This window comes from Moschus berezovskii, chromosome 26, assembly GCF_049115385.1.
Source record: "Moschus berezovskii isolate FMDL1 chromosome 26, NW_MosBer_1.0, whole genome shotgun sequence".
NCBI classification, from domain to species: Eukaryota; Metazoa; Chordata; class Mammalia; order Artiodactyla; family Moschidae; genus Moschus; species Moschus berezovskii.
Genome location: NC_142485.1, coordinates 8,384,109 through 8,672,466, shown reverse-complemented (window position 1 = coordinate 8,672,466; position 288,358 = coordinate 8,384,109). Strand labels below are relative to the sequence as shown.

General features: G+C 46.3%; 3 protein-coding genes, 2 long non-coding RNA genes and 2 other non-coding genes across 11 annotated transcripts; 3 read left to right on the top strand and 4 right to left on the bottom strand.

Moving 5' to 3' along the window:
• Positions 1–63,241: 63,241 nt before the first annotated feature.
• KAT6A (lysine acetyltransferase 6A) lies at positions 63,242–164,827 on the bottom strand. 2 transcript variants are annotated; one of them, XM_055416651.2, is made up of 17 exons: positions 164,674–164,827; positions 161,284–162,199; positions 112,301–112,409; positions 109,325–109,440; positions 108,474–108,555; positions 106,448–106,583; positions 104,804–105,120; positions 102,345–102,463; positions 88,545–88,660; positions 80,980–81,121; positions 79,218–79,379; positions 78,087–78,180; positions 75,803–76,034; positions 74,870–75,104; positions 72,817–73,452; positions 69,875–70,187; positions 63,242–67,867 (listed from the first exon to the last, which is right to left on the bottom strand). In XM_055416651.2, exons 2-17 carry the CDS (start codon positions 161,881–161,883, stop codon positions 65,223–65,225), a joined length of 6,054 nt encoding a protein of 2,017 aa, XP_055272626.2. In that variant the 5' UTR covers positions 161,884–162,199; positions 164,674–164,827; the 3' UTR covers positions 63,242–65,222. The 2 variants fall into 2 exon arrangements, with proteins under 2 accessions (XP_055272626.2, XP_055272627.2); XM_055416652.2 differs by having other exon boundaries at positions 106,469–106,583.
• On the top strand, positions 148,597–148,703 carry LOC129549485 (U6 spliceosomal RNA). The gene has a single exon (XR_008684581.1). It is a non-coding gene; the product is annotated as a U6 spliceosomal RNA (small nuclear RNA).
• A 201-nt stretch (positions 164,828–165,028) lies between the features above and the next one.
• On the top strand, positions 165,029–202,510 carry LOC148773732 (uncharacterized). The gene is made up of 3 exons (XR_016036473.1): positions 165,029–165,217; positions 197,686–197,897; positions 198,491–202,510. It is a non-coding gene; the product is annotated as an uncharacterized LOC148773732 (long non-coding RNA).
• A 3,343-nt stretch (positions 202,511–205,853) lies between these two features.
• LOC148773731 (uncharacterized) lies at positions 205,854–229,368 on the bottom strand. Its single transcript, XR_016036513.1, has 2 exons — positions 228,832–229,368; positions 205,854–206,379 (listed from the first exon to the last, which is right to left on the bottom strand). It is a non-coding gene; the product is annotated as an uncharacterized LOC148773731 (long non-coding RNA).
• Positions 229,369–240,140: 10,772 nt separating this feature from the next.
• Positions 240,141–260,003, top strand: AP3M2 (adaptor related protein complex 3 subunit mu 2). 2 transcript variants are annotated; one of them, XM_055416656.2, is made up of 9 exons: positions 240,141–240,279; positions 242,003–242,338; positions 246,802–246,973; positions 247,987–248,124; positions 253,740–253,825; positions 254,074–254,207; positions 256,078–256,285; positions 256,529–256,673; positions 257,882–260,003. In XM_055416656.2, exons 2-9 carry the CDS (start codon positions 242,066–242,068, stop codon positions 257,980–257,982), a joined length of 1,257 nt encoding a protein of 418 aa, XP_055272631.1. In that variant the 5' UTR covers positions 240,141–240,279; positions 242,003–242,065; the 3' UTR covers positions 257,983–260,003. The 2 variants fall into 2 exon arrangements, with proteins under 2 accessions (XP_055272631.1, XP_055272630.1); XM_055416655.2 differs by having other exon boundaries at positions 240,142–240,254.
• A 2,694-nt stretch (positions 260,004–262,697) lies between these two features.
• TRNAG-CCC (transfer RNA glycine (anticodon CCC)) lies at positions 262,698–262,771 on the bottom strand. The gene has a single exon. It is a non-coding gene; the product is annotated as a tRNA-Gly (tRNA).
• Positions 262,772–263,270: 499 nt separating this feature from the next.
• PLAT (plasminogen activator, tissue type) lies at positions 263,271–288,146 on the bottom strand. Of its 3 annotated transcripts, none has more exons than XM_055416653.2 (14): positions 288,010–288,146; positions 275,094–275,190; positions 273,932–273,974; positions 272,260–272,397; positions 271,799–271,909; positions 271,308–271,482; positions 270,362–270,453; positions 268,821–269,001; positions 268,039–268,124; positions 267,395–267,590; positions 267,165–267,304; positions 266,893–267,033; positions 265,649–265,815; positions 263,271–264,121 (listed from the first exon to the last, which is right to left on the bottom strand). In XM_055416653.2, exons 2-14 carry the CDS (start codon positions 275,163–275,165, stop codon positions 263,963–263,965), a joined length of 1,701 nt encoding a protein of 566 aa, XP_055272628.2. In that variant the 5' UTR covers positions 275,166–275,190; positions 288,010–288,146; the 3' UTR covers positions 263,271–263,962. The 3 variants fall into 3 exon arrangements, with proteins under 3 accessions (XP_055272628.2, XP_055272629.2, XP_088688758.1); XM_055416654.2 differs by having other exon boundaries at positions 267,165–267,301; XM_088832632.1 differs by lacking the exon at positions 288,010–288,146 and adding an exon at positions 276,933–276,952.
• Between the last annotated feature and the right edge of the window lie 212 nt (positions 288,147–288,358).

Below are 288,358 nucleotides of genomic sequence, written 5' to 3'. Positions count from 1 at the left end.
GCCTCCCCCGCTTCCCTCGGCTCCGTCAGCTCCCAGCTGAACCCTGTATCGCTTCCCAAAGCCCTTGGGTGCCTCCCCAGCACCATCGCTCCCCTATCTCTGCAGCATCCCTCAGAGCTGTGGACACAGCGATCCTGGAAAGTCTCCCTAAATTGTGAGTGTGACCCGGCCACTCCATGGCCTCCAGCACCCAGGGGTACAAGTCACTGCACACCCGGCCACCACCAGCCCCTCTGCCCACGCTCCCCTCGCCCCACGCCGGCTTCCTCTGAACTTGGAGGGACTCTGCGGACACCCCTTCTGTGGAGAAGCTGCCCACCCGCCCCCTTGTCTTCATTCCCTCATCTGTATGCTCTTCTGTTCTACGCCTTCAACCTTTCTCCAGATTGACTTTTTCTTTTTTTAATGGGGTAATGGTTTTTCCCGTGGTCATATATGGATGTGAGAGTTGGACTGTGAAGAAGGCTGATCGCCGAAGAATCGATGCTTTTGAACTGTGGTGTTGGAGAAGACTCTTGAGAGTCCCTTATACTGCAAGGAGATCCAACCAGTCCATTCTAAAGGAGATCAATCCTGGATGTTCATTGGAGGGACTGATGCTGAAGCTGAAACTGCAATACTTTGGCCACCTCATGCGATGGGTTGACTCACTGGAAAAGACTCTGATGCTGGGAAAGGTTGGGGGCGGGAGGAGAAGGGGATGACAGAGAACGAGATGGCTGGATGGCATCACCGACTCGATGGACATGAGTTTGAGTGAACTCCGGGAGTTGGTGATGGACAGGGAGGCCTGGCGTGCTGTGATTCATGGGGTCGCGGAGAGTTGGACACGACTGAGCGACTGAACTGAACTGAACTGAAAATAGACATAACATAAAATCTACCATTTGAAGCATTTCTAAGGGTACAGCTCAGTGGCATTAAGGACATTTACAATTGCTGCACGCCCTTCACCCCCACGGTCCCCAGAACTCATCCCGCAGCACTGAAATTCCGTGTCCATGAGACACCGGCTCCCCACCCCCAGCCCCTGGTGACTGCCTCCTACTTTCTGTCTGAGTGAATTTGACTCCTCCAGGGACTTCATCTGAATGGGAGCAGTGTTTGTCCCTTTGTGACTGGCTATTTTCACTCGGCATACTATCTTCAAGGTTCGTCCATGCTGCGGCGTGTGTCAGAATCTCCTTCCTTTGTAAGGCTAAAAATAATTTTTCATTGTATGTATGAACTACATTCTGCTTCCCCTTTCATCCATCAGTGGACACTTGAGTTGCTTCCATGTTTTTGACTGTTGCGAATAGTCTGCTGTGAATGTGAGCGGACACATACCTATTTGAGTCTCTGCTCTCACTTTTCCTGGGGTTCTGGCTCAACTGGTAAAGAATCCGCCTGCAATAAGGGAGACTTGGGTTCAGTCCTTGGGTGGGAAGATCCCAGGAGGAGGGAAAGACTACCCATCGCAGTATTCTGGCCTAGAGAATTCCATGGACTGTACAGTCCATGAGGTCACAAAGAGTCGGACACGACTAAGCCACTTTCACAGATACCTTGGAGAAGGAAATGCCAGCCCACTCCAGTATTCTTGCCTGGAGAATTCTATGGACAGAGGAGCCTGGAGGGCTACAGACCATGGAGTTGCAGAGTCAGACATGACTTAGTGACTGACAAACACAGATAGCTAGGTGCATCCTGAGCGACTAGGTGTAGGTCCTGGGTCGCTGGACCACAGAGTCATTCTGTTTAACTTTTTGAGGAAGCACCAGACTGTCTTCCATCCAAATGTCATTTTATTTTCCATCTTTCTCATTCATCAACTCTGAACATGGAGAGGACAGACCCAGACACCTGGAGAAGCAGTCAAGCTGCAAGTGTTGCAGAGAAGAAGCCGAATCTGACTCCATACTGGAATTGTTTCTTTGACTTGCTTTTCATTGCTTCTGTTATTATAATCAGGCAGAAGGGCCTGCCTCAGAGAATCCTGTCCCTCTGCCTGACTGTTTAACTAAAGTCCCTTTGTTCAGAACCCCGTCCACGTGCAGATGGCAGGAAGGAAGAAATCAACACGTACCTCTGCCTGAAGCCTGCCATTCTCGGAGAGGTTTGCAAGATTCATGGCCGTGTTACTTTGCTCCCTCACCTCCCCGCATCTCTGATCCATACAAGAGCCTGGCACCCAGATCCCGGTAAGTCAGTTACTTGCAGGTACTAGCTGCCATCTTCTGGGTCAGCCGGCTCCCTGATTCAAGTCTCTCCCTTGCCTCAGCCCCTCTTCTCTCGGATTCATCGGCCCACTGTGTGGCGAGCAGGGTGAGCTTGGACTCAGTAACACAAGTTGCTAGGAGTTCCTTAAGAGGCCTCAGAAGGAGACTTCTCTGCACAAGAGTCTCAGAGAGAAGGATGGGGGCCGGGCGAGGCCCACAGCTCTGAGGATGGACTCGTTCCAGGGCGGAAGGGGCGGCCAAAAGGAGGAAGTGTGAAGGTCTGTAGAGGGAGGAGCTGTCTTCTTGGAAATAAGCCACCTGAGAGCCACGTGGAGATGCTTGTGCCCTGGTGCCTGTGGTGTCCAGCTGATAGCACAGGCCGGAGAAAACTCCCCGTAAGGCAGGCCTAAGGAGCAGCACCTCTGAAAGCGGGGGTCTGGACCGGGCACACGCCCCTCTTCCCCAGGTGCTCTGCAGGCCGGCCGCAGCCAGTGGCAGCCCCTCCGTGTCTCCACCTGGAGCAGCTTCCCACCAGCTCTTACTGATGCCCCTGCATTCATTCAAGCCCCAACCTTCCCAGGAGAGCCTTCCTGGCCGCCCGCCCCCGCCCCCCAGGCTGGTCATGCCCACTTGCTCAGCGCATCTCCACCTCCAGGCTGCTGGCTTTCCATTCATCACCCCATGAAGTTGTGTTCCTCGAAATGACATCTCTGCCTCCCCCAAGCCTAGCGTGGTTGAAGCTCTTCACGTATTTTTGGAGGGGTGAAGGATATTTTCCAGGTAAGTTTCTGCGGCCAAGGGCATTGGTATGTACTGAGATAGGGCCTCTCTGGACCTCGAAACTCCTGACTTGGGGGCTGGAGAATTCTTTGCTGGTGGGGGTCGGGCAGTCCCTGTGCATTGTGGGATATTCAGCACTCACTGGATGCCAGCACCCTTCTGCCCACCCCCAACAACCGAAATGCTTCTAGGCTTTGCCAAATTTCCCCTGGGGATTGGGGTGGTGGTAGGGGGTGTTGTAGACCACGTTCAGTGAGAACCACTGCACCAAGATCCAGGCAGGGCCCCTCGGGGACATTCTAAAAGTGCACAGCCTGGATGTGGACTCCAGACAATGTATGAAATCTCATCAGAAATACCACATTTATTATCATCTCCTGAATGATTTATAACTTTATATATCTTGTGAATAATTAAGAAATAGGCAGGGGAATCTCTTCCAACAGATTGTCTGATAGGAATCTTAAATCATTTGCTATAAGACATTGACCCTGGTCTGATTCATTATTTACAAACCTCACTAAAGCCTGGGCTGTGGAAATGCTGCGTCAAAGCGGTTCCCATCCAGATCTTACTTAAAAAGAGCTTAGAAAATTTGGAGGGAGGGGGAGGGGAGCAAAGTCCCTGGGATAAAAATTTATAAAGGCCCAAACTTTCTGATGGAAGAAATTTCACCCAAAGCTTGTTTAACAGAAGAGGGTGAGGTTCCGGGAGGAGGAATGCTCAGAATTATAGCTGCAGATGAAGTGTATCCTAATTAGAAAGGGGTGGATGAAACATTTGCTAAACCATTTCATATTCTTGCGCTCCATATATATTGGCTTCCTTTGGGGGACCTTCCTTCCTGTGCCCAGAGGGGAAAAGTCACAGCCATTGAGCAGGGAGAGATGAGAAAATGAGGCCCTCCTCATCTCAAAGTCCGTGTGGCTGGACAAGGTTGGTCCCCAGTGGCTCCCATTTCCCAGGACTAGCAGTTTCCCCAACTTGCCCCATGCCATTGTGAAGGTCCCAGGTGGGGAGGTGAAGCCTGTGATTCTGGAATGTTCGCGAGCAAAAGAACATCCCACATTGGGATCTGGCTGGAAATGCTGATTCGGGGACCACATCCATGGAGATCTTCCTTCTGAGGCAGGACGCAGATGGTATTTTATATATATATACAGTTTTTATGACAGGCTCTGTGCCCCGACACAAGTAAGGCAAGGACCTCACTGAGAAATGCCACCCTAAAGAGGAAAAGGGCCCAAGGACTTGCAGAGGCTGCCCCCACACAGGGGCCTGGAGATGCATTCCAACACCTGGATGCTCTGTAGCTCCGGTCAGCTGACACAAGATTTTGACTGGGTGACACCATACACAGTAAAAAGGGCTTCCCAGGTGGCTCAATGGTCAAGAATCCACCTGACAATGCAGGAGACTTGGGTTCAATCCCTAGGCCTCGGGAAGATTTCCTGGAGGAGGAAATGGCAACACACTCTAGTATTCTTGCCTGGAGAAACCCATGGACAGAGGGCTCTGGAGGGCTATGGTCCAAGGTTTGCAAAGAGTTGGACATGACTTAGAGGCTAAAACAACATAGTAAAACTGGATGTTAGTCAAAGGGAATTAGGAATTTGTGTATTTTCAGTTTTGTCACAAATCCAAACGTCCAGTCATTTAGCAATAACATTGGCCTTTCAAATTTTAGCATCTAGAGACTTAAGAAGAAAGGATCCAACATACAGATTCTTAAGATCTACCCCTAGAAAATCCAGTTGGGTAGATTGAGGAGGGCAGGACTCTGGGATTTTAACAAGCACTGGGATTGTTAAATCCCAGTGGACAACTGGGACTCACGCAGTGGCAAGCACACCACTGCCAGAGGTCTCTTGTGAACCCCTAGCTCCACGGGCCACGGAACAGCAAGGCTACCAGAGACCCATGAAACATGCAGCCGTGGGCAAGAGCGTTCCTAAGAGGCCCAATCCTTGGGACGACGAGCAGACACCAGTTCTAGAGAGAGGCAGTTCAATCAGCTCTGAGCTGAGCAGAGTCGAGCTGGGGGAGGCGGGGGAAGGGGCCGGCCTGGCGCCCACCAGCAGCAGCCCACGCTCACAGCCACAGAGCGCCTGGTCCCGCTGGAGATGCTCTGGGGCGCCTGGTTCTGCACGCCAGGAGCACAGCTGGGGAGAGGGGGTCGCAGCCCCCACTTGACAAAAGCTCCATCCAGAGTCAAGACAAGCTGCACCCCCTCCCTTTTCACTCACTGTCCTCCAGACTCACGGCCAGCAGTCACCATTCTCAAGAAGGGTCCTCTCTGCAGCCTCCATGTCCAGAGCAAGCCTCCCATCTCCTCCTGGACCACACACTTGCCCAGGCCAGCCCCTCCCTCCAGGGAGGCCCATTCCCCATCCCCGGGGTTCCAATGCAGACTATGCCTTGTCTACTCAGGCTGATGTTGACTGTAACACAGCTCTTGGATTAGTCTCCAATTTCTTTTTTTTTTTTTTAATGTTGATTGGAATACAGTTGATCTACAATGTTATGTTACTTTCTTTTGTACAGCCGAGTGAATCAGTTACACACATACATAAATCCACTCTTTTTTAGATTCTTTTCCCATATAAGGCCATCACAGAGTATTGAGTAGAGTCCCCTGTGCTTTGTAGCAGGTCCTTATTAGTCATCTATTATTTTAAACAAGAAGAATTTTTAAAAATGTATTTGGTACACCAGATCTTGGTTGAGAAATGCCAGATCTTCGATCTTGGTTGGGGCATGCAGGATCTAATGACCTGACCAGGGATCAAACCCAGGCCCCCTGTATTGGACGTGAGAAGTCTTAGCCAATGGCCTGCCAGGGAAGTCCCTAGTTATCTAGTTTATATACAGTCGTGTGTATGTGTCAGTCCCAATTCTGATTCATTTCTGAGTCCGAATCCTCTCCCCAATGGGACTGGAAGCCACTGGAAAATAGGGCTCTGGATATGCCGACCTAACTTCCCACAACTGTAGGCAGGGGCTGAATCCAGAGTGGGGGCTTCAACAAATCTGTATTGATTAGACTCTCCCCCTCCCCCCTTTCCCACTGACCATTAGATTCAGGCGTCACTCTTAAGGCAGAACTCAGTGGAGACAGAAAGGGGGAGATTTGCTGTGGACCAATGGGGTCCTAATTCCAGGCCCACCTCTACCCAAGCAATGCAATCTCCAGCCAGTTCCCTAACTTCTCTGAGCCTGGAGTCTCTCATCTTAAAAATGTAGGTGGAAACTCAACAACAACAACAAAACAAACCACCTGATTAAAAAATGGACAAAGGACTTGTGTAGACATTTCTCCAGAGAAGATGCACAAATATGGCCAATGAGTACGTGGAAAGATGCTCAGCATCACTAATCACGAGAGAAATGCCAATCAAAACTACTGCAAGGCACCATCTCACACCTATTGGGGGGCTACTATCCAAGACGCAGAGGGCAAGTACTTAGGAGGCGGTGAAGAAACTGGAACTCCCGAATGGATGTTTGTAGACTATGTTCATGGAGGCATTACTCACAACAGCCAAAACATGGAAGCAACCCAAATGTCCATGAGCAGACGGCCGTGTGTGTGGTGTGTGTGTGTAATGCAGTGCTATTCAGCCTTAAACAGGAGGGGAAATCCTTTAGTATGTTACATACATACATACTTTACATACCTAGTTGACATACATACATACTTTAGAATGTTAACATATATTAACCTTGGGGACTCGATGCTAAATGAAATAACCCAGCCACAGAAGACAGACACTGTACAAGTTCACCTACGCAAGGTCTTTAGAGGAGTCAATTCATAGAGACAGTGAGTAGGGTGGTGGTTGCAAGGGCTGCAGGGAGAGGGAAGGGGGCGTTACTGTTTCGTGGGTACAGAAGGTCAGATCTGTGGGATGAAAAGGGCTTGTGGATGGGTGGTGGTGGTGGTGGTCATGGCTGCACAAGTATGAAGGTACTTAAAGCCACTGAACTTTAAAATGGTTAAGATTGTAAATTTCATGTTTTATGTATTTTACAAATAAAAGGAAAAATGGGGATGGTCATAACCAGCATAGACGTTCTCTTAAAAATCAAGTGAGAAGCGAAAGTACCTGGCACACCCTAAACGTTTCCTTCCTTCCCTCCCCTTCCTGGTCACGGGAATGCAAGCACTTGACCCAACAACAGGAGCACAGAATATGTAACGGCAAGTGGGGTCCAGGCAGCCGACACTCTGCCTCGGGGGCTCCCCTCATGGAGCTTATACCTCATCAGTAAATGAGGGGGGATCTCACCAGCTCCAAAAGCCCAGAGCCCCTCTCCAATGACAGTCAAGGGGTTCTGGTGTCCACAACTTGTGACCCCAGGCACACAAGTTCAGCATATGCCCACCTGAGTGTTATGGGCTGAATTATGTCATCCCCTAATCTCTCCCCCGCAAGAATTGACATGTTGAGGTCCTAACCCCCAGGATCTCAGAATGTGACCTTACTTGGAAGTAGGCTCTTTACATAGGTAATTGAGTTACCATGAGGTCAGTGTGACTGGTAGCCTATAAAAAGGGAAAGTGTGGACACAGAGAGATGCACACAGGGAAAATGCCGCATGACACGAAGGCAGAGATGGGGTGACATGTCTACAAGCCCAGGAACACAAAAGACTTGGGGCAAACCACCCACAGCCAAGAAGAGCGGGCTGGCACCTTTCCCCATCACAGCTTCAGAAGGAACCGGCCCTGCTGACACCTTGATTGTGGCCTTCCAGCCTCCAGAAATGCTAGCGAGTAAATCTCTGTGGTTCAAGCCGCCCAGTTTGTAGTCCAATGTTACAGCCGCTGACCTAGCAATCAAATACACCAAGTCCTGATAGACAGTGTGGATTTGGAGGCTGGGAAGTTGCACAGAGCCCTGGAAGCTGCCTGGGAACAGAGGGCAGGGGCTGTGCTTCCCAGGGCTGCATGCATCTTGCAAAGCCTCTCCCAAGGACCCTGGCTGGGGGGAGGGCGGCCGGGGGCAGGGCCCCCTGGGGCAGGGAGGGGCAGCCCAGGAGAGGCACCTACAGTCCCGAGGACAGGGCCTCAGCAGCGCCCGGTGGTTTATTATTTATAAGGCTCTGTCATCATTCTGCTCTAACTCACTTCAGAGAGTTTTTAATATTTCAGAAACAGATGAGCCTCGCATCGCCCAAGCTGATTCGTGCTCTTAGTCATACAAATCACTTCCTCCCAAGGAATGCAGCAAGATGACTTCAAGTTAAACATCTCAGAGGTTGTGCAGAGGGAAGGAGCTGGTCTCCCGGAGGCTCCGGCACCCCCAAATGGAGCTGGGACATGGCCACCAGGAGCACCTGGCCACTCCAAGCCCAGGTTGCCTCTGTCCATCCTCCACTGCCCTGCTTGGCACCATCAGTTGCCATCTGCCAAGCACTGGGCCAGGCCCTCTGTGCCCGCTACCCCACAGACCCCTCCAACACTGCGACTCCCCCATCTCAGAGAAAAAGAAACTCGGGTCCAAAGAAGTTCAATTAACATGCCAGAAGCTCCCCGAATGGTGATCTGAAGCCAGGATTCTAGTCCAGCTCTAAAGCCCAAACACCCAGCTCCTCCTCCCAACTCAGCCATCCTACTAAAGGTCATCCTGGGCGAAGGTGACAGTGATGGCAGAGATCTGGGGTCAGACCCCGAGAGCCGTGGGGACACAGCCAGCCGTGGGTGTCTGATTAGCACAGCTGGGGCGCTTGCCAAGCGGGCGCGGGCCCTCGCTTCATAATCCTCAATCTAGACTATAAAAGGAATTTAAGATTTTTTTTTTTTAAAGGTGACGCCTGCAGCAAGGCTTCATGAAGCCCTGGAAAGAAGGGAGTTTTGCACAGGTCTTTCCCTGGCATGATCTTTAAGAGATCTGGAGTCCCCCTCCCCCACTGCCCTGGCCCCTAATCTCAGAGCCTGTCCTATCCACTGTCCGAGGGCCCACGTCCCTGGGGACAGAGGCAGAGGTCTGACACAGAACCACCAGCAACGTGGACACAAAACAGGGAGGGGCGGGGCCCAGATTTTTGGACATCCTGTGGTGGGGGGAGGGCAGCTGCTCCCTGGGGTGGGCAAGGCGGGGGACGTGTACCCGGGGCCTCTGAGGGCCCGCCCTGGGCTGAAGCTTCTGCTGTCACTGAACGGCCCACTGCCACTTACCAAGGTCCCGCAGAAACCTGGAAATGCCTCTGTTTCAGATCGTCCTTTGTCTCACATCCATCACAATTCGTTTCGACTAAATTAAATTTAATTTCAAAGGCTGCCCTGGGCCTAGGAGAAGGACAGGGAGTTGGGGTAAGAACTGTGTCGCCAACGAGCAGTTTCCTGAGGTCAACCTGCTCATCTTCATGCCTGCCCCCGACCCCAGTCACGTGCCCTTGGGCCCTTGGATGGCCAGCGGTGCTGGACGAACACCTGGCTCTCGGAGTGCCCTGGAGAGAGCGGGCACCCAAGGGACCATGAGTCCCCTCTGCCCCTCTCTTCATGTCTGGGTACAGTGTCCTAATGAGGAGGCGATGACGACCGCCCGCGTCACCCCCGACGATAACCAAGGAGACCCCGGCGGGCCTCCCCGAGGGCGGCCCCACTCTCCGGGTCTGCGAGGACGAAGTTCAGCGCTGAGGGCTTGGCTTCTGCTCCAGCCTCACCTCCCTCTGTGTTCCCTTCAGTATCGTGACTTACTACGTTTCTCCGGGATGACGGGCCCTCCAGGGGCCATCCCTCCAGGCCCTTTCACCATGGATGTCCAACTCTGAGATGAAAGAGCATTGTCCCAGCTGCGGGACTCTCAGGACGGGCAGGTGGGAGACTGCGGTGGTCCAGGGGGAGGCATTGTGCTGGCCCCAGGCAGGCCCTCGGGACAATCTCCTCCAGGGCATTTATGGAGCCCGGGGTGGCAGCTGGGACAGCAGGGAACCAGGCTAGAAGGCACCAGAAGGACCAGGTCCCCATCCTCCCGCCCGCTTCCACCCCTTTCTTCAATCCCCAGGCCCTCCCGCCTTCCTCCAGGCCCTGGGGTCCGGAAGCTGGGATGCAGCCCCCTTGGCACACGGTGTCCGCCGCACCAGGCTCCCTGCCCACAGGGACTGGCAGTACCAGCGGGGGCACAGGGATTGGGTGAGGAGGAGAGAGGGTGATGCGCAGACGTGCCCGCGTGGGGAGAGGAAAGCCTCAGCCTCGGCGTCCAGAAGTCCTCAGGAGCGTGGTTACCAGTTTCCCCACCCCACGCATCAGCGGCAGGGCCTCTGTGTTGACACTGGGCAGCTACCAAGGTGCGAAGGGAAAAGCTCCCAGTGCCCCGGTCGAGTGGAGCCTAGACGCGACCCCCAGGCCCCCCAGCCCCCAGTTCCCGGCTCTTTCTAACAGGCCGCCCAGCGTCAGGGCCAGCTCAGCGCCCCAGTCAGACACGTGCATACACAGGAGGTGGGCACTTGCGACGTCCGGCTCGCCATGCCCGCCGTACCAGGTAACGGCGGCCCGAAGCGCGTGGGGCACTTGGCCACAGGCAGCAAAGCGCAGGCTGTCCCTGGTGTGATGGGGTCACGCAAGTCACCGGGTCCCCAGGGCGCCCTCTCTTCCACAGGGACCACAGCTTCCGTGTGTTCTCTTTGTTGTGTTTTCAGATGATCTGCGACGAGTTGACTCACTGGAAAAGACTCTGATGCTGGGAAAGGTTGGGGGCAGGAGGAGAAGGGGACGACCAAGAATGAGATGGCTGGATGGCATCACCGACTCTGTGGACATGAGTTTAAGTGAACTCCGGGAGTTGGTGATGGACAGGGAGGCCTGGCGTGCTGTGATTCACGGGGTCGCAGAGAGTCAGACACGACTGAGCGACTGAACTGAACTGAACTGAACAGCCAAGGGCTGGGCAGGGGTCAGACAGGCAGGAGAAGTAAGAACCAAGGACACCTCCTTCCTCCGCCTTCATCCCTGGGTTACCTCCAAGGCTCCCCCTCCAGCCCAGAGCACGCCTGGTGGGGCCTGGGATGGCACCCTCCCACCAGGACAGAAGCCTTCGCATCCCATCGACTTCCTCTCGCCTTGCTGCCCCAACACAGAGGCCAGTCTCCTTTTCTGCAGGCTGTGAGCAGCCCTCCCCCACTGGCTGTCCTGTCCTGAGTCCGTGTCCCTTCCCTACCCATCTCCCAGCCCTACCCGGGAATGGGGCTGACCTTGGGCATACACCTGAATGAGGGGGGATGCATTTAACCTTTAAGCCACACAGAGATGTTAAGGAGGAACTGCAGGCCTATTTTACAGGGAAGAAAACTGAGGCTCATACAGAAGCACATGGTGTGGCTTAGACTGAGCGGAAGTCTGTACAGCCCCAGAAGCCAGGCACTTTCCTTTATGTTAACCACCGAAAGGTCTGACTTCCAACCTGAATGCCGAAGAACTCAGAAAGAAACCTCCCAAACCCCTTCACCTGATCCTCACTGGACTGATTGATTTTATTAAGAAACCAAGAGTTGCTGGGTATCCTTCCCATTTCTGTACCATGTCTAGCTTTTCTGAGCAGTTCTATGTACATTATCACATGTTGATGGGATGACCCATCAGGGGCTTCCCTGGTGGCTCAGTTGTTAAAAATCCGCCTGCAGTGCAGGAGACCCCAGTTTGATTCCTGGGTCGGGAAGATCCGCTGGAGAAGGGATAGGCTACCCACTCCAGTATTCTGGCCTGGAGAATTCCATGGACTGTATAGTCCAAGAGGTCACAAAGAGTCAGACACGACTGAGTGATTTTCACTTCAATTTACTTCATTAGCGTTCAGGCAAGTGTTGTGGAACTTTTTCTTGTCAATAAAGGCCACTTGATCAATATAAAACTAACGTAAAATATAAAACTGAATGTGATTTAGTGGAAAAACTCATTTTAAAATTTGTAAATTTAAGCAATTTCGGCATCCAGTATTTTAGAAAAACAATGATATTGTATGGAGCTTCCACACTGACATAGAAGGACCCCAGGAAAAGGATCATCAGGCACAGCACAGGGTGAAAAGTGAGAGCCCAGCGGCACAAGTGCACACACGCTCCTGACATGAACCCCAGTCTGGGGCAGGGGGCAGGGTCCTTGGGGAGGTGAGAGACCTTGGTCCTGGCGGCACACCTGAGCCCCTGGCGGCACACCCAGACGGTGGAGCCCGCAGAGTCCTTCCTCTCCAAGCAGTGGGATTTTGAGCAGGTTTCTGAATTGCTCTCGGGTTCAGTCTCCCCATCTGTGAGACTAATGGTGCCTAATTTACAGGAGGGTAGATTCATCATTTCACTCAGCAAATACTTATTAAGTACCTACTACTTCTAGACTCTTTCTAGACTCTGGAAGTAGAGTAGTGAATGAGCCAGACAAGAATGTTTTTTTTTTTTTAATTTTTTATTTCATAGTCGGGCTTCCTGGTAGCTCAGTTGGTAAAGAATCTGCTTGCAGTGCAGGAGACCTGGGCTTGATCCCTGGATCAGGAAGATGCCCTGGAGAAGGAAATGGCAACCCCCTCTAGTATTCTTGCCTGGAGAATCCCATGGACAGAGGAGCCTGGTGGGCTACACCCCATGGGGTCACAAAGAGTCGGACATGACTGGGTGACTAAACCACCACCACAATCTATTAACAATGTTGTGATAGTTTCAGGTGGACAGCGAAGGGACTCAGCCATACATGGACATGACAGAGAATGTATTATTTTAACACATGTAGAGGGAGACAGATAAAGCACCAGAGATAGGATGATTCCAGATAACGAAGAAAATTAAACAGAATGACGTGCTGGTGGGCGGATGGACGGCTGGTGGGGAGCTGAGTGGGGACTTCAGAGCAGTCTTTTCTGGGGAGGTGACATTTGTGCTGAGACAGGCACGGAGGACCCACGGAGCTCCAGGGGACAGTGACACGGACACGTGCCAAGGCCCTGAGTGGGGCGGGGTGGGGGGTTCTGGGGAACGGATCATAGAGCAGCATGTTGCAGGGGTGCTCAGGCTTGGCGGTCACGCCTGGCACCCAGCTGGGGGTCAGTGACCCAGGCCATTATCACTCCTGGAAGAACACAGTCCACTAGAAGTCCAGACACCAACATTCTGGTAGGGAGTGGGTCCAACAGCAGGGGCTTCACCCACTGTGAGACCTGTGACGTCATCCCAAATGCCATTTGCAGCAGCAATGAGAACTAAGAGAGAGCTTCATCTAAACCAGACCGGGAGAGCCAGGGCGGCTCCCAGTACTCAACCCACTGGGGAGGCAGCGCCCAAAGACTGACCGTGCACCCAGCCTGGGGCCGAACCCCCAGGCAGCGCTCGGAGGGCACATCTTTGCATCTTCAACCTCGTCTCAGATGGGAGAGTTGTCCCCTGCATGCACGCGGACACACACCTGCCCCGTGGTCCAGGGCGAAGGCGGAAGGGGGAGGAGCCAGGGGATGACCCACCGGCCTTCTTGCCAGACATCATCCAGGAACCTCACCTCGAGCCAGGGTCGGGGGACTTGTTTATGAAAAGATGCTCTTCTGGACATCCCAGCTGCCGTGGCCAAGATCAGATCACATCCCATGGTTAACAGGGTAGAAATACACAAGTGCTGGGCTGTGATCTCATGGCCAGAGCTGGTTGCATGCTTTGCATGGCCCTGTGCAAAATGAAAATGCAATGCTAAAAAATGAGGAATCTTTAAAAAAAAAAAAACAACTCCCAATTGAGAACCTGATGTATAGCACAGGGAGCTCAGCTAGGTGCTCTGTGATGACCGAGGTGAACAGGATGGTGGGGGTCTGGGTGGGAAGGGGGTCCAAGAGGGAGGGGATATATGAGCACACACAGCTGATTCACGTTGCTGTACAGCAGAAACTAACAGAGTGTTGTAAAGCAATTATATCCAATAAAAGAAAAAAACAAGGAATAATTCAAAAGGACCACAACAGCATGAAGGCAAGCACAGGAGCCTTGCAAGAGCAGGGTCCCCAGCAACTTCAGGGGTTTCCAGCCTCACCCACAACTCAAAAAAAGGCACAAAGTTTTCAAACTCCAGCACCAGTGAGACTGAGGCCAGCTAGAGCTCAGACCCCTGTGACGCCCCACATGCCCGATGGCATTCTCTGGGGCACTGGCCTCCGAGCTTGTTGTGAGCGATCAGATCAGATAATGAAGGTGGAAGGGCCAGGGTGGCAGGCGCTACCCAAACAGGACGGATTACTATTATCCAGCCAGACCGGCGAGCGCCTGGATTTCTGAAGAACATTGACATCCCCCAGCAATTAAGTCAAATTAACATAATTCCAACAAAACATCTAATTTTAGCGATGTGTAACAATCCCCCCTCAGCAGCACAGACACTGTGCCTCACATCCGAGCAGCACGGTGCCAGAGACGCAGGAAGGAAACCAAGGCGTGCTGACAGGCCTCCCCCCACCAGGCAGGCACCAGATTGCTTCTATTTTCACAACCGAAAGACGCGCTCCTGGACGGCTGATCTCACCCTCGTGGCCCAGCTGTCTTGCTGGCCTGACTCCTCCAAGCTACCCCAGTGACTGCAGGGGCCTCAACACCCAGAGCAGCCCCCCTGGCAAAAAGACATAGCAGCGCCCCTGCCGGAGGTGAGATCCCGAGACTCTCCCATGGACCAGTCCTCCGGCCTCAGTTTTCCTGTCTGTGAAATGGGAGCAATAATGCTCATCACGTCTCCACGTGTCAAAAAGATCCTTTAAAAAGTCAACCATTGAGACTTCCCTGGTGGGTCCAGTGGTTAGGAATCTGCCTTGCAGCGCAAGGGACCTGGGTTCGATCCCTGGTCAGGGAACTAAGATCCCACCTGCCGTGGAGCAACTAAGCCTGCATACCACAAGTACTGAAGCCACAGCTCTCTGGAGCCCTCATGCCACAACTAAAGTCTCCGTGAGCCACAGCAAAAGACCCTACATGATGCAGCGAATATCCCGAGTGTGTGACTAACACCCAATGCAGCCAAAAAAATTAAATACTTCTTTTAAAAAAGAAGTCAGTGATTATTCGCTCTTTCTGCGTACATGCTGAATATAAATCATCAGATTCATTCGTTCAACCAGCAGGTTCTAGGGACACAGAAATGACCACGGCACAGCCTCTCTGCAAGGTCTAACAAGGAAGCAGCAGTCAAGCCAAGGCGTGGCCAGCTGCACCCAAGGACCAGATCCAGCCTGCTGGCAGTTCTCATACCGTCCACAAGCGGAGAATGGCTTTCACATTTTTAAATAGTAGGGGGGGAAATAAAAGAATAACATTTGGTAACATGTGAAAAGGAGCTGAAATCTCAACTTCAGTGTCCATAAATAAAGTTTTATTGGAACCCAGCCGTGCTCATTCATTTGTATACTGTCTATGGCTGCTTCCTTGCCAGGTTGGCAGAGTTGAATGCTTCCAACCGAGACTGAAAAATATTTACTATCTGGCCTTTTAAAAGTTCACCCAACTCTGGACTTGCTTCTAGTAGGGTGACCTATTAGAAACTGTCCTGGTTTGTCTGGGACACAGGGCTTCCAATCCTAAAATTGGTTCAGTCCCAGGCAGACTGGGACAGCTGGTAATTTCTGGCATTTCAATCATCTATTCTGCCCCCTTTCCCTTAGTCAAATGTGAGCCCCTAAAGAGCAGAAGCACATTTGCTCTGTGTAGGCCCCCACCCTAGGCAGGAGAACTGAATAAAGAAAATAAAGAAAACAAACTATAAAATTCTAAGTATGCGATGTCCACAAAAACAGGAAACAGAGCAACAGTCTAAAATAAACATACGCTAACAAACATTGGAAGGACTGATGCTGAGGCTGAAACTACAATCCTTTGGCCACCTCATGCGAAGAGTGGACTCACTGGAAAAGACTCTGATGCTGGGAGGGATTGGGGACAGGAGAAGGGGACGGCAGAGAATGAGATGGCTGGATGGCGTCACCGACTCGATGGACATGAGTTTGAGTGAACTCCAGGCGTTGGTGATGGACAGGGAGGCCTGGCGTGCTGTGATTCATGGGGCTGCAAAGAGTCGGACACGACTGAGTTACTGAACTGAACAGAACTGAACATACAGAAACAGTGTATTAGGGAACAGAACTACAGATGGTTTAAAAAAATGTTTCTCTGTTTAGTGAAATTCTTGTTATTAAATCACTTTATTAAAAAAATTAAAAATAAAAGTGCGCCCACCTCTGGTTAAAACGAAACAATGGTTACTGAGATGGTGAGACTAGTAGGCGGAGGAACACAAAAGAGGGGCAATTATTTCTGCTTGGTAGTCAGGGACGTCTTCTCGGAAGAGGCGACAGTTTTTCTGGACTTTAAGGATGAATAGGAGTTTGTTGGGTAGCTAAGGGGAGAGGGGTTCCAAACTTTGAGTGCAGCATGGGGCACGGCAGCATGTAGGCAATGACCCTGCATAAACTTAGAGATGAAGGAGGGAAGGAAGAAGATAAGTGGGAAACATGAGCTTAGGCCAAGGATGGAGAACACAGTGCACCTGCAAGAAGCTTGTCTTATCCCTGTTTCCCCAAGAAAGAGCACAATGAAATAGAAGGTAACCAAGATAGATAGGGCTTCCCAGGTAGCTCAACGGTAAGGAAACTGCCTGCAATGTAGGAGACGCGGGTTCGATCCCTAAGTTGGGAAGATCCCCTGGAAAAGTAAATGGTAACTCGCCCCAGTATTCTTGCCTGGAAAATTCCATGGACAGAGGAGCCTGGCGGGCTACAGTCCACGGGGTGGCAAAGAGTCGAACACGACTTAGTGACTGAACACAGCACAGCACAGGATAGATAATAGACAGACAGACGCACTTGGTAACTCAAGGGACAACCAGGCCTTGCCTCCCAATAGCACCCAGAAGGCCCAGGTTCAGAGCTTGCTCACGCGTGTGCCTGGGAGAAGTGGCCCCCCACCCCTGCCCTGGCCTCACTTTCTGTGTGTAGAATGAGGAGGTTGTCCTTCACAAACGTGCCCCTGAGGCCGCGGATGCATGGAACAAACCCAGTGTCCACAGCAGGCCATGGCTGGCCTTGCACGGGTCCCGAGCAGGGCCCGAGCTGCACGTGGGACTGGAGAGCACTGGTTAGGACAGTGGCTGAGGGCTCGTGCGAACAATCCATCCAGAGCACCTTTCCGTCCACCCAGCCCAGGGAGGGTTCAGGCTTCTCCACCCAAACTCAGCCCCCTGGCAGCCGCCTCTGTGCCAGGGGTGCCCGGCAGGTCCCAGCAATGGAGCTCCTCCGCCCACAGCGCAGGGGAAATACCCCATCTCTGCAGGCTCTCCGACTTGCTGCCTGGATGTGGCAGGGCCCTTTCTACTCAGCCCTTCTCTGAGTTCCTCCTACCAGGTCATGCTCAACGCATCACAGCTCGTAAGGGCAGGAATTTCTCGCCACTTTTACACACGAGAGCCGAGCCTGGGGGTCTGGTTCTAGCATGAGCTGGGCCACTAGGGATGGTTGTATGGTCTCATGAGCCACTTCCTGTCTGTGGACCACAGTCTCCCCACGAAGGGGCAGGGCTGTGAGATCCCCAAGGTCCCTTCCAAGATGTTGTGTTAGCTGGCCTACTCCAGGTCCTCTGTGCTATGGGTGAGAGGCTCAGAGAGGTGAAGCGACGTTCCCAAGGTCGCCCAGCCACTTGGCAGCATCCTCAGTGCCACACGCTCTCACGACCAGGCGCTGGTCAGGCACTGCCTTGGACGTCGGTCTGTGCCCATCTCCAGGTCTCTGTGTGTCCTGGGGCTTCACGAGGGAGGGCTCATGCCTTCTCTGCCACGCGGTTTGGAGGCCCGCATAGAACGGGATGCATTTCATCTTGCAGAGTCATGGAACTGACCTGTGGCGTTCTCGTCCACCTCCAAGCTCGGTGCTAAGGGCTTTTAAAATGTCTTCCATTTCCGGCCCCTCACAGTTACGCCCTGAGGAAGGTACTCCATTCTGTCTGAGCCTCATCACAGCCCTAGAGGCGGTAAGGTGCAGGCTTTCCCATCAGCAGCTGGTGTGAACCCCAGCCTTGGCTCTGATCAGCGGTGTGACCTGGGGCGGTTACTTAACCTTCCTGAGCCCTCCAAGGTCCTGTATAATGGCCCATTCAGCCAGCCTCCCGGGTGGAGTGGGCTCAGGTGAGTCACATCCCTTGCTGTCCCTTCTGTTCCTCAGCGGGCCACTGATGGCCGGGCCTCACTGCGTCCCTCGCTGCGTCCCTACCTCCCAGATGATGCAAGCACTGGAGAAGGTTCTAGTCCAACAACAGCCCAGCCCTGGCCATGCCCCTGCTGGAACGTTGCTCCTTCCTCTCCCAGCCCCTGGAGAAAAGGGGAAGGGTTTGCAGGGCCTGGGACATTGCATTCCCCAGAGAAGGCAAGGACCATGGGGGACAGAGGCAGAAAAAAATAAAAGAGCTTCAACTGGGGCTGAACTGGGAGGACCAACGTCTCTCTCATAGCCCAGTCAGTAAAGAATCCGCCTGCAATGCAGGAGGCCCAGGATCGATCCCTGGGTTGGAAAGATCCCCTGGAGAAGGGAATGACAGTATTCTTGCCTGGGAAATCCCATGGAGAGTGGAGCCTGGAGGGCTACAGTCCATGGTCTTGCAAGAGTGGGACACAACTTAGCAACTAATACTTAAATAACTAAAATGTGTCTCCTCTGAATTTAGATGTGCTGAGTATAAAATACACACTGAATTTTGAATTTATTTGAATTTTTGCATTTATTATACTAATAAAACAACACTTCCCCCGTGGCTCAGCCTTAAGAATTCACCTACCAATGCAGGAGACATGGGTTTGAACCCTGGGTTGGGAAGATCCCCTGGAGAAGGAAATGACAACCCACTCCAGTATTCTTGCCTGGAGAATCCCATGGACAAAGGAGCCTGAAGGGCTACAGTCCTTGAGGCCACAAAAGTGGGATACAACTTAGCGACTAAACCATCACCATCACCATCAACTTCTCCTGAAAATCTTGGCTCCTTGGGAACTCAGTAAGTGACAAACCAGGGATTTTCCAAAATTATGTAATTCGGCTCTAAAAGCCGAGTCTCTGAAGAGCCAGGATGGGCTGACAAACCGCAGGACGTTATCTATCCCGTGGCGCATCCCCTGTTCTCTGGGCCGGGGATCTGTCGCATCTGCTTTCCAGGAAACGGCAGGCGGTGGGGACCCCTGGAGCCCCTTTCCCCCATCAGAGTCAGGGCCTCCTGGGCTCCTTCGAGCTCAGGGAGGAGGCTGGCTTTGCTCATGACCTTGAAAGCAGGTGACAGACTCCCTCGCCGAGCACTGAAAACAGAAGGTGTCTGCTCTCTCATTCTCTATTCACCTGGCAGGTGCCCTCCGCCCTCCCAGTGGCTGCACTCGTGACAAAGTAGGAAGCAGCACCAAACTGGCCACAGCAGGGAGTCTGAGGAGTCACGGGGGCTGCCTGACGAGCCCTGCGCCCAGGGGACCAGACTGCTGACCTTGAGCATGGCCGCCTTCCGGCAGCCCGCGTGACCCCAGCCCTCGCCAGCATGCCCTCCTTTCCCTGGCCTGCCCACAACAGCGCCAGCCTCAAGGGGATGACCCATCAGAGGGGATGAGTGTCCACAGGCTGAGCCAGCACCTCGAGCTACGCCGTCTTCCACACTGTTGCCAACATCCCCGTGCCCGACGGTCTGGGGTCCATCAGAGCTGGACCTCGACACCCTAGGGCCTGCTGCATCCAAATGTCTGCCCGGCACACCTTCGGCCACGGCAGGCCAGCTGCCCTGAGGCCTTGGAAATTCACATGTTCATAGAACTACCCTTACTCCCCCAGAAGAGTCTGAATTGAGTGCGTGCACGCTCAGTCATGGCCAATTCTTTGTGATCCCAAGGACTGTAGCCCACCAGGCACCTCTGTCTATGGAATTCTCCAGGCAAGAATACTGGAGTGGGGTTGCCATGTCCTTCTCCAGAGGATCTTTCTGACCCAGGGATCAAACCTGGGTCTCCTGCATTGTAGGCAGATTCTTTACCATCTAAGCCACCAGGGAAGCCTAGAAGAGTCTCAGAAGCCCTCTAAACCAGTTCCCTTGCTTAAGAGGTGGAGAGAAGAGAAGCAAAAGGCAAAGGAGGAAAGGAAAGATATAAGCATCTGAATGCAGAGTTCCAAAGAACAGCAAGGAGAGGTAAGAAAGCCTTTCTCAGTGATCAGTGCAAAGAAATAGAGGAAAACAACAGACTGGGAAAGACTAGAGATCTCTTCAAGAAAATTAGAGATACCAAGGGAACATTTCATGCAAAGATGGGCACAATAGAGGACAGAAATGGTATGGATCTAACAGAAGCAGAAGAGATTAAGAAGAGGTGGCAAGAATACACAGAAGAACTGTACAAAAAAGATCTTCACGACCCAGATAACCACGATGGTGTGATCACTCACATAGAACCAGACATCCTGGAATGCAAAGTCAAGCGGCCCTTAGGAAGCATCACTACAAACAAAGCTAGTGGAGGTGATGGAATGCCAGTTGAGCTATTTCAAATCCTGAAAGACGATGTGAAAGTGCTGCACTCAATATGCCAGCAAATTTGGAAAACTCAGCAGTGGGCACAGGACTGGAAAAGGTCAGTTTTCATTCCAATCCCAAAGAAAGGCAATGCCAAAGAATGCTCAAACTACCATACAATTGCACTCATCTCACAAGCTAGTAAAGTAATACTCAAAATTCTCCAAGCCAAACTTCAACAGTATGTGAACCGTGAAAATTCCAGATGTTCAAGATGGATTTAGAAAAGACAGAGGAACCAGAGATCAAATTGCCAACATCCACTGGATCACTGAAAAAGCAAGAGGCTTCCAGGAAAACATCTACTTCTGCTTTATTGACTACGCCAAAGCCTTTGACTGTGTAGATCACAACAAACTGTGGAAAATTCTTCAAGAGATGGGAATACCAGACCACCTGATTTGGCTCCTGAGAAATCTGTATGCAGGTCAAGAAGCAACAGTTAGAACTGGACAGGGAACAACAGAATGGTTCCAAATAGGAAAAGGAGTACGTCAAGGCTGTATATTGTCACCCTGCTTATTTATTTTATATGCAGAGTACATCATGCGAAACACTGGGCTGGATGAAGCACAAGCTGGAATTAAGATTGCCGGGAGAAATATCAATAACCTCAGATATGCAGATGACACCACCCTTATGGCAGAAAGTGAGGAAGAACTAAAGAGCCTCTTAATGAAAATGAAAGAGGAGAGTGAAAAAGTTCGCTTAAAACTCAACATTCAGAAAACGAAGATCATGGCATCTGGTTCCATCACTTCATGGCAAATAGATGGGAAACAATGGAAACAGTGATAGACTCTGGGCTCCAAAATCACTGTAGATGGTGACTGCCACCATGAAATTAAAAGACGTTTGCTCCTTGGAAGAAAAGTTATGACCAACCTAGACAGCATATTAAAAAGCAGAGACATTACTTTGCCAACAAAGGTCCATCTAGTCAAAGCTATGGTTTTTCCAGTAGTCAGGTATGGATGTGAGAGTCGGACTATAAAGAAAGTTGAGCACCAAAGAACTGATGCTTTTGAACTGTGTCTTGAGAGTCCCTTGGATAGCAAGGAGATCCAACCAGTCCATCCTAAAGGAAATCAGTTCTGAATAGTCATTGGAAGGACTGATGCTGAAGCTGAAACTCTAATCCTTTGTCCACCTGATGTGAAGAACTGACTCATTGGAAAAGACCCTGATGCTGGAAAAGATTGAAGGTGGGAGGAAAGGGAACGACAGAGGATGAGATGGTTGGATGGCATCACTCAAGGGACGTGAGTTTGAGTAAACTCTGGGAGTTGGTGAAGGGCATGGAGGCCTGGTGTGCTGCAGTCCATGGGGTCACAAAGAGTCAGACATGACTGAGTGACTGAACTGAACTGAACTGAACTGAGAGGTGGAGAACCGAGGCTGGAGCAGAGTCCAGAGCTGCTCCAGAGGAAACAGAACTTGAACACACACTCAGCTCTCCTGATCCCACAGTCTGCTCTTTTCGTCCACAACCACACATAGCTAATGCTCGCACATCATCCGGGGGTGATTAGTCCGGAGGGGAGGCCCCGACTATCCAGATCGCACAGGCATCACCCGCTGAGAAAAGCAAGGAAACGGGTCCACACCCTACGTGCTCCTAGGACTTGGCGGCAAGTGCCATTCACTGTGACAGACAGCAGAGTGAAAGGGTGTCTGGACACCCGTCTCCCTCACCTCCCTTCAGGCCAGGCACCTCTTCTCTGGGTCTCTGGCCCACACTTGGGAGAGCTTCTTGGAGGGGGTGAAGGTGGGTACGGAAGGTGCAGGGGGCAGAGTGGCACCATAAACCCAGGTGGCACCGTTGGGGGGAATGGGGTAAGACTCCCAGGGGTAGGCAGGGTGTCAACAGCCTCGGCTGTCGTAAGGAAAAGCCTGACTTTAGCCTAAAGGCAACAGGAGGGAATCGGAAGGGCTCATGATGAGAAAGGATGTAGGCTGGACTGGAAGGGCAACCTCGGAGGTTCCGGAAGGCTCAGCAGAGGCAGAAACTGAGTGGAGGAAGCTGAGTTCCTGCGAGAGGCCCTCACGCGCTCTTCCGGAAGAATCTAATGATGTTACTGCGTTCACCTTGGTACAGAGTCATTTCATCGTGGCTCAGTCACGAAGGGCGCTCTTTCCATCCGCCTCCTCCAAGTCCTGTTGGGTGTGCGACAACATCGACTAGTGGGTTAAAGTGCAAAGACTCAACCCTGCAACTTGTAGCCCAGATGTCCTTCAAAGGCAGATATGCTCCAGAATCAGGTCCTCAGGCCACGACACACACGCACGAGCCAGAAGATAACGTGAAAAGAAAGGCCAGCCATTGGACTGTAGTCCGCTCCACCGACGGCAGGGCGTGAGGTCCAGCTGCAGCATCGTGGTTCCCAGGGCACAGCTCCACATCCACAGGGGCACTGGGTCCCGGGTGTCCTGCACACCGCATGAGCTGGGATCGGCACATCGGTCTTCTCGTTTCCCGGGGGACAGAAATCAAACCACCTCTTTCCAAGGGCAGTGAATGGATCTGCCAAACCTCCACGCCACAGGAGAAAGTAACATCTCCAGATTCAACGCAACTCTACCGACATTTCAGACTTGGACATTCTTCTGACTTGGGCTGTTTCCGATTCTTCGCTTTCACTGGCATTTGAGATCAGGCTCACATTTCTTCATTTTTCCTAATTCATTTAAGAAATTGGCAGCGATGCTGGATGAGCATACCAACCTTGGGAGGAATCCTTGATGGCCATCTCTGGAAAGGAACCCAGAGCCTATTAAGGGCCACGCCTTGGATCTCATTGGTTGCTCCCCATGGGGGGTGGGGGGATGGGTGCAAGCAGGAACTAAGGCATCGGACTGGCATGTATTGAGTGCTTACTGTATGTCAGGTGCTTGGGGGTTTCCCTAGTGGCTCAGACGGTAAAGAATTTGCCTGCAATGTGGGAGACCTGGGTATGATCCCTGGGTCAAGAAGATCCCCTGCAGAAGTGGAATGACAACCCACTCTGGTATTCTTGCCTAAAGAATTCCACAGACAGAGGAGCCTGGCGGGTTACAGTCCATAGGGTCGCAAAGAGTCAGACATGATTGATCAACTAACACTTTCACATACATTAACTCATTCAATCTTTCCAATAACCCTGCATGGTTGTCCAGTAGATATTTCCTCTGCCCTACAAATGACAAAACCGAGACTCAGAGGAAAACTGAGAACCTTGCCCAGAGTCGCCCAGTTAGCAAACATCCAGGACACAGTCCCTGGGCCACCTGACTCCATCCAAGGCCACCGCTTGCGTCTCTCCTCTGCAGCTCGGACATCTTGACCCAAGACGCCCTCCTGGCATACACAGTGGTCCAAACAATCTCCTGGCCTCCTTACTGGGCAGCATGGCCTAACTTCATCTAGTACCTGCAAGGCGATGCTGAAACTGAATTCTGACAGTGGAGCCAGTGTCCATGTTTGAGGCCAAAAACTCAGCCAACGGGAGAGCCAAAGGCAGAGAACACACACATATCCTAAGTCCTAGAAGAAGGTCGGAGGACAGCTGAGTGCAGCTTGCAGCAGAGATGAGACGGGAGAGGCAGCTTTGGGCTAGACTGGGGACCTTGGACGCTGGAGTAAACTTCTAGGACTTTATTTTAGGGCAATTAGGAAGCCAGTGAAGGATTTAAAGGCAGGAGTGTCGGAATCTGATTTGCATTTTTGGAAGATCACTCTGGCTGTGGAATTGAGCATTCCACCCAACAGACACACACACACACACACATACATTTTCAGGCTGGTTTACAATGGACAGTTCCCCATGCCAAGACCCAGCTGCCTGGACTCTCAGGACCACACTCCAGCTCCACTTGGCACTAGAACAACCTACTGGGCTCCAGTCCACATCACCTTGGAATTCTTTACTGGCATGTGAGGTCATCCATCCATGCCAGCTTCCATCTCCAGGAGACACACAAGCAGAGGAGGCCTGGGACCCTCCTTGACAAGCAAGGCATTCTCTGTCTTTTAATTACATTTTTAAATGCTATCACAGCTGAAGCCTATTCCTACATTTTTATTAGAAGCATATTCTTAAAAACCTGTTCTCTTAAGCATCACTTTGAATGAATGCATAGCATTTCATAACTTGGGTGATGGCACCAAGGTAACATCTTTAAGAGTGGCAGTGATTTTCCTGGTGGTCCAGTGGTTAAGCATCCGCCTGCCAATGCGAGAGACACAGGCTCCATCTCTGGTCCGGAAAAATCCCACATGCCTCAGGGCAACTAAGCCCACAATTACTGAGCCTGTACTCTAAAGCCTGGGAATGAAACTACTGAGTCCACACACCCTAGAGCCCACGATCCACAACAAAAGCCCCTGCAGTGAGAAGCCCGCACAGCACATCCAGCAAAAAAGCCCACCATGTAGCAACAAAGATCTGGTGCAGCCAAAAATAAATTTAAAAAAAAAAAAAAAAAAGAGTGGCAAGGGAATTCCCTGGTGGTCCAGGCGTTAGGATTCCACACTCTCATTGCCGAAGGCCTGGATTCAAAGCCTGGCCGGGGAACTGAGATGGTAAGTCCTGTCCCCAGTGCAGTCCACCTCTGCCCTGCACGTCCCCTGCAGGCATGAGAATCCACCAGTCAGATGCCTGAGCCTAGCCTTGCAGGCTTGTCAGGTACGGGCCTTAATTAAGGCAATCTCTCAGACGCTCTGCACACCAGGGCTTTGCGGGAGAGCTCAGACTTGAACTGAGGGCCTTTCCTCTCCTTCCCACGGAGTCTGACAGCTTCCCCCTACATTAAGGAACACTTCCTATTAGCTCCCCCTCCATCACGTGAGCCCCAGGAAGCTACCGAACAGTTCAGTTCAGTTCAGTCACACAGTCGTGTCCGACTCCTTGTGACCCCATGGACTGCAGCACGTCAGGCCTCCCTGTTCATCACCACCTCCCAGAGTTTACTCAAACTCATGTCCATTGAGTTGGTGATACCATCCAACCATCTCATCTTCTGTTGTCCCCTTCTCCTCCCGCCTTCAATCTTTCCCTGCATCAGGATCTTTTCCAATGAGGCAGTTCTTCGCATCAGGTGGCCAAAGGATTAGAGTTTCAGCTTCATCATCAGTCCTTCCAATGAATATTCAGGACAGATTTGCTTTAGGATGGACTGGTTGGATCTCCTTGCAGTCCAAGGGACTCTCAAGAGTCTTCTCCAACACCACAGTTCAAAGGCATCAATTCTTCAGCGCTTAGCTTTCTTTATAGTCCAACTCTCATATCTATATATGACTACTGGAAAAACCATAGCCTTGACTAGACGGACCATAGATCCCGTAAAAAGGACTCATCATTTTCCTCCTCACCCACTCCCAGCTCCATGAAGGGCATCACCAACTAACCACCACAGCGCCGAGTCAGATACGAGGCCTCGCTGCCATTTCATGTCACACACACGTGGATGTGTTAACATATGTCCAGAAGAAACCCACTGCATCACCCCCAATTCCTTGCTCACACCTACTTTATTATTCACAAAGACCGACTTCCTCCACCGCCCAGACGTCTCCAGTCTGTCACACGCTCCATCCCCACTGGCCGCCTAGCACGACCACCTTACCCTCCTCTGGACCACTGCTCAGCGTTCTCAATGCCCTGCTCACGGTGAGGCCGCCCTTTCCCGACCCCCTTCTGCCCTGGAGGCGCAGCAGCTTTGCGCACTTGCCTCTGGAGTTCCTCAGGCTTCCTCTGGGCTTTGACCCCAGCTCAGCTTCCTCTCCAGCTCCCTCTGTCCTCCCGACTGCACTCTTTCAGCTCCTGCTACTGGCTCACAGGTCCTGGGCCACCTCTGTCTCCAGACCCCACTGGCTCACCCTCCGCCCTTGCTGTGGCCTCAGCTGAATATCCTGGCCTTCATCACCTGGCTGACCCTTAACAGTCCATGAGGACCCAGACTCTCCCCCAGAGAGCCTCCCCAGACCCTACTCCCTGACAGGCTTACTCCTCCCACAAGACTGGCCACAGTGCTCAAGCCAACCTTTCCTTCTCCACTTTCTTTGGGAAAGTGGACATAGAACAAACAAGAAGTCCAGACAAACCTCCAACCCTCTCCTCTCTTCCCTTCACCTGCTGGTTCGATTCTCCCTTGGTCTTGCCATGCCCACCAGCTGCTTCCTGTCTGTCTGCTAGAACAGAGCCTCCACGCTGCTCTATGGAAGCATCATTGCCCAGGGGGACCTTACTGGACAGGCGGGATCCTGGCCCCACCGCCCTGCAGTGGCCGATTCTGCAGGGAGGCAGTGGAGCAGGTCTGCCCGTGACAAACCCTCTCCCCAGGGTGTCTCTGAGACTGGCAATGTAGGGGAGCCACTGGGACCGTTTCTTTCTCTCCTCCCTCTTTCCCTGTGGGTCTCACCATGAGCATCTGGGGCTATCCCTTCCATCTCAGAACTGGGTTAGGCGTCACGGCTCCAGTCAGTCCATAATTAAGTGCCTCCTTTCCTTCCCTCTCCTGGGATGCTTCCTCTGACTCCAACCTGACTTCTCCCAACTCGGCTTTAAGGCTAGTCTGTGCCTTTTCATCTCTCGAGCCTATTTTCTCTCTGACTGCACTGCTCTTCGTGGGCATCTCTTAGCCCACTGGACTTCTTAGAAACAGGAAATGAAACCACAGAGATTCAAGGGAGGGACTCAGGGCAAGAGTCTGGCCCTGCTATTTCTGTTCCCGCACATCCAAGTTGAGGTCTTGGCAAGCATTACACATAGAGGCCCAGGACCTCACAGGCAACCAGAAGAAAGCAAAAGTCCCAGAGAGTTAGGGAGAATGGATGAAAACAGAGACACGTCTTCACTATAACTCCATGTAGAAGCACGTTATTAAATGATTATACAGAGAAGATGCCAGCTCTGTGGCAGGAAGTGTGGCAGGAGCATGCTCAGTTGTGACCAACTCTATGCAACCCCATGGACTGTAGCCCACCAGCCTCCTCCATCCATGGAATTTTCCGAGCAAGAGTACTGGAGTGGGTTGCCATTTCCTTCTCCAGGGGATCTTCCCGATGCAGGGATCAAACCCGTATCTCTTGCATCTCCTACACTAGCAGGCAGACTCTTTACCACTTGTACCACCGGTAGGAAGAGAAACCTCTAAAACAGGCAGTAAAGGGAGAAAGGACTGTTCTGTGAGGCAGGGGAGACGGAAACAGAGCAGGCCACCCCCGGAAGTCACTCATCATCCGGCCACTTGTCTTAACCCAAGCCCTCAGTGGGGTCTTCACCATCCCACGGGCTGCTCCAGAGACGTTCAGAGGAGCCTGTGGACCCCACCACCCACATGGCAACCAGACGCCAGCGCTTCCGTCCTGAGCCCAGATCACTGGCCCCTATTCTCAGCCTCCTCGGGTTACTTCCCACACCGGCAGCTTTCCCTCTAATGTGCGAGTCCTTCCCGCGTAGGCAGGAAAAGTACCGGCATTCTGACTCCCCTCCCAGCACCTGGTAGCCTCGAACACACCGAGGATGCCACAAACGTGTAATAAGGCAGCCTAGCACAGAGGCCTGTGAATGAGTTTTGGAGCCAGGCCCCGGCTCTGAGGTCACCAGCTGCCGGAGGATCCAGCGAGACGATGCCCGTAGGACCCACAGCCTCTCAGTACATACAGGCCCTCCTCGGATAAGCAAAGAAGGGTGTTCGCAGCTGTCATGGTCAAGGATGCCCTGAAATGGATAAAAAGGCATTAACTGACACTGAAAAAGTATTAACACCTTAGCAAAAACACAGGAAGATTTTCTTCTTGGGAAAGCATCCAGTCACATGGGCAGCAAAGGAGAAACAAGGCTTTTTGGTTTCAAACTGGCTGGCCACTCAGTCTTTGCTTTATCCCTGAGGGCTCCTCACGCAAGTCCTTCTTCCCTGGAGGATGTGCTGGGCTTACGCTCTTGAGATGCACAGGGTCTCCCCTGGAGGAGTCTAGTCTGCCCATAACAACACATGTCTCATTGTCTGTAATATTCCACACCCCAGATTTACCAGCCAGGGCTCTAACAGGGATGGTATTCTCAGAAAGTTCAGGAACCACGTTTATGTTCCTCTCTTGGCAAGCAGCTGTAATTGTCACCCAGGGCTTTAATAAAACCCATCTCCAAGTTGTAGACTGCACCCGTGGAGATAACTAAGCCCGCGATAATAAATCTTGTCAAAATAGGAAATTCATTTCTTTCTTGAAAATGAAATGGAGAAAATGATTTAAAGTGTCCTTTTTCTCATTTACCAGCACTGAAATAATAATGGGCTGGCCTTGCCAAGCCAATGTCAAGATTTCATGCCACCACTGGAAGTCTGGGCCAGAGTTTTGGCTTTGGATTTATTAGAAAGAATAATTTAATTAACAAACATTATTATGTTACTAACTGTAACCTCTTAAACAGACAGGAGTTTTAAAGTTTACAAAGTACACCTCCTTTATTCCCATTTCAATTTCACAGATGAGAAAACTGAGGCTCAAAGAAATTTGGTGGCCAATAAGTACGAGAACTGAAACCAGAATCCAGGTGCCTGACTCCCAGCCCAGTGCTCTGTACGAGGTAGATGTTTGAGCTGCTTTTCAAGAACCAGGAATGGCAAGATGGAGCCAAGCAAAGCATATATTGCCTTTTCCAAAAACCAAAACACTGATGACAGCAGACTTTGCTTTAGTCAGAATAATTCAGGGAGGGAAAAAAAACAACAACAACCCAGATTTACTTGGTTCCACTTCTATAGGGCCAACTCTTCAAACATCAAATAGAAAGACCCAAGGGAAACACTTCTGAACCAGTTAAATGTAGCTCCTGAATCATTTCAAGCCATAAATATTTGTTGAGTGGTTATGTGCAAAGACTCTGGCGTTGGCTTCAAGGAGCATATCTAGTAGAAGGGACAAAATAAGAACTCATGTCTCATGCACACAGACCAGAGCAAAGGCTGGGGCAACCCAGAATATAGAGAAAGAGTGATGGAGGATTCGGGAAAGCTCTCTTGAAGAGTGATGGGCTTTGGTGGTGAAGGAGGAAGAAACGGCTGATGGGTTCACGCTATGGGGACAAAGCCCAGGAGTGGACCAACATACGTGAAAGCTGCCTGGCACGTGGAACCCACCACTAAAGCTTGTCTGTTTTTATGGAAAGACGGGAGGAAGAGTCCTTCAGTTCGGTTGTGCATTCGCTCAGTCATGTCTGACTCGACTGAACTGAGCTGAAGCACTCTTCCCCCCTTCTTTCCATAAAAACAAGCAAGTCCTTAGACTGAGGTGAAAATAAAAACTGTGTCATATTGGCAGGAGATAAGCAGAACTAGCGAGCAAGAGAAGGGTGCCAGGGTTGGCTCCTGGTCCCCTTGGTAGGGAGGTCCCTTGCTCCAGGTTCTGAATTTCAGCTGCCACTCCACCTACTCTGAGCAGCGGCTGTGATGTGCCAACCACACGCTGCCGGATACAACTAAGGGTCTAACACTTTCTTTGCCCATAAGACCCTGCTCTCTGGGTCTAGCAGATGGTTAAGAGTGACGGTAGCCTCCAGGGAACGGCCCCACCAAAACTGCCCCTGCAGCAGGGAGGGAGGCCTGGATTGGGAGATGGCCAGAGAGCGAGTTGGGAAAGTTCTCGCATCTTCAGCCAGCACCAGTGCCTCCCAGCGCTCGGGGTGGGGGGGCAAGGCCACGTCCCTGTGTTGAGGCTCCCCGGGTACTAAAGTAAGAGACACCAAGGCGGCAGTTACCCAAGTCATGGTACATTTTAAAGGCTCAAAACGAAATAAATGAGTGCATTTAATAGCTAGCATACAATCATGATGCTTTCCAAAAGCCAAATGGAGATTTCATATACAAATATCAAGGCATACTGCGACATACACTATGCGGTGATTTCATGGCAGGACCTTGGTTTAAGGTTGCATGAGGAACATGCCTCTTTCCAATCCTGTGCATTCTTCTTGGGTTGAATGTATAGACTCATTTGGAGGTACCAGCAGAAGTTTACATTTGGGACCCTTTACTAACGGGAAACGTGGGTTCACAGGACCCTCCTGCCTAATTTCCTGCCCTTCATTCCATTCTTACTCACCCACGCCTCCCCGCCCAGCCCACCCTCTTCCTGGGAACAAGCCCTGGCCACGCTGCTGGGCCAACAGTCTCCCGCAGGCCCCCCTAAATCTCCCTGTGATTCCATCACTGGATCAATGGAAGACATCTCCGCAGTCCAGGAGCAAGGCCTCGTCCGCTGCGTGAGGAGGGCCCAGGGCCCCGGAGAATGCTGCGGAGGCTGGCAGGGCCAACAACACTGTCTGCACGGCTAAGTGGAGATGGCCACTTTCTGCTCCCGGGCTTCCGTGTTTTCCTTTCTGTACCCTCCTCACCTGGGCTCCTCGGGGCCCTGTGCAAACACTGCTGTTCCAAATGGCTAAACTCACTTGACATTTAGTGCTGCAGGGACCCTGTGAGGAGCTAACTGCAGGCTCGGTGGTAGAAGTCACTGCACCAGAAATTATATGGTCCCACTGCCGGCCTACAGGCTCCGGTGGTTTGCAAAATGATCAGGAATGAAAGAAAAGTCGGGCTTTCTTCAAGCGACCCCCAAAAAATAGTCAAGAGTGCATTGCTCACCTAACACAAGTGATGACCAAGAACCACCTAGGCGAACAGGCACAGACATAAGACCCCACCCATCCACCCACCCATCCCCAACCCCACATTCATGGCATGCCTGCTGGGCATCAGACAGACAGCTGTGAACAGGGCCTGGTCCCCTCCTTCACCAACATCAGAGGATGAAGAAGATGGACAGAATAAGAGACGAGGAGAGAGCTCAGTAAATGCCACCCCGGGGCACTTACAGGTGCTGCAAGCTGAGGGTCACCCCTTAAAGTAGGGCTGAGATTCCAGCCCCTTCTCTGTCTACTTCCCTCCCCCTTCCCACTTCCCCCTCCCCCTTTCATGAATTCTTCCTTTGTCTCCAAACTCCTCATCCTCATCTCCCAACCTCAAGCTCCAAGAAGGCAGAAAAAGCACACATATCCTTATGCCCAAGGCTTCTTCAGCCCTAGAAAGCTGCCGTTCTTAATGCAAACACCTGCTTAACACATGCCCTGCAATTTATTTACTTCCATCCCCATCTTCAGACGCAGGGGACTTATCAAGTCAGCACCATAAATACTGGATCTTATTTTTTTTTTCCCAAAAAAACTGCAGCTCCAACAGCAGGCATCTGATGAGGACGTACGCTGCACAAGCAGAAAACTGAATGAAGCCCCAGAAGAATGCAGGCCTTTTTCCAGCTACAGAGTCTGAGCTCAATTCCCTGCGTCGAGGTGGTTTCTATCTGTGTCAGTCAGCACATCACAACAGTAGCCTCCAGGGCCGCTGCACAGCACCCCTCAGCCAGCGCCTTCCCACACAATACCAGCAACTGTAAAAGCTGCAACCACCACTGAAGTTACACCCGTGAAGCTTTCTACAAACGGGGAGCGCTGCGGTTCTGCTCCGTCAGGCCCCAATAAGTAGGTTACCCGTGGGACAAACGCCTTCCCTTTCCGTAAATCCAGAATGCCCTTGCTGAGCTCCGCGCTCCCCTGAATTACCAGTTCACTGGCATCAAACAACCATCTGCATGTGTGAATTCTTTCTTCATGCTGAGATGAGGGTGGTTCCACAGCATCCCAGAATCTGGGGTGACCAGGGTAGAGTCCTCAGCTGCTCGGTCTTAACATGCTTCACCTCAAACCATGACTTTGTTGGTGAAAAATGAGTCTAACGAAAGACCTCACCTTACGTGAACCCTCCCTTGGGCCCCCACCCCCACCTCGGCCATCTGCTCAACCAGCTCCTGCACACGCGTCCTCCGCCCTCTCCAACCAGCCTTTCTGCAGTGCTGTGCCTCCCTCACCTTTCCCCAAGGGCCTGCCACCTTCTTGCGACGTTGCCTTTTGCTATAAATTTTAACTCGGTTCTCTGAAATGGCTCGCAAGACCAGGCCGATGGCAAAAAGAACTCACTAGCGTTCCGACACACAAATGCAGCACCCCTACACTTCACCTCGTACCTTAGTGCCCCTCTACCCCAAAAAATCCCTTGAAGAGTTTACAACATCGCTATCACTTTGAATTCAGATTTCTTTATTATTGCTGTATCCCTCCGAGCACCCAGGATACCGCGTAAAATAATGAAAATCTGTGTGGAAGATTTTCAAATGCTTACTGACGCAGTACGCTGTGACCAGCTAGTAAAACAAAATAACCCAACTGGTTGGTGGCAGTGGCGGGGTGGGGGGAGTGCAGAGTATGTTATCATCTAGACTTGACATGGAGATTAAGTTGACCAAGAATGTCCAGACTAAGAAACAAAAAGAATTTTGGACTTGCTACTTTTCTATGTGTGTCTTGCAGGCAGCTGGGATTCAGAGTTATACTGAAGGGAGTTACAGAGAATGGAAAGGATTCTCAGAAGAGAGGAAAGGGAGAGTTTTGTTTTGACTCTGGCTCAAAATACATATATATATATTTACGGTCTCAGGAGCATCAGGGAAGAGGCTGGGGAGCAAAAAGTGGGATAAAAACATTGAGTGAGCAGTTTGGGAGAGGATGGGCTTGGCTCCTACAGAAAGAGGCCGGGATGGAAATAGAGAACATGCCTTCCTAAGGAGAAGTTTACATTCATGCCAAGAAAGTGGGTGAGCTTTGTCAGCTATAACCAGACTTCCCCCCGGCCTGACTCACAAGATGGGCTTCAGTATTTCAGACCCAGCAGAAGGACCTGATGGAGCGTTCTCTCTAAGTGGCACCAGCCCAAACTCCCGCTCCCTGTCAGTTTGGGGAAGGCTTCTTTTTAGGTCCTGCTAAAGTGGTGGTGCCTCGGTGCAACTACTATTTACACATGAGACGGCAATCCCTGGGGGGGAGGAGGGCCGCCTTTGGAAGGGGTACAGGAAAGCCTAGCGCACCGGCCACTTGGGGTGCAGTCAGAGAATGTCTCTGCTCCTGGATTTCATCTCGAGGAACTGGCTGGATGTGGGTCTTGCCGACTGGCTGGTACAAGGAGGAGTAGGACCCACAGGCAGCCTGTCCCCACGCTGCTCTCAACCACAGGCTTCAAACTTCTTTCTCAGAGGGAGCCAATTTCAAGAAAAAAGAAAAAAAAAGTGTTTTCTTCTCAACCATGACCAGTGTCTCAGTCCTGGAACCCCAAGGGCCACATTCCCAGGCAATGGGCTTGCAGGCCATGCCCCACCTCGCGGTCCGCAGGTTAAAATGGCTCTGCTGGAGCCGAAGTTCGGCCTGTCTCCAACCCAAAGAACCGCATCCATAAGCGCCTGGCCTCCTCCGTGGGGGGCTCCACAATACCCCGACTGGAGCCCTCACCCAGTCAACTGACTCCCTCCCTTCACAAGTGAAGGTGTTTCTCACCAAAGGTGTTTTTATTAAAAGGTGGTTTGAGTTGGGCGTAGGAAGGCCCCAGACCCAGAGCTCCAAACAGACAGCAATTGCTCTAAGGGGTCTGGGTCTTTGTGGGGACTGTCTTGTCATTACCAGCCCCCGCCCCCACCACCAACCGACTCCTACACAGAAAGGAGACCTGTTCTCTGACCAGGCCCCTGGGCCAGGCTGGACAGCACCGGCGGCCGGTTTCCAAAGGGAAGTTCCTTTGGTCATCCGCTGCTCATCTTGAGTGACCCGAACTGGAGACGGTGCCAAATGCCCACCTGTCTCCCCCGATCAGGCTAAGCTGTTCTGCCCCGGGGTCCCACAGGGTCAGTCAAGGTGCTTCCCGGGGTTCAAGGAGGGTGGGGAAAGGGCAGAGGCCCCACCATTCAGAGACCTGGGAAGGAGGCTCTCCGCGCCTCCGAGAGTGGGTCACCGGGGAGGCGGCGGGCAGAGCGGTCTCCGGAGCCCGGGGACGCATTTTCCAAAGCGGCTTCCTTGGAAAGCCCCGGAGAGACGGCGAGCAGCACCCCCACCCCGCGCCGACCACGGGGAACGGGGGGGGGGCGGGGGGCGGAAAAGTTCCTCCTGGCGGCGCCGGGCCCGCGGCGTCTGTCCAAGGTGCTGAAAGGTCTCCTCGGGCGGGAGGGCTCCTGCGCGCCCTCAGCCTCCGGGCCGCCCGCTCTGCCCTTCCAGCCCCTTGCCCGGCCCTCCTCCGGCCTCTCCGAAGCCCCATCCCTCCACCGCTCCTGCCCCGCGCGCCCTGCGCTCGGCAACATCGCCTCGACCGGCCGCGGGGCCCCGCGCCCCCCTGTCTCCCCGGGCTCCGCCGCGCCCCTTCCCCCAGCGGCCACCTCCGGGGGCCTCCGCCTCCTGGCTTGTCGCACCCCCTCGCCCCGCCACCCCTTACCTTCTTCTTTCGGTCACGGGAGCGGTTCCTCCGCTTCCTGTTGGATTCCTCCTTCTCCTTCTGCTCCTGGAGGGCCTGCGCCTCGATGTCTTTGATTTTCTTCAGCTGTTTGGCCGCTTGAGCCATGGCGGGTCACCGTGCTCCGGTGGGTCCCCGCCTCCCGGGCCCTTCGCACTTGGCGATCCAGGTGGCGGCACCCTCCCGGGGAGGAAAAAAGGAGTCTGCCCTCCGCGGAGTCGGGGTGGGTCCGGGGCGGCGGGGGGAGCTGCCCTCCCCGCGGCGGGAGGCTGCGGCCGGGTCGGCGGGGACGCGGCCGCGAGAGGCGCTGAGGGCGAGGCGCGCGGCGGCTGCCCGGCGGCCCCCGGATGGCGCCTCCCGCCGCGGCCGGAGCTCCTGGCGGGCGCCCGGGACGGGCTCTGGGCTCTGCCCCACCGCCTCCCTCCTTCCCTCCCTCCGGCCCCCTCCCTCTCCTGCGGCGGCGGCGGCGGCGGCGCGGGGGGCGGGGGCGGGGAGGCGGCTCGTACTGCGGCGAGCGGCGGGCGGCGGGCGGCGGGGAGGGGGCGGACCCCGGCAGTTAGCGCAGGAGGGCGCGGGGGCAGCTGGCGGCCGGGCTGCCCCGCCGGCCCGACGAGGCTCGGCGCGCGCGGCGCCCGCGCTGGCGCATTGCGAGCGCCCGGCTGCAGGCGCGCGGGCCGGCCGGGCTCCGCCACTGCAGTGCCGCCGCCGCCGCCGCCGCCAGACGCACGGGCCCCCGCGCCGTCGGGTCGCGGGAACAAAGCCGCCGCGCCGCCCGGAGCTGCCGGAGGGCCCCGAAGCAACGAGCCGGGGGACGCGGGGGAGGCTGCGGCCGGCCACGGGCCGCGCGCCCAAGCTGCCCCGCCGACAGGCGCGCCTGGAAGCGGCGGCGGAAGCGACCGCATCGCGGGGCGCGGAGGCCAGGCCCGCGTGGCCCGGGCGGGGGTGGGGGGCGCGGCGGGTCCGGGCCTGGAGCGCCCCCGGGCGGCGGCCGAGGGGCAGGGACGTACGCCCCGAGCCCGCCCGGCCTTCCGCCCCGGGCGCCCGCGGAGGGGCACGGTGCCCAGGCTCCCCGGAAGCGCCACTTCCCCCAGCCGCTCGCCGAGAGCTTGATTTGCCCGGCCAGACCATGTGGGCCTTTCATTTGCATATTTGCCAATTACAGATAGGAAACGCGTCCGAGATGAAGTTTGCCTTTAGCTGTCTTTTGAGAGGAGTGGATCTAGGTGTCGGCCCCGGGGTCCCCCCCACCCCCATTCCGGGCATCTCACACCCTGTGCTGCACGTGTGTGTGCGGCTGTACGAGCCACTCCCCGGTCGTGTGGGTCACCGGCCACAGACCCATGCTGCAGAGGGGAAGGGGCCTTCGGCTCATTCCCCAGCTCCCTGAGTGACCCAGTGCCAGCCACAGTCCCTCATTCTGGGGCCTTTCCCAGGCCCCTTCTAGCCCGGCCAATGGGAGGGAGCTCTTGGTCCACTCAGAGCTAAAGAGGAATTGGTGGAGGACGGTATTTCAGAATTAGTGAAAAGTTCTGATCAAACAGTCTGCTTCTTTCCGCCCTCCGAAACTGAGGGCTTGAGGCAGGCAAAACAGCCGGACTAGAGCCTGGAAGTGAGCATCCGCTCTCCATGTCCCTGGCAACCGTCTCCACCCAGCTGCCTCCGGGTAGCTTAGGTGGTGTCTGAAATCTTGCTTTGAACATCCTTCTTTCCCAGGGCTGGGTCCTAGACCCTCTCCCTTTCTCGCCCTGGATCAGTGTTGTTCATGCCAGGTAATCCTAGGCCCACATGTAATTTATTTTTTCAAGTATCCCATTTTTTTAAAGTTCAAAGAAATTGGTGCAATTCATTTTAATAATATGTTTTATTCAATTCACTATAGTGAAATATTATCATTTCAACATGCAACCATATAAAAGTATCAGTGAGATAGTTCACATTGTTTTATACTGTTCTGGTTGTTGTTTAGCCGCTAAGTCGTGTCCGACTCTTGCAACCCCATTGACTGTAGCCCACCAGGCTTCTCTGTCCATGGGATTCTCCAGGCAAGAACACTGGAGTGGGTTGCCATTTCCTTCTCCAGAGGATCTTCCTGACCCAGGGTTCAAACCCCGGTCTCCTGCATTTGCAGGTGGATTTTTTACGGCTGAGCCTTGAGGGAAGTGCTGTTTTTATTCGTATAGTAAATGCAAAAATTCAAATAAATTCAAAATTCAGTGTGTATTTTATACTCAGCACATCTAAATTCAGAGGAGGCAGGTTTTAGTCATGTAAGAGCTGCAGGTGACTCGTGGTTACTGGGACAAGGTGACTCTAGGCTGTCTTCCCAGAGCAGCGCCCCTATGCCCCTGGCTGTAATTACCCTGCCAACAAGCACGTATTTTATCCCCAGCCCAGACCTCTCCTCCAAATGCCAGGCCCACGCACCGGTGCCCCACCCCTGTCCTCCTTTCATCATCCCTACATCCCCTCAGTCACCCACAGCCCATCCCAAACACTGCAGTCACACTGCATCTTCCGAAAACACCGATCTGATGGTTGTCACGGCTTAGCTCAGCATCCTTTTGCTCTGGGGAATGAAGAAAATATTTGGTGAGGCTCTGAAGGATCAGACGCTTCCTCCTGGTCTTTCCTCAGACTGGCCCTAGTACCCTGGGTTCCAGCCTCCTCAGCCTTTGAAGGGGTCAGTGCTGTCCCTCCTCAGGGACTTGGACCTCACTGCCCTCTGCTCGGACTGCTCTGCCTGACCACCCACCCCACCCCACCATCCCCAGGCTGCCTAAGTCCAGCTCTCATCAGACATCAAGATGGTCTTCATTTCTCCAAGGAAGCTCTTCTGGAGGCCCCGCCGACTCTTACCTTCCCCACTGTGCCTCCTGCATAGGAACTGCTGCGGTACAACTGCACACGTGTGTGACTGTTTCCACTGGTGCCCATTTTCCCATTAGACGTCAAGGTCCATGAGGGAAGGAATGCTGGTTTTTCCCACCCTTGTATTGTCAGCACCTTGCAGGCCAGGCACACTGTAGCAACTCAATAAACGTGTATTGAAGAAATCAGCAAGTCTACTCTGTGCTAGCTCAAGGAAGACAGGCTATCACGTTTTATTGCATTTCACTTTCCTGCACTTCCCAGATACGACATTTTTTGCAAAATGAAATGCCACGCTCCGTGTGCAGGTTGGAAAAGAATTTCCAGACATGAGGCAGAATGAAAAGAAGAATAAAGTTTATTAGAGTGGGGAGGGGAGAGTGGCTGCCAGCACAGCAGGCTGGCTTCCTGATGGTCAGGGAGAGCGGACGCTGAACAGGGGTCCTTGATTCATTTTTTTATACCCTGGGTGTAAAGAGTGGGATAGGTGTCTTGCAGGTCATTTGCTGATTGGATGAGGCAGGTATATTGGGTTGTGGAGAAGAGTAAGGCAAATACCTTGTTCCTATATGGAGAAGGAGGGGAGACAGGTTATACTGGTCGGGAGGACCTGAAATCATTAATAGTTCCAACATTGGGGATGGGAGGGAAGGTGGATAAGGGTCTGGTTTTTCCATTCCTGCATTCCAAGACCCTCCTTGGTTTCATCTGCTCTTTCATCCTTGGGTCACAGCTTGAAAGTTTGTGGCCACCCTGCATTATCAGATGCTGGTTAGCACTTTGTAGCCATAAAGTGTTTTTTAATTAAGGTAGGCACGGTTTTAAAGATGCCATGCTTTTGCACACTGAACAGACCACAGTGGCGTGCACACATCATTTTATTTGCACTGGGAAACCAAACAATTCGGATGACTCACTTTTTGCCATACTCGCTTTACCGTGGTGGTCTGGAACAGAACCCACAGGATCTCTGCAATGATAAAACGAGCTGACCCTCACTCAGCCCTCCGTGGCACTGGATGTTAGCGTCATTTTTCCGATGGGGGCACTGGACACAGAGGGGCATACTAATTCACTCCAGATCACACAGCTAGTCAACAACGGAGCCTCAATTTGAACCCGAGCAGTCTGGTTCCAGAGTACATATTCTTAACCATGACGTTGCACTAAATCACTCAATTTGCTTATCTATAGACAGAGATACTGATAATACCTCTCTTAAAGGCTGGTCAGGAGGGCCAGGGAGAAACAATTCAGTAAACAGAAAGTGCTGCGGTGAGCTTGGTTTCTTAAGGCAGTGAGTTGGACAAATTGGTGTCTAAGGTCATTTTTAGCTCTGGAATCCTGATTTCTCTATATCTGGATCCCTACAGGAGCCTTTCAAAGACCAAAAACAAAACAAACAAAAACCCCCGAGGCGCAAACGGGAAACACTGATCAACAGTGGAAGGTGGGTACAAAAGTCCTGCCTTGGTTCCCCAAATACCCTCTGGATGGCCCTAGATTTCCAAAACCTCAGTGAGGGCAAGACGGAAATCTGGTCCACAGCTGGGGGCCACTTATAAGGTTGCTCCCTTGGCTCTTAGGTACTGAGAAGGCAGCAAACTGAGAAGAAGAGGCGATTGAGCTGTCCGAAGGCATTTACTCCGACAGGGTGACCTGGACGTGGGCACTCTAGCTGAGTCCCGTCAGCAGATGAAGAGATGGGAGAAAAAGGCAATGTCAGCTATCTTGGCCACTGGAGGGGTTCCTCCGTCCTGGTCAGAGGACAGACAGTGCTGGTCATCTGTGTACCACCTTTGTGGCTCCAGGGATTGGTTTTGTGGAAGACAACTTTTCCATGGGCCAGGTATGGTGGGGGGAGTGCGGGGCTGTTTTGGGATGATTCAAGTGTATCACATTTATTGTGTTCTTTATTTCTATTATGGCTCCATCAGCTCCAGCTCAGATCATCAGGCATTAGATCCCAGAGGTTGGGGACCCCTGGTCTATGGGGCTCAGAGGATAGCCCTTCTAGACACTCCGCATGTCAGTAGATGATAGTAAAAGGAATCACATTTATTAATTGTGCCCAAAGCACTGATACGCATTGTGCACCATTTATTTCTTAGGACAAGAGCCTTCTTATCCCTATTTCTCATGTGAGGAAACTGAGGCCAGGTGGTGGTGGCAGTTTAGTGGCTCAGTCATGTCTGACTCTTTGGTGACTCCAAGGCCTCCAGGCTCCTCTGTCCATGGGATTCTTCAGGCAACAATACTGCAGTGGGTTGCCATTTCCTTCTCCAGGGGATCTTCCCGATCCGGGGATCGAATTTGGATCTCCTGCATTGCAGGCGGATTCTTTACCAAGTGTGTTGACCTAAATTCCCTGAGGTCATAAATGTAATACTCAGAGTCAGAATTCAGATCCAAGCTCCCTAACTCCCAGGCTGATCGAAAGGGAACCAGCAGATGACTGGTTGGGCAGGTGACTCAGCAGGCCCTGAGAAGAAACAACAATGACCTGAGTTCTGCCCACGCGGTACTGTCCAAAGGCAGGCAACCCAAGGACCAGCCTATCCCCCTGAAACTGTAGAAGCAGAACCCACAGGGCTCTGCACAGCATCGCTGGGGACATCTCCCACCTCTCTTGACCAGCTGGCGGGATAGGACTGTCGCCCTCCTTATGCTCTTTTTGCCTTTTCTTCTTGCACCCCGGGGTCCTGTGTGCACCCACGGTCAGCGCAGGCTGTCCACTCTGATGTCCGGGAAAGTAGCCGTGGGATGTGAGTTGAAACCCCAGCGTAGGAGATAGTCCCTGAAAGCCCCTGTTTTTCTCTCCCCAGAGACAATTACTGCTCAAGTAAACTCTAGATTTCAGTGGAGTCTTTTAATTTTGCTGTTAAGGGAAAAGCAGGGCATCCACTTTTATATTTTTGCTTTCTTCCCTAGAATTTCCAATTCCCAACCTCATTCTGTTATTATGAGTTTATGCAACTAGACCGATTTGTGTTCTTAAAAGAAACATTATTAATAATTAATAAGGCTTCCCAAGATAAGAGCTGCCTCCTGTGCTAAATAATATAAATAGCTAAAATACCCTGAGTGCGCCAGGCCTTCTTCTGAGCATATTTGACCCCAAGAACAGCTCCACGTGGGAGCTGCCATCGTCACCATTGCCATTTTACAGGTGAGGAAACTGAGGCACAGCGTGAATAAATTATCCCAGGTCTCTGGCTGGTAAGCCAAGGGATCTAGTGCTTGTGTGCACACTAAGTCACTTCAGTCGTGTCCGACTCTTTGCGACCCTGTGGACGGTAGCCCACCAGGCTCCTCTGTCCATGGGACTCTCCAGGCAAGAATACTGGAGTGGGTTGCCATGCCCTCCTCCAGGGGATCTTCCCAACGCAGGGATCAAACCTGTATCTCTCATGTCTCTTACATTGGCAGGTGGGTTCTTTACCCCTAGCGCCACCTAGGAAACCTAAGGTTGGAACAAAAAGTCAGTCTGTAGAGTCTATGCTTTTGCTGATTCTGGGGCTGACATCCTAGAAGGAGGAGGGGTAGGAAGGCCTATCCAACTCTGTCCGTGAGCTCTTAACACCTTTTTAGCAAAGAAGGAATCGGGAAGTCTCTAGCAGCTCTGAGCCCTCTGAGAACAGAGGCTGTCCTGCCCCACTGTGGGTCCCAACCCCCAGCCTGTGCCACCCCTGCAGGTGTGTAAGTCCAATGTGAGCCAGAAAAAGCTCCAAATCAGACTCTTAGAATCCAAAGGAACTGCTTTCCATTTCCCAACCAGTGTGAGCGCTGGATCCCTCTGTTCGGTGCCATGTTTCCAACCCAGGTCACTCCCCAGACGGCCTGCAGGGTCCAATCTTTGCTCCATCTGCCCCCACAGCCTCTCCCTGAGCACGTTTATCGGCCCCTGCACTGCCGACACGGAGACTCATCAGACTTTTCTTCTGCGTGATGTCCCTTCGGATATTTGAGGAAGGCTTTCCCTTGTCTCCCATCCTTGTCCCAAATACCGTCAGGAGCTCATCGCAAAGGTGATCACTGAGCCCCCGGATTCCTCGTTTCCTGCCCAAGGTTTACTTATGATGGTACTTATCATTTTAATCACTGCCTTTTCCAGAGTGGGATTTGAAGAGATAAAGGAGCCCTAAAGCTGAGATACTCGGAGGAAACAGAAAAACAGAAGGAGGTATTACATTTGCATTCTTGGAAAATGCTGGAATCACACTCGTGTGTTCACTCACCTTGCCCTGGGCCCCAGAGCCCGAGGAGACCCCGTCAGCTCCCCTCCTGCCCGCGCCCTGCACCTTGTGCTGCTCCCCCGTCCCCTGTCGCTCTCCACGTCACAGAAGAGGCCACCAGGCTGACCGTCCTCACCTCTCAGCATGTGGACCTGTCCACACCCACTCCTGGTCCACGCTCCTCCTTTGATTTGTCCTCCGGACCTCGTCCCCTCCCACCTCCTGAAACAATGAGGCCTCAGCCGGTCCTGCATCCGTGGACATCTGCGGAACGCTTCTCCACCAGCCATGATGCCCGCAGGCCCGCCAGCTCTCCCTTCCACTGCCAAGCTGCCTGAAAGCTGCAGTCGCCACCTCCCACCGCTCACTCCTCACCCCGAACACGCTGTCCTCACATCACAGAACCTACAGCCACATCTCCATCCTGAAGGTAGCTCCCAGGGACATCTGGCTCCGTTGTGTCTCCCTGAGTTCCCGGGTCTTGCCCCCCTCTTGCCTGCTTCCCCTCCTGTCTCCTGAACTCAGCTCTTCTCAGGACTCATGAGTAAGAACTCCGCCCAGGCCCCTCTCAGTTAGCTCTCCTCCTGCCATGGTTCCCAGGCTTCCCTGAGAGCTCAGCTGGTAAAGAATCTGCCTGCAATGCAGGAGACCTGGGTTCAATCCCTGGGTGGGGAAGATCCCCTGGAGAAGGGAAAGGCTCCCCACTCCAGCATTCTGGCCTGGAGAATTCTATGGGCTGTATGGTCCATGGGGTCTCAAAGAGTCGGACATGACTTAAAGACTTACACTTTCACTTTCCTGCCATGATTCCCAGCTTGGCAGTGACCTGCACCCACTTTCCAATGACACTGGGTCTCTAACTAGAGCTTGCATCTCTCTCCTGAGAGTCAAGCAGCGGACCAAGCCTTGGAGGCAGCATCGTCAGAGGGCACACCCAGCCCCACCCCTCCCGGCATCTCTGTTCCCAGATAACACCACCACCATTCACTTGTTCACTCAAGTCAGGAACCTGGGGTCCCACGGAGCTCCCCTTTCCTCTCCTTTCTACCCCCAGTTCCACTGCCCACTGGACATCAGAGTCTTTCTTCAAAACCTGTTCTCAAATTTGGACTCCCATTCAAATCACCTAGGGATCTGTTCAAGTTCGAACTCGGAGTCAGCAGGGAGGGGCGGCTTGCAACCAAGGCCCCTAGTCTCTGCCCCTCCCTTGCACAGCAATTCAACGCGTCCAGCCTGTGTACTGACACCCAGAAGGCGGGGAACGATTCCAGCACAGCAGCGGGCTACGTCCGACCTCCTCCCTAATGGTGCCTGCCCCTAAGGTCAACATTCTTCTGACCTCCATCCCCTTCGATAACTTAACCTGGGTGTAAACTTCATCTCGGTGGTTACACAACATAGACCCTTTTGTACAGAGTTTCCTTCACCCAGCATCGCATCTGAGATCCATCCTCACGGCTGCATCTCTCAGGAGTCGGTTCCTTGCCTTTACTATGTGGTATATTCCACGGTGTGAATGTTCAACAATTTACCCATCCTCATACAGATGTGTGCTCACAGTCGTTCAACTGTGTCTGACTCTTTTCGACCTCACGGAGTGTAGCCCACCAGGCTCCTCTGTCCATGGGATTTTCCAGGCAAGAATATTGGAGTGGGTTGCCATGCCCTCCTCCAGGGGATCTTCTCGCCCCAGGGATCGAACCCACGTCTCCTGCGTTGCAGACAGATCCTTTGCCGCTGAGCCATCTGAGAGGCCCCCTCATGCTGATGGACGCGAGCTATTTCTGCCTGGAGGCTGCTGTAAATAAAGCTGCGATGGACACAGCAATCACATATGTCCTCTCCATGGACAGAAGCTCTGACACGCAACTGTGCTGGGTGAGAACCCAGGAGTGACATGGCTTGACCATCAGGCATGTGTGCATTCTGTTTGGCACAAGCACTTTTCCGAAAGTGATTCCATCGAGTTGTGTTCCCCCCAGTGACGTTCCCGCCAGTGGCTCCACACCCTGGCCCGCACTTGGCATCACTGATGGGTCCGCCTTTCCGGTGAGCGAGAAGCGCTTGCCTGCTGTGGTTTCAATTTGCATTTCTGATGGCGAGAGAGAAGCTGTGCACCCCGCTAAGTGCTCATCAGCCTTTGGAACCTTCCTCTGACCTGCAGTGTCTGCTCGGGTCTCCTGCTCGTGCTTCTTCGGGTCGTGGCATTTTCCTCTCTGCGGCTGAGGGCTCTTCCTCACTCCTGCCCTGCTCCAGTTCCCTTGTAGGAGCTCCTTGCCCGGCTGTGACCCCCTGGCTGGTCCAGCCTCCAGCCTGAACATCCTCATCTGATTACTCACCGTGATGTCTCTGAGGGCTGCAGATGGGGCAGCTTAAACCACAGAAATTGCTCGTCTAACAGATCTGGGGGCCGGGTGTCCAAATTTCTCCTCTTTATAAAAACAGTCATATTGGATTGGAACCCACCCTAACGACCTCACATTAACTTGATCATCAGCAAAGACCATTTTTCTGTGTGGGATGGTCCTATGTCACACACAGGGCTGAGTGACACTCCCAGGGTCGGTCCCATCCACAGATGCTGAGGTCAGGACTGCAACACTTTCTGGGGACACAGTTCAACTCCCAACACTCACTTTCCTCTGTTACTGAGAAACTCAGCAGCTGCCTTCCTGTTTGCCGCCCAGGGAAGTAAAGGGCCCCTCAGGGTGATGACGGTCGAGGCTGCCTCCCTGGCTCCCAGTCCCTTTGCCAAGCTCCCTCACTATAGCCCCTCAGAGGACAGTGTCTGCACACCTCCCAACCCCCTGGTCACACTCATTCATGCCCCCTTGCCCTTCTCTTCCCTCCCATTGTCCCGTCCCCCCGGCTGGGCACCAAGCAAACTTCCCGAACTCCTGAGGTGTCGGCGTCAATCAGTCTCACTCACACAGGGGTCAGGACCACTGCCATAAAAGCCAGCCCTGCACCTGCTCGGGGCCACCCTTGCTCTCGCCTCACCACCCTCACCCGGGCACCGCGGTGGGCACCGCGTCTGTTGTCTCGTGTCATCCTTAGAACCCCCTGAGCTCCAGGTTATGGGAAACATGGTTCAGAGCACAGGTAGGTGAGCAGCCCTAGCGCCACCTGGAGAGAAAGGCATCACCAGGAGCAGAGCTGGAGGCTTGCCTGTGTCGCCACACCTCCTGGGCATCTGCTAGTGCGGGACACAGAGACCCCCTGAGGTTCTGAGCGACCCAGGTGAGTAAAGGGGGAGCCCTGGGGACCCAGCAGTCTGGGGAGTGAGGGAGATGAGTCAGTGGAAGAACCACGGAAGGACGGCGCTGAGGATTTGGGGGTGCAGTTACCAGGGCTGGACCAGAGGTCCCCATCGCCCCATCCCAGAGCCCGCACCTCTGCTGAGTGGCCGGTGCTGAGGGAGGGAAGACGCCCACGGCCAGTGATGGCCCTGTCAAATCTCCAGATTGCAAAACGGGGCCCCTACCTAATTTAGGGCTTCCCTGGTGGCTCAGGCAGTAAAGAATCTGCCTGCAATGCAGGAGACGTGGGTTCGAGCCCTGTGTCGGGAAGATCCCTTAGAGGAGAGAATGGCAACCCACTCCAGTGTTCTTGCCTGGAGAATTCCACAGAGAGAGGGGCCTGGTGGGCTGCAGTCCATGGGGTCGCAAAGAGTCGGACACGACTGAGTGACTAACACACACAACACCCAATTTAAAAGTCTTTGCAGCTTTTCCGTGTCCTTTTCCCCAATTCTTGGCCTTGGCCACCACCTGGCTCCTCTCCTGACCTCAACCTCCACCCCAGAGCCAGCTCTGGTCCACATGCCAATCCTCCAACCTCTGCCAGCAGAGACCCCTCTGCCCCTGGACCTACACTCTCAGCTGAGACCCTCTGTCTGGCAACTAGGCCCGTGTCACTCTTCAGGCCACACTTACCCCCGGATGGCCAGCGGTCTTTGTCTGGATTTCCGGCAGCCGATCTCAGATCAGAGGCTCCAACACGCCCAGCACGGAGTCCCTGCTGCTCCCCTGCTCACTGCCATCCCAGGCGCTGACGGCTGCCTCCCTCCAGTGGATCGGTTGATGCAGCCTCTCGACCCTTCTCTTTCCATCGCTATGTTCGCAAGATTTGTCAGCCGAGCCTAGCAACTCCACCTTCAAAACACAACCAGAATCCAGCCATGCTTTATCACGCCACCCCAGCCCACCCTCGTGGAGGTGACATCATTTCTCATCAGAGGCCCTGACCAGCCTCCTAACTGGTCCCCCTGGGTACTCGCTGGTCTAACCGACGTATGCTCGCAAGTCATATGGCAAGCGGCCGGGATGCTGCTGGTAAAATGTAGGTCAGACCATGTCTCACATCTCTGCTCAAAAGCCTTCAGCGGTTTCCCGGCTCAGAAGAAAAGCCAGAGCCTCCCCTGCCTCACCTCCCAGAGCCCCTGCTACCCCTGCGGCCTCTCCTGCTATGCTGTTCCGGGCCCATGGGCTGCACCGCTGCCTCAGGGCCCTTGCACCTACTTGGCCACCACACGCTTCACAGCCCCTGCTGGCCCAGCCCTCGCTTTCTTCTGACCACTGCTCAAAAGTTCCCTTCTTGGTGAGGACTTTGTGTGGGTTTGCCAAGGCTCCCGTAACAAAGTCCCACATGCTGAGTGGCTTGGGGGACAGAAATGGACTGTCTTGTGGATCTGGAGGCTACAAGTCCCAGACCAAGGTGTTGGCTGGGCGGGTTTCCTCCGAGGCTTCCCTCCTGGGCTTGGAGATGGTCGTCTTCTCCCCGTGTCCCCCCGTGAAGTTCCTCACGTGCATCTTCCTACAAGGACACCAGCCTTCTTGGATCAGGGCCCACCCTCGCGATCTCATTTTGACTTAACCAACTCTTGAAAGGCCTGGTGTCCAAACACAGTCACACTCAGAAGTGCTGGCAAGTTAGGACTTCAGTATGGATTCGGGGCAGGGGGTCACACCTCAAGCCCGTAAAACTTCCTGATCCTGTTCCCTGAAGCCTCAGCCACTCGGCCCTGTTCCCTTCCTTCCTCCCTTTCCTGTGTGCGTTTCGCTCTTCCCCTCTCCGTGCTATCTGTCACACTGTGAGTTTCAGTTTGTTTCTCCTGTGTCTTCCCACTTGAATGTCAGCCCTGTGAGGGCAGGGCTGGGTCTGTGGCGGTCAGTGCGTTATTCCCAGGGCCTCTGACTGAGCCCAGGACCCAGCAGGCACTCCGCTAATACGGCACCACTGACATATATAATTCATATGTGTTTAATGAATTGATGAAAGCCACAACTATTTTTAAAAGGCCTCCAGAACACCCTGGTGCTCCTATTTCTTTCACTGAATACTTTTATTAAAGATCGCGTAACGAGCTTGGAAAATGGACTTGCCATCTCGAGCACGTGCTCCCGTGGTGAGCGCCGGGCTCTGCTCAGCTGTTACTGGACTGTTTCTCCTCCAGTCCCTTCTTCACAATCCAACTGCAAAAGGCCTTTTCGTTTCTTAATCTCCTTTTGGCGCCAGAAGGCGTGTAATTTTTTTCCCTCCTGCCCTTCTGTTTGGTATTTTAAAACACACCCTGAGAAGCATAAATGTAGCCTTTTTTTTCCCCCTCCAGTGAAATTTTCTGTAATTGTGGGCCTGGCTTTAAGAAGATTCAATACATAAAAATTTGAAAATGCCAAAAATATCAAATGAAGGAAGGGGGCAAAAGGAAAGGGTGATTGCTTCGTAACGGATCTTTAAAAAAAAAAAATCTCATTTTCTTTTAAAGGATTCAGTGTGCATTTCCTTAATAGTGGTTTTACTTGGGTGCTTTTAGAATGTGGGTTGATGTCCACATCTGCCTTCATCTAATACCACCCAGGGCCCTCATCCTGTGCTGAGTTAGGCCCAGCCCTCCTGGCATATCTTTGGACCTTTTTGTCTTTTCCCCCTAGAATTTCTACATGGCTGCTCTGGGCTCCCAACTTTGGACTTGCAGCTTCCTTCTAGTCCCCCTGTGACCCAGGGACAAGGTGTGTCTCAGCATCAGGCTCAGAAGATCTCACAGGCATCCCCCACCCTCCTCAGGATGTCAAGGTCACCAATGAGGTCCAAGGCCCAAGACCCAGGCTGCTGGGGGAATCCCCATCGGAGACAAGGGCAGGTCAAGGTTCTCTGACCCTCCTGCAGAGAGGAAATTGAGTAAGGTCCGGGGAGGGGGTGTGACTTGGAGGGGCCAGGAGAGCAGGCCAGGGAGCCTGAGACGTGCGGGGCCCAGGCTCGGGGACCATGGCACTTCCAGAGGGCTTTGTGGCCCAAGGTGAGAAAGCGCAGTCAACCCACTGGGAGCGTGGGGTCAAGAGATCCATCCCGAGGTTGTGCCAGGAGCCAGCAACCGAGAGTCTCCCCGATTCCCACGGGGCCCTGAGGGCAGGGAGGACTCGAGATGGCCTTGGCAGGGGTGGCAGCAGAGGGGGAAGGGGCTGGGAGGAGGGTGCAGACTTCGGGGCCACACCACGCCGGCCCGAGCAGAGTCCACAGAGGGACAGGCCGTGTGGCCTTTAGCAGTGGCCCCTGGGGTGTGCACTGAGACTTAAATAAATGACTCACTGAGCCTCAGCAGGCAGTCTCTCTGTCCGCCCCCCATGGTGGTGGCCTCTGCCAGTGAATGTCTATTGAGTGAATGAGCGAGACCCCTTTCCACACCGCCATCACACACAGCCTCAACATGACCATCTATTCGTGTGACCACAGGGAGGCCACCTGAGCCTCACTGCCCAGGACCCCGTCCCCCGCCTCTACAAGGGGCTGCTCTGCAAGGACCCTGAGCCCAGATACGGCCACAGCCAGTGAAGTCCAAGCTACTGAGTCACCTACGAAGAAGACCAAACACACTTTAAATGTAGACCTCTCCATAGATACACTGACACGTTGGAGATCTGAATGTGGGTTGGGCTTTGGAGAAGGGAATGGCAAACCACTTCAGTATTCTTGCCTTGAGAACCCCATGAACAGTATGAAAAAGCAAAAAGATATGACACCGAAAGATGAACTCCCCAGGTTGGTAGGTGCCCAATATGCTACTGGAGATCAGTGGAGAAATAAATCCAGAAAGAATGAAGAGATGGAGCCAAAGCAAAAACAACGCCCAGTTGTGGATGTGACTGGTGATGGAGGTAAATTCTGACGCTGTAAAGAAAAATATTGCATAGGAACCTGGAATGTTAGGTCCATGAATCAAGGTAAATTGGAAGTGGTTAAACAGGAGATGGTAAGAGTGAAAATCGACATTTTAGGAATCAGTGAACTAAAACGGACAGGAATGGGTGAATTTAACTCAGATGACCATTTTATACACTACTGTGGACAAGAATCCCTTAGAAGAAAAGGAGTAGCCATCAAAGTCAACAAAAGAGTCTGAAATGCAGTACTTGGATGCAATCTCAAAAACGACAGAATGATCTCTGTCATTTCCAAGGCAAACCATTCAATATCACAGTAATCTAAGTCTATGCCCCAACCACTAATGCTGAAGAAGCTGAAGTTGAATGGTTCTATAAAGACCTACAAGACCTTCTAGAACTAACACCAGAAAAAGATATCCTTTTCATCATAGGGGACTGGAATGCAAAAGTAGGAAGTCAAGAAATACCTGGAGTAACAGGCAAGTTTGGCCTTGAAGTATAGAATGAAGCAGGGCAAAGGCTAAGAGAGTTTTGTCAAGAGAACGCACTGGTCATAGCTAACACCCTCTTCCAACAACACAAAAGAAGACTCTACACATGGACATCACCAGATGGTCAATATTGAAATCAGATTGATTATATTCTTTGCAGCCAACGATGGAGAAGCTCTATTCAGTCAGCAAAAACAAGACCAGGAGCTGACTGTGGCTCAGATCATGAACTCCTTATTGCCAAATTCAGACTTAGATTGAAGAAAGTAGGGAAAACCACTAGACCATTTAGGCATGACCTAAATCAAATCCCTTACAATTATACAGTAGAAGTGACAAATAGATGCAAGGGATTGGATCTGATAGAGTGCCTGAAGAACTAGGGACGAGGTTTGTGACACTGTACAGGAGGCAGTGATCAAGACCATCCCCAAGAAAAAGAAATGCAAAAAAGCAAAATGGCTGTCTGAGGAGGCCTTACAAATAGCTGAGAAAAGAAGAGAAGCGAAAGGCAAAGGAGAAAAGGAAAGATATAAGCATCTGAATGCAGAGTTCCAAAGAATAGCAAGGAGAGATAGGAAGAACTTCCTCAGTGATCAGTGCAAAGAAATAGAGGAAAACAATAGAATGGGAAAGACTAGAGATCTCTTCAAGAAAATTAGAGATACCAAGGGAACATTTCATGCAAAGATGGGACAGGCAACAAAGGACAGAAATGGTATGAACCTAACAGAAGCAGAAGATATTAAGAAAAGGTAACAAGAATACACAGAAGAACTGTACAAAAAAGATCTTCATGATCCAGATAATCATGACGGTGTGATCACTCACCTAGAGTCAGACATCCTGGAATGTGAAGTCAAGTGGGCCCTAGGAAGCATCACTACGAACAAAGCTAGTGGAGGTAATGGAACTCCAGCCAAGCTATTTCAAATCCTAAAAGATGATGCTGTGAAAGATGATGCTATGATACGCCAGCAAATTTGGAAAACTCAGCAGTGGCCACAGGACATTTTTCAGTTTTCATTCCAATCCCAAAGAAAGACAACACCAAAGAATGTTCAAACTACTGCACAATTGCACACATCTCACATGCTAGCAAAGTAATGCTCAAAATTCTTCAAGCCAGGCTTCAAAAGTATGTGAACCGTGAAACTTCCAGATGTTCAAGCTGGATTTAGAAAAGGCAGAGGAACCAGAGATCAAATTGCCAACATCCGATGGATCATCGAAAAAGCAAGAGAGTTTCAGAAAAACAACTACTTCTGCTTTATTGACTATGCCAAAGCCTTTGACTGTGTGGATCACAACACCCAGTGGAAAATTCTTCATGAGATAGGAAAATCAGACCACCTTACCTGCCTCCCGAGAAATCTGTATGCAGGTCAAGAAGCAACAGTTAGAACAGGACATGGAACAATGGACTGGTTCCAAACTTGGAAAGGAGTATGTCAAGGCTGTATATTGTCACCCTGCTTATTTAACTGACATGCAGAGTATATCATGAGAAATGCCGAGCTGGATGAAGCACAAGCTAGAATCAAGATTGCCGGGAGAAATATCAATAACCTCAGATACACAGATGACAGAACCCTTACGGCAGACAGTGAAGAGGAACTGAAAGAGGAGAATGAAAAACTTGGCTTAAAACTCAACATTCAGAAAATGAAGATCATGGCATCTGGTCCCATCACTTCATGGCAAATAGATGGGGAAACAATGGAAACCGTGACAGACTTTATTTTCTTGGGTTCCAAAAATCACTGCAGATGGTGACTGCAGCCATGAAATTAAAAGACACTTGCTCCTTGGAAGAAAAGCTATGACCAATCTATGACAGCATATTAAAAAGCAGAGACATTACTTTGCCAACTAAGGTCCATCTAGTCAAAGCTATGGTTTTTCCAGGAGTCATGTATGGATGTGAGAGTTGGATTGTGAAGAAAGCTGAGCATTGAAGAATTGATGCTTTTGAACTGTGGTGTTGGAGAAGACTCTGGAGAGTCCCTTGGACTGCAAGGAGATCCAACCAGTCCATTCTAAAGGAGATCAGTCCTGGGTGTTCATTGGAAGGACTGATGCTGAAGCTGAAACTCCAATCCTTTGGCCACCTGATGGGAAGAACTGACTCACTGGAAAAGAGCCTGATGCTGGGAATGATTGAAGGCGGGAGGAGAAGGGGATGACAGAGGATGAGATGGTTGGATGGCATCAGCGACTCAATGGACATGACTTTGAACAGTCTCCGGGGGTTGGTGATGGACAAGGAGGCCTGGGGTGCTGCAGTCCATGGGGTTACAAAGAGTCGGACACGACTGAGTGACTGAACTGAACTTACTGGGCTTGTCCTCATCACACAGAAGGAGAAGGCTCTGGGGGCCCGGGCACCCAGGCGACAGCAGAGGCTGAGGCCGTGAAGGTGGAGATCAGTGGAGCCATACCCGCCACAAAGCCAGCTCAGGAGGAAGGGAGCCAGGCAGGAGGGAGGAGAGAAAATGAACAAGGAGGAGCCGGCACCTGACGCGGAGGGGATCCAGGAAGGCTGTGCGGGCAGGGCAGTGTCTAGGCGGCCCGGAGGATAGAGCCTCCATGTGGCTCACTGCAGGGCTGACCGAACTGGGCCTGTGCAGAGGAGATACCACGTGGCCAAGGCACCAAGCGCCAGCCCAGGCCACAGGAGAGGCCACGCGGCCCCAGCGAGAAGTGGAAAGGGGTCTGCATTTGCCTGTGATGAACATTTCCCTCAAAGGAGAACCATGCGGCATTCACCAAGAACGAGGCAATGCCCGGTGAGGTGGTTGGAGCCCCGAGCCCCTGCACAAGGGAGTGAGGAATTCAGAGAAAAGGAACAAGAGTGTTGATGGTGGACCTGAGTCTGGGTAGTGAAACTGGCGAGTTTCACTCTGAAGGTTGTCTGGAAAGACCCAGGGAAATCCTTCACGAGGCTGCTCTTGGGGCAGGGCACGGAGGAGGTGGGACAGGAGAGGAAGGAGCTGCTCGTTGCAAACATACCTTTTTTTTTTTAACTAATTTTTATTGCAGTTGCTTTAGAATGTTAATTTCTGCCTTACAGCAAAGTGAATCAGACAAACCTGCAAACGGACCCTCCCATGAGCTTTTCATTGTCTAACGCATGTATGTCTTACCTTGTGTGTGCACGCATGTGTGCTCAGTTGCTAAGTCGTGTCCGACACTTTGTGACCCTATGGACTATAGCCTGCCAGTTTCCTCTGTCCACGGGATTATCCCAGGAAAGAATACTGGAGTGGGTTGCCACTTCCTTCTCCAGGAGATCTTCCCAACCCAGGGATCAAACCCACATCTCCTGAGCTGGCAGGTGGGTTCCTCACCACTCAGCCACCAGGGAAGCCCACGTCTTACTTTCCTTACTGCTAATTACTAGTTAATTGCACCCAGAAACATCACTTGCCAGGTCTTCTCTGGGGGCTGTCTCCGGGAGGGTTTCTGTGACCTCTTTGCAGCACTCGTAAAGGTCTCATGTCTGAGCTGGTTACAGAAGCCTCGCTCAGACAGCTCCCATTCTCCTGTGTGTGTTCCCGTCTCGTGAGCACCGTCAGCAACTTTCCAGCCCTTCTCTCAGTAGCTGTGTGACCCGGCCATGCCCAGTGGCAGACCTCCCCACCCCACCCCAAACCTCATCTTGCTGGGAAATGGGCCCCTGAGACACCCTTTGACCTGCATTCTCAGAAGACTCAGGGAGAAAAATCTGATCTCCAGTGCCCCCTGTTTGGGCTTTCCCTTCTCTTATTTTAAAAATTGTCGTAACATATATATAACCTAAATTTCAGCATTTTAAGCATTTTTAAGTACACCGTGGCATTAAGCATAGCCACATTGCTGTGAAACCACCACCAACATTCACCTCCAAAACTTTTTCATTTTCCCAACTGAAAGTCTGAACCTGTCAAACACTCCGCAGCACTTCCTCCTCCCAAGGTTCTAGTAATGACCCTCTGCTTTCTCTCTGTGATCCTGACTCCTCCAGGTACATCCCCTAAGTGGTACTGCATAGCTTTTGTCCTTTAGTGTCCGGAGTATTTCACTGAGCGTAATGTCTTCAAGGGCTTCCCGGGTGACGCTAGTGGTAACAAACCCACCTGCCAATGCAGGAGGTGCCAGAGACATGGGTCTGATCCCTGAGTCGGGAAGATCCCCTGGAGGAGGGCATGGCAACATACTCCAGTATTCTTGCCTGGAGAATCCTATGGACAGAGGAGCCTGGTGGGCTACAGTCCATGGGATGGCAAAGAGTCAGACACGACTGAGCGACTGAACTGAACTGAATGGACTGTTATCCAAAATATACAAAGAACTCTTAAAACTCAACAATAAGAAAAATAACAGCATGATTAAATAATGAGCAAAAGATCTGAACAGATACCTCACCAAAGACGACCACGGATTGCACGCAAGCAAATGGAAAGATATGAAAGTGCCATTATGCTGTGTGCTGTGCTAAGTCGCTTCAGTCGTGTTTGGCTATTTGTGACCCTATGGACTGTAGCATGTCAGGCTCCTCTGTCCAAGGGATTCTGCAGGTAAGAATACTGGAGTGGGTTGTCACACTCTCCGTCAGAGGATCCTCCCGACCCAGGGATCGAACCACATCTCTTTGTCTCTTGCATTGTCAGGCAAGTTCTTTACCACTAGCACCACCTGGGAAGCCCTCAAAGTGTCATTCAGTTCAGTTAAGTTCAGTTCAGTCGCTCAGTCGTGTCCGACTCTCCGCGACCCCATGAATCACAGCACGCCAGGCCTCCCTGTCCATCACCAACTCCCGGAGTTCACTCAAACTCATGTCCTCAGGGTCGGTGATGCCATCCAGCCATCTCATTCTCTGTCGTCCCCTTCTCCTCCCACCCCCAACCTTTCCCAGCATCAGAGTCTTTTCCAGTGAGTCAACTCGTTGCATGAGGTGGCCAAAGTATTGCAGTTTCAGCTTTAGCATCAGTCCCTCCAATGAACATCCAGGATTGATCTCCTCTAGAATGGACTGGTTGGATCTCCTTGCAGTATAAGGGACTCTCAAGAGTCTTCTCCAACATCACATTTCAAAAGCATCAATTCTTCGGCAATCAGCAGGGGACTGTGAATTAATATGACAGTGAGATACTATCAGAATGGCCAAAATCTAAAACAGTGATAGCAGCAAATGCTGGTGAGGATGTCAAGCAACAGAAACTCTTATTCATCGCCAGTGGGAATGCAAAATGGTACAGCCCCACTTAGGAAGACAGTTTGGCAGCTTCTCAAAAACTAAACACTCTCCTACTACACGATCCTTGGGATTTACCCAAATGAGTTTAAAACTTATGTCCACACAAAAACTTGCACATGGGTGTTTATAGAAGCCTTGTTCATAATTGCCAAAACTTGGAAGCAAATATAAACTGTGGGATGTCTAGGCAATAGGATATTATTCAATGATAAAAAAAAAAAGCATTTTCAAGACATGAAAAGACATTGAAGAACCTTGGATGGACATACCTAGGGGAAAGGACTCCATAGGTATGCTTCCAACTGCATGACATTTTGGAAAAGGCAAAACTAGGGAGACAGTAAAAACAAAAAAAACAGTGATTGGCAGGGTTTAGGGTAAAGGAAAAGATGAACAGGTGGAACCCAGAGGGTTTTCAAGACAGTCAAAACTGTTCTGCATGATACCACGCTGGTGGAAACATAACCCATATTTGTCAAAATCCATGGAAGCTGTGCCACCAGGACAGAAGCCTGATGGAAATGATGAAGTGAGGTGACGATGATGTGAAGGAGCAGGTTCATCGCCTGTAACAAACGCCCCATTGTGGGAGAGGGTTCCTCAGTGGGGAAGGTGGGCACGCACGTGAGCACAGGCACAGGGTTTTTATAGGAACTTTCTGTGTACTGGATTTAATTGACTGTGCACCTAAAACTGCTATAATAAAGCTTATTAATCTAGAAAGAAATCTCTATGACTGTAGAATTTTTAAAATCTCTTTTCATAGTTTTGCCATTTTTGCTTTGCAGTCATGACAATAAGTGTATCTGTATATGTAGAATTTTTGTAAATTAGTAGTGAATTAAAACTTCATCATTATTAAGTAGTCCTCTTTTAGTAATCCATTTTGCTTTAAATTCTATTTTATCTCATGTTAATAAAGCTACAGTAGCTTTCCTACTACTATAGTAATTTCCTGACATACCTATTTTTTTATTTAAAATTTTGGATCATCCTTATATTTTTGCTGTTTCTCTTATAAACAGCACATAATAGAATTTTAAGGAGATTTTTAGGGTTTTTTTTCCAAAAAATGTTTAAGAAATATTTTTTTAATCCTCTAACTTATGTGAAATTGTCATTTTTCATTTTAATGATATGTGTATATAATCATTTAGATTTACTCACATACTGGTTAGTTTGTTTTTCTAAATACTGGTTTAACATTAGAAAAGCATCAATATTTTGGCCATATTGACAGATTATAGGAGAAAAAATATCCTATCAATTCGCAATAGATGCAGAAAAAGCATTTGATAATATTTAATGTCTAGTCAAGGCTATGGTTTTTCCCATGGTCATGTATGGATATGAGAGTTGGACTGTGAAGAAAGCTGATCGCCGAAGAATTGATACTTTTGAACTGTGGTGTTGGAGAAGACTCTTGAGAGTCCCTTGGACTGCAAGGAGATCCAACCAGTCCATTCTAAAGGAGATCAATCCTGGGTGTTCATTGGAGGGACTGATGCTAAAGCTGAAACTGCAATACTTTGGCCAACTCATGCGACGAGTTGACTCACTGGAAAAGATTCTGATGCTGGGAAAGGTTGGGGGCGGGAGGAGAAGGGGACGACAGAGAATGAGATGGCTGGATGGCATCACTGACTTTGTGGACATGAGTTTGAGTGAATTCCGGGAGTTGGTGATGGATAGGGAGGCGATGGCATCACTGACTTTGTGGACATGAGTTTGAGTGAACTCCAGGAGTTGGTGATGGATAGGGAGGCGATGGCATCACTGACTTTGTGGACATGAGTTTGAGTGAACTCCGGGAGTTGGTGATGGACAGGGAGGCCTGGTGTGCTGTGATTCATGGGGTCGCGGAGAGTCAGACACGACTGAGCGACTGAACTGAACTGAACTGAACATACATTTTTGATAAAAATTCTTTTCAAAAAACTAGGAACTAAATGAATCTTCTTTCATCTGATGAAGGATATGCTTACTTTTAACATTGCACTGAAGGTCAAAAACAGCACTGTGAGTCCTGAAAAAGGAAAATGTCATAAAAATTGGAAATAAGAAATAAAACTCTCATTTTAGAAGTTAATATTTCAAAATATTAAATATACAAGAATAAAATAACAAAGTATAGAACATCTATGCAAAAAATCAATTAAAGCTTTTTATGTAAATTACAGAAATCAAACAAATGCATTATGTTAAATGAATGCAACAGTCGGTGCTGTTAAGATGTCAACTTTTGTCAAACTGACTTTAAGGGTCAATCCAATCATAATAAAATGTCATTAGGACTTTTTCAGGAATCCAATAAGCTAATTCTAAAAATATATGGGCAGACAAAAGACCTAGAAGGGTTGGTCATTCCTGAAGAAAAAAAACAAGTTAAGAGGACTTGCTTTACTTAATAACAAGGCTTATCTTAAGGCTAAAATGATTGAGACAGGATGGATACAGCAGATCAGTGAAACAGGATAAATAGTCCAGACATAGATCTACACACTGATATATTTTGAACTGTGGTGCTTTCGAATTCATGTTTTTGAACTGTGGTATTGGAGAAGACTCTTGAAAGTCCCTTGGACTGCAAGGAGATCCAACCAGTCCATCCTAAAGGAAATCAGTCCTGAATGTTCATTGGAAGGACTGATGCTGAAGCTGAAGCTCCAATCCTTTGGCCACCTGATGCGAAGAACCGAATCCTCGGAAAAGACCCTGATGCTGGGAAAGACTGAAGGCGGGAGAAGGGGATAACAGAGGAAGAGATGGTTGGATGGCATCACCGACTCGATGGACGTGAGTCTGAGCAAGCTCCGGGAGTTGGTGATGGACAGGGAGGCCTGTGCTGCCGTCCATGGGGTCGCAGAGAGTCAGACACGACTGAGTGACTGATCTGAACTGAGTGAGATCCACACATACATGGATACTTGATTGAGAGAGGTGGCAAAAGGCAGAGTGGTGCTAAAACTGTATATCCATACGGGAAGAGAATGAAGCTGGTCCCCTACCTTGGTTTTGAACAAAAATCAACTTCAGATATTAACTATGTAGGCAAAACAAGGAGGCTATTATAAGTTACTGAGAATAATATTATAACTTCAGGGTAGGAAAAGATTTCTTAATCCAGGCAGAAAAAAAACACTATCCATAAAGGAAAAACTGTGTTCATCAAAAGATGGTTAAGAAAGTAAAAGGGCAATGAGGCTAGAAATCAACTATAAGAAAAAATTGCAAACACATTGCTACTAAAGAGTCAAACGGATCACTGAAGAAATCAAAGAGGGAATTAAAGAAAAATACCTGACAAATGAAAACAAAAACACAACAAAGTCTATGGGACACAGCAAAAGCAGTTTTAAAAGGGAAGTTTATAGCAATACGATCCTACCTCAGGAAACAAGAAAAATCTCAAATAAACAGCCTAATCCTACAACTAAAGCAACTAGAGGAAGAAGAACAAGCAGAATTCAAAGTTAGAAGAAGGAAAGAAATCATAAAGGCGAGGAAATAAATCAAAGAGAGACAGAAAATAATCAATGGAAAGAAAAGCTTGTTTTTTGAAAAGATAAACCAAATTGATAAAGCTTTAGCCAGACTTATCAAGAGAAAAAATGAGAGGATCCAAGTCAATAAAGTCAGAAATGAAAAAGAAATCACAAACACCACAGAGATACAAAGGATCATAGGAGACTCTGAGCAGGTCAGTCAGTCAGTCAATCAGTCAGTCAGTCCAGTCGCTCAGTCGTGTCCGCCTCTCCGCAACCCCATGAATCACAGCACGCCAGGCCTCCCTGTCCATCGCCAACTCCCGGAGTTCACTCAAACTCGTGTCCATCGAGTCAGTGATGCCATCCAGCCATGTCATTCTCTGTCGTCCCCATCTCCTCCCACCCCCAATCCCTCCTAGCAAAATACTAGCAAACCAAACCCACAATACATTAAAAGGCTCATACACCATGTTTCCATGTCTGCAAGTCCATCAATGTGATACACCACATAGACAAATTGAAGAATAAAAGCTATACAATCATTTCAATAATTGCAGTAAAAGCCTTTGGTAAAATTTAATATCCATTTATGATTGAAACTCTCCAGAAAGTAGGTGTAGAGGGAACACACTTCAACATAAAGGCTATATGTAACAAACCCACAGCTAACATCATTCTCAACAGCGAAAAGCTGAAAGCATTCCCTCTCAGATCAGGGACAATAAAAGGGTGCCCACTCACCACTTTTATTCAACATAGTGTTGAAAGTCCTAGCTACAGCAAGCAGACAAGAAAAAGTAATAAAAGGAATCTAAATTGGAAAAGAAGTCAAACTTTCACTGTTTGCAAATGACATGAAAACCCTAAAGACGCCACCAGAAAACTACTAATATGAGAGTTCATCAGTGAATTCAGAAAGGCTACAGGATAAAAAATATATAGAAATCTGTTCCATTTCTGTACACGAACAAGAAACTATCAGAAAGATAAACCAAGGAAACGAGCCCATTCACAATCACACCAAAAGAGAATAAAATACCTTGGAGCCCCAAAGAAATAACAAGACAGGCTGCCATCTGTTTGGCTTTGTTTTCCTTCGTGACTCTAATGGAGTTTGCTTCTCGGCCTTCCGTGGTGGCTCTTCCAATGTTTCATACTCTTCAGTTTCAGATTCAAGACTTTCCTTCCATCAAGGACAAAACAGATACGCAACAAGCAGCAAAGGTTTACTGTAGTCAGTATCTTGTAAAAAACCTCTAATGGAAAATAATTTAAAAAATAATATATGGACGTATGCATAACTGGATCATCCTGCTATGCACCTGGAACATTGTAAGGGAACTATACATCACTACATATATTAAGAAAAAAAAACTTTTGGGGATGCCAAGCTAGGGGTTCTAGTCAATTCTAGTTTGTTTTTTTTTTTCCCTTAAATCAGAGCTGGACAACCTTTTTATTTTCATTGTGTAATTATTCCATTTTTGCAAGAGGTCCTTGACTCTAGCAAAGCCTTTGTCACTGTCTCCTAGTCAACATACAACTGCTCTCCCTTTCTCTGGAAAACTATCAAAGTCAGTCCTTTTGACATAATTGACTACAGCTGCTTTTTCTACTTTCTTTTAAAAAGAAAATGAAATCACCCAATGTTATTAAACGGAACACATCAATTAAACACTTAGAGCTTGCCTGTACACGAGACAGAGCCTCGGTCCTAGCAAAGAGGTTTTGTGTACAAATGTTTTTCTTTACTTTGCTCACAAGAGACTTTGACCTTAGGATAACAGCTGAAGGGCTTTAAATGACATTTTCAAAAATAGAAGATTCTGAGGCTCAAAAATCTCTTTAAGGCCAATGTAAATAACTTGAAAGGTGATCTGAATGGCTGGTCTCGAGGCATTAACCGGATGTAAGTTTTCTGACGCATATTCATAGAAACCACAGGGAGTCCCAGCTGTAGTTCTCTGGTGTAGGCAGAGCCGATGCGTTTCTCAGTTCACCTGCTTGCCTTTGCTTGCTCTTTGTGCGTGCATAGACTAAAAATGGTTAAAAATGAACACGTCACCTAGAGAACGTTTTAACTTTTTTTATGTCGTTTAAATGAGGCTCTCAGAAATATCTGTTAGTATAGAGTTAAATGTTAGAACTTTTTTTCTTGCTAACAAGAATGTATCTCCCAGTCTCAAAAAGTTTATTATTCACAACAGCTGCAGGAGAACAATTCCCTATGTCTTTCTCCTGTTTCAAAAGAGTTCAGAAAGTCAAAGCCCACCATACTCCATGGCTTCCCTTATTTCAGGCAAAAAATTACAACTGCCACCTTTCTGAGGTTTCTGTGTAATCTGTATACCAATCTTTAGGCTCCTTATTGATGTAGCAAGGAATCACAGTTAAGCCCAATTTGTAGCTGTCACTCTGCAAAGCAAATCCATGGATCTTGGCTGAGTTAGGTAACCACACTGACTCACGTAACAAACCCAACCTGCCCCTTAACAGAAATTTATTAACAGATGAGCCGGGTTTTGTTCGGGGGATTTTTGGCTTTTAACTGGATGACCATGCTCAGTAATTACAGACATTTGACGATATAAATGTCACTCTGCTGGGTCTTGGTTTCATACACAGAATGTGTCGTTTGAATTTTTAGATGTAAGTTTCATGAAGAGTATGGCGCTCCCTCCCATCGCCACCACTTGTCTAACTCTGTTTACTCTGCCAAGCCGACGACAGGGCCAACACAACACTATGCTTTCCCATCGTCACCTTTATGAAACATCAAGAGGAAGGACAGAAAACACCGCACCCAGCACAGGGTGTCCCAGGGACATCCTAAAACAGTAATTCTCACCTGAAGGGCTGGAGCTGTCACCCCGACCCCTGACGTTCAGTGAGTACACGTGGTTGTCCCCACAGTACAGAGGGGTCAGTCCACCTGGGATGCTCAGAGAGACTCACGGGAATAGGGCTCCTGGAAACCTAGGAAGGGAAGGCGCAGCAGCAGATTCTATAGTCACAGACCAAGGCGCTCAGCCACACACAGGCATCGAGGTCCTTTCCTCCCCCACCCACCTGCTGAGAGTGAAAAGGCCAGATGGCCCTCCTCACCTGATCACTTGGGAGTTGGCTACACATGGAATTAGTCCAATTTTACACATAATACGTAGTGAGGGTTGCTCACACTTAAAATAAGCCTATTTGGTCACATTATCTTCTTGGTAGAAAAATCAGAATGGTTGCATGTTGAAGTCACTTAAAGCAGGGAGTTTGCAGTAGCAAAGGCAGTATATGTTTTTGAGACAATTCACTGCTAACTGCGTAGTGGAGTGACAACCTTGGGTCCAAGTTGTGACTACTGAAGCAAGCACATAAGGGGGGAAAAAAACACATATATTTTTCTGGAGATGACATGGCCTAAAACCCCAATGGCACAAAGTTTAGAACAAATGTCTGCTATGAACATGATTCACGTTAACTTCCTGAACTCCTAACTCAGCAGCAAAAGGCATCAGATCAAGTCAGGAGGGCATGAAAAACTGCATCTGCCGCACCTCCCTACCCCAAACAGCTGTCAGTTTCCCAAAGCCAAATCTGATTCTGGAATCTGCCTTATACCCAAAATTCTTAAGATGACAGGCGAGAACAGTGACTCAGAAAACAAAAAAAATGATTGATGTTTACAACCCGGATTTCTGGCAACCTTCCTAGATTACACAATCAGGTCACCTGAGATGAGGAAAAAAACACTGCTTTGTTCCAAGTCTGGGAGCTACTTGTTACTGCAACTGTATTTCTTTTTTTTTTTTTTTTGGTTGGATGAATTACAATCCCTTTTAAAGTTTTTCAAATGGGTCCTCCCCCCCAAAAAAAAACCCTAAAGTGAGGTTATAATACCATTTTCTCTGGAAAAGGAAAAACTATCTATATTCTTGGAAATGAAACATTATTTGAATCAAAACTAAAATTTCAAAGCAAAGGTCATACATTTATACTTGCTAGCTGAAGAGGAGTGTGAAAAGGCTAATATTCCTGAGTTTGTGTGTAGAAAAAGAATCGGAGAATTTGAAGCACTTGGGAGAAAAATTCCACTTGCAAGACAGACATCCAAAATGGCTCAACATAATTTATTTTTTTTTTTAATGTTAAAATGTACAGAGTTCTTTTGAAAGTACTTGCTAGAAAGGGGGAAAAAAAAGTGATATTACATACAGGAGGGGAAGGAGACCGGCTGGCCCAGGAGCGCGTGACATGGAGAAGTACGAAGGCATCTAGGCACCCCTTCCCCGTAGCTTACAAGTCACCATGAACAAAGTACAAAGAGGTTACAAAACAGGAAAAGCAAATATAAACAGACAGGAATAGACTTAGCTTCATTTGTACATGCGGCTTTTAGAGGCATCTGGAGCTCTATTCACACACTCTAGAGATCTCTTTAAAGAGAATTTTTATCTTTCTTAAAATAGTTTTTAATATTCTACAACAAAGATAAAAAATTTTAAAGATGGAATGAAATGAAAAAGCTCTTATTTTAAAAGGCATCAAAGTCACTAACAGTGAGTTTTTTAAATTTCTTTTTTTAGAAGATTACCCAAGTTATCTTGCTAAAAATACATTTTTTTTTTAAACAGAAGTGAAAAAATGACAGGTACCAATATTACTGTGTTGGATAATTTCTTTTATAATATAGAAAAGAACATTTTCTCTACAATAGTTCTAAAGTCACAAAAAGGCTTGTGGAAAAAGGGAGCTGCCCGATTGAAAATTGTTTTTGTTTTTTTTTTAAAAAAGAAACAAAACCAAACACAACCGCAAACCAACAGAAACTGAATTCACGGCCCTCGTTTCAACAGCTTCTCCTTCTGCCCTGACCCACCCTCCTCCCAAGACACCTCCCTCCCCACCCACCCTGTCCCCACCCCAACCAGGAAGCAATGACAGCGCTGAAGAGTCGGCAGAGGGCAGCACAGGGCACGTTCTACACACAGGACTGGGGGCTGGAACGGTATATACAGAGACTGGGTCCTACTCAGCCTTGCGCATGCTCAGAATGGTCAGACAGCGGTTAAGAGGTGGAATTCCGCCTTGTTCTACCTAACACGTTTAATTGAGAAAGTCAATTAAAGTGTATATATATATATATTAAAAAAACCCAACAAACCTGTGCATTTGAAAAAATTTAATGCCTAATTTGTTACTTCAAAAATTTATCTATATAAAATGTACAAATAAGGGAGAGAATTTAATGCTTACAGGTATTTCTTTAAGCAGTACTTCCCCCTTTTGGATATTTGACTGCACATACCAAGTGGTATAATAGTGTCCATCTTCCAATGATGGAACATATATACGTATATATATATATATATATACACACATATATATATACTTATATATATATATGTTTTTTTACTTATCCCTGGGGCAAGTGACAAGAAGAGAATGGGCAAACTGGCTGCACAAGAGAAAAGAGAATGAAGTTGGAAGGAACATAGGAGCCTGCTAAAACCCTGCTGTCGAGATCTGCCCGACTATGCTGGTGGTTGGTCGATCCCTCTTCTCCTCAGCCTCTCCCGGGGGAGGGACCGCGCATCCCGATTCACAGGGGAAGGGACTCAGGATTTCAAAAGACTAAGGAAAACTAGAGGTATGTTATCACTGAAGTAGCTATAAGACTCACGCCACAGTCTCCCTCACAACACGCTATCTGCGTCATCTCTTCCAACACGAAGTAAACAGTGTCAAAGGTTAGTAAAGTATTTCTCAAGTTACTGACCTGTAGAGTCATCCTCCAACCCTTTAGATGAGGATGTCGGAGGTTCATCGCCAAATCACCCGGGACTGCTGTTCAGTTTAATCAGTCAGGAAGGCTTGAGAATCGAGACCCTTAAAGAGTTTCAAGGTAAGTACTAAAATCAAGAGGCTGTGTGGAATTATGTGCGTATGGCTGATTTACCAGGTGGTAAAAAAAAAACAAGAGGTTACGTTCCTCTTTTGATTGTTAACTGACCATCTATTCCTCCAAGGCTGCATCAGGATTGCAAACAGCTTTCCTCTGAGATTCTGCTGTTAATTGAGACTTACAGTATTTTTGTGTCTCTGAGTGCTGAGTGGGAGTAGTTTTTAAAAAATTATATTACACTTGATCTAAGAAAAACAAACATTTCGATGAAGTCCATCTATAAAGAAACATTCTTGGGGAAAGGTTTCGAGAGGTGTGTGTGCGCGCGCGTGTGTGTATGTGTAGGGAGTGGAGGGGATTTTAGGAGGAGAAGCATTTTCCTGCCTCGCTTTATTAATAATAATAATAATAATATTAACAATAATAATCAGTTTAAGGAGCCTGGGTTGTTCTCCATGTCCCCGAAGTGCCTCCTGCTGGAATGAAGTAGGGGATGAAAGGCTGGGTGTGGAGGAAAAGGGTCTGGCTGACCCCCGAGATGCGTATGTAACATTTAAAAAGGACGACACTGGGAGCTGCAAACACTTGAGGAGAACATACATTTCAAAATAAAATAAAGACAATTCACTTTTACACAAATTCTGTCCATGTGGCGTGTAAAGAAAGTAAGGCTCTTTTTAATTATGAAAAGATTTCTGTGCATGTTTCCCCGATCCCCAAATCCGTGTTCAGATGAGTTCTGCTGTAAAATGTTCAAGATCGTGAAGAAAAACAAAACAAAGAACAAAACGAAGCCCCCAAAAAAGAGAGAAGACCAGGTTTTCCAAAAAATAAAATAAACCAAAGAAAAATGCCTCTAAATCTACAGCAATAGTTTAACTGGAAAAAAGGTCCATTTTTCTCTGGTTTGTCAGTATAAAAGGTCCCTTTATTTATATATATTTAGGTTCTGAACTGCAAGTCCACCTTGCTCATCTTCTCATGTAAGGTCCGTTGAGCGACTGCTTGGGCACGCCCGCCGCGTTCATGTAGCTGTGATGGGAAGGGCCCGTGTACATCACGTTTCCGTGCGGGCTCGGCTGCATAGGCTGCTGGGGGTAGGCCTGGCCCCCCATCACCCCCATCTGCATCTGCATAGGATACTGTGCTGTCTGGTTCATGTAGGCCGGGTTACTGTGGTAACTGCTGTTCATCATGGGCTGGGTCATTCGATAGCTGTTCATGGCGTTCAGGGTGTTCATATTCATGGAATTGACATTATAGGCAGGGGTGGGCATCAAGTTAACCCCCATGTTCATGCCACGCTGCACGGCCAAGGCACGCGGGCCGGCCTGCATGGCGACCGCGGGCGGGCTACGGCCGTACAGCTGCTGCTGGTGAGCCGCCGCGGAGGGCAGGGGCGCCGACTTGGAGCGGATGGAGATGTGCCCCTTGACCGGCATCTGCCCTTGCAGCCTCTGAGTGTGGGGAATGCCAATGTTGGTGGCAGACATGCTGCACTGCAGCAGAGGGGACGTGAGGTTCATGGTGGTGGAGGCCAAGTTCGGGGGCGGCGTCATGGTGGCTTGTGCTTGAGGGGTCCCCGCTAAGGGATGCGATGGAGCCAGCTGAGCCAGTCCCGTGTTGGACAGAGAAACACTGGTTGCATAGGAAGTCACAGCAGGAGAATGGCTATAAGGCATGGCATGGGGGTCCATAATGGTGTTGGTCAGCTGCTGCAACTTGGCCAGACTGAAGGTGGCCGACGGCTGGGAGTAGCTGCCGGCCCCGAAGTCCCCGGGGATCCGCTCGTAGATGCTGATGTTTCCCGCGCTGCCGGACTCAGGGATCTCCATGATCATGGGCGCCGGAGTGAAGCTGTTGTTCATGCTGCACTGCGACAGCGGGGGCTGCTGCTGGGGCGGGGGCGGGGGCTGCGGCTGCTGGGGAGGCGGCGGGGGTGGGGGCGGCGGCTGGGCCGGCGGCGGGGGCGGGGCTGGCGGCTGAGGCTGTGGCGGTGGAGGCTGCTGCGACGGCTGGGGCTGCGGTGGCTGCTGCGTGCTGGGAGGCCTCTCGACGGCGCAGCTCTGCGGGGACTTGATGCCGCAGTTGGCGGCAGGCGGGACGTTGCTCTGAGGCATCAGGCTGCAGCCGCCGCCCATGCCGGCCATCTGCTGGGTGACCACGCAGCTGTTCTGGGTGAGGCTGCTGGAGGACGACAGGCCGTAGGAGCAGCTGCTCTGCGAGGAGTTGTTACCACAGATGCTGCCGCCCATGGTGGAGTCGTAGCTGCTGGGGTTCTCGTAGTTCTCCGTGGTGCTCTCGATGCTGCCCAGGTCGCTGAAGCCGCTGTCCACCACCTGCTGGGAGTGGTCGGATACGGAAGGCACGTCCATCATGGGGCTGGTCTCCATGTTCTGCATAGACGGGGCGGACAGGGATCCTTGCTCCGGGCTGATCTGGGTGTAGCCCCCTTCGAGGGCGGGCACGCTGGGGCTGCTGACCGAGCGCACCGACTGGCTGGGGTGGGACTGGACGGAGGACAGCGGGCTGTTGTGCTCCGAGGCGTGGCAGTCCTCCACCAGGGCCAGCGGCGGGTCCTCGTCGGCCTGCGTGTAGCTCTGCAGCGTCTGGCAGGCGGCCAGCGTCTCCTCGCAGTCCTGGTAGGCGCCCTCGTGCTCGCCGCGCTCCTCCTGCGTCAGCGACTGCACGGCCTGCACCGTCTCCAGGTCCAGCTCGCTGTGCGGGATCTCCTCCTCCTCCTTCAGCTCCAGCAGCTCTTCCTTCGAGCGCGAGTCCTCCTCGCGGTCGTCCTCAGAGCCGGGCATGTGCTCCGACACCACAGACGCGTCGTGGGAAGTCTGCTCCTCCTCGGAATCCGGCTCCGTCTCCTCCTTGTCTTTCGGGTTCTCCCCGCCGCCCTGCACGTTAGGATCTAAAAAAGCCTCCCGGCCGCCAGGCTCCTCCTTGACGCCCTCCCGCGCCGGCGGCTCCCCCGGCTCCTCCTCCTTCTTGGCGGGCTCCAGGTGGCCGTCGTCCTCGTCGTCCGCGTCGTGGTCTTCGCTCTGGTTGGTCTCCGCGGCCGTGTCCTCCTCCTCCTCGGGCTCCCGCCTGGCCAGCTCCTGCGGCGCCTCCTCCGACGGCCGCGGCTCTGCGGGCGCGCAGGGCTTCTCCTCCTCCTCGCCGGCCTCGGGCTCCTTGGCTTCGGCCTCGGGGCTGCTGGCGTCAGCGGGAGAGGCCGCCCTGACCTCACTGCTGGTGGTGTCCTCCTCCCCTTCCTCCGCCTCCTCCGCTTCCAGGGGCAGCTCCTCCTCTTCCTTCCGTTCCTCTGTTAAAGGCAAGTCTTCTTTTGGTTCAACAGCTTCTTCGCTCTCTTCCATTTTGGATTTACGTCCCGCTTTCGGAAGGGGGATGATGGGCTCAATGACGCACTCTTGAGCAGACACTGGCACCATCTCCCGACTCAGCCTAAAGCCCGGCTTGCGACCAGGTCTCTTCTTCCAGTGGACAGGTTTGCGGCTCTTGCCCTTGGGCCATCCCTTCTTCTTCTTCGTGGGCGTGGATGTATCTGGCTCAAGTGGAGCATCCTTCACATCACATTTTCTCAAGAGAGACACTGGCTTTAGGACAGGAGTGTCTGCACAGGAAGGATAAAAATAAAATAAATTACAGGCTCTTGCATTTTCTAGTGCCTTTTTCTGAGCCCACATGTACAACAGAAATGATTTTATTATCACCCCAAACTCCTGACTATCTTCATTTTTAAGTTAAGAATCTAAAGGAGAAACCTATTTCATGATATCCTCTGAAGCCACACAGTAAACTGGCAGAGGAGGAAAAGAGTTCTGGTCCACCCACTAGGTTCAAGTGCATCATCAAAGCCAACTGCACATCTTTGGGAAGTTACCCTAAGACTCAGTATCATCATTTAAAAAATGGAGATAATATTTATAAGGACACAAATACTAGTAGTTCTCACAGCTACTTTAGACAAGCTGTCTTTACCATGTAAGTTACATATCAGCTCACTTATCCCTCCCCCACCATTTATATTATTGCTTTGGTTTTCTTAGTTTTGACAAAATCATTACTTCAGGTAATATCATGAACCAACTACTCCAGGCCATGTCTGAGCAATCCTACAGGAACACTTCCCAGCCAGTGTTGTGTTTGTGTAAAAAGAGCTGCAAGGCATGTATTCCTGGACAAATACTGACCTGAAGCAAACGGTTTACTAGAAATAAATTTGCTATTAGCATCACTTTCTCACCATCACTTTTTCTAAAAACTAAAATATCCACAGCATAAAATTTACGATTTTAACATTTTTAGGTGTACAGTTTGGTGCAACATTAAGTACATCACATTTCCCATTAATTTTTAAAAAGAAGACCAGCAAGGTAGGAATAGGAATTTTTTTAGGGGGTGGGGGGTAGAACAGGTGGGACTAAAAAGGTACAGTTACCAGTAGTAACCTGAAAATAAACAAAGGAAATGGCTACATTAGAGAAAATTCTGTTCAACAGGAACTTAGAGGATACTATTTTCATCTATGATGATATAAGACAGAATTTTACAAAAGTGCCACATTCTTTACAAAATAAATTTTTAGTTTCCTAGTTACATATCTCAAAATATAACACAATAAAATTCTGGAAAATCATGCACAATAAAGCAAAAAACTTAAGTCATCACTACATTAAAAGTATTGATTATACAAAAATACGAGACTGAAGAAAATGCAAGTTGTCTACTAGATTTGAAATTGGGTGCATTTATTTTTAAAAGCCCAACTAGTCAGTACATAAAAGCTATAGGTTTATTCACCAAACGTGGACGCGATTTCTTCAAATTCGCCCAGCAAAGCAAAGCAGCTCAGTGTGACCCCAGCAAGAAGGCCGCACAGCACAAGGCAGGAAATGTGGGCAACGATGTGAACTACGGGTTTGGGACCCAAGTCATATATGAGCCCCTTCTTTTCATCTTTAAAGAGGAAACAACCAGTCTAATCACCGGATTTTTAGCTATGCCATAAAATTTAACTTATTTTGAGGTATTGTTACACTTTCAATTAGAAATTTACTACTCATTGAATAAGACATATTACAGATATGATTCAGGAATAGATTTGAAGCAAGTCCAATTTACATGAGTCTGACCTTATTCGAGAGCCACTTCTAAGCACTTAGTCATTTAACTATATTTACTGAGTGCCTATTTTAAGCACTCAGCATACACAATTAGCAGAACAGGCCAGGTCTATAAACTGCACACTCCAGTAAAGGGTTATTAATTATCTTCTTCACACTAACTCTCATCTACCCATTAACTAAAGATACACGTAATGGCCGAGAAAGGACTAGGCAAAAAGAACAATTTCCGAACCGCAAGATTACTATCAGCAGAGGCAAAAACAGGTGCTATGGGGGAACTGGGAAAACACACTCTGACAAAAGGACAGAGAACTAAGGTGGAAGGTGAGTATGAGCACACTCCATACAGCTCTTTGGAGGCTGCAAGTCATCCTGCACTTGCTCGGCGGGTCATCTGCCCTTCACCCTCTCTGCTGGAGGTTTTGCAGCTACCACTGCTGTAGCTTTCAAAACCAGGAAACTACAACCAGCAACCGCTCCGTGAAACATACCATCAGCATCATCTGACTCTTCGTCATCGTCTTCATCTTTAGACTTCCTCTTGGAATCGGACCGACACCTGGGAATGTCCGGGGAGGCCAAGCGATGGAAGTACCCTCGAGGGAAGAGTTCGCTCTCATCCTCTTCCTCCTCCTCCTCGTCCATCTCGAACGTGGGCTCTAATCTCGGCATCGGCCTCTCGCAGTCAGAGTCCTCAAAAGGCTCGTCTAAGACCTCCGTGGTCTCGGAGATGGTCTCCGTGACCACACTGCTGTTGTGGTGTTTGCGCTTTCGGACTCTCCTTCTTCGGTGAAGAATCGGCTTCTATTTAAGAGAGAAAGAAGCATTTTATTTATGGTAATGGAGACCATCATTTCCATTAATAACATCATTAATAGTTTTTAAACCTGACAGAATTAGCACGTATCAAATGAGTATGCTATTTGCCAAAAGACATTTTGAACATTATTTCAAAATACCATAGTTAAGATACTATATATGCATAAAGTGTCATAGATACAAAAAGGATCACTGAAAACAACTTTGTAAAAGAACAGAGTAAAGAGTGGATGTTGTCATTCCCCTACTGACGGTCCGGTTACATTTAGTACCCTAGGGAGCAGCTTGTTTCAGTACTGAGATGACACAAAGGCTAGTCTCTTCTCTTTTCCTCAAAAGAGAAAAAAAGAAATAAAACACTGTACATCTCACAGCTCCACTGTGCCTGTCAGCAGAACCACCAGGAAGGCCGTATACCGTTGTCATGCGCTATCCACAGAGAGTTACTTACAGTGGAGCATGGGAATGCGGAGTCGGTATAGATCTCCTTGGTGTTAGCGAGCATTTCAGAAATAAAACAAAGCTGGTGTTGGGACATGGCACGTTAGGCATATTTCTGTACTAGGGTTGATCTAACATCTTAAATGACACAATAGATATCACAAAATGATATCATATATTACCAAAGCTGATCTAATTCAATCCCCTCATTCTACAGAGGTCAGAAAGGTTATAGGACTTGCTTTAAGGTCACATCGAGTCAGTAAAGAAATGGCTATAAAATCATTTGCGACTCCTAGTCAAGTGAATTTTTTCAAAACTTTACAAGTCCGGTACATGTACTCACTGCCTGTTATAATATTCTCTTTTTACACAGGAAAATAGCATAGTTTTATTTCGTAAAAAGGCAACATAAGCCTAGGATGGCAAAGACATATTCTTCAGTCACGTAATGAACAGCAGGTTAATCAATTTTTCTCCACTTCAAACTTACTAGTCTTTCTAGTTGAGAACACAGTTTTTCAAATGAGGTTAAACATGGCCCTGCTCTGAGGAGAAATGGTTGATCCAAGGACTGGGGCATGAAAGTAAGTATCTATGAGGCCACATGGATATGTCAAGAAACAGGAAAAAATGGGTAACTCTTCCAAACAGAATTCCAAGTAATTAACACAGATACTCTGCTCTTAGGGAGCACAGTATAACTTCCTGCATCTTAGGTATGGGCTACAGGCAGTAACTACCCTCCAAAGAGTACAGTATAGAAAGGGGTCTGAAAAAGGCAGTAACTCAAGCATGAAGAAACCGGACAAACGCGACACCTGGCAGTCAGGCGACCTGGGCTGACATCAACATCAAAAATGAGAAGCCACCCGGACAGCAAATGCCCTTGTATCCGGTCCTGGTACAGCCTGATGGCAGATACCCTTCTATGATGTGATGAGAATGGCACTTTACCTCTGGGGCCTTCACCCCATTTTAACACCATAAGGGGCATTCTACAGAATATCTAGCAAGTACTCCTCAAAATCTGACAAGGTCATCCAAGACAAGGAGTCTGAGAAACTGTCACCAACAACCAGGGAGCCTAAAAAGACATGACAACTAAACGCAGTGTATGTGGTGTGCTGGGTGGTATCCTGGGGAAACCGGGGGAAATCTGAACAAAACAGGGGCTCCAGTTAATGATGTATTTGTGCTGGTTCACTATTTGTGACCAATGTGCCGCATCACGGGAAAAGGTCAGTAATAGGGGAGACGGGGTGTGGGGACTATAGGAACTCTTCATACTTTCTTTGCAATAAATCTGTAAATCTAAAACTGCTCCTAAAATGGAAAGCTTTTTTCTTTGATAAATAGCCCTATCTTTTTTTTTTTTTCCCCAAGGCTCTGCTAAGGAGAAGAATGATTTTATTGCTCTGGGTGAAAGCTGCCACCTCTCTAGTCCAGGGTGGCTCATCTAGAGAACTGACACACTTCACCCTGGCTGGTCTGCAGCAATGTTTAAAGTTCACACCACAGTTTGGGAGATCTCTGGTATACAGTTTAACAGAATCTCTGACTACCACCTCACAGCATTCAGTAATAATCTGGATATCATTCAAACTTTGAAAGATGATGAAATAATAGTTTAGCAAATACTTTGAAAACAAAGTTCAGTGAAACCACAGAGGGTTGAAGAGGAGAGAGAGACCCAGGCAGGACACAGCGCCATGCAGGGCGAGGGGACAGGCTTCACTCTGAGTCTTGGGGCACTGGCACACCCACTCTCCATGCAACTATGGAGTGTGTGCCTCTCCTATTCTAATAGAAACATTTCTAACCCGTGCTTTCGGCCTCGTGATTGCGGAATGTCAGCTCCCCGACCAGGGTTTGAACCCACGGTGGAAACTCAATGTCCTAACCACTGAACACCAGGGAAGTCCCTGGGGGATTTTTTGAATCCCTAAGAAGTCATAATTTGAAATCAAGCCAGCAAGCTGAAAACGGCCTGTCAGCCCTTAGACAAGTGTATGACTTCCAGGTGAACACGCATGAGCCAGAGGAGCTGAGTGCACGTCACACACGCTCACTGGGAAGATCACAGGCTCGGAGACACCGGGTACGCTGCTGAAAGGCTAACACACTGTGGACTCCCGCCCGATCTCAGCGCGCCGGGGTGGGGCGGCCCCACCTTGCGCTTCAGCGCGGGCTTGGTGAGCACCGGGGGCGAGCTGGACCGGGGGCTCTCGGGCTCGCCGTCCTCCTCGCTGCTCTCGCTGCAGCCCCGCGGCGCCGGGCGGTCCCCGTCAGCGTAGCGGCCTTCGCAGAAGCGAGCCTCGCTGTAGCGACGGGGCAGCCGGTCGTGGGCATCGGGCAGCCCGCACTTCAGGGGCACTTCAGGGCTCTTCTTCGGCGGGCCTCGCCAGAGCTCGAGCCCCTCGCCGGGTCTCCTCTTGGGCCCGTCTGGCTTCCCGTCCTGGCTCGGCTGCTCCGGGGAGGCTGCTGATGGCTCCTCGCTCTCCATGTACTGCTCTTGGGCAGGTTCTGACTTTTCCTCACAGTCTCCGTACTGCTCCTGGGGGGCTGACGTCTCCTCCAAGAGCAGTTTCGAGTCCTTATCACCAAAGCATTCCTGGGCTTTTCTGTTCTTCCTTCCCCAGCGGCCTCGCCGAGACGGCTGACTATTGGCGGGAAGACTGTCACGGGGAAGGACCTGTTTGCTCAAACGAGTGGTACTGGCTGGTGTCCTAACTTCTGGTTTCTTTTCACTTTCTACGGAAGTGTAAGAATCCTGTTCTTTGTTCTCGCGAGATGCAGACTTCCCCACCTGATTTTAGAAAATAAAACCATGCTGGTTAATTTTCAGTCTTATTTGGTTACATCTCCTATTCTGGACTTTTAAATGCTGGGGTAAGAAAACAGCTTCAAAGATGACATTATTTAATACTTAACATAAATATCTCTTGTGTGACAGGCACTGTTTTAAAAGCTGTATGGGTAAAATCCACACCAATTATGTGAAATATTATTATTATATCCCCATTTTACAGGTGAGGTAACTGAGGCACAGAACATCTGTCCAGGCCATGCAATAACAAGGGAAGAAGCTGGGACGTAAACCCAGACAGTCTGATCCCAGAGCCGGGACTCTCAGCCACTATGAAAACAATAAACACAGTGACTATTATTTTCCTTATAATCTGCTGCTGCTGCTGCTAAGTCACTTCAGTTGTGTCCGACTCTGTGTGACCCCATAGACGGAAGCCCACCAGGCTCCCCCGTCCCTGGGATTCTCCAGGCAAGAACACTGGAGTGGGTTGCCATTTCCTTCTCCAATGTGTGAAAGTAGAAAGTGAAAAGTGAAAGTGAAGTCGCTCAGTCGTGTCCGACCCTTAGAGACCCCACGGACTGCAGCCTACCAGGCTCCTCCATCCATGGGATTTTCTAGGCAATAGTACTGGAGTGGCTTGCCATTGCCTTCTCCGTCCTTATATTCTAGTAAATGTTAAATGAGACAGTTCATGAAACTTATCAGAAATTTATAAACAGAGAGGAGACAAACTCTGGGGCATGGGCAAGAGAAAGAGGATGCTCAAAAAATGAAAGAAAATTTCTGGAATGATTTTGACTTATTTTATTCTGAATAGTTAATTTTACTCGGAAAATTACACTAAACAGGGGGCACTGAAACTATTTCTATCAAAAGAGAATACAGAGTTTTAAAGAATGAAAGCACTGCTTTAAAAAAAAACACCAGAGAAAAGTATGCATCACATGAAGAAAAATGTTGAAAATGATGTAGCACCTTCACTAACCCTTTAACGGCTAAAGACACTGAATTGTTTAGTGCTCTATTAGAAAATATGCACTGTTTACATTATTTCCTTAATGTTTTAAGGAAAATGAGTCTTTATTTTAAATAACGGTCAGACTTAAATTTAATTCAGATTCCTCAATTTCTATACAGCTTCAAACTTTGCTGCTTATAGGCACTCTGATAAATACTCATAACTAATACACTATAACAAATTTGAAGGTTTCCTAATGATACAAGGCTTCAAAATATACAAATAAGTAAACAAAACCCAGTCTTCATGAAATTTCCATCACTGAAATAAACTTGGAAATTCTCATGTGAGTTTATAGTACTGGTTTCAGATCCCATTATATGTACATCACAAATACGCCTGAAAACCAACACGCGCTCTTTTGTTACCAACACCAGGGACCACCCGTGCCCTTACACTTGGCTCCAATTCTGCGTCCTGGCTCTGAGGCGCTTCAGGCTCTCCCTCCTCCTCCTCCTCCTCCTCCTCCTCCTCTTCCGCCTCCTCCTCCTCCTCCTCCGAGACAACAGAATTGGAGACTATGACGGGAGTCCAGCGCAGACACTCAGGATCTACATCTACAGGCCGCAGATTCAGCTGAAGCTTCGCCATGTGATCCTGGATAAGCTTTTCCCGGCGGATAATGACAAATCTGAAACCAGAGAAAAGTTCATAGCAACCAACGACGCACCGGGAATGCCAAACAATGAATGTGGGGCTGCACTCCAAGAGCTTCACTCTCCTGGAAATGAGAACAGCTTCAAAAAAGCCTGCCTGTTAAGACACCACCGAGATGGCTCAGAAACACGAAGCTGGATGCAGACTTCACACTCAACCAGAGCGAGGGAAGCGCCTGTTTCAGTCACTTCCTATCTTACACTTCCCACCTCTGAAACTTCTGATATTCTCTTGCATTCTTTTATTCTCTATCGTTCGGGCCCAAACGCCTCCTTTCTTTGTGACCTTTTCTCCATCACACTAGACAGGTAAGCTGTCTTTCTTCTGACCTGTAGCTCATTCTGTGTCATCTGTATGGAAATTAATCAGAGGTGTATTTTAGTTGATACTATTTCTGCAGCTGTTACTTGTATTGTGAGGGTGCTCCCAATAAATAACAAATTCAGTAGCTTAGGTCCGAAAGTTAGACAGAAGACCAGAAAAAAAGTTTTTTTTTTTTTTTTTAAAAAAATGACCACTAGTATAAAATATATAAAGGAAAATGATGTCTCAGGATCACCAAGTACACCACTTACGTCAGTTCATGCACTTTAACTGATCATTTGGCTGCCCGATCCAAACACCTCTACCTAATCACCTTTCAAAGGTTATACAAAGGGATGTAATACTCACTGGTCACTCCGGAAGTCCAGCATTCGCAGGTGGTGGAGTGTGGAAGTAATGTCTTGAGGGCAGATTCCAGTCAACTTACTCAACTTCTTAATGCTGATTTGCTTGTCATTTTGGTGATAAAGGCACTCCAATATTACACTTTTCCAGTAAGCCATGTAGGAAAGGCGACCTAGATCGGATAACGGTTTCTCTGGAGACCCTGCTTGGCCTTCACGCTTTGATAACAAATAACCTAAAGAAACCCCCAAACCACAAATATGTCAGCGAGCCTAAAAGATGGCAGTTTACAAAAATAACAAGCCCTTCTTCCATAATCAATCCAAGTATTATAGGCTATAATTTCAGAGGCTAATTCCTTCAAGAACAAAATTACACAACTACTTGAAAACAAATTTGCAAGAAGATTACACAATTTACATACTCTGGACATCGAATTAGTATCACTTTGTCTATAGTTAATATAAATCACATTGTTAGAATATTCAAACTGGTGAAAATCAGGACTTCATATTAACAGGCTGCACAGATAAGAGGCAAGAAGGCTTTTTGCCTCAATGTATGATGGGGGGAACCATCCTTGCATGTTTTACTTGGGCCACTAGATGGCAACAGAACTATTTGTTTGCACAATGTAAGATTGCCTTCACTTTTCACACAATCCTATTAAGACTGTGGGCTTCCCTGGTGGCTCAGAGGTAACGCGTCTGCCTTCAATGCGGGAGACCCGGCTTCGATCCCTGGGTCGGGAAGATCCCCTGGAGAAGGAAATGGTAACCCACTCCAGTATTCTTGCCTGGAGAATTCCATGGATGGAGAAGCCTGGTAGGCTACAGTCCACGGGGTCGCAAAGAGTCAGACACGACTGAGCGACTGAACAGAACAGATTAAGACTGTGGTTCTATGAGGGACCTATATGACAATTGCTCACTTCAATCGAAACTTTCCTCACAATCACCCATCACCCTAATTCTTGATAAGCAAGAATATCAGCATGCCAGCATCACTGTGTGTGGTGCTATTACTCTGTCTTCCTGTCTAACGCATGGAACAGGAAAAGAAAGGAATAAACTCTAAGGGAAAGTATCAAAAACGGAGATGGCAGAAAAAGGTAGCATTCTGTCATCAAAGAAAATATCCATCTAAGAATGGTAAAGTGAGAAAATACATTAGGAAAAGTTTTAAAATAAAAACAAATACTATAATCATACAAACTGTTTGTAAAGCTCCAAAAATAATGACTAATAAAACATTCCTCCCAACTCTGCTACTTAATGGCATAACACATCCAATCATGAGTTCTATTTCAAAACAATATATTGATACTAAAGGAAACTGTGTGTTTTATCCTCCACTACTAGCTGAAAGAAAAAAACAGGAAAATGTAAAAATTACCACATATGGCGGTTATATTGTGTCACATATTGGCACATATTTCCAATTAAATATGGTTAGGGACACAGTCTAAGGCTAAGTAGAATAAGGTTCACTGATCCATGTGAGAGAATTAACACTAGAAATGTAATCATCTGATATTTAGAAGAATTGCCTATCAGAATCCTTTTAACTATCACTTCTGAAAGTATTCCTTTAAATATTTCTATCTTGAGCAAACATCTGAGGGAAAATATTCCCTGAAATACCACTATTTCATAATCCATAGAAGGCATGTGTGCTCAGTCGTGTCCGACTCTTTGTGACTGCATGGACTGTAGCCAGCCAGGCTCCTCTGGCCATGGAATTTTCTAGGCAATAATACTGGAGTGGGTTGCCATTTCCTTCTCCAGGAATCAACAGAAAATTTACCTCAAATACACATTTACTTTCAAAGCAGGATTATCAATGTATAAAACAAAATGCAAGTCCCACAATTACCTTTTTAGAACAATTAGCTTTCAATTTTTAACTCAAATGACATTATCTACCCTATCATTTACTTCTATCATTTTTAAAGGTGCATCACATTATTTTTAACCACTAGGTAGAGCCTGTAACTAAGCGCAAAGCACACATTTCCCAGATAACTGGGTAAGAAAACTAGGGCAGGTGCTGCACTTCTTTATTAGTGCTAATGTAAGTAGCTCTACAAAGCTTTTTAATATTGTGAGACAGAATTATTGCATAAAACTAAGTTCCACTGTAAATTAATAGCTGCAAATTAAAACTATTTGCTATAAATCACAGAGAAACTCATATCTAATATTAGCAATTTAAAAATACTTCATGTCCAACCAAAAGAAAGTCCACAAGAAGATACAATGAGCAGTTACGTTACTATAATCCTTACTGAAATCGATGAGAAACCTCCCATAGCCCTTGCGTTGGTACTGGGGAAGAATCATTATACAGGAAACGTTATATTTCTGTTGACAGTGCTTTTCCTGGTAGAGAAAACAAAAGCTTAGTTTTAAAAACAACAGGCTGGTAAGACTAAACACTAATGTTAATTTTTAAGAAACAAAGATTAAGAGTTAAAACCGCAGCCCTGGTCCTTTGGGATCAGCAATGCACATCAAGAAAAAAAATACCCCTCTGAGAAGGAGAGGACAGTGTTAAGTCCCTGGCATTCCCCACAAAGCAACCATCCCCAGGAGAAAAACATAAACTGAAGGGACGCCACCCAACACCATCTGCAACTCAAAAACAGTACGTCAACTCCTGAGATGAGCAGAGGAATCCAAGTCCTGACTCATCTGCAAAGCTACAAGCGCGGCCGTCAATGTGGCCCCTAGAAGTAGGACAGTTTGTCACTGACTTCCAAGTTCCTTTTATTGCAGCACCTGCTTTCGTGCGACATACAGTGGGTATAAATACACCTCTACAAATCAAGCAATATATTTTAAATTATACTTAACTACTGAAACAGCCTACTAACAACTAGGGCTTTTCACTTAACTATTTTTATACAGGCAGATTTTATCATGGGCTTTCTTAAATAAAACCGCATCTTTTATGTTGTCTGACAACAAAAGAAACTTTTTTTTCTCTCCAAGAGAATGGAAAATTGAAGGAGAGAAAGTATCCTTTAATAAAAAATGGCTTCTTAAAAACTCTTACTTCTGTGCCTGAAATTCAAATTGGGAAGAGAAGATTTCAGCAGAGACACAACTCAGACAGGTAGCGACTCTGTTTATTTCACGAGCCCCACCCACCATCACCATGGGAGCAGAAGCCAGGGCAAAGCTTTCCCTCTGGGGTGCGAGCAGCAGCTCCATGTTCCCAGCAGAGAACAGTCTGTTGAACGTTACTAGGCACCTGCTGGCACCTGGTAAGCGTCTCAGCGGTCCTCCTGTTTTCCTTTCTAGAAAGCTGCATGGTACCCAGAAAGGGCTGTGTCCTGTACCTTCTCCTAGTGACAACCAAAGGCTGTTTCATATTTCCATACGAATTCAAAACAAATGTCAGCTGCTATACTTACTTTAGAAAAGTAGCCAACAAGGTGGCAGCCCTTGACATCATTCTGGGTTAGAACATAAAAAAGAAATGGCTCCACGTCATAATAGAGTGTTTTGTGGTCAAGAAACAACTTTGCCAAGAGACACAGGTTCTGACAATAAATGGTACTCACATTCCCATCAACCTAGAGGAAAAAAACAGACAAAATGGTCAGCGAGGTGTCTCTTTAATTCCAGAATAAACACGTCAGCAAAGAGCGCCTGTGAGTACCCACAGTCCAGCCCAGGAGGAGCTGGCAACTCTCAGAACACAATGGATCTGGAAGCTGTCCCTTGAAATGGCAGAGTACAGTGTCTGCTACTTTAAGACAACTAAATACACAAAACACTGCCCTTCAACAAAGCACACAAAAAAAGGCTAGACAAGAAGCTGATGGCTATTTTCAAAATAGCATTTGGCTTTTATAAAAAGACTGACTACAGGAATCCTTCAGATGGCAAGCTGATCTGATGTATTTTTTAAAGTATTTAATTCAACAAAAGATCTAAATGTAACCTCTTCTAAAATACATCTGTTAAGCAAAACAAAGTAAAACAATAGTTTAACTTGTGCCAGAGCCAGAAGCAAGGTAATCAGACTGCCAAAATGAAGTTTCCCCCTAAATAAATCTCCTTGAGGGTTTATTATCTATTGTCAAAAGCAAGGAGCAGGTTCCCTTGGCGGCAGCCTGGCAAGTGAGGTATTTCGTGGGCTCTGGCTGGCCAGGATCAGGAGCACGAGGCTATATGCTCCCAACACCCTGCAGTGTGTGCTCTTTCATGAACACGCCAATGACTGCTTACATCAGACCCAAAGACACTGACATTTTAAGACTGCAACTTCTGGAAACTCTGTGGCGGTCCAGAGGTTAGGACTCTGCACTTTCACTGCTGAGGGTCTGGGGTTCAACCCAGAAGCCACACTGTGTGGCCAAAAAAAAAAAAAAAAAAAGACTGCCACTTCTTTAGCAATTTGGGCGATTTATTGTACAAAACACCTCTTCCCTCCCTGAAAGGCCAAGAGCGCCTCTATTCCTCACCTAAAAGAACAGCTCTGGGAAGATTAAGACAGTGAGAGATGGAGCAGATCCTGACAACCTGAAAGTCTATCATCATCAGAATTAACAGAACTGAGCATATGGCAAGAACTCAATTAATAGTTGGGCAATCAAACCAGAACTGAGATCAAGAAATTAAAAACCACTATCAACAACACAGAATCAAAGATGTAGCGTAAGTCAAACAATCATGATGAAGTCAGGAAATATTACTAGGATTTACTACAGCTATTACAAATATACCCCTACACAATATCCCTTTAAATAGAGCCGTAGAAATCTTTTTTAAGTGCCATGCTTCATAGAGTCTAAGACACAATCTTATCACATCTATACATAAGTAAAATCTGTTGGCATTAACAAATCAAATGGAGTCATATACATATATATATATATCATAATTTGCAGTACTTTTACCTTCTGAGTGGAACAAAAAATATGTTACAACTGATGTCTTTGACTCAATGAAATACAAAATAGTTTATTCAGAGATCAAGTTTGTGAACTGGTACCACTTAGACTGACCTAATTCTGATTGTCCCCTATAGAGCTGAACTACTGACTCCATAGCAAGTGAACAATAGTAAAACATTTCCAAAACAAATCAAGCTGTGCAATCAGATAAAGCACACGGGGCGCTGTATTTGAAACGGATAGGAATACAACTACTAAACATCTTCTACTTTACCTCAAAAACAGAAATGTTATTCTTTCTATAAATCTCATTAGCAGGAGGATGGAACCAACCACACTTCTTCATGTGCTGCTGCAGAATAGTTCTACTTTTCATATATTTTAGACAGAATTCACAGAGATATAACTTAGGCAGCCTGTAAAAAAAATAATTACACAAACAAGAGGGCTTTATATAAGACTTTAAACTTTCACTCATTCTTTCTCATTACTACCCAGGTAAAAAGGCAAAGAATGTATCATTATCCCCATTAATCAAATTTTTAAAAAAGGAAACACAAAAATCAAAGATAAAACTAATTTCCAACTAATCAATAGCGAGAGGGTGGGGGTGGGAAATCAACTCACACAATCCAGAGATCTTCCTAGTAAACTAATCTCCGTCGTCTTTTAAAGCTACCCACCAGACAGCCATGAAAATCTCACCTTCTCTCCTCCTTGATAATCTCCAATAAGTAGAAAGTAAAGTCTACCTCGGGAACACACCAATAAGTGAAGATTTTGTTAAGCTGTATGTTCTTTCTTCCTTTATTAGATCATTCCCTCATTAATTTCAGAAAATGAACATGTATTGAACACTATCAGGCCCTGTGTCAGGTATACTAGGTACAGAGGCTGAGTATGATGGACATACAGTGGGGATTGTAAAAGCAGATTTTGTACATATTTTTAAGTATAAAATTATAATATGGAAAATGTTTTTTCAAGTTAGGACATGCTATACTACCTCCTTCCTTCTGCTCCAAAATTCTGGCTTTCTCTCCAGTCAAATATGACATTAAATCCTGTACCTCAAAGGTCTATTTTCAATGACTGAATTAAAATTTCTAATTATTTCTTCATCTATTTTGTTATTTTTATATAATAATTTATATTTATTCAATACACTTGCTATTTTAGCAGTAGTTTAACAGGACTTCTCCCTTACAAAGTCTCTGTGATAAGGAGCTAGGCAATAAAGTGCCTGTGTGTGCATGTACGCTCAGTCATGTCTGACTCTTTGCGACCTCATGGCCATAGCCCACCAGGCTCCTCTGTCCATAGGGTTATCCTGGGAAGAATACTGGAGTGGGTTGCCATTTCCTCCTCCAGGTGATCTTCCCAACTCAGGGATCTAACCCGAGTCTCCTGCCTCTCCTGCAATGCAGACGGATTCTTCACCACTGAGCCACCTGGGAAGCCCTACTAAAGCGATTCGGTCAGTTCATAAAGCCACAGAAGGAACATAGCCTAAACTAAACGCCAGTGGCTCCTCTAAGTACTTTAGCCTGGACTGAGAAGACCGCGTGGCTCTGTATGATAAACACATACCCCGTGTATCCTCAGCAGAGGCTCCCCTGTATCCTGAACTGTGTCCAAAACTGGTAAGCATGCTAAGATCTGAAACTATAACAAACACTGCGTATACAAACATACTGGATGATACAATGACAAGAAATATAATCCAAATACACTATATCTTCTCTCATATAAATACATACTGAGGCTGAAGGAAATTAGGGAAAAAAACACCTCTATTTATATACTTTGGGTATTAATCCCTTATTGATCGTATCATTTGCAAGCATTTTCTCCCATTCAGTAGGCTGTCTTTTCATTTTGTCAATGGTTTCCTTTGCAGTAAAAAAGTTTTAAAGTTTAATTAGGCTTCATTTGTTTACTTTTGCTTTTGTTTCCTTTGCTTTAGGAGACAGATAAAAAAGAAAAAACACCTGCTCCAATTTATATCACAGAGTATTCCAGCTATATTTTCTTTTAGGAATGTTATGGTTTCAGGTCTTATCTTTAGGACTTTAAACCATTCTGAGTTTATTTTTGACATAAGAACAGTGTCTAGTTTCATTCTGTTACATGTAACTGTCCAATCGCCCCAATACCATTTGCTGAAGAACCTTTTTCCCACGGTACATTCTTGCTCTCTCCATCACAGACTGACCGTAAGTGGTGGGTTTATTTCTGGGCTCTCTATTCCGTTCCATTGATCTCTGTGTGTGTTTGTGCCAGGACCATACTGTTTTGATTACTGTAGCTTTGTAATATAGCCTGAAGTCAACCCTCCAGCTCTGTTTTACTTTCTCAAGACTGCTTTGGCCATTCGGGGTCTTTCGCATTTCTATACAAATTTAAAAATTTTTGTTCCAGTTCTATGAAAAATGCCCTGAGTGATTTGACAGGAATTGCACTGAATTAGTAGACTGCTTTGCATGGTACTGTTGTTTTTAACAAGTTTTCCAATCTATAAACATAATATATCTTTCCATTTGTCTATGTCACCTTCAATTTCTTTCATCAATCTCTTACAGCTTTCTGAGCACAGATCTTTCCCTTCCTTAGGCAGGTTTATTCCCAGGTATTTTATTCTTTTTGATGCAATGGTAAATGAGACTATTTCCTTACTTTCTGATAGTTCACTCTCAGTATATAGAAATGCAACAGATTTCTACATATTAATTTTGTATCCTGCCAACTTGACCAAATTCATCAGTGAGCTCCAAACGTTTTTGGTGGCTTCTTTAGGACTTTTCTATGTATAGTGTCACATTATCTGCAAACAGTGACAAATTTACTTTTTCCTTTCCAATCTGGATTCTTTATTTCTTTTCCTTGTCTGATAGAGGTAGCTAGGACCTCCAACCTACGCTGAGTTAAAGTGGTCTTGTTCCTTGTCTTGTTCCTGACCTGAGAAGAAATTCTTTCAGCTTTCCACAACTGAGTATGCAACTAGCTGTGGGCTTATCATATGTGCCTTTATTATGTGTGTTCTCTCTGTGCTCACTTCCTGGAGAGTTTTTATCATGAATGAATGCTGAATTTTGTCGAAAGCTCCTCCTGCATCTACTGAGATGCTCATACTGCTTTTAGTCTGACCTTCAATTTGTTAATTCTGCTCTTCAGTGTGTCGTATCACACTGACTGGTTTGCAGATACTGAAGATCTTTGAATCCCTGTGATAAATCTCACCTGATTATTATTTATAATCACTGCTTATGATCATTTTAATACATTGTTGCATTAGGTTTGCTAGTATTTTGTTAAGGATTTTTGTATCTATGTTCATCAGTGATACTGGCCTACAATTTTCTTTTCTTGTGGTATCTTTATCTTGTTTTGGTATCAAGGAGATGCTTGCCTCACAGAATGAGGTCATGAGAACTATTTCCTCTGCAATTTTTTGGAATAGTTTGAGAAAAGACAGGTGCTACCGCTTCACTAAATGTTTGGTAGAATTCACCTATAAAGCCATCTGGTCTTGAAGCTTTGTTTGCTGATAGCTGTTCTATTACTGATTCCATTTCATTACTGGTAATCGGTCTTTTCACACCTTCTATTTCTTCCTGCTTCAGCCTTGGAAGATCGCTCATTTCTGGGAACTTTTCCATTTCTTCTGGGTTGTCCATTTGATTGACATACAGCTATCTGTCACAGTCTCTTACGATCCTTTGTATTTTAAAAGCCTCTGACTTTATTAAAACCAAGACTACTGGGATGACACTGTTAGTCTAACGGGGATCATTCAACAAGACTCTAGAACAGATCAAATATTTCTTCCAGTAATAGTACGAATGGCTGCAGTTCTCTCATTGAAAAAATATATCAAATAGGAAAAACATCAGATCGCATGAAATGAAGTGCAGTTATTGAAATCAGGAACACTCCCCGACCTAAAGAACACTGCTGAGTACCGCTTTCTGCCATCTTCTCCTTGACAGCACCTAGGCCCAGACTGTCGAGGAGGTATATGGTCACACTGACTAGCTGCATCGTGCGGGTATAGCCCCCAAACTTGACATTTATTTTAAAGTCACCCATTACATGCATACCACAATCTCTGAAGTCAGGATTGGGCTGCAGCTGTATTGGTTCCCTTACTTCTAGGATAATGCAAATATTCTTCTTATTGTGGCTTTAGAATTGCCCGAGAGAGCAGCAGTTTGTGTGGCTTTTACAATAGGTCAATAGTAAAATTTTAATACAATAGAAATTACACCAAATACTCCTTAAGTCAAAGATTATGGAACAAGCCGTCTGAGATCAATCTAGATATCAATGCTATATGGAGTAGTCATGTACAGTGGTTAAAAGTTATAGCTATATGGTAAGAGAAAAGTGGGATTAAATCCTGGTTCTCCCACTTATAAACTGTATGGTCTTGAATATGTTTGCTGGGCCCTGGCCTGTAAAAACAAAGATACCAATATTCACCTCACAGAATTACTCCAGAGATGTTTAATCACTGAGTATAGCTCAGTGAATGGTAACTATGGCTATTATTTATGATTAACACTATGAATATTTTTATTCCTCTTTCATCCATTTTATTTCATCATTTAACGATTGATCGTTCAAAGACTTTGAGGATGCTGTTCCTTCGTAATTGGGGTTGTGTATAATCTAAGCATCAACTCAAGTCAGGAACAGGATCAAAGGTAGAACAAGGTTCCCAAACTACTCAAATATGCGAGAATCTGCCTTTTCAGGATCTTATCTTAATACGAACTTGTAGCAAAGAAGTTACTAAGAAGCTAAGGCTCTAAACAGCTCAGGAGTAGAGAATATTCCATGATCACAGTTGCTCTTGCCTTTAGCCTATTTATGTCACATCTTTAAAGGCAGAGTAGGGCCCTCTATGGACCCATCTGCCATGTGTGTGTATCACATCACCCTGCGGGGGAAACCTCAGGTTAAAACCTCTGGTTTATATTCTTCAACATCTGAGACTTAATCATACTGCTCCAAATGAAGCTGCTTCATTGCTGTTGTTTCATTTTGTTTTTCAAAAATCATGACTGCAAGACTACTTAACATATACCACACACACAAATATCTGAATATTATAGGAGATAATACATAATCCCATTTCCCAAATAATTTTTCCTCTTACGATCTTTTCTTCTTTGTTTTTGCTCCAACTGTCCTGCTTTGCATGCTTTAGGATTTGGAAAATTTTTCAAGGGTTATAGAACTTTTATTAATAAGAAAATAATTTAAAGTAATTTAGCAGAGAATAATAGTGATTAACAAAGTAAAAATATAGGTTTATTATTTAGAAAACGTGATCTCTAAACATTATAGTCAACTCAAGTTTAAAGAACTCAGAAGTGAAACAAGTCTAAACTCAATAAAACATGGTTTTTTGAAAATGTAATTAAGAAAATTATGAATATACAGGCAGAAAAAATAATAACTACTAAAAAACTTATAAATAACACAATATTATCTGCTATTTTCAGGGAACCCTTCACAATGGTGACTAATGAAAATTAGAGAAAATGTCTAAAAGTCTACTTAGATGTATGTTACAGTTCTTATCTTAGGTTATTTATTCTTCTGCTAGCAATGTTTGTTCTTTCACTGGTAACTAACTCCCTCAAACTTGATTAAGAAGTCAAATTCTAGGGACAAACTCATCAGAGCAAAACGCAACATTCTTAATCAGACTTAATATATTAAAATTGACAGCCTCATTCTCATCTTCTCTCTGTCTCCACTCCTGAATAAATGAGCTCCTCTCCTGCTGCCCTTGACAGGAAGAGAGAAGGTGCCTGGGGTTCTACTCTCTGCATGACAACCGCTAGAACGGGTGACACACACGCCGAACAAGCTTTCTGTTCTAGATGGAGCACTCTTGTGATCTGCACAGATGGTAAAGAGCTCACTTAAAAATGGTAATAATGTATTTTAAACCTAGAAAATCCCATGGACGGAGGGGCCTGGTAGGCTGCAGTCCATGGGGTCACTGAGGGTCGGACATGACTGAGCAACTTCACTTTCACTTTTCCCTTTCACACATTGGAGAGGAAATGGCAACCCACTCCAGCGTTCTTGCCTGGAGAATCCCAGGGACGGGGGAGCCTGGTGGGCTGCCGTCTATGGGGTCACACAGAGTCGGACACGACTGAAGTGACTTAGCAGCAGCAGCAGCAATGACAATTGGGGGTGGGAGGAAAAGGGGACAACAGAGAATGAGATGGCTGGATGGAATCACCGACTCTGTGGACATGAGTTTGAGTGAACTCTGGGAGTTGGTGATGGACAGGGAGGCCTGGCGTGCTGTGATTCATGGGGTCGCGGAGAGTCAGACACGACTGAGCGACTGGACTAAACTGAATGACAAAATTAATTCTTCAACTTTGCTGTTCTTGATTATACAATATCCTGGCTATCCATAACTCCTGAGGAAGACATTGCATTGAATACCTGTGTTCTGTAGGTAGCTGAGGAATTTCCTTCCCTCTTTTAACATATATACATAGTATATAATTTAATGTTTTAACAAGCTCAGATTGTTATTCTTCCGTGAAGTAAACAGAATATCGCCTTGAAGGCCTAGCACAGGATCTGGAGGTGACTGACCCTACAGTGAATGGCTCTTAGCTACTGTGTTTCATGGGGCTTCCCTGGTGGCTCAGAGGTTAAAGCGTCTGCCTGCAATGTGGGAGACCTGGGTTCGATCCCTGGGTCGGGAAGATCCCCTGGAGAAGGAAATGGCAACCCACTTCAGTATTCTTGCCTGGAGAATCCCGTGGACGGAGGAGCCTAGTGGGTCACAGTCCACAGGGTCGCAGAGAGTCGGACACGACTGAGCAACTTCACTTTGACTTTGACTTTTGACCATGTTTCATATGCTAGTTTCCTGGGGTTTTGCTTTCTCTGCCCCTCCCCCCACCCGCCGTCATGGAGGTCTGGGTCTCACTCCTGCTTTTCTAATTTGCTTACATTTGTAAGCCAGATTAAAGAATTAATGACTGCTGTACTTCAAATGCTAAGCCAGTGTTTAATTTTTTGACAGAATCTTATTTTTCAACTCTTTTAATTTCAACCTAAAAGAAAAAAATAACTGATGTTATTGAGCACTCACCATTTTTAAATGATTTACATGATTCTACTCATTTAATGTTCACAATTAACCTCCTGAGGTCAGAACTATTATTAGCCCTGTTTTACAGATGAGGAAACTGAAGTACCGAGTAGCTAGGTAGTTTCTAAGGTTACATAACTTATAAATGTCAGAGCTGAGTCAGGAAACCAATCTGGCTTCACTAAGCTACTACGTTAACCCAAAAAGCTAGTGACTGATCTGTTTTTATATCTAGAAACCCAAGCCTTTATATATAATTTTATACCATTTGGCTAATTATTCCTGGGAAAACAAATAATTTACTAAGTTTGTTAAGTTATAAAAAATTTTTTAAAAGCCTACTCAGTGAAACTTTATTTATAGTTAAATATAATCATTTCTCTTTATAAAAAGTTTTTGGTGTGAGATATGAAGGTCAATTTCTCATAAAGAAAAAATGTTCCCCTTTCATTCTGACCATGTGTCAGGTTTCTGATCTTAAGCAATAGTTTTTGGACAGGTTACAGAAAAGAAAATCCATTACAAAGCCAACTGAGACTAAGTGGCTGCCAAAGTATGCTGCTATTATGGACACTTAAAACCTATCAGTTTTCTTGAATGTAAAGAGATGAACTGGACTACAGCAATGTCTCCAAGATCACTTCGAGTCCTGGAGTTCTAGGAATCTAAGAACAAAAGGTAAATGGCCTCTCAAAACATACCTGGAGTATTCTTGAGGATACGGAGAGGAGTACCAGGTGTGGATTTCATACTTCCCAAACTCAATAACAGAGGGACAGCGGACCTGTGGATCAGGAGGACCAGTCACTCCAACTTTCTGTGCAATGAGAAAACACATTGATTACGTAAGTTAGCTACATTAAAACACTAAGTACAGTGAGAAAATACTCTGGTTATACAAGTTAGCTACACTAAAAATACGAAGATAAGTAACAAAACAAAAAAACCCGTCTGAACTGAAGTGTCCTGTCCTCAGGATTCCACAAGGAATTAGAAAAGCCAGGAACAAACTAATGAGTTTTTAAATAAACTGTCTTATTCTTTAAAAGGAGCAACCAAATGAAAACTAAATATGCTAATAAATCTCCTAGAACCAAATGCAGTTGGTAACACTGCAGTTTCCATATTTAATAATACTGTGAATACCCTCAACTAAACTCCTTCCTTAATGACTCAGTAGTTAAAGAGACACCGCCGGCACGTGGGGATTCGGAGACAGGGATGGGGAGGAGGGCCTGATGCCCACAGGCCCTGATCAGACATAGAGCACCCCAGCTGACAGCAACAGCAGCGACCTGCTCAACACGGGAGTGTGCACGGAAAGGAGTCACCCTCTAGTCTGCAAACGCGGCAATAACAACGATGTGAGAAGAATATTCCAAAACAAGAGTTTTCAGTCCGTGTCACACTTCTCCGAAAATTTCCTTCCTAGTAGCTTCTCACAGGGGAATCTGATTTGCCCTGCGCCCAATGTAACAAGATTTGTATATGCATATAAGCATACCTCAGAAATACTGTGGATTTGGCTCCAGACCACAGGAACAAAGTAAGAATCACAACAAAGCATGTCACATAATTTTTTGGTTTCCCAGTACATAGAAAAATTATGTTTACAGTCTGGTCTATTAAGTTTGTAATAGCATTATGTCTTAAAAAAAAAAACAACTGACATGCCTTAATATAAAAATATTAAAAAAAAATATTTTATCACTGAAAAAGGCCAACCATTATTTGAGCCTTCAGCAAGTCCCATAACAGATCACCAGAACAAATAAAATAATAATGAAAAAGTTTGAAATATTGCAAAAATTACCAAAATGTGATAGAGACATGAAATGAACAAATAAATGTTCTTAGAAAAATGGTGCTTGGAGCTGCCACAAATTTCAATTTGTAAAAAACATTATCACCTGTGAAGCACAATAAAGTGAAGAGCAATAAAAGAAGGTATGTCCCTGTGTGTGTTGTATATATAACATATAATACATAACCATGTAAAATTATCATGGATATTCTATAAACATGAATTAACGTTTTTAAAAGTGGAGCTAGAATTCAGCCTAATCAAACACAAGTATTAATAACTCTTAAAAGGAACAACCAAAATTATCCTTCACCATTTTATGCTTTTATTTATTTTATTTTATGCTTTACTGATATTACTAAAAGTCCCTTGCTGGAGCTCATGACCAACACATACCCCATCCCACCCCCACTTCTAAGAAATCTAAAAAGATATAATATCAAATTTATATTCTTTATATAAATTTATTTAAGGAAAAAGCCTCTTCACCATAATTCATCTGAGAACTCTCTCTCTGGTCTTTCTAACCAATCCCTTTTATAAAAGGCCAAGGGACTTGTCTCAGGTTTCATGTTGGAACATAGCCAGGTGAAACCTCACCTCTTCCTTAAGATACCTCAAAACAAAAGACAAACATCTGTTAGTTGGATAAACTGTGTTAGGACACCAAGGAGAACTGAGGCTCTTTCAAGAGCAAAAATCAAAAAGAAAAACACAAGGCGGGGTTAGAGTAAGATTTTCTTTTTTCGTTTCTCAAAAGCCAAACATAGCTCTGCAAAAGGTTTTAAACAGATTGTTCTTTAAACTACATTCCAGAATCATGTACTGTAATTCACAAAGTAGCATCTTTTAGCCTATCTTCACAGCTCCAAATAACAATAGTAATACAGAAAGTATCAAAATAACCAGTCAGGAACCAAACCTAACCTCCTGAGCCAAGGATCACTCAGGATGCACACAGGGCGAGACCACGCACCTGCGGCGACATCACCTGCTGCTGGAGAGCCTTCGCGTCCGCGGCCGGGCACTCCTCCAGGCGGATGCCTGACGTGAAGGTGGACACCCAGCTCCAGTACAACTGTTTGCACATCGCCGCCACTAAGAGGGTCTGCGGAAGGCTGGAGGCACGGCACACCTCCCTGCCTTCAGGGCCCTCGCCCTCCTGCACTAGGAAACGCGCCCGGCCACCCTGCAGCTCCCTTGTGAAAGAAGCCTCTGAGCCAGTGTGCAGCAGTAACAAAGGCTGTGCAGTCAGGAAGGAACAGGTGCATCCAACCACCCGTTAACCCAGTCCTTGCCAAAATCAAATTGCCAAGTCTGAATTACAAGGTTATCTTTGATTTCATGTTTAAATTTCAGTCAAAATGTCATTAAATATGCAACTTTCCAAAGTAGCAGGTATTTAATAAATCAAGAGCACATACTTTTTTTTTTTTAATCTTTTAACTAGGGTGCTGCCACTCTGTGCCTTCCTTCTCATTTGAGTATGCCAAAACGGTTAAAACAAAACATACAATTCTGGGCCACCGTGGACTTTCTGATCTAAGAAAACAAGGGGGCGGACACTGAATGCACTAGTAACTGGGCTAAATCAAAAGAGGTAACTGTAAACACGCCTATTCTAGATAATGAAACATCACCAGCAATTTTGGAGAAAAGACTGTTACATTCCTGCAAAACACTCCACTTCCATCCAATAGAGAGAGACCACTCTTGTATACACAGACCCCTAGTCTAGATCTGGCACAAAAGGAAAATTACAACTGAAGTTGACACAGCCCTGCCCTCTCCCCCGTCAGACGTTTCTTTTCCATTACCTGTGGGAAGGACATTTTGAGGTGGGATTGAAAGGCAGGATTCCCCTGAGTATCAGCACGAGAATGTGCAATGGTGGGAGAAGATAGGTCTTTCCGACACTGGAACGTTTCCCATGAAAACTAATAAAGAACAATCCTGTTCCTTAAGGGTTAAAAGCTACCTGACGAAAGAGACGTGCAAGAATGAGGTCACACGCTGCGAAGTGGAGAGAGCATGAACTGGGAAGAAAGAGCCTCAGCATGTGTGGGGCACCTCCTGTGCAGACCCTGCATCTCGCACTGTCATCTCCTTCATTCCACACAATCCAGTCCTCAAGGCAGGAAACACACGCCCACTTCGCAGACGGGGAGGGGCGCGGGGGTGGGAAACAAGGCTCAGAGAAGTCAAGAGGCAGAGAAGGACAGCGCAGGAGCAGCAAGAGTGAAGCACAAGCAGAAAAGAACCAACCAGGTACAAGCCGAGACAGAACGTTATGGGGATATATATACATGTGTGTGTGTGTGTATATATAGTGTCCCACATCAGTTCAGACTATGTTTTGCCAAACAATTAGGATATGATCTTACAATATAATGACTTATAATTGGTTTTCATTCTCTAAAGAAGATATATATACAGATGGGCAATATGCACAGAAAAAGATGTTCAACATCACTAGTTATCAGGGAAATGCAGTTGTAAATCACACCCATTCACACCCACTAAGACGGCTGCTGCTGCTGCTGCTGAGTCACTTCAGTCGTGTCCGACTCTGTGTGACCCCACAGACGGCAGCCCACCAGGCTCCCCCATCCCTGGGATTCTCCAGGCAAGAACACTGGAGTGGGTTGCCATTTCCTTCTCCAATGTGTGAAAGTGAAAAGTGAAAGTGAAGTCACTCGGTCATGTCTGACTCGTAGCGACCCCATGGACTGCAGCCTACCAGGCTCCTCCGTCCATGGGATTTTCTAGGCAAGAGTACTGGAGTGGCTTGCCATTGCCTTCTCCGACTAGGACGGCTACTAAATAAAAAAATAAATAAGCCCCCAGAAAATACCAAGTGTCAGCGAGCGCGTGGCCTTCATGTATCTCGTGGACTGTACCAGGCACAAGCCCCTGCCCCCAGCCTGCAATGCGATTCCAATACTCTGCTGTTCACTCCCTCACCTTGCTCAGCCTTCTGCTACCAGGTGGACAGTCCCTAACCCAGCAATTCAGAACTGCACAAATCCATCCCTCCCCTCAGAGTTCTCTGCCCCCACCCCCTGCTTTTCCCCCATAAGGTTACCACATGATACAGTCTTTACTTTAACCCATCCCTATTACTAGACTGTTAGCTCCTGAGAATAAGAATTTTTTTTTTTAAAGTCTGCTTTGGTCCCTGTTGCGTCTCCAGTGCCTAATGGTACACATGGTAACCAGTGCCCAGTAACGTTAACTGTTAAATGAACGTTATCTACGTTAACAACTTCAGCTATTACCGGTGCAGTTCCAGCTGTCACCTGTGTGCTGATACCCTGCAAACCTGCCTGGAAGCCCTCCTGATGTCCACACCCATACACATGACAGTCCAGGCTTCACACAAGCCCGCAGTCTGCGTAACCACGATCGGGAGAGACCATCCAAAAAGCTCCCCCGCCCACGTTCAGGATCATCATCTACTCAAAAAAGAACCCTGGGAACGATGTGGTTCTGTCCTTTCGTGTAACCTCAACTGAATCCAGCACTCTACCTTTCCCATCTATCCTAAATCCTTCGCACCACCTCTGCCTACTGGACCCCTCCACCTTCATCCCGGCCCTGGTCACCGCTCACTGACCACTGTGAGCACTGGACTGGAGGGCTTCTGTGACCCACTTCATACTGCATCACCAGAACTAGGCTTCCAAACGCAAACACAACCATGCCGTCCTCTTTAAATTCTTTAGGAGCTCCTCAAGAGATATTTAACTACTTTAAAGAACCACCGGAACTAGAAAACAAAGTGCAGACTGCTTAACAGGGACCACAGGACGTTCGCGACCTGGTCTTCTGGTCTGTACTCACCTTTCCAACCTCATCTCCTAACTGAACGCCGACCGAAGAAATTACACACAGCTCCACGCGCTCGGTAACCTTTCTTGCACCCGAGCTGTTCCATGAAAAAGGCCCTCCTCTCCTCATCCAGTAGCTAATTCTCAGCCACTCTTTGAACACCCTAGTCAAACAGCACCTGCTCCCTGAAGGCGACACGAACAGCCCTAGGCAGACGCCTTGCTGTCACTCTCCCGGCATCTCAAGCACATTATACCACAGACTAGCAGTCAAGGATTAAAGACTTGGAGTCACACGGCCTGGTTCAAATGCTGATTCTGATACTGAATAACTATGTACTTCCAGGTATGATAATCCTTCAAAGGCTTCAATGTCTTCATATGCTTGAAACGCAAGCAAGTAACAACAAGATTTTATTAAAAGCTGACACATAATGCTGAATGCAGTGAACCTAGAACACAATAAAAGACTTCCTATTACCAACCACAGGCTTCAGTTACTGGTTTACAAGTGTCTCGTTATCTGGAGGGCAGAGACACATTTCTATGTGTCTGTGGGTTTCTAGTACCCACCACTAAGACAGCTAGCAGAAACTGGCATTGATTTAGTGCTCACTACATGAGTGACACCAAGTGCTCTGCAAATATCAATTCTTTTAATCCTTTCAACAAACCTATTAAGTAACTTAGTTGACAAGGTCACTCAGCAGAGACAGGCAGCTTATCTCTAATACCTAGGCTCTAAACCACGATCTTAACGAATATTCAATAAAATTTTGTTAAACTGTCAAGTCCAGCAGGATGGTTCCCACAAAGAAGAGCAGCAAGAAGAAGGGCCAGTCGGCCATCAACAAGGTGGTGACTGGAGAACACACCATGGACACGCACAAGTGCAGCTGTGGAGCGGACGTCAAGAAGCATGCCCTTGGGGCGCTCACACAAACCCAGAAATCTGCCATGAAGGGGGCGGGAACTCCACATGTGCACCCTGACACCAGGCTCAACGAAGCTGCTGGGCTAGAGGACCAAGGTCTATGCACTGGTTACCTGCGTTACCTGTCCACCACTGTCAAAACATCTACAGACAGTTACCGTGGGTGAGAACTAACCGCTTAGAGTGAGAACAGCCTCCACATCTTGATTTTCCCATTGGAGTTGTAGCTAATAGGCACGTGTATCTTCAAGCAGTTTCAAATCACAAGACCACCTGACCAAACAAGATGGTGGAGGAGTATGCGGACGTGGAGAACATCTCTCGCCACGGATACATCAGGAATACACCTTCAGACACAGAAGTGCATGCAGGACACCAGCTGAGAGCGGACAGGAGCACCTGCCCAGAGGAAACTAATACAAGGAACCGCGCAAAGCCTGAGATCAAGCCCTGAGCCTTTGGAGCGGGAGCACTGATGCCAAGACCCTAGACTAGCAGAGAACTAGCCCGAGGGAGAGAATAGTGAGAACTCACACAAAGGAAACCACCTGAATACAAGACCCAGCATCACCCAACCACCAGTAGCACCCTGTGCAGGACACCTCATCTAAACAAAAAACAAAACAAAAATACAAATCCAGTCATCAGCAGACAGGATTATCACCTCACTCAGCCTTGCCCATCAGAGGAAAAACAAACAAAAACTCAGCACAAATCTCACCCTATACAAAGCTTACACAAACCACTGGACCAACCTAAGGAGGGCAGAAACCAAAAGGAAGAAAGAATTCAACCTTGAAGCCTGGGAAAAGGAGACCTCAAACAAAGTACATTAAAAAAAATAATGAAAAGGCAGAGAAATAAAACACAAATGAAGGAACAAACTAGAAACACAGAAGTCCAAAGAAATGAGGAGGAAACAGGCAAACTACCTGAGAAAAAATTCAGAATGATGACAGTAAAGATGGTCAAAAACCTGGAAAGCAAAACGGAGGAAATGCAACAATCAATTAACAAAGACCTAGAAGAATAAAAGAGTAAACATACAGAGACAAACAACACAATTACTGAAATTAAAAATACTCTAGAAGGAATCACAGCAGAATATCTGAAGCAGAAGAACGAATCAGTGAGCTGGAAGATAAAATGATGGAAATAACTTCGGAAGAGCAGAATAAAGTAAAAAGAATGAAAAGAACTGAGGACAGTCTCAGAGACCCCGGGACAATATCAAATGCAGCAACATTTGAATTTTAGGGGTCTCAGAAGAAGAAGAGAAAAAGAAAGAGTATGACAAAATTTTTGAAGAGATTATAGTTGAAAATTTTCCCAACATGGAAAAAGAAAGTCAATCATATCTAAGAGGCACAGAGTCCGATACAGGATAATCCCAAGGAGAAACATGGCAAGGACACACACTAATCAAACTAACAAAGACTAAACACAAAGAAAGAATATTAAAAGCAGGAAGGGAGAAGCAACAAGAAACATACAAGGGAAACCCCATACGCTTAACAGCTGATCTTTCAGCAGAAACTCTGCAGGCCAGAAGGGAATGGCAGGATATATTTAAAGAACGAAAGATTACTGAACCTAGCAAGTACTGAAAGTACAATCAAGATTACTGTACCTGGCAAGGATCTCATTCAGAATTGATGGAGAAATAAAAAGCTTTTCAGACAAGCAAAAGAGAATTCAGTACCACCAAACAAACCTTATGACAATATATAGTCAAAATATACGAGAAGAAAAAAGATCTACAAAATCAACCCCAAACAATTAAGAAAATGGCAATAGGAACATATATGTCAATAATTACTTTAAATGTAAACAGATTAAATGCTCCAACCAAAAGACACAGACTGACTCAATGGATACAAAAACAAGACCCATATATATGCTGTCTACAAGAAACCCACTTTAGACCTCAAGACACATACAGACTGAAAGTGAGAGGATGGAAAAATATATTCCATGCACACGGGAAGCAAAAGAAAACTGGAGTAGTAATCCTCATATCAGACAAAATAGACATTAAAATAAAGATTATAAGAGACAGGAAGGACACGACATAATGATCAAGGGATCAATCCAAGAGGAAGACAGAACAATTGTAAATATGAACTGAACTGATGCATACAACATAGGAGCATATCAATACAAAAGACAAACACGAACACATAAAAGGAGAAACTGACAGTAACACAATAATAGCAGGAGACTTTAACAGCCCACTCACACCAATGGACAGAGCATCAAAACAGAAAATTAATAAGGAAACACAAGTCTTAAATGATACATTAGATGAGATGGATCTCGTTGACATCTGCAGGGCATCCCATCCAAATGCAGAAGAAGACATCTTCTCAAGTGCACATGGAACATTCTCCAGGATAGATTACAACTTGGGTCACAAATCAAACCTCAGTAAATTTTAAGAAAATCGAATTGTATCAAGCATCTTCTCCAACCACAACACTCTGAGACTAGATATCAATTACAAGAAAAAAAAACTGTAAGAAACACAAACACATGGAGATTAAATAACACGTTCTAAATAACTAACAGGTCACTGAAGAAATCAAAAGGGAAATCAAGAATTTCTAGAAACAAGTGACAATGAAAACACAACAACTCAAAACCTATGGGATGCAGCAAAAGCAGTTCTAACAGGGAAGTTTATAGCAATACAATCCTACCTCAAGAAACAAGAAAAACATCGAACAGACAACCTAACTCTACACCTACACTGGAAATCGAACAACAACAAAAAAAACAAGATTAGTAGAAGGAAAGAAATCATAAAGATCAGAGAAGAAATAAATGGAAAAGAAATGAAAGAAACAAGAGTAAAGATTAATAAAACTAAAAGTTAGTTGTTTGAGAAGACAAACAAAACTGACAAAACTTTAGCCAGACTCATCAAGAAAAAAAGAGAGAAAAATCAAATCAACAAAATCAGAAATGAAAAAGGAGAGGTTACAACAGACAATGCAGAAATACAAAGGATTATAAGAGACTATTATGAACAACTATATGCCAATAAAATGAATAAGCTGGAAGAAATGGACAGGTTCTTAGAAAAATTCAATCTTCCAAGACTGAGCCAGGAAGAAATAGAAATTATGAACAACCCAATTACAACCACTGAAACTGAAGTTGTGATCATAAATCTCCCAAAAATCAAAAGCCCAGAACCAGATGGCTTCACAGGAGCATTCTATCAAAGATTTAGAGAAGAGCTAATGCCCATCCTTCTAAAACTCTTTCAGAAAATTGCAGAGGAAGGAGCACTTCCAAACTCACTCTATGAGGCTGCCGTCACCCTGATACCAAAACCAGACACAGACAGCACGGAAAAAGAGAACTACAGGCCAACGTCACTGATGAACACAGACGCAAAAACCCTCAACAGAATTTTAGCAAACAGAATTCAGCAACACATCAGAAAGCTCTACACCATGATAGAGTTGGGTTTATTCCAGGAATGCAAGGATTCTTCAATACACACAAATCAATCAATCTGATATACCATGTTAACAAACTGAAAGATGAAAACCATATGATAATCTCAAGAGATGCAGAAAAAGCCTTTGACAAAATTCAACACCCATTTATGATTAAAACTCTTCAAAAAATGGGCAGAGAAGGAACCTACCTCAACATAGTAAAGGCCATATATGACAAGCCTACAGCAAACATTATTCTCAATGGTGACGAATGGAACGCATCCCCCATAAGTTCAAGAACAAGACAACGGTGTCCGCTTTCACCATTATTATTCAACGTAGTTCTGGAAGTCTCAGTTACAGCAATCAGAGAAGGAAAAGAAATGAAAGGAATCCAGATCGGAAAAGAAGTAAAGCTCTCACTGTTTGCAGACGACTTGATACTGTTCATAGAAAATCCTAAAGACAGTTATCAGAAAAGTGCTAGAGCTAATCAGTGAATTTAGCAAACTTGCAGGATACAAAATCAATACACAGAAATCATTTGCATTTCGATACATTAACAATGAAAAATCAGAAAGAGAAATTAAGGAATCAATCCCATTCACCACTGCAACAAAAAGAATTAAATATCTAGGAGTAAACTCACCTCATGCAAAGAGTTGACTCATTGGAAAAGACTCTGATGCTGGGAGAGATTGGGGGCAGGAGGAGAAGGGGACGACAGAGCATGAGATGGCTGGATGGCATCACCGACTCAACGGACATGAGTTTGGGTAAACTCCGGGAGTTGGTGACGGACAGGGAGGCCTGGCGTGCTGCGGTTCATGGGGTTGCAAAGAGTCAGACACAACTGAGCGAGTGAACTGAACTGAAGTGAAACCTACCTAAGGAGACAAAAGGACTGTACAGAGAAAACTGTAAGACACTAATGAAAGAAATCAAAGACGACACAAACAGATGGAGAGATAATCCATGTTCCTGGGGAGGAAGAATCAATGTTGTGAAAATGACTATACCACCAAATGCAATCTACAGAGTCAATGCGATCCCTATCAAATTACCAATGGCATTTTTCACAGAACTAGAACAAAAAATTTCCCAATTCATATGGAAACACACAAGACCCCTAATAGCCAAAGCAGTCTTGAGAAAGAAGAATGAAACTGGAAGAATCAATCTTCCTGACTTCAGATTATACTACAAACTCACAGTCATCAAGACAGTATGATCCTGGCACAAAAACAGAAATACAGACCAATGGAACAAGACAGAAAGCCCAGAAACAAACCCATGCACCTATGGGTACCTTATTTTTGACAAAGGAGGCAGGAATATACAATGGGGCAGAGACAACCTCTTCAATAAATGGTGCTAGGAAAACTGGACAGCTCCATGTAAAAGAGTGAAATTAGAGCACTTCCCTACACCATATACAAAGATCAACTCAAAATGGATTAAAGACCTACATGTAAGACCAGAAACTATAAAACTCTTAGAGGAAAACATAGGCAGAACACTCGATGACATAAATCAAAGCAAGATCCTATATGACCCTAGAGTAATGGAAATAAAAGCAAAAGTAAACATGTGGGACCTGATTAAACTTAAAGGCTTCTGCACAGCAAAGGAAACTATAAGCAAGGTGAAAAGACAACCCTCAGAATGGGAGATAATAAAAGCAACTGGAACAACTGACAAAGGATTAGTTCCCAAAATATACAAGCAGCTCACACAACTCAATGCCAGAAAAACAAACAAAATGTGGGAAAAAGACCTGAACAGACATTTCTCCAAAGACATACAGATGGCTAAGAAACCTATGAAAAGATGCTCAACATCGCTCATTACTAGAGAAACGCAAATCAAAACCACAATGAGGTATCACCTCACACCAGTCAGAATGGCCCTCATCAAAAGGTCTACAAACAATAAATGCTGCAGAGGGTGTGGAGGAAAGGGAACGCTCTTGCACTGTTGGTGGGAATGCAAACTGATACAGCCACTATGGAAGGTGATATGCAGATTCCTTAAAAAGCAAGGAATAAAACCATCACGTGACCCAGCAATCCACTCCTAGGCATATGCCCTGAGGAAACCAAAATGGAAAAAGACACGTGTTCATTGTTCACTGACCCACTGTTTACAATAGCTAGAACATGGACGCAACCTAGAGGTCCATCGACAGATAAATGGATAAAGAAGTTGTGGTACAGGTTAACAGTGGAATATTACTCAGCCATAAAAAAGGAACACATACGAGTCACAGTTCTGATGAGGTGGATGAACCTAGAACCTATTATACAGAGTGAAGTGAGTCAGAAAAAAAAAGAGATAAATATTGTGTTCTAATGCACATCTACAGAATCTAGAATATCGGTGCTCAACAATTCATTTACAGGGCAGCAATGGAGAAACAGACGTAGAGAAAAGTCTTATGGACGTGGGGAGAGGGGAGGAGAGGGTGAGATGTACGGAGAGAGTAACAAGGAAACTGACATTACCATATGTTAAACAGACAATGGGAATTTTCTGCGTGGCTCAGGAAACTCAAACAGAGGCTCTGTATCAACCTAGAGGGACGGGACGGGGTGGGAGATGGGAGGGAGGTTCAAAAAGGAGGGGATGTATGTATACCTATGACCGATTCATGTTGAGGTCTGACAGAAAACAACAAAATTCTGTAAAGCAATTGCTGCTGCTGCTGCTAAGTCACCTCAGTCGTGTCCGACTCTGTGTGACCCCACAGACGGAAGCCCACCAGGCTCCCCCGTCCCTGGGATTCTCCACGCAAGAACACTGGAGTGGGTTGCCATTTCCTTCTCCAGTGCATGAAAGTGAAAAGTGAAGTCGCTCAGTCGTGTCCGACCCCTAGCGACCCCATTACCCTTCAATAAAAAAATAAAAAGAAAAAAAATTTTTAAAAAAGTGAAGAAAGTACTCTCTCCTTTGAATTCCCACTAAACACCCTGTAAGCTCCTACCAGAATACCTGTAATACCTTTTTTTTTTTTTTTTAACTTATTGTCAGGAAAAGAACTGCCTTTAGAGGATAAGCAAGTTGTCTGAAGTAGAAGTCAGTAAAAGACCAAGGCTTGAACCCAGATCCCCGGACTCAAAGCCAAACCTGGTTCAGTACTAAGATGGTGAAATGTTGAATAAATGTTTCCTGAATATTTATACTGTTGTTTTTATTTTTCAAAAATGCATAGGAATGGAGGCCCAGACACAGAGAACAGACTTGCGGACACGGCAGGAGAAAGAGAGGGTAGGACAAACTGATAAAGCAGCAGCGACATATACACTACCCTGTGAAAATAAACAGCTGCTGAGAAGTAGCTGTGTCACAACACAGGGAGGCCAGCTCGGGGCTCTGTGACGACCCAGAGGGGTGGGGTGGGGTGGGAGGGAGGCTCAGCAGGGAGGGGGGCTCAGCAGGGAGGGGTATATGCACACACAGGGCTGGTTCACTTTGTTGTGTGGCAGGAAGTAACGCAACGTTGTAAAGTGATTATCCTCCAATTAAAAAAAAAAAACTAAACAACCTGTTCACTTAGAGGGTCTCTGAATCCAGAGAGTTTCAGCTACACAACAGGAATCCCCAGCAGTGGCCTTATGAACTCTTAACTTCAAGATAAGAGATAGAACTCCACCTGGCTTACACAGTGAGTTGGTGGCAAAGGAGCAAGACAAAAGATGAACAAATCTAAGCGTCTTCATGGCCCACACCTGCCCTTCTCCTATCTTTTCTCCTGCTATTATCTACACCCTTGTTTTCCACATTTCAAAGAATGCTTCCAAATCTTTGCACTTCCGTTTTTTCTAATTAATGAGACCACAGTCCTTGTCATCCTGATAAACTCCTTTACATTTCTAAGACCAGCTCAAGTGGTATTTCCCCTCAATGAATCCTCTCTGACTCCCCAGAGAGAAGTACAGGCTTGCCTCCTCTGCTCCCCACATTTCACGTACTCTGTAATTAAACTTCCACATTAAGGAAATTATCTATTTACAAGTCTCTCCTGGCTGGAGAAGGAATCCTGTCATTTACTTTGGCATCTCCAGCAGCTGGCGCATAAGCAGGCTCTGTGTCTGAATGTTTATATCTTGCTATGTGTCAACAAAGGATTAAGGCACAAGCATTTAATAAACATTTACCTGAGTTAATGAATATGTGTTTCATCACCTGAGAGAGGTTTGGTTTTTGTTTGTGTGCCAGTCAAATCCTAAACTCTTCTTCATATAAGACAGAAAATAAACCAAGCTCATTTGATACTGGTAGTTAAAGCAATGTGTTTATCTGCAAAACCAAACCAATTACCATGGGTTTGGAAAGAACACCTTAACCAGCAAACAACATATATGCACAAACCACACCAGATCAGATGGATAAATAAACTAATACTGCTTTACCCACAATATAATTAATCATCTGCTTCTTACCCACGAACAAACTGATTGTCCAATGTGAATATTCAACTTTACCTGCAGTGCTTGTTCTTGGATGTCACGAAATAATTCCATATCCTTCTCAGTCATGATTTCCTGGCTCCCAAAAAGCCGGTCCTCACTTTCTTGTTTGCCATCCCAGCCATCCTGATTGTCTACACGTTAAGAAAGGGCTTACATGTTATTGATGCGATCATGACTTCAGCACACAAACTAGAACAAATTTCAAAAGTCTTAATATTATTTCTATAAAAGAGGACAACACTAAGCTGACTTCCAGAAAGATACTAGTTAATAAAGGATATGTACATATTATATCTGCCTTACAATGAAAACCCTGAATTGACTTAAAGCTTTTTAAAAATATTACATAACTAAATTTAAACTTCATTAAACAAATGTGTATTTCAGCATATACATACATACATATATATAAAAGTAGAACAGGAAAAAGGTCTAAGGAATATGCAGTCTATTTTGAAATAACAAGAATATAAAACTTTTAACACATGTCAACACGCAAATGTTGCTTTTTCATTCTTTGGTAGGTAGTATGGAAGAAATTTATGTTATAGCAAGACATAATTTTCATCACTTTAGAGCAAAACAAGAAAACTTTGCTCCTCTTAAAATTCTCAATGATTCCACAATCTTCATTCATAAGGCCAACCCATTCTTATCTCAACAAAAGAGTCAATTTCAAGTGGTTATTTTAACTGATGCCCAGTGCCAACTCCCCAACTCCCCTCCCATTCTGGGTGTCTGTTTAAAGCACAGACTCCAAAGGCTGAGGGCCACAGGCGGTAGCCCTCTGGGAAAGTACGAGAAATTAAAATAAGCGTTCACCAAATGACGCACCTTCCTCAAATGGGTAAAGAAACGAGTGAGAGGAGTACTGGGGGTCAAGCAGATCACTAGCCTTTGCGTCTGAAAATGACACCAATGTGGTCCTGCTGCTTCTCTGAATGTGCGGGCTGAAAAGACCTGTTAGTCACAGTTCTTTTAAAAAATGAGCTGTATACACAGTTGCTCATTTAGTAGAAGAAGGAACAGGACGGGCTCACGCGCGACGATATTCCTAAACTGAAAAATACACGTCTGATCTGAAGATACTCTGCGCCTTCACTGCCCCCTAGTGCATGCCACAGCCGGATGCAGGCCCAGATCAGGTACAGCATTCCCCGCGCTCTACCAGATGGTGCAGGCTGCCTCCTAAGCTACAGCTCAGAGGGAAAATGACAGAGCCCGTTAAAGCCAAAGTCACGCCTGAAACTCAGCAATCGTTCTCCACACACTCGATACATTTGCTCTGACAGAAAATTTCGAACACTTTCCAGTAGATTCTTCTAATAATCTACCTCCAGTGAAATGGTTAATTCAGAAATGCCTTTTATCACCCTCTGCTTTATGAGACTCTTTCCTAAGTCCAACCTGAACAGCCTGCAAGTTTTCTCAGATAGATGTACTCGGAGTAGGCCTTATCTTCAGTCTAAATGGCTGATAAAGACATGAAAAGTAAAAGCCTAAACTGTAATTAGTTGATTGCCACTCAGGTGAAAAGTCAATCAATACAGCATAAAAGGGGGGCGGATCTGACAAGGATGAGGATCTTTCCCCCCTGCAGTGGTCCGGTCCACCTGTTACAGAAGCAGGAATGATACGGAGTAGGGAGTACAATTCCCGGTGGGACAGTCAGGGGGAAGGACTCAGAGCTCAGACCGCCCCCTGCAGCCCACGAGGCACGACCCAGGCACACACAGCCCACGACCTGAGAGTCCACTCTCTCTTCGACTTTGCTCAGAGCCCCTTCCACTTCCTGCACATGATCGGGTGCTCTCAGCTCCACAGAGATGAGACCAGCCCATCATCACTGTCTCCTCTGACCTGAATTATCTGCGGTACTTTTAACTCTTCTTCACAGGTCTTATCTAATTTGAAAATGCAGCCTGAAACATAGGCAAATGGTCTGAAGCTGTGGCTCTCTAAGTATAATCCATGAAAAATTACAACTGTATCTGCAAGATCTGAAGTAAAAAAAAAATCAATGATCTCATCATATTTCCAAATAATTTGGTCTTTCATTTACGCTCAGATTAACAGCAGTCTGTTTACCCATACTCTTGGAAGTTTCCTTCCAGGAATAAAAACAAGCATTAAGAAATTCATCACATGATTTTGTAATTTATGGAATATAAAGTTATCCCTGAGTCAAGGTTATAACCCATATTTCTGTAGGTAGATTCTTTGTGCTTCCACCAAAAAAAGCATCTTCTTTTGTCTAAAACTACTTGTCCATTCTCCAGCTTCATCTCTAGGCTCTAAATTACTGCCATTGTTATCCTGCCTGAGTATCACCTAAATACATGACCTTGAACATATTCTCATATTCCAAGACCGATTTTTAATAAATCAAATATAAATCTACTCCAGATAAGTAGTGTTATTCCAAATAATAAGCTTTGGAATACTTTCTGTTTCCGGGGAGCACACTTTACCTGTGGGCCAATCTGAAGTGCTTGGTTTTCTGTTGCCCTTTTTCCTAACTCTATATTGCTCAGAGTAGTCTACCACTTCCCCCCGAGGCTTCCGCCCATCGGGAGAAGGGGTAAAGAATTTGGTAAGGCCATCGATGAGCCCTTTGGTTTTCTTATTGAACTTCAAGGGGACACTGCCATCTCTGCAGAAGTCCAAGCCATCTATCTGCTCTAGGTATCCTTCTTCTGAAGACGATGCTGACTGGCTGGAGAGAGTGATTTTACGTTTCCGACCCCTTCCAGGGCCTGTTCGAACTTTGCTGAAGGGACCTTTTGACCTAAGGAATCAAACAGGGAAAGAGGGAGCTATTAAAAAGAAATCTTTATAAGGTTTCTGTTTAATATATAACACATAGTAAATATCTACAACTGTATTTTTTAAATCCATATTGTTAAGAATATTCCATAAACTGAAATAAATATTATATGATTAAGAAGTAATATTATTAGAAACATCCACTTCTGGGAAGCCTATGCATTTTATAATGAAAAGAATCCTAGACCAGGAATCAGACAGCATATGTGAGTCATAACTCTGCCACTTACTAGCTGCACATCTTGGACAAATCACATTCTCTCTAAAAAACAGTGTCTTTATCTACACACTGAGAGCTGTACCACAGAAAACCTAAGACCCTTCCCGGTACAAAGGCTCTTCCGAGGATCTCTGCACCAACTCAGAGTTAGACTCTTACCTGTCAACATAAGGATGGGTTACTCTCTGCAAGCCAGGAATCAAAAGATCTTTTTACAGGAAAATTAAAGCTTGATTTAAGATTTAAAAGCATGAATTACAGTACTGGTTCTGTGTATTTCAAACTGCTAATGCCCATTCACTTCAGTTACATCACCGTCAAGACAGTCTTAAGCGCAGAAAAGGTGGGTAAACTTTAGGAGAGTTTGACAGGCTTAAAGGCAGTTTAAATATCATCAGAGGTGAGTTACTGGAGAGATACTTCAAACAAAAGACAAAATCGGCTACTGAGCCTTGCCCCACCTCCTCCAGACCTAGCCCCGTTTTCTAGTCCTCAGGAGATAATTATATTCCTGATTTCTGCTAATAGGTGAAAAATTCACATTATTTTAGTTTAGGACATAGAAATGGGGCTTAGCTATGACCAATAAGAGAAGCTATCCAGCAATTTGTACATATAACACAAACTACTGAGATAACATTAAGAGAAGAATCTTTGAAATGCTTCAATAATATAATTTTTTCTCCCTTGTTTTTCAGGTAGAAGAGAAAATTTAAGGTAATGGTTGAGGGCCAGACTTTGGTGCCAGCCTGTCGGGGTTTCAATCTCTGTTCAACAGTTGCTATAAACTAAGCCAGTCACTGCGCTATGCTATAGCTTCCTCCTTTGAAAGATGAGAGCACCGACAGTTCCCACTCCCTGGGCTGCTGGAAGAATTAAAAGATTTAATACATGTAAAGCACTTAGAACAGTGGGTGCCTTGGCCCTCTGTTAAGGGCTCAATAAGCATTAGCCATTACTATTATTACATAAAAGTCAATCTCCTTTTCCAAACGCAAACAAGTGAACCCTGCTCTACAGAGAAGGCCCTATCCTCTTCTCCCCTCACCTTGCCACAAGTACAACTTACACCGTGTTTTGTTTCTTTAACCTGTTTTTTGGACGTCCTATTGGATTAGCATAGCGCCGTTTTATCTGTGCTGCCTTCTTCTGTAGCAGTTTTCTTCCTTTTTTCCTAGGTCGACATATCTGACATATCCACATGCCTATAAAGAAAGGAAATTCCACATAAAAGCCCAATAGACATAAGTCCACTGAAGGAGTTCAGATAGTCTGAGCCAGAAACTCTTAACCGCTCTCAGGTCAAGGACTCTTATTTGAAAATCTGATAAAAGCCCCCCAGAAAAACAAACATGAAAACACCTACACAGAAAATCCTACAGACAACTGGAAAAGACTCACAGATATCCTGAAGGCCACGCATGGCTGAAGTCCACTGATGCTGACTTTATAGCCAGCACTCATATAGGGGTTTTTAATTCCTATTCTGCAAGAAAAGATGCCAGGTTTCCATAGCGAAATGGTTGAGTCCAGGACTGGAGCGGGTAAAATACAAGATAACCTAGAACAGCTTGTGGTGCCGGAAAATAAAGAAGTGCTCAACAGATAATGAAGTCGTGTCAAAATGACCCAGGAGCCAACCTGAAGGAGCTCCCAATGGCCAAATCTGGGTTAATCGAAGAAAAAAGGAATAATCACAGCAATGGACAATAATTCACAGAATACAGTAAGTATCTATGAACCATAATGATTAAAACAGTTGAATAAATACATGCAAGAAAGGGATCCCTCTTTCTTACAGCAGAATTCCAGTTAGCAAGCAAAGAAGAAATAATGGAAATTAAAAAATCACCACTGTGCCAGAAAACACCAGAGTAAAAATGAGCAACAACTGACGCTAAAGGAGTTGCAAAGCAAAAAAGCAGTAACTGTAACTGCACGGTGTCTGCCAGGTTGTCCACCATCAACAGGTGACCCAAGTTAACCCCACCAGTAACACGACACACTGTGCAATACGTCCCTGTCATGACACACCAAGAGGGAACGACATTAGGGAGAGCTGACTAAAGGGCACAATGAGAACTCTGTACTATTTTTACCATGTTTCTGTGAGTCTGAACTTATTTCAGAATAAAGTGCTTCCTGCTGTGAGCTGCCATAAAGCTTCTTTTGTAGGCACTACACACACAGGAATGAAGTCCCAAGAAAATCTCTACTATCTGGATGGATCTCAGAAGGCCTCTGCCCACATTTCACGTAAATGGAAGAGGTAGGAAGAGGGGACACTTATTCTTCCAGTACATACAAATGTGACTCTTCAAAAGGTAACCATCAATAGTGGCACAGAGGGCTCCAGTAAAATCCTGAAGTGGAATATCTTTCCATCAGCAGGAAACACTTCATCAAAGAGACATAAAGTATCTCACAAGCATTTTACTTAAAAAAAATCTATAAATAACAAAAACCAGAGTTGAAAATGGAATTTATGATAAGATAAAGCAGAGAAGACTAATGATTTTTTTGAAGAAACTATAAGCATATGATAATATGGAAGTCTAAACAACAGGCAACTATATCTCACGTAAATACCTTTCAGGGAACAAGTGTCAAAAGAATAAAATAACATTTTTAAGCTGTATTTTTCTGACTTGGGCACTTGTTTGCTTGCAAAATATTATAAAACTTTTTGAGGTTTTCGATAAACCAGAGGCTCTAACAGCTTTAAGCCTCTCAAAGGTGATGAGTTGTGACATAATCAACATGACAAATAGAATTTCACTTCTTCAAGAAATAAATATTTCAAAGGACTATACACGTCAAGTATTTTGCCTTCTAGCTATAGGGCTGGCAAAAATTGCTAAATGGACACCTTCACCCTCATAGATGCTTAAACACTGAAAACAGAGGAAACTAACACAAAACCCACATCAGGAACGTCAGGAGACTGTCCCCATCTTTAGGGAGAGAGCTCTCTCCTCAAGACAACCGAGAGGAGAAAGATGCAAGCTATTCTTTCACTTTAACAAAGCAGATTAAAAGGTGCTTTCACTAACCTGCCCCTTATCACCAGTTTGATTTCAGAAAGTATTTCTTACCTTTTGGCATCCGAGTGAGTGGTGGATCACAACATTCCATGTGAAAACCCCGGTCACAGGAATCACAAAAGAGCATGTTATCCTAAAGCAGAGAAAGAACAGCTCTGCTCAATTACATGAAACAGAAACATGTTAGGATCATGACTTCATGAAACCTAGGAGGCTCCTTTCCACAAAGGAGATGAGTTACCTAATAACAAAAGTTCCCTTATCTGCAGTAGTTGAGTAAATGCATAGCCTGAATTACCAAAAAGTTTTGCTTCATCCACCTTTAATAAGGAACTAAAGCTTCATTACTTCTAAAAAAATGTGCATCCAGTAGCTAGATACAGGATAACGTTTTTAGTCTGTTTTAATAAAAGAGAGGAAGATGACTGCAATTAATATAACTGATCATTCCTAAATGAATACCTCCATAAGACTCAAATTTCACAAGTATTTCTTTAAAGTAGCTAGTCTGTCTGCAAACATACAATTAAAGTGCTTTAATAACTACCAAGAAATCTGGGAATTTCCTGGCAGTCCAGGGGCGAGGACTCTGCGCTTCCACGGCTGGGGGACCCGGGTTCGATCCTTGTCAGGGAACTAAGATCCCATAAGCTGCACAGTTTGGCCAAAAGTCCGGGGAGTGGGGCAGAAAACTGCCTAGAAATTATTCAAGAATTGTCCAATACTCGCTCAGTCATCACTGAGCAAGTATTCTGAACTCATGACGTGAACTTTAAGGGGCTACTGTTCTAAATTCTGCTGAAGCAAGTGACTGAAAATGATCAGACACACACAGAAGAAAATGCCATTTGCACGCTCTCCTCCTAACTGAAATGGTCACAGCGGAAGGTAAAAGCACTCACTGCGTTTTTGCCTTGATCCCGACAGGAGCTGCAGGTCTTACACTCAATGCACTGCCACCGTAAGGCCTTCACTCTAAGCGTTAGCTCGGGCGAAAACTTTAAACAGGATGGGTGACCTAATAAAAGGTGAAAATTGGCAAATGAAACAATCAAGAATCATTCTGCAACTGTATGCAAGAAATGTTGTAGAAAAAAAGGCAATTATCTTAAATCAAAACATCAAGGAAAACAAGCTCCTGGAAGCTTGCCACACTCATCTTATCAGGACTTGGCACTCCAATTCAGGTTTATGCGTGCTACATACATCACCCCCCTCCCAATTTGATTATTTAAAAAACTTGAAAAATTCCAAACTTGTATAAGGCTGCATTAATTAAAGTACTGTGTGTGTACACATGGTCCTATGTACATGAATACATAATATGCCTGGGCCATTTCTGGAAGACAAACACAAAAACTGTTTACAACTGTAACATCCGAGGATACAGAGCTATAAATATTTTTCAGGAAAAGGATTTTACATTTTACTTTATACCCTTCTGTGCTCTCATTTTTTAAACAATAATGTGTTACATTTATAACTAATACATAAATTTTTTAAATCCCATCATTTAAAAGTGAGTTGCTGCTGCTGCGTCACTTCAGTTGTGTCCGACTCTGTGTGACCCCATAGACGGAAGCCCACCAGGCTCCCCCTTCCCTGGGATTCTCCAGGCAAGAACACTGGAGTGGGTTGCCATTTCCTTCTCCAATGTGTGAAAGTGAAACATGAAAGTGAAGTCGCTCAGTCATGTCTGACTTGTAACGACCCCATGGACTGCAGCCTACCAGGCTCTGCCGTCCATGGCATTTTCTAGGCAAGAGTACTGGAGTGGCTTGCCATTGCCTTCTCCGAAAAGTGAGTTACGTGCTCACAATTTAAGGCACTCAAGATAAAACTAAAACCTAAGCAATATTTCTACTGTGATCAGAATTAACAGTAACAGAAAAAAAAAAGTTTCCTCTCTCAAGAGTTACAGTTTGATTCTCAAAAACAGGATAGCCAATTGCTCGTAAAGATTTATCTGTTTCCTCTAAAAATTGGTTATTTTTACTTTTCTTCAGTGAGAGAAAGGGTTGGTTAAATTATCTTTCTCTTTTCTATCAATAAATAAATTTTCTTTTTTAAGATGATAAGAAATTTATCATCAAAACATCACTAACATCCAAGGAAAACGGTAGAAGTGTAAAAAAATCTCATCTATAATCTCATCATCCCAGAAGAGCTATTTTCATGTTCTACTTTTCCTTTCTAAACTAACTAAAGCCCTTGCATGGTTTTAATTATAGGATATGTACAGCTTTGCTCTGCTTTTCATTATTTTATTCAAGCAAACTTTATATTTACATTCCTTAAACTGATTATACTCCAGAGTTGACATACTAGAACCTACCTGATCATCTGCCGGTTGTAAATATTTACACAATTAACCCATAACAGTTATTATAACACTAAAACGAATTATTTCATGATTACAGATTCTTTCCTTCTTTTAAGTTAATTCCTTAGAATAAATTCCTAAAAGAGGAATTGGCAAGTGAAATGAAATAAACATTTCTATAGCCTGAGAGGTAGATCTGCCCTGCCAAAACATGCTCCAAGCCCTACGATGTAATATCCAGTGACATCAGCAGCATATAAACATTTTACCACAATTTTATCAGCTCCAGTTTGCGCTCTCTTATCTTTCAAGTTTTACAAAAGCTATAAAATAACACTTCACTGCTGCTTTGGTGGGCCTTCCTATTATTATTTGGGGAAAACATTTTTAACGTGCTCAACTCTTAGTTTCTCTCACACAAATGGCCTATTCATCGCCTTTGCCCCTTGGACTTTAAAAATGTAAATGCGCTCTTTGTACTTCATAGCTTTTGGCCCTTTGCCAAATGTTTCACACAATTATTTTTCTCAAACAATTCTTACTGTTGAAAATTTGGGATACTCAGCTCTCAATCTGGAAAATACCCAAATTCCATGTACTTGACCATGCCCACGCTTTCTTCCTTGTCACTGTGACAGCCTAGCAGCCCTCCTGGCAACACCACCAGCTCACGTCCTGTGCAGTCCCCTCCCGCACCAAACAGGCCACTCTGCAATGACCCATGACTGCTAAGGTACGTGTAAAAGACATTGCCATTCCACCTGGCTCTTTCTCTCCGATGGGCCACCTCAGTCATGTCCCAGGAATCAGGCCTCAAAGCCCGTCCAGAGCTTGCCTCTTCAGCCCTTCCAACAACCTCACCAAAAACTTATTCTGGTATTAAATTCCTCTCCTCTTGAAGCACACAGTGTTTTCTGCTTTCTGGACTAAATCCTGTTTGTTACTGGTATAAAACACTGAATATTAAGCCAATGATCAAAGATACTACAAAGCTTCATTAGTTCTTAAAATGTAGACAAAGAATATCTCTGAAATTAACAAATTAGGAGACTCTTTGAAAAATCTTTTTTAGAATCCCAAATTTCACACAGCTCACTAAATTGCAGTCAACACTCTGTTTCTCAATGTGACATATGTAAGTTTATGTCAAAAAAAAACAAACAAACACCAAATCTGTTATCATCCTGGTTCTATTCATGAAGGCTGAGGCATAAATCAAGGGTGAACAGTGATTATTAAAAAAACCAGCAATAACTGCCAACTGACTGCTATGATGATTTGAACAGAAGCTTGATAGTGAAATATAAAAATTAACAGGAAAAAAAAAAGAAGTCTATGGAAAACTTCCTATAAAAAACCAGCTCCTAAGACCTGATTTAACTCAATAAAACATTCCAATTATACACTTAAACTCCTCCCTCATCCAGAAGCTCATCTCAGGTACCTAAAACCAGAGTCAAGCATAAATGTTGCTCTCTTAAGGATCACGTGCACGATTACCAGTTAAACAGACTCTCGCCTGACAAAGCCTGTGAGACAGCACGCAGTCACCTACCACTGTTGCCGCAGTCCGCACAGGAGATGAGTTCCTCTGGCTTCTTTTCTCGGTTTTGCTCTTTTGTGCCAAGACAGAAACTACAGATGGGGATGGGTTCAGCAACCGGCTGCAAAGAAAAACACAATTCACTCGGTACTGGGGCTTTTCTTTAGTGTTAATATAAAGACAGCAGAAGTACAATTTAAATTCCTTTAAGAGTTGCATATAACTTTGGGACAAATGTATACCCCTCCGAAATTTCCTACTCAAAAGCAGATGGGTTTTTACCAAGCCTGCTTTGGCTACATCTTTACAAATGGTCCTGACACTGGCAACTTTGGTCCGAAAACTCATACCCCAATCAGTTGGTCACTTAGAAACTAAATGACACAATATGGGTTAAGCAAAGGAAACCGACTACCTAAGAATGAAAAATTCAACTAAATTAAGTACAAGAAATCATAGTATTAGCCTTTACAAGGCATGAGATTTAAGAGAAAAATAGTAACAATGATAATGAAAAGCAGAAGTCATTAGTGCAACGAGACAAACAGAGCCGTGTGCAAATGGGAAAAAAAAATTCCAGTGTGGTCTCGGAGTGATAGGTTGCATGAGGAAGACAACATGCGTGCCAGTGCTCAATACACGTGTGTTACGGTGATCTGAGACGCTCCTCCAAGGACAGCAGACAGCAACGGTGAAAAGCAGGGCGAACCCTAGGTCTCTAGCTCCTGCATAGCAGTGGATGGAGAGAAGGGCAACACAGGGAGCACAGACAAGGCGAACTTCGGTGCACAGTCTGCCAAGGCTAGTACTTTAAAGATACAGTTTCTGTCATAAGCGGGGGTGGGGGCATGGGGGGATGAGAGAGAGACTAGATCAGTTCTTCAAGATTGCCACTGAATGTCTTATATACAAGTTGGACTTCACCCTGCAGAAAAGAAGAACAACACGTTACTAAACCAAGAGATGATCACCTGTACTTGAGAAAAATAACCACGCAGCAATAAAAAAAGGCAGACTGGGGAAAAGGGAATGGAAATGAAAAACTAGCTACGGGCTCAGAAAGCAGCCAGCTGTGGAAGTAACAGAGAAGGAAATGAATTAAACATGACACGACTGAGCAACTGAACGACGACAACTTAACTGAAAAGCTGGTGACATCATCAACCATGAAAGTCACCCCAGAGAAGAAAGTCAGGGGGAGAGGAGAGAGCCGATGAGTCTGATGTCAGGTGTGCTTCATCGGGAGGCACTCAGCTACCTCTCAACTACGCTAAGCATGGTGCAGGACAGTGACACAGAGCCCTCCAGATGCTTTCAGTCTACTGGGGAGAACAGATAAAACGCCTCAGGTATCATGGCAGAAGGACAACGATGGGAAACACAGGACCGCGTGATCAAGCAGGCGCAAGTGGGATCAGAGAAAGGCTTCCGAGAGTTATTTGAAAGGCGCAGGCACACCTGAAGAGGATGTTAAAAGAAAACACATAATCATAAAGAATCAGATTTGGGAGGCGGGTGGTATGAGCTTAGCTTGGGTCTTAATAGAACTTAAAATAAAACATCCAAGGAGCAATGTCTATGGATCTGGAGCTCAAGAGAAAGGCTGATTTGGAAATTAAAATCTAGAAGTCACAGTCAGCCCTCCATATCCCTGGGTTCCACATCCTTGAATTCAACCAACTGTGGATCCAAATCAGTTGAATCTGGAATCCAGAACCCGCAGATACCTCGAGAGCTGACTATACATACAAAATAGCTGTAACACCATCAGTTGACGGGTTTTCCCATGGAGAACAGGTGGAAAGGAGAGCCAAGAACACCAATATGTAAGGGACTGGCAGAGGAAAAAGCCTGGAAAAGAAACAGACTAGTCAGAGAGCGCAATGGTACATCAATACAAAAACGTCCAACACAAGCAAACTAACAGTACTGCTCAGCCAAGAGATGAAATGAGAGATGAACAGCTGGAAGTTGTCCTTTAACAACTGTGGCTGTGGTAAAGACAACCACATCCTTCCTTTAAAAAGAACCAGGGAATAAACCTGGGAAAGACGTTAGACAGGAGCAGAAGCTTGAAGTAACCTCTAAAGAAGGCAGAAGTAAGGTCATGAGGTTTGACCTCTCTGCTGCAGCCTCTCAGGACCGCTAGAAGATTTTAACAGAGGAATGATATGAGCAAGATTTGAAGTTTTAAAAAGTCACGGTGTAAGTGGCTAGAAATGGACGGGAAGGAATACAATCTACGGATGACCCAGGCCATGAGTAACAAGGGCCTGTGTTAAGGCACTGACGAAAGGACCCGAGAAGAGACGTAAGAGGAACATAAAAGGCAGATCTGGCAGGAACTGACGGTAACTTATCGGGGGTAGGGAACAGAGAAGGATGGACGACCAGAAGGACACCATCAAAGAAGCGAGGAGGCAAGCCTCGGAAAGGCAGATCTTAACGCACATTTACTAACAAATGTTCATTTCCAGTACTACATAGAAAAACCCTGACGTGTCAGTCAGGAAAAGACAGACGGCTTCAACAGGTGCTTTACAGTGGAAAATACATGTAACACAGGTCAGCACAGCCATCATCTCCTTTTCGTAACCACGTTACACTGAGGGTGTTTCTTCTCTGACCTCATAAGACCAAGCATAAAAATAATAAATATTTTAGCTACAAAAAAAAAAAAAAAAACGGAACCCATAGAGAAATACTATTACCAATAGTGATCATGATATTGTAACCGGATAATCCCAGGGCTTTTCTTTTTTTTTTTAATTTTAGGGCACTCTTTAAGCATACTTTGGGCGAGAGTCACGGAGAGTCGGACACGACTGAGCAACTGAACTGAACTGAACTGAATAGTACTTTAAGAGTTAGTCATTTCGGCTGATGAACTACAAGCAAAAAAGTGGTTTAAATATATCATCTAGGTTACAACATAAATCTATGAGGTTTTCTGTGTGGATTAAAAAGAAGTGCTAATCAGCCAACAGTGTGGTGTTTTGGCACACCCCTAACCGTAAGTGACTTAGCAGCAGCAGCAGCAGTAACCATATCATGAAGTGTGAAAAAAATTACAACTCCAGATGACTCTCATTCCCGAAATATCACTGAGTATGAAGATCACTGGACAGGCCAACACGGCATTGTGTTGGTTCACTGTAAGAGCTGAGCCTGAAATGTACTGAAGCAGTGATACTCATAACATTTTCCAAGTTAAACTCTACCAGCTGACTTCAATTATCCTGTATCACAAAAGTAAAACAAGAACAATCGATAATCCAAGAGCAAATCTTTAAAAATAGGTATAGATACACAATATGCCATATAATCACTGATCCCAGAGCTGTCAAAACAGTCCTTATATCTCATTGTTCTCATATCTCTATAAAGTAAATCTATCCCTGCTGCTAATAAAACAAGAAAAAAAAAAAAAAAACTCCAGGAAATTACGCCACACAGCATTCCACAGAGAAGCCAGAGTGAGCCCATGGCTCAGCGCCCACCTCTCACCCAGCCCAGTGACACCCAGCTTCAAGCCCCTCTGTGGCCTGAACCCCCCACCCCCACAGGACCTCTGCAACCTCACCTGCTGAAGCTCTCTCACTCCTACACTCTGCTCTTCCTGCTTGTTCTTCTGTGCAAGTCAGATGTTCCAAGACTGTCGCACCTGCTTTCCTTCTGTCTGGAAAGCACTTACCTAGATCCTTCAGACCTCTACTCAAAAGTCGCCTTCACTAAGACTCTCTTTGACCACTCCATCTAACACCTCAAAACAATTTGCCAACCACAAAAAGTCATATCCCCCTTCCCTGCTTTATTTTTTCTTCTTAAACTCTTCTCACTAACTGAAATTACTGTATGTGTATCTTATCATTTTTTCCCCCAATGAAATGCAAACTACATGAAAGTTATGATTTCTGTTTGCTGAGGACTGTATTCCTAGTACTAACAACAGTGTCTAGCATATAATATGCATTTAAGAAGTGTTGTTCAGTGCATTAATTAAATTACCCTGAAAAACTGGAAACAATAAGAAAAACAGTATCTTAGAACAATGAGTTGGTTACAAGCCTGACAGAGCTATGTGCAGCTCGATAATAATCTCAATAATATAAAAACACTCTCAGTTCAGTTCAGTTCAGTTCAGTCGCTCAGTCGAAATGCTGGATTGGATGAAGCACAAGCTGGAATCAAGATTGCCAGGAGAAATATCAATAACCTCAGATAGGCAGATGACACCACCCTTATGGCAGAAAGCGAGGAAGAACTAAAGAGCCTCTCGATGAAAGTGAAAGAGTGAAAAGTTGGCTTAAAACTCAACATTCACAAAATGAAGATCATGGCATCCGATCCCATCACTTCATGGCCAATAGATGGGGAAACAATGGAAACAGTAAGAGACTTCATTTTGCTGGGCTCCAAAAATCACTGCAGATGATGACTGCAGCCATGAAATTAAAAGATGCTTGCTCCTTGGAAGAAAACTATGACCAACCTAGACAGCATACTGAAAAGCAGAGATATTACTTTGCTGACAAAGGTCCGGAAAGTCAAGGCTATTGGTTTTTCCAATAGTCATGTATCAATGTGAGAGTTGGACTATAAAGAAAGCTGAGCGCCAAAGAATTGATGCTTTTGAACTGTGGTATTGGAGAAGACTCTTGAGAGTCCCTTGGACTGCAAGGAGATCCAACCAGTCCATCCTAAAGGAAATCAGTTCTGAATGTTCATTGGAAGGACTGATGTTGAAGCTGAAACTCTAATACTATGGCCACCTGATGGGAAGAACTGACTCATTGGAAAAGACCCTGATGCTGGGAAAGAGTGAGGGCAGGAGAAGAAGGGGATGACAGAGGATGAGATGGTTGGATGGCATCACCAACTCAATGGACATGAGTTTGATCAAGCTCCCGGAGTTGGCGATGGACAGGGAGGCCTGGTGTGCTGCAGTCCATGGGGTCGCAAACAGTCGGACACGACTGAGCGACTGAACTGAACTACTGTTTCCAAGTGATGACATGGTCTCAATAACTAAATAAGATTTCTGCCAAAGCAACCCACTGCTATTCGACTTCTCAAAAGTAGAGGGAGGTGTGTAGCCGGAGGCATTTAGATTGTACTGTGTCAAGCAAGGAATGACACAGGCTGCCTTAAGCTCCATGTTGAGATACCCACAATAATCACTAGATGGCAGCATTGAGACAAACACGCAGCAGAGGTTCTGGTCAGGCCAAAGGCTGCGTAGCATTCGGACTTGGGTTTTGGGAAATAACTTTGGAAAAAAAGAACAGCAAAAATTTTGCCCAATGATCTCCATTACATGAGGTTAAAACATGAAAAAAAAAATTTTGGACACGATCATTTAGACAATCTTAAATATAACATTTCCTAGGTGCTGAAATACATCATCTGATATTCCCATCTTCACTAAAGTCCAATTTTAGTTTCTCCCACACTTGACTTTAATGTTTTAATACCACATACACTTGTCTTTGTCTCTCTGTTCTCGTATCTTCTGAGGACCTCAAATCTATCTTTACGTTGTCTCTGTTTCTAAACACTGACAGAAAGGATAAGCAAGAATCTGTTTTAATTATTTCTTTCAAAACTGAACTGAATGATAAATTCTAGAACTGTGACCACCAGAATTTTCAAGGACAAAACTGCATTTGTAAACTTAGATTTATGATTTCAGAAACCTCTAAGCGATCATGTCACAGACTCTGCGGTAATAAAGCTTTGTGACTTCTTAAAAGTTACAAATTCTCATTTTATGACCACTGGAAACAAATAAGACAAGTTAGCAGAGCCAATATTAAGAATATGAAAGAAATACATAATCCATGTAAGATTCCTTGAATTACTCAAACATGCACTGAGCAGTAATAACAGTCATATCGTTCTTCCTTAAATACAAGATATCTATAAAGCTCTATAAAGACAGATTTTAAGATGATGAAGAGTTTCTGGAAATGATAGCAGCAACAGCTTCAAAACACTGTGCATATACTCAATGCCACTGAACTGTGCACTAAAAAATGATTTAAAATTTTATGTAAATTTTACCATAATAAAAAAATGAACAAAACAATTAAGTGGTATAGATGTTTCATATTCACAAGTCAGATAATTAAAGCAGTAAGGTCAAAACTGATGAAGGCGAGAAGCAACAACTATAATCTGTCCTCATCTTGAAAACCTGTGTCTTTTAACTGTTCCTTTGAGAACAGAAATTAGACTTAAGAGATACTATTTCAACTCTCCCCAAAATGAAAATGTTTTTAATTACTAATAACAAATTATGGTAACTGAATTTAACCATGAGCCATTTTATTCTCATTGTACCTACCCTGAAGTTGGTTGCCTTTTCATCTAATTACATGAAGACAGCTCACCCTTAATGCCTTAAATTTTTTCTTGTAGAACAAGTCTAAACATTAAGATGATTGAAGCAGTAAGGTCAAAACTGATGAAGATGAGAAGAAGCTACTATAACCTGCAATCAAGCGCCGCTCAGTCTCGAGCAGAAACCTCTTTCCGACCGCGGCGTATCTGACCCAGCTGGGTTCTGAACCACCGCAAGCTCCCCTCAAACCAACCCCCAAACTTCTCTTTCCTATGTTTAACTTCTCCTCAAGCTACGGACCTCACCCACCTCTTTGAATTCTTCTAGAGGTTCAGAGCTATCCGTTAATCCTGTCTCTTTCTTCTCCTGCAATTACAATCAAGCAAAGTAAATTTAACTGCCAATTGACCTTCTGACATAGATATTTATTTCACACAACTTGAAACTTAAATAATTTTCAGCAGAGATATAATTTATTAATTGATAACATGTACTGCTAAAGTATTGTTATGTATAATAAAGCGAAAAGAATGGCCTTGCTATATGCATTAATAACAAGTACCCAAAGGATAAAGAGGAGGTGCATCTTAGCTCAGAAAAGAGAAACACTGGCCATTCTGAGGTACAGTATCGTGAAGGAGAGCAAAGCGTTGCTCAGTGACTGTCAGCACAGCGAAAACAAGTATCGCTAGGTTTTCAAAATCCTACCCAAAGAATAAAGTATCTCATAAATGCCACTGCTTGGTAAGCACTGTAACATAAAACAAAGTTTGATAAGATAGAGAATCAGGACTCATATTTTCAAAGCACTTACAAATGTCAGTAAATAGAAAACAAAACCCATACAAAATAACTAGAAACCAATTTAACTGGTTTCACTTTTCACATTAACCACTTACACACATACACACACAAAACTCTAAAGCAAGCTCTCTGAGAGAATAACTGAATGATTCGTTATTTCCAATACTAGGAGGGAAGCAAACTGGCCCGTAAGAAAGAGTTCACTTTAGGAATGGTTGGAAGGCATTCTTCTCTGTGGAGAAGGCTGGCCATTCTAACATACACCGTCCTCTTCCAGCTGGGCAAGCCCTCCTCTCAGCCTTACCCAGTTCTTCACCACCAAAGGCCTTGGGCGAACTCATGCTCCTCCCAAATCCTTTCCAACAGTTTAGATTTCAGTCTGTCTTCATCGTTTCCAGAAAGACAACCCTAGTGTCAGAAGCTCAGGCGTATCCTACTCTCTGTGACCCAGTGGACTGCAGCCTGCCAGGCTCCTCTGTCCACGGGATTCTCCAGTCAAGAGTGGGCTCCCATTCACTCCTCCAGGGAGAAAGACAACCCTAGGTAAGCAGAAATTACCCTAGAACTCTTAATTCATGTCTTAAGTGCCTTGCGCACAGTATGTACTAAATAAGCATTTATTGAAATTAAAACACAACAAAATTATGCTTAGCTCCAAACAGGTTTATCAGTTACTTACTCAAAGCGTTCCCTCCAAGAATCAATAACCTTCAGGGGAGATATACTTGGGCAGGATTTAATCCCTTCAAATTCTTCAGCACCCCGTATGCTATTAAGTACTCTATGGTTGCTTATTAAACATTTTTTCAGGACAATCTTTTCCTTAAATGTATACAGTTGTAAAAGAAACACAGTAATAAAACAACATGAATGGCCTGGAAAAGAGTCCATTCTCTACTATTTATAGTCCACAATAAGGTAACCTTGCATAATTTTAATCAGTTCCAACATAACCAATTAGCCATTACAAAGCTTTAATAGGGCTACTAAATTGAGTTCTTTTATTATGATGACTTCATTCAGTGACTTCTACAATTAGATATAATAGCAAGATCATTGGGGAAAGAAAATAAGTTAATGATATAATTAGATCAGTAATGATCAATTTCAATTTACACTTTTACTATGTATATAGATTACTGCACATTTAGATGAGAAAGCAGTCTGTCAAGATAGTATAACAACTTTCTATTTCTTAATCAGAGGGGATATCAAAAATGATAATGCGCATATTTGCTGGATTTAAATTCTACTCTAAGAAATCACAGTGAGTTCTCTTTCTTTCCCGTATTCCTGTTATTTGAAAGCTCTGCCTTCTTTTGTCAGACACATCACCGCGCATCAGTTTCCTCATTCACCCAAATCCGACACTGCCGAGTTCTGACTGCTGCCGCCCCTTCCTCTGTGGCCTTTCCTTCCTACTTCTGTTTCTTGAATACACCCAGGGCTCTCCCCTAATTCTGAGTCACATCACCAATACAAGCTTCTACACGGACCAGTCTTTCTTTGATGTGTTTTTGCACACTACTGTGTTTTTGCACAGATCGTCCAGATGGTGGGTATGTGTGAAGCTGCTCCAGTCGTGTCTGACTCTTTGCAACCCTCTGGACTGTAGCCCACCAGGCTCCTCTGTCCATGGGATTTTCCAGGCAAGAATACTGGAGTGGGCTGCCATGCCCTCCTCCAGGGGATCTTTCCCACCCAGGGATCGGCCAAGGGATCGAACCCAAGTCTCTGTTGTCTCCTGCACTGGCAGGAAGGGTATTTACCTCTACTGCCACCTGGTTTAATCCTCCTAAAACGCTACCGTCTTTCATCCACTTACTTGCCTGGCTCAAACTAACACCCCCACTGCCAGCTCCTGTCACTGGCATGCCACTCCTCCACCACACACCAAACTGCCTTTCTCGCACCATCTGCGTCTACTCCCAACTACTTGCCCGTCTCCAAATGTCATACACAATGCTCTTTCTCCAGGGGATTCTACCCTGTCCCGCCCAGCTCTCTGTGTCCCTGCCTCTAAGAATCGACTCAGTAGAGCTTGGGGACAGACTGGGCTCCTTACTTGCAGTGTCACACTGGCCATGTTACATAACTCTGGTGCAAAATGGTACAACACACCTACCTTTCAAGTTACCAAGAAGATTAAATGAGATAAAGTTATGGGAGTGTAACTCAAACACAAGCACCTAAAACAGCTGATTTCTTATACCCCTCTTCAAAGCTGTATCTATCCTTCAAAGTTTACCTTTGTTAAGTGACTATTTTTTAAGTCAGAGCAAATTTTTGTTCTGACCCCCTCAAAAGGCACAGTGATTAAAATTTTCCATGGACTAACAGACTTTCTATTGTCACCTTGCTTATTTAACTTATATGCAGAGTACATCATGAGGAACGCTGGGCTGGAAGAAGCACAAGCTGGAATCAAGATTGCTGGGAGAAATATCAATAACCTCAGATATGCAAATGACACCACCCTTATGGCAGAAAGTGAAGAGGAACTAAAAAGCCTCTTGATGAAAGTGAAAGAGGAGAGTGAAAAGGTTGGCTTGAAGCTCTACATTTCTTCAGAAAACAAAGATCATGGCATCTGGTCCCATCACTTCATGGGAAATAGGTGGAAAAACAGTGGAAACAGTGTCAGACTTTATTTTTTTGGGCTCCAAAATCACTGCAGATGCTGATTGCAGCCATGAAATTAAAAGACGCTTACTCCTTGGAAGGAAAGTTATGACCAACCTTGATAGTATATTAAAAAGCAGAGACGTTACTTTGCCAACCAAGGTCCGTCTAGTCAAGGCTATGGTTTTTCCCGTGGTCATGTATGGATGTGAGAGTTGGACTGTGAAGAAAGCTGAGCGCCGAAGAATTGATGCTTTTGAACTGTCGTGTTGGAGAAGACTCTTGAGAGTCCCATGGACTGCAAGGAGATCCAACCAGTCCATTCTAAAGGAGATCAATCCTGGGTGTTCATTGGAAGGACTGATGCTAAAGCTGAAACTCCAATACTTTGGCCACCTCATGCGACGAGTTGACTCACTAGAAAAGACTCTGATGCTGGGAAAGGTTGGGGGCAGGAGGAGAAGGGGACGACAGAGAATGAGATGGCTGGATGGCATCACCGACTCTGTGGACATGAGTTTGAGTGAACTCTGGGAGTTGGTGATGGACAGGGAGGCCTGGCGTGCTGTGATTCATGGGGTCACAAAGAGTCGGACACGACTGAGCGACTGAACTGAACAGACTTTCTATATATGGCATTTAATTGCATGACTGCATTAAGCTTTTTTTTAAGTCTTTCTGCACACACATTACCACTTTAAAAAAAAAAAAAGAACTATACAGGTACTTGAGTAGAAGAGCATTAGCAAAAGAATATTGCCTATGCTAAAAATATACAAAAGCGATGGTTTACAAGGAGAAAGATGTTCAACAAGACTTTTGTGTTCCCTTACATTTCTAAGAGACATTTATTTACCAGCATTTATTCTGACCAAACTAAAGTCTAGAACAAGTAACAAACTGGCAAAAGCATCATTTCCTCAAGTCCGACCAAAAATACTAACTGCCCCATATCTGACACAACATGTAGTGCACTGGACTGTCAGTCTGGAACTGGAAGGGGCCTTCAAAAACCATTACACATGCACTTCACCAAAGACTAAAAACACTGTCAAAGGCTATACATGACTGCTGCTGCTGCTGCTGCTGAGTCACTTCAGTCGTGTCCGACTCTGTGTGACCCCATAGACGGAAGCCCACCAGACTCCCCCGTCCCTGGGATTCTCCAGGCAAGAACACTGGAGTGGGTTGCCATTTCCTTCTCCAATGTGTGAAAGTGAAAAGTGAAGTCGCTCAGTCGTGTCCGACCCTTAGCGACCCCACGGACTGCAGCCTACCAGGCTCCTCCATCCATGGGATTTTCTAGGCAAGAGTACTGGAGTGGCTTGCCATTGCCTTCTCCGACTAGTCAAGTGATTAAAGTTAACACTCAAAAGTCAGGTATATAATCTAAATTCAATAACTAGAGTACTAACTCTAGTCAAAAGCTTCAACTCAGTGACTCAACAGAAACATAAAATAATCTTGTTAAAAAAGAAAAACCTTACAGATGGGAAAGGCTGAGCTTCCATCACTGGTGAACAGTAACATTATCACTAATAATATGATGCTGCAGAATTTAATCTTACACACTTAAAACTGAAGCCAACCAAGGGTCCTCCCCTGCCTTCTTCAACGAGGAGCGTCATCCACAGCAATGAGAAATCAATCTCTGGGAACCGCCCGGCACCCAGGGGTTAGGACACGGCACTGTCCCTGCCGTGGGCCAGGGTTCAATCCCTGGTCAGGGAACTAAGATCTCGCAAGCGGCACAACATGGCCAAAACCAAGCTTGTTCAAAAAAGAAAAGCAATCTTTTACCTCTTTTCCCCAATTCCAGAGAATGGTTAAGGAGAGTATAAGAAAAACAAAAATGCAGAAGCCAGGGCTGCTGCTGCTAAACAGCTCTTGTGTTTTAGCACAGCACCTTAGAGTCCTGGTAAACAAGGCAGGCAAACTGCCTGCCTAAGAAACCAAGAGAGAGGGTACAGACAGAGGGTTCAAGAAAGCGGGAGGAGGAGGAGTGTGGAGAAAGAGGTGGCCGGATCAATCCCAAGAAGCAGGCTGCTCAAAGGACTGTGAAGAACTGTGTCACACTCCATTCGAAGACTTTCTGTGCTACAACAGAAACCTTCAACCTTGCACTCCACAGGAAAAAGAGAAGTGAGCAGCTTTTCAGTAATGAAAAAAACAGTGAGGGAACTTCAGTTCGGTTCTTCCCGGAGCAGCGCAGAAGGCAGAGGGCCACTCAGGGAGCCGCAGCGGTACAGCCCAGAGCCCGGCCCGGGGTGTCGGGGGACCTGCACGGCGGGAGGCAGGAGCGGCTGCGGCTGCAGTGGAAAAGGCTCCCCCACCCACAGGTTCCAGGACCGCCAGAAGTAAGCGAGAACGCTTATTACAACTTTGTTGGCATCTTCATTTTTAGTTTTAATAGAAAACTTTGTCCTCATAAGTATTACATTCCTGTTTAAACAGTTAGATCAGAAAGAGAGAGAAGACAGCAAAATCCCTCCTCTTCCTCTAGGACAAAATCCCTCCTCTTCCTCTAGGACAGTAACCACCGTCCACTGAGCACCCAAAGCGCCGTCATATATACTGTACAGGCCCCAACACGTTTAGACCCAACAACCACCCTATGGGGTAGGGACACTCATCACCATTTTCCAGATGAGAAAACAGATCCCCAGAAAGATTAATGCGGCAGAGGCCAGACAGAACCTAGGCATTCCGGCTTCAGAGCCTACGTGCTTCAACCTGGAACTGTGCAGTTTCTGTTCATATACACTGTTCTCAACTTTTCCTCTGTATACAGTTTAAAACACACACATAAACAGACTCCTATGACATATGAGGTATAATCTTCTTTTTGTTACATTTCCACATCAATAAATCTAAATCAACATCATCTTTCTAATGGCTAGAAAACATTCATTACATGTTCTAAGATAACTTAACCAATCCCATATAGATGAACATTTAATGCTTCTAATGTTTTATTATGTCCAATACTATAATCAAATACCCTTGTAAATACATCTTTGCTCACTTTGGGGACTGTTTCCTCAGGACATATTCCTTGACCTGGAATTGCTGGGTCAAAGAGGTGCTCCTTTCTAAGATTTCTGACACACACTGCCGAGTGCATTTCAGCGAGGCTGGCTCCCACCGGCAGTATCTGTGCCAGCCAGAAGGCTGTCGTCTCTCAGCTCCACGCTCACCCTCAGACAGCTCTGTAACACTGGGTTCAGAGGGCCCACTTCTCTTCTCCTCACTCCGCGGCCTTCCCAAGAGGCCCCAGCAACCGGGGCGCAGGAGGGCGAGCAGACGGTGAACGGCAGAGAGTGGACGCGCCCCTCCCTGCCTATCTCCTGGGCCGGCCAGGGCTGGTGGAGCGGCACGGTTGGCTGCGGTCTTCAGCTGCTAACAGCTCTCTCACAACCACCTCCATCCTCTCGTGATTGCTGCTTCCCGACTGCATCTTGACTGATATGTCATCTCATGTCTTTTCTTAAAATTTTTACTTTGTATTGGAGCACACGTGATTGACAATGATGTGTTAGTTACAGGTGTACAACAGCGTGTGTTATCTCTGACCTTAGTAACTCAGCATGCCTATCTTCAGGTCAGTGTTCTGGATGGAACTGTATCCCTCCAGGATTCAAATGCTGAAGCTCTAACCCTCAAGAGGACTGTACCTGGAGACAGGGCTCTTAAGAAGCTAAAGTTGAGAGGGATTACAAGAGTGGATCCCCACGTCGAGAGGTCTGGGGTGCTGCAGGAGCAGGAAGAGACCCCAGAAGTGTGTGCACCCAGAGAGAAAGAAGCTGACCGTCTGAAAGAGAAGGAGAGAGGCCTCAGGAGAAACGAACCCTGCTGGAGCTCTCACCGTGGCCTTCAGCCTCCAGAAGTGGGAGGAGAGAAGGGTCTGCGCTTCGAGCCACGCAGCCTGCGGGCTCTGCAGGGGAGCCTCAGTTGCCTGAGGCAGGCACAGGCACCCACACAAGTCGCATCGCCAGTGCTACCTCTACACACTGTTGTCCACACCGCCTATCGCGTGTAAGGACACTGAATTTGATGCTGGAGAAACAAGACATGACAAAACTAGTTCCCTGCTTCTGGGTCTTAGAATCCTGTTGTAAAAACAGAACATAAACATTAAAAATACATTAGAATACAGGGTAACACAAGAGAAGGAATACAATGAAAATACTATAGTTAAAGGCACCCAAATGAACCTATTTATAATAACGCTTTCCTAAAATGAAAAAAAAAGCAGGACTTCATCTTATTTTTTAAAGGTTTATGTAAATCTTTCCTTAATAGCTAAAACCATTTTCTTTAGACATGGATTTAAACAGTCTCACCAAACTATGGAAAAGCATAAAAATCTAATTTCTCTAAAATCACTGACACATTTTACACAGTCCAGATACTCAACTTCATTAGCAGTCTTGAAAATAAGAACCGCAGACCTCCAGATTATCTTCTTTAATTCAACACAGTAAATAAACGAAATCACTTCTGTTCTAGAAAGGTCTGTCTGCAAAGATGATCTACGGTTAAAAATCAGTACTTCTCTCAGTTGTCTTCAAAGTACTTTGAGAAGACATCCCTCTTCCTGCAGATTTTTTTTTTAAGCAGTGTAATGAGCTCAGGGAGGCGCCAGGACCATACTTCTCTACACCACCCGGAGGCTGCCCAGGTACACGCGCGCTGATGCTGCGTGTTCACGCCCCAAACCGGTACTCTATCAAGCTAAACTCTCTCTTGCAGATGTCAGTGTACTTCGTCCTCAACACTACCCCCATATAAAAAAAGCCTGAAGTGTTTCACAGGCGTGAAGCCTGAGGCCAGCAGCTTTTTGGGAGAAAGGCTGGTGTCCTGAGGAGGAGAACACGGTGACGTCAGGCTCCACGCGGCGAGCCCTGAGCACGCAGACCGCACACACCAGAAGAGCCGGGGAGGCGAGCAGCAGCAGCCAGCCTGGCTCACACTGCACGTCTCTGACAGACACTCGGCTCCTGCTGCTGCTTTCCTACCCGGCACGTCCATCCACGTAATGTCACCAGGCCGAGGGAGGCGGCGAGGCCGAGAGCAGGGGGAGGAGGAGAGAAAGCTGCTTCACAGGCTGCCCGCCCCCGCACATGTGTTACTATGCAGAGCATGTCTGGAGAGCCAGTGCGCCGCCGCTGCACACGCGCCGCACACGCACACGCGCCGCACACGCACACGCGCCGCACACGCACACGCGCACTCCACCCAAAGGACAACTGCGGAAGACAGAACTGTCTTTGGAAAGAAGACAGTCTATAATTAAAGTCCTAATTCACAAGAAATGACTCCCTTCTGAAACCGCTGTCAGTTCGTAGAAAAGGGAAGGAGATGGGGAGGTAGTCTAACCCCGTGGGCAAACAACTAGCGTCCACAAAAAGAGCCTGAGCTGGTCTGGTCCATGCCCACTACAAGCATATGCCACCACAGAAATCAACCTGCAATACTTCTGAGAAGCAGAAGCATCTAGTAACAATCACCTCACACATACCCAATGCAGTCACTTGCCAATAACTGCAGAGAATGAAAATGAGCTTTGAGACACAGCTCAGACCCCCCAGAAATGTAGCACATGTAGGAGAGTGTGCTGTCCTCAGCCCTCCAGAGTGTGCGTGTGTCTGTACGTGTGTACATGGTAATATTGGAACCAAAACCGGAACTGAAATATGAAAGCACAGAGCAGAATCTGGAGCCCGTAGAAACTCAACACCTTTACTTTCAGTAAATAGACACTCCAATCCCATGACACATTACATGAGTCACTACTACCAAATGCAATACACGAAAAAAAAAAAACCTGAGTATTTATTTAACCTGAGAAACTGATCTATTTTAGTCTAAAACCAAAAATGCCTTTTCAAGATCAAAATGCTCTATCTCTGAAAATAGCATACAATCTGCCCTTAAGAATGTGTCATAAGAAACAAACAGGAAATAGCGTGTGTTGAAATCAGTAGTTATAAATAACTCTGCGCTACACTGACATAGTTTATACACAAAAATATAGTAGCTTCAACCAACAGTTGTGCTTAGGACTTCCTTCAATTTAAATTTTAAAATCAGCTAATTAAGGAGACAGCTTGACAGGAAGCTATCCAAGTTCTGTGGTCCAAGTTCTCCAAAGAGGGGCAACTTGACCTGTCATGTTCTTTATTTATAAAATGAAAATATTTGCCATGATTATCTCCAAAGTTTCTTTCAGTTCTTAATGTCTAAAAGTACAGGTATTTTAAACACAAAATAGTTCCGTAGGTTTCCTACTTTCGAGGAGCTCATAATCTAGTTAAGGGTAATTGCACTGGGCAATCATAAACAAATTAGAAAATAACGTGAGACAGAGACGGACCAAAGGAAAGACAGAACAGGTGGACTGATCAACGAGGCGCTCAGCTGAGAGTCCTGCCTTTAAGGGCATAGCGTCTGAAGCAAAGTTGAAGCTGAGATAACTTCAAAACGGAGCAAAGAGTTCTGCTGGGACCAAGAGGTTCATTAGGATTCAAAGTGTTAACTTCATAACCCCAGTCAATTAATTCAAGTTCCATGTAGTCATTATTTCATTATCTGAGCTCTACTGACAAGGAAGATGTTAAGCTTTAAGGTTTAAAAGATGTTAAACATTAACAACATAAAACACATCTGCAAATTTTGTATTACTTAGCCCCAAATACCTCAGCCTAGTCTGAGTGATTTACACAGAGTCAGAGAGACTAATAAAAGATTAGGGCAAGTGTGAGCATGACAAGCTTGATTCATAGATAGTAAATCATAAAGCCCAGCTCATTAGGATAAATAATTCAAAGCTAACATTTTTAACTCCAAAAACCCCTAAAGCTTAATAAGAAAAAACACACCCTGTCCTCCTGTGATACTTTCTTTAACACTGTTCTTAACTGAACTTTCCATGATACTTTCCGTGATGCTGAAAATGTTCTAGATCTATGCTAACCAATGGCCACACGTGGGACACTAGGTATCTGAAATGTAGCCACATTAATTTTTTTTTTAATTTTTAAATGGAATTAGCTACATGCAGTTAATGGCATCTGTATGGGTACCATTCTAGAAAATCTGTATAGAAGGAAATCCCATTTTAAAACTGATAAAGTTTTAAAGTTGATACATAAAAACAGATCACAAAAATTGAACACAACTATGTCTACAGAGCAAATTTTGACCGAAAAAAAAATTTCTGACGAGCTACCCAGCGTATGACTACATGCACTGTGCCCTGTGCAAGGCCAGCTTTTAACTCCAAGGGTCGCCCACACACCTTCCCTCCCCTTTACTGTGACGCTGAGGGTCTCGCTCAGCCAGCCGCTGGAAACACAGCCAGTCACCGCTACTCCACTCACCCTCGCCACAAAACAGAGATAGCTTGTCTGACTGGATTAAGTGAGACCAAACGGCAACCACTACTTACTCTGAACTGAAACATAGAGGCACTGTCGCTCCTTTCTGGAGGAATAATTTTAAGTACTATTTTTAATGCTGTTATCTCAAGAAATTTCACAATAACTGTGACTGTCACTGAACAACCATATATAGTTCTATTTATTCAAGGCGCATATAACAAGGAAGTTAAAAAAAAACACTAAAAGGTGTAACAAAAGTGTCTTCATTAAAAATGTTACGTATGAGGTGGCCCTAGAGGGACTGTGCAGAGAAGGCAATGGCACCCCACTCCAGTACTCTTGCCTGGAAAATCCCATGGATGGAGGAGCCTGGTGGGCTGCAGTCCATGGGGTCGCTAAGAGTCGGACACGACTGAGCGACTTCACTTTCACTTATCACTTTCATGCATTGGAGAAGGAGATGGCAACCCACTCCAGTGTTCTTGCCTGGAGAATCCCAGGGACGGGAGAGCCTGGTGGGCTGCCGTCTGTGGGGTCACACAGAGTCGGACACGACTGAAGTGACTTAGCAGCAGCAGCAAAGGGACTGTGTGTGTTTTACAATCGTCATACAACTTTTAATGTTTTTTTGTTTTCCCACAAAACATTTGTCAAAAGCGAAAATCTTTTTAAAGAAAAACCACATGTCTACCTAATTTAAAAGGTAAACCCAATTCTGGAGTGATAAGTTTATCTTTATACAATCAGTCATGCCACATACAGTCACAGCTATTCATCTCCATTACAGACTGGAATTTCAAAAGCGAAGACAAAATTCTACAGTGCGTACTTGGCTATAAAATTCTGCCCTCCCTCTAATTTAAGAGTTCCAATTTGCTTCACATAAATATGACTCAAAAACTACTCAAAGTCTATCTTTCCAACCTGCTCTCTCATGCGTACTGCAACCATCAACGGGCAAACTGGCAGGACGCTGTGAAGGGAAAACCCTACACTAGTGCAGGAGACACGCAGTAACCTACTGACAGTGGGCCAGGCGCCTGCAGACCAAACAGCCCATGCATTCTCTGAGTGAACATTACAGCAAAACACAGAACTAGCTTCCTATGGGAAAATGGTTCAGATTCTAGGATGTCGACCTTATCCGTAAGGCATCTCCTAACTGGGACAGATCTACAGACCCCTTGGCTCGCTGTGTACACTCAGTCTTCAGAAAGACTACGGGAAACCAAGAGCCCTGCCTGGCTCCCTCTTTAACACTGTTCTTAACTGAACTTTCTATGATACTTTCCGTGATGATGAAAATGTTCTCAGTTCAGTTCAGCTGCTCAGTCGTGTCCGACTCTTTGTGACCCCATGAATCGCAGCATGCCAGGCCTCCCTGTCCATCACCAACTCCCGGAATCCACCCAAACCCATGTCCATTGAGTCGGTGATGCCATTCAACCATCTCATCCTCTGTCATCCCCTTCTCCTCCTGCCTTCAGTCTTTCCCAGCATCACGTTCTTCTCAAATGAGTCATCTCTTTCGCATCAGGTGGCCAAAGTATTAAGAGTTTCAGCTTCAGCATCAGTCCTTCCAATGAACACCTAGGAATGATCTTTAGGATGGACTGGTTCTATCTCCTTGCAGTCCAAGGGACTCTCAAGAGTCTCCTCCAACACCACAGTTCAAAAGCATCAATTCTTCGGCGATCAGCTTTCTTCACAATCCAACTCTCACATCCATACATGACCACTGGAAAAACCATAGCCTTGACTAGACAACCTCTGTTGACAAAGCAATGTCTCTGCTTTTTAATATGCTGTCTAGATTGGTCATAACTTTCCTTCCAAGGAGTAAGCATCTTTTAATTTCATGTCTGCAATCAACATCTGCAGTGATTTTGGAACCCAGAAAAGTAAAGTCAGCCACTGTTTCCCCATCTATCTGCCATGCAGTGATGGGACCGGATGCCATGGTCTTAGCTGATCTATACTAACCAACGGCCACAAGTGGCCAGCCTCTTCCCCACCCAAAGCTCTCAGGCTCGGAGCACCCCAACCCACCTTGCAACAACAGACTGTCACCTCCCCATCACTGGGATCTGTAGGAAGGTCCAGGTTATAACTGTTTTCTCAGCACTCCCTTTCAGCTCAGAAACACCCTGCTTTGGACGTCAAGTTATATGATCACCTTAAACCTCACTAACTCAGGACTCGTTCCCAGCCAGGTTATAAACCTTTTGTGTTCTACTGCATCTGCAAACATTCCTGACTTCAGATTCTCTCTGTCTTGAACTGCCCAGAGCTGATTAACAGAGCAGCAAATAAACAGACCATCACGAGGAAAGTGACAGGAAGAGACGATACAAGAAGCTGAACAGAAGTTTCCCAGGGTAAGCACAACAGAGCAGCACGAAGGTGAATGTTGCTACTGATGTTTTCAAACACCTCGCTGGCCCACAGCACGGCCACACCACACTGAGTGTTAGCGGAGAGAGTGCCGTCAGACTCTTCTGGCTGTTCTTTAAATCAAGATTTTAAACTTGGTTGAGACCGATGCCTACAAACAACCCTTAGAAATTATTCATATTCAAATAAAAATAATAAAACCAATGATCGATATCAGAATTAATCATTATTACTAGAAAAACTAAAAAAAAAAAAAAAAAAACACATTAAGTGTGGCACCTTAACAGGGATTCACTTGGAGCCTATTGTGGTGCTACTGGAGTTCTGTCCATCCATCAACGCCCCACGCTGAGAGAGCACGAAACCCAAGTCAGGCCAACTGTAAAAGGCATTCTGATTCATTCATTCAAAAATGCTTACGTCCCCCATATGCCCCACACTGAACTAGAACCGGAGACACAGAGGTAATCAGGGCAATCCCCAAACTCAAACTAGGTAAAGCCTGGTGGTGAAAAGACAAAATCCAAGTGAGGAAGATGGATCAAATGACTCTCAGCTGTTACAAGGAGTACTGGGAAGCAAATAAAGAGTTTGGAAAGAGATGGGAATGAAGGAGGAGCTACATGCCTCAGAAAGAGGACCTCTCCGAGATGGTGACACTCAAGCAGAGGCCTATGGTAGAGAAGAAGCTACACCCTGGAGGGGTAAGTCACTACACACAGAAACAGACAGCAGGTGCAAAGGCCTCAAGAAGAGCTCGGCAAATTGAGAAAACTAAAAAAGAGAAGTGTGGTTACAGAGAGCAAGCAAGGGTGATGGTCTGGATATACAAGAGGGCTATGCCTGAAATCAAGGAGGACTTCTTGTTCTCTGGTTTTGATAGAGAAAGGGTGGATTTACTGATATAAAGAAAACTATGGGGAAAAACAGAAGGAAGAAATCAAGAATTTGTTTTGTTCCCATTAAACTTGAGCTAAGATGTTCAAGTAGGGTAGAGTGACTGTTTTACTGATCTGCATATGCCTTCATGCTGAAAACCCAGGGGTTTTCTGAACAAAGTCTGAAGAGAGGATCCTTTTTTTCCTTTAGGGTCACTAGAGTGGAAGGATCTGAGTTCTAAGAGACCTACAACCAGTGAGAGAAAACCTGTTTGAGACAGGAGACCACGTAACCAATTCACAGAGAGTGGCAGAGGAGAGAAGCGAGAATCCGCGGTTCTCTAGTCCTGGACCAGCTGGCCTGAGAGCCAGCTCCCTTCCTTCACGCGCATGAATAAATCACTCTTTCACAACCACAGACCCGACCAACACACCCACCACAGGCTTATTTAGATTCTACCTCTTTTACAAAGTAAATCTATCAGGAGCTAGAAAAGGACTCAAGTCTTTTCAGTTTTAGAAGCTCAAAAAGGAAAGTGTGCAGCAATGAAATCTAAGAAATACCAAGGATTACAAAAGCACCAACATCTTCCTAAGTCCCTGGGGCCCAGGATGAGCTTGGGGAGAACAAAGTTGTGAAAAAAGGAACAAACTCAACTGAGAAAATAACCTAATTTTTTAAATGGTTGAACAGACATTTCACTGAAAAAGACGTAAATAAATAAGCGCATGAAAAGATGCTCAACATGACTGATCACTAGGGAAATGCAAATTGAATCACAATAATATATCTTATTAGAACACTTTTTAAATGACAATACCAAGTGTTAGAATGCAGAGCAAATGAAACTCAAACATTGCTGGTGAAAATGTGAAACAGCACAGCCACTGTGGAAACAGCCCGGCAGTTTGTTATAAAGTTAAACATACCTTTATCATTCAACCTTGCAGTCTCCCTCCTAGGTGTTTACCCAAGTGAAATGAAAACCTACAGTAGCAGGCTGAATGACTGCTCCCAAAGATATTAGGTCTTAATCCTAGGAACGTGTAAATGTTAATTTATTTGGAAAAGGATCTTTGCAGATGTGATTAAATGAAGCACTCTGATAATGCATTTATCCTGGATTGCCATGTGAGCCATCATATCTATCCTTATAAGAGAGGACAGAGGGAGACGGGACACACACAGAGAGCAGCTGACATGAGGATGGAGGTGGAGACTGGAGTGACCCTACCACCTAAAAAATGTGTGTGGGCAGGGAAAGGGGTATGACTTTTAGGCACCAGAAATCTGTTAACTACACCACAATGAAATAAAGTAGCTATGATCTGTTGAGCACTTCTAACTGTATACTTGTACCTTATAGCATTATTTAATTATTACAGAATGCCTACAGTATCAATTTCTCAGTTTCACAGATGATAAAAATTAGGCTTAGAAGAAAATAGTCTGCCTAAGACATAACAAAAGAGGGAACACCACTCTTTACTGATATGAAAAAGGTACATAAAAAATAATGAGCTAGGGACTCGGGGTCTATACCTAGAAAGCTGTGTTACCCCAGAAAGTTAAGGGAGCTTTCCAGGTCTCAACACAACCTTTGAAACAAGCAAGACGGATTACCTGCTCCAAATCTAAAGTTCTGCTATTTATGAATACCACCAAAGAGAAGTATCTTTCCACCCTGTAAGCAACCAAGAAGGTGCCTTACCTGTAAGTCAAAGGTTAGCAAACTGTTTCTGTAGGAAGGCAGGAAGTATTAGGTTTTGTAGGCCGCGTAAAGCCTACAGCGTAGTCTTTTTTTTTTTTTTAATAACCCTTTAAAAATAAAAAACTGGCTAAAAGTCCATATAAACATAGGTCCTGGACAGGATCTGGCCCACAGGCTGGGTCTAGTTTGCTAACCCCTGTTCTAAATCACCTGTGTTAAGGCTACTTTTAATTGACAAAGAGAGGCATGCGGGACAAGGGGTGGGGCGTGCGGAATTCCTTATGGGCGTTTCTGTTGAGAAGCAGGACATCCGGGTCACTGCCTATCGAGATGTATCACTAAGCACAGCCTTGCTTTTGTCCCTTCCTTCAACCACCTTCCAACATCACTTTTTAAAGTTTTTAAAAATTTTATTTATTTTTCTTTTTTTGGCTGCACCCTGCAGCATGGAGGATCTTAGTTTCCCAACCAGAGATCAAATCCATACCCAATGCATTGGAAAGGCAGAGTCTTAAATCACTGGGACAGGAGGGAAGTCTCAACATCACTTTTTTTTAATGGTATCTTTCTAACTATACATATGTAGCCATTTGATCTAAAAAGAAACAAAATCATCTTGAAGAGTTCTTGGTGCTGCTGAATTTCCTTCCCCCATGCTTCCCTATTTATCACCCAATTTGGAGAAGGAAATGGCAACCCACTCCAGTGTTCTTGCCTGGAGAATCCCAGGGACGGGGGAGCCTGGTGGGCTGCTGTCTATGGGGTTGCACAGAGTCGGACACGACTGAAACGACTTAGCAGCAGCAGCAGCAACCTATTTCTTACCAAGAAGTGGTAAATACATGCGGTGATAAGCATGATAAAAATACTACTGGTAAAGAAAAAGTCTACGGGTTATCAATTCACCTAGACTGACTCACTGCATAAATACTTACTGAATACCCACTATGTGCCAGGCACTAAGTAAAAACCAGGAATCAAAAAGAAAGCTCTCTTGGAGCTTACGATCTGGTAGGAGGAGACGAACAAAAATAAAATACAGAGTATGTCAACTGGCAGTAAGTACTACATACAGAAACAACACAAAAATGGCACTAGGGAGTCCCTGGTGTGAGGGAGAGGCTGCAGTTTCTACAGGGCAGTCAAGGAAGAAGGGGAGGTGGCCAAACCATGCAAACACCGACTTTGGAGACCACCCCCTCCCACAGCCACTCCCAGAGATCTCTGCAGACGTCACTTTACCCACAAGGCCTCTCTCAGCACAGTCTGTTTTTCCCACTGCATGTGCCTTATGACATATGGTATCCTTTACTTTTTATATCTTATTTTTACTGTCTCCACACACACACACACTCCTTCTGCGGCAAGCTGAATAAGGTGTTAAGTTTTAGGTTTTGCTCATAGGTAAATCCCAAAAGGTTGAGGACATTTTCTGGTACACAGCAGGTACCCAACAGATACTGCCTGGGGGGTGAGGCGGGTGGTGGTGGGAATGCTCCAAGGAGAGGCACGGCATGTGCAAGCACGCTCCTGCAGGGATGCACCAGGGATAAAAGCAAAGTCCGGTGGCTGGTGGGCAGCAGGAGGAGAAGTGGAGGACATACACCAGCAAAGGTGTGTTACGTGGAAGGAAAGGGTTTGGGGCGCTTTCACACTATCTAGATAGGCCACATCAAGCTCAGCACCTGCTCCTGCAAATAAAGTTTCACTGGAACTCAGCCACGTCCATCTGTTCTCATACTGCCACGTCTGCTTTTACACTACAATCATCAACAGAAAAATTCGACACACTTTTCACACTTACTGAGCAAGACAGTAAACCACTAGATGGTTTTTAGCAAAGCAGTCACAAAATCTGATTTAAAAAAAAGTCCTCTGACTGTGTAGATACAGGCGGACAAGGACAAAAGCAAGGAGATAATCAGGAAGCAACAGCAATGGTCAAGTCACAAAGTCTGACCCAGAGAGCAGTGGGGAAGGAAGGGACAAGTGATGGATTCTGCTGTGTATTCTAAAGCACAGTCTGGCATGCTGTTTCTGGAAAGGGCCAGGTAGTGAATACTTTAGCCTCCGCAGGCCACATTAGTTGCAACCACATTAGTTGAAAACTACTCAGTCATTCAGTCATGCCCGAAACTTTGCGACTCCCTGGACTGCAGCCCACCAGGCTCCTCTGTCCATGAGATCTTCCAGGCAAGGATACTGGAGTGGGTTGCCATTTCCTTCTCCAGGTGATCTTCCCAACCCAGGGATCGAACCCGCGTCTCCTGCACTTCAGGCAGATTCTTTACCGACTGAGCTACAAGGGAAGCCTCAAAAACTACTCAATTCTTCTGTTAAGTGTAAGAGAAAAGAGAAGCCATGAACAAGTGTGGCTGTGCTTCAATAAAACGTTATAAAGACACTGGAATTGGAATTACATATAATTTTTGCCAAGTATGAAATATTATCCTTTAAATTTTTTCAACCATTTAATAATATGTGTAAAAACATTCTTCCCTGATAGGTTGTTCAAAAGGAAGTGGGGGCCAGTGTGGCTGGGGCCGTAAATCACCACACTGGTGTAAATCACCCTCTGCGCGCTGAGGGCAGAGCCAGAAGCGTTTGCCGCTGGACTGCAGGTGACACGTGAGAAAAAGCCGTCAGACGCGCTACCAGTCTCTGCTACAGTTAGCACTCCTACCGAACTGCTCCCCACACGATACAGGGCAAAAGCACTTCTGTAAGAACGCCATAACTCTTGTAATGAGCTACTGCGCCGTTCACAGTCACCGTGCCCCTGCTATAGCTATCCAAGGCCAAAAGTCACAGAAAAATCAACTCAAGGCAAATACACCAGGAAAAACAGCCACGTGTTTAGCCTGAGATTGAGGAAACTGCTCTTTCTTAAAATACATACCAAGAGAAGTCTCAAGCTACCAGGGTTTGTTGGGCTTTTTCAAAATATATAAAATTAAATCAACAAATACACCTTCAACCCACAGCATGATCAGTTTCTGCTTCTGTTTTATTTTGGGTGGGGCAGAGATCACAGCTGTAAGACAAGGACAGACAGGTCAAAAGAACAGCAAAATAAGGAAAAAAGATATATATGCAGATACACACACACACACGCAAAGAAAGCCAGAGATGTGCTACACAATGAGAACGAACAAATCCACATACACAGGAGACAGAAACTGAAGCAGAATAACATACTTTGGTACTGCAATGATTAATCCCAGCTACAAGTTCAGGATTAGGGTAGGTCAGATTACAGGTTCAAGCCTCTTTAATTAGCTGAGGAAACACTGTTGGTAATTCTTCGACTACTCCTTGTCCTTAAGCCTCAAGAGACTATTTCAAACGGCTGAACCACTGCATGAAGGGAGACGCCACAGCAACAAGAACAGAGCAGGCTGGAAAACGTCACGTCAGTCAGAGATGCTCCACCAGTGTCATCCACAAAGACACACCAAAGCCTCCTGTATACAGCACGTCAAACCCACAAATTCTCTGTCCAATGAAGTCAGGGCCACATCTGTGCCCCTTCTGTACTCAAGAGTCCTGACTCAAGCGAGCAGTCCTGTGCGACAGCAAGCAGTACTGCAATTCACAGCCGGACCCCTTCAGCCCGTGCGAGCAGGGGGTACACAGAGCTGGGAAGCGAGGAGGCCAGACGCATCAGGAGGCAACTGCATGAACAACCTTCCAGATACCGCAATCGCATTGAGCAGCGACTCCAGGTGATCAACAGTGTTGAGACACACAGGCGGCACTTGATAACCGAACACAAAGCCCTTCTTGCCATAAATGAGGACACGAATTACCGCCACACATAAAGCAAGTAATTCGCCTGTGAGCAATATAAAGATGAACACTTTCTCTTCAAGGTGCTTGCAAATGAGTACATCTAAAAAAGCCTGCAATGCCAGTTCACAACTTCCTGTAAGCTTTCTGGAGACATTTCAATTCCTAGAATACGTATTAGTCTATCTTCTGAACAGAAAAACAGGTGATTAAAAAGGCTGAGCTAAACACTTATGTTTAAGAATATTTTTCTTCATTTGAAACTTTTTCTTTAAAAAAAAAAAAGGCACTTTGATTTAATCACAATTTTGTTTTAAACATTTTTTGTCCCTTCCAATGCCATGAAAAACTGAACTGAACATCAATTTATTCCTGCTCCAATAATCCAAACAGCCAACAAGTCTGATGTTCATTTAAGAACTAAGAGGTAGCAGAGACGTCTGCCCACGGACATACACAGATGCCCTAGCCACAGGTTTTTCCTGACTGACAATGGCTGGCTCCTTTCCCCCCTTTAAATATTAAAAACTCCCACAGATATTTCACCGCAAAAGAAGGCAAGAGCAAAGACTCTACCTGCCACTAACAACCAAAAGGCAAGGATCTGAAAGCATATTAGAGCCTCAGAAAAAGTGTAATCGCTGCGGTTCCTAAACAGATCTCAAGGGCAGTAAGAGGTGGGAAGGTGTCTTCCCTTATACAAACAGGTTTATTTAAGCAGAGTGAAAACGGTGTAGGGGTGGGGATTCCACAATGCCTTTAATATGCTTATGTGACCTATGAATATGCACTGCTCCTAAATTCACTGTGACAGGGATTCCTCTGTTCTCGGAACACAAACTCAGTAACTGGTACACCAAGGAAGCAATTTAGAAAACGCAACCCTCTTCTGCTTACTGTTTTAAAATTAGTATTAAAACGGAGCAATGAAAATTAACATCAAGGCTCATCAAAGGTTAATTAAATCTTTTCCTCATAACAAATATACAAACACTTTATACTTCAACAATCCTTTCCAAAACCATAGATTTACATATGCATATCCATGACCTGAAAACACCAGCATGAGGATACAAAACACTTTTAACATCTCTATAAACATAAAACAACTTGAGAGACCAACAGTTACAAACAGAAAAGCCAAGGTGTAAAATAAGAGTCAAAGAGAACTACAATATGAAAGTGACTAGTCTATTATTTGAAAAAAAAAAAAAAGGAGGGATATTGGTGAAATTTGAGATATACAAGTAGATAGATAGCTCTACTACAAAGGTGAGAGGTAGGGGAACAGAAGAAATTTTTCTCCAAGGGTAACATTTAAAGGTCAAAATTCTGTTCTTTATCCGGGGAAGAAACCATTTAGAAGTCTTCACATTTTTAAAGATAATAAATGCAATGATTTAATGAGCTCAGTTGTTTAAAATATATTTTGTATGCTACTATTCACATAACTTTGGATCTCTGAGGGGTGCAAAAAATACTAGCGCTTTCGCACACATCTATCTGTCCAATTCCCCTGCTCCAGTTCTTTCCAAACTCTTATTACTTAAATTTTTAATGTAAACATATTGTAAGTGTTCTTATTTAGATATATTTTATCATATATTAATCTTGTGCAAACAAGAAAGAAAAACGTAATTAAAATTAAGTGTCTTGCGCCTTTTTGGAATTCAGAGTTTGCCTCCTCTGGAACACTCTCCTGTACCGAGCTGTCGGTGCTCATTTTTTGTCGGTGGTTTTGTTCGTTTACAGGATCGCTCTTTGAACCATCCAGCTGTCAGTGATGCAGCAATTCTGAAAGACTGTTTCACTGTGGTCTCCAAAATTGTCTTGCAATACCAACTTGATGGTATTTAAGAGATACCATCAACACTGGATACTTGATAGTACAGACTACTGATTCATCTGTACTATTTATGATGTCTGTGTATGTGTGTGTATGTAATGATAAAAGAAAAGATAGCTTGTTGAAAAAGTGAGGAAGTTGTTAGTCTTATCATAGACTCATCTGAGAGCAGGTCATCTACTTATCTACTGCCTGGCACCTAGTAAGCACTCCACAAATTCAAAGATTTATTGAATGAACCCCCAACACTCTCTAGACATCTTGATGGTACTGAGATAGAAGCTCGTGCATTTCATTCACCATTCAATGGATATTTCAAACTATGAGCCAGGCCCCTTGACAGACACTGAAAAATAAAGAAATAAAAAGCAATTTGCTTTTAATTCCAGTAGGAGATGCAGCTAAACAGACTATCATAATCTAGGGAGAAAAACCAGCATGCCGAACATACCATGAGAATATATTTGCTGTGGTCACACAGGAAGAAAGTCATCTCACCAAACCAGTAACGGTAGTGGGTCGGTCAAGGAGGTTTATTAGCTATTTTTGGTTTTGTCTGGAGGAATGTCTAAAAGAATGGCATTCCAAACAGAAATAAATACATATAAAAACTGAAAGGCAAGGGAACATGGTGCTTACAAGGAACTGTGATATGTTGAAAGACCATGGGTCAAGAAGAGTGTGTCAACAGATGAAGCTGTAAAAAGGCTAAGGAGCTCGAATTTTACCCACACAGTAACAGAAATCCAACAGGCTTGAAGGTTCTAAACAACGGAAGACGAGGCATTTTAGACAGAATAATCAGACAGTACAGACGTGAGTTTCAGAAGGCTAGATGGGAGTCTGCCAGGTAACACAAGCCCCATGAGGGCAGGGATTTGCACCCATTTGGTTCACTGCTCAACTCGCAGCATTTATCATGCCAGGGATCATTAACTAGTTATTGGATGAATGAAGGAAAGACAACTACAATAACCCAAGACAGAAAAGAACTGAGTTAAGCCATTAAACAGTAATTATTACATATATATATACACACACACACACACATATATATAATGTGTCATTTTTTGGCTTGCCAGTATTCCCTTCTACTGATGCAATTCAAAAAGACTAATACTACTGTAAATTTTTAGGTCTGCAAAAAAAACCAAGCTAAAAGAACTACAAATATGTCATTAAAAATGTGTTCCTAGCGGCAACATTAAATAAATCAAGATTATTTAATTTATAGTCAGGACTATAGTTACTCCTCATCTCTGCTGAAGATAAAATTATTTGAGTCAACATTTACCAAGGGTTCAAAATAAGCAAAGGAAGCTATTAAGTGTTTAAAATGAAACAAGATGAATTTAGCTTAGAGATAAAGAAATTTCTAACCAAGAGCCAGTAATATCTGGTTAATGGATGAATGTTAGTCTCCTTCTTTACCTATTTACAAAGACAACATAGAGATACTCAGGGGAAATTGTGCAATCTCTTCTCATCTGTAAAAATATGAATTTGAATAGAAAGAATTTCTAAGACTTCCGTTTCAGATTTAAATAATTCTTACCTACTTACTTCTCTATTAAGAGGCCTTACATTTGTCTGCATGTTATTTTGAGCATGCTCCTCCATCACTTTTTTTACCTCCAAGAAAATTGTAACATTCTTATGTGACAAGAGACATTTTTTCTTAATTTTTCAAGCAGATCAGAAGGGAGGGAAAGTAACATCTACTGAGGGCCTACTGTTTACCAGTGCTATCAAACAGAGTTTCTTATCATCCCCAAAACTGTGTTCAGGGTCATGATCCTACTAAGAAATTGAGGGGCAAAGAGATTATAAATTCTCTGCTTAAGATCACAACTAGTTAAGTGGCGAGACCAGAAAGCAAACTCATCACTTTAAATGATAATAACTGAGCTGAGTACCCAACAACGTCATTCTCTTTTGATCCAGAAATTACATGTTTTTCAATACTGGCCAGAAAAAGTAAATTATGGAAATGTTTCATTACATAGCTGTACTGAAACTCCCTAACCCTTCTTACCTGTCACAGCTTCTTTCCCCATATAAGAAAAGGATGAAACGGGCCTTTGAGCTGCTCTTCAATAAGAGGATTAACTATAATTCTTTACCCATCTTTTCCCGATGATACACAGGACAGATGACAATTACATGCATGATCCATTCTCAGGGGTATCACTAGGTAAATGAACAGATTCCAAGACAGTGTATTTTTTAAATAAATCATTCTAACTTTAAGTTATTTTCCACACAACTTAAAACTGAGTGTAATATACGAGGTGTAATAAACAGGGCGGGCACACTGTGGCCTTCAGACCACATCCAGCCTGCCAGCGGTTCTACAGGCAAAGTCTTACACATGTGGCTGCTTTGCTCAGAGCTGGGTAGTTGGGTCAGAGACCACAGTGGTCAGATAGACCAAAATATTTACTATCTGGCCCTTCACCAAAAAAAAGTTTGCCAACATCTGTTTTAGACTGACAATTCAATCAGTTTCACTTTACATCTATTGAGAACTTAGATGACAACATATCAGACAACCCAGTTTCAGGATCTTCACAAACCTGTTTAAAAAGTAGCTTTGCACTTAGATTTTTTCAGAGTTCCCTGGACACGTCCATCACAACTTCACTACTTGATTGTTTTTACTTCCATGGCTTTCCCTTGACTGACAGCAGTGTCTCCCTAGCATTCTCATTACAATCCCAGTCCTAGCACAGTGCCTGGGACATAGACATTCAGGGGAAATCTGCTGAGTATCTGAAATTAAGCATATGACTTAGGACAATCAGTCAAGAGTAAAGGAGAAATTCAGTCCTACAGAAACTTGCTGCTCAAAGGGTGTTCTGTGCAGCAGTGGAATTGTTGAGCTTGTTAGAAATGCAAAATCTCAGGTAAAGACCTAAAACTGCATTTTAACAAGATCTCCAGATGAAAATTTGAGAAGCAGTGCTATACAACATGGTGCTTAATTACATTAAAGCCCTTGGTTTGATTTTCAATATGGGTCATGTTGCTTTGCATGATGAAAAACAACAGCTCTAAGGCTTCATCCTTACTCTAATCTTGAACTTCAAGATACAAAATACAGATTTATTTTGACAACTTTAATAAAGGGGGTTAACTTTTCTGGGGTGGGGGTGGAGAGGGTTGTTGGTTTTTTGGTTGTTATTTTTACTAGAGAAGAGAGAAATACTGTTATTAAAAAACAAGGCCAAATTGAGGGACTGTCATATATTGTCCCTATTTCTACAAGAATATGACCAGAGAATATCCACCCTAACTTAAATGGAGTATAGATGTACGAAATATGTTTTTTAATCTATCTAGACGTCTGCTTCTATGTCCTGTTGAAAGTGAGTATGTGTTCATGAAAACTTCAGTATTTAAAATATGATGGCAGTATTTTGCGGGTTAATAAATCGATTTGTTTGGTTTTGTTCTGGTATTTTCTGGAGAAAGGAGAGGGAAATCAGCACTGTTTCCTGCTGCTTATTTTTTTTAAGTGAAGGCAAAAAAAAAAAAGAAAGGAACCACTTGAGCCATGACTTGCTCAAGCTTGAAACAATCTTTAGTAGGCAGTTGCTGGATGCATAAGGTGGTTACTTCTCTTCTACAGGAAAGGAACTAAAGCTCATAGAGGGTAAAGTAATTTAAAAATCAAACAATAATTGATGAGGTCAAAATATGTGCTCTTAAATATAGGCCCTAAGCTAATCGGAATTATTAATAATATAATAATTTAGGAAGCACTTTAAACCACTGCACCAGTTTACCAGAGTTTCGGTTCATCTCAACTCTGAATTCAGAGTGTTTTTTCTTTTGACCACTCCACTAGAGTCTACACTCTGGCACATACATACTAAAGCTATACAACCTTGGGCAAATCACTCAACCTCTATGAGCCTTTGTTTCCTCTATAAAATAGACAACCTTCCTTAAAAGGCTGGTATGACCTAAATGTATTACCTAGCATACAATATTTATTCAAAATTATGTGTTTTCAAATAAAAGCACTTAAAAAGATTGACGAACAAGGTCATACTAAATCATCTATTCCTCGCCAGAAGTAATAAAGCGACAGGCTAAGATTTTTATGGTGGGCAAAGGGGGCTCATTCTACTCGACAGAAATCTGTCCGTATAAGTCACTGCTTACAAAAGAGATTCAGCAAAAACACCTACATATTGTTTAAGGCAATAGTTAAAAAAAGATTTACAACAATCTCTAAAAACTGCATATTTTCAAGTAATCAGGCTAAAAACAGCCTAGTAGCAGAAACGTTCAGAAGTGGATCAGAGGACATCAGAGGCTGTCTCTGTCACTAGGCTAGAAGAGCAAATCCCAATGAAAGTGAAACAGAGTCAAAAACGGTAACAATTACGCATTTATCAGACCGCCAAAGATCAAAAGGTTTGAAAAACGGTTCCAAAGTGGGTAGGGAAACAAGAATTCTCATACACACAGCGGGTGCATCTCCATGGAGAGAAACTTAGAAATATCAAAACTACAAAGAAAGACACGCTCTGCACAATCTCCCTCCACTTCTAGGAATTTGTTAGTAAAACAACATACAAAGGAGGTTGTTTCATTGAGTGCTACCTACGGTCACAAAAACACTGGAAACAAGTGTCCATCCACACAGGACTAGTGATATGAATTACGGCAGACCCACACGGGAATACCACCAAACCCCATGTACTGGTATGGAATACACTTCAGCTACGCCATTAAGCGGGGAGGGAAAAAAGGAGGGTGCAGAACAGAATGTTAAGATACACTATCAAATGGTGGGGGGGGGGACAAAGGGAAAAACGCATATACAGAGTGACTGCTTACAGACACACAGATCTCTCTGGAAGGTAAAAATCAAACAAAACTTACTGACGGCTACCCGGGAAGAGAACTGGTCGGCTAGGGAACTGGAGTTAGGAGACTATGTCTCATGGAATACTCCTCTTTTGTACTTCTTAAAATTTTACATACTAGTGAATGTATCAACTGTTGGGGAAACACAGTTTCTTAAACTTTCAAAAACACTACACGGGTAACAGAACAAATATTACCCTGAAGGAAAAAGCAGAAGGCACTTTTCAGCTGAGGTGTCAAGTATTTGCAGAAAACATCAGAAACTGTCTCTCCCTTCTATCTATATATTTTAAGAAGATAAATGGTTTCAGCTTCTAAGTTCACTAGGAGACTTAATACTTAAAAAAAGAAGAAAAAAAAACCCACCATATTTCTATCATTCCCCTTTCCAGTTTAAACCTGACAATTTCCACTCAACAAGCATTTTCTGAGCATCTAACAGTGTGTTAAGACCTGGTATAAGGGTTAATAATATGTATGGCTGATAGGTGGTTTAACAGATGTATGTAACTAAAAATGCTAAAGAAGCACCCACTTTTTTTTTAACGCTATCATTTTCATGAACAAGAGGCAGCCTAATGTGGCTGAAAGAGTATTGGGCTTGAAAGAGACCTGGTTCAGGAAGAAACAGAAAATATGAACAATCACAAGCACTGAAATTGAAACCATGATTTAAAACCTCCCAACAAACAAAACTCCAGGGCCTGACAGCTGTGTTCACAGGCGAACTTTATCAAACATTTGGAGAAGAGTTAACACCTATCCTTCCTAAACTGTTACGAAAAATTGCAGAGGAAGGAAAACTTCCAAACTCATTCTATGAGGCCACAATCACCCTGATAACCCAAACCAAAGATACCATCAAAAAAAAGAGACAGAGATCTGGCTCTAGTTCTATTTATTCCCTTAACTAACCACACAATCCTGAATAAGCAAAACCTGGCCACCACAGCACCTGGACTGCTTACCTTGCTACAAATACTATGTCAAAAGAAAATATGTATGAAAGCAAACCCCGTTTCAATCTGTGGAATACTTCAGAACATGTTACTACCACCCATATGAAGTTCTGGGGGAAAAGACTTCCTCTTTTCCCTTCTTTAACTTTCTAGGCTAACGATAGAAGTTGTCTGCATTGCTCAAGTTATCAGAAACAAAACTGTGTATTTTTTTCCTTCTCCAAAATTAGTAGTTGATGGAGCCAACCTACTTGTAAAGCATTCTGAGAGTAAAAGATGAGTTTTTTACTAAAAAGCACATATATAAAGTCTCATACAGACAAAAGCAGGCATTCAACAGCTACAAAAAGGGACCTTACATAGCACATTAACCAAGGACTGATGCCCTTAAAACGGAGGGTTAATGAGAGCGACAAGCAGCCTGGGGTGGCAGCAACAGAGTAGGGCTACAGGAGTGTCCACAGCCGCGATGGCCACGCTGGCCACCTTTCAGCCTTCCTACAGACATGCTTCGTCAGTGCCCTTAATTTGAAGCTGCCTGCTTAAAATCTTGGCCTATTCTTATGCAATAAAAGGAATGTGTTTACCTCTGCTAGCACTGAGGTGTCCCTCACTCTGTAGAAGAATGCTTCAGATAAATTCTTTCTTCTACCATAAAAAAGGCAAAAAGGAAGGAAGAAAGAAAAAAGATAAATGTATTCCGCTGGCTTGGAGGTTGCCCTCTAAACATCAGCTCAAAGAAAGCATATCAAATATAAAAGCAGCTTATAAAGGGCTAACTAAAGTTTGCTGGGGAGAGCGTAGCACTTCAGAAGTTAGACATGTGACTTGCTTTTTTTAAATTCACATTCAATTAAACGTTTACTGTGGGCCCACAATGTTTTGCTTCTAGGCCTTTGTACATGCTGTTCCTTCTGCAGGAACCACTCTCTTTCCCACCCCACCCACTTGCTTCCCCGCTTTCTAACTGCTCACATGTGACTTCCTCTGAGAAGGCCTCCCTCACCTTCCCCACCCCCTCTGCCTCTCCACGGCACACTGCCTGAGTCCTGCTTCCGTCGGCCAGAGCCCAGACACTGGAGTGTTAATGTCAGGGCTGCAGCTCCCTCACTCAGGACCTGACTACTGTGCTGGCACCTGGAAGATGCTCCATAAATAGGTGCAAAGCACCAGACACGGTGCGATGGATGGGGTACAGAGATGGACAACCAGACCCTCAGGTCACTACCCACGTGATGCAAACGGGCTACGAGGAGGGGTGTTCAGTACGTGAGGGGCCTGAAGGAGGGAGTGGAGAAGGGAGAAGCCATTCCTGGATAAGTCAGCCTGGAAGCAAGACGGGTGACAGGGAACAGAGAACACGTCTAGGCTATGCCGAGGCTGTCTTCAAAGTAAGTAAGGGCTGAGCGGTGAAGAGGGGAAAAGGAATCGAGACAGGAGAGAAACAAAGGAGCAGGAGGAAACATGGTGGGCCTGAGGAACGCCAGGTTATCGGGAACGTGCAGAGATTCTCAAGCCGCACGCACGCCTCAGAATCAACTGGGGGGCTTATTAACCTACAAACTCTTGTGCCCACCCCCCGTGTCTGATTCAGTAGGCGTGAGAATGGCCCAAGAATCTGCACCGCAAACAAGTTTTCCAGGGACATCGCCGCTCCTCCTGGCCCTGGGGCCACGCTCTGAGCAGCGCCGCATGGAGGAGCACCGAGGCCACTCGAAGCAGCCGCGGGGGACGGTCTGGAGCGACACGGCAGGCAAAGAAACGGGTTCAGAGCCACACACACTCTGCACGCACGGACTCTGGCACCGAGGGTCTGAGGCACAGTTTAGAAAGAGGGCAACAGGCAACATTCGCAGAGCACGAGGCATGTGCGGCTCAGGGCTGAAGCCACTAATCACAGGGGCTATTTCAACTAAACCGCAAGCACAGCGAGTTTAAACTGCAGTTCTGCAGTCAGCCAGCCGCATCGCATAGGCTCAAGAGCCATATGGCGTATTAACTCATCCTATCCTCAGAGCTTCACTATGAGACAGGCACTGCATCATCCCCATTCCACAGAAAGAAATGTGGCAAAGAGAGATTAAGCAAATTATGCGAGGTGGTAAAGCAAGTAGTACCAACAGGACATGCAAACCCAGACTCTGGTTCCTCAGCCTCTGTTCTTGCTGTTGCTAAGTCGCTTCAGTCGTGTTCGACCCTGTGCGACCCCACGGACGGCAGCCCACCAGGCTCCTCCATCCCTGGGATTCTCCAGGCAAGAGCACTGGAGTGGGTTGCCATTTCCTTACTGCTTAATAAGATGATTCCTGTGAACTGGAAGGAAATGACACTAGGAGGAGGAAGCTGCTCAGTCAGGAGGGTAACGGTGAGGACACACCGAGAGGGGTGGCTGGAATGAACAAGAAGCTCAGTGAGAGAGACGGGAAAGAAGTAAAGCAGCAAAGCCCGGGGATGGACTAGAACTAAATCCGAAAGAGTGGCACGTGAGTGCAGAAGACGGCACCAGAGTTCCATCCTGCTAGGAATCAGAGTCAAGGGTAACGCCTCTCACAAAGCATGAGATCAAAAGAGCAAGCTGGGGAGGGTGACCAGCTTCCTCTGGGTCATCACGAATTTGAAGGGACTGAGATAAGACACTGCACAAGACAGTGATCCAGAAATCAAAGGACAAGCTTGGGTTAAGATGTGAATTTACAGAGTGGTCGCCTCAGCAGCACATACACTAAAACTAGAATGATACAGAGAAGATTAGCCAGACCCTCACTCAAGGACGACACCCAAATTCACGAAGCATTCCATACCTGGGGGCTTCCCTGGCAGCTCAGACAGTAAACAAGCTGCGTGCAAGGCAGGAGACCTGGGTTCGATCCCTGGGTCGGGAAGATCCCCTGGAGAAGGAAACGGTAACCCACTCCAGTATTCTTGCCTGGAGAATCCCATGGACAGAGGAGCCTGGTAGGCTACAGTCAATGCCAAAGAATGTTCAAACTACTGTACAACTGTGTTCATTTCACATGTAAGCAAGGTAATGCTCAAAATCCTTCAAGCTAGCCTTCAACAGAATGTGAACTGAGAACTTCCAGATATACAAGTTGGATTTAGAAAAGGCAGAGGAACCAGAGATCAAACTGCCCACATCTCTTGGATCACAGAAAAAGCAAGAGAATTCCACAAAAGTATCTACTTCTCCTTCAATGACTGTGCTAAAGCCTTCGACTGTGTGGATCACAACAAATGGTGAAAAATTCTTAGAGATGGAAATACCACACTACCTTACTTGTCTCCTGAGAAACCTGTATGCAGGTCAAGAAGCAATAGTCAGAAACAGACATGGAATGATGGACTAGTTCGAAATGGGGAAAGGAGTATGTCAAGGCTGTATATTGTCACCCTGCTTATTTAACTTGTATGCAGAGTACATCATGCACAATGCCGGGCTGGATGAAGCACAAGCTGGAATCAAGATCGCCAGGAGAAATATCAACAACCTCAGATATGCAGATGATATAACCCTAATGGCAGAAAGTGAACAGGAGCAAAAGAGCCTGTTGGTGAGGGTGGAAGGAGAGTAAACAGCCAGCTTAAAACTCACATTCACAAAACGAAGGCCAGACACCCAGCCCCCCCACCGCACAGCAAAGAGAAGGGGAGATGCCGAATCACTGGACTGAGGCACTGCCGCGCAAGCACTGCGGAGCTGGAGAAGGCGCCCGAGAGCCCTGCGGACGGCAGGGGCCAGACCAGCCGCTCCTAAAGAAAACCAACCCTGAACATGCACCGGGAGGACTAACGCTGAAGCTCCAGGACTTTGGCCACCTGACACAAAGAGCCAATTCGTTGGAAAAGACCCTGATGCTGGGAAAGACTGAGGGTAGAAGAAGGTGGCGACAGAGGATGAGGTGGTTGCACGGCATCACCAACTCAATGCACATGGGTTTGAGCAAGCTCCGGGGACACTGAGGGGCAGGGAGGCCTGCCGTGCTGCAGTCCATGGGGTTGCAAAAAGTCTGACACAACTCAGCAACTGAACAATAAATGAATTCAGAGTCATCAGTACAGAGAAGGTGTGTCTAGAGATAATTCAGGAAGGTGAAAACAATAAGGAGACAAAGAGCAAAACCTTAGGAAATTCAACATGTAAGCTAGAAAATCAATCCTGGGTGTTCATTGGAAGGACTGATGCTAAAGTTGAAACTCCAATACTCTGGCCACCTCATGTGATGAGTTGACTCACTGGAAAAGACACTGACGCTGGGGAGGATTGGGGGCGGGAGGAGAAGGGGACGACAGAGAATGAGATGGCTGGATGGCATCACCGACTCTGTGGACATGAGTTTGAGTGAACTCCGGGAGTTGGTGATGGACAGGGAGGCCTGGCGTGCTGTGATTCACGGGGTCGCAAAGAGTGGGACACGACTGAGCGACTGAACTGAACTGAACTGAAGCTAGAAGCAAAAGACAGAAAGCCAGCAAACTGCAAATGATTCACCAGAGAGATGAGCGGAGTGGGCGAAGACCCAGGAAAGAATTGTCCCAGAGGGCGAGGGGAGAGAATAATCAGCAAGGGCTGCGTGCCGCTGAGACGTCAGGAAAGATGAAGACTGAAAACTGTCCCCAAGAGCTGCTTCAAACGCTGCTGAGGGCCGAGGGCAAGGCTGCAACAGATCTGCAACAGTTCTAGACTTCTTCCCAAGACTCTCAAGATGAAGGGAAGATGGGGAGCACCTGGAGCAGTGACGCCTGCTTCTATTCTCACCTGACGGGAGAGATGTCCCCGTGCTACGTGGCAAGGAGTGGAAAGACGGAGCAAGCCTCTGGGCAGGAGAGGAGAGGACCCTGCAGGCAAAGAGACACTGCCTCTGGACGCTCCCCTCACGTCTTCTCAACGGGCAGAAGGGGGGAAAACACAAGCACCCGAGCATTCAGGGCAGGGTGGGAGGGCAAAGCTGGATGGGCTCGCACGGCTGCAGACATTCTATGCTCTCTGAAGGAATACATACATACAAGTATCTGCTGCAGACGAGGCAGAGGGCTGGAGAGGACACTGAACTCCTGCAGAGGGAAAGACTGCAGACACAGACATACAGTCCCAAGCAGACGACAGAGATGAGATTACAAACTTGTAAGTGGCACTCTTCCACTCTGTGAGTTTGCAGTTTTCCTCAAAATGACTGAGTCCATAGAAGAGCAAGGAGAGAATGGTGGTAGCGCTGGTGTAGTTTCGAAGTCGTGTCAGACTCTTTGGGACCCTGTGGACTGTAGCCCACCAGGCTCCTCTGTCCATGAGACTTCTCAGGCAAGAACACTGGAGTGGGTTGCCATTTCTCCCTTCAGGGCATCTTCCTGACCCAGGGATCGAACGCGAGTTTCCTGCTTGACAAGGCAGATTCCTTACCACTCACTAAGCCACCTGGGAAGCCCATAGGGAGAGAACAGCTGGCATAATTTCAAGGTTGGGGTTTGCCAATTAGATGCGGGAGTAAAGCAAGTAACTGCAATGATAAACCATAAAGCCAAGCAATCAGAAGGAAAGCATTCATGGGGGCATACAGCAGAATCACACAGGGAACCTTCCTTGAAGAACATACCCCGTGGGAGACCTTCATGAGATAAAAGGGCAGGTGCAGCAAGAGGGAAAAGAGAGGAAGGTGGACAAATAGGGCAGCTATGGTCAGGGACTGGAACAAAATGCAGGGGACACTGTCCTGAGTTCAGCGTACATTCAGGAGAGTTTCCCGTACTTGACTTTCAATTACAGGTAACTCCTTCTCCACCCTCCCGTCCCCCCTCAGCTCCCTCCGACAGTTCCCACCCCAGGACACGCTTGTTCTAAGCCCCGGAGCAGTGGTTCTCAACCATGGCTGCGTATCAGATGCGCAGGGAGATGTCAGCAAACAAACTGAAATCTGGGCCCTACCGATGCAGTCTAATTTAATTGGTTTGTGTGTGTATGTGTGCATGAATGTGTGTGTAAGTCACTTGGCTCGTGTCCGACTCTTTGGGAGCCCATGGACTGTAGCCCACCAGGGTCCTCTGTCCATGGGATTCTCCAGGCAAGAATACTGGAGTGGATTGCAATTTCCTTCTCCAATTTAACTGGCTTGGTGTTTCTCGGCCTCCTCAGGTAATTCTAAAGTGGATTTAGTATTAAGAACCACTGCTTTAGAAAGAACAGAACTTTAGATTTATGTTATAGTATTAAAGGAAAAGACTAGCATGGGAAGAAAAGATACAACAAAACTGGAAAATGGTGAAAGAAGATCTAAACCCTACATCATATATTTAAAGATGTCCTGAACAGAAAAGCTGGGAAACTATTAAAGCACAGTACTACACTCAACACATACACACACACAATGCAATAATGTTTTCAAGAATTCTGTTATAGGTTCTAGAAAACTCAGGAGTTAAGTGCCTCACTGCAGCCAATGAGGAAGAAAAAAGACAAACCTGTACTCTACTAAGCAGAGAGAACTGAAAACCAACACTGAACAACAGCCTTCTGGGTCAACTACAGTTCCCTACTCCCTGGAGGAAAAGGGAGCCTACAAGATGAGCATGATAATCACCTTACACACATGGACCCCTCTTCTGCACAGAAGGGAAAGGAAGCAGCTGTCTTCTTTCATACACACAACAATTTTAAGTTTTTTAAGGCTGCCTGATTGTCTTTCTACAGCAGTCATCTTCTCCTTTCAAAGTTTTCCAAGAAGCTTAAAACCACCCACTGCACAACTAAATGCTACTCTCCTCTAGTCTCTACGCTTAATTTCAACCCAAACCAAATAGTGCCATATCACTCTACCCAATTATTTTATAAGCAACTGTCCCCAGTCGTAACTTCTTTTTGCCACTCTCCAGTCCATTTGCTAAGTTTTATAACAAAGTAAAAGTAATGCAGAGATGAACTGTTGGTCATAAAAACTGAAAAAGACAAACATGACCTGTTGTCTGTTGCCTTTTCCGTAAAGTCTGTTTCCTCGTATTACAAAATCAGGGCTTCCCTGGGGGCTCAGTGGTAAAGAATCCACTTGCCAATGCAGGAGACGTAGGTTCCATCTCTGGGTTAGGAAGATGTGCTGGAGAAGGAAATGACAACCCACTCCAGTATTCATGCCTGACGAATCTCATGGACAGAGGACCATGGCGGGCTACAGTCCACAGGGGTTGCAAAAGAGTTAAGGCAGAGCAACTGAACAACATTACAAAATCCAGAACCAAAATACTATGGATACATAAGACTATACACTCCTAGGCCAACCATATTTATGGCTTTAATGAAAATTACTTCATTAATTGTTAATATTAGAAAGGCTTGTCCCTCCCTTTCTATCTCAGTCTTAAATGTTTTAAGTTCCAACCAACTACCCAAGTCACTCAATCATCATCCATGACTTTCTGAAAATCAGACTTAACTGCAAGTGAACATCTTTTTCAAAACTCAAGGAGTATTTTATCTCCCAGTTTTAGGGTAGTTTAACATGTTCTCCTCATATTTAGCTAAAACAGAAGAAAACTTTCTAATTCCTCTTCAGTCTCCCCGCCCCACCAAAAAAAAACCTGTTCAACTTTCCAGAGTCTTCAAACACCAAAACAAGCAGATTTATGTATCTGTGGTTTACAAAAAACAACAAAATTCTCTACACCAGGGTTCATCCTATGGTTTCCATCAAAGAAGAAATTTCTAACAATGTTATTTTATACTCTTTCCTCTCTTAAAACTATAAAGCAGAACTACAGCCTAATGAAAAAAGCACAGAACTGAGAAGGGCTTGATCACATCACCCAAATGTGATTAACTTGCTGTATGGCATTAAACAAAACTGGTAAACCTCTCTGGCCCTCAGCTACTCTGTTTGTGAAATAAGATGAGAATCATCCTTATCCAAGATGGCTACTGGCTGCAAGTTTTACAAAATGCAGATGACTGTATTCTTTTTCTTCCTGAGAATTTATCCATACTTTGTAAGCATTATTCAAAATAAAAATAATATACTTTAATAAAAACATATTTAATTAAAAATTAATATAAAACATACAAAATATAAATAAATATAAAATATATCACAGTTGAAAAATACAACTTACTCAACACTATATAGCCAGACTTATTTTTTCACAGCAGGTCCTTTCCTGTAATTGCTAGCAGTTAAAAACTATTTTGACCCAGAATGGCATTCTGCAAATCTAAATGCTACACTCCTGTAATCTCCACGCTTAATTTCAACCCTAAACCAAACAGTGCCATGCTATGAACTGTTTCTTCACCTGTTCCCTAATGAAGCCAAAAGTATTTCTTTGGACTTGAATCCACAGAGTTATGTACAGTGCTGATGAAAGCCATCTGTTGAGAACTTAGACATTTCTGTCAAAGGAAAAACCCAGAAGAATCAACCTAGATTTTCTTGGGAACCAGCTGCAGCTGCTGCTGTTGCTAAGTCGCTTCAGTCGTATCCGACTCTGTGCGACCCCAAAGACGACAGCCCACCAGGTTCCTCTGTCCCTGGGATTCTCCAGGCAAGAACACTCGAGTGGGTTGCCATTTTCTTCTCCACCAGCAGCTGAAGGAGTCCAAATCCTACTCCAGCTGGAGAAGCAGAAGGTGAAGTCACTGCAGGTTTAACTCACCTGCTGCAGACCCTGGGGGTGCCGACTCCACCCCTGAGAAGCCAACCTGAAAACAGCTTTACCAGAATGAGGCTCACAGCTGATTCCCATACGTAACATTCGGTTCTTTAAAAAGTTTCAAATCAGAGCATAAAAAGTATTATCATTATAAGTTTAAAAAACATTTCTCAGTTCACCAGAAAAAAAAAATTTTTAACTCTAGTTTAACCAGCAAACTTGGCACCCAGATTCAGTCCTTTCACACAGCTAAGAACCAGGTCAGCGTAATTATACTTTCACCGGTATTCTAAATATCAAGAGAAAAAAAATATCTGTGAAGGAGAGTCTTACAGCTGCAAGAGACCTGGAATGATACAATTTTTTTTCTGGATTCATTACACAGTTTCTGTTATCTATCTGCTTCATAGTATTAACAGTAAATACAACGTAAAAAAGTGCTAGCCCATGTGCCTGGATGAAGTGAATAAGAGACTGGCAGAAGAATAAGAAAAAAGATAATACATTTGGCACACATTTACCTTCCATTTGGTGTTTTATGAGATGCCATAATGAAAATTTGTATTATTAAATAGCTATTATATAAATATACTATGCCTATAAAACTTAACCATGTAAAGTTCTTCTGAGACTTCAAGAGGAAAGTACATGTTGAAGCACTCAGAACAGTGTCCAACACGTGGTTAGGTCTTAACAAATGTTACCTATTAATAGTTTCTATAAGCAACTGCCTCCAGTTCCCTGGCCTCCTGATACAGGGCAAAGAAAGAGGTTAGATCATCTAAGTCTCTTCTCCCAAAGCAATCTGCTGTACTACCTGATGTCTTCCTTAACTTCTTCCATTCATTTCATCAATTTACAAGAAGCTAGCCCAAGAAAGAGCAAAGTGCTAGCAACTGTGACTCAATGGTAAAGAATCTGCCTTTAATGCAGGAGACACAGGTTCGATCCCTGATCCAGGAATATCCCCTGGAGAAGGAAATGGCAACCCACTCCAGTATTCTTGCCTGGAAAATCCTATGGGCAGAGAGGCCTGGCAGGCTACAGTCCATGAAGTCCCAAAGAGTCTGACACGACTTAATGACTCAACAAGTGGCTGAGTATATAAGTTTTGATCAGCAATGACTAAAGCAAAGGTTGTTTTAGTGGTGCAAGTTTTCTCTCAGAGTATATCATGGACTGAAAACAACCAAAGCACACAGAGCTCACAGGCTAACTTGAAGACCAAAAAATATCTGTACAACTGACTGTATTTAAATAAATATTGCATTACAAACATACCTCTGCCTGAGTTATTTTTAATTTTTTTTTAATAAGAACAAGTCTGCTGAGACAAAGTCAATTTATATTAACCAAATTTATATTTAGGGCTTCCCTGGCGGCTCAGATGGTAAAGAATCTGCCTTCAATGCAGGAGACCCAGGTTTGATCCCTGGGTGGGGAAGATCCCCTGGAGAAAGGAATGGCAACCCACTCCAGTATTCTTGCCTGGAGAATTTCATGGAGAGAGGAGCCTGGTGGGCTATAGTCCACCAGGTCACAAAGAGTCCGACATGACTGAGCGACTAACATACACACACACACATTTATATTTAACCCACCTCAACAAATTTTTATTTCTGGCCAGCTTCTCCTCAGGACCCAGGACATTTAAGGGTCATCAAAAAATGGTATAAACAATGATGTAAGAAATGTACAATACTGTAATTACAATTAATGTAATTAACTATAATATAAGAAAATACAATTATTGAGATCAATCAGTTGCAAACTCGGTGACATTACAAAATCTACATTATTCATGTTGCTGTATCCTTGCCATTACTTAAAAAAAAAAAGTCAGCAACATATGGTTAGGATAATTTTCTCTAAAGTAATCCTTCTTCACTTAACGACTGATAGTTGTCATTCCTTCTCCCACAGAATTAGAATTAAAACTTGCACCTTAAAGAGTTTCCCAATAATTATACTATAAAATACACTTGCTTGCGTGCTCTCATAAGGATTTTAAATTGAGAACTTTTTCCACTTTTTACTACTAATTTATGTCATCTCAACTTTTCTGTAGCGTCTACGCTTTCTGGTATTTGCTATGTGTGTGCATGTTTTAAGTAGACAAACATTCTGCCAGGCAGTAAACACACCCCTGAATTTAACAGCATGGATGATTACTATAAAGTACCATAGCAACAAAATATCTGAAAACATTACCAAGCTTACATTTATAAACAATTTTATCAGACCCACTATTATAACACATAAAATGTGAAACAATTTTATGATCAAGGCCATTTCCAAATAGCTAAATCAAAACTCTCATTCTTAACTCTAACTTGAAAATACATTTCCATTCTAATCAGCATCTCTACATCAAAAATCAAAGTTCCTGTCAAAGCCTCATTTATTCTATGCACTTAAAATGCCAAGTTCCAGTTACACAGAATAGTTTGGACTCTACCAAGAGTTTACTGAATTTCAATACAACTTATCTTAGAAGGCTAGCAATTTATCATTTAATATTCTGGCTCCAAGTCACTCAGCTGGGTAATGACCTAAACAATAACGCTGGTTGACAGTATCTTCTCTTTCCTTCCCAACTGGAAAGATTCAGCAAAATATACTTCTGTTCTACAATACTTCACAGATTAACAGTTTCCTCATCTGGCTGATCACCACAGGAGCAGTTTTCTGGATTAGTAATATGGAACATAAGATAAAGATATTCAAGTACATTGTATTCTGTGTGTAAAACGAACCAAGAAATTTGAAATGAAGGTGGAAATTATTCCTGAAAGGGAAATGGATCCTTCCAAGATTCAGTGTCCAAAGTAATTCTTTTAATGGACCATTCAAATCTCAGATAATAATTAGCCTCACTCAGGAAACATCTTATTCTTTCTCAAGAGATTCACAGCACCTAATTGTTACACCAAAAAACAGTGAATGTAAAAACTAAAAGTTATATTTTGTGAAGTAAAACAACAGTGTAAAAAAAGTTATTGCCCATTTCTATGCTGTCTGCTTTAATCCCTATCAGGACTTAAATCATAAATTCATTGTTCGTGATAGGCACCTAAACACTTACTGAATAAATAAAAGTAAGTGAACAAATTTTCTTACAATAATGTCTATTTCGAAAAAAAAAAAGGAAATCTGCAAGCGGAAGTTATTTAAGCCAGTTACACACATCACCTTCACCTATAGCCCATAATTCAAGGGAAAGCAACATTCTGTCCCAAATTCAGTTCAGTTCAGTTCAGTTCAGTCGCTCAGTTGTGTCTGACTCTCTGCGACCCCAGGAATCTCAGCACGCCAGGCCTCCCTGTCCATCACCAACTCCTGGAGTTCACTCAAACTCATGTCTACAGAGTCGGTGATGCCCTCCAGCCATCTCATTCTCGGTCGTCCCCTTCTCCTCCCACTCCCAACCTTTCCCAGCATCAGAGTCTTTTCCAGTGAGTCAACTCGTCGCATGAGGTGGCCAAAGTATTGCAGTTTCAGCTTTAGCATCAGTCCCTCCAATGTCCCAAATTAAAGCACTCTATTATAGCCATGCAACCGACCCCAAACTACAAATCAGAAGACTCCAGGGCCATCTGAAAAGAAAATTAATAAACACAGAAAATAACTTTAAGGGAAAAAAAAGTCACATAGACCAAACTATTTTTTAGTTATGGACCTCAGTTTGTAATAATTTACAAAAATAAATTATTCATAATATTTTACTTCTGCTACATTCTTCCTGCTGGTTTGAAATCAAATTCAGAATCCATTCTATGACAGAGAAGAAAGGGATGCAAACAGTGAAAGGGGAGCTCGGGACACGTCCTCTTCCCTGTGCCTCGCAGTTAACCCCAACAACACTCACAGCTGTGCCCGAGAGCAGTGACGGACGCGACACCAAATGACTCTCGGGGGGCAGCAGGCATCTCTGTGACAAAAACTCTGGAGCCAGGGTGCCCAAGTCCAGAACCTCGCCCTGTCTGTCACCTAATATCTCTGAGACTTGGACAAGTTAATGAAGCTCTTATGCCTCAATTTCTTCACCTGTAAAATAACAGCACCTATCTCATTGAGCTGTATGAGGATCACATGAGTTAACTTATGTGTGGCTGTAAAGTAATGCCTGGCCACAGTATAAACAAATCATTAAGTTAAACAAACTCACCATAAACTACCACACCCTAAAGTTAGCACAGAAATTTCCCTTATAACATGGATAAAACTTCTCAATCACAGTATCTCCAGATTCCCCTGTTTATCAATGTGAAAACACACTTTAGCTCAAGTGTGCTTCACAAAAACTCTCAAAATTTTTTGCACACAGCCATCTCACTTTCAGAGCAAAGCAAAAACCACTCAGTTGCTGAAAAGTTAACATATAGCTCCTTCCAAAAGCTAACATCACAATTTAAAAAAAAATTAAAAGTTAGAGCTGATACAGAAAAATGCAAAGGGGAACTTGGTCAGGCTACTCCACAGTCCCTGCACTTGATCTCTCACCCATAGCCGAGCAGACGGGCAGGCACACTGCAGACACCAGGTAAGGCCACTGCAGCCCCAAGCAGAGAACCCGGGCCCCAGCAGGCGCTCAGTAACTATTTGCTCATTTAATAATCACTTGTACTATCAAATACAACCTGGACAATTTTTTAAAGAACATCCAGGTTCATAACAGCAAGTAATCAATTCCAAATGGGAACCGACTGGACAGTTTTTTAAAAATGAAGAAAGTAGTTAAATACAACAAAAGGAACAAACAATCTGTTCATAGGAGGAATAATTACTTGCCCTGAAGTTTATTGCATTATGATTTTCAATGTGAGCTTTTCATATCTTTGGAGAAAGTCACACAGAAAACTTAACCCCTGAAAATAAGACTCCTATTAAAAAATATATAACAGATCTCATCAACCCTAACTTTGTAGATAACTACCATAAACTGGCTTCCCAATCAGACCAGTACAAATACACAAAAATCTACTCAACAAAACTCAATCTTTCCACAGTCAGGTACTTTGGTTTACAATAGTGTATAATAAATAAGTTATGTAGCCAAAGAGATATTTCTAACCAAAGCAAACCAGCAGACCTCTACTTGATTAAATGTTTTTTTAATGCAAAGGCCTCCAGTCTAGCAGCAAAATAAGGGCTGTTGGACCAGATGGTTCTCAAAAGTACAACTTTAGGGAGACAAGACTCAGTTCCGCCCTACACTGTAATGTATCACCTACCTTTAAAACAGATACGCACACCTGATATCTGATGCGTGGCTGACATTTTTAAAAATGAAAATACCTAAGTCAAGCAAGAGAAATTAGAGCACTCAGGAGTTCTAACAAGAATTTGTAATACCCAATTCACAGATGTGACACTGATTTCATTCTAAACTATAAAGTATTTCCCATTTCCATGCAGTAAACACAGAGATCATTTGATAACAATTGTTGAAATCAATTGTTCTATTTCATTTAACTTCAGTCATGGGATCAAGAAACAATTCATACAATCCTTACAGCACTGAACTGCAGAACCAAGTATTTCAGTTCCTTGTCCACCTTGAATTTTCAGTACACCCTTAATGAACGCTCCGATGGTACAGAACCATGTTATGAATGGGACTACCTATTAATTCAAGACTCCATTAGAATCATTTTAAGGGTAATAACAGTTAAGATAATGCTTCTATTTCAAAGTCCACAGGGAAAACGGAACCCTAAAATAGATCTCTAAAACTTTCATCCAAAAAAACTGTTCATTTTCAATTGCTATTTAAACAAAAATCTACTGGCGGGTTATTAATTGCAAGAATCTAGATCAAACCTCAAATATTTTAAAATACATTTAAAATACATTCAATGTTATTAACTTTAGAATGTTAACAGGCTAGAAATAGCCTCCATGGTCTTCAGCAAAATGAAGATGATGCTACTGGCATTCACTAAGGTGTGCAACAACCTTAAAGTACAACCCCTCCCCACAGAACTACAACTCTGAGCGCCGGAAATAAATTCACAGCTCTCACACCAGGTCAATGTGAAAAGGGGCTACTAACAACTCTCCTGATCCTGAATATCTACTTAAGGGCCAAGGTTAACTGTTAAGAACATACTTTCAGCTGTACAAAGTAACGGCATGAAACACAGCACAGTAAGGTGCCTGTGTGCACCAAGGCGCCCAACTCCCCAGAACTTTAGCAACGTGGACTCCTGTATTCCCGACCCATGCAGCTACATCCGTCATAAGTAATGCTTAGGACTTCATCGCATGCAAAAAAATAACACACGACCAAAAAACTGAATACAAACAACAGAAATAAGAATTGCTAAATCTGCTTTGCCACTGCTTTGGTCAGGATAATCAGTCTCATTCCTGTCTGGTAAGAAAACGAAGAAAGGAAGAAGACAGGATCTGAAGAGTTTCCAGCATTTGGCTGCTCGGCAACTTCAGCAGGAAGGTAGTATAAAAACTTTTACAGAACCGTTTTAAAGTTGCTTGTTACTTTTTAATTCTAAGTATGTTCTTTTCGGTGGAGCAATACTCTACACTTTGAAATCTTAGGCATCAAATATGTCAAAGTATTAGAACAATCACATCTACTGAGTTCTCACACCTAGATTTCACCAATAAAAGCCAGGCAGTGCTTATCCACAAAGGGCCTGAATGCCAAATGTAACCCCCATTGAACATCCTAGAAATGTGGCTCTGTGGCATGTTGTATCCCCAGCTCTGGGAACACTGCTGCGCACGCCCTTCTTACCTTATCCTTTTCATGTGGAAGGAGTGACACTGGAGGTAAAGAAGAAAGAGACTCACAACTCTCTTTCCCATCCACATTGGTTGCTTTAGTGTTGAGCCGATAAAGAGGTCCATCTTTAAGGAGTCTGCCGTGGCCAACGGCGCGTTTAATAGCCAATCGTAACTGCTGGTGAAGGCCAGAGGCAGCACCGCCTCCAAATAATGCAGACACATCCTTCTGACCTTTCAAAAAACGTTCAATGCTTTTCAGAGTTGAGCCGCCAGACTCCGCCAAGCCCTCAACTGCCCTCTTGATCAGTTTATTCCAGTCTACATTTTGCTTATTATCCAATTTTCCATGGTTTCGAGGTTTAGGAAGTGCTATTCGCCCAGGATTATCAGGATCTTTATAGGAATTGAGTCCTTTATTTGAGACCTTCAAAATTGTTCCATCCTTGACACTCAACTCCAGTTGCTCTAAAACAGTTTTACGATCCAAGCCGTGGGATGAAGACACTGCATTGCATATCCTTTCTTCTGAAGGCCGCTGTTTTTGCTTCTTCACTTTTTTGATGGCCTCCAAAATCCACTCCGTGTACAGCGGGTTGGCGAGTTTTACCATGGTGAAGGATTCTGTATATCCATAGAGTCGCTATCCCTTATCCTGATGCTGCGTAAGTTTCACACCACGGAAAACACCATTCCCGGAGGCTGGGAACCAGTTAACCATAGCATACAAGTTTTCTGGCCTCAGTCCTTTCTCCTTTCACAAAACAGATGCCTCCCCACTTTTATTTTAGGAACCAAAACAACCTGTTATCTGAAAAGTCTTCAAACTTCCCAACAAACTTCTCAATAGCACCACATGAGGGTCTCTTCATAAAGGTATAAAAACTCAAGAACATCTCATCCCCAGCAGAAAATCGTGCATCTTATGCCTGAAAAACAATGAAAACAAAGTCAGTTTTCTATCAAGGGCCACTTTATAAATCAGTTATAACTGAAGCTTCTTAGCCTTGAAAGCACTCCAACAGCAAGTGTTCACTGAGCACCTGTAAAAGTGTGAACATGTTTCCATCACTGTTCAAAACAAGCATGTGTGCAAACCACTGGGATAACAAAGAAAAGGAAAAAAAGATGAATGGTGAGGAAACAAGATGAGATGCACTATAAATGACCCCAGGCTCCAACTAACCAGAGGCTGCTGGCTATTCTGCTCCGCACAATCTCCGCTCACCCGCCTATGAACTCAAACTCTTCCTTGACAGCTTTCCCCAACAAACTGATCAGAACTTCAACAAGTTACCTGAATTAGTAGAAAGAATCCTGCAATGAAAGTAAGAGTGAATCTTTCATCTTTCAAAATTCCAGACATTTAGACTGGATGAAAACAGTCAATAAGAAAGGCAAAAAACTACTGAGAAAATGTTTTAACTGTTTCATCTAGTAAAAGAAACAGAATTTACACACAGCACAGTTCATATTTTAAGTATGCTATTACTATATACATTCCAAAATGGAAACAAAATAACAATGAAAATAGTCAAGTGTGAAAAGTGTTTAAAGAATTTTAAAATAAGCCAATTTCATTCAGATTTTAAGACTCACATGCTGTGGTAGCTTCTCCTACTAACATTCAATATATTGGAGAGAGTCCAACAACTGTCAAAATGTTTCCAACCAATAAGAAACCAGAAACGAGAATGGCCCGGAATTTCCTAGGTTCAACGTACACTTATTTACATATCAAATGTACAGTTCAGAGGGGTGAAATATACTGCCCCTGTGTAGTCTAAAGACTAGAAGATCTCATAATGATTCAAAACTGTTGTCCTGAAGTGAACATTAATGAAAAAAAAACCAAACATTATGCATATCATATACATGACGTTGCCACTCCACGATCAAAATCACTAACACTGTCAAACAAAAGAACCCGAAAGATTTGTATCTTTTTAAAAATCACCGAAATAATGAACCCTATAACTCCTTTGCTTCCAAAAACAAACTTAACCTTACCTAAATGCTCCTGAGAACTCTTATTCTGAGGAGCCTTTACAACATAAACAATGTCATAAAGTGGCTCGCACGGCAATCCTTCCTTAAAGAGTGCCACTAAACTCAAAAGAAAAAGTTTAACAAGATGCGAGGAAACCGATAGCACTATTAACTCTGATAAGAAAGAAAAGGCTCGAGTAAACACTCAAACCTAAGGCAAGACTTCATTTTTAAATGAGCTCTGGATGAAAAGCGGGCCCCCCTCCCACCCCGGAGAGAGCTAAGCTACATTTGAGTGAGAAGCGTCTCGAGAAGACAGAAATCATAGTAGCATTAGTCGGAGAAGTTCATGATGGGGAGGGGGGGAGTCTGCGCTGAAAGAAAGGAGCGGTTCCAGCCCGAGTTTCAGCGGCGGGGCCCGTCCCGCAGGGGCTCACCTGCCCCGCAGGTAAGCAGAGAGAATGAATGACAGCCGCTGCCGGCCTCCCGGCTCCGCGCAGGGGCCCCGGGTCTGCGGCGAGCAGAGCGCCCGCAGACTTGCACTCCAACTCGGGGAAACTGCCCCCTCGCGCCCGACGGTCCTCCCGGGCCTCCTTCCCGGCCACCCCCACCCTCCTGCACCCCCCAGACACAGCTTCGCGCTCTCTTTTTTAAAAGAGCGAGAGAAACTTTACAGCAACTTGGCGTTGGCACCAGCCTGCGGCTTGCTTGCACACGCGGGGGGCGGCCCGGCGGCTCCCACCGGACGGGAACGGAACCCGGGGACGAAGTTAACAATGAAATCACGTGAAAGAGTTGCGAGCGGCGCCCGTCTGCGCTGCCGGGCGCCCCGCGGCCGGGCCGGGTCCCGGCGGGAGCGGCGCGGGGCGCGGGGCGGGGCTGGGGGCCCCGCCGGGCAGGTCGGCGCTGACAGGCGCCCGCCGGCCCCCGGCCCCGGGCTGACAGCGCGCGGACCCGCCGCCGCACGTGCGGCCTCCGCGCCCCCCGCGCCGCCGCCTGTCAGCCCGCGCCGCGCGGCTGGGCCGGGGCCGGGGCCGGGCGCGGGCGCCGGGGCCGCGGGCGCCGGACGGTGGGTGCGCCCCGAGGGAGCCCCGGCCGGCCGGCCGCCCGTGCGCCCGCCCGCCAGCCGCGGCCTGGCCGCCGCCCCCTCGCGCCTCCCGCGCGGCGCGGAGCCGGGCCCGGGCGCGGGGCGCGGGCCGCGGGCGCGGTGCCGCCGGGCGCCGGGCGGGCGCGAGGGGGCGGCCGCGGCGCCCCAGCCCGAGGCCTGGCGCAGAGCAGCGGGAGGCGGCGCAGGCCGCGGCGGGGCCTGCGGCGGCCACCCGGGCCCGCGCGGCGGCGGGGCGGGGCCCCCGGGCGGCTCGGCCTCGGGCTCGGCGGCCGGGGGCGGCCGGGGGGCGGCCCCTCGGCTACTTACCGGGGGCGGAGAGCGCCGGGCGCCCGGGGCCCCGGGCCGGACCGCGGAGATGCCCCGAACTGACACGGCCGCCATCTTGGAGACAGTGCGCTCCGGCCGGGGGGCGGGGCGGCGGGGCGGCGGAACAGCCGCGGCGGGCGGGGCGGCGGCGCGAGGGAACGGCGGCGGGGGCGGGCGCGGGAGCGACTCGGGCGGGCGGCGCGGGCGGCGCGGGCGGCGGGCGGCGCGGGCGGCGGGCGGCGGGCGGCGGCGGCGGCCGCGGGGCGGGAAGAGCTGGTCCCGGCGCCGGGGCGGCCGGAGGGCGGGGCGGGGGCAGCAGGGAAGAGCCGGCCGCGCGGGTCACGTGGGGCCGGTACAAAAGGCCAGAGTGGGAGGCGGCGCCGCGCGCCCGGAGCCCCGGCGGCCGGGGGGCGCCCGAGCGCGGGCCGGGCCGGGCGGCTCCCCACCTCGGGCCTGGAGCAGCCGCGGCGAGCCCCATGGCACCGCCGGGGGGAGCGGAGCGCCGCGCGCGGGCGGGGAGGCTTCGGGGCGGCGCGGAAATCCGGTAGGATCCGAAGTCTTGATGGCGCCCCGTGTTTACAGCCACCGAGCCCCGCTCCTCGCCGCCTCCGCGGGCGGCTCCCCGGAGCCGGAGCCGGAGCCGGAGCCGGGAGGGGGCGGAGGGCGGGGAAGCCGGCCCCCCTCATCACGTCGGTGCCCCCCACCCCATGTTCATCACTGTGGTGCCCCCCACCCCATGTTCATCACGTCGGTGCCCCCACCCCATGTTCATCACGTCGGTGTCCCCCACCCCATGTTCATCACTGTGGTGCCCCCCACCCCATGTTCATCACGTCGGTGTCCCCCACCCCATGTTCATCACGTCGGTGTCCCCCACCCCATGTTCATCACTGTGGTGCCCCCCACCCCATGTTCATCATTGTGGTGCCCCCCTCCATGTTCATCACGTCGGTGCCCCCACCCCGTGTTCATCACGTCGGTGCCCCCCACCCCGTGTTCATCACGTCGGTGCCCCCCACCCCGTGTTCATCACGTCGGTGCCCCCCACCCCGTGTTCATCACGTCGGTGCCCCCCACCCCGTGTTCATCACGTCGGTGCCCCCCACCCCGTGTTCATCACTGTGGTGCCCCCGCTCCGTGTTCATCACTGTGGTGCCCCCCCTCCGTGTTCATCACGTCGGTGCCCCCTACCCCATGTTCATCACTGTGGTGCCCCCGCTCCATGTTCATCACGTCGGTGCCCCCCACCCCGTGTTCATCACGTCGGTGCCCCCCACCCCATGTTCATCACGTCGGTGCCCCCACCCCATGTTCATCACTGTGGTGCCCCCACCCCATGTTCATCACGTCGGTGCCCCCCACCCCATGTTCATCACGTCGGTGCCCCCCACCCCATGTTCATCACGTCGGTGCCCCCCCTCCATGTTCATCACGTCGGTGCCCCCCACCCCATGTTCATCACTGTGGTGCCCCCGCTCCATGTTCATCACGTCGGTGCCCCCCACCCCGTGTTCATCACGTCGGTGCCCCCCCCTCCGTGTTCATCACGTCGGTGCCCCCCCGTCCGTGTTCATCACGTCGGTGCCCCCCACCCCGTGTTTATCACGTCGGTGCCCCCCCATGTTCATCACGTCGGTGCTCCCACCCCATGTTCATCACGTCGGTGCCCCCGCTCCATGTTCATCACGTCGGTGCCCCCCACCCCATGTTCATCACGTCGGTGCCCCCGCTCCATGTTCATCACGTCGGTGCCCCCCACCCCGTGTTCATCACGTCGGTGCCCCCCACCCCGTGTTCATCACGTCGGTGCCCCCACCCCGTGTTCATCACTGTGGTGCCCCCACCCCGTGTTCATCACGTCGGTGCCCCCCCCATGTTCATCACGTCGGTGCCCCCCACCCCATGTTCATCACGTCGGTGCCCCCCACCCCATGTTCATCACGTCGGTGCCCCCCCTCCATGTTCATCACGTCGGTGCCCCCCACCCCATGTTCATCACGTCGGTGCCCCCGCTCCATGTTCATCACGTCGGTGCCCCCCACCCCGTGTTCATCACGTCGGTGCCCCCCCCTCCGTGTTCATCACGTCGGTGCCCCCCCGTCCGTGTTCATCACGTCGGTGCCCCCCACCCCGTGTTTATCACGTCGGTGCCCCCCCATGTTCATCACGTCGGTGCTCCCACCCCATGTTCATCACTGTGGTGCCCCCCACCCCGTGTTCATCACGTCGGTGCCCTCCGCCCCGTGTTCATCACGTCGGTGCCCCCCGCCCCGTGTTCATCACGTCGGTGCCCCCTGCCCCGTGTTCATCACTGTGGTGCCCCTACCCCGTGTTCATCACGTCGGTGCCCCCCACCCCGTGTTCATCACTGTGGTGCCCCCCACCCCGTGTTCATCACTGTGGTGCCCCCCACCCCGTGTTCATCACGTCGGTGCCCCCCACCCCGTGTTCATCACGTCGGTGCCCCCACCCCGTGTTCATCACGTCGGTGCCCCCCACCCCCTGTTCATCACGTCGGTGCTCCCACCCCGTGTTCATCACGTCGGTGCCCCCCACCCCGTGTTCATCACGTCGGTGTCCCTTGGCAGGAAGAGGAGAGGGCACGAGGCGGGAGGGCCGGGGAGGAAAGTTGGACGGCCCCCGGAGCACCGCCGCCTTGACCTCACCCTCCCCGCCCCGGGGGACCTGTTGCACCGCTCAGAGCCGTCTCGCTCTGCAGGGGCTGGCGTGCGCTCGGCGGCGAGCCCCGCGCGGGTCCGCTGCGCGTCTGAGCCTAGAGCCTCCGTCGGGCTCCCGCCACGACTCCCTGGTCCGGTGCGCCTGGCCCTGCTCGGGCCCGCTCTCTGCCGGATCTACGGCCTAGCCGAGAACAGAGCCCTTTTCACTGCCAGTCTGTCCTCCTCTGGCCGCACGGATGTTTTCTTTGTCTGGTGTCCCGTCGGTGGCAGGGACTACTACTGAGTCAGACCTTTTTATTAATCTGCATTCCAGGGAAGGGCCGTGCATGACAGATGACGGAGGAAATAACTCATACTTTTGTGTGGACACGTTTTCCCGCCCCCGGACCATTTCACCGGCCAGACTGTTCTCCCCAAACATCTCCTGGATTTATCCCAGCTTTACCATTTAAAGTCCACGCTCTGGCTCACTCCCCTAACGTTTCCTTTGTGAACTTTTGCAGTTTGATCGCTTGCCCTATCCGTGTGGCACTTGTTGTATGGCCTTTTATCTACATTTTATGAGCATATTATGAGCGTATTCCCGGGTATATTCTGGAATGCCTCTTTGCATCTCCAGTGGCGTAGTATTGTACGTGCAGTTCAGAGTCCAAAAAGATGTTGCTAGTGAATGAACAGTAAGGTGGAACTGTGCTTTTGGACTGTGGTGTTGGAGAAGACTCTTGAGAGTCCCTTGGACCGCAAGGAGATCCAACCAGTCCATCCTAAAGGAGATCAGTCCTGGGTGTTCATTGGAAGGACTGATGTTGAAGCTGAAAGTGCAATACTTTGGCCACCTGATGCAAAGAGCTGACTCATTGGAAAAGACCCTAAGGCTGGGAAGGATTGAGGGCAGGAGAGGGGATGACAGAGGATGAGATGGTTGGATGGCATCACCAACTCAACGGACGTGGGTTTGGTTAGACTTCAGCAGTTGGTGATGGACAGGGAAACCTGGCATGCTGCCCGTTCATGGGGTCGCAAAGAGTCAAACAGGCCTGAACTGACTGAACTGAACTGAAGAGGTGGAATGTCCACGTTCACCCCCATCAAGCCCTCTCTTGTTTGTGTCTCAACCTATTCTTGTCTTGTAGCTTTTCTCCATTCTATTCCTTAGCTTTATTCCTCTATATATCATAGACGGTCTAGGTCGTTCAATAATAAAAACTTACATTTTCAACTCAGTATCCTACCACTGACAACTGATAACAGTAATTGTGATGTAAGATTTACAGAATCACCCTTTCTTCACCTACCACTAAGCCCCATCCGCAAATTAGGAGAGAAATGTGGGGACAGAAAATAATCTGTTAGGGTACTTTCCATTCTAGATGAGTTAGATAGATGCATTCTCAGGAAAAATGAGAGACATTTGTAATGAAAATACACCTGTGGGCAGGAAGTGGGAGAGACTCTCTTTTAGAAGACTAAAGCAATGTTCTTATTTCCCAAAGAGGACAGGTAAAGTCCTACTAATAGAAAATGAGTTCACGGGAAGTGAGTGCGTGGTTTTCAGAAGAAAATTACCAAGATGGCTTTTGTTTGCTTTTGGATAATTTGGAAGAAAACTAGCCACAGCCATTGTTGTGAAAAGACCAAACTGGAGTTTAAGCACACAGCAGCAAGAATTTAAAACAATTTGCAACAACAAAGCACAGTTTAGCTTTTCAAACAGCTTCCATAGAGAGTCTTTGCTTTACATTTGCATAACTTAATGGCACATTCAGGCAATCTTCTCAAAAGACTGATTCAGGTCTTCATCTTTTGCATGCTAAAAAGAAATCCACAGTATCCAAAGGATAGTTTCTCTTGTTTCAAGCTTACTCAGAATTCAGCCCTACTGGGCTGACGGCTCAAAGTTTGTACCCCTTCCACATTTCACTCTAGATATCCCTGCCTTTTCAGCTGTGTCTGTTAACTACAGACAGAGTTCAGCTAAGCCTCAGATTGGATGGTTGCTCTATCCTTGTTTCAACAGGAGTTTTAGTCCATTTACATTTAATATAATTACTGGGAAATGAGCACAACTGTATGATAATTTGAACATTCTTTGGCATTGCTCTTCTTTGGAATTGGAAAGAAAACTGACCTTTTCCAGTCCTGCGTCCACTGCTGCGTTCTCCAAATGTTCTATTATATTGAGTGCAGTACTTTTAACAGCATCACCTTTCAGGAGTTTAAATAGCCCAGCTGGAATTGCATCACCTCCACTAACTTTGTTCATAATCATGCTTCCTAAGGCCCACTTGACTTCACACTCCAGGATGTCTGGCTCTAGGTGAGTGATCACAATCATTGTGGTCATCTGGGTCATTAGGACCTTTTCTTGTATAGTTTTTCTGTGTAATCTTGCCACCTTTTCCTAATCTCTTCTTGCTTCTGTTAGGTCCTTGACATTTCTGTCCTTTATTGTGCCCATCTTTGCATGAAATATTCCCTTGATATCTCCAATTTTCTTGAAGAGATCACTAGTCTCTCCTATTCTATTGCTTTCCTCTATTTCTTTGCATTGTTCATTTAAGAAGGCCTCCTTATCTCTCCTTGCTCTTCTCTGGAACTCCGCACTCAGATGGGTATACCTTTCCCTTTCTCCCTTAATGGATCACAGCCTTGTGGTGGTGGAGGGGCTTGCATAACTCAATAAAGCTATGAGCCATGCCGAGCAGACCCATCCGAGATGGCCAGGTCACAGTGAAGAGTTCTGACGAAACAGTTCACTGGCGGAGGAAATGGCAACCCACTCCCATATTCTTTGAGAACCCCATGAACACTATGAAAAAGCGAAAAGATGGGCTTATTACACTATAATATAAAGGATTATTTTGCCGGTTTCGTCCAAATGCTGAAAGCGTAGAAGAATATTGTTCCTCCACTTGGTCCTTCCCCCTTTGTGTTCACTGTTATCATGGATTTTAATTGTGTGCATATTTTAAACCACAGTTGAGACTGGGTTTTGGCAAGACTTGATCTCCTTCTGTTTTGCTGCAGCTCCAACAGCACAGCCTTCCAGGTGTTCCAGCTGAGAGTCTGTGTTCCCTGGAGGTGACAGTGGTCACCGCAGACACTGAAATCTAATGCTGGTTTCCTCAAAACCCTGAGATGGCAAAAACCTCCACTCTGCTTTCCCAGGGCTTAACCAGGGTTCAGTAGGTAAAGAATCCACCTGCAATTCAGGAGACCTGGGTTCGATCCCTGGGTCCAGAAGATCCCCTGAAGAAGGAAATGACAACCCACTCCAGAATTCTCGCCTGGGAAGTGCCATGGACAGAGGAGCCTGGCAGGCTTCAGTCCTTGGGGTCACAAAGAGCTGGACACAACACACAACCTTCTGTCTTTGGCATCTTCAGAAACTTGAGGGAGGCCTTTTCTGCTGGCCCGGTGGTTAAGACTTCACACTTCTCATGTAGGGGGTCCCATGTTCGATCCCTGGTCAGGGAAGTTACACATGCCTCAAGGTACAGCCAAGAAAATAAAAATAAAGATCCAGAAACAGAGAAACTTGAGGAACCCAGCAGAGACTTAGGCTCAGTTATTCACTTGTCCCTTTTCACTGGAAATCTGGCCCCGCTGGTGATTCTGTCTCTCTGACCTTACTTAACTGCCACAGTTCCTGCTGGTCTCTTCGCCTCTCGGGGCCTCTCTTGTGGGTCTGTTCCCAAACTCGGACTCTGGCCATATGCCTCGAATTTCCCTGAGGAGCAAAATTGCTAGAGAATGTCATCCCACCTGTGTGTAGTTTCCCCTTAGTTGAGACTGGATCCTCTTAAGTCTGGTCCCTTAAGTTGCTTGCTGATGCCTTAAAGTGGGTGTTTTATCCTGTTCCTGCTCACCTCGTGGTTTTCAGCTGGATCTTTGGGCTGCTGTGAGTACCCCCACCGTATTCAGAACCAGGAAAAAGTGTTAAAAATGAAAAGGTCTGTCCTTTCTTCTCATTAGAAGAATGTCTGAACAGGGCTTTGCCTGATGTATCAAGGTAAGTTTCCAATACTTCCTGTGTATCAGAATCACCTGAGTACTTTTTAATAAGTAAAGATTCAAGGATTCCATTCCAGACTTCCTGAATCGGAGTTTCTGTGAGACGAATTTGGCTCTGTGTTTTAAAAAACTCTGCAAGTAAGAACTTCTGCTCTGACCATGATCAAGTGTTGGGGTTTATCCTCCCCCCTCAAAGAACTGCAAAGCCTGAAAGACTATTTGAAACAGTGGTTTTTAAGACATTGGACAATAGACAGGGTAGGGCAGTGGTGACTGAAATGTGAAGAAGTAGAACCAGCAAACTTCCCCAGCCTACTGCATTGAGACATGCTTAGACCTCAGCCCACAGCCCAGCAATATTATTGCTCAGTTGAGGATACAGATATCATTGCTGAGAGAGAACGAAGTATCTAGCTAAAATTTGCAGGACGGAACCAGAAAAGGGAAAGATGCAGCTATCTAGAACTCCAGGTGTCTGCAGACTGTGACTGAGTATTCATCTGTACATGATTGAGAACAAACTAACTGGGGAAAGAACCACCAAAAAAGAGCACGTGAAACTTCGCAGAGCTCTCATATGAGTGGAAATAGTGTCTGTTTCCAGAAGCCAGAATGGAAGGCCTTCAACACTGTCAGCTTTGGGTAGAGTCCACAGAAGGGTATCATCTTAGTATTGAGGCTGTACTTACCCTTTATTGGGGGTTAGGAGAGAGATTTGATGCAATAATGGCTGAAATACTCCCAAATTGAATGAAAACTATAAATCCACAAATTCAAGGAGTTTAATGAACACCAAGCGCAATAAACAAAATCATAGCCACACCAAGGCACGTTGTGCTAAAGTTACTGAAAAATCAATGGTAGAGAGAAAAATCTTAACATTTACCAGAGGAATAAAATACACATTATATATAAAGTGAAAGTCACTCAGTTGTATCCAACTCTTTGCCACCCCCATGGGCTATACAGTCTGTGGAATTCTCCAGGACGCCAAAATACTGGGGTGGGTAGCCTTTCCCTTCTTCAGGGTTCCCAACCCAGGGATTGAATCCAGGTCTCTCGCATTGCAGGTGGATTCTTTACCAGCTGAGCCACAAGGGAAGCCCACATTATATATAAAACTACACAGAATTACATTAGACTTACTACTAGAAACTATATAACCGAGAAAGAGAAAATCTTTAGAATATTGAAAGATTAAAAATTAACCTGAAATTCCTCATTCAGAAAAAAAAAAAAAGTCTTTTAGGAATGAAGGCAAAATAGCGAGTTTCTCAGACACAAAAACAAAAGGCTAAGACAGTTTATCACTACTGACCTGAACTGCCAGAAATGTGGAAAACATTTCTCCAGAAAGAAGAGGAAAGGGTATATCCTTTATTAGATGGAAATGGCGTTTTGTAGAAAGATACTAGTAGTACTAGAAATGAGAAATGTATGGATAAGAATAATTTAAAAAAAACCTTATGATTGATTTTAAGGCAAATTAAAGACAATACACTTGGAGTTTAAAATGTAAGTTGAATAAAGTAGATGATGGGGTTGTCCGGGGAGATGGAAGTAGCTGTCACAAGGTTTTACACTACACATTCAGTTCAGTTCAGTTCAGTCGCTCAATCGTGTCCAACTCTTTACGACCCCGTGAATCACAGCATGCCAGGCCGCCCTGTCCATCACCAACTCCCGGAGTTCACTCAAACTCATGTCCATCGAGTCAGTGATGCCATCCAGCCATCTCATTCTCTGTCATCCCCGTCTCCTCCCACCCCCAATCCCTCCTAGCATCAGACTCTTTAACAGTGAGTCAACTCGTCGCATGAGGTGGCCAGAGTATTGGAGTTTCAGCTTTAGCATCAGTCCTTCCAATGAACACCCAGGATTGATCTCCTCTAGAATGGACTGGTTGGATCTCCCTGCAGTCCAAGGGACTCTCAAGAGCCTTCTCCAGCACCACAGTTCAAAAGCATCAATTCTTTGACAATCAGCTTTCTTCACAGTCCAGCTTTCACATCCATACATGACCACAGGAAAAACCATAGCCTTGACTAGACGGACCTTGGTTGGCAAAGTGATGTCTCTGCTTTTTAATATACTATCAAGGTTGGTCATAACTTTCCTTCCAAGGAGTAAGCGTCTTTTAATTTCCTGGCTGCAATCAGCATCTGCAGTGATTTTGGAGCCCCATAAAATAAAGTCTGACACTGTTTCCACTGTTTCCCCTTCTATTTCCCATGAAGTAATGGGACCAGATGCCGTGATCTTCGTTTTCTGAATGTTGAGCTTCAAGCCAAACTTTTCACTCTCCTCTTTCACTTTCATCAAGAGGCTTTTGAGTTCCTCTTCACTTTCTGCCATAAGGGTGGTGTCATCAGCATATCTGAGGTTATTGATATTTCTCCCGGCAATCTTGATTCCAACTGGTGCTTCTTCCAGCCCAGCGTTCCTCATGATGTACTCTGCATAATAGTTAAATAAGCAGGGTGACAATATACAACCTTGACATACCCCTTTTCCTATTTGGAACCAGTCTGTTGTTCCATGACCAGTTCTAACTGTTGCTTCCTGACCTGCATACAGGTTTCTCAAGAGGCAGGTCAGGTGGTCTGGTATTCCCATGTCTTTCAGAATTTTCCACAGTTTATTGTGATCCACATAGTCAAAGGCTTTGGCATAGTCAATGAAGCAGAAATAGATGTTTTTCTGGAACTCTCTTGCTTTCTCCATGATCCAGCCGATGTTGGCTATTTGATCTCTGGTGCCTCTGCCTTTTCTAAAACCTGCTTGAACATCTGGAAGTTCACGATTCACATATTGCTGAAGCCTGGCTTGGAGAATTTTGAGCATGACTTTACTAGCGTGTGAGATGAGTGCAACTGTGCGGTAGTTTGAGCATTCTTTGGCATTCTCTTTCTTTGGGATTGGAATGAAGACTGACCTTTTCCAGTCCTGTGGCCACTGCTGAGTTTTCCAAATTTGCTGGCATTTTGTATGGCATACACATACAGTAGTGCATAATATTTGCAGGTACTGGGGTAAGCTGAAGATGCATATTATAAATTCTAGAGCAACCACTACAAGGAATAATAATAAATCTGAGGTATAGTTACTAGACCAATACTAGAAATAAAACGGAGTCACAAAATTATTCAGTCCAGAAGACAGGGAAAGAAGAAAAAAGGAGTAAAGAACAGATGAGACAAATAGAAAACTTTAGCAAAATGATAGATTTAAATTCAACCATATTGGCAAATATATGTGGTATAAACATCCAAGTAAAAGGTACAGATAATCAGATGGCATAAAAGTATGAGCCAAATATGTAGTGTCTATAAGGAAGAAATTTTAAATACAGAGACATTAAATTAGTAATAAAGAATGAGAAAGGATACACCAGGCAAACATTAATCAAAAGAATACTGGAGAGACTTGCCTGGTGGTACAGTGGTTAAGACTTTGCCTTCCAAAGCAGGGTGTGCGGGTTCAATCCCTGGTTGGGAAGTTAAGATCCCACATGCCTTGTGGTCAAAAGACCAAAACTTAAGACAGAAGCAATACTATAATAAATTCATTAAGATTTGAAAAAGAACACTAGGATGGATGTATTAATATAAGAAAGGTGATTTTAGAATGAGGTTTATTACCAGGAATAAAAATGGACATTTTAGAATGATAAAAGGGTCAATTCATCAAGAGGATTTAAGAATCATAAACGTGCATGAAACTGATTGCAAACCTTTGAAATACTGAAGCAAAAACAGAGAAAATGAAGAGACAAGTCTTCAATTAGAGTTAAAATTTCAACAGCCCCATATCAATAATTAATTAAAAACCTCAGTAGAAAGAAACTGAATACTGATATAGAATACGTGAGAAATAATGTCAACTAACTGAAATTTATAAAAACATTGTACCCGACAACAGAAAAATCCACATTCTCACTAGTGTACACGAAATATTCTGGGTCATAATAGACTATATTCTGGGTCATAAAACTAATTTGACTATATTTAAGATGATTGAAATTGTACACAGTGTGATCTCTGATAAAATGAAATTAAACTGGATATTAATTACAGAAGCGTATCTGGAAAATCAGCAAATGTTTCCAAATCAAGCAACACATGGGTCAACCAGGAAATTAAAAGAGAAATTAGAAAGTGTTCTGTTGAATAAAAATGAAAAGAAACATATCAAAATGTGCACCTAAATCAGTGCTTAGAGGGACAGAGCACTAACCAGTTATATTAGAACGTGGAAACCTCTCAAATCAGTTAATCAAGCTTCTACATTTAGAAATTAGAGAAAGAAAAGCAAATGAAAACCCCATAGTAAATGGAAGGGAGGAAGTAATAAAGAGTTGCAATCAATGAAATGAAAAGCAGGAAGGCAAAAGAAACAATCAATGAAACTAAAAGATGGTTTGCCGTAAAGATTAATGAAATCAATTAAACTCTAAGGAGACTGGCCAGGAAAGCAAAAAGATAAGACATGAATTAACAATATAAAGAGTGAAAGATCCAGGAATTTCCTGGTTGTCCAGTGGCTAGGACTCTGTGCTTCTGCTGCAGGAGACACAAGTTCAATCCCTGGTTGGGGAACTAAGATCCCACATGCTGTGCAGCATGGCCAAAATAGATTAAAAATAAAAGAAGGAAAGATCCTACACACATTAAAAGAATAAGGAATAAGATGAACAACCTTACACCAAAACGTTGACCAACTTAAATGGGAAAATTCCTTGAATGACATAATCTACTAAAGGATATACAAGAAATAATTCAAATAATCCTAAATCTATCAAAGGATTGGAGCTTATAGTTTTAAAACCTTCCACAAAGATACTTCAGGCATTGTTCTCACTGGTAAATCCTACCAAACACTTAATAAAATCAGTTCTACATAAATTCTTCCAGAAAATTGTGGGAGAATATTTCCCAACTTATTTTCTGAGGTCAGCGTTAGTCTGATTCCAATACTAGACAAAAGCATTACTGAAAGAAGAGAGTGTCCTTCATGAATGTGGTTGCGCAGATGCAAATTTATTTCAAAAGTTTTAGCAAATGGAATATGACTATACATAAAACAGTGCTAAGTTGCTTCAGTTGTGTCCGACTCTTTTCAACTCCATGGGCCTGCCAGACTTCTCTGTCCATGGGATTTCCCAGGCAAGAAAACTGGAGTGGGTAGCCATTTCCTTCTCCAAGGGATCTTTCTGACCCAGGGATTGAGCTCCCCTGAAGTGTGCATTAAAAATGGTTAAGGTTGGGGATTCTTTGCTGGTCCGGAGGTTAGGACCCTGTACTTTCACTGCTCAGTTCAGTTCAGTTCAGTCACTCAGTCGTGTCCGACTCTGCAACCCCATGAATCGCAGCACGCCAGGCCTCCCTGTCCATCGTCAACTCCTGGAGTCCACCCAAACCCTTGTCCATCAGCCATCTTGTCCTCTGTTGTCCCCTTCTCCTCCTGCCCCCAATCCCTCCCAGCATCAGGGTCTTTTCCAATGAGTCAACTCTTCGCATGAGGTGGCCAAAGTTTTGGAGTTTCAGCTTTAGCATCACTCCTTCCAACGATCATCCAGGACTGATCTCCTTTAGGATGGACTGGTTGGATCTCCTTGCAGTCCGAGGGACTCTCCAGAGTCTTCTCCAACACCACAGTTCAAAAGCATCAGTTCTTTGGCGATCAGCTTTCTTCACAGTCCAACTCTCACATCCATACACTGCTCAGGGCCTGGATTTGATTCCTGGTTGAGGAATTAAGATCCCGAAAACAAAGATCATGGCATCTGGTCCCATCACTTCATGGGAAATAGATGGAAAAACAGTGGAAACAGTGTCAGACTTTATTTCTGGGGGCTCCAAAATCACTGCAGATGCTGATTGCAGCCAGGAAATTAAAAGACGCTTACTCCTTGGAAGGAAAGTTATGAACAACCTAGATAGTATATTAAAAAGCAGAGACATTACTTTACCAACCAAGGTCCGTCTAGTCAAGGCTATGGTTTTTCCCGTGGTCATGTATGGATGTGAGAGTTGGACTGTGAAGAAAGCTGATCGCCGAAGAATTGATGCTTTTGAACTGTGGTGTTGGAGAAGACTCTTGAGAGTCCCTTGGACTGCAAGGAGATCCAACCAGTCCATTCTAAAGGAGATCAATCCTGGGTGTTCATTGGAAGGACTGATGCTGAAGCTGAAACTGCAATACTTTGGCCACCTCATGCGACGAGTTGACTCACTGGAAAAGACTCTGATGCTGGGAAAGGTTGGGGGTGGGAGGAGAAGGGGACGACCTAGAATGAGATGGCTGGATGGCATCACCGACTCTGTGGACATGAGTTTGAGTGAACTCCAGGAGTTGGTGTTGGACAGGGAGGCCTGGTGTGCTGTGGGGTCGCGCAGAGTCGGACACAACTGAGCAACTGAACTGAACTGAAGCCATTGGCCCAGCAAGCATGACCCCCCCACCAAAAAAAAGATGATTAAGATGGTGAATTTTATGTTATGTGTATATTACTACAGTTGAAGATAAATTTTATTTATTTTTTAATTGGAGGCTAGTTACTTTACAATATTGTAGTGGTTTTTGCCATACATTGACATGAATCAGCCATGGGTGTCCATGTGTCCCCCATCCTGAACCCCCTCCCACCTCCCTCCCCATCCCATCCCTCAGGGTCATCCCAGCGCACCGGCCCTGAACGCCCTGCCTCATGCATCAAACCTGGACTGGCTATCTGTTTCACATATGATGATATACATGTTTCAATACTATTCTCTCAAATCATCCCACCCTCGCCCTCTCCCACAGAGTCTAAAGTCTGTTCTTTACATCTGTGTCTCTCTTGCTGTCTCGCATATAGGGTCATTGTTACCGTCTTTCTAAATTCCATATATATGCGTTAGTATACTGTATTGGTGTAAAAGATAAATTTTATTTCTACATACCAGCAACAATTAGAGATGAAAATGTATATAGTTATTATCAAAATATGAGATAGTTAGGAGTAAACCTGACAAATAATGTGCAAGATGTGTTTATTGAATACAAAACACTGCCAAGAATATTAAAGAAAGCCTAAGAAAATAGAAAGATACAGCTTCTGGATTGGAAAACTCAATATTGTTAAGATGTCAATTATCCCCAGATTGATTTATAGATTCAGTGTACTTGAACTCATAATCCGAGCAGGATTCATTTCTACAAACTGACAAGCAGATCCTAAAATCCTCTTGGAACTACAAAAGATGTAGAAGTACCATACAGCTTTGAAAATGAACAGAGTTGAAGGTGTTTTACTGTCTGACTTTATGACTTTCCAAGTTTTCTCCCACAACACACATCAGTACTGACAGCTACCATACTATCCCATCGGTCTGCTGTGAGAGTTTAAAGTCGCTGTAGTCATAGCACTAAAATTGTCTGCATTATATAATAAGCACACTTGGTGGTGGTGTTATTATTGTGGTATGTTAATGTGCGTTTTCCCTGAGACCAGCGTTTTTAAAAAATACATTTATTGGCCATTTGAGTTTTCTGTGGAGTATTCTGTTCTAATCTTTTGCCTGTTTTTCTATTGCATTACTTGCATCTCTCTTAATTCTTCGTATTTTCCAGGTCCTGCTACATGTCAGTTATATATGTTGCATATTGTCTCCCCTAGTTTTTAATCTTGTCATTTCACTTTTCTTAGTGGTGTCTCTAGATGAACAGAAGTTCCTGTTATAAAATGTGTATGTATATGTGTGTGTATATATACATTTATATAAATTACATAAATCTTTTATTTTTGTCATTTGTGTGGTGATAGTTTTCTCGCTTGTCTTTCTTCTAATCTTGCAAAAGAAATACTTTCAAATTGAGAATATTTGCTATAGTTTTTGAAGATACTTTTAATAAGAATGAGGAACTTCCCTTCTATTTCCACATTGCTAAGACTCTTTATTACCCAATGCTGGATTTTGTCAAATGCCTGTTCTGCAACTAACGACATTGTCATTAATTTTTTTCCTTTAACCTGTGAAGGCAGTGAATGGCAGCGGCTGTTTTTCCAATGTTAAATCCACTTTGCATCCTGGAACAGATTCAACTTGGTCGTGATATATTATCTTTTTATAAATATCAGGATTTTTTTGCATAAGTAAATTGTTTAGGATTTGTGTGATTATGTCCACAAGTGAATCCGATCTATCATTTTCCTGTCTTGAATTCTTCTTTCATATTTTGGTATCAAAGTTGTGCTTGTCTCATGAAACGAGAAAGGATAGCTGCTTCTTTTTCTATTCTCTAGATAGTTTTGTAAGGTAAAATTATTTGTTCTGAAACATTTGGAAAAATTCACCAGTAAAAAAATTAACCAGTAAAACCATCCAGAACTAGTTTTTCTTTGTGGAAGAATGTTTGCATACTAAGTTATATATAATATATAATGTATATCCCATATGTCATGGCTAAAACCTGGTGCAGCCAAATAAATATATACCAAAAAAAGAAGTAATATCATTTGGGAGTGTTATGACAGTATGTATTCTGTAAGTCCCCAGATGATGGTGTTAGAAGGACACCAAAGAAAATGAATCCAAGACCCCCCCTGGTGGTCCACTGGTTAAGAATCACCTGCCAATGCAGGGGGCACAGATTCGATCCCTGGTCTGGAAAGATCCTACGTGCCACTAGGCAACTAAGCCGATGCGCTGCAGCTACTGAAGCCCGTATACTGCGACAGAAGAAACCCTCTCAGTGAGAAGCCCGTGCACTGCAACTGGAGAGTAGCCCCCGCTCGCCGCGACTAGAGAAAACCTGCACCAGAAGCAGAGACCCAGCACAGTCAGAAATAAACAACTAGACATGCTTTTTGAAAAATGCAAATTCAGAATAAGTATCCATCTTGTCAGGGTGGATTCCCGCCTGCTTTGTAACTGAGGATGTCCCAGGGTATGTAATCAACCTACTACCAAGTGGCAACTGATATCCTTGGGGGGTGGTACCATACTGGGATGCGAAGGATTGCTGCCACTGGCATGTCAGGCAATCAGCAGTGGCAATTAGCCCATGATACACAAGGCTGGCTCTGATGAGGGCAAGTCCTTATTGATGAGGTTTTGCACAACTTCTGTCTTGACACCATTCTACTGCTTTATTCACGAGTAAGCACTGAAATGGTCAGAAAAGGAAGTTGACCAGCATTCGTAAAGTGAGTTGTCTTGCTAAGCTGATTTTTATGAGCCTTCTTCACAGTGGAGGACCCTTGGTAAGCATTTATCTGGGCACTAATTAGTTGCATCCTTTGGGCCCAAAGCTCCTTGCCAGCAAGCTTTCCACCATGGTCATTCCAAGTCACTGGTCATCCAGTCAAGACACTAGCCTTTGCCTAGGAATCCATGTGGGGTCTTAGTTCAGGCTAATCTCTTCTGCTGGATAGAGCAGATGCGGAGATGTGTTGCTTAATGTTCAGCGCCTGGGAGGATTTTTCTGCCTCCTTGTCCTTCAAGACAACTCTGAGAGGGCTTCCGTCATAAGCACCATCTCGCAATCAGGCTCAAAATGGTCTCTCCCCGGTCAGTGACACGACAGAGTCCACAGTCAAGCAGGGACCAGAGTATAACATGAGCAGACATACAGCAAACGTGATCCATCTGCTCTCGAAACAATTATCTTTCAGGACCTGTTCAGGCATAGCCCTTATTATACACACGTATTCCTTTTTTTGATGCAGCACCTCTGGGCAGGAGTAATGTAACAGCTATTTGGACCAGCTAACACCTGGTCCATGTAAGGCAGCGTAGGTTACATGCTGTCTAATGGCCCATTTGCAAGCCAAAAGCTGTTTCTTTTTTTTTTTTAAGAAAAAGTTAAATTTTATGATAAAAACATAATTTTAAAGAAGAGCTGTTTCTTAAAACACAAGCACTTGGCTTACTCTAAGAATCTGAGACATTTCCTTGTGCCTGCACGTTACTTGTTACTAAGTCGCTCTGTTGTTCCAGACACTTTGATGAGGAAAGGCTGGGAGTTGGAAACCATCAGCTACATGTGCCTGGTTCTAAACCAGGTGTAGTTAGGACCTCTGCAGGCCAGGATGCTTTTAGTATTCTTCATGATCTGGCATTGTCTGCTTCTGGAAACTCATCTCCTGATCTCTGTTACTTTCATCCTTCCTCCAACCACATGAAGCTACTTGGGCATTTAAAAATGGACTTTAGGACTTCCCTGGCAATCCAGTGGTTAAGATTCCGAGCAGAGGTTAAGACGGCAGTGGGAGCAGGTTCAATCCCTGATCAGGGAACTAAGATCCTACAAGCCACACAGCACAGCCAAGATAAATCAATAACACGGATTTTAGAAGGACCCTTGAAATTCCTTCAGAAAAAAAATTGTCTTAAATTAGTTTGCCAGTGTTGATAAATCCTTGGTTAAGGAAAATAAAAGGTTTGAGCACAATGCCAGTGATATTGCTTACTGTCTTTTGAAAGAAACTTTTCTGTTGTGAAATATACCAAACAAGCACTATAATAGAAAAATCATATAAAACATAAGTGCAATTTACAGACTAATGATGGGATGAACATCAGCAGCACATGGCTCCCTCTGCCTCTCCTTCTCCCACACACACCCCCCTAAACACACTCAGGTGAATAAAGAGAATATATACTGTATTTTGATGTTTTCCTCCTTTTCCTCCTCCCCAAACTCCAAGTGACTACTGTTCCTGCCTCTACGTTTCCTCTTTCTGGACCTTCTGTTACTTAGGTTTTGGACTCATTGGACAGATTCTGTTACTTTCTCACCTAGTCTGTTTCTCTAACTTGTGTGCTTTTTTGTTTTTTGATTTTATATCTTGCCTCTCAGGATTACATTCTGGTTACTCATACCCAGGCAGAATACTCCAAAAGTGATATGTCCTTCTCAGAGTATCATCTTTAGATGTACGTGAATTCCACTGGCCCCTCATTTATGAAGTTCATTTTTTAAAAACAACTTTGTTGAGATATAATTCACATGCTGATTAATTTACCCATTCAAAGTGTACGATTCAACAACTGCAGAAATAATAATTACAAAGTATACAGTTCAGCAGTTTTAATTCTCGTGTCCAAATTATCAATTTTTTTCTTTTCTCGCTTACACCTTTGACATTACATCTAAGAAACCATTATTCCTTCATCCAAGGTCATAAAGAGTTATTCCTATGTTTCATTGTAAGAGTTTTATCATTTTGGCTTTTCCATTCAGGTGTTGGATCTATTTGGGTCATTCTGTGTGTGCAGTGTGAACTAGGGCTTCAGCTGTATTCTTCTGCATGCAAATACCCAGCTTTCCTAGTACATTTGATTGAAAAGACAAATTGTTTTAGCTCTCATCCAAATTCAATTGACCATAAATGTAAAGGTTTCTTTCTGGACTGTCAGTCCTACTCAATGGATCTATACGTCTGCCTGTAAACCATTACTATGCCATCTTGATGATGGAAGTTTTGTAATAAGTTTTTAAGTTGGAAATTATGAGTCCTCCAACTTTGTTTTTCTTTTTGAAGATTATTTTGATTCTTACAGGTTTTTTGACTTCTATGTGTATTTTAGGATCAGCTTGTCAATTTCCATAAAGAATCCAGGTGGAATTTTGGCCAGATTAAGTTGAATCTGCAGAGCAATGTGGAGAATCTTGCCATCTTAACAATATTAAACCTTTCTATCTGTGAACATGGAAGGTCTTTCCATTTATGAGATTTTATTAAATATCTTTCAACAATGTTTCATGGTTTTCAACATACATATCTTCTTTTGTTAAACTTCTGTGTATTTTGTTCTTTTTGATGGTATTGTTGAATGGAATTGTTAATTACAGTTTTTGCAATGTTCATTGCTATTTATAAAAATACAATTTATGTTTATATATTGATCTTGTATCCTGCAAACTTGCTGACCCCATGTATTACCTCTCATAGTTTTTAATTCCTTAGTATTTTCTATATACAAGGTCATGTCATCTGTTTTACTTCTTTTCCAACCTGGGTGCCTTTTATTTCTTTGATGTCTGATTGCCCTAGCTAGAAACTTCAATATAGTGTGAAATAGATGTGGTGAGAACATACATCCTTGTCTTGCTGCTGATGTTTGTGGGGATGGCATCCAGGTTTTAAACATTAAGTATGACATATTGTCACCTTGCTTATTTAATTTATATGCAGAGTACATCATGAGGAACGCTGGGCTGGAAGAAGCACAAGCTGGAATCAAGATTGCTGGGAGAAATATCAATAACCTCAGATATGCAGATGACACTACCCTTATGGCAGAAAGTGAAGAGGAACTCAAAAGCCTCTTGATGAAAGTGAAAGAGGAGAGTGAAAAGGTTGGCTTGAAGCTCAACATTCAGAAAACAAAGATCATGGCATCTGGTCCCATCACTTCATGGGAAATAGATGGAAAAACAGTGGAAACAGTGTCAGACTTTATTTCTGGGGGCTCCAAAATCACTGCAGATGCTGATTGCAGCCATGAAATTAAAAGACGCTTGCTCCTTGGAAGGAAAGTTATGACCAACCTTGATAGTATATTAAAAAGCAGAGACATTACTTTGCCAACCAAGGTCCGTCTAGTCAAGGCTATGGTTTTTCCCGTGGTCATGTATGGATGTGAGAGTTGGACTGTGAAGAAAGCTGATCGCCGAAGAATTGATGCTTTTGAACTGTGGTGTTGGAGAAGACTCTTGAGAGTCCCTTATACTGCAAGGAGATCCAACCAGTCCATTCTAGAGGAGATCAATCCTGGATGTTCATTGGAGGGACTGATGCTAAAGCTGAAGCTGCAGTACTTTGGCCACCTCATGCGACGAGTTGACTCACTGGAAAAGACTCTGATGCTGGGAAAGGTTGGGGGCGGGAGGAGAAGGGGACGACGGAGAATGAGATGGCTGGATGGCATCACCGACTCTGTGGACATGAGTTTGAGTGTACTCCGGGAGTTGGTGTTGGACAGGGAGGCCTGGTGTGCTGTGATTCATGGGGTCGCGGAGAGTCGGACACGACTGAGTGACTGAACTGACTGAACTGAACTGATGACAGCTGTGAGTTTTTATGGATGTGCTGTACCAGGTTGAGGAGGTTCCTTTCTACTCTTATTTTGTTGAGCATTTTCATCATGAAAGGGTACTAGGTTTTGTCAGAGTCTTTGCATCTGTTGGGATGATCAGATGGTTTTTGCCCTAACTTTGCTACTTTGGTATATTATGTTACTTGATTTCCATATTTTACACCAACCTAGAATTCCTAGAGTAAGTCCCACTTGGTCATGGTATATGATCCTTTTTACATGTTGCTGGATTCAGTTTGGTGGTATTTTGCTGAGGCTTTTTACTTATATATTCATAAGGGCTTTTCATCGAGTTTGTTTGGTCTTTTGCCCTGCTTTCTTATGATATCTTTGTCTGATTTTGGAATCAGGGTAGCGCTGGTCCACACTGAGTGATATGGGAAGTGTTGCATTCTATTCTACATTATGGAAGCATTTGTAAAGGATTTGTATAACTCTTTAAATGTTTGGTGGTGGTGGTTTGGTCTCTCAAGTCATGTCCGCATCTTGAGACCCCATGGACTGTACATATAGCCCACCAGGCTCCTCTGTCGTTGGGATTTTCCAGGCAAGAATACCCATTCCCTGCTCCAGGGGATCTTCCCAACCCAGGAATCGAACCCTGGTCTCCTGCATTTGCAGGCAGATTCTTTAGAGTCTGAGCTATGAGAGAATCCCAAATATTTGGTAACTTTCACCAATACAGTCATCTGGGCCTGAGATTTTCTTTGTGGGAAGTTTTAAAACTACTAATTCAGTCTCTAAGTTTGTCATTCAGATTTTCTTTTTTTTTTTTTTATCTGGCCAGTTTGAGTACTTTTTGTCTTTCTAGAATTTTGTCCATGTTATCTGGCTATCTAACTTAGATGCACACAGCTGTTCACAGTTCAGTTCAGTTCAGTTCAGTTCAGTCGCTCAGTCATGTCCGACTCTCCGCGACCCCATGAATCACAGCGCCAGGCTTCCCTGTCCATCACCAACTCCCAGAGTTCACTCAAACTCATGTCCACAGAGTCGGTGATGCCATCCAGCCATCTCATTCTCGGTCGTCCCCTTCTCCTCCCGCCCCCAACCTTTCCCAGCATCAGAGTCTTTTCCAGTGAGTCAACTCGTCGCATGAGGTGGCCAAAGTATTGCAGTTTCAGCTTTAGCATCAGTCCTTCCAATGAACACTCAGGATTGATCTCCTTTAGAATGGACTGGTTGGATCTCCTTGCAGTACAAGGGACTCTCCAGAGTCTTCTCCAGCACCACAGTTCAAAAGCATCAATTCTTCGGCGATCAGCTTTCTTCATAGTCCAACTCTCACATCCATACATGACCACGGGAAAAACCATAGCCTTGACTAGACGGACCTTGGTTGGCAAAGTAATGTCTCTGGTTTTAAATATACCATCAAGGCTGTTTACAGTATTCCCTTCTAATCCTTTCTCCCCACCCCACCCCTGTAGAGTTGGAGTGACGTCCTTTTTTCATTCCTGATCTTAGTAATTTGAGTGTTCTCTGTTTTTCATTCCATAGTTTGGCTAAAGGTTTATCAGTTTTTGCTGATCTTTAATTCTTTTTCAATTTATCTGTTTATTATATTTATTTACTTAATTATTTTTATTTTGGCGGCACTGGATCTTCTTTGTGGTGTCTGGGCTTCCTGGCCCCAAAATGCATGGGATCTTAGTTCCCCGGCCAGGGACCGAACCTGCGTCCTCTGCCTTGGAAGGCAGATTTTTAACCACTGGACCACAGAGGAAGTCTCCCTGCTGATCTTTTTGTTTGAGTTAATTAATGTATTTTTGGCTGCTCTCAGCCCTTGTTGCGTGCGGGCTTTCTCTAGTTGCGGCAAGCAGGGAATACTCTGTTACTGCGCTCGGGCTTCTCATTGCAGTGGCTTCTCTTGTTGCAAAGCCTGGGCTCCAGTAGCTGTGGCGCGCTGGCTCCAGTAGTTGTGAGACAGGGGCTTCAGCTGCTCCGCAGTGTGTGGAATCCCCCCAGGCCAGAGATGGAACCGTGTCCCCTGCATTGGCAGGTCGACTCCTGTCCACTGGACCACCAGGGAAGTCTCCACTGCTGATCTTCTGAAGAACCAATCTTTGGCTCAGTCGATTTCCTCTCTTGTTTTTTCTATCCTCTGTTGCATTTATTTCCACTCTGGCCTTCGTTATTTCCCTCCTTCTGCTTGTTTTGGGTTTCTTTTTCTCTCTCCTCTTTCTAATTTCTAAAGTTGTAAGGCTAAGTTGCTGATTTGAGATCTCTCTTTTTAAAAAAAAATACAGATGTTTCATTTGTGACATTCATTTTGACCCCCCTGAGCAAGTTATTGTCTGGTTTCACTGCCGTAGAGTTACAGATCTTTTCCTTGTAACTAACAATCTCTGGGAGACACTCCATAAGGTTTTATGGTGAAGTAAACAGTAGTCCTGGAGAAGGAAATGGCGACCCACTCCAGTAATCTTGCCTGGAGAATCCCATGGACAGAGGAGCCTGGGGGGCTACAGTCCATGGGGTCGCAAAGAGTCAGACATGACTGAAGCAACTTAGCACGCACTTAGCAAACAGCAGTCCATATTTTTAAGGTACAAGCTATCAGTTAAAAGTTTCCATCTGCTTTAATGTCTAGTATTGTAAATCATATGGAACCTCATCTTGGGAGTAAATTTTTTTTTCTAGCACCAATCATTTGAGTAGAGCTTCTTAATTAGGTTCGATGGCTCAAGTGATAAAGAATCTGCCTGCAGTGCAAGAGACACAGGGAGCTGCTCTGGAGGAGGAAATGACAACCCTCTGCAGTATTCTTGCCTAGAAAATTCCATGGACAGAGGAGCCTGGCATTGCAAAGAGTGAACACACATGCACACATTCAGCTATGAGATAGACTATAGCCCGAGCGTTCTTTTTTTTTTAATATTTATTTATTTACTTGGCTGTGCTGGGTTTTAGTTGTGGCAATCAGGATCTTAGTTGTGGCATGCGGGATCTAATAGTTCCCTGAGCAGGAATCAAACCAAAGGGCCCCTGCATTGGGAGTGTGACATCTTAGCCACTGGACCACCAGGGAAAAAAGCATCTGTGCTTTTTTGTGAGCATTTGTGAGTAACTTGACAAAAGTTGCCCTTCCCACTGCTCCTTTCTAAATGCCAAGGGGAGAAGAAATTTTGCACAGAGATCACGACTCCCCTTCCAGGGTATTATGGAATCAAGACCCTCATGAGCACATTTCTCCCCTCTGGAGGTACCATGTCAGGGTGTGTCAGCTCTCTTGAGTCAGGCCTTTCTGAAGTTCTCCATCAGCACAATCCCCATTGTCCCTAGGAAGCCACTTACTCTGAAGGAAGGGGAACCTGAACCCAAACACAGGCTAAACTATCATGGTGGCAATGTACCAAGGAACAGTGTCATATGGACGAGGCTGGACACGTCCCCTCACGAGTCATCCAGGCCCTGGGGGAGAGTCTGAGGAGCTAAGGCTGAGTACTTAGATGTGAAATAAAGAGCCTGCACCTGGAAGACCCAGGCAGAGAGTGGATGCTGCAGTAATGGAAATGGGGTCTCTAACCTCCATCAGAGTCTCTGGTCCGTTCCCCAATATGCTGGATGACTTTGAGTGTTCAAGGGAAGTGGCATTATATGTTTACTGAACTGGTGAAGTGGGTCATTCCAGTTGCTCTGTCTGGGATTTGGGTTTTTTTTTGCGGGGGGGAGATGCATTTATCTTTGGCCGCACCGGGTCTTCGTTGCTGCGTGCAGGCTTTCCCTCGCTGGGGTGAGCAGCCTCCCGAGTTGCAGAGCACAGGCTTCTCTTTACTGTGGCCTATCGTGTGGCACACAGGTTCTGGGTGTGTGGGCTTCAGTCGTCGCAGCATGCGGATTCAGTAGTTGGGGACGTGCCCTCAGTACCTGTGGGCTTACTTGAGCCACGTGGGGTCTTAGTTTCCGGACCAGGGATCAAATCCATGTCCCCTGCATGGGCAGGCAGATTCTTAACCCCTGGACGACCAGGGAAGTTCCTGGGTTTTTATTTTTAATGTGGCTACTTTCATTGATTTATGTTACATGGTGTACGTTGAAAAGGATTCACTTCTTAAAGTAAGATAGAATTCTGAAAGAAATTCTGCTCCTTTTGTTTTACGTTCATTCATAAACAAGCAGATAGGACTGTCTGGTTTAGATCTTCATATTTAAGCAACCCTTAACCTTAAGCAACCTTTTAACTTTTTTAGAGTCAAGATCGTTTGATGACTAAGGAACACAGGTTTCCGGCAATAAAGTAAGCCAGAGGCTCTGCAAAACGTTTAAGAAACTAACAAAAATATGAAAATGTCTCTTTGAAATAAATGAATGCCTCTGAAGAATTCAAGGGGAATTCCTCTGATGCCAGGAACAAACCAGCACGGAAGTTCGTAGGAGGAAGGATGTGAGGTTCAAATCTGCTGCGTAAGGGCCCAGGGCACCTAGTACTGGGCGTGCGGTCTGTGTGGGGTGCAGAGTCCCCTACCCCAGGACTCAGCCAAGGCAAGCCTTTGAGTGAGGAGAATACACCCCTAGAAAGACAGATAGCAACTAAGGTGGGTTCCACGTTACCTTTATACTGAAGCTTTTTTTTTTTTTTTTTTAAAGAAAGAAAAAGCCTCCATTGACACTTCGTGGCCCCTAGCTTCTTTTTGAGGACTCCTGGCCCGACTGTCACTCTTTGCACAGGCCAGAAAACCATCAGCTGAAAATTGTACAGTGGGCCAAATCTGTAGTGCTCCCTACATCTGGCAGAAGCGAATGTAACGTTCTCTCAGCCTAGGCCTGGAAGGAATCTGGCGGAGAAATTTTAACAAAGATAAGCCAACAACCTCAAATCACAAAGCACACAAGGAAACAAGCCATCGCCAGCAAGACTGGGCAAAATAAATAAACCAGGCCTACAAAGACTCCAGGTATAGGAATCAGACAGGAGCCAGGCAAAATGCAGCACACCCAGTTGAATGGGAATTTCAAATAAGTCATGAATACCATTTAAGTTATATTCCCTGCAATATTTGAGATATACTAAAAATATGCTGCTGCTGCTGCTGCTGCTGCTGCTAAGTCGCTTCAGTCGTGTCTGACTCTGTGCAACCCCATAGACGGCAGCCCACCAGGCTCCCCCGTCCCTGGGATTTTCCAGGCAAGAACCTGAAATTCAAATTTAACGTGGCAGTCTGTGATTTTAATTGTTAAATTCAGCAGCCTCAGATGTAGACTATAAAGTTTAAAAAAAGTCTAATATATTTAAGAAATAAGGAAAATTGGAAAGAGGCATGATGAGTGGAGAACATCAGAAGTGACCAAGTAGATATGGAAAGGGAACAAGTGAACTTTCTAGAAAGGAAAAATCGAGACTCAAAAATAAACACTAGATGGGACAATTGGGACTAAGTGCAAGGGTGCTGCAGCATCCTTTGATGTGCACAGAAAAAGTTGGATTAATGGGTCCACAGAGGGGTGGATTTTTGATAAAGCAAGGACAGTTAAATGTTAACTGTAGAATGTAGGTGGAGGGTATATGGGAGTTTAGTGTAAAATTCTTTTAACATCTGTTCTTTGGAAATTATCATAATAAAGTATTAGGTAAAAACAGAAAACTTAGGCAGCTTAATAGACAAAGTTGGAACACTGAACTAGAAGACGACGCTGGAGAAATTTCAAAGAACACAGCCCAGAAACAAAAGAGATCAAGACTATGAAAGCCTGGTTAAGATTTATGCTGGAAGTGAGAAATAGCCATCCATCCTAGCAGAGTTCCAGAAGGAGGTAATGGAAAGTGGGAGAGGGAATATTCATGGTAACCATGGCTGAGAACTTTCCATAACTGGTGAAGGACAGTGATCACATAGGCAGGAATCCCAATAACTTCCAAGAAGGATAAGTAAAAAGAAATATACTTTCTACTAAAGGAATTCCCAAAGGATGTGCTCCACAAAGAACAAAGATGATCCTGGAAAGATACGAGATGTGGGCAATTCTTTCTCATTTATGTTGTTGTTATTGTTCGGTTGCTAAGTCATGTTTGACTCTTTGCGACCCCATGGACGGCAGCACGCCAGGCTTCTGTCCTTCACTGTCTCCCTGAGTTTGCTCAAACTCATGTCCATTGAATCAGTGATGCCATCCAGCCATCTCATCCTCTGTCGTCCCCTTCTCCTCCTGCCTTCAGTCTTTCCCAGAATCAGGGTCTTTTCCAGTGAGTTGGCTCTTCGCATCAGGTGGCCAAAGGATTGGAGCTTCAGCTTCAGCATCAGTCCTTCCAATGAATATTCAGGGTTGATTTCCTTTAGGATTGACTGGTTTGATCTCTTTACTGTCCAAGAAACTCTCAAGAGTCTTCTCCAGCACCACAGTTCAAAAGCATCAATTCTTCAGCGCTCAGCCTTCTTTATGGTCCAACCCTCACATCCGTACATGACTACTGGAAAAACTATAGCTTTGACTATATGGACCTTTGTCAGACTCTGCTTTTTAATACACTGTCTAGGATTGCATAGTTTTACTGAAATATAGTTGATTTACAATGTTGTGTAAACTTCTACTGTACAGCAAAGCAATTCAGTTATATGCACATATACATTCTTTTTCGTATGCTTTTCCAATATGGTTTATCACAGGATATTGAATATAGCTCCCTGTGCTATGCAGAAGGGCCTTGTTGTTTATCCACCTATATATACTAGCTTGCATCTGCTAATCCCAAACTCCCAGCCCCTCCCCAAGCCCCCTCCCCATTGGCAACTACAAGTATGTTCTCTATTTCTGTGTATTTGTTTCTATTTTGTAGGTAAATTCATTTTTGTTTCATAGGTGAGGTGAGTCATATGTCATATTTTAGGTTCATATTGTTGGTGGTATCATATGGTGTTTGTCTCTCTTTGTCTGACTTACTTCACTTCGTATAGTAATCTCTGGTTCCCTCCATGCTGCTGCAGATGGCATCATTTCATCCTTTTCATGGTTGGGTACTATTCCATTGTACATATGTGCCGCATCTTCTTTATCCGTTCCTCTGGACCTTTGGGTTCTTTCCATGTCTTGGCTATTGAAAATAGTGCTACTATAAGCATTGAGATGCAAATATCTTTTTGAATTAACTTTTTTATTTTCTTTGGATATATACCCAGGAGTGGAAATGTTGAGTCATATGGTAGGTCTACTTTTAGTTTTCTGATCCTGTTTTCCATAGTGGCTGCTGCTGCTAAGTCACTTCAGTCGTGTCTGACTCTGTGACCCCATAGACGGAAGCCCACCAGGCTCCCCCGTCCCTGGGATTCTCCAGGCAAGAACACTGGAGTGGGTTGCCATTTCCTTCTCCAATGTGTGAAAGTGAAAAGTGAAAGTGAAGTCACTCAGTCGTGTCCGACCCTTAGCGACCCCACGGACTGCAGCCTACCAGGCTCCTCCATCCATGGGATTTTCATAGTGGCTGCACCAATCTACATTTCCACCAACAGTGTGAGAAGATTCCCTTTTCTCCAGATGAGGGTAATTCTAAACAAACATTGGTTGTTGCACATGCTAAGCCTCTTCAGTTGTGTCCGACTCTTTGAGATCCTGTGGACTGTAACCCACCAGGCTCCTCTGTCCATGGGATTCTCCAGGCAAGAGTGCTCTGTGGGTTGCCACGCCTTCCTTCAGGGCATCTTCCTGACCCAGGGAATCTCTTATGTCTCCTGCATTGGTAAGTGGGTTCTTTACCACCAGCACCACTTAATACAATTATTAGTATTAGGTGTATTAGTAATAGCCCAATAAATCAATCCTGGGTGTTCATTGGAGGGACTGATGCTAAAGCTGAAACTGCAATACTTTGGCCACCTCATGCGACGAGTTGACTCACTGGAAAAGACTCTGATGCTGGGAAAGGTTGGGGGCGGGAGGAGAAGGGGACGACAGAGAATGAGATGGCTGGATGGCATCACCGACTCTGTGGACATGAGTTTGAGTGAACTCCGGGAGTTGGTGATGGACAGGGAGGCCTGGCGTGCTGTGATTCATGGGGTCGCGGAGAGTCGGACACGACTGAGCGACTGAACTGAACTGAACTATTATTACAGTATTATTTGTGGGGCTTAAAAAATTGAGATAGAACAAACTGATCAGAACACACTAGCAATGTAAACCTTGAAGGGATTATTGGGCTTAAAAGATTATTTGGAAGTAATGATGTCAATTATCTTTAGATTTTCAAAAGTGAGGTAGGCAAGTTAAAATTCCAAGGGTAGCTAGTATAAGAAAAAAAAATTCACATCCTTAAACCAATAAAGATCAAAAAGTTTAAAGATTTTTCTTTAAACTTGATTTGTTCTTGCATATAAATAAATAGATCCAAATATATTAGTAATAATATAAGTAGATTGAATAATACAGGTGGTAATTATAGATTTCCAGACTGGCTGTATCCCTTCTCCCTAATTCACCATTCAGATAAGTCACTTCTGCCCGCATAAAAGAGAGTAAGGGAGGGGATGGAGAGAGGGGTTTGCTGTGTCAGAAGGCCCTCTGCAGTAAAACTGGAGGCATAAAACCCACAACTTTCATTACTCTCGGGTTCTAGACACAGTCCATTCTGTCTTCATGTTATTTCATAAAATTTAGTAAGATGTGAATTCAAAAATAAAGAGTAAGAGTTAACTACACATAAAGTTTTCTTAGAAATATATCAATATTAGTATATGGGAAAATGAAGCTCTTACGCAAAATAACAGGATGACTATGAAGTTGTGTAGCTCTATTCCTGCCCTCTATTTCTTTCAATTTTACTTAATAAACTCATTCTTCATTTTACTGAGCTTATTAATTTTTACTTAATAGATTCAATTTTTACAACTTCCAAGATAGTTTCATTTATGAGCAATCAACAATATTTTCAACTGTTAGTCGAAAATATTGTAATACTTTGTATTTTGTGTTACTAAGACCTGAATACAAAAATGTCTTCTGACTTATATGTTCTGGAAAAGACCAAAAGTATACATCTGGTTGATGCTCCAATATCCTCCACCCTCTCCACCCCAGTAGCAGTGGGGTTGGGGGAACTGAGCTCAGCTTAAGGGAGGCAGGGTCCAGTGTAAAGGTGTTCTCACCCTGTTCCAGGCTCCATTCAAGAAGAGACATCTTAAACCCTAAACAAAATGGAAGGACAACCTACAGACTAGGAAAAAATATTTGCAGATCATGTGACTGACAAGGGCTTCATTTCCAAAATATACACATGGCGCATAAAACTCAATAGTAAAAAAAACAGCCCAATCGAAAAATGGGCAGAAGACCTAAACAGACGTTTTTCCAAAGAAGACATACAGATGGTCAACAGGCACATGAAAAGATGCTCCACATCTCTAATATTAGAGAAATGTGAATCAAAGTTACAATGAGGTATCACCTCACCCTCATCCGAATGACCATCACCAGAAGTCTACAAATAGTAAATGCTGGAGAGGGTGTGGAGAAAAGGGAACCCTCCGGCACTGTTGGTGGGAATGCAAATTGGGGCAGCCACTATGGAGAACAGCATGGAGGTTCCTCAAAAGAACTAAAAACAGAGCTACCATATGATCCAGTGATCCCACTCCTGGGCGTCTAACCAGACAAAACTAATTCAAAAAGATACGTGAACCTCAATGTTAATAGCAGCACTATTCACAACAGCGAAGACGTGAAAGCAACCTAGGTATGCATTAGCATATGAATGGATAAAGAAGCTGTAGTACACACAACTCAGCCATGAGAAAGAATAATGCCATTGGCAGCAACATGGATGGCCTTAGAATATATCATACTACGTGATTCAGTCACTTAGTCAGACAGAGAAAGACAACTATCATATGAAATCACTTGTGTGTGGAATCTAAAAAAGAAACTTACACAAATGAACTTGTTTGCAAAAGAGAAACAGATTCACAGACACAGAGAACAATCTTTTGGTTACCAAAGGGGGAAGGGGAGAATAAAAAGAAAACAAAAAGAGAGAGAGGGCATCTTATTCCATGTGAGCTGGTGAGCCATGAGGAGGATCTGGACTGAAAATGTGTGGGAAGCTTCTTCCTTGAACTTCAGGGAGAAACCGTGGGAGCCAGACCCATTCCCTTCCTGCGCGTGTGACCAGGAAGCATTTTTACCAGGGGTCGTTCTGCCTGAAACATCTCCAAGGACCCCTCTGCCTCTGGACTTCATCAGCTAACCCAGTTAAGCTCTACATTACTTAAGTCAGTTGGAGTCCAGTTTTCTGTTCAGTTCAGTTCAGTCGCTCAGTTGTGTCCGACTCTTTGCGACCCCATGAATCACAGCACGCAGGCCTCCCTGTCCATCACCAACTCCCAGAGTTCACTCAAACTCACGTCCATCGAGTCGGTGATGCCATCCAGCCATCTCATTCTCTGTCGTCTCCTTCTCCTCCCGCCCCCAATCCTTCCCAGCATCAGAGTCTTTTCCAGTGAGTCAACTCGTCGCATGAGGTGGCCAAAGTATTGCAGTTTCAGCTTCAGCATCAGTCCTACCAATGAACACCCAGGATTGATCTTCTTTAGAATGGACTGGTTGGATCTCCTTGCAGTCCAAGGGACTCTCAAGAGTCTTCTCCGGAGCCAAAAGGCCCCTAACTTCTGTAATAATTAAGCCTTTGCACTAAAACGTTATTGAAGCAGTCTCCTATGAGGCCCACTTTCCCAGGTGGCGCTAGTGGTAAATAATCCGCCTGCAGTGCAGGAGAGATGGGTTTGATCCCTGGATTGGGAAGATCCCCTGGAGGAGGGCATGGCAACCCACTCCAGTATTCTTACCTGGAGAATCCCACGGACAGAGGAGCCTGGCGGGCTACAGTCCATAGGGTCGCAAAGATTTGGACGTGACTGAGACGACTTAGCATCCACACGCAAGAGAACATGCCCACTCCTTCATGGGTTTGGAAAACTTCACAAGAACTACTGAGTTGGCGTATTGATGAAAGGAGAATGAGCAACTTTCCCCTACATTTTCAAGTATGTGTGGGAATCGTTACTGTTGCAAACACTGGTAGCTGCGTATGCAATATCTGCTTCTCCTTCTTCCTTAGTAACAGAGCTCAATCACATTCTGTACAGCAAAATGTGCCCTTAAGATGACATGTTCCAGTTTTTTCTTGAATTGAGGGAAATTACGTCAACAAGATGCAAGCAGAAGTTATCAGGTAGGATTTGCTGGAAAGCTCCTCAGAAAAAAGGGTAGACTCTGATATGTACTGTTTTACCTCTTGCACCTTCTTGCTTTCTGGAATGCAGATATGAGGGTTGGAAATCCAGGAGCCATTTTGGACCATGAAGCAACCTTCAGAATGGAAACTGCGTGTTAAAGATGACAGGTCAAAAAGATTGAAGGAACTTGGGTGTTTGGTGATTGCGGAACCAGCCCAGGACTGCCTAACTCTGAACTTTCTTGACATGAAAAAGAAACAAACCTGAACCCTGTTTGATCTGCTTATTTGGATCTTTCCGGTATATACCATCAGAACCTAATTCTAATTAGTACATCATGTGCTGCCGTTAAGAACAGAAGCTCTGGGATCAGACAGACCTGAAGCTGAAAACCTGCTTTAGTAGCTAAGTGACCTAGGGGGCACGGAGTAGGCAATGGCACCTCACTGCTCTTGCCTGGAAAATCCCATGGACGGAGGAGCCTGGTAGGCTGCAGTCCATGGAGTCGCTAAGAGTCAGACACGACTGAGCTTCATTTTCACTTTTCACTTTAATGCACTGGAGAAGGAAATGGCAACCCACTCCCGTATTCTTGCCTGGAGAATCCCAGGGACGGGGGAGCCTGGTGGGCTGCCGTCTATGGGGTCACACAGAGTCGGACACGACTGAGGCGACTTAGCAGCAGCAGCAGCAGACTTGGGGGCAAGTTAATTAAAAGTCTCTAAGTCTCAGTTCTTCGTCTATAAAATGGGGCTAATGAATGGCACCTACATCCAGTGCTGTGACGATTCCACATGCTCAGTAGGATGCCTGGCACAGATGAACCATTCAGCACATGTCAGTAGTATACTCTATTAATTTCAAATACACAGGCTAGCTGAATCAAGCCATATGTATTACAGAAACCACCCCCCAAAATTTGGTGATCTACAACCTAAGCTAAGACGTTGAAACTTCCTGTTAATTTTTCTTTGTACCTTTTGTCATCTGCTCTCCTGTTCCGCAAACTTCTTTCACATTCTTTTCCACTTATACCTCTTCTCAAGAACTCTACCTGTTGGCATATGATATTGCCTTCTGCTTTATAGAAAAAAATTAAAATTACTCAGAGTGAAACCCCCAGATGTCCTGCTTCTGTACCAAGGAAATTCTTTCAACGGGGTTTCTTCTCCCTTCAGAAGCTGGTCATGCCGCCTGTGGTTTGGAGACAGTTCCTCTCGTCAACTCAGAGATGTTCACGCTCATCACACCCCAGCTCCTTCTCTTGCTTCTCCGTTATAGACAGGCGCAAATCTCAGCCATCTTACGAAATTGAGACAAAACCAAACACTGTCCCTCTTTGACCCTTAGTACCCTTTCCTTCTGCACCTCAAGGTCAAGCTGTTTATTAAGGGCGTGGTCTACATCGGTTATATTCACTGCGTTGCCTGCTCTTTGCTGAACATTTACTATGTGCAGAGTGATTTACACACACTTATCTCCAATCTTCAAATCAGTACCACAAAGTGGGGCCATCCCACCGCCCTTTTTTTTTCTGTAAGAGGTGCCTGGGGCTCAAAGAGATTTCAACATCTTGTTTCAGCTCAAAAAGCTAGGATTGGAGCCCAGGTCACTCTGAATACAAGTCATGTTATTTGCATTCTCTCCATGGTTCCCAAACTTGGCAGGGCATCAGCGTCATCCATACAGGTCCCACCCCAGATGTGCCAAACCATCATCTCCAGATGCAGAGCCAGGAATCTGGAACACCAGTCTCCTCTTGAATTTCCTCCCTTCCTTTCCTAGCTCTCCTTGCCTCTCGCTCTCTTCCCTGCGATGGGCCCACCTCTGGCCACATCCTAAATGTTGGCAACCCTCACCTTGGTTTCTAACCTCACCCTCTTCTCATGGCAAACGTCAGGCTTGAGTGAGCTCATTGCCATCAGTGGTTCTAATTGCTGTTTATGTGTTAATGCCTCCCAAACTGGTATTTCTAGCCTCACTCAGCCTCGCTCTTGGCTGATGGTTCTGTAAGTCTGTATATGAGAAGTTGCCAGTTGATTCTAACTTAGGTCCCTTAAATCTCAACAGGCCCACGATGGAATTTGTGATGTTTCTCAAACAACCTGCTCCCCGGTCTGGCTTCAGAAGTGCCTGAGTCAGCTCGGGCTGGGTGGCTTGGCCTACAGAAATATGTTTTCTTGCCATTCTGGAGGCTGGAAGTCGGAGTTCAGGGTGCTGCCATGGTTGGTTCCCGTGCGGGTCCTCTCCCTGCCTGGCTGTGCTCGCTTCATCTTTCCTCGGTGTGTGCCTGCGTTCTGCTTCTTATAAGGCCACCAATCTTGGATTAGGGCCCCACCCTTATGACCTCATTTAACCTTTTTTTTTTTTTTTTAAGTCACTTCAGTCGTGTCCGACTCTGTGTGACCCCATAGATGGAAGCCCACCAGGCTCCCCCATCCCTGGGATTCTCCAGGCAAGAACACTGGAGTGGGTTGCCATTTCCTTCTCCAATGTGTGAAAGTGAAAGTGAAAGTGAAGTCGCTCAGTCGGTTCCAACTCTTAGTGACCCCACAGACTGCAGCCTACCAGGCTCCTCCATCCATGGGATTTTCTAGGCAAGAGTACTGGAGTGGCTTGCCATTGCCTTCTCTGCATTTAACCTTAACCATCCCCTAAAGGCTCTGTCTCCAAATCGGGCCACATTGGAGGGCAGAGAGCATCAGTACAGGAATTCTGGGGGGACATAGACATTCCGTCCATAACAACAGGTCCTCCACCAGGCAGTCACTCAGGGGCCCAAGCTCAGAAGGATCTTGCACTTAGCATTTAATGTTCTGCATCAGCTGTTTTGAAATTCTTAATAACGTTACATCTTCAAATTTGTGTTCCGTAGGTGAAGTCCTGCAAGACAATGGAGCTCATGGATTGGTGCTCACTCACCATCCTGCATCACACCACCTCCCTTCCTTTACGGGACAGTTCTCAACCTCCCACTCCTGGCCACTCACACTGAGGGCTTCTGCTCCCCATCTCCTGTGACTCTGCACCCCTGTCCCCAGTGGGGAGATCCTGGGCACGAGTGCAGGGGGGATGGGCATGCTCACCGTGTGTATCAGGGCAAAGCAGTGGCCATCCCAGCACCAGGCTGGCAGCACCTGGACACATTCAGCGGGCAACTTGGCAGCTGTGTGAGCCTCTTGCCCACCCCTGTCCAGGTACCTAGTGCGTCGTGGCACAGAAGTAACCATATTCTAGTTATGCAGGTGGTTGACCTGTGGCTGGGTTGGGTCTGAGGTCTCAAGGGAAGGGGAGCTGCCTGGCTTGAGTTCCAGGGGTGCTGGTCACTGGCTGGCAGGAGTGTAACCTGGTTCTCTTTGCCTTGTCATCTGTACGGTATGACTTCCTCTGTGTGTATCCCTGTGCCCAAGAGACTGTGATGGTAAGCAGGAAATAAAGACCACAAGTTAAGGGAGACACCGTGGAAGAAAGGAAAGAGTTCTCCCTGCATGTTGAACTGGGGACCTGCCTTTTCATTTTTCGGCGAGCCCTGTAAATTATGTACCAAGCCTGCCTGCTCTGACTTTATCCTTCCGTCAGTCAGTGATTCCACCACTCTGATCATCCAAGCCGGAATTCTGGGAATCATCACTGGCTTTCCCCCTTTTCCTGTCCCCCTAGATATTTCTAGTGTCTTCATTTCCAAATGCCACTGACTTAGTTCAGATAAGTAAAAGAAATTTGGAATGATCCTGGTTTTGATTAAGCCACCTGTGATACTCATCCCCCATCATATAGGGAAGAAGGAAGGACTTTCCTGTCTGTCCAGCGGTTAAAACTCCACACTTTCAATGCAAGGGGCAAGCGTTCGATTCCTGGTCAGAGAACTAAGATCTCATATGCCAGTGGCACAGCCAAAGGGGGAAGAAAGAGGAAAAGAAACAACAGCTCGTGCTTAGTCCATCCTTTCTGTTGTCTGTGTTTGTGGAAAGGACATCAGTTGGGAAATAGTAAGAGGCAAGATCTGGGCCTCCCTGGTGGCTCAGTTGTAAAGAATTCGCCTGCCAGTGAAGGAGACACAGGTTCAATCCCTGGTCCGGGAAGATCCCACATTCTGTGAAGCAACTAAGCCCATGTGCCACAACTATCGAGCCTGTGCTCTGGAGCCCAGGGCCTGCAACTGCTGAAGTCCATGCGGCCTGGAGCCCCTGCTCCAGAGCAAGAGAAGCCCTAAAATGAAAGGCCCGAACACCGCAGCTAGAGAGTAGCCCCCGCTCACTGCAATTAGAGAAAGTCCTCGGGCAGCAACGAAGACTCAGCACGGCCAAAACAAATAAATAAAATTATTTTAAACATGTTTTAAAGGAGGTATGGTCTAAAAGCACTTACCTCCATTACACTTTTATGCCCACACCAGCCCATCATGAACCCTTGATTTCTTTTTTGTTTATATTTTAACATGGCCTGCTGGTTACTTCGGAGAAGGCTGGAGAATCCCAGGGACGGGGGAGCCTGTTGGGCTGCCGTCTATGGGGTCGCACAGAGTCGGACACGACTGACGCGACTTAGCAGCAGCAGCTAGTTACTTCTATCCTGATAAATCAGGAAAGGCCCCTGCCACCCTCTTCTTAATTCCCACACATCTTCCCTTTGGTGTATCTTACAGTCCTTGGGGCGAGCGCGTGACACGTATTCTGCAGACAGATCCACGGGTGTCTCTGTGGGTAAAAGAAAAGGAGAGAAACCGACAAGTAGTCAAGGGCTTAGCTCCCCTCATGGTTTGTTAGCACAAAATTACCTTCGATGTGGTTTTTCAATGGAGGAATCACCCAGGGATCAGCTCGGGCAGTGACTTGTATATCAGAGTTCCATGGCAGATTAAAAACTGCCGTGGGCACCTTATGTAGAAAAGGAATGTAACCCAAGGAATCAGGTGCTTACAAAATTGTGTGAGGGGTGAGAAAGGCAGGCTCTGAGTAGGACCTTTAGGGCTGATTCTTGGGATGACTCTGTAGGAGTGACCCTGCTTACTTTTGTTGTTCTCCTATCAGCTACGTCTGCTTGTTTCTGTTTTCTTAAGAGGCTTTATTGGAAGTGAACCTACATTCTTCCTGAGGCGGGCCTTGCTCATATAACCTAGAAACTCACAAATCGGTGCAGTCCAGGAGGTTCAAATCTCTGGGTTCACTTCAAGGACACCTGTGAACCTGCCCAGGCCGTCAAGGGTGTGTGTATCCAAACGGCCCCGCTCAGGACAGACAGTGTTGACATGTGGGACAGGTTGATTCTTTTCTGCAGGACCTTCTTGTGCCTTGCGGGAGGGTTCACAGCATCCCTGACTTCTGCCCACTGGATGTGTGAGAGCACATCCTCAGTCATGACCATCAGAAAGATCTCCAGGGGATTTCCCCAGTGGCCCAGTGGCTAAGAGTCTCCCTTGTGGTGCTGGGGACACCAGTTCGATCCCTGGCCAGGGAAGCAGGATCCCACATGGTGCGGGACGATTAAACCTGTGAGCAGCAACTCCTGAGCCTGTGCACCATGTCGAGAGAATCCCTGCACCGCAACAAAAGACCGCGAATGATGTAATCAAGATCCCATCTGCCGCGACTAAGACCCCACGCAGCCAAATAAATAAAATGCAATACTTTTTAAAAGTCTCCAGATGCCAAATGCCCCCTGGGCACAGAACAGCCCCTTAGTCAACAGCCACCGCTCCAGCCCATGGCAGTCTAACCTTGGTCCAGGGTTCAGGAACCTGTTGCTGTGCTGTGCTTAGTCGCTCAGTCATATGTGACCCTTTGCAACCCCATGGACTGTAGCCCGCCTGGTTCCTCTATGGGAGTTCTCCAGGCAAGAATACTGGAGTGTGTTGCCATGCCTCTTCTCTAGGAGATCTTCCCAACCCAGGGATCGAACCCAGGTCCACGGCATTGCAGGCAGATTCTTTACCATCTGAGCCACCAGGGAAGCTCAAGAATACTGGAATGAGTAGGCTATCCCTTCTCCAGGGGATCTTCCCAACTCAGGAATCGAATCAGGGTCTCCTGCCTGGCAGGCGGATTCTTTACCAGCTGAGCTACCAGGGAAGCCCGCTGGAAGCTTTTGCCATGTTGTTACTTCCTGGACAAGCTGCCTGGGCTGTGATGTGTGGATCAGCAGGACCGCTGCCATCCAGACCAGCCGACGCCCTGGCCCCTCTTCCCACTTACTCAGCTTCACATACATTTCTCGTGTGCAGCCGTCTCATGGGTGGAACCCAAAGAATACGAGACCCTATGCTGCCAGGGAGCCTGGGGTCAGGCGTGCTCAGCCTTCCTGTTTTTGCAGTAGGAGTAGGCACCCTACTCAAAGAGGCCGAAATAAGCCTGGAGAGACTCTATCCACCGTCTTCGCCACGACATCCCAACTTTTCGTCCTTGCCAAACAAGCCAGTAGAGACGCGAATGTTAACCTGTTGAAGTGTTTTATGGTTATGTCCATTATCAGGAAGATAAATTCTGGCACGAGATGTTTTATCACTTTATTGTCATCGTCATCAATCACATAAACATTAACAGTACTAGCCTGCAGTTTCACTGTATGTGTGTGAATTTATGTCTTGTCTCTCGAAGAAGCTGCAAGTTCTTTTTTTTTGGCAGGATCTTAGTTCCCCGATCAGGGATCAAACCTAGCCCCCCTGCAATGGAAGGGAGTCTTGACCACTGGATGGCCAGGGAAGTCTCTGCAAGTTCTTTAGAGTAGGACTGGGTGCTCCCCAAATGCGAGAGCATAGTTATGGGCACATTGTGGATGTTCCATAGGAATTAGTACAGATTCTTTTAAAGTAAGTTATCAGCAGAGATCGATTCAGGAGTGCTTCTAACCACTACTTTTCAACCAGAATCTAAGAGGCCCTTTGCTGTCTCTCAGGATTGCTTCATAATCTCCTAATGTTGAAACATTAAGGAACCTTTAGCACACCTATTGTTGGCATTGAATCTGAATTGAGAAACACCTTAAGAGTGTAAGAGTTTTTTTAATTTTTCATCTTAAATACATGCTGCTGTTACTCCATTTCTACCCACGATGGAGTAACAGGAACCAGAGCTACCCTTCTGCCTGAAACAACAGCAGCACACACACACACACAGCCAGAATGTATGACACTCTGCTTTTCAGGCCACTGGACATCAGGCCGTGGACAGTGATCCCTGAGAGAAGAAGCACATGAGCTGGACACTCAGTTGCCTTGGGCACTGAGCCAGTCCCAGGCTGGCACTGGGAGGAGGAACCTGGGAGAGAGCCCACAAGAGTCCCTGGTCAGGGAGATGGGGAAGCACTGCCCCCGGCAGGGGTACAGCCCTCAGGATGCAGACCCCCAGAGGAGAAAGCTACACACAGAGAGCGCGGCGGGCCTTCCTGAGCCTCAGCTGAGTCCCGAGCAGCTGTATCTGGGAGAAAATGATGTGAGGCCAGGAAAGCACCATCCAAGAGCACGAGAAGTGACAGGGCCGAGCTCACCCAGGACCCGCCCAGGGCTGTTGGCACCAGCCAGGATAGGAGCCTGCTGAGTCACGGGCACTGGCTGGAGCCATCAGCAGGGCCTCTGGTGGGAAGAGCGATTAGCCCTCGACAGAGCAGTGCTCGGGACTCTTCTAACAAAGCCTAAAAGCAACGCCCAAAAGGATCGCACCGTTTGCAACAAACTTAACTGCATCCCGGAGCAGAGTCCAGGAATATTACAGGAATTTCTGAATACCCAAGGAGGCAAAGTTCACAGTGTCTGACATTCAGTGAAAAACAAACACTGGTCATGCAAGGAAGGAAAATATGATCCATATTAAGGAGATCAATAAATCCAAACAGATGCAGAGCTGACATGGATGCCCGAATCAGCAGTAATTATATTAATAACTGCATTCCAGACATTCCAAAGTTAAGTAGAGACGTTTGTTAGCCTTCTTTCCTTCTTTGCCTCTTGGATAATTCGGTCCCCAAACCATTCATGGGGCCAAGAAAGGTAGTACCTGTGTAGGGAGCTGGGGCTGCTGCATGTCTGGTGTCAGAAGCCCTGGCAGGTGACAAGGACATTCACAGGGTGGGGTCAGTAACTGGAGACTGATTCCATGGCGACTCGGGGGTTTGTTCAGAAAGTAAATGAAGGGAGGAAAATGGAAATCAGCTTCCTCACTGTCAGAAAAGGGAGTTACAAAATGGGAAGGGAGAAAATAGGATGAATTCGAGGTATTGATGAGAACTCAAGTTGGATAACAAAATGAATGTAGATACGGATATATATCTGTGTGTGTGGTCGGACATACACACATATGGGAATATATAATAGGCTTCCCTGGTGGTTCAGACGGTGAAGAATCTGCCTGCAATGTGGGGGAGCCAGGTTCGATCCCTGTGTGGGGAAGGTCCCCTGGAGAAGGGAATGGTAACCCCCTCCAGTATTCTTGCTGGAGAATCCCACGAACAGAGGAGCCTGGTGGGCTACAGTCCACAGAGTCGCGGAGTCAAGACTGAGCAACCAGCTCAACACTTTCATACCTAGGGGATACATATATGTATGAACCTATGTATCTGTGCCTGCTATGTCACTTCAGTCATGTCTGAATCTGTTGAGACACCATGCACTGTAGCCCACTAAGCTCCTCTTTCCAGGGGATTTTGCAGGCAAAAATACTAGAATGGGGTGCCTTGCCCTCCTCCAGGGGATCTTCCTGACCCAGGGATTGAACCCCCATCTCTTAATGCCTCCTGCATTGGCAGGCAGATTTTACCACTAGTGCCACCTGGATATCCACATTCACACATGTATCTGTACATCCACTGAGAGGGTCTGGGAGCAGCCTCACCCCAGTGTCATGAGATTCTTCTGACTAAAGCTCAAAAAAGTCACACATCCACAGAGGACAAACCTCAGGTCCAGATAGCGCCTGGTAATTTGAGCCAATTTTCTTTGAGGAAAGGTTTCAATCTTTACAAGTCATAAAGACCAAAAAAGCATGCCAATAAACACTACATTTCTATACATGAAAAATGTATTTTATGGACATTATTTGTCACATTTAAAAATAATAGAAAAATAAAGTGTATGCTTTGGGTTACTCCTGGGATCCAATTTCAGCTCTAAAATTTGCTAAGTCTGTGACCCCAAAGAATCATCAGAACTGAGTCTCAGTTTCCTCAGATGTAAGGTACACACACTGAGCCGTTAGGATTTTGTGTTGTAGACCGTGTATATTCCCGCAGCGTCTGGCATGAGATTAATGCTCAGCAGACAGGCGCTGGTAGCACATTGGTGAGGCGCGTAACCCGGGCAGGTTTTTACTATTTCGGTTGAACAGGCAAAGAAAGATGAGGGACAAAGACATTGGAGCCAAAAGTATCAATTAATTCGGACACAAATGACTTTTAAGAAGAAACTGGACACGCCCAGAAAGAGGAAGATGTTCCAGAGAGTGTGGAGGGTCTCTGGGTCTGGTTGACCCAGAGATGCAAGGAGGTCAGAGGGATTCAGTGCTGAGAGCTTTAGTAGAAGCTAGCCTGTGCCCAAGAATGTTGGTCCTTTCCCTGCAGCAGAGAATCTCGTATCTGTGACTTGTAGCCCAACCGACCATACCACATCCAGATATCCGATCATCGAGGGTACCCTCTGATTTAGAGGAGTCACCCATTGGATCGCTCTGTGTTCAAGCCAGCTTCTGCATCCCTTGGTTTCCCACATGAACACAGCTTTTTATTGCTTGATGAGGAGTATTTAAGAGTGAGGAGCTCTTGCTGACACGAATGAAAGTTTGGTACATGTAAATTCCCTGGAGCATTTCCCCAGCATCCAATAGACATCCGACACCCCCACAGCCTAAAGTGGGCTCAGGAAACACACTGGAAAAATGGATGATTCCAAAGAAGTTAGTGAAAGTTGCTCAGTCGTGTCTGACTCTTTGTGACCCCATGGACTATAGCCTGCCAGGCTCCTCTGTCCAGGGAATTCTCCAGGCCAGAATACTGGAATGGGTAGCCATTCCCTTCTCCCTTCATCCCTTGGGTTGATCTTCCCAATCCAGGGATGGAACCCAGGTCTCTCGCATTACAGGCAGATTCTTTACCATCTGAGTCACCATGGAAGCCCCCAAAGAGGTTAAAGGAATGGTAATTATTTAATGAGAAAATACTTAAGTCAATAACCTCCCTCCCACTCAGAAAACTAGGCAAAGAAAGGACAATTGTAAAGAAAATGGATCTCTAGACCACAATCTCAGAGACTGGAGTTTTCTCTTCCAGTTTTATTGGGATCTAGTTGACACACAGCGCTGTAGAAGTTCAAAGACCACAGATCATGATTTGATACATACATCATCAAGTGATTATCACAATAAATTGGGTGAACATTCATCATCTCATATAGATACATAATTAAAGAAATGGAAAACAATTTTTTTCTTGTGATCAGAACTTCAGAGATTGGATTTTGACATAACTTTTCTTTGACTTGAATCAGAAATGTTTCCATGCTGTCTCTTACATGGTAGGACTTAATTAAAAGATACTGCAGATCTGGAGGTTTCACCCCTCAAAACAGTGAAGATTGAAAGTTAGGTTTAATGTTCCCTGTAAAAAGGTAGAACTTGTTTCTCTTCCCAGAAGGGTAGGGTGGAGCTGGGAGCTGTTTCTCAACCAGCGTGTCTTGGCACTTGTGCTTCCAGGACTGTTTATGACATCCTGTCATCTTGGGTATATTCCATAATCCTTTTTTTGCACAGTTGTGCACAGGAGAAGAAGCAGAGCTTGTGGTAACTGTTGTGGAGAGGAAAAAAGAGAACACACAGGTTAACTAGGAAAGAAGGTTCTAAGTGGGAGGTGTGGGAACTGGAATTGACCACCAAGAAAAGCAATGGAATCACCTTTCCTAGAAAATGGTGAAAATGCAGCAAATATTAATCTGTAATGGTGGCTCAGCTGGTTAAGAAGCCGCCTGCAATGCGGGAGACCTGGGTTCGATCCCTGGGTCGGGAAGATCCCCTGGAGAAGGGAATGGCTACCCACTCCAGTATTCTGGCCTGGAGAATTCCATGGACTGTTTAGTCCATGGGGTCACAAAGAGTCGGACACGAGTGAGTGACTTTCATTTCATTCAATGAGTTTATTAAGGTGAGTTCGTTAATACTATGGCAGGCCCCAAGGAAGTGGTAAATAAAGCCGAGTGTTATTTCGCATTGAACTCTGAGACCGGGGGTAGGTCCTTGAGCAACCTTAGGGCTGGCAGCGGGGAGAAGGGGGCACGGAGCTTCTGGAGAAGTCAAGGAAGGCCTGAGACTCCACAGCGCCAGACGGGACTGGGAAGATGACCCACCCACCAGCAACACAGATATCAAGGGCAAGGAGAGGAGCCACGTGTGAAGGCGGGGAGACCTGGGGGAGTGTGCGGGCTCCGGAGGGCGGTGGGGCCCTGCGGTTCAGAGGACCTGCCCCTTGGGGGGAGTGGTGGGGAGCAGCAACAGAACACTCTGTGCAAGCATCTCAGCCTTGGGGGCAGTGTTGAGAAGTTTGCGCTTACGGATGTGAACCTATGAATTGAGAAAAAGCCGGAAGGAGAGCCACCTGTAATATGGTACCCAAGTAAATGTCCCCCCGGATCGCCATCTTCAGAACTAGCACACGTGAACCCTGAGATCGTGGACGCTTAAGCCAGTCTATCTGGACTCAAGTCCCAGCTCTGAGACTCACCAGCTGTGAACACTTGGGTCCTAAACCCTTATAAGCTCTCAATGCCTTCATTTTCTCACCTGTAAAATGAAGGTACAATAGTACGATTTTACAGGATTGTTGAAGATTAAAGGAACTTATCTATGGGAAGTGCTTAGAACCGAGCCTGGCATGCACAAAGCACAAGGAGGCAGTTGGAATCACATCTTGGGGAGATTTCATGGGATTTTGGTTCCTGAAAGAGGAAGATGTTTTGTAGTATTACTGAGGTTTCCTTTCTGTGTGTGCTCTGGATGCCTGGGTGCCTGGGAAGAGCTCAGAGAATGAAAGAAAGAAGGGAAACAACCAGGGATCCAGTCGCCCCACCGTGTCAGCTCACAGAGCCACTGTGTCCAGTGGAGGATCGGGAATCAGGGTTCCCCTGGTGACACCTGGAGCCGAAACACCCTCCCGAAGGGCTGGAATGTAGCAGCATCTCCACTAGGAAACTGAACGGGAGGATCAAGGGCTGACTTGCCCCTAAGCTCACATGGGAGACTCAGAGATAGCTGAGGGAGCCTTTGTGGGAGAGCTGTCAGAGGGACACCCAGTTGTGAGATGTTGTCTCAAAGCCACTGTAACGGAGGCGTTCACCTTGGTGATCTAATCATTCCCAGAGGACATTCCTGTTACATAACATAGCATTTGCAGCTGTAATCTCTGTATGGCATCATTACAGGTGAATTTCAGCTTTTTCTTTGTGTTTATCTATATTGCCCAGTTGTTTTTTTTTTCCTTTAAACCTTGATTCATTTGTTTAAACTTTTTGTCTTATATTGAAGCATAGCCTGGAGGATCCCCTGGACAGAGGAGCCTGGCAGGCTCCAGTCCATGGCATCACCAAGAGTCAGACACGACCGAGCAACTAACGCTTTCACTATTTCCACGGGCAAATAACAACGTGGTGGGAGTTTCAGGTGCAGCGTGCAGGGCCTCGGCCCTTCATATACGTGTGTCCATTCTCCCGCCAACTCCCCTGTCATCCAGTCTCTCGTGTGCACTGAGCAGAGTTCCCTGTGCTATACAGTAGGACCTTGTTGCCTGGTTTTTATCATGTCCATAGAGTAAGAAAATTTTTATTACACTTTGTTCTCAGTTCAAAGCAAAAGTTAGGAGCTTGTGGTGGAGAGTCACGGTGGTTTTGCTGAAGGATTCCAGGCAATGGAGTGAATTGACCGAGCCTGAGGGGACTGGAGTGGGGGCAAGCTAGAGGGGGAGTCCAGCAAGGGGGTGTTTGCAACAGAGGAGAAAATGACCGATGCTTTGGTGTTGGGAGTGGAGAGGCAAGGCCACATACAGGGAAGCTTTAGGAGTCAGACTGCCTGGATTGCACAAAAAGGGAGAGAAGAGCAGGGAAAAGGCATGAAATTCTCTCTGGCCTCCTGGCAGCCCTTCACGCCCACCCCCGTGTGGCCTTCTGAGAGCGGACACACTTGATCGGCCCTGACAGGGCCCTGGACTCCATTGCTCGTCATCAGAGGCAACTCTGTCCTGCTGAACAGCACCCCACGTGTGAGCAAGGTCACAGAGGAGTTTGCTGCTCCCCTCTCCCGGCAGTGGATTCCGCGGCGTAGACAGAAAAATAAGCCACCCAAGGACTGACAAATGACCTCCCCATCTTAACCAGGTCCCCGCTTTGCTTCTTGTTGCCACTGTGATGGCTGCAGAGTCCAGGAAATTTGGGATCTCTCATCCAACTAATAATCCTCGTGAAGGATAAACTCCTTCAGAGGCAACTCAAGTCGTGCTTCTGAGAGACGACAGTGGCACGAGGCAGGAAGGTGGGTGGGCCTGTGGACACGCGCAAGGCCAGATGCTCTGTTGGCTTCATAGATGTTCTGAAGGGAGCCACCGCAAGCCTCCTGGGGCTCCACAAAAGCAACTTGACCAGTGCAACCAGCTTCCAACAGGTACGGCCCCTCCTCACACCTAGAGAAAGCTGACATTCCCAGATAAGAATACATCTGAAGCTCCCATGCATGGCACACGGTGACTGTGGCCAAACACCTTGCAGTCCATGAACTGCCACCTCTGTGGGTTCCCTTCAGCCTTGTTGGGCGACCATCTGCAAGTCCCTTTGAGGACCCTGAACGGCCACCAAGTGCATTCATTTCAGTACTCAACTGGCACTTTAATGCACACAATCTTTCCTAACATGGAATCATGGGACCAAATGGCCCCAGATAGATTTAGTTAGTGGAAAATAATTTATGACATATACACCGGATGGTAAATGACTGGACTTGGACAGAGGTAGTCTCAGTTTGAAAAAGTTTCATTGATTCTATTTCTTTTTCTGGATGGATATGTGGAACCTTGAACTGCCGTCACTTCCACATTCAAACCTCCAGGCATTTGCAGGATCCACTCTGCTCATTGCTTTTGGAAGCTGCTGGAAATGTGTGTGTGTGTGTGTGTGTTTTATTCCACTCAAAGTCCTCTCTCCTCTCACAGGCCCTCCTTATAGCTGGGTTCGGTAGTGAGGGTGTTCAGCTCATCCTTTAGGGAACACACCTGGGCTACCTCACGATAACTTTAATTTGCTTCTCCTGAGCTCTGTCACCCCCTGACTCTTGGGGCACAATTTCTTTATCAGCCAAGAACACAAGCTTTACAAGTGCCCCCTAAGGAAAGAGTCTACAGCACGGGTTTGTGGAAGACAGTTTTCCCAGGAGCTGGTGGTGGGGAGGATTTCAGGATGATTCAAGCAAATTACATTTATTGTGGATTTTATTTCCATTCTTATTACATCAGCTCCACCTCAGATGATCAGGCATTAGATCCCGGAGATTGGGGGTCCCTGCAGCTGATCCAGCCCCACCCCCACCAATCATTTATCAGCAAAGCTTGGAACACATGAGTTTCAATAGCCCAGGCTCTGCTGGGGACACACTGATGGGTCTTGAGATCCAGGGTGCTAAGCAAGCTTAGTGGTGGGAGTCGAGGACCCCCTGTGCTCCCCAGAGCTCTCTGGGTGTTTGGGGGTTGTGTACATGACTGTCAAGTGCTCCTCAGCACCGAGGCCTCTTCTTCAGCCCAGACCAGGAGCCTGTGTATTCCCTTGCGGTCACGGACCCGAAAACTCTTCTTTCCTGTTTTTCAGCAGCTGCCACCTCCACTCTAAACCCGTGGTGTTTTGTCTGCATCCTCGCCTCTCCTAAGCCTGTGACCAAGGAGCACAAGATGACCCACTTAACTTCAGAACTGCTCCCCGCAAAGGAGCACACAGGACTTTGGGGATCGATTCCTATTTGTAGTGGAGAAAATGTGGAGATGTTTCCAAAAAGTTGGAATTTTGTTAATTAGCGTCTCCTGATCTGATGCACCTAAGAGCCTTTGGAGCTGGCTAAGGCTTCACCCCACTAAGTGGACTCCAAGGGCAGTTCCCTCTTTTTTAAAACATTCATTTTATTGCAGTATAGTTGATTGAAAATGCTGTATTCATTTCTGCTGAACAGCAAAGTGATTCAGTTATACATACATACATTCCTTTTTAACATTCTTTCTTAAAAATAGTTTATTTTTGGTTGCGTTGGGTCTTTATCGCTGCACGTGGGCTTCCTCTAGCTGCGGCAAGCAGGGGCTACTCTTCACTGGGGTGCTCGGGATTCTCACGGAAACGGCTTCTCCTGCTGTGGGCCACAGGCTCTAGGAGAACGGGCTTCAGTAATTTCGGTTCACGGGCTTTAGAGCGCGGCTCACTAGCTGTGATGTGCAGGCTTAGTGGCTTCGAGGCATGTGGAATCTTCCCAGACAAGGAATGGAACCACCGTCCACTGCTTTGGCAGGTATATTCTTTCCCCTGTACCACCAGGGAAGTCCTCCTTTTTAAATATTCTTTTCCCTTATGGTTTATTACAGGTTATTGATAAACGATTGAATGTAGTTCCCTGTGCTGTACAGTAGGACCTTGTTTATCCGTCTCTACACAACAGCTTGCATCTGCTAAACTCAAACTCCCACTTCGTTCTTCCCCACCCCCTTCCCCTGGGCAACCACAAGTTCGTTCTCTGGGTCTGTGAGTTTGTTTCTGTTTCACAGATAAATTCATTTGTGTCATATTTCAGATTCCACAAATAAGTTACATCATATGGTATCTGTCTTTCTCTGCCTGACCTACTGCACTTAGTATGAGAATCTCTAGATCCATCCATGTTGCTGCAAATGGCATTATTTCACTCTTTTTTTAATGGCTGAGTACTGCTCCACTGTGTATACACCACATCTTCTTTATCCATTCATCTGGACATTTGGGTTGTTTCTGTCTTGGCTATTGTAAATAGTGCTACTATGAGCTTGGAGGTACATGTATCTCTTTGAATTAACATTTTTGTTTTCTTTGAGTATATACCCAGGAGTGGAAATGTTGGGTCATATGGTCATTCTACTTTTAGTTTTTTGAGGACCCTTCATACTGTTTTCCATAGTGGCTGCACCAATTTACATTCCCATCGACACCGTTGGGGGGGGGCTCCCAAGGGTGATTCTTGCTACCCTCTTACTCTCCTCCAACTCTTAGCCCCCATGAGTGCCTCCTGGAAACCCCCTTTCCAACCTCCAAATGTAAGCTGAACATATTGCCTTGCTTCATATGGGAAATTTCCATCTCTAGAATCGTCTCTTCTGGGTGTTTAGCCCTTTGTGGAATATCCTCCCTTCTAAGGACCCACCTCAGACTCTCAGAGGGGAGGATGGTCATTTCTGTCATTTTCACTGTTCTCACCTGTGGGAGGCAGAGAACTGCTCCCACCAAAGATGTCCACATCGGTGATGGCTGGTCTGTGTGTCCACTTGGTTGGACTGTATACCCAGTTATTTAATAAAATACTAATCCGGGTTTTGCTTTGAGGGCACTTCATAGATATAGTTGTCATCTACAATCAGTTGACTTTAAGTAAAGGATATGATCCTCAATAATATGGAGGAACTTCAATTGCAGGTCTTAAGAGCAAAAACAGGTTTGCAACAAATTCTGCAAAAAGAACTATTCAAATCACAAAGTCCAAAGGGTGGCAAAATCAAATCTGATACAGAAGACTCAAGCCCTAACATCTAAGGAATCTGAGACAGAAAGCATATAGCCATCCTCACGTGAATCACATGTTTTTATAAAATTTGTTCATTTTATATTCATTTTAATAAAATATATCATTCATTTATAAAGTATGTATTACTATTAAATATTATGATGTTCCAGGGCTGGAACAAGGCCCTGGACAGTAGCTTAGTTGAAGACAGTCCAGAATATGCAGGGATCAAGTAGAACTCAGGGGAGAGCAGTCCCAGTCTTGGGAACTAGAGACTGGCAAGAGCTGTCAACTGGGATGAGGCTCAAGGCTGGGCTCCACCTCTGGGAGGTTACCTGGACTGAAGGCCTGTGCTTCAGATGGACTGCCTGTGGACAGATGCAGAGAAACTCATAATCTCGTGTCCTGCCCTAACCTGCCCCCAGCCCACTCCGACTTCAGGATTAGACACCCAGCTTTCATCCCCTGAAAGGAAAAACTTGCTTTTGAAAGTTTGAGACCTGTTCCAGAAACCTATTGCTGTATAATAAACCACCCCAAATTGACGGTGTAAAATAATAACCATTTTATCATGCTTATCGACTGTGCGTATTCGGACAACACACAGTGCTCCACCATGTCTGGGGCCACAGTGGGACAATGGAAAGGTTGATCGTGACTTGTTTGGCTGAAGGCTGGAATCATTTATTCACTTACATGTCTGGCACCTGGGCTGGGAAGATTCTAAGGATGGGTTTAGTGTTTAGACGGCCACCTGGGCCCCCTCCATGTCACTTGGGTTTCTCATAGCATGAAGCTGGGTTCCCGGAATGAGTATCCTGAGAGGCCAAGTATGGAGAACGAGGATTCTAGAGAGACACGGGATGCTTGGCCTTGCTGACCTCACCACCGAGGTCAGGAAGCTTCTCTTTCTCCTTATTCTGCAGGCCACGGGTGAGTCAAGGAACTCAGTCCACATTCAAGGGGAGACAGATTAGACTCTACTTCTCCTAATGAGAATCAGGCTCCCGTGATGGCTCAGATGCTAAGGAATCCATCTGCAAGGTAGGAGATCCAGGTTCGATCCCTAGGTCAAGAAGATCCCCTGGAGAAGGGAATGATTACCCACTCCATTATCCTCACCTGGAGAATTCCACGGACAGAGGAGCCTGGCGGGGTACAGTCCATGGGATGGCAAAGAGTTGGACACAACCGAGTGACTAACATTTTCTCCTAATGAGATAATGACGCAGCACACTGCAGAAAAGCATACGGGTCCTCAGGTTAATAAAGGATATCTACCAAAACCCCACCACTCACTTTATATTTCAGGGTGAAAGAATGAATATTTCCTCTCTAAGGGCAGGAAGAAGACAGAGATAATCCCTCTTCCCACTTCTGTTCAACATTGTACGAGAAGTGGACAATTAGGCAATAAAATGAAATAAAAGGTATCCAGGTTAGAAAAAACGCTGTAAATGTCAATTACACGTGAAATACATCTAATAAAACTGTTGTTCAATGAGGGGATATGGTATGAGAATCATTATCGCAGCCTCTTTAGGACATAGAATCAACACAGAGCCTGAGCAAAGCAGAGCTGTTGAGACATGGGTAACCACATTGACAGGGCATGGAAGGTTTGGGGAAAGTCTGGACGGCTGCAGCACCTGGGCTCTCCAAAATCTGACCTTTGGGTCATTCCAAAGTGCCCCGAGATGGTCATAATTGGCCCGGGAGTGTCTCATGGCCGTGGCCAACAACCAAACGCATTCACACCAGAGGCCATTTCAGTGGAGGACTGGGAATGATCGCTGTCCTGCCCAGGGCAAGAATTCTCATATCTGTTCTCCGAAATGCACTTGGTCAGACCCGTTTGCTTGCCTGCTATTCCTCTTTCTTTCTCTCTCTTCCTCCCTCCCTCCGCCTCCCTTCCTCTCTCTCTCTTTCTTCTTTTTCTGAAGGGCGAGGGGGTGTCAAGTGAGTCGTGCAGAATTTGACTGATCTACGTGCAGTGCTCCTCGTCACTGAAGACCTGTTTGAGGTTTAGTTCTCTCCCTGGGGACCCCCCTCTCCAATAGTTTTTCACTCCTTCTAATCTCTACCCTGAATACTTTCATGGTCTTTGAATGTCTGGAAAAAGCCTGCTGCTCTAACATCTTGTTTCTCGTCCTGGGACCTCCTGAAGGCCTCAGGAAAACAAAACGCTGAGGTCAGAATCAGGTATCCGTGCCCCACCGTGTCTTGTCTTAGGCCAGTGTCTCATCCAGGAACTACAAATTCCGCCCCCTGTCAATTACTAGTTCCTCCTCTCTAACCTCCTGGCTTCCCGTGGGCTTCCAGGGACCCTCTGACTTCAGGACCTCACCTTAACCAACTCTCTGGTGCCTAAATGTACCTGCTACTTACCTCAGTTCAGTTCAGTTCAGTCGCTCAGTCGTGTCCGACTCTCCGCGACCCCATGAATCACAGCACGCCAGGCCTCCCTGTCCATCACCAACTCCCGGAGTACACTCAAACTCATGTCCACAGAGTCGGTGATGCCATCCAGCCATCTCATTCTCCGTCGTCCCCTTCTCCTCCCACCCCTAACCTTTCCCAGCATCAGAGTCTTTTCCAGTGAGTCAACTCGTCTCATGAGGTGGCCAAAGTATTGGAGTTTCAGCTTTAGCATCAGTCCCTCCAATGAACATCCAGGATTGATCTCCTTTAGAATGGACTGGTTGGATCTCCTTGCAGTATAAGGGACTCTCAAGAGTCTTCTCCAACACCACAGTTCAAAAGCATCGATTCTTCGGCGATCAGCCTTCTTCACAGTCCAACTCTCACATCCATACATGACCACGGGAAAAACCATAGCCTTGACTAGACGGACCTTGGTCGGCAAAGTAATGTCTCTGCTTTTTACTATACTATCAAGGTTGGTCATAACTTTCCTTCCAAGGAGCAAGCGTCTTTTAATTTCATGGCTGCAATCAGCATCTGCAGTGATTTTGGAGCCCAAAAAAACAAAGTCTGACACTGTTTCCACTGTTTTTCCATCTATTTCCCATGAAGTGCTACTTACCTACCTCCTCTCAAACCCTCCCTACAACTGCTTCTTCACTCTTCTGATGGAGGCCAATAGACGCCACACATCTGACCCCTTTCAACTTTGCAACTTAGCCCCAAAGACAATCGACAGGGTCCTGGAACTCTTGTTTCTAGCCTAAGCTGGTCAGGTAGGATCATCACTTCTAAGGACCTACAGGAACTTCTGGGTCCGGTGGTGCCTTTCCCTTTAAGACCTACTCCTATCTGATGGTCAGGACATGACAGCCAAATATGAAAAAGACCTTGCTTTTCCAAAAGCCTGGTGTCCATAAGTGCTGATTGCCTGATCTTAGTCTATGTCTGCACTTCATCACATCTTTGCCTCCTCTGACTGAGCCCAGCTGGCCCCAACTATTTCTGGATATCCGTGTCCACAGCCTCCAGTCTCACCTGAGTCTTTGACTTACTGCTTATAATCTTCTGGCTCAGCCAGTCTGACCGGCAGGAGAGATGACCTTCTGCTTGGTCCAGGTCATTTTCCTGTTGATGATCCCCATGTATCATCCACGTGAGCCTGGGCCTCTGAATGCCACTCTGATGGCTAGAGGGTCAGATAGCCCATGAACTCCTGGCCCTCAGACCCTGGCAGCCCTTCAACATCACAGCTACCCTCGGAGGGGAAACTGAAAATCTGATGGAGCAAGTGGGAGACAGAATGGGAGACTCATACCCTTCAGAGCTCTGCAGGGATTCCTTTTAGCAGGATAGCTTGAGAACGTAGAGTGGAGGGAACTCCCTTAAGAGCCATGGAGACCCCTCTCCTCTTCACAAGCTGGCTGTAAGAGCCAGCATTTCTGACCTGTCCCAGCAGAGCCAGCCCGGGGGCGGGCAGCCCACTCTCCATGGTGGAGCCAGCGTGGTGGGCGTCAGCATAGTTGTGTTAGGATTGCATAATTGGGCAGGGTTTCTTACCTGAACTGGCACATCAAAAATTACACTGGTGAGATACAGGTCTAAGCCAAGTCCTTGAAGGAGAGCCAAAAATCAAGGCACAGGGTTCTAGAAAGGCCTAAGGGTGCCCCGTGTGATGAAATTGCCTAGGGTCCAAAGAGGGAAGGAAGCCTGGTGGAGACTGGCAGTGGCCAAGTGCCTATACCCCTGACCGCTGGCTCCCACATTTCTGGGCTGTTGCTCTGGGCTGAGGTTGCACCTGGCATGGTTCTCAGGACCCCTGCACTATCCATAGCATTTCTTACAAGCTGTCCAAACAGACACAGAGGCTCCAAGTCGTTCCCTATCTCAGGGGACGTGGTCAGATTTCAAAGCACACAAACCTCACTGCCCATACCTCCAGCTCAGTGTGTCCAGGCTAATGGTCAGGTGTGGAAAGGGTGCCTTGATAACGGGCTCAGCCATGTCTCTTAGGCAGAATTCTCTTCGGCCTCCATTCCTGGCTCTGCTCTGAACTCCCCTGTATTGGACCGCGGTTGCCTTAACTTCTCTCCAGACCATGTGCCGCCCCCACGGCTGATTACAGAGTTCTGACTTCTCACAGGGAATTCTCACTGTGTTTCCGGAGGGGTCAGGCCTCCATCTTCCACCGAAGACCTGGGCAGACAAAGCAGATCTGGAGAATTCTGTCGCACCGTCCCCTGGTCTGCATGGTTGATACAGGAAAAAAGCATTGACCCAAACCAGGCCACCAGTCGAAGACTTGGGACTTTTCCCAGGGCTATGAAAGAAAAGGTGTTTTCTTTTCTGTGAGCTCACGAGCTAAAGGATGAGAAAAACAAAGCCTCGTCTTTAGCAGTCTTTGCTTCCAAAAGGAAAGAGCGCGGCTGTGATGGAAATTAACACCGAGGACCGCAAAGGAAGGAGTGGAGTCCTGAGGACACGTTTAAGTCTCGGATGAGTTATGCCTGAAGAGACGTGGCTTCATGCTTTTTTTCTCTCTCTCTTTTATAATCTTTTTTAAAACAAAGCTTTTTAAAAAAACTGGAGTATAGTTATTTCATGATGTTGTGTTAATTGCTGCTGGACAGCAAAGTGATTCCGTTATACATATATATACGTTCTTTTTCTCATTCTTTTCCATTACGATATATCTCAGGATATTGAATATAGTTCCCTGTGCCATACAGGAGGACCTTGTTGTCTATCCATTAAAGTCATTCTTGACTTCTCTCTCTCACACTTATAGCCAATCTTTTGGCAAATATTTCTGGCCTCACCTTCAGTTACATAGAGAATCCAACGACTTCCACTCTCTACCCAGGCTGCCCTGGTCATTTCTCACCTTAATTACCAAAGTAGGTTTTCACCTGGAATCCCTGCTCCAGCCTGGCCTCCTTCCAACCTCCCTGACTTCCTGCCACTCCCAACTGATAAAAGAGGCGGAAACCAAGCAACCAGTTCTTGGAGGCAGGAGGAGGCACATGGAGGCAGGAGGGACCAAGGGAAAGACACCCACCTCTTGCTAGAGACAACAAATGTTTCACAAGCAAACCCCAAACATAAAGCTCCCCAAGAACACAGAAGATAAAAAGAAATGCAAGTGGCCCAGGAACAGTGACGGGGGGAGGCGTAGGGAAAACGTAACAGCGCCCTCCTTTCACTGGCATTCTTTTTATAGCTTTATTGAGTGTAGACTTCACATATTAGAAACATGCTCATTTAAAGTACACGATTCAGTATCCGTTCCGTTCCGTCGCTCAGTTGTGTCCGACTCTATGCGACCCCGTGGACTATAGCCTACCAGGCTTCTCCGTCCATGGGATTCTCCAGGCAAGAATACTGGAGTGGGTTACCGTTTCCTTCTCCAGGGGATCTTCCCGACCCAGGGATCGAACCCGGGTCTCCCGCATTGGAGGCAGACGCTTTAACCTCTGAGCCAGTGGTCTTCAGTATATTCACAGACTTGCGCCAGTATCACCACCATCTAGTTTGAGAGTGTTTTCACCTCCCCCCAGAGGAGCTCCGTACACATCACTTCTCATTTCCACTCTCCCTCACCCCAACTCCAGTCCACCCTCGGTCGCTATGATTTACCTATTCTGGATGGTTCTCATAACTGGAGTCATTTTTCACAGGCTTCTCCCACTTAGCGCAGTGCTTTCGCGGTTCCCTGTGTTCTAGCATGTGTCAGCGTTGGTCCTCTCCTGCCATGGTGTGGGTACCGATTTTGTTTATCTAGTCAACAGTTGATGGATATGTGGGTTGTTTCCACTTCTTTGGCTTTTATGAATAACGAATATTCATTTACCAGTTTTTGTGTGAACATATGTTTCCAATTCTCTTGGGTATGTAACTGGGAATGCAATTGCTGGGTCACATGGTTTATTCTATGTTTAACCTAAATAAGGCACAACCGAACTGATTTCCCCAGCAAAGGGACCGTCTTACATTCCCACCGGCCATAGAGAGAGAGTCTCATTTCTCCACATCTTCACCAACACTTGCTTTACTTTGTTTTGTATCATCTTCCTAGTGGGTATGAAGTGGTATCTCACTGTGGTTTTGATTGGCATTTTCTTGTTGACTAATGACCTTATGCATTAATATGCATAATGACTTTATGACTAATGACAGATATGCAGACGACACCACCCTTATGGCAGAAAGTGAAGAGGAACTAAAGAGCCTCTTGATGCAAGTGAAAGAGTTGGCTTAAAACTCAACATTCAGAAAACGAAGATCATGGCATCCAGTCCCATCACTTCATGGCAGATAGATGGGGAAACAGTGGAAACAGTGGCTGACTTTACTTTTCTGGGCTTCAAAATCACTGCATATGGTGATTGCAGACATGAAATTAAAAGATGCTTACTCCTTGGAAGGGAAATTATGACCAACCTAGACAGCATATGAAAAGCAGAGACATTACTTCGTCAACAAAGGTCCGTCTAGTCAAGGCTATGGTTTTTCCAGTGGTCATGTATGGATGTGAGAGTTGGACTATAAAGAAACCTGAGCACAGAAGAATTGATGGTTTTGAACTGTGGTGTTGGTGAAGACTCTTTCGGGTCCCTTGGACTGCAAGGAGATCCAACCAGTCCATCCTAAAGGAGATCAGTCCCGGTGTTCATTGGAAGGACTGATGTTGAGGCTGAAACTCCAGTACTTTGGCCACCTGATGTGAAGAGCTGACTCATTTGAAAAGACCCTGATGCTGGAAAAGATTGAGGGCAGGAGGAGAAGGGGACGACAGAGGATGAGATGGTTGGATGGCATCACCAATGGACATGGGTTTGGGTGGATTCCGGGATTTGGTGATGGACAGGGAGGCCTGGTGTGCTGCTGTCCTTGGGGTCGCAAAGAGTCGGACACGACTGAGCGACTGAACTGAACTGATACATATACCACCAAAAAGCATGAAATAATACCATCTGCAATAGCATGGATGTACCTAGAGGTTATCCTACTAAATGAAGTAAGCCAGAAATAGAAAGCCAAATATCACATGATATCACTTATATGTGGAATCTAAAATATGACACAAATGAACTTATCTATGAAACAGAAACAGACTCACAGACACAGAGACACAGAGACACAGAGAAAGGACTTGTGGTTGCCAGGGGGTGGGGGAGTTTGGAAGGCAGATGGAATGGGAGTTTGAGATTCACAGATGCAGACTATTACATATAGGACAGATAAACAAGGTCCTACAGTAGAGTACAGGGAACTATTTTCAATACCCTGTTATAAACCATAATGAAAAAAATATGAAAAAGAATGTATAATAACTGGATCACTTCACTATACAGTAGAAATTAACACAACATTGTAAATCAGCTATACTTCAATAAGATAAACTTTTAAAAAATTTTGCTATTTGGTCCCTACAGAAAATACTTGCAGATCCTTGATCTAGCGTTAAGAAAGGCAAAAGAGGGAGGGACTTGCATCGTTTAAAACTTCGAGCCCCACTCTCTTATTTTAATATTCACCCAGGACTTTCACTTCTGTTCAAAGCTGTGCATTCAGGGCTGTCCCCAAGGGCTTTAGAGAGCTATACTTCAGTTCTTACAGGATAAGAGTGGTAGCGGTATTGACACAGGTTTTCCTTAAACATAGGACTATTTGTTTTTCCTGCGAGGAGCAGCTCACTGATGAGCACCCATCTTTCTGCTTTGGAGGTTGTTCTTAACTAAGGAACTTCCGGAGGAAGACAGAAGCCAAAGATACATGCTGCTGCTGCTGCTGCTAAGCTTCAGTCGTGACCGACTCTGTGTGACCCCATAGATGGCAGCCCACCAGGCTCCCCCGTCCCTGGGATTCTCCAGGCAAGAACACTGGTGGGTACATGAGGCTTTGCCAAAATGCAGCAATTGTGATGACTGAAATATATAGCTTGTGATATTGCACATGGTAGTTAGAATCCGCTCAGAGAGACCGTTGGCACTGTTTTCCTTCGATTTCAAACATTTGTGTTCCCTTTTCCCTTTAAAGACTTTCGTGGCTCCGGAAACCCCAGAGAAGTTTGTGTGAATTTGTGGAAAAGAGCATGTGGGGGAGAGGCCTGTGCCATCCGCAGGGACTGTTGCCTCTAATCTTAGAGTAAAATGTTTAGGAAAATCCATGTTGGGGGATTGTCACCCCTGTTACCTTTCCCTCTCTGTCTGTCACCTTCTAGCCCAGGGCAGTGGCTCTTTCTCCCTTGTTACCCAACCAGAAGCTCCTAGGTAATACTCATGGACAAAACCTTTTCATAACAGCCAACATCTGTAGGTGTCTTGGGCAGCAGGTCAGATGACTTTTTGAGTCTGAAGTTTTGTTTCCTTAAGCTGGGAAGAACTCTCCAGAAGCGCCTCCACCCAGCTGACAGCTGACCTGTATTGGCTTGTTTAAGGCATTCACGAAATTGGCTGCAGTACAGAGCTCTTATGAGGCACTGGCCTTGCCAGTAGGGACAGAATGCTTCCTATGTAATTATGGAGCTGTTGCCCCATGCAACATCACTCAGAGGCTTAGACAAATATGAATTCAAGCCAATAAAAATCAAATTCTGACTGTAGAACCTAGGTTGTGGGAATTAGGGTGTTCATTGTTTAATTCCAATTTTCTGTATGTTTTGAAATTTTTTCTGATCAGATGTTGGGGGAAAATTTGATTCTTATCTGGAAGTTCCATTTTCTCTGAGTTTCTGAGGAACAAAATAAGATTGATATTTGAGAAAATATATTTGAACATTTCATTCAAAAACATATCGCCCCCTCTGTAAAAAACAAAACAAGAACACCTCCATTAAGATCATAAGGGTACTATGAATAATAAAAACCCAGATAGGGATCGACAAATGGAAAGATAAAGAGGATGTGGCATATGTATCAGTTCAGTCCAGTCGCTCAGTCGTGTCCGACTCCGCGACCCCGTGAATCGCAGCGCGCCAGGCCTCCCTGTCCATCACCCACTCCCGGAGCTCACTCACACTCATGGCCATTGAGTCCGTGATGCCATCCAACCACCTCATCCTCTGTCATCGCCTTCTCCTCCTGCCCTCAATCTTTCCCAGCATCAGGGTCTTTTCCAGTGAGTCAGTTCTTTGCATCAGGGGCCAAAGGATTGAAGTTTCAGCTTCAGCATCAGTCCTTCCAATGAATATTCAGGACTGATCTTCTTTAGGATGGACTGGTTGAATTTCCTTGCAGTCCAAGGGACTCTCAAGAGTCTTCTCCAACATCACAGTTCAAAAGCATCAATTCTTCAGCGCTCAGCTTTCTTTATAGTCCAACTCTCACATCCACACATGACCACTTCAAAAACATAGCTTTGACTAGACGGAGCTTTGTTGGAAAAGTAATGTCTCTGCATTTTAATATGCTTTCTAGGTTGGTAATAACTTTTTTTCCAAGGAGCAAGCGTCTTTTAATTTCATGGTTACAGTCACCATCCACAGTGATTTTGGAGCCCAAAAAAACAAAGTCCGTCGCTGTTTCCACTGTTTTCCCATTTATTTGCCATGAAGTGATGGGATGGAATGCCATGATCTTCGTTTTCTGAATGCTGAGGTTTAAGCCAACTTTTTCACTCTTCTCTCTCACTTTCATCAAGAGGCTCTCTAGTTCTTCTTCACTTTCTGCCATAAGGGTGGTGTCATCTGCATATCTGAAGTTATTGATATTTCTCCTGGAAATCTTGATTCCAGTTTGTGCTTCATTCAGCCCAGCATTTCTCATGATGTCCTCTGCATATAAGTCAAATGAGCATGGTGACAGTATACAGCCTTGATGCACTCCTTTCCCGATTTGGATCCGGTCTGATGTTCCATGTCCAGTTCTAACTGTTGCTTCTTGACCCGCACACAGATTTCTCAGGAGGCAGGTGAGATGGTCTGGTATTCCCATCTCTTGAAGAATTTCCACAGCTTTTTGTGATCCACACAGTCAAAGGCTTTGGTGTAGTCAATAAAACAGAAGTAGATGTTTTTCTGGAACTCCCTTGCTTTTTCAATGATCCAACGAATGTTGGCAATTTGATCTCTGGTTCCTCTGCCTTTGCTAAATCCAGCTTGAACATCTGGAAGTTCATGCTTCACCTACTGTTGAAGCCTGGCTTGGAGAATTTTGAGCATGACTTTGCTAGCGTGTGAGATGGTGCAATTGTGTGGTAGTTTGAGAATTCTTTGTCATTGCCTTTCTTTGGGACTGGAATGAAAACTGACCTTTTCCAGTCCTGTGGCCACTTCTGAGTTTTCCAAATTTGTTGGCATATTGAGTGCAGCACTTTCACAGCATCATCTTTCAGGATTTGAAATAGCTCAACTGGAATTCCATCACCTCCACTAGCTTTGTTTGTAGTGATGCTTTCTAAGGCCCACTTGACTTCACATTCCAGGATACCTGACTCTAGATAAGTGATCACACCATCGTGATTATCTGGGTCATGAAGATCTTTTTTGTATAGTTCTGTGTATTCTTGCCACCTCTTCTTAATATCTTCTGCTTCTGTTAGGTCCATACCATTTCTGTCATACCATAGGCACATGAGGGCTTTCATGGTGGCTCAGAGGTTAAAGCGTCTGCCTGCAATGCGGGAGACCTGGGTTCAATCCCTGGGTCATGAAGATCCCCTGGAGAAGGAAATGACAACCCAGTCCAGTATTCTTGCCTGGAGAATTCCATGGATGGAGGAGCCTGGTGGGCTACAGTCCACGGGGTTGCAAAGAGTTGGACACGACTGAGCGACTTCACTTTCACTTTTCATAGGCACATACCATAAATAGTGCCCATCTTTGCATGAAAAGTTCCCTTGGTATCTCTAATTTTCTTCAAGAGATCGCTAGTCTTTCCCATTCTATTGTTTTCCTCTATTTCTTTGCACCGATCACTGAAGAAGGCTTTCTTATCTCTCCTTGTTATTCTCTGGAACTCTGCATTCAAATGGGTATATCTTTCCTTTTCTCCTTTGCCTTTCACTTCTCTTCTTTTCATAGTAGTTTTTAAGGCCTCCTCACACAACCATTTTGCCTTGTTGCACTTCTTTTTCTTGGGGATGGTCTTGATCACTGCTTCGTGTACAATGTCACAAACCTCCATTCATAGTTCTTCAGGCACTCTATCAGATCTATTCCCTTGAATCTATTTGTCTCTTCTACTGTATAGTAGCAAGGGATTTTGATTTAGTGGTTTTCCCTACTTTTTTTAATTTAAGTCTGAATTTGCCAATAAGGAGTTCATGATCTGAGCCACAGTCAGCTCCTGGTCTAATTTTTGCTGACTGTATAGAGCTTCTCCATCTTTGGCTGCAAAGAATATAATCAATCTGATTTTGGTGTTGATCATCTGGTGATGTCCATGTGTAGAGACTTCCCATGTGTAGAGTCTCTTGTGTTGTTGGAAGAGGGTGTTTGCTATGACCGGTGTGTTCTCTAAGAAAAACTCTATTAGCCTTTGCCCTGCTTCATTCTGTACTCCAAGGCCAAATTTGCCCGTTACTCCAGGTATTTCTTGACTTCCTACTTTTGCATTCCAGTCCCCTATAATGAAAAGGACATCTTTTTTGGGTGTTCTAGAAGGTCTTGTAGGTCTTCATAGAACCATTCAGCTTCAGCTTCTTCAGCATTATTGATTGGGGCATAGACTTGGATTGCTGTGATATTGAATGGGTTGCCTTGGAAATGAGCAGAGATCATTCTGTCTTTTTGAGATTGCATCCAATCTACCGCATTTCAGACTTTTTGTTGACCATGATGGCTACTCCCTTTCTTCTAAGGGACCCTTGCCCACAGTAGTAGATATAATGGTCATCTGAGTTAAAAGTCACCCATTCCAGTCCATTTTAGTTCGCTGATTCCTAAAATGTTGACATTCACTCTTGCCGTCTCCTGTTTGACCACTTCCAATTTGTCTTGGTTCATGGACCTAACGTTCCAAGTTCCTATGCAATATTTTTCTTTACAGCATCAGACTTCACCTCCATCACCAGTCACATCCACAACTTGGTGTTGTTTTTGCTTTGGCTCCGTCTCTTCATTCTTTCTGGAGTTATTTCTCCACTGATCTCCATATTGGGCATATTGGGCACCTACCGATCTGGGGAGCTCATCCTTCAGTGTCCTGTCTTTTTAACTTTTCATACTATTCACGGGGTTCTCAAGGCAAGGATACTGATATGGTTTGCCATTCCCTTCTCCAGTGGACCACGTATTCTATTGTGTATATGTACCACATCTTTTTTTATCCATTCATCCATCAATAGACTTTTAGGTTGTTTCCAAGTCTTGGCTCAGCCAGCGAATATTTTAGTCTTTGTGGGCCATACAGTTGATCTTACAAGTTTGCAACTCTGCCAGGGCATTACAAAAGCAGCCAGACAATACACAGGGGAATGAGCATGTTTGCATTCCAATTCGACTTTATTTATGAACACCTAATGACCAACCTTGATAGTATATTAAAAAGCAGAGACATTACTTTGCCAACAAAGGTCCGTCTAGTCAAGGCTATGGTTTTTCCTGTGGTCATGTATGGATGTGAGAGTTGGACTGTGAAGAAAGCTGATCGCCGAAGAATTGATGCTTTTGAACTGTGGTGTTGGAGAAGACTCCTGAGAGTCCCTTGTACTGCAAGGAGATCCAACCAGTCCATTCTAAAGGAGATCAATCCTAGATGTTCATTGGAAGGACTGATGCTAAAGTTGAAACTGCAATACTTTGGCCACCTCATGCGACGAGTTGACTCACTGGAAAAGACTCTGATGCTAGGAAAGGTTGGGGGCAGGAGGAGAAGGGGACGACCAAGAATGAGATGGCTGGATGGCATCACCGACTCTGTGGACATGAGTTTGAGTGAACTCCGGGAGTTGGTGATGGACAGGGAGGCCTGGCGTGCTGTGATTCATGGGGTGGCGGAGAGTCGGACACGACTGAGCGACTGAACTGAACTGACTGAAATAAAGGCTATATTAGTTACTCACAAAATATGGACCTCCTGTTACTCTGCGCAACCAAACAGGAGCCTGAGTTAAGACTCCAAAGGTCCACTACACTGTGTACAACTCGCTGTGCTGTGCTCAGTGGTTTCAGTTATGTCCGACTCTTTTTGACCTATGGACCAGAGCCCGCCAGGCTCCTCTGTCCATGGGGATTCTCCAGGCAAGAATACTGGAGTGGGTTGCTATGCCCTCCTCCAGGGGATCTTCCCAACCCAGGGATCAAGCCCGTATCTCCAGCATCTCCTGCATTGCAGGCAGGTTCTTTCCTCACTGAGCCACCTGGGAAGCTCATTTAAAGCTTATGTTTCCTCAAATACAGTCTAATTCTTAATAACTGCTGCTGCTACTGCTGCTGCTAAGTCACTTCAGTCGTGTCCGACTCTGTGCGACCCTGTAGACGGCAGCCCACCAGGCTCCCCCGTCCACGGGATTTTCCAGGCAAGAGTACTAGAGTGGCTTGCCATTGCCTTCTCCGTCTTAATAGCTGCTGCTACTGCTGCTAAGTCACTTCAGTCGTGTCCGACTCTGTGCGACCCCATAGACAGAAGCCCACCAGGCTCCCCCGTCCCTGGGATTCTCCAGGCAAGAACATTGGAGTGGGTTGCCATTTCCTTCTCCAGTGTGTGAAAGTGAAAAGTGAAAGTGAAGTCGGTCAGTCGGGTCCGACCCTTAGCAACCCCACGGACTACAGCCAACCAGGCTCCTCCATCCATGGGATTTTCTAGGCAATAGTACTGGAGTGGCTTGCCATTGCCTTCTCCGTCTTAATAGCTATAAACCTTTTATTTAATTCGTGAAGCCCTATCCAACAAAGACCTACCATATAGCATAGGGAACTATACTCAATATTCTGTAATAACCTGTAAAGGAAAAGAACGTGAAAAAGAAATATACATATATTTATAACTGAATATATATATGTATAAAACTGAAAGGAACACAACATTGTAAATCAACTATATTTCAATTTTAAGAAATCTGTGAAGCCACAGGATTACAGTCACACTGAGCCTATATTTCCACCATCATTGACAAAGTGTGGTACAGAGGTTAGGGACACAGGTTTTAGAGTCAGTCAGACATGAATTCAAACCCAGGTCTGCAGCTTTCTTGGCTGTGTGATGTCAGGCAAGTGAAAGGACATTTTCTCATGTTTTTTCATTTGTAAAACAGGCAAATGGTTTGTTTGGAAGATTGAAAGAAATAATGCAAATCAAACCCTTAACATGCTGTTCAGTAAGTGCTCATAGATGTTAACTCATTAACATTAATAATGACTTTTATTTTTATCCATATGGAAAAAGCATCCATGTCATAGGGGTTTAATAGCTCATTTTGCTGATTTTATACCATTCTGTAATTAGGAAAAATCACCCTAATGTAATTCGATATTTAACTGGGAAACCTTGAGATTAATTTGATATAACAGATAGATTATACAGTGGGCTCCTGGAAATGTGCGTTTCAATGTTTTCTCACTCTGCCTTTCCGTATCTGTGAATGAATGGTATTTGTTGTCCATATGTTTTTAAATTAATACTTATTAAAACATTTTTTTTAAAAAAAGAATTCAGGCACCTTACAGAGAGCTCCAAATTTCATTAGACAGTGTTCAAATGCAATTTTAAAGTTATTTTTTGAAGTTTATTTCTTTTTTGGATAATACAAGGTACATAGGAAAAAATCCAAAAGGTACAAAAGATTATATAGTTTTTTAATTTGAAAAAAATTTTTTTTAATTTTGGCCATGCTGGGAAGCATGTGGGATGTCAGTTCCCTGACCAAGGATGGAACCCAAGTCCCCTGCACTGGAAGCATTGAGTCTTAACCACTAGCTCACCCAGGGGAGACCCCCAAAGACTATCCCTGAAAAGGAAGTTTCCATCCTCTCCCCACTACATGCTTTATCGAGTTGCTCTCCTGAGGGAGATGCGAACACACGCACGTGCACAGCGATGTATGTGCACAGGCAGGCACGCAGGCCACTCGTGGCTGTGCACTGGCTTTATTTCTTAGAGCATATGGGACATTCCCACATCTCTGCAGATGGGGCCGCCCTGTGATTTTAAACGACCGCCCAACACTTCATCAGAGGCCTGTGCCACATTATCTTACCAGCCCCCAGGGGACAATTGTTTGCTGTTTCAGGGGAACGTGCCAGGCTGCCTTGGAACTTTTCATCTGCTCTGCACCGTGGTTTTGTTGTCCTTTCTCTTCCAGCAGGACTGGGAAGTGATTCTGCAGGGCTTTCCCTGAGGACCCTGGCCCCAGACTTCATCTCACACTGGTGGGGTTCCTGGGCCTTGCCTCCCGTGCACCTGCCGGCCCACGCCCGTGTGTGTGTGTTTACGTGTGGATGCGCGTGTGTGCTGGCTGTTACCGTGTGTTTGTGTGTGCGCCGGCTGTGCTACCGTGTGTGTGCGCGCGTGTGCGTGCGCCGGCTGTGCTACCGTGTGTGTGCGTGTGTGCGTGCGCGCCGGCTGTTACCGTGGGTCTGTGTGTCTGTGCAAGTGTGTGCGCACGCACACTCACACGTGTCCCCAGCTGACAGCCGCACGCCCGCGTGGGAGGTTGCGGTGCGGGCCCGAGGGCCGCGGGGTCCCTGCGCGGTCCGAGACCCCCGCGGAGGCCGCAGCCGCGGCCCCGAGCCCTCCCGAGGCCGGGAGGTGTTTCAAGGTGTCTCCCAGAAACGGCGCAGCCCCGGCCGCCCGCCGCCGGAACAATGGGTCCTTTCAGCCGCCCCGCAGACGGAGGGCCGTCGCCATGACAACCCGCATTGTGGGCCGTCTGAGCGGCCGTGCCGGCGCCCCCGCCCCGCCCCGGGCCCCGCCGTATGGTGCGTGTGGCGCTGGCAGCTGCTGTCCAGAGAAGGCACCCCTTTGTCTCCAGGGGATGAAAGGCATTTGGTTTTCATCGCCCCCTTTCTCTCCGCCGACCCCGCGCCCCGCGCCCCGACCCCCCGGCCCCCGCCCGGAGCCGAGGTCTGAGTTTCCTCTCGCCTTCGCCCTTCCCGGAGCACTCCTGCCTTTACCTCCACCTCTCGGAGTCCCCAGCAGTCGCACCCTCGAGTGTGGTGTCCAAACTAAGGGAGCTCGCCTTGGGCCTCCCGGGAGCCTTTCCCGGCTCTGCGCCCGGAGCCCCGGCCCGCGTCGATCGGCCCTCAGGTCCAACAGCACCACCTTCCGTAGCCGGGAGCTCATTACCGGGCCGGGCTGGGCTGCGCGGATGCTCTGGGCGCGAGCTGGAAGTCTGTCTGTGCCAACGAGGACTAGTGGGTTAACTGACTCAGGGCTGGCCTTGTAGCAGCTGGACGCCTTCTGGTCAGAGAAAAGACCACACAGTAACAATATGACCGCTGTTGTGGTCAGGCTTCTAACTTAAAGGGATTATTAAGCTTTTTTTTTTTTTTTAAGTTTTGTATGACTGTTCGCGAATACCTAAATAGGATTTCCTTTATTTTGACTGTGGAGGAACTTTGTGAAAATTAAAGAATGAGAAAAAAAAAAAAATTCTTTGGCTGACGGTGTGTTTGAGATTTGGAGTTGGAAGATTATTGTCTCCGGACTTATGATCCCTCCCCGCGACCTTAAAACTGGAACAGATGGTGTTTTCCAGACCTGTCTGCAAAGAAAAAAAAAAAAAAAAGATTACAGTGATGAGAGAAAAAGCAGGATCAAGGAGGCCGGATACTGGCCTGGAGAAAAATGCAGAAGCTGGGTGGTGATCGCCAGCGTGGAGCGGAAGACAGAAAGCAAAACTGGGGTGTGTGGACCGTTTATGGAGATAAAGACAGCTTTAGTAAAGATTCGGTGTGGGTAGGAAAAATAATCAGAGTTTTCATAAAATTTTATCTAATACTCAAAGGGTAGATGCGGTGGAGGGAGACGTGAGGATAACGGGTTTCAGGTCTCACTGTGCCTTCTGTTAATTTTTTTAAAAATACGTTAATGTTTTGGAAAGACATTAAAAAAAAAGACAAACTTTGGGAATGTTAAAAGTATGACAAGTGAAACGGAAAGGAAGTTCAGCAGGTGATTGGCAAGAGGTACATTTTTCTTGTCTTTGCTTCCAGTTACCAGCCATTACTTGTGGTAAACAGGAAGCGGCTGCGTCTGGCACACAGGAAACAAGTATTTGCAAAGCAAGGGTTTGTTTTTTTTCCTCTGAGAATCATTTTTATCTAAATAACTACCTGGAAAATAATAAGTATGTTGCTCTGAAAACTTTTCTGTACCCTCCAAGCTCCTTTCTGCCCCCCACCCCTGCCCCAACATTGCTGAATAAATTTTGGAAGAAATTCGATCAAAATTTTGGTGAGAGTTGATGCCTATTTCCCCATGATTTCAAATGAGAGTCATAATAAAGTGTCACAATTTGAAACTCTGGTTATTTAATTTCATGGGTCTTAGAAAGTGTTTAAGACTGTTATTAACAAATGAAAACAATTTTCCTATGGTTATGTCTGCTGTCTGATTTATACCAATAAACATCATATTATGAAAGTTACACATGGGACTATGCAGAGATGTGCTCTTCAGAGCTCAGGGGCCACCACGGGGACTAAAATTAAGGCCAAGCAGAGAGAACTCCAGGGTTCCCACTCCTATGTCATTCAGAGCAGCTCCAACATCAGTTTGCTATGTCAGCTTTCATCTGTCTGAAAGATTTCACTGCTTAAAAAAAAGAGAGGAAAAAGACCGCTGTTAAAAAGAAGTTTAGAGTTGGAAAAGATCTTTGAGATAATTTAGTCCAGTCCTCCCATTTTACAGACCAGGACATTGAGAGCCAAGGAGTTTATCTAGGTAACTTGCCCAAGGTCAGGCCCTCTGCTTGTGCCTATTTATGACCCTGTGACCACTTGCCATTCCTGACCAGTCCTTTCAGACCAGAGCTGGACCCATTACCCTTCCCTGGCCATTGCTTACCGAACCTTCTTGTACCTATGGCCATGTTTTCTGTCTTTTCTTCTGATTTTAATCTATCTTGTGGAGATTAAGTCAAAGCTGTCTTGTGGAGCTTTCCCGTTTTCTAGGCCTTCCGAAAGGCCTTCGATTCCACGCTTGATTTAAAACATCCAGTCTATCCATTAGCTGTAGCGCTCTATTCACTCCCAGGGGCTGTGGACAGGCTGTTAGTTGCCTATCCACTATCCAGCCTCTTATCTTCCTTGTAAACAGAATCCCCTGTTGGGGATGAAGGTAGTAATGTGCCCAGAAGAAAACATTCCCAGGACTAGGAGCCAAGGGGAATGATACTTTAGGACTCTAGGATTAACAGATACACACTTGTTGTTCAGTCATGTCCAACTCCTTGTGATCCAGTGGACTGCAGCATGCCAGGCTTCCCTGTCCTTCACTGTCTTCCAGAGTTTGCTCAAATTCACGTCAATTGAGTCAGTGATGCTATTTAACCATCTCACCTCTGCCGCCTTCTCCTTTTGCCTTCAATCTTTCCCAGCATCAGCTTTTTTGCATCAGGTGACCAAAGTATTGGAGCTTCAGCTTCAGTCCTTCCAATGAATATTCAAGGTTGATTTCCTTTAAGACTGATTGTTTGGATCTTCTTATAGTCCAAGGGACTCTCAAGAATCTTTCCCAGCACCACAGTTCAAAAGCATCAGTTCTTCAATGCTCAGTCTTCTTTATGGTCCAACTCTCACATCTGTACATAACTACAGGAAAAACCATAGCTATGTGGATCCCTGCCGGCAAAGTGATGTCTCTGCTTTCCAAAACACTGTCGAGGTTTGTCATAGCTTACCTTGCAGGGAGCAAGTGTTTATAATTTCATGGCTGCAGTCACCATCCACAGTGATTTTGGAGCCCGAGAAAATAAAATGTCACCGCTTCCACTTTTTCCCCTTCTGTTTCCATGAAGTGATGGGACTGGATGGCATGATCTTAGTTTTTTGAATGTTGAGTTTTAAGCCAGGTTTTTAAGCTTTTTTAAAGCCAATTCACACTGCTATATATTAAACAGATAAAAAAACAAGACCTACTATATAGCACAGGGAACTATATTCAATATCTTATAATAACCTATAATGAAAAAGAACCTGAAAAAGAATATATACATGTAAATATAATTTAATCATTTTACTCAGGAAACACTGTAAATCAACTATACTTCAATTTTTAAAAATCACGAAAAACTAAAAAACACGCACAAACCAAAAAAAACAAGCAAAACAGAGCACTCCCAAGACTTCCTTTGCTTAAAAAAGAAATAATATATTTATTTGGCTGTACCAGGTCTTAGTTGTGGTGTGTGAGATCTAGTTCCCTGACCGGGGATTGAACCCTGCATTGGGAGCATGTAGTCTTAGCCACTGGACCATCAGGGAAGTCCCTCCCAGGACTTCTTTTAGCTTAATTCTGAGCAGTAGCCCACACGTGGGACTTCAGGTAAAGCTCAGTAAAGGAAATTAACTCCAGTGGCTCATGTCCATTTGTTCTTTGTCTTTCCTTCTTTCTACCTGGAATATAGCTTGATGGCTGGAGCCACAGCAACAATTTGTGAACATGAAGGTGAAAGCTCAGCCCTAGAAATACTGATAGTGGAATGTGGCAAGCTAAGAGAAGCCTGAGTCCTTGATGTGGTGTTGCCAATCTAGCCCTGGATCTGGAGCCCCTTGTCTTTCCATAATAAGAGAAAAATAAACTCCTATCTTGTTTAAGTTAGTATTATTTGAGTTTTCTGTTATATGAATTTGAACATAATCTCACTGGCTCCCATTTAGAATGAGAACAAGTAGAAATTCAGTTTTACTGAATGATCCTTTTTTGAAACACTTACTTTTTTAAAAGTACTTACCTACAGCATCACGGCATAATAATAGATAATTCATTCACTTATTCATGTAACGAAACAATCTCTCCCCCCCACACATACTCTCTACCCACAGGTACTATATGCGCATGTCTTTTGAACAGATGTTACATCCATGTACTGTAAGACCTAAAATTTCAAGTGCTGCCTTGACATCTTTGAGCATCATCAGACCCAAAGTCCTTGGCCAGATATGCTGCCACCAGCAGGACAGACCGGTTCATGAAGGCCACGTGCTCACGACTTATCACCTCCCGAAGGCCCCACATCCAAATGCCATTCCACTGGGCATTAGGATTTTACAGATGAGTTTTGAGGGGATGCAACTGTTTAGCCTGTAGCAAGGTGGTAAAGGCATTTGGATTGAAAGCCTCTGGGAGGCATTGAAGGGATCTGAGATGCAAGTAATTATTCGCAGTTTGAAGATCTCACTTTTGCTTCTACATAAAAACATGGATTGAAGGGGTGAGTGTGAACAGTCTGGAGGGGGTTTAGAGTCTTTCGGTCCATGGTGGCCTGGACGAGGGTGGAGAGAAAATGGAATCCTGATATACTTTAGAGATAGAATCTTTGTGGCTTGCTTCTGGATCCAATGAGGATGAGGGTAATGGAAGAATTAAGGGTAATTGGTGTATATTGATTTCAGTAGTTGAATGGACAGTGATGTCATTTACTAGGTGCAGTAGGACTGAAGGAAGGAACAGATTTGGGAGGGAAACTCAAGAGTTCCTTTTTGCCCTAAGATGTCTGTGAGGCAGGCCCCTAAGTGGAGAAGTCGAGTGGGCAATGGGATATGTGTATCTGGAAGTCTGTCTGTACCTACAGTCAAGCATACATCATTCAGGACTTCCCTGGTGGTCCAGTGGTTAAGAATCCACCTCCCAATGCAGGGGACATGGGTTCGATCCCTGATCTTGGAAGATTCCACATGCCAAGGGGCAACTAAGCCCATGAGCCAAAACTACTGACCCCAAACCCTAGAACCCATGCTCTTCAACAGGAGGAGCCACCCCAGTGAGACGCCCGTGTGTGCGTGCTGGGTCACTGCAGTTGTGTCCGACTCTTTGTGACCCTGTGGACTGTAGCCTGCTGGGCTCCTCTGTCCATGGGATTCTCCAAACAAGAATGCTGGTGTGGATGCCCATGCACTGCAAGTACTGAGTAGCACCCCCCCGGCCTGTTCACTGCAACTAAGAAAGCCCACGCGCAGCAGCAGAGACCCAGGGCAGCCAAAAACTAAAAAGAAGAACATTTTAAGAGTACATCATTCAGGAACTTCCCTGGTGGTCCAGTGAGATTTTCTCTTCCAGTGCAGAGGGTGCAGGTTCAGTCCTTGGTCAGGAAGATAAGATCCCACATGACACATGGCCAAAAAGCCAAAATATAAAACAGGAAAAATATTGTAATAAATTTCTATAAAGACTTAAAAAATGGTCCACATCAATAAAAGGAAAAAAAATGTGAAAAAAAGAAGAGTCCATCATTCAAGAGGACTTACACTTATGACATCATCTAGACGAGGGTAGGCAGACTTTCACTATCAGTTATCTATTTTATATACAGCAGTATGTGTATGTCAGGATATGCTTCACAAGACAGCAGAGTGGCACTTGCCCTGACACTTGTCTCTTCCTCCTACAGTCCACACTTGCCACCACCAATATGCCAGCAAATCTGGAAAACTCATCAGTGGCCACAGGACTGGAAAAGGTCAGTTTTCATTCCAGTCCCAAAGAAAGGCAATGCCAAAGAATGTTCAAACTACTGCCCGATTGCTTTCATCTCACACACTATCAAAATAATGCTCAAAATTCTCCAAGCGAGGCTTCAACAGTATGTAAACCAAGAAATCCCAGATGTTCAAGCTGGATTTAGAAAAGGCAGAGGAACCAGAGTTCAAATTGCCAACATCTGTTGGATCATTGAAAAAGCAAGAGAGTTCCAGAAAAACATCTATTTCTGCTTTATTGACTATGCAAAAGCCTTTGACTGTGTGGATCACAACAAATTGTGGAAAATCCTTAAAGAGGTGGGGACACCAGACCACCTTACCGGCCTCCTGAGAAATCTGTATGCAGGTCAAGAAGCAACAGTTAGAACTGGACATGGGAAAACGGACTGGTTACAAAGGGAAAGGAGTACATCAAGGCTGTATATTGTCACCCTGCTTATCTAACTTTTATGCAGAGTACATCATGAGAAAGCGAGGCTGGATGAAGCACAAGCTGGAATCAAGATTTCCAGGAGAAATATCAATTACCTCAGGCAGATGACACTGCCCTTATGGCAGAAAAGTCAAAGTCTCTCAACTGTGTTTGACTCTTTGTGACTGTATAGTCCATGGAATTCTCTAAGCCAGAATACTGGAGTGGGTAGCCTTTCCCTTCTCCAGGGGATCTTCCCAACCCAGGGATCGGACCCAGGTCTCCTGCATTGCAGGCGGATTCTTTACCAACTGAGCTATCAGGGGAACCCTTATGGCATAAAGCAAAGAGGAAGAGCCTCTTGATGCAAGTGAAAGAGGAGAGTGAAAAAGCTGGCCTAAAACTCAACATTCAAAAAACTAAGATCATGGCATCCGGTCCCATCACTTCATGGCAAATAGATGGAGAAACAATGGAAACAGTGGCAGACTTTATTTTCTTGGGCTCCAAAATCACTGCAGATGGTGACTGCAGCCATGAAATTCAAAGACTCTTGCTCCTTGGAAGAAAACCTATGTCCAACCTAGACATCATATTAAAAAGCAGGGACAATACTTTGCCAACAAAGGTCCATCTAGTCAAAGCTATGGTTTTTCCAGTAGTCATGTATATGTGAGAGTTGGACCATAAAGAAAGCTAAGCATTGAAGAGTTGCTGCTTTTGAACTGTGGTGTTGGAGAAGACTCTTGAGAGTCCCTTGGACTGCAAGGAGAGCAAAATAGTCCATCCAAAAGAAAATCAGTCCTGAATATGCTTTGGAAGGACTGATACTGAAGCTCCAAACTCCAATACTTTGGCCACCTGATGCAAAGAACTGATTCATTGGAAAAAACCCTGATGCCTGGAAAGACTGAAGGCGGGAGAAGGGGACGACAGAGGATGAGATGGTTGTATGGCATCACTGACTCAATGGACATGAATTTGAGCAAGCTACAGGAGCTGGTGATGGACAGGGAAGCCTGGCATCCTGCAGTCCATGGGGTTGCAAAGACTCGGACATGACTGACTGACTGAACTGAACTGATCTGTATGTCATTCCCATTCACCTAATTTGTAGCTTCCCCTCACATTCCCCCTTGGGAAACCATAGGTTTGATTTTAAGATCTGTGAGTCTATTTCTGTTTTCTAAATACATTAATTTGTATCTTTTAAAATTAGATTCCACATATAAGTGATATCATGTGATATTTGTCTTTACTCCATTTAGTACAATAAACTCTAGGTCCACTCCTGTTGCTGCAAATGGCATTTTTCATTCTTTTTAATGACTGAGTAATATTCCATTGTATATATGTGTGACATCTTTATCTATTCATCTGTTGATGGACATTTAGGCTGCTTGCATATCTTAGCCATTGTAAACAGTGCTGCAGTGAACATTAGGGTGCGAGTATCTTTTTAAATTATGGCTTTTCTCTGAGTATATGCCCAGGAGTGGGATTGCTGGATCATATGGTAGTTCTACATTTAGTTTTCTTAAGGAACCTCCATACTGTTTTCCATAATGGCTGTATCAATTTACATTCTCACCAACAGTGTAGGAGGATTGGCATTGGTTTTTATGGTATTAATAGAAAATTTCTCAGCAGTGAGAGCCATTAAACACTAGAATGGTTAATCAGTGGCAGCTTTAGAAAATTTTTTCCTGGAGTTTTTTTTTTTTAATCACAAAATAGATTCACTATTTGCCTGTGATTTCCTGTGATATCTCCTAAAACCATTAGAATGTATTATGCAAGCATCCAAAATCTGTGTTGTCTGATTTGACTCAACAGATATCTAGTGTTGGCTTATTTGTAACCCCAGGAACCACTATGACTGAATTTGCACCCTCTGTTCCTGCCCTCGGGGTGCCTTTGTTCCAAGGATCCCCACCTCAACTAAGGACATGCCCATCAGCGTGGCGGCCCAGATCAGAAACCGCTGAATCATCTCTGATGCCTAGTCTCCACACCACTCACTCCCAGTGACTTTCAACCAGGATCTCTATCCTTCTACCTGTCACTGGGATTTGTTCACTTCTCTCCAACTCCCCACCCTGTCTGCCGTCACATATCTCCCATGTGGAGTAATGCAGTATCTAAATGACCTCCCTGCCCCCAAGCTTGGCCTTGCTTAAATTCATCTATATGCACGGTGTCTCTGAAATGGAAGTCTGAAGGCCTTTCACTCTCCCACTTAACATCCCACAGTGGGCTCTCGGGGCCCCGAGAGGGACAGGAGGTGGGCACCTCGAGGCACACGGCTCAGACCTCCCTGTGTGCTTGAATCCCAACTCTGCCACTCATCTCCTTACCTGACCTTCTGCAAGTTACTTACACACTCCCTGCAGCTTTCTCAGTTGTAGAAAGGGGATCAGAGCCATGATTCATTTTAGGGTAGTTGGGAGGATCAGAGGAATCTGGGTCTTCCTCTCTTCCATGAACCCTTAACTTTGGAGTCCTCTGACTCTGGGCCTCTCCTCTCTCTGTGCTCACTCCCTGAGTCATCTCAATGGTCCCATGACTGACTATCCACATCCTGACAACTCCAGATTTATGTCTCCAGCTCAGACATAAACATCTCCACTTGGATGGCTACTAAAGGTACAATGTTTTATAACTTAACATGCAAACTATTCTATACAGAATAGGTAGATAAAAAGGTCCTACTATATGGAACAGTGAACTATACTCAATATCCTGTGATGAACCATAATGGAAAAGACTATGAAAATGAATGGCTATATATGTATGCTGCTAAGTTGCTTCAATCGCATCTGACTCTGTGTGACTTCATGGACTGCAGCCGCCAGGCTTCTCTGTCCATGTGATTGTCCAGGCAAGAATACTGGAGTGGGTTGCCATTTCCTTCTCCAGGCTATATATGTATAAGTGAATCATTTTGCTATACAGAGGGAATTTATACAACACTGTAAATCAACTGTACTTCAATAAACTAAATAAAAGCAAATAATTGTTACAAAACTCACAGCCACTTGGCTCTTCAGTCAGTTCAATTCAGTTCAGTCGCTCAGTCGTGTCCGACTCTCCGCGACCCCATGAATCACAGCACGCCAGGCCTCCCTGTCCATCAACGACTCCCAGAGTTCACTCAAACTCATGTCCACAGAGTTGGTGATGCCATCCAGCCATCTCATTCTCCGTCGTCCCCTTCTCCTCCCACCCCCAACCTTTCCCAGCATCAGAGTCTTTTCCAGTGAGTCAACTCGTCGCATGAGGTGGCCAAAGTATTGCAGTTTCAGCTTTAGCATCAGTCCTTCCAATGAACACCCAGGATTGATCTCCTTTAGAATGGACTGGTTGGACTTCCTTGCAGTCCAAGGGACTCTCAAGAGTCTTCTCCAGCACCACAGTTCAAAAGCATCAATTCTTCGGCGATCAGCTTTCTTCACAGTCCAACTCTCACATCCATACATGACCACGGGAAAAACCATAGCCCTGACTTACTTACCCACTAATCTCATTTCAGAAAAGAATAATCTGCATTCTTTATTCCATTCCAACTCAGCTAAAGTTAACTCTCTCATCTCTAGAGCTTTCCACGAGTACTCTTCTCTGTTACTCCACCTCGATGGACTCTGCCAGTATTTATTTTTCAAGTGTTAGTTTAGATGGACTTCCCTGGCTCTAAGTCTACTCCCTCCACCAGCAATGCCTGCTCCCCATGTGCTCCTTGCTCATCACACCGTTTTTTTCATTTGTTTAAATCTTTCATTTGTTTTTCAATATTGATTTACTTGGCTGTATTGGATCTTAGTTGCAGCATGTGAGATCTGCACGGCATCACACGGGCTCTTTAATTGTGGTATACAGGCTCCGGAGCGTGTGTCATCTTGAGGGCTTAGTCGCTCCATGGCATGTGGGATCCTAGTTCTCAGGGCTCAAACCCACGTCTCCTGCATTGCATGGCAGATTCTTAACCACTGGACCAGCAGGGAAGTCCCACAGCCTTTTGTAATTGCTTCTCATTGGTTTTTCCAGCGAGGCTCTCTGACAAGAGACTCGGCCTGTAATATTGCTCACTGCACCATCCTGGACATGGAGCTTGATACATGGGAGGCTCTTAGCAAACATCAGTTCAGTGAGAGTGAAAAACGACTGCAGCGTTGACAGCATCTCTGCACATTAAACACACACACTGCTTAATAACTGTGTGTAACTGTATCTTGTACAGCTTCCTAACTAGTAACCATTGCTAACACTTTTCTAATTTAATCCCCACAACTTACTGAAGTAGGTACTATTACTGTCTTTATTTGAGAAGTAAGGAAGTTGAAGTTTGGAGAAGTTAAGCTGCCTTCTCAAGGACATAAGTGTTGAAGCAGGAATCAAACCCAGGCACTCTGGCACCAGAGCCCATAACCTAACAGAATTCCTCATCACGCAGCCATTTTGAGTTGGGATTGTCTCTCCTGTTTAGCTCAATATTAGCCAAATATCTGCACTTAGCAAGTATGGCAAAGAACAACCCACGTCCCCTTCAATAAACATTTATCATGGGCCCGCATCAGAAGTTACCACTCAAAGTGAAAACCAAAGCACAGGCAGGGCAACGCCCTCCTCGTTCAGATCACAACCTTCATCACCACAGTTGACCATCTTATTGAATATATCCAATGTCCAGGCGCCACGGCAAACCCTTTCCACATCCCATTCCGCATAACAAGTAAGTTTTCGTTTAACTGAAATTGAATCTTTTGACTTCTATCGCATGCTTTTCTGGGTAAGCCAAACTTAAATCATCAGAGATCCAACGCAATTTGGAAAAAGAACTGCCCAACCCTCACATTTTCAGATCTGGGACCTGGGACTCTGAAAGGTGAAGGGCCTTGCCCAAGGTCGAGCAGGTGGCGGTCCAGCTAGGGCTGGAAGAGGCCTTCTGGATTCAGCTCCAGAGCTCTGGACACGGCGCTGCACAGCCAATCACATCTCCTTTACTCAAGGTACCTAAGTGAAAAGGCATCACGTCTCTTTTTAAACGCACTTGTTTAACGGAGGCCAGTTATTGCTAGGTAGAGGGCAGTTGTTGCTGCTCACGACTTATCATCTATGATATGCTGTTCCGTAAATCGTGCCCTGGAAGTCACACTTTCTCCGCATCCTCTTCCTGGCGTATCCCGAGGTTACGCAGGTGGCTTCGCAGCGCGCCGGGGCCTTTTGTTACTGGGTGACCAGGCGGAGCCGGGCGGGCCGCAGGCGGTTCGCGACAGCCAATCAGGTCTCAGAGTCCCGGAGCTGCACCAATCACAGGTTACCGGAGCGTGAGCCAGGGCCAATCGGGGGCTCGAGCCAGAGAACAGGACCAGCGGCGGGCCGCGGTCAATCAGAGCGCTGGACGAGGCCCAATCGGCGGCCTTCAGACGTGGGTCTCGGGCGGGCGGGGGGCGCCCGGGGCGGGGCCTGTCCGCTCGGCCGCAAGGTGGGCTCCGCGAAGAGCGAGCGGGGTAAGGGGCGCGGACCGCCCGGGCAGGGGTGGGGCTGGGTGCGCGGCGGGGGCGCGGGGTCACGGGATGCGGCCGGAGCGACCCTCGGAGCTGCGTGATGCCGCGGGGAGAGGCGAGGGGCCGAGTCCCGGGCTGCGGAGGTGGCCACTCCGGCCGGCGGGGTCGGGGGAGGAGGAGAGCCTGTTGCCATGGCGACGCAGGTGCGCGGACGGACGACCCGTCTCAGCCTCGGATCCTGCAGCCCGTGGACACCCGGGCTCCAAGCGGCCTCCATCCTCCCCGCGACCCGAGCGAAAATAACCCGCTTTGGCCAGCCGCCTCTGCGCCCCCACAGCCTGGCTCCCCGCCGCCCCCTCCCTCCCGCCGGCCTGCCGCGGGCAGAGGGATTAAGCTCGCCCTGCGGCTCTTGGGTAACAGCAGGCCTTTGCGATTTGACCACCTGGACCAGTTCGCCGAGTGGCCACAGCTGCGGTCCAGCGCGGCCGCCTCGTTCCTGGGACTGGCATTAGAGATGCCGCCGCCTGAGGGACCTGGGGGATCCCCCAGAGGGATTTTTTTTTTTTTTTGAGGCCTCTAATATAGAGCCTTGTGCTTAACAAGGACTTGAGAGAATGGGGTCTGACCGAGTAAAAAACGACCACAAGGACAGCTCCATTCCGTGGATCAGCGCTGTCCAGTAGAAGAAATAGGCAGCGACCCACATACTATGTAATTTTACATGTTCTACTAACCACATTAGAATGTTATAGCGTGTATTTATCCAGTATATCCAAAATATCAATATTAAATAAATTGATAAGTTAATATTAGTAACTGATTTAATTAATTGATATTAAGTTATTGGTAAACTGTCTTAAATTTTTAAAAAAATTTCTTTTGTATTGGGTATAGCTAATTAACAATGTTGTGACAGTTTCAGGTGAACAGCGAAGGGTCTCAGCCATACATATACATGTTTCCATTCTCCCCCAAACTCTCCTCCCAACCCGGCTGCCACATAACATTGAGCAGAGTTCCATGTACTGTATAGTAGGTCCTTGCTGGTTATCCATTTTTAATATAGCAGTGTGTACAGTATCCACCCCAAACTCCCTATCCTTCCCCCAACCTGTTCCCACCAACAGGTTTATTGTCTAAGTTTATTGTCTAAGTCAGTGTGTCAGTCTTCAAACACAATGCTTTTCCATATAAAGCCTTCAAAATCTGGTGCCTGTCTTCTATTCACATCTCAGTTCGGACCAGCCACATTTCAAATGCTCAATGGCCCCGTTTGGCCAATGGCTACCAAATGAGATGATCCAAACATAACCATTTTTTGTATGTGAGTTGTTGCCGCATACAGGGAACACCTCCGTGTGCTTTGAAGCCTTCTTGTATGCAAGGAGATGATGCTGTGCAAGGAGGCAGCAGAAACATGACGCAAGGTCTCTTTCTCCAGGAGCTCTCAGTCCACTTGAGAAAGTAGACACTCAAAAATTAAGCCAAATTTTAAATGAATATGATTCAGGCAGTATTAAAGATAACTGTACAGTATATAATTAGCTGACAAATGAGATGGCTGTTAATTACCCTCGGGGATCCTAGGGAGGGACACTTCTGGCTCCTGCAGTGGTGGAAGATTGAGTCTAGTCTTAAACGATGGGTAGGAAAGCTTGGGCTGCTGGACCGATGCGGAGGGGGGCATTGGTTGACTGCAATTGACCACGCTTCTCTTATTTTTTAGAGCTGAGCATTTGCAGAGGCTTTCAGACTGAAAAAGGCTCTTTGCTCACTGCCAGTCTCCACCATGATTCACAGTCTTTTCTTGATCAACTCCTCTGGGGATATTTTCCTGGAGAAGCACTGGAAGAGTGTGGTTAGCCGTTCCGTTTGTGATTACTTTTTCGAGGCACAAGAGCGGGCGACGGAGGCTGAAAACGTCCCTCCGGTTATCCCCACCCCGCACCACTATCTCTTAAGTGTTTATCGTCACAAGATCTTTTTTGTGGCTGTGATCCAGACGGAGGTGCCGCCTCTCTTTGTCATCGAGTTCCTCCACCGGGTAGTGGACACGTTTCAGGTGCGTGAATGTGAGGAGGTTCACCCATGGACCTTATGAAGTGTCTTCGTAGTTTTGTTCCCATGGTTTTCAGCTTCAGTTAAGGAACTAAAAGGCTTCCTTGATAGCTAAGTTGGTAAAGAATCTGCCTGCAACACTGGAGACCCCGGTTCGATTCCTGGGTCGGGAAGATCCCCTGGAGACGGGATAGGCTACCCACTCTGGTATTCTTGGGCTTCCCTTGTGGCTCAGCTGGTAAAGAATCCTCCTGCAATGCAGGAGACCTGGGTTCGATCCTTGGGTCAGGAAGATCCCCTGGAGAAGGGAGAGGCTCCCCACTCCAGTATTCTGGCCTGGAGAATTCCGTGGACTATAGTCCATGGGGTCGCAAAGAGTCGGACAAGACTGAGTAACTTTCACTTTCACTTTAAGGAACTAAAAAAGAAATCACAACTCTGACATTGCTCACTTCCTGTCCCATTTGATAAGATTCTTGTTTCTGTTTATTGAATGGGTTGTATCTTGAATGACAGACTGTACAGTTTTGAACCTGTGGCCTGAGAAAGCCACTCTACTTAGTATGATTGTATGAAGTCATTTCAGTTCTAGAGACTGGAATTGTCCTACGTTTTGTTCACAAAACTAAGGAGTTTCAATTTTTTTTAAGGCTTTTGTCAGGTTGGTTTATTTCTCCCCCTTGGTTCTTGTCTCATCATAACAAAGATTTGGAATGGTGGGTTAATTATAGCTCAAGCAGGCAGGATTTCTCAGCTCTTGTCTTGTCATAGCAAGGATTCGAAACAACAGACTAGTTTCAGCTCAGTGACAGCTCAAGAAGACAGAACTTTTATTAAACCGACAGCAGAGATAGTATACTCCCGAGATGTGGGAACAGACCAAGCCCAAAGGAGAGGCTTGATTTTTTTATTTTTATGGCAGACTTGATGTTAACCATTGTTAACAGCATTGCTTTGAGTTGCATCAAAAACTGATGCATGTGGAAAGATATATTTTTTTAAACTAGAAGAACCTAAATAATGCTTGTTTCATTCTCCCTGGCAGGCTAATTTGGGAACCCAGCCTTCAGCTTGAGTTTGTGCTCATCCACAGCATATGAGTACCAGAGATGGGCCTTGTTGCAAGCTTAGCACTTCTGTAAAATTTAAGGGACACATTTTCCAAGATGCAGTTGTCACTGGGAGTTTCTCCTTCAGGAATAGATTTGGAGATCTCGGGGGCACGGGGGGCTGGTCGTGCCAGGATGTCAGCACCTGTTACGGGACAGGATTTCAGGCGGCCGAGACTCTGGATTCAGACAGTGGCATCCTCTCCCTAAAAGAATTGCTCGACCTCTCATGGTTGTGGTTATTTGCATAACTCAACGATACATGAGAATCAAGGGTCCTCTGGTTTAACTTCTGTTGTCATGTGAAGTCCGGAATTAGTCACATGAATACAGATATTGTGGGACTGGAGAGGAGAAGGAGGACCCAGGCCTTCTGATAAAACATTAAAAAGCAAGTCAAAGAGTCCTTTCATTTGCTCTTATAAATATATGTCACATGTTTGGAACAGCTTTCATCTCCAAAGAATGAGCATATATTTAGGTTTTTCCCGCACAGTCTTTCTGGTAGTACTCTTCTGGGATTCCAGGGGCATATCAGTTCCTTCACACAGTGAGAACCTAAGAATTATAAACCCCAGTACGTGGAAGCAGCAGAAGAACCCAGCAGTTATGATCTTCAGCTGCTCAAGCTGGGCCTTGTTAGGATTTCCACATGGGATATTTCACCCCATTAACTGTCATTCCGTATCTCCATAGTGATGTTATGTAACTTATTACAAGAGAGGAAGTGAAGAAAGTTGTTTAATCTATTTGGAACCACAGAGGAATCGGGGTAAACAGTGTAGTGGCTGCTTTAGAAGGCTGGGACTTCACAGCTTGCCAGTTTGGAAGGATTTGTTAGAAGTCTTTAGATGGACGCATCTTGATTTAAATGTCTTATGTGATGTGTGTTCTCTGCTTCTGTTCTTTCTCTGGCTCTGGGCTGTGACCGAGGCGCCCCCACTGTGGAAGTGCACACGCATTGCTGTAGCACTGTCTGCTTCCAGCTGCTGACTGATAAAATCACATTCTCCCTGATTTAGAAAATCAAGGGAGGTGTTTTTAAAAATTTGACGTATAGTTGATTTGCAACATCGTGTTAATTTCTGCTGTACAGCAGAGTGATTCCATTTGTTTTATACATATATATATAGGCACCTTTTTCATAGTTTTCCACTGTATTTTATCACACAATATTGACTGTATTAATAGTTCCCTGGGCTGCACAGTAGGACCGCGTTGTCTATCCGTTCTCCGTACAGAAGTTTGTATCTGCTGATCCCAGCCTCCCAATCCCTCTCGCGCGCGCCTCACCTCCCCCTTGGCAACCACAGGTCTGTTCTCTACTTCTGTGAATCTGTTTCTGGTTCGTAAATAAGTTCATTTGTGTTGTATTTTACATTCCACGTATAAGTGATGGTTTAGTCACTAAGTTGTGTCCGACTCTTGCGACCCCATGGACTGTGATCTACCAGGCTCCTCTGTCCATGGGATTCTCCAGGCAAGAATACTGGAGTGGGTTGCCATTTTCTTCTCCAATAGAAGTGAAATCACACGATATTTGTCTTTCTCCGTCTGACTTACTTCACTTAGTAGGATAAGGTCTAGGTCTATCCATGTGGCAGCAAATGGCCTTATTCTGTTCTTGTTTTATGGCTCAGTGGTATTCCATTGTATAGATGGACCACATCGTTATCCGGTCATTTGTTGATGGATGCTTAGGTTGCTTGCATGTGTTGACTACTGTGACCAGTGCTGCTATAAACGTAGGGGCACCTGTATCTTTTTGAATTGCAGCTCTGTTTGGGTACATGCCCAGGAATGGGGTTGCTGGATCATGTGGTAGTTCTATTTTTACTTTTTAAGGAAGCTCCATACTGTTCTCTGTAGTGGCTGCACCAATTTTACATTCTCACTGACAATGTAGGAGGATTCCCTTTTCTCGAGTGAGGAGTTTTATTTTTCAAAATGAAATCACTCATGAGAAGGAAATGTGTAGCTTTTTTCCTCCTTCAATCTTCATTTTTTAAAGAAAAAGTCTTTTTGTTTTAGAAACACGTTGCTGACTCCTAAGTGCTCTTGGATATTGGAATGTGTCTGATAGTTGACATCATTCTGATGTAATTTAGGTCACCTCTGGAGTCTGTGTTCAGTTTTGGATGTCATCATTTGAGGAGGCTATTAGAAAATTAGGACAAATTGAAAGAAATGGCAAGAAAGTGAAACAATCTAGAAACCTTACCGTATCATGAACAGTCACAGGACCAAACATGGAGTTTGGGCCTGAGAAGAAAAATTGAAGGCAGATGTTGTCCTGACCCTCGGATCACTATGGGGCTGTTACATAACCTTACTCTGTAAGGCATATCTAGGAAGCAGGTTTCAGTTTAGCCAAAGAAAGGACTTTCTAAGGATCAGCACTGCCCATGAATAGAATGGACTTTCTCAAAAGGGTTCCATTCCCCATCAGAGGATGAAGTCTTAGAGGACCGTCTGACCATCTGAGAGGCCCAGCAGCAGAAGCAGTGACACTGTCAGGAAGGGCCCGCCTGCAGGCCTTTCTCTCTGCATCGCTTCATCACGGCGTCACAGTTTACACGGCGCTCTATAGTTTACAAAGCACTTTCACCCATGTTCTCATTTAACCCATCATGCCTAGTTTTTACAGCCCTGTGCACCCACGCATGGTATTATCCAGATTATACTATTAGAGAAATCGAGACCGAATTAGTTAGCGTGAATTAATCTAGTGGGTGACAATTAAGATTATTACCCAGGCCTTCTGATTTGGAATTCAGTGCTTTACCCACAACCCGGATAATTCAGTGTCTAAGTTTAGCCTTTCTTAATAAAGGGACAGTGTTATTAGAATCCTAGCATCTTAGAAAAAGGATGATCCAAAGAGATTTTCTGGTGTGCTAGCTCACCCCCCTCATTTCATTTCTCTCTCAGTTCTTTTTTGCTCCATGAATGTTGAGGAATAGCACAACAGTAAGAGTTAAAAAAATTGGGGGGGTCCAGGTATGATCCTGTCACATAGTTCTTTCACATTCATGTTCAAAACCATGTAATAGTCTAGACTCAGTTTTGTATTCTTCACAGGAGTTGAAGAAACTAGCCCAAAGGGATTAAATGACTCACTTTAGTATATGAAAGAAGTTATTCATGATACTTGTGTTATAATCCAGTCTCGTTTTCTTTCCACCAACCTGGGCTGCCTAAGAGAACCAGGGTTATGCTTCATCCCCTTACTGTAGAAGAAGGTCCCAGGAACACTGCATAAACACACGTGGACAGGACTCGATAATCTCTGGGCGCGTTCCTTCACCCATCGCAGTCTCTGAGTGACAAATGTATACATGTATTGTGTTTTCATCAGGATTATTTTGGAGTCTGTTCAGAGCCAGTGATAAAAGACAATGTGGTTGTGGTTTATGAAGTATTGGAAGAGATGCTTGACAATGGGTTTCCACTGGCTACCGAGTCAAACATCCTCAAAGAACTGATAAAGCCGCCCACTATCCTTCGAACTGTTGTCAACACCATCACAGGTATGAGAGGGGCCCCACGGGAGGCAGCCGCCATCCTGAGTGTGGCTTAGTCCTCTGTTGTGCCTTGTTTTGAGTGCTTGTTTTGGGGGATCTCAGATGTCCAGGTGCTTTCATTTTGTTCTTTGTAGTCTTTAGTATAACCTGAAATAAAGTTTTTGTGTGTGTAGAAAATATTCTGATTTCAGTGACAGAATAAACTGTTCTCCTTTTAAAAGGAATTTTCCCTGGGCTTCCCTTACGGTCCAGTGGTTTAAAATGTGCCTTGCAATGCAAGTGACACCGGGTAGACTCCTGGTCTGGGAAGAGTCCACGTGCCACGGGGCAACTAAGACCATGCACCAGAACTGCTGAGCCTGCGTGCCCTGCAGCCTGTGCTCTGCAACAAGAAGCCCATGCACTGCAAGGAAGACCCAGCACAGCCAAAAAATAAAATAACCGAATCTTTAATAATAATGTTTCTCCCTGATTACAGAAGAAGGACATGATTATTGTAGAAGGTCAGAAATACAGAAAAGCACAAAGAACATGAAATAAGCTCATAATCACTTTTAACATACAGTGTATATATATATTTTTATCTTCTTTGGTGAGATGGATAATGTATGGACAGGTGGAATTTTTTAAAACGAGTTAGAATGCTGTTTTTACCCATGACATTTTTATATCAATATGTAGACTACCGTCTCTACTGCAATTCAATGCATTATTTAAGCTGCAAGCTATTGGGGAATTTGAGAGACCGAGTTCAGGTTACTTTCAAAACCAAAATAATATGATATCTGTTTCTCAGGTAACTTTTTAACCTGTATTCTGCCTGAGGAGGCACATCAACTGGGGACAAGTGTTTTAAATGGAGTAGGTTACCAAGATAGAAATTGGGAAAACTATAATCTCTATTTTGGAAAAATTCTTCAAGTAAGCATATAAATAGTGGATGCATAGAAACTTTTAGGGAAGTGTTCTCTGGTTATTAGGTAATTGGTTACCTCTAATTACAATATTCGTTGTCTCAGGAAGCACCAACGTGGGCGACCAGCTTCCCACTGGGCAGCTGTCCGTGGTACCTTGGCGACGAACGGGGGTGAAATACACCAACAATGAGGCCTATTTTGACGTGATTGAAGAGATTGATGCCATCATTGACAAATCAGGTGGGTGCTTTCAGCCTGTTTACAGAACTGTGAAAACAGAGGCCCCTTTCAGACAGTGCTCGCTAGTTATCAGAATTATCCCCCATTTAGGGCCATTCGTTTAACTTAGTGTCTACTTTGTGCCAAGCATTGTGTATTAGGACTGGACTGAAATATCATGATGTAGATGACGTGATCATACATGTAGAAACTCTAAAGACTCCAGCCTAACACTGTGAGAACTAATAAATGTAATACAGTTGCAGGATCAGTTCAGTTCAGTTCAGTCGCTCAGTCATGTCCGACTCTCCGCGACCCCATGAATCACAGCACGCCAGGCCTCCCTGTCCATCACCAACTCCTGGAGTTCACTCAAACCCATGTCTACAGAGTCGGTGATGCCATCCAGCCATCTCATTCTCGGTCGTCCCCTTCTCCTCCCGCCCCCAACCTTTCCCAGCATCAGAGTCTTTTCCAGTGAGTCAACTCATCGCATGAGGTGGCCAAAGTATTGCAGTTTCAGCTTCAGCATCAGTCCTTCCAATGAACACCCAGGATCGATCTCCTTTAGAATGGACTGGTTGGATCTCCTTGTGGCACAAAGGACTCTCACGAGTCTTCTCCAGCACCACAGTTCAAAAGCATCGATTCTTCAGTGATTAGCTTTCTTCACAGTTCAACTCTCACATCCATACATGACCATGGGAAAAACCATAGCCTTGACTAGGCGGACCTTTGTTGGCAAAGTAATGTCTCTGCTTTTTAATATATTATCAAGGTTGATCATAACTTTCCTTCCAAGGAGTAAGCATCTTTTAATTTCATGGCTGCAATCAGCATCCGCAGTGATTTTGGAGCCCAAAAAAATAAAGTCTGACACTGTTTCCACTGTTTTTCCATCTATTTCCCATGAAGTGATGGGACCAGATGCCATGATCTTTGTTTTCTGAATGTTGAGCTTCAAGCCAACCTTTTCACTCTCCTCTTTCACTTTCATCAAGAGGCTTTTGAGTTCCTCTTCACTTTCTGCCATAAGGGTAGTGTCATCTGCATATCTGAGATTATTGATATTTCTCCCAGCAATCTTGATTCCAGCTTGTGCTTCTTCCAGCCCAGCGTTCCTCATGATGTACTCTGCATATAAGTTAAATAAGCAAGGTGACAATATACAGCCTTGACGTACTCCTTTTCCTATTTGGAACCAGTCTGTTGTTCCGTGTACAGTTCAGGTCAGTCTTCATTCCAATCCCAAAGAAAGGCAATGCCAAAGAATGCTCAAACTACCGCACAATTGCACTCATCTCACACGCTAGTAAAGTCATACTCAAAATTCTCCAAGCCAGGCTTCAGCAATATGTGAACCGTGAACTCCCAGATGTTGAAGCAGGTTTTAGAAAAGGCAGAGGCACCAGAGATCAAATTGCCAACATCCGCTAGATCATGGAGAAAGCAAGAGAGTTCCAGAAGAGCATCTATTTCTGCTTCATTGATTATGCCAAAGCCTTTGACTGTGTGGATCACAATAAACTGTGGAACATTCTGAAAGAGATGGGAATACCAGACCACCTGACAGTTGCAGGATACAAAATCAATATATAAAAATCAGTGATGTTTCTATACACAAACAACGAACTGTCCAAAAAGGGAACTGAGAAAACAATCCCATTTACAATAGCCACAAAAAGAATAAAATAGTTAGGAATAAACTTAACCAAAGAAACTTATACCCTGAAAATTACAAAGCATTGATGGAGGAAGAGATTAAGAAATGGAAAGATGCTATATTTTCATGAATGGGAGAATTAGTATTGTTAAAATGTTTGTAATATCCAAAGACATCCCCATCAGAATCCCAAATGCTATCCACATCAGTATCTCAATGGCATTCTTTATAGAAATAGAAAAAACATAACTTGCATGGAACCAAAAGACCTCAAATAGCCAAAGCAGTCTTGAGCAAGAACAAAGCTGGAGACTTCACAATTCTAGATTTCAAAATATATTATAAAATTATGGTAATCAAAACTGTAAGGTAGACTTCCCTAATGGTCCAGCAGTTAAGAATCCGCCTGCCAGTACAGGGGACATGGGTTCAATCCTTAGTCCTGGAAGGTCCCACTTGCTTAGGGGCAACTAAGCCCTCAAGCCATAAGTACTGAGCCCATGTGCCGCAATTATTGAAGCCTGCACACCTGGAGCCTGCGCTTCACAACAAGAGAAGCCGCTGTGATGAGAAGCCCATGCACCGTAACTGGAGCAGAGCACCCGCTGGCCACAACTAGAGAAAGCCTGCATGCAGCAGTGAAGACTCAGTGCAGCCAAAACTAACAAACAAATGTTAAAAAAAAACAAAACTGTATAGTAAGGTCATGAAAATACACATATACACCAGTGAAGCAGATTAGAAGGCTCAGCAATAAATCTGTCAACTGATCTTCAACAAGCGTGCCAAGAACATGCGATGGGGAAAGGCTAGTCTCTGCAGGGGGTGGTGTTGGGAAAACTGGATGTTCACATGTAGAAGAATAAAATCACCCTTAATCTCACACCACACACAAAAGTCAATTCACAACGTATTAAGGACCTAAATAAATGTAAGACCTGGGACCATAAACCTATGAGTAGAAAACATAGGAACAGAGCTTCCTGACACTGGTCTGGGCAGTGGGTTGTTTTTTTTTTTTTTCAAGCTATGATACCAAAAGCAAAGGCTTCAAAAGGAAAAATAGACCAATAGGGTTGTATCAAAATAAAAGCCTTCATACAAGAAAGGAACCAGTCAAAGGAAAAAGACAGCTTGCAAATGAGAGGAAATATACGCAAACCATATATCTGATAAGAGGTTAATATCCAAAATACATAAGAAACTTATACAATAGCAAAAAAAAAAACCAGATCATCTGACTAAAAAAGAGGGCCAAGGATCTGAAAGCGGCGTTTGTGGTAAAGAACCCACCTGCCAGTGCAGGAGACTTAAGAGACACAGGTTTGATCCCTGGGTCAGGAAGACGCCCTGGAGAAGGACATGGCAACCCACTCCAGTGTTCTTGCCTGGAGAATCCCCATGGACAGAGGAGCCTGGCGGGCTACAGTCCATGGGGTCGCAAAGAGTGGGAGACAACTGAAGCAACTTTGCACGCAAAGGATCCGAAGAGACTTCAGAAAAGCCGTACGAATGGCCAGCAGGTAAATAAAAAGGTGCACAGTGTCACCAGTCATCGGAGAAAAGCAAGTCAGAACCACAGTGAGGTATCACTCGCACCTCATATCAAAAAGACAAAAGACACAGCAAGTGTTGGCAGTGATGTGGAGAAAGGGGAACCCTGTGCGCTTGCTGGGGGAAATGTAAATTGGTGCAGCCACTGTGGAAGCAGTATGGAGACGCTTCAAAAAACTGAAACTCCCTAATGGTCCAGCAATCCCACTCCTGGGTCTAGATCCAAAGGAAATGAAGTTAGTATCTCGAAGAGGTGTCTGCGCCCCCGTGTTCACAGCAGCATTGTTGCCAGCAGCCAAGACATGGAAACAAACTAAGTGTCTGTTGATAGCTGATGGATAAGGAAGATGTGAGGCAGATACCCTCACACACAGGAATATTACTCGGCCATATGAAGAAGAAAATCCTGCCATCTGTGAAAACGCGGTGAACCTGGGGGCCATGGTGCTGGGTGAAGGAAGCTGGACGCAGAAAGATAAACGTGGCATGATCGCACGTAGAAAAACCTGATGCGGACCAGTGCTGGGCTCACTTTATATGTGGAATCTGCAACAGTCAGGTCCACAGAAGCAGACAGTAGAAGGTGGTTACCAGGAGTGGGGAGGACGGGAATGGGGAGAGGTTGGCGAAAGGTGCCAAGCTTCAGTTCTGCACGATGAAGTTCTGGAGATTCGCCACACAGCATAGTGACTACCGCTGTGTCCTTTCTTTTCCATGTTAGTGAGTGTAACTGACAAACTTGTAAGGCATTTGGAATGTTCATTATGGTGATTTGCTCTACACGTACATTGTGAAAGGCTCTCCCCCAGCCAGCTAGTTAAATTATCACATCTGTCACCTCACAAGTATATTGTCTACTTGAAATTTACTAAAAGGGAAAGTTTTAAGGGCTCTCCCCACAAAAACCCAACTAAGTTTGTGAGGTGATGGGCGTGTTAATTAGCTTCATCACAGTGATCACTTCACAGGGTGTATACGTATGAACACATCAAGTCATGTACCTTAGCCATGTACAGTTTTTATTTGTTGACGATGCCTCAATAATGCTGGGAAACGCCATAGAAAAACATGGTGCAGACCCGTGCTGGGCTCACATTTTCAGTGGTTTTATCCTCTCAAGTGGAAAAGTAACAAACTGATCTCTTGTTGATCACATTTCCTTTTGGAAGTATTTGACTCTCAGTTGTTGGGGCAGAACTGAAGTTTAATCACTAAAATTCAGAGAGTCGTCTTCTTTTCTATCCATTCAGATGGGTCAACACGACTACAAGTCCTTAGAGTGTGGAAATTTATAGAAAGTTCTCCTCACAGGAGCGAACTCATTTATCCAGCAAGCACTTACGGAGGATCCATGGTGCTGCAGCTGAGCACCAGGTGGTAGGCATGTGATAGTGACTGGGATGAGGGGACGAGAAAGGGAAAAAGAGAGGTCCCCTCCCATCCCGACCTAAGTATAAAGCTCATGAGTGCCTCATCGGTAGAATGAGTCGGAGTTGGTACAGGCTGCACGGATCTGGGAGCAAAGCAGGTGCAAACACTTTTAGGAAGAGTGAAACATTGTTGGGAAATTATGTAGCTCAGGATGACCAGACTGAGAAGCATAAAGAAAGAAAAGTAACTGATGAGGCTTTAAAACCAAGTAGGCATGGCAGCTTTTTGTATTTACCCCAAACTGGAAAGGTCCCAAATGTCCATCAGCAATAGAAAAGATGAGCAAGTTTCAGTGTGATCATTCCAGGAGAAGGAGAAGAGCAAGAAAACCAGAAAACAGGAGGGGTTAGGAGAAAGGAACACTTGAAAGAGAGAAGTGGTCACAGGGGCTGCAGGAGAGAGCGCCTGTGAACCGAAGACCAAAGTGTCAGTTCCATTTGGCATCAGAGCTCCTTGGGGGCCTGTGAAGTGACTATACCGTCCATGGAATTCTCCAGGCCAGAATACTGGAGTGGGTTGCCTTTCCCTTCTCCAGGGTATCTTCTCAACCCAGGTTTCGAACCCAGACCTCCCGCATTGCAGGCGGATTCCTTACCAGCTGAGCCACAAGGGAAGCCCTTGGTGCCTGCAATGAGAGCAGTGTGAATTCGGTGTTCTGAACCATTGGTCAAGATGGCGATGTTGTGTTTGATTCTGGCACTAGACTGAAAGCTCCTCCAGGCTGACAGTCTCACCAGTCTCTATCCCCGCTGCTTCATCAGAGTGTCTTGTGTTTGCTGTGCAGTTGATAAAGGTTTGTGAGGACAGATGGATTGGGTAGACGATTCAGATGGATGGATGGACAGAAGGAAGGAAGGAAGAACAGGGGAGGGGAGGAGGAAGGAAATGGGATGGGAGGGGAAGAGAACGCTAAGGAGGGAGGAAGGAGTTAAGTTAGTTGGGAAGGACACAGAGGGTCTCACCATCTTCCTGTCTCATCCCGTCTCAGGGTCCACCATCACGGCCGAGATCCAGGGGGTGATCGACGCCTGCGTCAAGCTGACCGGAATGCCCGACCTGACGCTTTCCTTCATGGTAAAATCCTGGGCCGGAGATCTAGTCCTTGGGAAGTTAGATGCTTCTGGAAAGACAGAGCGGCGGGAGGGGATGGAACCGGAAGGGATGGTCAGGGCCAGCCACAAAGCTCAGGGGCGGCCTTGAATGTCCCCGAGTAACAACAGAATGTGTTGCAAGTGTTTTCGTGAAAGCAGCACCTAAAGTTACTTTCCTGAAAGACGCGTGGTCCTAATTCCCACCTGTGGCTGTTGCTTGGTGTCGCCCAGAACCCCAGGCTGCTGGACGACGTCAGCTTCCACCCCTGCGTCCGCTTCAAGCGCTGGGAGTCAGAGCGCATCCTCTCCTTCATCCCGCCCGACGGCAACTTCCGCCTGCTCTCCTACCACGTCAGCGCGCAGAAGTAAGCGGCTCACGTACCTGAGCGTGGAGTGCGTGCGTGCGTGCGTGCGTGCGTGCGTGCGTGTGCATGCATGTGTGCGTGCGTGCGTGCGTGCGCGCGCATGCATGTGCATGCATGTGTGTGTTTGGAAAACTATCCGCAGCCACGAAGAACTCGGGCTCCACAGTTACCTGGCTCCAGGTAACTGATCAGGTAACCTCGCATGAGTTGTTTATCCTTTCCCGTGTCTGTTCTCTTATCTAGGAAAGCTGAAATAGTGAAAGTAACACGTAATGAAGTAAGGGGCTTCCCTGGTGGCTCAGTGGGAGTTTACCTGCCTGTGCAGGAGACGCGGGTTCAATCCATGGGTCCGGAAGGCCCCCTGGAGAAGGAGTTGGCCACCCACTCCAGCATTCTTGCCTGGGAAATCCCATGGACGGAGGAGCCTGGCCGCTTGCAGCCCATGGGGTCACAAAAGAGTCGGACACGACTGAGCGACTAAACATCAACAGTAAAGTAATAAGTAACTTGAAAATAGTAAAGGTGCCTCGTTGTGAGGGTTAAATAAGAAACTCTAAACAGTGGCTTCCGTGCAAAATAAGTGCTCATTATGTTTGCTGCTGTTATTTTTTGTTATTATCGTGTGCCCAAACAGGAATGTTTTTTCCTCAGATTGGAATCTGAGAACACCTGTATTTCAATCCCTCTCACCCCCAAAAGCAGTGAATGGTACTCTGAAGAACCATATGATTCAGTGATTTTGGGTCTTGAACATTCTCTTTACTATGGACTCTGAGTTCTTTTGGGGGAAGGCGTAGAGTAGATGTGTAGATTGAAGAGAGCCTTGGACCTCTCAGCCACTGAGGCCTTCCTGTGGGATTCGGAATAAATAATTTGGGGAAATATCTGTGTGCTTGAGAGCAGAGGCTCTGGAATCAGACCGCCCGTACTTAAGCCCCACCTGCAGTACTGATGATCCATGACCTTGGCAAGTTATTGAATAGTTAACCTCGATTGAGTATAAGGACATCAGTATTAATGACATCAGGACAGAAGCAATGCCTACCTCATACTCATGCTGCTGCTAAGTCACTTCAGTCGTGTCCAACTCTGTGTGACCCCATAGACGGAAGCCCACCAGGCTCCCCCGTCCCTGGGATTCTCCAGGCAAGAACACTGGCGTGGGTTGCCATTTCCTTCTCCAATGCATGAAAGTGAAAAGTGAAAGCGAAGTCGCTCGGTCGTGTCCGATCCTTAGCGACCCCACGGACTGCAGCCCACCAGGCTCCTCCATCCATGGGATTTTCCAGGCAAGAGTACTGGAGTGGCTTGCCGTTGAGTATTAAGTGAGTAACCGAGGGAAAACCTGCAGGGTTGTGCTGGCTCCAGGACGTAGTACTGCACAGATGCCAAGGGTGATTGCAACTTTAGTATCACCCTGTAGTGTCGGATCATGCCGACCCCATCCCTTAGGGGTTTTTGTAAGGATCGAAGTCAAGTTAAAAGCACTCTCACGAATTTGTAAAAGCCCCATGAGGTATAAATGTTACTCTCCCAAGTGCGAATAATTATTGGTCACGTGCAAAACGTTACAACACGGAAATGTGATTTTTGTTTGCCACGCCTTTTTCTCAGAGTCCACCGAGTCTGCTCTTTGGTTTTGGGGATTTCATTCTAAGAGTCGTTAGAAGAGTTAGTTGACTTCCTAGTCAACATCTTAGATTTACAGAAAGAAAACGATCAAAGACGTCTAGAGGGTTTTTCTCTGCATACTCTGTAAGACAAGGAAGGAGGTGAGGGAGGAAAAGCTGCCAGCAGAACAGAAAAGGGAAAAGTGGCCGTTTTTCTGATACATTGATGCTGTGGGCTTTTTGTTTCCTCTCTTTTCCAGCCTGGTGGCGATTCCAGTGTACGTTAAACACAACATCAGCTTCCGGGACAGTAGCTCACTCGGCCGCTTTGAAATAACGGTGGGGCCTAAGCAGACCATGGGGAAGACCATAGAGGGAGTGACCGTCACCAGCCAGATGCCCAGAGGCGTCCTGAACATGAGCCTCACGCCGTCTCAGGGGACACACACGTTTGACCCAGTCACCAAGGTAGGAGAATACGCAGGGGGTTCGAGTTGCCCGTGTTCTAAATAGCAGGAGCTCTGCAGTACTTTCTGTCTTGTGGAAAGGCAAGCTCGACCAGAGGGACGTGGTTGAAGACACCGAGATCATTCACAGTAACAAGGAGCATTCTCTTCTGGGAAACCCCCAGGAGGTCGTAAGAACACAGTGAGCTCAGGCGTCTCAGGTGCAGTTTCCACCATAACTTCCTTCTTTTCTCTCTCTTTGGAGATGCTGTCTTGGGATGTAGGAAAAATAAATCCCCAGAAGCTCCCAAGTTTGAAGGGAACCATGAGTCTCCAGGCCGGAGCTTCCAAACCAGATGAGAACCCCACGATCAACCTGCAGTTTAAGATCCAGCAGCTGGCCATTTCTGGTGAGTGACGCCCAGCTCAGGGTGGGGCGGGGGTGGGGGCCCAAGGCGGCGATGTCACAAAGCTCATGAGCCATTGTTGAGTCACCCTGGGGGCGCTGGTTGGGGCATCCCACGGTCTTCAGTACAGGGATGTATCTGCATTCTCAGCTGGTGAGTGAAAAGAATTTCCCTCCTTTCCCCCAATTTCAGAAGATTTCATGTGTGCTGTGATCATGTGGAATACTCGGCTGACCTGAGTTATCAACTATATTTTACTCCCCACCCCCCAGGGTGATATCAAGGCTTGTTACTTCTCTGCAGGTGTCTAATACGTGCCAGGCACTAATTTAAGCTCTTTTCCTCTATTTTCTTATTTAATTCTTAGAATGACACTTTCAGATGGATAGGAGATGACTTCAGCTTTATACGAAGTTCTTGTTTTCTTTACCAATGGACCGCATCTAGTTTAAGTTATTAGAACATTTAAACAATAAGCTCTTTTCATCTTAAAATGCTTAATAAACTTTAAAGCTCTGAATAGTATAAAGTGTTCTTTTCTTAGTCCAGTGAGAATATTTAAGAAGCACTGAAGAATTAATTCATCACTTTTCATCATTAGTTGATTCATTCAGTTATACCTTTATTTGATTATGAATTTCTTAATTCTGTTATTATGAATTCATATGTTCAACCCCATAACTTTGAGAAAAATCTAGAGTGGTCTTATTTTTCCTTACCCTCATTCAGCCTGCATATAACTTTCTGCCCTTTCCACCACAGGGACAGATCTCATTGGCTAGCTTTTTATTGGAGCAGGTTTTTATTTTCAGCCTATGTTCCAGGGGTGAAGAATCTGTTGGCTGTGTTTAAGTGACATAATTCAATGTAGGTTCCTAGGTAGCAGAATGGTAAAGAATTGGCCTGCAGTACAGGAGATGCAGGAGACTCGGATTCAATCCCTAGATTGGAAAGATCTCTTGGAGAAGGAAATGGAAACCCACTCCAGTGTTCTTGCCTGGAGAATCCCATAGAGAGAGGAGCCTGGCGGACTATGGTCCAAAGGATCCATAGGATCTCAAAGAGTTGGACACAACTGACTGACTGAACACACACGTTTTCCAGTTCATGGTTACAAGTTTCTCCAGCCCTTGGAGCTCTTTGAGTTAACATGAATTAACCAGTTACGCTACCTGCCTCTTTGGAATAATGCTTACCTTCCTTCCTTGCAGGCCTCAAAGTGAATCGTCTGGATATGTATGGAGAGAAGTACAAACCCTTCAAGGGCATAAAGTACATGACCAAAGCTGGAAAGTTCCAAGTTCGAACCTGAAGCGAGAATTTCGCAAAGCGGATGGTCACGAACACTTTTTCATTTCTTAACCTGTCTAGAAGTAAAAACCATCAGCCTGTCTTGTAGGTCCGTGCCCCCTCTGGGCCCTCCGGCTCCCGTTTACCTTAGCCGTCAGCACCGTGGAGCGAATCCAGGGCACAGGGCCGCCGGGGGGCCGGGGCAGGACCCACCCACCAGCATCTCCAGCCCAGTTCTCAGAGCAGCGGCGAGGGTCGCAGGGGGCGGCACGTGATGATGCTGAACTGTTTCTAACTTTGTAAGGCGATTACCCCAGGAAAAAGGCCAGCGTTTGTTACTTGTTCGGCTGTAGTTTTCTTCAGCCAAGGGAAGACGTCTTTGTTTTTGTTTTTTAAGCCAGGGAAGAAAGAATTAAAGCGCAAACTTGGAAGGAAACGAATGTTCGTGGAGGAAGGCGCGGGGAAGGCATGGAGGGCATGCACCCCATTAAAGTGGAGAGAGAAGGGCACCAGGCGGGGCTGGGAGGGACGGAGTGGGGTGGGTTTCCTTCTGAGCCCTCTGTGTACAAGCATAAAGACCTGTACTTCTGGACGTGAACTGGAAGCTTCTTAAATTGGAGACTCCTGCTGCCATGGAAGCCCCAGCAGGGTGAGACTTTCCCTCAGAGGCTAGGCCGCCGCTCCCACCAGCTTGCAGACGCTGAGGGCTGCCTGCCCACAGCACCGGCCACCCTCTCCCTGGGGGCCGTAGTCTCAAATACCTCTTTCCTTGACACCCCCCCCAAAACAGCTCCGTTCCTTCACAGAATTGCTGCTCCCTGAGGAGAGTTTCAGAGAAGCCAGCGCCGTCGGCCCCAGGGCGGCAGACTGTGTCACGGTGCCGGCTGTGGACGGCCCTCCGAGCTGCCCCCAAGGCCTGGCGGCTCCTCGTCCATGTCCGTCGAGGACTCCCTGGGGGCTGGAGCCTGACCCTCCCATCCGCCCGCTTTCCTGCAGTCACTCTCAGCCAGACGCTGCTGGGAGCAGCCAGTCCTGGGGGCCGTCCAGTAATGACATTTCCTCAGAGTCTTTTCCGTTCTGTACCCCCACTGTATAATCTATTTATTAGCAACATATATCGACCAGTCCACGTTTGTTTTTAAGACCCTGCCCCCAAATCCCTTCAGTCGTTGAATGAAGCCGATGTTGTAGGAAGATGGGTCACGTTGAGCGTGTGTGGCCGGTTTAGGAAACAGGGCAGCTGAAGGTGGTCTGCAGGCCTCCGCAGCGGGAAACTCTCCATTCAGTTCAGGGTTCCCATCACCCGTTCAAATATTTATAGATCAGACAGGTATTTTAAAATTATAGTTTATGATACGATGTTGTGCTCTGCTCTGTGCACGGAGAGAAATGAAGACCTTGTGCTCTCCGAACCCTACAATTTTTCTCTAATGCCCTGTTTTCCAAGTACTTAGGTAGTATTTGTTTGTTTTTCTATAGTTTTCTCTTCCTATTTCCTGGATTTGTTTTTTTGCTGCAGAATAATGCTGCTTTGTGGTTTTGCTCCAGGGTCCGTTGTGCTGTCTCTCATAGCCCATCACTCCAAAATTTGTCCTGGATCCAAAATCCCATTCCTGCCCCTGCCATGGTAGGGAACGTCTCTGTAGGTTCCAGAACAACGGAAACTACTCCTGAGGGCTCTAGAGGATTTCAGGGTTTCCTCGGTCACCGGAGACAACCCATCTTGGTCCCTGAATACCCTTAGGTTTGTAAGTCTAGCTGTCTTATTCCCTCCAGGGCAGCTCATCCTAATTTCAAGGGAAGAATTTCAGGAGAAGTGAAGTACTGGCACTGTGGGGCCCACAGACCATAGCAGGGGAGCCCCCCCTTGAACTGCAGACCCTTGGACACCCCCTCACCCCGGTGGTGTGTTAGCATAGGTGGTGTCGGGCGCCACCAGCAAGCCGCTCGGTTCCACATGTGTATAACGTAGAGAAGCATCTTCTCTGTTTAAATCTTAATAAAGTTGAGTGTTGCCAGTCCTTCATGTCCTGAGTGTCTTGTTACTAGGACCATGGGCGATGCTCTGGACACATGCCCAGAGGAAGCAGGAAGAAAGACGGGAATTCAGGGGATCTCACTTCATCTTCACTTTCCGACCAGCAGATCCGAAGCTGTATATATGGTTTGGGTATGTCGTCTTGCAGGTCGTGAGAACAAAGGTCCAGATCAATCAAATTACATTCCCCAGGGTACAAAAGACAAAACCGCTGAAGCTGCTGGTGTCTGTTCTAGCGCTTTCCTCATGGCCTCTCGTGCTTCTTAGGTTGATTAATTCAGACGTGCAGCCGGGTGCAGGGGTCCTGGTTATCCTGATTGCGGAGAAGACTTCCCGGAGTCTCCTGGGATGTGTAGACGAGGGTCCTGCTTATATCTGACCTGAATCTCATGGCCGGGGGAGACTAGGACGAGGACTTCTTTCTGCCTTCCAACCACAGGTGTTGTCTAGAGTGTATTGCTGCCCCCATCCTATCTGTTTCCCTGACTCATCTCTCTGCCTTCGGTCTGGCTGGCTGCTTAGCCTCACGCTGTGACCAGGCAGTTTCTAACACTTGTACTTTCCTCTGTGGCCAGTAGGTGGTGACTCAGTGCCAGCAATGACAGTAATTTTTTTTTTTTAATTGTTAGAAAAAAAAATTTTTTGAAGGAAATTGAAACTCTTAAACTTTGCCTCAAGATCCCAAGTTTGTGAGTCTTTGACTTTCAAGGTTAGATGTGGAACCAAAGTTTATGATCCACTTTTGACAACCTGACCTAAGATGGGAGCTCGAATGGTAGTTTCAATCGTTTGAGTTTCTCTAGGTCTTTACCCATTAAAGTTGTTTGCACAATTATATGAGGATCTTTTTTGTTCTTTGGGTTTCTATTAACATCTGCTTTATTAACCAGAGATAGTAAAGCAGTACTACTTATTTCCCCTTATCACCCTCTCCTCCCCCACCCCGACACATCCCAGACATTTTATCCTGACTGTCCTCACCCACACCGGCTAGTGACGTGGTGCGCTCTGAGTGTGTTTTAGTTTCATCCACATGCATCTGTCCTGCAGGGCTGGGGGCCCTGCCTGGAGCTCTGTCAGTGGCCTCTGCTGAGCACCTGTCTTCAAGCAGCCTGTGGTTTCCAGGGCTTCACTCAGAGGAATGTGGGGGCCTTTTAACTTTGCATTTCCATCAAAGGAGCCCTCCGCTGCTTCACTTCAATAACACAACTGTCCGGAGAAAAGCTTGTTCTGCCCCGGGGGAGGGGATGAAACCAGCAGAACTCCGACAGAGCTGCAGTTACAGGGCTCTGCCTCACCACTGCCTTCTGGCCGTCTTCTCCTCGGAGGGCTAAGTTGTACATCTACCTAGGATGAACCTGCCCCTTTCACAGGCTGGAGTCAGGAAACCTGTGACTTACATTTCGGTGATCTGAGTTTATGGAACTGGTCCCGGGACCGAGCATTGTCAGAGAAATCAGTGCCCGCCTCCCCCATCCATACCCCCACCGCCCACCGCTGGAATCAAGCTTCTGGGCTTTAGATTCTCTTTCTATGGCGAGTTGAAACTATTCCTTTAAGAACTTCTAAGTTGAGCAGTTCTGACCACTGAGAGAGAGAAAGAGAGAGAGAGAGAGAGAGAGAGAAAGAACTACGACCCCGTTTGCTCCAAGGAACTGTTGGCACATAACCCAACAGCAAGCCTTGCATCATCAGGTTTATTCTTAGATCCGGGGTGTCAGTGATAACAAATTGTCAGGTAGCAGCCAGGGGTATGAGTTACATCTTGGGAGCAGTGAGAAAGTCTAAGAGAAGTGGAAAGCACCACTGCCTAAGTAACATACTTGTGTGGACTGGTCTGGGAGTGAATTCTTTTAAAAAAAAAAAATGTTGATTCACAAAGTTGTGTTAATTCCAGGTATACAGCAAAGTGAATCAGTTTTATATTTACATATATTCACTCTTATTTTTTTAGATTCTTTTCCCATGTAGGTCATTAGAGTTTTGAGTAGAGTTCCCTCTACTATACAGCAGGCTCCTATTCGTTATCTGTCTACATATGGCGGTGTGCGTATACGTCAGTCCCAATCTGTGTCAGCACCTTCTTGACCCTCTTTCCTCTCTTCCCTTGGAGTCCTGTCTGTGGTGTCTCACCCACTCCTCTCCCGTGAATATCTTCCCTGAGCCTCGCTTGGTCCACCGCCCCCTAACCCCAAGTGTGTGCAGCTCCCTGCTGCCGAGAGAATGAAGTCCAAAGTTCAGTTTAGCATTCAAAGTGCCATCATTAATTCCAGCCTACGTTCTTCTTCATAAACTTCACTTCGGACAAAATATAACTCAATTCCTCCCCACAGACCCCTGCATTTCTTGCCCTCCAGATCTTCAGATTTTCATGCAGCGGTAGTTCCTTGCCTCAGGAACCATAGTCAACATCCTGTAATAACCCATCATGGGAAAGAATGTATATATGTGTATAACCGAATCACTGTGCTGTGCAATGGAAATTAACATGACTTTGTAAATCAACTGTGCTTCAATAAAACTTTAAGAAAAAATTTAAAAAGAACGCCTTTCCCATTCTTCTCCACCAGCCCAAACCTTGCTCAAATTTTGGAAAACCTACCCAATTCTATTTTTTCCTTAAGTTTCTCTTTTTGGTCTTAGGTACAGCACATGAGATCTTCATTAGCATGAAGATCTTCTTGGCATGTGGGATCTAGTTCCCTGGCCAGGGATTGAACCCAGGCCCCCTGCATTGGGAGCACAGAGTCTTAAACCACTGGACCACCAGGGAAGTTCTTAAGATTCTTAACTCCTTCCTAAGCTGAATTTCAGCAAAACTTTCTGTCCACCATTTTGTGGTTCATCTCCACCCTGCCTTATTATTTCTCTGAATCCCCGTTTCCCTGTCAAACCAAGAGTTTCTTTCTTTCCTTTTACCTTTCACAGAACCTGGCACAGCACCTATTCTGAATGTGTGTGTGCGTGCTAAGTCGCTTCAGTCATGTCCAACTCTTTGTGACCTTACTAACTGTAGCCCTGCCAGGCTCCTCTGTCCATGGGATTTTCTAGGCAAGAATACTGGAGTGGATTGCCCTTTCCTACTCCAAGGGATCTTTCCGACCCAGAGACCAAACTCTCCTCTCTTGTCTCCTGAATTGGCAGGTGGGTTCTTTACCACTAGTACCACCTGGGAAGCCAATGAAAGGAAATATTCCCAATTCAAAGAATGTGGACGCGAGTAAGGAATAAAAGCTGTGAAGGTACTGTGTGTAACAGAAAGATTCCACTCTGACTCGGGAAAATATGTGAAAAATATATCAGAATTTATTATTCCAGGAAAGTATCATACAGGTAGTGGCAACAGAGTACAAACAAAAATGAATTGATATAAATATGCTAGAGCCTAGTTTATCAGTTATGAAAATGATACATGTCTCCTGATTCTATCATGAAAGTTATAAAGAAAAAGAATTACACTGTACACAACAGGATTCCCTCCAAGAGCTGCAAAAAGGAAAGCCCAACACTTGACTTAAGGGCTGAAGTCGAGGAACGTGATCTGGCCAGCCAGCCCATCCCTTGGTAGGAGGTTCCTGCTGGGCTTCCTTGGGACTATAAATAGACATTCTATTTCTAGTAGAATACATCCAACCCTTCTTTCCTGAAGGCTTGAGTTATCTTTGCCTACTGAGACTTGCTTTCACCTTTGTGGTCCCCTTTCCAAAGATGCTCGTGTGCATAGCGGAGGAAGTGGGCTCCCGCCCTGGAGAGTGGTTTTCCATGAGGGATTGGCGTTTATCCACCTTCCCATCAGACAGGACAGTTCAGCCCTTAAGCCCTGAAAACTTCCAAAATGGAAAAGTACCTGTGAAACTACATCCTCCCCCCACTTCCGCTGTGTGAAGAAGCCCCTGCCGCGGTGAGTCTTCAGAGGTGGGAGAAGCGGGGTCTCTGTGATGTAGGGAAAACGGGGTGTCCCTGGTCACGGTCGCGCGTTGTCTCGAATCCAGTCCAGGTAGTTAGCCACCTTGGTGTACACGCCCGGGATGTCCTTCTGCCCGCAGCCCAGGCCCCAGCTGATGATGCCGACCAAGGTCATGTGGTTGTCCTTCATGCACACCAGGGGGCCGCCCGAGTCACCCTGCAGAAGAGAGGAAAGGTCAGCTGTGTGCAAAAATGCAGACTCTTTGGGGGGATGTTAGGGTGAATGTTTGCAGTGCTGAGACGTATTCTACATACCGCTAATATGTGGCACTAATATGTATCCTTCAACGGGCTCAGTTTCAGGGAGGGAAATTTTACCTCCCCAATCTTAGACCTTTAGAGAATTAGGTTGTAGTTTTGTTGTAAAGTGGAACTGAGCTCAGACATTGCTGACAAGTGCTCAGTCGTGTCCGACTCTTTGCAATCCCATGGTCTGTAGCCCACCAGGCTCCTCTGTCCATAGGCTTTTTCCAGGCGAGAACACTGGAGTGGGTTGCCATTTCTTTCTCCAGGGAACCTTTCCAACCCAGGGATCGGGCCCAGGTCTCTTGCATCTGCAGCACTAGCAGGCAAATTCTTTACCACTAGTGATACCTGGTCCCCACTGGGTGGTAAAGCCACCACTAGCTGTGCGGCCCTAGGCAACTGGACTTCTTACCTGAATGATACTAAGTAATAATAATCTAAAACAGAAATCATAGTACTTCCCTTGTGAGGTTATGGGAATTAATTGGAAGAAAGCTTGAAAAGCTCTCGAGAACAATGTAGGGCATTTAGTAGAACTCTTGGCAACTGTTAGCTGTTATTGTCTCATTGAATCAAAATCTCTTGTTTTTAATTTGACGCTAGCTGACAGAACAGGTTTCACTTTGCACACAACCCTTTATGACTGTCGAGCTAGGTGGTGGAGGTGTCTGAGAAAACCTCTCAAAAAGAGACCAAAGGCTGTCACAGAGGCAAGAGGGGGAGATGTGGGTGTGATCCCCACATCAGAACTGGGCCTATGGTCCTCAGTGGGAGTGCCCAGCCCCACTGCCTCCAGCCACAGCCCCGTCCCCCAGCTTCAGAGAGAGCCCGGAACACAGTGGATGTGAAAACAGCCCCGCGTTGAGGGTTCCTCTGCTCCATTAGGTCTTACCTTACACTGGTCTGTATCTTACACTCAGAGTTATCATGAAATACAAGTACATACCAGCTCTGATGGGGACGCCAACCCAGAGACCCTGGGGGAAACCTCATTAGAGGCTGAATGTGAGTTCCTAAAATTTCTTTCTCACAGATCATCTCTCTCCTATTTCTAGGAAGCTGCCGTTCCTCCCACACTACCCAAGAGACCCTGATTCTCCAGCACCCACAGAAGCCAAAGCTGTCTTGTGTGGCTTTATCTATCACTTTGATAGTTGTTTAATTGCCTGGGCTTACAGGAAATCCTGTACCAGGTGGGGGTTCTGGTGCAGACATTGGGGAAATTTACTGCCGTTTAGATGTCTTCAGTTTGGGTGACTTTGATCTTGGCTCCAGTTGCTTTATTCTCTGAGGCTCTCATCTAGATCCCATCCCCCGCCCCAGATGAATCACTGCTTTCTGGCTATAACTTTTTTTCTTGGTTAAGAACGAGTTGGCTAAGGAACACTTTTGCCCTTGGATGGGGGAGGCTCAGGAGAGGAAAGCCGCCTGCGCTTACCTGGCAGGCATCATGCAGGTTTGTGTGGTCCCCGCCACTCCGTGTGTCTCCGGCACACAGCATGTTGTTGGTGATGGTCCTGTTAAACAAGTGCCGGGAAGTGCAGCGGCTGGATGGGTACAACCTGACGTGAGCCTCCTTCAGCCGTTCAGAAAAGAAAGGAGAAGCTGAAAGAGAGCAGGGAAGACATCTTGTGGCTTTAGGGAAAGTTATTTAGAAACCTTTTGGAAGGAGAAAGCTGAACTTTGTGGTGATAACTAACACTGATTAATCTTTTACATGTATTAAGTTGAATTCTACGAAATTGCCAACATATTACCCTTTTGACCTACAGAAATGGCAATTTCATAGAGTTTCACCCAGGGTTTCTCAGGAGCAGCACAAGTGACATTTGAGGCCAGATAACAGTTTTTGCAGGGGGCTGCACTGTGCACTGCAGATGTCTGCCAGCATCCCTGGCTTTGGTGTGCATGCGTGCTTAGTCCCTCAGTCATGTCTGACTCTTTGCAACCCCATGGACTGTAGCTACCAAGCTCCTCTGTCCACGGGATTCTCCAGACAAGAATACTGGAGTGGGTGGCCACGCCCTTCTCCAGGGGATCTTCCTGTCCCAGGGATCAAACCAGGGTCTTCTGCAGTGCAGGTGGATTCTTTACGATCTGAGCCACCAGAAGCTTCACCGGCTTCGATTCACCAAATGCGGGTATAAAGCTCCACCCTGAGTTGTCACAATAATTGACATGGCCACACGTTGCCTAGTGGGCAAGAGCACCCTAGCTGAGAACCACTGCTTTAACCTAATATCTCACTTAAGCCTCGATCTATTCATTTCTTACCAATGAGGAAACTGAGGCTTGGAGCCACACGAAATGAAAAATCCACGCCTGGATCACAGGGCTCACCAGGTGCAGGGTGAGGGCTACTGGGTGGCAGGCAGAGTCCTGGAACCGTACTCTTCCTTAACTAAGCTCGCTCCGTGTCTTAGGAAAACCGCCTTGAAATCTTCAGCCCTTAAAACTCTCCTGCCACTCAGACCTCTCTCTTGACTGACCGGGCCATCGGCTGGGAAGGTGGATGGCGGGGCTTCCCTTAGCAGGAACTTGCCCAGACTATCATAGTGGCGGAGCCTGCCCCAGGGCTGGACTGGACACTCTCAGGACCGCTCTTTCCTCTCTCTGGTCAGCACCCACCCCCCACGCTGCCCCCAGACAGACAGGATGGCACGGCGACTTCCTCCCACTCACAGGACTCGTGCTTCCCATAGCCGGACAGCTCGCACTCCGTCCAGTCGGGCAGCTGCAGGCTGGCGTCTGGGAGGCAGATGGTGCGGACCGAGCCGCTCTCCTGGGCGCAGGTCAGCGAGTCCGATTTCAGGTGCAGCAGCGCTGGGACAGGGGGATTGAGGAAGAGAGTGGGGATTTCCGGGGAGAGGAGGGAGGCACCGGGGGCCTGGGAGGAGGAGGTGGGCGGTGTGGGTCCGGGGGTCTAACGAGCCAGGGAGAGCCGGACATCTTACCGATGTCATTGTCATAAGTGTCATCATCAAATTCCTTGTGGACGATGTATTTTTCTACTTCAAACGTCTGCTCCTCCTCTCCAGGGACCAGCCGGTATGTCCTGCCCAGGACCACCTTGAGATCGTGAGGCGTGTACCTGCTGGAGTAACAGGCATGCGGATGCTCTTCTGTATTGGGCCCGGTCCAAGGCCTTAGCGGGAAAGCCGGCCGGCTGAGTGCGCATCCCTACCTCTCCTGGAAGCAGTGGGCGGCTGACAGCACCCAGCAGGAGCTGATCAGGATCCCCCCACACAGAAACCGCTCTCCTGGGGACCGCCTGTTCTTGACGAAGATTGCAGCCTGCCAGGGGTGGGAGGTGATGTCAGCGAAGAGGCCTCCTTTGATGCGGAACTGGGGCCGCTTGTACTGTCTCAGGCCACAGGTGACTGCGGAGGGGAGGACAGAGCCGGGGGGCGGGGTCAGACCTGCGGGCCTGGGCGAGGTCTCCGAGCCCCAGCCCAGTGTCTCCTCTGGGAAACCAGGTTTCCACCGACAGCTGCACTTCTGCAGCATCTGTGCAGAATGACACAGCCTCTGCTTCGCTCCTCCTCACATCCCGGCCGCCATCACTGCTAACAAGGCATCTCCAGAGAGCACCCTGGAGCCCGATGCCATCCATGAGAAATGGCTGCATCCTTTCCTTCTCTCTTGCCCCTCCCATCACCTGCCCAACAGCGTCGCCATCCACCACAGCTCCAGCCGCCCAAGCCCCCTCCCCACCCAGGTCCGGCCTTCCTTGGCCGCTGCGTAGCCTGAACCAGACAGCTTCCCAGACGTGGGAAGCAGCAGAGGACACAGGCAAGAATAATGCTGGGAGAGGGGAGCTGGCCTTACCGCACTGGGGCACGTCACAATACTCCCAGGTCGGCTGGCGGTCCTTCCACACATGGCACCAAGGCTGGGTGTCCCCATCGGGATTCCTGGGTGTGAGGAGGAAAGGCTTTCAATCACATCACAAGCCAGAGAAGAGGGGAAGGCGGCCCAGCTGCGGGGCGGGGGGTGGCGGGGGGTGACGACCCTGAGCCCTGGGCTGGGCTCTGCCACAGACCGCCCCCTCCCGCTTCGCCCCTCCCCTAGAAAATCATTCCTGCTGCTGCTGCTGCTGCTAAGTCACTTCAGTCGTGTCCGACTCTGTGTGACCCCATAGACGGAAGCCCACCAGGCTCCCCCGTCCCTGGGATTCTCCAGGCAAGAACACTGGAGTGGGTTGCCATTTCCTTCTCCAAAGTGTGAAAGTGAAAAGTGAAAGTTAAGTCGCTCAGTCGTGTCTGACCCTTAGCGACCCCACGGACTGCAGCCTACCAGGCTCCTCCATCCATGGGATTTTCTAGGCAAGAGTACTGGAGTGGCTTGCCATTGCCTTCTCCGGAAAATCATTCCTATCTTCTGCATTTTGTTCTCATCTCCCAGCACAGCTGGGAGAAATCCCCCAGGACGGAATAAAGGTGCCTCGGGAGGATGCAGCAGGTGAGGGCAGCCCCTCTTAACTTGGGATATGGGTCCCACCTTTGCAGCGTGAGGCGGGCGGTGCAGCACCTCCCGCCCACGTGCCTTTCGTCGGCCCCGCCCCGCCCCGCCCTCCGCGCGGACACGCCCCCGGGGTCCCGGCGGCGCACCTGCAGTGGTTGTGGTTCCCCAGGCCCAGGGCCCGCGCGTTGCTCTTCCAGGCGGTGTAAATCTTGCTCATTAAGAACACGGAATTCCACGGGAGGCAGAAGGCCCCAGACTTGGTGCGGCTGCGGGTGCCACGGTATGCCAGCCCGTTTCCAGTGTAGCAGTCCCCATCTTCTTCTGCAACTGGAACGCAGGAAATCCAAACTGAAACACAGCTGCTGAAGTGCCCAAGCAGCAAGTGGGGTTTGGAGCAGGGCCTGAAGCCCGGGGCTGCCGGCCTGGGGCGCCAGGGGTGGGGGCCAGCCCGCCCACCTCGCCTTTTTCTCTCCTTCAGGTGCTTTCACTCGGGGTGGTCAGCGGCTTCCACCTAGTGCCAGCCTCCCCATCACTGGGCTGTGTTAAGGGAAAGCCTGAGGGATATTCAGGTTCAGGAAAGGCTGCCCAGTTCAGCTAGTGGGGATTGATTATTCCTGGAGCTGCTTGGAAGGCTGTTAGGGGTTTCCTTGTTTCTACTTGACAGGCTGCTGTCAACTTGGGGGCTTCTGTGGGGGGACACGTGTGCAGGCCCAGTTTTCTCGGATTTTGTCTGCCAGGGCCTTAAAGGATTTATCGGACTTGGGAGGGAAGCAAGAGTATGAACCTTCAAATGCTGTGTATTTGCCCCCATTTTACCCTCTTTTCTCCCCATTTGAAACTGACACAGCCCACTAGCACACACCAGTAACCTAATGAGAAGGGGCCTTTGAGATCATCAGTGGCAGTGAATCCCAGTTTATACCAGATCCAGGGGGTGGGCAGGATGCTTTAGAGTTACACTGTGCTTTGCTCTGCTTAGTCGCTGAGTCATGTGTCCGACTCCGTGCGACCCCATAGACTGTAGCCCGCCAGGTTCCTCTGTCCACAGGGATTCTCCAGGCAAGAATACTGGAGTGGGTTGCCATGCCCTCCTCCAGGGCTGGAGTTACTCTAAAGAGCTCTCAAATTCACAAGTCTATCAGCGTCACCTGTAGGCTGAATGTGCATTTTTACACATGTATGTTTAGAACTTTGAAACATATCTTACACGATTGTGATAAATAGCATCATTATTTGGGAAAGCACCACTGAACTCATGGTGCCTTTTTGTAGCTGAGTATTTTTTAAATCTGGGAAATTTTCTCACATTAAAAGTCTTCAGAGACAGAGCGAGATCTTGAGAAATAGACCCATTAATCAAAAAAGAGAGAACTTGCACGCATTCTCAAAAGGACTGGAAACCACCGGTAAAGCCCTATCTTCTCTGTCCATGAAGAAACTGAGGGTCAGCAGGGTGCAGAGAGCAGCTCAAGGTCAAAAAGCTAGTTAGAGGCCAAGCCTGATAAGGACCTAAGCCTCTTGACTTCCTTCTTCTTATGCCAAAGTGACTGACCAATTGGCTCCTTTTTCTCCTCATTTGCAGAAGGGCCGTCAGCCTTGTCCTCCAGATCTCCCTAGATCTCCCTTCCCCACCCCGCCCCCCTGGGACTCCGTGAGGCCGCAGGGGCCCTGGGGAGGCTGCACTTACCCTTAGTGCAGGCTGGAGTGCTGCAGAACTCAGAGACGTACTTCCCTGCCTTGAAGACGTAGCACCAGGGCTTTGAGTCTTGGTCCGGGTTTCTGAAAAATCAGCCGGGAAGGCCAGGGGAAGTGAACAGTTAAGCCTGTTTCTCAGGCCAAGGACTCCTCACTCTCTTCTGGGGAGAGAGTTATTTATGTTTGTTGTACACATAAACGAATCGGATCGTGTTGGGTGGAGGTATGACCTTGTAATCGCCTTTACTGGGAGATTAAGCATGGTTTACAGAGATGCATATGGCTGCCACGTTGACAATGGGTGGACCATGATGGCGAGCTTTATGTGTTAACTTGGCTGGGCTATTGCACCCAGTCGTTCGATCAAACGCCAGCCTTGGTGGTGCTGGGAAGGGATGTGTCGATGTGGTTCACGTGTATGGTCAGCTGACTTCATCCAGTCAGCTGAAGGCATATTAAGAGCAAAAGCTGAGAAATTCTGTCTCGTATTGCAGTGTCAAGTTGGGTCTGAGTTTCCAGCTTGGGGAAGGGGCTGCTTATGGATTCCAGACCTGCCAACCTCAGGGTCATGTGAGCCAGTTCCTTCAAATGAATCTCTTTATGTAGATAGAAATATATTTATATCTCTATTTATAGATATATATGTAGCTATATCTATATCTATAGATGTATCTTTCTGGAGAGGAAATGGCAACCCGCTCCAGTATTCTTGCCTGGAGAATCCCATGGACAGAGGAGCCTGGCGGGCTACCGTCCAAGGGGTCATGAGAGTCGGACACGACTTAGCAACTGAACCACCACGACCGTGTATATTCTCTACATGTGTGCCTGTGCCTCCTCTGGGTTCCGCTCCTCTGGAAACCCCGGCACAGGTCTTGGCGTGACCGCCCCAGCTTCTCGGCGGAGGAAACGCTCCTGGGGGGAGGCGGCCGTCTCACCTGCAGTAGTTGTGGTTCCCAAGGCCCAGCCTGATGGCGTTGGGCCTGCGCCCGCTGTATGGCTTCATGGCCAGGCCGCTGCTGTTCCAGTTGGCGCACTCAGCCCCGCTCTCTGCCGTGCTCCACGTGCCTCTGTAGGCGACACCCCGGTCCTTATAGCACGTGGCGGTGGCGTCTGATGGGAAGCGGGACACGCGACACATCCCGTGTGAGTCCCTTTTTCATCTAGTTTCCAAGGGGGGCTCAGCGCTGCCTCTGTCATCCCTGCAGACTGCTGAGGCAGGAGCTGCTGCGGGGGGCTGCGTCTCACCATTACCGGGGGCAGCGCCAGGCTCCAGACTCGATGCAGGGCTCTAACCACCCTCGGGTGACCCCGCCCCACCCTGACCCTTCCCTCATCACCCCACACTTTGCTGTCCTTTCTGGATCGTTTCGCAGGTGGGATTTCCCCTGGTAGGTCCTCATCTCATAGATACCCGCCCGCCACTCACCTATTTCACAGCGCTTCCCCATGAACCCTTCCGGGCACTGGCAGACAAAGTCTGAAGAATAGAGGGCCTGCCGACACGTCCCCCCATTGAAACACCAAGGTTCACTGCAACCTGCCAAGTAGAAGCAAGGGGACCCCGAATTACTTTCCAGGCACCCCAAGAATACATGAGTCAGAGTTGAAGAGGGCACCCTCCCCGCAGGCGCAATTCTGAACACTTTACAGAAACCAAACTCATTGACTCCTCACAGCTGACCCCACAGTCTATACGACTGTTCTCCCGTTTTACAGATGAGCAAACTGAGGTTCATGGCCTCACACCTTCACCTCGGCCTAAGGCAGAGTGTGCCTGAGGCCCTGTTAGAGGGTTGGGTGGGCTGGGGATCGTGACAGACAGGGCTTGGGCCGTGGGGCCGTGAGAATGGACCCGAGGCTCAAGGCCGGGCTTGGGTGGACACGTACTTCTGACGGGCACCGAGTGGCACTGGGCCCGGCCGCCGTTGCACCAGCAGTGCTCCACTTGGCTGCCCCTGAGCAGGGGTCGCAGCCAGGACTCGTGTTGGAGGTACGTCATCTGCGTTTTTTCATCTCTGCAGGTCGCTGTAACGACAGACAGGCCGGCCTCTTTAGGGCCCCACCCACCCCACACTGATGCCGCCCCTCTTCCGTCCTGCTCACTCTCAGGAAAATCCATCCTTTATTCCTTCCTTGCTCTCAGCAGAAGACAACAAATACCCCATATTTTGTCACCAAAGAACCCTTTCATTAAAAAAAAAAACACTTTCAAATCCAGCTTATTAGGAGGATGTGCCAACATTATTTTCCATATGACTATGTGACCTTTACATTTAATTTCCCATGAAAATCAGTTATTTTCTTGAAATAAGTAATAAACTATAATGGTGTATTTCTACTGTCTCCTTATGTTAGTTTCACTGAAACAGGAAACCCACTCGTGAAAAAAATTTAGAAAGACCTCTTTAATTGTTTTTCCTCTTATGGGACCTTATTTTGAAAGAATTTATTTATCAAGACACATTTATTAAGTAATACTCCAATTTCTCATTTTAATTCATCAAAAAAGAGGCACATGTATGCAATTGCCTACCAGAACTTTTGATTCACGTGAGTATTTATCACACTGAGATGATGCAATTCTGGCCCCAAACAAAGAAAAGTGACATTTTAGTCTGTGCAGAAAATGTGCTACTCCCCTTAGTATTTCTGGTATAATGAAGATAGTTGAAAGAGTCCCATTAATAGGTGTTCCCTTTTTCTCTCTCTGTTTGCAAATCAGAATGCCAGCTCAAAAAATATATAACTTTCAGTGGACTGAAGAAGTGACATGGGCTCATTGTCAGTGGTACTGCTGTTCTTTCAGTGGGCCCTTTGGCGCCAAGATACGCTGGCAGGAAAGGCTGAGCTGTCTGATGGCAAAGGCAGTGAAACCTAAGCCGTGACTCACTCTGGGGAAGCTTCCACCTTAAACGGGTGTTGCAGAGCCTTCCAGACCCAAAGAAAGGAGGTCCTGAGGGAGGAGGGCTGATTTGGGACCTGCAGTTCTTCTTATCAGATTCAAGACACTTGGGCCTAAGCATCTTTTATTCTTGGGATCCTAATGGAAACGGTGCATGCATTTTTAGTCTCAACTCTAGACACAGCCTTACAGGGAAGGTCTTCCCACAGCACTGCCGTGAAATAAAGTAACCCAGGTTGGTCATCTCTGAATTATCAACCGAAGCAATGGAGGCACAGAGAAGTTAGTTAACAGAGATGCTGCATGGAGTCCTGGGGGAAAGGGGATCACAGCCCAGGGAAAGGCCCTGGAGGACCCAGCGGCCTGGTGGCTGTGTGACCCTGGGCAAGTCATTCAGGCTGTCTGGGCTCTGTTCTCATCTGTGTAGCTGGTCTTTGGGCCACCGGGCTCCCAGCAGTGTGTGATTCCCTGACATCCTGACGCCTTGCCAGCACGCCTGCTCCTGTGTGAGTGACACGGGAGGACGCAGGCATCTCTGCAGGCTCTGACTTTCATGGAGCTTGAGTAAGCAGCTCACGTGGAAGAAAATCCCCACTGGAGCCTCAGGCACCCTGACCCTGCCTTCGTGGACCGCCCTCCACCCCAGCGACGTCTCACCTTTGTACGATCTGGCGCCTCTCCTGACTCGTCTGTAGGTTTCCTGCAAAGAAACCAGGGGCGGAGGAAGGGTCAGCACATGCAGATGTCTGAAGAATACAGCTGGTCAAACCAGAAGACCACCATCAACCCACCTGTCCCGAGCATTCCCCTCAAGTACCTGGCCCAGGTGCAGTGTGCACACCTGTCTTCCCCTCTGATCCTTTCTCCCTTTCTAGCCTAGTCCTGTCCAGAAGGACTTTCTCAGTGGTGAAAGGTTTAATACCCGTGCCGTGCGATACAGCGCCCACTCGTCACACGTGACGACTGAACACTCCCTATGTCGTGTAACTGAAGTGAATTTAAGTTTCATTTCATTGTAGATGAAAATAGCCACCCGTGGGTTAGTGGGGATGTGTGCCCTCACCCCATCTCCTCCATGTAACCATCCACACTCTCCCGTCTCTAAAATCCTGCTGTGTGGGCATCGCTCACTTGGCCTGACTCATTCCTTGGCCTGAATGATGCTCTTAGCTGCTGGGGACCTTCGGAGAGCACATCCTAACTAGACGGCAAGCAATACACGGCAGCGTGCTCACAGTACCTGCACTTTTATAAAAACGTCACAGATTCTGACTTCCCCGGTGGCGCAGTGGCTAAGAACCCACCTGCCAATGCAGGTTCGATCCCTGGTCTGGGAAGATCCCCCGTGCTGTGGAGCAACCAAGCCCATGCACCACTAGTATGAGTCCGTGCTCTGGAGCCCGGGAGCTACAGCTGCTGAAGGCTGCACGCTCTAGGGCCTGAGACCCACAATTTAACGATTGTCTGTGTTGCTCCTACTGAAGCCGGTGTGCCCGGAGCCACGCTCCGCAACAAGAGACGCCATCGCCGTGAGAAGCCCGTGCACTGCAGCAAAGAGTAGCCTCCGATCCCCAAAATTGCAGAAAGCCCCAGTGCAGCAGCAAAGACCCAGCACAGCCAAAAAACTTAAAAAAAAAACACTTCATGATTCATTCAAGCAAATCCTTTAAAAACAGCTCCAAAGAAGCCACTGAGCGGCGGAGCTTACTCAAGTCAGAATGATGCCCAGGGTGCCCGCCGGAAGCCTGGATCTCAAGCCTCGCCCACCGAGGGGAGCGTGTCCCGGGGTGTCCCAGCACAGACACGAGTGCACACCTACCTGGCTGGGCGACGTGAAGGCGGCGCCACAGAGCAGCAGCATACACAGGAACTCTGCCTTCATTGCGCTCATCTCTCCTCAGAGCGTCCCTTCAATTCTGGAAGAAGAGCGGGAAATAGGCGTGAGGCCTGAGAGGTCCGAGCGGGCAGGAGAGTTCAGGAGCCAGTCAGTCCTCCCAGCATTGGCTCCAGGGCAGGAGAGGCCATGGCCAGCGTCTGGCAGATGGTGCTTTTGTTCTCATATATACATTTGTTATTGTGGCTAAATACACATAGCACAAATATTTCCCATTTTAACCACTTCTGAGTGTAAGTTGAGCAGCATTAAGTTCACTCACATTGTAGTGCAGCCATCACCACCATCCAACTCTGAACATTCATCTTCCCAGACTGAAACTCTGTACCCCGAAAACCCCAAATCCCTGTTCCCCTGGCAACCACCTCCTACCTACTCTTTCCATGAATCCGACTACTCCAGGTGCGCCTCATGTAAATGGACTTATACTATGTTTGTCCTTTTGTGTCTGACATTTCACTGGGCATGATGCTCTCAGGTCCATCCGTGCTGTACCATGAGTCAGACTTTCCTTCGTTTTTGCTGCTAAGTCACTTCAGTCGTGTCCGACTCTGTGTGATCCCATAGACGGAAGCCCACCAGGCTCCTCCGTCCCTGGGATTCTCCAGGCAAGAACACTGGAGTGGGTTGCCATTTCCTTCTCCATCCTTCGTTTTTAAGACTGGATAATATCCCACTGAGTAAATGGACCACATCTTGCTTATCCATGCATCTAGCTATGGACACGGGTTGCTGGAAGATGACTTTGTTCAGACATCTCTGTGGGCTGAAGGCTGACACCACCTCTGGCACTGGCTGCAGCCCAGTTTCCCTGGAAGTGGGCTCGTGCCCTGGGGTTGACTAGATGGACCCACAGCAATGTCCGCACTCTGACTTTTCTGGAGGAAAGCATAGGAGATCTGGGGTTGGCACATCTTAGAGCCAGCTCTCCTCAGATAGCCTGGGCTCAACCCCGGAGAACTTTCACATCTCCTTGTCCAACAAAGGGAACTCTCCTCCACCACCACCTCCCTGCTCCATCGGGAAGCCAGCCTCCTTTAATATTCAGGCCCTGTGAAGTGCAGTTTTGCAGAGAGGAGGGCGGCATCTGGTTTGGATGTTCGGACTCAAGTCTTCCCGGCCCCACGTCCCTGGTTCCGTCTGCCTGGTCCCAGCTAGGGCTCCGGCCCTCGGCCGCTCACAGTGGGTTAGTCGGTTGGGATATTATTTTGTGGTCTGGCAGCCTCACTCTCTCTCTCGTCGGCAAAGATTAAACCAGGGCTCTTCTTCCCTTGACTCATTTCCCCTCAGTCACAACAACTCTGCTCCCATCCCTCCCACCCCCTTCATCCCAAGCATCCGAAGGGCCTGCTTGGTTCGAAGCGCCCAGGACTTTGACCCTGGCGCTGGCTCAGGCTCCTTTGCTGTTAGGGATGCTGTCCTCTCACATGGCCACAAGCCCCCTTCAGAGCAAGGATGAGAAAACAAGGAGCAGGAGGCTGGTGGGAGCCGATCTGTGCCCCAGTGACCTTCTGGGGCCACTGGTGACAGGCAAGGCGCGCACGGAGCTGTGGGAGGAGGATGGGGACGGGACTGTCCGGGAAGATTCCTCGGGCTCAGAGGGCATCTTGCCAACCAGCATGCCCCTCCCGCTCTGCGCAAGAAACGGAAAGAAGCCAGGATCTGGGTCTTTGTTCCAGTTTGGCCTGCCCCTGGGGGAGGCCCTTCACGGGCAGGGCAGGGTGTTCTGCAGGGGCTGGGGGGTGGGGTGGGACCTTTTCTCACCCAGGACAGGAAGCCTGCTGGCATTTGCTGGTTCCAGGCAGCCTCAGAAGGAAGACCTAGGGGTCAAGGGCATCCGAACAGGACCCAGAGTGGGGAGTCTTCAGATCACAGGCTTCTGAATTTGGTGCTCAGCAGTCCTCCAATTTCCCCTTTCTCAAAATTTCCCCAATTATCCTGGTACTTTGAATCTTTAAAAATAGCTCTTCATAAACACATTCCTCCTCTCTCTTCCTGCTGTTAATCATGTTTCACATATTTGTAGGTGTCCCAGCTTTATTATCTCAACCAAGCCTTGGGATGGGGAGAGAGGTCTGCCTGCCCAGGGCTCTTGGCAGAAATTCTGAATGAAGCAATGAACCAGCCGGTGACTGGGGAACCTGGCTCCTCTCCCTCTTGACTGACCATCAGCCAGGCCTTCCAGCAAGTTCGTTCCCCTCAGACGGGGGGCTTGTCTTTTCTCTGGATGCCTGTCATCAAGTGACTGTGTCGTTTCAAGGATTCAAGGTCCTCCTTGAATGGAGCACATTCAAGGGGCACATGAATGGGTCTTACATGGAGCAGAAGTCTAGATGCTGGAAAATTGCAAAGTGACAAGTGGACCATTAAGACCTTTGCCTTCATTGGACAGATGGGGGAGGGGGCCCCGTGGGGCGGGGGCAGGGGCCTGATGGGGAGGGATGCACTTAGGGCTGAGGGTAAAGGATCTAACAGCTGCAGCGCCTCAGACCCTTTTGCAACTGAAGACTCAGCAGAAGGGGTGTCATTTTCTCTTCTGCTCTGGGACAGTCGGAGCCTGTCTCTCTTCTATCAGTCCTTATCTTCCTCTGCTTCTTCTGGCCTCGCGAGGCCTGGAGCTGACCCAGTGCCAAAGAGCCTCACACAAACCATGTGACCTTCCATCTTTGCTGCACAGAAGCGATGGGAACAGCTGGACGGGCCGAGCAGGCCGAGAGGATGACAGAGAAATGAGTCATCCTGCCTACAGTCAGCGCCTGCCCGAGACAAGGGAGCAAGACAAGGAGGCAGATGGAGTCCTGGTGTCGCCTTTGTGGGGAGGGAGCAGCTGGAGCAGCTCTGGGGCAGCGTCTGGACAAAGAGCGAGTGACCCCAGAAACTCAGGAAGCACTCAGGACCCTGGGGAGTTGTGGACCGCAACCCTGGACCACAAGTTCCCACCAAAGGGAGAGGCGTCCAGTGCCCATGTGAGGCTGGCAGGAGGGGAGATTTGAGAAATAAAGCACAGGAAACCTCTTGCAGGCTCATTTTGTAAATCCAAAACTTGTTATCTTTTTGGTGTGTTCCTTTGCTTTTGCTGTGTTTAATAGTTTCCCAGAATCAAAGAACTAAAAGAGCAAAGAAAGGACTTCCCTGGGGGTCCAGTGGTTAAGATTTTGCCTTCCAATGCCAGAGGTGTGGGTTTGATCCCTGGTCGGGAAACTAAGATCCCCTATGCCTCACAGCCAAAAAAACCAAAACATATTGTGACAAATTCAGTAAAGACCTTAAAAATGGTCCACATCAAAAAAAAAAAAAAAGTAAAGAAAGAAAGGAGGGAGGGAGGAAAGACAAGAAAAAGAAAACCACAAGGATGGGTGGCTGGCTTTTGTGGGACTAGAATCCCTGAGTCACCAGCAGCATCACTGTGGGGGTGGGGAGTGTATGGAATAATTCTAAGACAGCTGGTCCCCAAGGTCCCAAGGCCCCAGCCCTGGCAGGCCCACCTTGGCACATAAAGTCAATTTTTGCAGATTTGCAAACAGCTCTGCGGACGGACCTCTGGAGACGCAGAGCTCGACAAGTTGACAAAGAATCTGTGCAGGTTAGAAACATCAGGACACGTTGAGGGCAAAGCATGGCCTGGATTCGCAGGCTGTACCCGCGGGCATCCTTGTGGAGGAAGAGCTTGCAATCTCTGCCTCCAGGGTGCCCCCTCCTCCCCCCCACCATCTGCATAGAAGCCACACGGGGCCCTGCTTGGCTGCAGAGACAAAGTGACTCTGTTTTCTGGCCTCTGAATAGCCATGAGTGATGATTGCTCTGGGGGAGAACAATGGTCTGGTCACCAGGGAGGAGGGCTGGTCTCCAGGAGCCAAAGGTGCCTTTGTGGCTGGGAAACGGATCTCGCCAGCCAGAAGCGCAGGACTCCTTTCTGCGCTGGTGGCAGGGGGAGTGCTGATTGATGGCCCTGGAGTCTGGCTGGGGCGAGGCCATGGGAACCGCAGCAGGACAGCTGGGGGGAAGGGCCTGGGGGGTGCAGTGGAGTGCTATCCACAGGGTCTTTCATTGCCCTTCGCGTGACCCATCCCCACCACCTGCTCCCAAAAGGCCTGCTTTCGGGAAAAGCACCAATACCCTCCTTCGCATACGGTTTGACTGTATCAAAAGGAATGTACTGGCACTTCCCTGGGGGTCCAATGGTTAGGATTCTGGGCTTCCCCTGCAGAGGGCATGGGTTCGATCCCTGGTCGGGGAACTAAGATCTCACACACTGTTCGCTGTGGCCAAAAAAACCAGAAATTAATGTGCTGCCGTTCCAAAAAGCATCTTTGTTTTGAGACATCAAATCTGTTCCCAGGGATGCAAAACCAAGTGGGCTAGACTCTCAAGGCTTCCTCCAGGGCTGACGTCTTGTGATTTCTGCTGTTCTGAGTGTGCATGTGCTGTGTGATCTGTGAAACACTTACGCGTGGGGATGAGTGCTTTCATGTAAACACTCAACCACATCCCATAACGTGACCTACAGTAAAGATCCAACCAATCAAGTTCTATGCTTCTGGGTACAAACAGGACATTTGCCGGGATGTTAAAGCTGCTTCTACTCTTGGCAGCAAAAACAAAGCAGAAACACTGAGTCAGCTGGAGGATCATGGAAATTGCAAGGGAAAGATAAATTTCAGTTGATATAGCTATTGAATTTTTTGCAAGTGTGCAAGGCTTGCTCACTTAATCTTTGGCAAAGAGGAGCCTTGGTTTGTTATTACTTCACAAAGCCTCTCTCTCTGGAAATCTGAGTAAGAGAAAGTCAGTCTCCAAGAACACCAATACTTCAAAATGACTCACAGCTTTAAGACAAACATCGCCCTCCTTCCCCCCACCCAACCACTATGCCCCGGACGGATACCAACAAATTAGAAAAGAGATGGTCAGAACTCCCTGAAACAGCAAAGGCCCGTCACTGAGTCAGGACAAGAGAGGTGGTAGACGGGAGGAGGAAGCAGGCTTTGGAAATTGGGGCTGAACTCCCGCAGAAGAGTGCACCTGTGCCTCCAGACAGAGCCCAGGGCCAGAGCCCTTAGCTCTATGGGCAACGGCTGTATTCCCGTCTTCCTCCTACATGGGTCCTCCTTGTTATAGGGCTTCCCTGGGGGCTCAGATGGTAAAGAATCCACCTGCAACGGGGGAGACCCAGGTTCGATCCCTGAGTTGGGAAGATCCCCTGGAGAAGGAAATGGCAACCCACTCCAGTGTTCTGGCCTGGAGAATCCCATGGACGGAGGAGCCTGGTGGGCTGTAGATCTTTCCTTCTCCCAAAGAGTCAGACACAGCTGAGAGACTAACACTTTTTTTTAGAGTTTATGCTCTCAGAATAGAAACCATTTTCCAAAACTGCCTTCACAGAAGCAGTTCTTAGCTCTTCCCCAGAGATCGTATTACTAAGTGAAGTCAAAGACCGGTATCATACGATATCACTCATATGTGGAATCTAAGTGTTTTATTTATATAAATGAACTCATTTATAATATAGAAATGCACTCGCAGAGTTTGAAAGCCAACTTCTTTACCAAAAGGGACATGGGAGGTGGGGAGGGGGGCATAAATTGGGAGCTTGGGATTAGCATATGCCCACTGCTGCTAAGTGCTAAGTCACTTCAGTCGTGTCCGACTCTGTGTGACCCCATAGACGGAAGCCCACCAGGCTCCCCCGTCCCTGGGATTCTCCAGGCAAGAACACTGGAGTGGGTTGCCATTTCCTTCTCCATATGCCCACTATCATATATAAAATAGATAACTAATAAGGACCTACGATACAGCATAGCGAACTCTACTCAATATTCTATAATAACCTATATGCGAAAAGAATCTGAAAAAGAATGAAGGTATGTATAACTGAACCCCTATAACGACAGTTATAACTATAACGAACACAACATTGTAAATCCACTATATGCCAATTAAAAAACAATTTTAAAGGTAATTTCCTGTGTCCTCAAGCTTATTTTCTCTCTTCCTGAACAGAATTCTTTATACTTAAGGAACAAGAGAGGAGTCTTTCTTATCTAATTGGATCAGTTCCAATGAGGTAAATAGAATAAAATCCTCTCCTGGCACCGCCCACCCACTCCCACATCTCCACTTTGTTACTCAGAATGGAATTCTCTGCAAAGCAGCTTTAAAACATAGGTACATGTCTACATGTGTGCTAAGCCGTTTCAGTCGTGTCTGACTGCGACCCCATGAACTGGAGCTCACCAGGCTCCTCTGTCCATGGATTTCTCCAGGCAAGAACACTGGAGTGGGTTGCCATGCTCTCCTCCAGGGGATCTTCACGACTCAGGGATTGAACCCGTGTTTCATGTTTCTTGCCTTGGCAGGTGGATTCTTTACCACTAGTGCCACCTGGGAAGCCCCCATAGGCACATGACCTGTGTCTAAGTTTATTACGACACTGACCTACTCAAAACAATCTATCCTGAGCACTGTCATCACCGAACTTCTCCACCCTCTGCCAGGTAACCCTGCTTATCTGGAGGGACTCAGGGAGTGCAGTTGTTGATCTGGGAAAAAAGAAGCCCATCCTGCCTCCTCCTCCGGTAAAAGCAAGAGAAACTTAGATCCTTGTGAAGAAAATGCAAAGTGCAGCTGGCAAAGCTAACCCCGTGAGTCAGGGCAAGGAGATACGATCCCTGAGTCTGAATCTTAGTAAACCTGCAATGGCACATTAATCTGAGAGAGACTCTTGTTCTGCAGTGAGGCAGTTTCTGGTGTTCCCTCCACGCCCTAAAGCAAACATCACCACAAGTAATGAAATACGCCATCACCCAGTAATTCTGCAGTCTCCCCTCCAGATTTCAACACACTTGAATCAGGAAAAGACAATCGGAGACGATCATCATATCACCCTACGCGGAATCTGTCTGCCTTTTATGAGACTCACATGAAACTGACGTGAGAGCACAGTTTTGAGAAATGCGTCTGGATGAAGGCCATTTACTCATCAGGTCCTGGAGTGCTGACGCTTGTCAGGCATCCACTAAATCACTTAAGTCAATATTATCTCAGTATTATCTGAAGTCAATATGTTTAATGGATGAGAGACTCGAACTTCAAAAAAAATGTAATGAACCTGCTCTCACGAGACACATCTAAAGGGAAGCGTCGGGACTCAGGGCAACCAGCTCTATAGAAAACCCCCCAGTTGCTGTTTCCATGACTCGTACTGGGTCCTGATGCTGGACTGTCATGTTCTGAATGTGCTCAGAGTTGCTGATGGAGAGGAGTGACAACTGGAATGCAAGGAGCGAAGTCCCTCCAACCTCCTCTTACCGGCTGTGTGTGTTCCCCGTTTTCTAGTGGTCCAGTCCTTTCCACCAGCTAGATAGTGCTGGCAATTAGGAGGGAAGCACGTAAAGCCTCTTTTAACAGCTGGTGTACAGCACAGTTAACTGTACTTACTGCCAGGAGTGCCCTTAGAAGAAGAGTCAAAGTTTATAGCCTCTCCCTGGAACATTGACTAGAAAGGAAGCCAAGTTCTATGAGGTCATCTTCGAGTTCAAGTGTTGATACCAAATCCCGCCTCCTAGATCGTCCGAACATCTTGCGATGACCTGTACCCAGATTCTTAATGACTGAAATCAAGTTTTCTGCCCTTCGTCTGTACGCACAAATCAGTATTAACAGGAGCTCATACTTACTGGATCACGCGGTGGTGTCTTTTATCCTATTTTCAATCTCTTTTTGTTGTTGTTTGCCTTTCCCAGGCCTATTTATACTACACACGCCAGAGCTATTCAAGACTCTCAGAGGAGGCTAGAGTTCACGGCCAAGGCAGCTGGAAGGTCAGGCCCTCGATGCTGATAAGGGTCATCTGATGGGGACCATACGTGTGTTTGAAAACCAGAAAAAAGGAGGAAACCAGAGCTTCTCAGAAAACAAAACAAAGCCAAAGCCCCCTCTCCCCCAGCTCATGTGGCAAGCCTAGGCTCTTGCTGCCAAATAAAGCAAGTTCCTCTTTCCTGTGAACACGACAACCTGTGAATAGCCAGCAAAGGCCAGAGGCTGGGGGGCTTTCTGTTTCAGGGTATTCCTAGTCCATTGCTGGGTTTCACTTCCTACCAAGCCCGCTCCCCACACCTTCAAGGAACTGCCCCTGCAAAGATCTCTAAGCAGAGGGCTTGGGGGCCCTCCTCCTGGTATCCATCAGCTCTCTCATCCCATCCGCCTTGACTGGAAGCCCCGGCTCTCTGGTCGGCTCCCTCGTGAATTCAGAGGCGATGACTTACTCTGTCGCACCACCAAGCAAGAGCGCCAACCATGCCCCAGGCACGAATCTGCAGTATGAAGACACAGAAGCTCCAACCTCAACACCTCAGAGCCCAGCGGATAAGAATCCACCTGCCAACGCAGGGGAAGTGAAGTTTGATCCCTGGTCCGGAAACTAAGATCCCACATGCCCTGGAGCAACTCAGCCCCCGCATCACAGCTACTAAGCCCATGCTCTAGAGCCCACGAGCTGCAGCTGGTGATGCCCGCGCTCCCTGGAGCCCGTGCTCCGTGAGAGAAGCCACCACGGTGAGAAACCCACGCCCTGCAGCAAGGAGGAGCCCTCACTCACAGCAACTAGGGAAAGCCCGAGTGAGACAACCGAGATCCAGTGCAACCAAAAACAAAATAAATAAAACCATAAAAACCTCGTAGCCTCGGGAGAGGACAGACAAATAGCTAGCCAACCCTAGCTCGGTGCCACCAGCGCTGTGCTGTGCAGAGGTGGGGTCGGAGGTGGAGGTGAGCGGGCAGAGGAAAAGGGGGTCCTACCGGGATGTGAAGGAGGGGATGGGGCTCACTCTTGATGAGGTGGGCGTTGGTCAGCTTTCTGGAATGGATGCTATGCAGTCTGTTTATCAAACCAAAGGGGGAGTGAGCCAAGCTCTGGAGGGGTGTCACTGACAAAGCCCTAAAATGGGACCATTGTTTGGGGTCCCACAGCAGCTAGCAACCAGAGCCCCTTAACCTTCAGCACAAACACCTTTCCTTGTGCAAAGGAGTGCGAGTCACACACCCTAGGCTCTCCCTTCAAGGAGGGTGCCCCTAGGAGGGCATCCCTAGGAGGAAGTGTGGCTTGAAAAGCCCAAGAGTTCTAAGGATGTAGGCACCTAGGAGGAGAAGGTCACCTTGGATTCCCTAATGTCTAGCTGAAACTCCAATACTTTGGCCACCTGATGCGAAGAGCTGACTCATTTAAAAAGACCCTGATGCTGGGAAAGATTGAGGGCAGGAGGAGAAGGGGACGACAGAGGATGAGATGGTTGGATGGCATCACCGACTCAATGGACATGGGTTTAGGTGGACTCCGGGAATTGGTGATGGACAGGGAGGCCTGGCATGCTGTGGTTCATGGGGTCTCAAAGAGTCGGATACGACTGAGTGACTGAACTGAACTGAACTGAAGTTAAAGGAATATTTACAGCCATGTAATAAGCAGAATAAGACTTCCCTGGTGGCTCAGACAGTAAAGCGTCTGCCTACAATGCGGGAGACCCAGGTTAGATCCCTGGGTCCGGAAGATTCCCTGGAGAAGGAAATGGCAACCCACTCCAATATTCTTGCCTGGAAAATCCCATGGACAGAGGAGCCTAGCAGGCTTCAGCCCACGGGGTTGAAAAGAGTCGGACACAACTGAGCAACTTCACTTTTACTTTCAATAAGCAGAAAAGGATCTCAATGCCAAGGTTTCCCAGTATCTGGGTTTAGCCTGATACTGAAGTAGGCTTTCAGCGGCTCCAAGCAGAATCAGGTCTTAGAGGTCAAGTCCCAAACAAACCTCTCCAAGCCACTGTGGAGCACCATGTATCAATCCTGTGCAGCTCAGCTGGACTTGTGGCCAAGACTCACCCTCCAGATCACGGCTGTTGGCATGGATGGTGTGGGCAGCTGCTGAAGACCCCCCAGTTGTACCGGTTCCCCAGGAAGAACTGCTGCTATCACTTTCTGGAGAATCATGATCAAAACCAGAAATTGCCTGGGTTGTACCTTCAAAACTGTTTATAAAATGGGGCCCACACCTGGTTCTTTTTCCCTTTGTCCTAAGTCTCAACTTTCAGGCGATCAAGAGGTTTGTTTTTCTATCCCTCTGTACCTTTCTATAGAAGTCTTTTTCCCAGGCGGGAAAGTGGAATATAAAATGCACAAAGAATGACTAAGAAAATGTGCTCTCCTTAATATGTAAGTAGACGCTTAGGCCAATAGCAGGAGACCATGTGCCTGGACTTGGGGGTTGGACTAGGGCAGATGGTTAAGAAGATTCTTTCTAGCTTGAACTTTCTGTGAGTCTGAATCCTCCTCACCTTTTAATCTGGCTCCACTGGAGACCCAGCCCTTGGTTTTGTGAACTGGTTGGCTAGGATGAGTTTTACTGCCTGAAACTAGGGACACAGTTTTTCTCTGTGCAAAGAGAAGAGCCCAAAAAGGAACGAACAGAGTATTCCAATCATTCATTGTCCACCCTGGCCATCTTATCAGAACAAGGCGGAAAACCACTCATAGGGATTTTATTCTGAGACTGCACATGCCCAGAAGTCATTCAAACTGCACACTTCAACTCAAGACACAAATGTTCCCTCCTCCCTCCCCTAGATATTCAGTATTCAGAGAAGCACATGGATTTTGAGTTTTGACTAGAACTAGCAGTCCATGGGGCCGCTACGAGTCGGACATGACTGAACGACTTCCCTTTCACTTTTCACTTTCATGCATTGGAGAAGGAAATGGCAACCCACTCCAGTGTTCTTGCCTGGATAATCCCAGGGACAGGGGAGCCTGGTGGGCTGCCGTCTATGGGGTCACACAGAGTCGGACACGACTGAAGTGACCTAGCAGCAGCAAGCCTATTATTGGGCTTCCCAGGTGGTGCTAGTGGTAAAGAACCTACCTGCCAATGCAGGAGACATAAGAGATGCTGGTTCGATCGCAGGGTGGGGAAGATCCCCTGGAGGAGGGCATGGCAATCCATTCCAGTATTCTTGCCTGGAGACTCCCATGGACAGAGGAGCCTGGTGGGCTACAGTCCATGGGGTCCCAAAGAGCCAGGCATGACTGAAGCGACTTAGTACACACAGCAAGCCTACTATTCATGCCATGAGCCATGTTATCCCCACGGCCTCTGATCCAAGATAGCCTGCCCACCCTCTGGAAGCTTTGGAAGTTTAAAGCCAACTCTGCTCCTCTCAAACAACAATCTAGCCCAAGGGCCCTCACGCTGCTGTAAAACCCCAGGCGGGACCAGAAGAACGCCTGGAGGTGAAGTAGAGACAAGCCCCACCTGGGCAGTGACTTCCCAGATAGCCTGTGGTCCTGGCCACCCACTCACAAAAAGCCTTTCATGGTGATGACAGCTTCAAGTCACACGGCCAGGGGTCTGGCTGGGTTGCTCTTTACAATCATTTGAAATGTACTGATCACCAGCTCTGCTCACCAACATGCTAGGTCCCTAGGTCCCCGAGTCCTGCTTCCACGAGCAAAAACTAATCACGGGATCATTTCTGTTCCTCCAGACACAGGAACTGTCCTGGGCCAGTGCAGAAGCCACAGAGAGCAGCCTCGCTGGGAGAAGCTGATCTGATGGTTTATAAAATAAACCGAGCGTCCGCACAGAGCCTGGACCATTCAGGCAGAGAGCAGGCTCTTGCTTGCTCGTGACAAGAGCCAGCGACTGCAGGCTGGCATCTCTGAGAATGTTTCAGGTGCAATCAGTTGATGGGTAGGATGGAGCTCTTCCTATTTCAGTATTTGCGGCGTCTCTGCTGGCGCCAGGTCTGGCTTTGCTCTCATGGGAAGCACTTAGCCGGCAGCTCCTCTGACCCTCATCTATTGATTCTGGACCAGTCAGCGCCCAGATCCTGGGACGTCTCCTGCCCCCAGGCAAGACTTGCTAGGAAGCCCTTCTGAGGAAACTCCACTTAGCGGCTGTATTTCAGAATTTTTTCACAGGCTTGCATACACATGCACACACACACACACACACACACACGTAATGTTTTTGCTGTCATCCACCAGCCTTGGGAGGCCACCACTGCCGTCCACTTCCGTCACCGCCACCACACGGCTTTGGTCTTGAGCTTGTCCTCAGTTACCTGAGAGTGCCTTCCCTCCCTCCCTCCCTCCCTGGGAGGTTAAGAAAATAAAGATAATAACAGTGAAAGCCTAGAAAGCCCGCTACAGTCCCTGTAGAGCGCTTGGGGAAGAGAAGACTCTGTTCTATTTCCCTCTGTAATTGGAAAAGTCCTCCAAGAGCCCTCCCGTCGCATCCTGGGCCAAAAGCCAGAGGACAAAACCTGGCATCGGAGGGAGACCAGAGGCTTCGCTCTGACGGTTTCCCTCCTTCCTCTCAGCCAGCACTTCCCACCCGGTGACTCCTCTGTGGGCAAGTCGCTCCCTGCCCAGCCCCGCCTCAGTTTCCCCGTGGGCTCAGACCGCCCCCGGGACCCTCTGGGCTCTGACCCCATCAACCCATCTCATGTTCCTTGCCCGTGAGTCCCGAGCAGGGCCCACCGTCTACTCTGAGCGGGTCTGGATCACCCTTTCCACTTCCCCCTGTGCGAGCAGAGATTCCTGCTTCAGGAGACACATCCCTAGTGCCCTCTCTCTTGCCCTGACCGCCGCCACCCCTGCGAATGCTTCAGCCCATCCCTACGGGATGCACGTTCAAAAAGAAACCTCCCTCTGGAGAAGGATTCTAGCGAACCCCACTTTTGACCTGAGTGACGGAGTCAGCCCCCTCGGTGTCGACGTTCCTTCAGTGGCTCAGAAAGACTTTTCAGAGGGAGAAGAGGAGCCAGGGACAGAGAGGCAGAGTCCAACCTACCGCGCGCCCGAGCCTTCTCCCTCCTCCAGAGGCGTTGTCTTCGGCAGCGCCGGGCTCTGCAGGACCTTGGCTGGCTCTCCCTGCAGGGCTCCGGCCTCCTTTAAATTTCAAGGCAGGGGGTGGGGTCGCTGGCCCCGGGTGGGCGGGCTTCGCTGAGGCAGGAGGATGCCCAGTGGACACTGGGCCCCGCAGGAGCCAAGCTGGGGCGGGCCTCTTTTCATAAAGAGGGGGAGGAATTTCCCCCATGGAAGCAGCCCAGCCCATCCTGGCTCTGGGCCAGGCTGATTATTCATGGTCCTGATGTCATCAACGAATCACAGGAATTTGGGAGTTGGATGTTGGAGGGGAA

Bases quoted from the DNA above. Each gene is read 5' to 3' on its own strand.
- KAT6A (XM_055416651.2), bottom strand. From the start codon at position 161,883: ATGGTAAAACTCGCCAACCCGCTGTACACGGAGTGGATTTTGGAGGCC. The intron at 105,121-106,447 runs GTAAGTTGTACT...TTGATTCCTTAG, and splicing joins TTAAAGAAACAAAACACGGT to GTCAAAAGGTCCCTTCAGCA. The intron at 75,105-75,802 runs GTGAGTATTACA...CTCTGGTTTCAG, and splicing joins CTGGACTTCCGGAGTGACCA to ATTTGTCATTATCCGCCGGG.
- AP3M2 (XM_055416656.2), top strand. From the start codon at position 242,066: ATGATTCACAGTCTTTTCTTGATCAACTCCTCTGGGGATATTTTCCTG. The intron at 242,339-246,801 runs GTGCGTGAATGT...TGTTTTCATCAG, and splicing joins GGGTAGTGGACACGTTTCAG to GATTATTTTGGAGTCTGTTC. The intron at 256,286-256,528 runs GTAGGAGAATAC...CTCTCTTTGGAG, and splicing joins CGTTTGACCCAGTCACCAAG to ATGCTGTCTTGGGATGTAGG.
- PLAT (XM_055416653.2), bottom strand. From the start codon at position 275,165: ATGAGCGCAATGAAGGCAGAGTTCCTGTGTATGCTGCTGCTCTGTGGC. The intron at 271,910-272,259 runs GTACGTGTCCAC...TCTACTTGGCAG, and splicing joins CCACTCGGTGCCCGTCAGAA to GTTGCAGTGAACCTTGGTGT. The intron at 264,122-265,648 runs GTAAGCGCAGGC...TCTCTTCTGCAG, and splicing joins ACCTGCATGATGCCTGCCAG to GGTGACTCGGGCGGCCCCCT.